The sequence below is a fragment of the Oryx dammah genome, unplaced genomic scaffold (genome assembly GCF_014754425.2).
Source record: "Oryx dammah isolate SB20612 unplaced genomic scaffold, SCBI_Odam_1.1 HiC_scaffold_8, whole genome shotgun sequence".
Lineage (NCBI taxonomy): Eukaryota > Metazoa > Chordata > Mammalia > Artiodactyla > Bovidae > Oryx > Oryx dammah.
Genome location: NW_024070192.1, coordinates 13,464,217 through 13,733,196, shown reverse-complemented (window position 1 = coordinate 13,733,196; position 268,980 = coordinate 13,464,217). Strand labels below are relative to the sequence as shown.

At 41.5% G+C, this 268,980-nt stretch overlaps 3 protein-coding genes, 1 non-coding gene and 1 pseudogene across 24 annotated transcripts; 3 read left to right on the top strand and 2 right to left on the bottom strand.

Moving 5' to 3' along the window:
* Positions 1–75,674: 75,674 nt before the first annotated feature.
* On the bottom strand, positions 75,675–85,655 carry KPNA2 (karyopherin subunit alpha 2). Of its 2 annotated transcripts, none has more exons than XM_040244957.1 (11): positions 85,507–85,655; positions 83,802–83,899; positions 83,515–83,652; positions 81,893–81,981; positions 80,575–80,843; positions 80,318–80,412; positions 79,959–80,222; positions 79,537–79,770; positions 79,122–79,304; positions 77,494–77,643; positions 75,675–76,027 (listed from the first exon to the last, which is right to left on the bottom strand). In XM_040244957.1, exons 2-11 carry the CDS (start codon positions 83,874–83,876, stop codon positions 75,935–75,937), a joined length of 1,590 nt encoding a protein of 529 aa, XP_040100891.1. In that variant the 5' UTR covers positions 83,877–83,899; positions 85,507–85,655; the 3' UTR covers positions 75,675–75,934. The 2 variants fall into 2 exon arrangements, with proteins under 2 accessions (XP_040100891.1, XP_040100892.1); XM_040244958.1 differs by having other exon boundaries at positions 85,503–85,638.
* A 5,765-nt stretch (positions 85,656–91,420) lies between these two features.
* On the top strand, positions 91,421–91,493 carry TRNAR-CCG. Its single transcript has one exon. It is a non-coding gene; the product is annotated as a tRNA-Arg (tRNA).
* A 20,444-nt stretch (positions 91,494–111,937) lies between these two features.
* Positions 111,938–117,569, top strand: CUNH17orf58 (chromosome unknown C17orf58 homolog). The gene is made up of 4 exons (XM_040244956.1): positions 111,938–112,061; positions 114,350–114,886; positions 115,119–115,310; positions 115,972–117,569. Exons 1-4 carry the CDS (start codon positions 111,986–111,988, stop codon positions 116,160–116,162), a joined length of 996 nt encoding a protein of 331 aa, XP_040100890.1. The 5' UTR covers positions 111,938–111,985; the 3' UTR covers positions 116,163–117,569.
* A 2,177-nt stretch (positions 117,570–119,746) lies between these two features.
* BPTF (bromodomain PHD finger transcription factor) lies at positions 119,747–254,477 on the bottom strand. Of its 20 annotated transcripts, XM_040244938.1 has the most exons (33): positions 253,841–254,477; positions 211,781–212,603; positions 197,643–197,866; positions 191,813–192,022; positions 191,088–191,276; positions 184,545–184,733; positions 180,734–180,921; positions 178,786–179,141; positions 177,527–177,658; positions 169,372–169,501; positions 168,821–168,959; positions 166,908–167,087; positions 163,540–165,850; positions 159,170–159,294; positions 158,297–158,425; positions 155,972–156,122; positions 154,909–155,032; positions 151,807–152,053; positions 151,283–151,444; positions 150,913–151,064; positions 149,931–150,039; positions 145,267–145,484; positions 142,301–142,523; positions 141,068–141,576; positions 140,639–140,914; positions 138,951–139,033; positions 138,418–138,643; positions 135,896–136,212; positions 132,944–133,117; positions 131,982–132,174; positions 130,693–130,777; positions 127,197–127,383; positions 119,747–121,898 (listed from the first exon to the last, which is right to left on the bottom strand). In XM_040244938.1, the coding sequence occupies exons 1-33, from the start codon at positions 254,475–254,477 to the stop codon at positions 121,862–121,864; spliced, it is 9,435 nt and encodes a 3,144-aa protein (XP_040100872.1). In that variant the 3' UTR covers positions 119,747–121,861. The 20 variants fall into 20 exon arrangements, with proteins under 20 accessions (XP_040100872.1, XP_040100870.1, XP_040100868.1 ...); XM_040244936.1 differs by having other exon boundaries at positions 119,747–122,686; positions 140,639–141,576; XM_040244934.1 differs by having other exon boundaries at positions 140,639–141,576.
* On the top strand, positions 215,856–218,136 carry LOC120866921 (annotated as a pseudogene).
* Positions 254,478–268,980: the final 14,503 nt, after the last annotated feature.

Here is a 268,980-nt window from a genome sequence, read left to right as displayed (position 1 = left end):
GCGGGGCGGGGGCGACGGTGAGGCGCGGCGCAGTCACCACAGCGGCCGGGGCTGGGGCCCGAGCAGCCGGCGCCGCGGCCGCCACGGCCGGAGGGTCCCGGATGTGCCGAGCGTCGTCGCCATGAGCCGCGGAGGGAGCGGGACGCCGAGCTCCCCCCTCCTCCCACTTCTCTTTCCTTGGCCCGGGCCGCACAACAAAGCGGCAGCCGCGGCCGGCCGCGCCGCCTCCGCCCGCGCCCCCGCCGCCTCCACGCAGCCTCCTCTGCCGTTCCCTCTTCTCGGCTCGGTGAGGCCCAGGAGCCGACGGGGCCGGGCGGTTGAGGCGGGCGGTGCTCGGCGGCGCCGGAGCAGGATTCTGGGCTCGGCCGCTTCCTCCTCCACCCGCCCTCTTGTCTGAGGAAACCCGGTCCTGGGGCCGCCGCCGCCACTCAGCGGCTCCGGGGGGCGGGGTGGAGACGGGGGCGGGGCCGACGAGGCGGGGAGGGCCCGGGGGCGGGGCCTGGGCGGCCGCGCGCGGAGCACCGGGGGTGGGCGGAGGCGCCAGGCCTGGCTTTGGCCTGGGCGCGGCGGTCCGGGCTGGTGAGCCCTGCTATCCCACGCAGAACTTGAGGAAGGAGCGGGAAAAGGATCTGGGTGGCGGCGCCGACCTCTGTGGTACCAGGAGGGCCTGGAGTTCAACCCGCTTAAGGGAGAGCTTTTGTCCGCGCAATACAGGCTGCCTTTATTAGACGCCCACCGCGTGCAGGGCACGTCTCTGAGAGGCAGGGGCCAGCGGTTAGAACCGAACCTGCTGCGGTCCGGATTGAGCCTCGGCTGGAGTGAGGCAGGAGAAGCTCTTCCCACACCGAGGGTTCCGGCAAATCCGCAAGGGTGTTTTGCTCCTGGTAGCGTAGTTTCCACCTCCATCCAGGACTCACCTGGTGAACGAGATCAGGTTACCAGCCTGCTTGGGCTCTTTTTTTCAACTGTAGCGCAGGGATAGGCGGATGATAATGCCTTAAAGGATAATTAACAAGATAAGCCTTCGAGAGCAATGTATGAAAGCTCTTCGTACAGTACTGTATTTTATCTCAGGAGGAAAAAAAAAGAAAATGAAATAAAAATAAATGTACCTTACCCTTTGACCCTGTAATTGCACTCAGGAATTATTCTTGATATAATAGTACAAAAGATATTCTTGCAAAATTCGGTTAATAACAAAAGGGAGACGAGCTGACAGCCTAATGGCGAATTTCATTACATCAACCGCATAGGTTTTAATGCCCCCATTTAAGTGGCAATTACGAAGATCATATAATATGGAAGAGTTTACAAATAATCAAAGTTTAAAAGCAGAATAAAAAGTTGTATGTATGCATGCAAAAGTATACATGGAGGATTTTTTATGTGTTCTGTTTTGCTTAAGGTTACTACTATTGCAATTTTAAATGTTTAATAAAATCTGATATATTTTAATCCTGTGTCAGTTGTTTCTTTTAATTCATCAATAATGTCATTTTATTCTCCAGATCAAGTTACCTCCAAGAACTCATCAATCTGGATGACGTGAAGTGAAGTGACAGTCTCTCAGTCCTGTCCAACTCTGCAACCCTATGGACTATACAGTCCATGGAATTCTCCAGGCCAGAATACTGGAATGGGTATCTGTTCCCTTCTCCAGGGCATCTTCCCAACCCAGGGATCAAACCCAAGCTCTGAAAATACATTAAACAATTTCGACAATGGTTGCCATTACAGTTTAAAAGACTAGACGAATAATGGCAATAAAACTTAGCAAACGGAAGCATACATACACATTTGCCTTATTCTGATGGCACACATTGTTCCCAACCACCTACTAACACAGTTTGCAGTTTTGTATCAGGTAACAGAAGTTAAGATCTCAGAAAACAATGGAGGAGCTGTGGAGATGGCCTGTTGTGAAGTTTAAAGCAGTACATTCAAATGTGCAAGTGACAGTTCAGGAAAAAATGCACACATGCTTAATATGCAGAGAAGGATTCTGTTTAGGATGCCTGCATATAAGTTTAAATCTTGTTGTTGTTGTTTTTTTAAAAAAAGATTCGGATAATATCTTAAAACCTTACTATTGAGGAGAGCTAAACTTTCACTAGATTTTATTTCAGCCTTAGACGCACAGCATTGCTTCATCCCTGGAGAAGGAAATGGCAACCCACTCCAGTATTCTTGCCTGGAAGATCCCATGGACAGTGGAGCCTGGTGGGCTACAGTCCACGGGATCACAAGGAGTTGGACACGACCGAGTGACTGAGCATGCATGCATTGCTTCATCGTGGCAATGTTTTTAGACATATTTTTGAGAAAAAAGTGGAGGAACAACAACTCCTAGGGAATTCACTCTTTTCTTCCTTCCTAAAATAGAAATCTACTTCTAATGTAAATCATACCTGCACATGACTCTAACGGGTACGGGAATAAAAATCTTTTCAAAGACTTTTTATTCCCTTGTGACTTCTAATTTGCTCTCAGTGGAATTGTGCACCTTTTATCAAATCATTGTTCTAGGCATCTGTCTTAAGTATACTAACTCCACCTATTTCATACCAATAAAATATGTCTTTTTCCATGAATGCCACTTAACAGAACCTTCCAATGAAAATGGTGTAAGAATTCATTAAATACCATTTTTGAGCAAAAGTTTTAAACTCTTTTCATTAACTTATTTTAATCACTTCAAGTTGCACTCTTTAGGATAGTATCCTAGACCAGAGGTGAAACTCTACACACGGTTCTAAGAATATTTAAAACCTGTTATTTAAATATGTTTCTGTTTTCCAAGGCTAATGTTAAATTTGATGTGACTTTGCAAGAAAATGCTTACCATCTGTAGTTGGTATTTTTCTTCTGCTTCAGCCATTAATATATTTTGTACCTAGAAGGGCTGTCTCCAGTAATAAAAAATCTGTCTGAGGTAAGGTTATGTTAATAATGGTACTCCTGTGAAGCTATTTTTGTAGTGTAAATTTCAATTTTAATACAGTTTACGTGCCATGGAAAAAGCAAACATCAAGCACTCAGCAGTTTCTACCACTGCTTAAAAATTCAACTTTCTTCACTGTTTAAATATTATTAATTTAATTTTCTGATGCTGGGAAAGATTGAAGGCAGAAAGAGAAGAGAGCGTCAGAGGAGGAGATGGCTGGATGTCATCACCAATGCAATGGACATGAACTTTGGCAAACTCCAGGAGACGGTGAGAGACAGAAAGGCCTGGCGTGCTGCAGTCCCTGGAGTTGCAAAGAGTCGGACATGACTGGGCGACTGAACAACAACAATTTAATTTAATATTTAGTTCTGGCTTCCTCCAAATCAGTTTATAACTGAGGAAGCAGCCAAGCACAGCCACCATATACCTTTTCAACCTGACTCTTCCCACCCCCCGCCACCTCCACTCATTTCCTCTCTGCCTCTGCCCGTCCCAGGTCCTCAAAATAAGGTTCACTAAAAACACTCACATGTAGTCCTGTCCTGACATGATTTATGATTAGGTCACATTCTGAGCTGTTCTCTGTGACCCCGTCCCTCAACCCCTCCCAGCAGACCTGGTCCCCAGTGGTAGAAGCTGAGGCCCCATCTAGGACCTCTCTCTCTCCTGGTCTGGGCTCCCCCATGCTCCTCACCTCAGCTCTGGCCTCTAAGGTGATATACTAAGATGGTAGTCCTTAACCACATCCTCTTCTGAAGGAATCTGCCCTCACCTGTGGCTAACACAGTACCCCAGGCTCCATCCCCAGAGACACTGATTCAGCAGGTTGGGTGGGGCCCATGAGTTTACACTTCTAAGGCTGCGGGTGGAGAGAACCCACTTTGGCAAACTCCAGGGAGTTTGCCTTAGACCAGGGATGAGCCTGGGTGGCCCCAGTGGTACTCGGTGGGCTTGGCCTCAGCTAACTGAGCCAAAGGTGGGTGAGTGACTAAGTGGCCGATCAGATTTTCTCTCCTCGGAACATGAAATGGGCCATGGGGCCACTAAGTTAGAGGTGGGGAGTGGAGTGGAGAAATCCTAGAGGTAGCCGCTAAGGAAGCCACTTTAAGGCCCAATTAGATAAATAAAAGAGGAAATGAGTGTGTAGAAAAAAGACCAACAAAACAGACAAGCAGAGAGAAGTGGAGATAAGAGGTTTCATAACTAAAGAGGGAAACAAAGAGAGTGATTGTCTGACCAGTTTCCTGCCGGTACTCCCAGCCCAGGTGTGACTTCTTACAACTAGTTTCCAAAGGATCTCACTGTACAGAATAACCAGCCCATCTCTGACTAAAGCAAATTTAAGTGGATCCTTTCCCATTCATTCAGTTTGCCTCTACTTAGAACACTGTTTCCTCTTCAGGCTGTCCTAAACTCTTCCCTAGACACCCTTAGGTTCTGCAGTGCTCCTGCCTATGTTCTTCCCCAGAACTGAGTCTCACTTGCAACCCAGTCTGTGGCTTGGATCCTAGCAGAGTCAGCATTTCTAGAATCTACTGCAGTCTAATACATGTGGCTATGCTGCTCTTGACATGGCTGGTGATGTCCTGCAAGTATAAAATGCACATTGGACTTGAAAGACTTAGCATAGGGAGGGCTTCCCTGGTGGCTCAGTGGTCAAGAATTCGCTTGCCAACACAGGAGACAAGGGTTCGATCCCTGATCCCAGAAGATCCCACATGCCCAGGAGCAGCTAAGCCAGTGTGCCACAACTATTTAGCCTGTGCTCAGAGTCCAGGAGCCGCAACTACTGAAGCTCACGCCTAGAGCCGGTGCTCCACAACAAGAGAAGCCACCACAATGAAAAGCCCGAGCACAGCGACTAGAGAGTAGCCCCTGCTCTCCTCAACTCGAGAAAAGCCCATGTATCAGTGAAGAACCAGAACAGCCAAAAATAAAGAAATTTTTTAAAAGCTTTTTTAAAAAGGACTTAGTATGGGGGGGAAAGGAAGGCAAAAACAAATATCTTAACCTTTTTTATATTAATGCCATATTGAAATTATAATACTTTGGATATATTGAATTAAATAAAGTCTTTTTTTTTTTTTTTTGCTGCATAACATATGGGGGTCTTGGTTCCCCAACCAGGAGTCAAACTCACATCCCCTGCACTGGAAGCACAGTCTTAACCACTGGACCACCAGGGAACTCCCAAAATAAGGTCTTATTTTCCCCATTTCTTTTTACTCTTTCTGATATGACTACTGGAAAGTTTAAAACTACAAGTGTGACTCACTTTTATCTATTTATTTATTTAGCCCACACTGCCCAGCTTGAGAGATGGTCTTGATTCCCCAACCAGGGATCAAACCCAGGCCCTCAGCAGTAACAGCTCAGAGTCCTAACCACTGGACCACCAGGGAATTTCCGTGACTCACTTTATATTTCTATAGAACACTGGTGACCTAGAGGATGATGACTACCCCACCCATCTACCTCCAGAAGTTTTGCCACCAGCCAGCTGGATTCCCCATCGGTGGGCTCTGTGGTCTGCCCAGCACCAGACTTTCCCTGCATCACTCTTAGGACCTTATCCTACCCACCCAGCTCTGCAACCAGTTTCTTTTCTTTTTTTTTGGCCAGAGGGCATGTGGGATCTAGTTCCCTGATCATGATCTAGTTTGACCATGATCAAACTCGAGCCCCCTGCATTGAAAGCACGGAATCTTAACCACCAGACCACCAGGGAAGTCCTTGCCACCAACTTCTAAAACAAGGTCAGTTCAGCAGCAACTGTCTCACACTAGTGAGTGTGGGACAATTTTGTGTCAGGACCCTCTTTCTGCCACTTCTCCACCTACCTGGGTTTGACTTAAATTGATTATCATACTTTGTGCCTAAGTCTTGCAATTGGATAGATCTTATATAGCTGATTCCTACATCCAGTAGAGAAATGAACTTGATGACCTAAGTTATGGGTTGAGTTTTTGACCTCCCCTCCAAAAAATATGTTACAGTCCTAAACTCCACTCCCAGTACCTGTAAATATAATCTTATTTGGAAATAAGTTCTTCATTTAAGATGAGGCCATTAGAGTGGGTTTGAATTCAACATGACTGGCATCCTTAACAAAGAAGAAAATGCTATTTGAAGTCGGAGACTCACAAGAAGAATGCCATATGGTGACAGAGGCAGAGACTGGAGTGTGTAGATGCCAGCCAAGGAATGCCAAAGATTGTTGGCCCCACCAGCAGAAGCTAGGAAGAGCGACTTCCCCAGTGGTCCAGTGGTTAAGAATTCACTTTGCAATGCAGGAGATGCCAGTTTGATCACTGTTCTGGGAATTAACATCCCACATAGCGAGGAGCTACTAAGCCCGTGAACCACAGCTAGGAAGTACAAGCGCCGAAGCAAAAGATCCTGTGTACCGCACCTAAGACCTGATGCACCCAAAGAAATATTTTCTTTAAAAAAAGATGCTAGGAAGAGGCAAGGAAGGATTCTACCCAGAGTGTCAGAGAGAGCATGGCCTTGCCCACAACTTAATTTTGGACTTCTAGCCTTCATAACTATGGCAAAATAAATTTCTGTTGTTTTCCGCCACCCAGTGTGTGATACTTTGTCACAAGAGCCCTAGGAAACTAAAACAACCTCTCAGTCCCTTCCACACCCAGTTGTATTATACACAATACAGGTAAAAAGACACACGGCGTAACTGTTTTTCATCATTTGTTGCATTTACAATATTGTGGGTTTTTTGAAATTTAAATCCTGTAAATCTAGCCCATTTTTAATGCCCCCATTTTCAAATGTCTTAAGTACACAGACTGCCCTCTGATACTGTGAATTCTGAGTTAAAAGAGAATGTAATTTGAAGGCATTGCATATTTTCCAAAGCCAATTTGGTGATTTAAGCGTGGAAGTATTACAATGAAATGTTTGAAAAGTTATCTGTGCATGGTTTGCTGTAAGCTGATATCATGAAGCAACACATCTTTTCAGGATGAGGTAGCGGCCCCAGCCCCGGGGGAAAGGGAGCGGGCGCATCAGTCAACTGCAACTACTTGGACAACTGAGCAACACAAGCAGGCTCAACCGAAGAGTCATATCCAATCATCTTCAACATAAAAACTCTAGTAGCTACAACATGATTCTCTAAGGGCGGGATGGGAGGAGATGTGGAAATATTTGTATGATGCAGTCTTTATGGGTAATGCAGAGAATATGGGCCAGAATGAGATCAACATGGCTCACAAGCCAATGGGTCAATGTCAACCATTGCTTAAAAACCTTCAATGGCTGCTCATTGCCTTTGGAATCCGATCCAAACAGCATTAGTGGCGCAAAAGGAATGGTCCTCATGTAAATTTGTAACTTTGTTAAAAGCAGAAAACAAGACTATCTGTGTGGAATAATCCCAATTCTAATTTTTAAATAAATATCCTCATAAATACATTCATTCATTACAAATGGCATATAGTAGCTAAGCATATAGTAGCTGCTGAGTACTGCTCTTAGAGCTCGTAATCTAGTGGAGGAAGACAGTCAACAAGTAAACAATATGTAAAATAAAAGAGTAAAAAGAGAATTATCTGTTGCTGCTCTCTAAAATGCACTTTCAATGTTTGAGTCAAATCAACCACAGCAATTCTCCAGAGTTTTACTGAACATGTTTAGAAAGATTTTACCTCTTTCAGGACAGGCACTGTGGGGTCATATTATGGCCCTCAGTGGCAGACACTGTCATTGGAGACTGGGGTCAACACAGAGGAGAGGGGCCAAGGGATGGAGAGAGTGGAAAGTGATCCTCACTATCCCACTGAGTCCCTGGTTCCAGCCATTCCTAAAGCCATCACATAGTTTGGGTCACATGTTGAATCGTTTGTTCACAAGAGTCCTAGCTGATACATTGAGGGACGCAAAATCTCTGGGGTGAAAACTGCAATAAGGTCTCCAAGTGAATGATCATTGAGGAGGTAAAGAATTGGCTCCAAAACACAGGCCAGCAAACGTTTTCTGTAGAGGGCCAGAGAGTAACTATTTCAGGCTTTGCCAGCCATAGAGCCTCCTTTGCAACTATTAATACCCAACTCTGGTGTCATAACACAAGAGCATTGTTGGATGAACGGGTGTAGCTATGTAATAAAACTTTATTTACAAAAGCAAGCAGCGGGCTAGATTTGGTGCACTGTCTATAGCGCTAACCCCTGCTCTAGAACTAAGGCCACAAGCAAACAGGACAGTGTTGGAGTCAGTAGAATTCTGCAAAGTGTTTTTCTAAGATCTGTGAAACCTGAAATCATCTAATGGCTGAGGGAAGGGAGCCAGTACAATTCTAACCAGAACTAATGCTTACTGAAGTCTCACTGCGTCTCAGATACTTCCCTAAAGGATATATCATTTAGGAGGTTTGGGTTAGCAGGAAACAGAAAGCCTAATTCAAACAAACTTAAATAAAAGAGAAGATTTTTTATTTCTTATAAAAAGTAGTTCTGAGATAGGGTTGACTTGGTAACTGGAGTTTCAGTGGTTTAGTGATATGTTCAAGGACCCAGGTTCTTTCCATCTGTTGCTTCTGCCTTCCTCGGGGTTTTGGTTTTACCTTCAAGTAACCATGACCACAAGACGGCTACAATAGCCCCAGGCTTCATGTCCAGACCAAACAATCTTCAAAAGAGACAGATCGTCTCTTCCTCTACTTCTTCAGTCAGTCAGTTCAGTCGCTCAGTCATGTCCGACTCTTTGCGACCCCATGAATCACAGCACGCCAGGCCTCTCTGTCCATCACCAACTCCCGGAGTTCACTCAAACTCATGTCCATCTTAGGAGTGAAGAAATCTTTCCCAGAAGTCCCTGCGTGCTAGCATCTTTCCCTCTATGCTCTCATTGGTCAGAACTTTATCCTAGCCCACACTTAAACTAACCATTGGCCAAGGGAATGGAATTTCCATGATTAGTTGAGAATCATCAAGAACCACTCCTGATCTAGGCTACTAGAGAATTCAGAAGATAATACAGAGGATGTATGACTACTGAACAAAATCAGAGTTCTGTTGGGAAGGAAATATAGGGACCAGAAATGGATACTGGATAAGGAACCACAAGTGATATTATTGGGTGATAAACCTTTCCACATTTTACAGATGAGAAAATAAGGTTCAGTGAGAGGAAAGTGACTAGCTCAGGGTCATACACCTCAAGAGACTGGATTCAGATCCAGGTCTGGGACTACAGTGCCCAAGACCTCCACACTAAAGTGTTATAGTAGAGCTGAGGATGTTCGAGAAGAACAGGACTGCTCCAAAGATTGCCTTAAAGTCAAGTAAAATTGAGCCAGTTATTAAATCTGTGATGTAACCAGACCTCCCTAGCAGGGTGAACTATTCAACTTCTGCTGTGTAACAAACCACATCATAATTTCATGTGTAAAGCCGCAATCATTTATTTAGCTCACAATTACATGGGTCAGCACTTTGGACTGGGCTTCCGGGCTCAGCTGGACTCACTCATGCATCTTTGGTCAGCTGCTGGTCAGCTAGCAGATCAGCTGGGGACTGGCTGCACTAAGTGGCCTCAGGTGGGATGGCTTGCCTTTGTTCTACATGGCCGCTCATTTCTCCACAGGCTGGCCTGGGCTTGTTCACAGGGAGGATGGCTGAGTGCCAAGAGGGAAGTGGAGCTACACAAGGCCTATTGAGTCGTAGGCCGTAGACTCACCCCAAGGAAAAGTTACTTCTTGATTAGGGACTGAGCTGAAAAAGGATTCTATTTTCTCATTCCATAGAAATATCAATGCTATAAACACTTTTGTGCAACATTATGCCCCATATCCATGTTTATAGTTCAGGAAGTGATCAGTAGGTTGGCCAACATCACCTAGGCTTCCAGAGGACAAGGACTCTTAATCAAAGCTGGCAGAAGATGCCAAGGAGTGGAACATGGATTTAGTACAGAGACTTGGAAAAGTAGCACTGTGGTCAATGGATTGGGCCTGGGATAAGACAACACAAGGAGAGCATCTGAAAACCAAATGTTTTAACCCAAAGACAAAACGATACCCAATCAGTTTGTGCCCCTACCAAAAGATATTCCATATGGCAATCAACAGTCTAGAGGGACTTCTCTGGCCGTCCAATGGTTAGGAATCCAAGCTTCGAATGCAGAGAGCCAGGGTTCAGTCCCTGGTTGGGGAACTTAAGATTCCACATGCTGCATGGCACAGCCAAAAAAGACAAAAATCATATTTTTTACTATCCCGGTAGAATAACTATAAACTATACATTCATTCATCAAAATATTTACTGTACCAAATGCTGTCAAACTTGAATTCTTAGTTTTCAAGTTCCTGTCTTTAAAAATAGTCTTCAGGATGACTTGTATTATCTTTATAGGAACCAAGAGGGTTTCCTTTCAATATCAGAATTCCCTTATTTGCAAAACTATTAAAATATGTGGTGTAACCATTTGAAAATATTGATATGTCTTGTTTCTGAATTCCTTCACTACTATCATTAGCAGTTTGAACCTATGATTATATGTAGGCATTTAAAACATTCTGGAATTAATTTCTCAGTAAAGGCAGTGAGCACAAGTACATTGTTTTTCATCTTATGAACCCATTCAGAAATTTGCAGTCTGTAGGTATGAATTTACACAGAGTGACGCTTGGCCCACAGCATTTCTGAAAGTGGAATTTGTCTCCTGTGAATTCTCACAACAAAAGAGGGATTGCCAAAACTAGCAACTTTCTTCAACTACAAGTGAAATAATAGTCTTACAAAGTAAATCCTCACACTGTGAAACCATACAGAGTCAGTTCACTAAGCATTCTCTAGAATAGTTTTCCATAGAATCGAAGCCATGAAAAGCAATTCAGCCAGTCAAGACCATGGAGGGAATTCCTCTCCTGCGTCCTCATGCAGGAGACACAAGAAAGAACTCTGAGTAAACCGAAGTGAAACCTGTCTACCCTCACTCATGGTAAAGCAGCCTGAAAGGAGAAATTCTTTTGGCTTCAGTTATCTCAGCTTTTGGGCTTCCCAGGTGGTCCTACTGGTAAAGAACTCATCTGCCAATGCAGGAGACAGTCCCTGGGTCAGGAAGAACTCCTGGCGGAGGGCATGGCAACCCGCTCTAGTATTCTTGCCTGGAGAATCCCATGGACAGAGGAGCCTGGAGGGCTACGGTCTATAGAGTCACAAAGAGTCGGACATGACTGAATGAGCACAGAAAGAGAAAATGTTCATGATTATGAATATAAACGCACACAGAAAATTTTTTAAAAGCTATCTACTTATTGTTTAATGCTTATTGTGAATTTTCTTGTTGAAATAGGAATTTTGAACATGCCATTTGTGATTGTATTATAGCTAAATAACCTATAAAGTATGCAACTAATAGAATGCCATATTGGCCATTAAAATGCTAAGTAGATAAAGTATATTAACACACTGAATTGTATATTTATAATAAAGTTAAGTTTATTTAAGAAAATTGAGTTAAATAACACTAAGTGGTACATCGGAGAAGGCAATGGCACCCCACTCCAGTACTCTTGCCTGGAAAATCCCATGGACGGAGGAGCCTGGTGGGCTGCAGTCCATGGGGTCGCTAAGAGTCGGGCACGACTGAGCGACTTCACTTTCGCTTTTCACTTTCATGCATTGGAGAAGGAAATGGCAACCCACTCCAGTGTTCTTGCCTGGAGAATCCCAGAGACAGTGGGCCCCCGTCTATGGGGTCGCACAGAGTAGGACACGACTGAAGCGACTTAGCAGCAGCAATAGCAGCAAGTAGTACATACTAACAAAGAAGTTGAGAAAACATGACCTAGTGAGAGATTTTATTTAGAATAAAAACTTTATATCCCAGGAAGAACTTACAAACTATCTTAATATTGCACCATAGAGGGTCAGTTAAATAAATTATGGCACATTCATATTTCATGGACTTTCCTGGTGGCTTAGTGGAAAAAATTTGCCTGCCAATTCAGGATGCTCAGGTTTGATCCCTGGGGTGGCTAGATCCCCTGGAGAATGGAATGATTACCCACTGCAATATTCTTGCCTGAGAAATCCCATGGACAGAGGAGCCTGGTGGGCTACAGTCCAAAGCGTCGCAAAGAGTTGGATGTGACTTGGTGACTAAATAACAACATTAATATTAGGGAATACGTTCAGTCATTAAAATAATATTATAGAAATATGTTTTTAAAATAAAGATACATAGCACACATATAATGTATAAATATTAAATATTATTAATATGTATATTTCTTTATGTGGGGAAATGTTTGCAGCATGCTGCCAAGTGAAAAAAACTTTACAATGTAGTATTACATTTATTAACAAAAATATATATGCAGATTTAAATATCTTGAAAGAAATATATCCAATTGTAACAAGTCATTTCTAGATAATGGGATTTCTGTTTCTTCTGTTGCATTTTCATATTTTCCACCTATTTCTATAATGAGCATCTACTACTCTTGTAAGAAAACAGTTTAAAATATTAAGTTTTTAGTAAGATAAAAGTAGACAAAAAATGAAAGATTGACATACATGACTGTCATTCATCAACAATGGTGTATCAACTAGATGATGGCGTCATATAGGACTTTTTTCCTCTTTAATTCTGATCTGATTTTCTCACAATGAGCATATATTAAAATCATATTACCTATGTTAGTAACATGAAGAAAGAAAGTGAAAGTATTAGTCGCTCAGTCGTGTCCAACTCTTTGCAACCCCATGGACTGTAGCCCCCACTAGGCTCCTCTGACCATGGCATTCTCCAGACAAGAAAACTGGACTGGGTATTCCCTTCTCCAGGGGATCTTTCCCACCCAGGGATGGAACCCAGGTCTCCTGCATTGCAGGCAGATTCTTTACCATCCGAGCCACCAGGGAAGCCCTGTTAGCAACATTACATATTAATAATACTAATATTTCACCCCACGTTGCGTAAAGTGAGCAGGGGAAGAAAAATGGTTGCAGTTAGGAGAAAGGTTACTTCAATGAACCAAAAATTTCTATATTATCATCAATTGCTATAGATTCCTTCTTCAGAAATGTGACTCTCCACAACAGTGTTAATCAGCTATATGACAATATAAAATAAAAAGTTAAAAAGAAATGTGACTGTCATGGCAAGATTCCTAAATGAAGCCAATAACGGTGTAATTTGCAAATACTGGCAACACCTTTGTATTGGTCCAAATGGTGGTGGGCTTCCCTGACTCAACACCGCCCCCTTCCTGTGATTATAGTATTTTTCTCTGAGACAAGGACAGCCCTAGGCCAAATTCAAGCGAGAAAAGGAGCTGAACAGGGATCCCTGGGGTCACTTTGATTCAAAGTCAATTGCTCAAGTAGAAGCTGAGGGAGACGTGAACCAACAACAGCTCCTGTGGAAACGACTTCAGGCTTTTAGCTGACAGTGGGCTCAGCATGAGTCATTCAGGGTCATGGGCCCTTTAGCTGAATTCACAGCAGGATTCTATTGGGGAGAGGGTCATGATGGTTGCCCTCTACCTGCAGCCCATCAGCCCACACCATGAGTGATACTTTCAGTTCTGAATGCAACACTGTAGAAAGGACCAGGGAGAAAGGAACCAAGATGCTGGGGGACGTCAAGCCGTGTCCCATGCAGAAGGAAAAGCTGAGAAAGAAAACTCAGAGGAACACATCAGCTGCCTTAAAATATTAAGAGATCGTGTTCAGGTGAATTAACATTCTGCCACATAGTTTTTCAGGGAGGAACCATGACCAGTGTGGTGGAGCTGGGGTTGGAATTCTATTGAGACAGACCTTGAGACAGAAGGAATGCTTTTTGAGTCATTTGAACTGGCAGAAGATATACCAGCTTTGAACCTGCTCCTCAAAGTGTGGTCTGTAGAACTAGTGCGTGGACCTCAGGGGAAGCCCATGAGAAAAACAGGGCTGGGTCTCAGGGCCAGCCCAGGCATATTGAATCAGAACCTGCAGTTCAAAAAGATTCCCAGGTGACACAAACGCATATTTAAATTGGACCGGCACTGGTTCGGACTGCCCACTTGGGGAGGGGATAAGCGCCCTGTTGCTCTGGAGAGAAATCAGAGGTGGGACTACCCTCATTCAGGAGTGTGTAGAGAACTTAAAAACTGGAAGGGTATCTCAGAAAGACTTCTGAATAAGAATGTTCATTGAAGGGACTTCCCTGGTGATTCAGTGGTTAAGACTGGATCACGCTGCCAATGCAGGGGGACCGGGTTTGATCCCTGGTCAGGGTCTAAGATCGCACAGGCTGAGCCCTGTGGCCAAAAGATTAAAAATAAAAAAATTTCACTGAAGAAGAGTTTGAATTAGAAAAAGAAAATATCTGGTAAAAACTATAAGAAAATATATAGCCATTAAAAATTATATCTCAGATGACTGTTTAAAGGCATTAACAGGTTCATTAAAAGTGTTTATAATACATTTAGGGAAAATAAATTACAAAATAATATGTTCAATGTGCTATTTATCATGTGTATTTAACATTCACTGAAAAATAATTATGAAAACCTTAAAAAAGGTTATCTAGCCTATGAAGACTGATTTTTTTTAATGTTTATTATAGAAAAGAACAATTGCTCATTGTAAAATTTGAAAAATGGCAAAAACTATAAAGGAGGAACTAAAAATGACTTATTATATCTACCAATCAAAGATAACCACTGTATATTTCATTTTATTGCTTATTCTATGGAAATTTATGTATTTTAAACAATATTTTTCTGATTATAAAAGTAACACAAGTTTAATGCAGAAGATTTGGAAAATCAGAGAAATACAAAGGAGAAAATTGTATGTATTTATATTTAATCACTATTAATATTTCAATCCCAGTTGTGTTTTTAAAATATTTAAGTCTCTCTTGAATTTGTTACAATACTGCTTGTGTTGTTTATGTTTTGGGTTTTTGGCCTGTGTGGCATGGGGGAGCTTAGCTGCCTAACCAAGGATTGAACCTGTACCCCCTGCATTGGAAGTTGAAGTCTTAACCACTGGACTGCCAGAGAAAGTCCCCAGCTTGTGTTTTTATGCATAAACATAAAAAAAATTTTAACCAAGTTATCATACTTCAAAATCAATTTTACATCCAGATTTTTTACCTATCCTGAGACTGTTTCCAAATAATTACATATTATTTTTATAAGTGGCTGTATAGTATTTTGGCCTTCCCTGATGGCTTGGTGGTAAAGAATCCACCTGCCAGTGCAGGAGTTGATGCAGGAGACACAGGTTCAAATCCCTGGGTCAAGAAGATGTCTGGAGAAGGATATGACTACCCACTCTACTATTCTTGCTTAGAGAATCCCATGGACAGAGAAGCCTGATGGGCTACAGTCCATGGGGTCGCAAGAGAGTCAGACATGACTTGGCCACTAAAACAACAACAATGTAGTTTTTTATCTGATAAATACCCTTGATTTATTGCCTGTTTCCATAGTGATGACTATTTAGGTCATTTCCAATTTTTCACCAGTTTTTATCTCTAAAGAATACTCCCTGGTTCTTTTATTAGAATGAGTCCTAGAATTGGGATTCCCTTGAAGTCAAAGGGCATGAACTCTTTCTCAGTACAGTCTTTTTTTCAAACAAATGAGGCTATTTCACTACATGACCACCAGTCCTTCTTTTCCTAAAAGCTGACTGTATGGACTGGCAATTCTCTGGACTCAGATATTTTCTTGAAATTGGCTTTTTCTTTAATGACATACATATTCAGTTTCTTCCTTACCTTTTTGCTTATTCTGATATGCTACTTTCTCATGGATCAATTTTGGTAACATATTTCTCTGGGAAAATTTTCCACTTCATCGAGAATTGCAAATTTACTAGACTTGAGTTGAACATCATACACTTTAAATTTTGAGAGGTTTCTTCTCATCTTATATTCTCTTCCTCATTTCTAAATCTAATTATTGCGGGGTTTTCCCCCCTTTTTTATGTCTACTTAGATCATCAGATTTTTTCAATATTTCAAAGAATTAGCCCTTCAGTTTATTTATCAATTCAACCTTATCTCTGACTCATTTACTTTCCCAAGCCTAAAAACAATAAAAGTGACTACAAAAGAAAAAGTGATAGAATTAACTTTATAAAATTATTTTTTAAACTTACACAGGCCCAAGAAAAATTAACACAAAAGTGAAAGAAACAGACTGCATTTTGTTTCCAAAAGTGATTAGGGAAGTATTTATGTATTTACTATGTAGATAAACAAATTAGCAAGGAAAAACCCCAAACCCAAAGTAGTTGCACATATAGTTCAAAGAAAAATTTTTGCTATTCAACAAATTTTTTAATTTTTCATTTGTTAAAATATGTGTAAGTAATTGAATCAGGAAACTATAACAGTAAAGAATAATCTCATGTTAGTCAGTTTCATAGAACTCCTTGCCTTTTTTAATAATAGCCTTGCTGCCGCTGCTGCTAAGTCACTTCAGTCGTGTCCGACTCTGTGCGACCCCATAGACGGCAGCCTACCAGGCTCCTCCGTCCATGGGATTTTCCAGGCAAGAGTACTGGAGTGGGTGCCATTACCTTCTCCAATAATAGCCTTATTGAGGTATAATTCAATTATGCAAGTCAATGCTTTTAAAGTGTGCAAACCAGTGGCTTTTACTGTAGTCACAGAGTCGTACAACCATATCATTATCTAATTTTAGAACATTTTCATCACCCCAGAAAGAAACACTGAACCCACTAAAGTCACTTCCTATCCCCCTCCCCTTCAGCAGTGGACAATCACAAATCTACTTTCTGCCTTTTTAGATTTGCTTATTGTGGACTTGCAATGAGTGGTCATTTGTGACTAGCTTCTTTTACTCACTATAATGTTTTAAAAGTTCATCCACATCATAGCATGTATCAGTATTTCAATTCTTTTTATTGGCAAATAATATTCTATTCTATGAACAGACCACATTTTTGTCTATCTATTCACCACGGGCATTTGGATGTTGCCACTCTTTGGTGATTATGAACTTTCATGTACAAGTCTTCATGTAGAAGAACTGTCTCTTTTACACACATAGATATGGAAGTATATAATTGGATGTAACTCTTTGACAAAGTTATACACAAAATGGGTTCCCTGGTGGCTCAGATGGTAAAAGAATCTGCCTGAAATGCAGAAGACCTGGGTTGGGTAGATCTCTGGACTAGGGAATGGCAACTCACTCCAGTCTTCTTGCCTGGAGAGGTCCATAGAAGAGGAGACAGGTGGGCTCAAGTCCACGGGGTCTCAAAGAGTCAGACGTAACTGAGTGACTGTCACTTTCAACCCTTTGACAAAGTCGTATATAAACTGTCCATAGCCTTTAACTCCACAATCTCACTTCTCAGAATCTGATTCAAATAAATCAACCATATATAATGTGGGAAAGCACTAAGTGGAAAGCTGCTCATCACGTATTGTTTAAGCATAACAAGGATGCCCTGTTTCTTCAGCATAAGGCACAAACATAAGATCCCATCTTCTTTATAGCTGACATGCCTGGAGACATGTTCCCAATCTTTTGCTTATCAATCAACAATGTAACAAATACCCTTATAAAGTCAAAAACTCAAATTCTAATGTGTAGAGAAGGGTTTCCCCCTCAAAACCACCAAGCAATGCTCTGACACCAGCTGGGTATCCTGAAATTCAATTCAATTCTACACTATCTGAGAGTGTCAAATTCCACAAGTTAGGGGCTCAGTCCTACAAGACTGCCTGCCACCTCACCACCCCCCACTTCAGACGCTGATCACAAGCCCAGGTTATTACCTGTACTTCCGACTGAGTGGCTACAGATCAGAGGCTCCAACAACCTTTATTTTAGGTTTGATTTATTTGCTAGAGCAGCTCACACAACTCAGAGAAACATTTTTACCTACTAGATTACCAGTTTATTACAGAAGGATATAAGTCATATTAAAAAGCAGACACATTACTTTGCCAACAAAGGTCTGTCTAGTCAAAGCTATGGTTTTTCCAGTAGTCATGCATGGATGTGAGAGTTGGACCATAAAGAAAGCTGAGCACTGAAAAATTGATGCTTTTGAACTCTGGTGTTGGAGAAGACTCTTGAGACTCCCTTGGACTGCAAGGAGATCCAACCAGTCAATCCTAAAGGAAATCAGTCCTCAATATTCATTGGAAGGACTGATGCTGAAGCTGAAACTCCAATACTTTGGCCACCTGATGGGAAGAACTAACTCATTGGAAAAGACCCTGATTCTGGGAAAGATCAAAGGCAGGAGAAGAAGGGGACGACAGAGAATGAGATGGTTGGATGTCATCACCGACTTGGACATGAGTTTGAGTAAGCTCCGGGAGTTGGTGATGGACAGGGAAGCCTGTCGTGCTGCAGTCCTTGGGGTTGCAAAGAGTTGGACACGACTGAGCGACTGAACTGAACTGAATAATTCAGAAACAGACATTTGGAGGAGATGCATGGGGCAAGGTTCATGGAAAAGGTAAGGAGCTTCTTTAAGCACATTACTCTTTCCAACCTCCGTGTGTTCACCAACCGGAAACTCTCAGAACCCTCTCTTTTTGGGTTTTTAAGGAGGCTTCACTACACAGGTGTGATTGATTAAATTGTTTAGTTCAGTCTCTTAGTTGTGTCTGACTCTTTTCGACCCCATGGCCGGAAGCACAACAGGCTTCCCTGTCCATCACCAACTTCCGGAGCTTACACAAACTCATGTCCAAGTCGGTGATGCCATCCAACCATCTCATTCTCTGTCGTCCCCTTCTTCTCCTGCCTTCGATCTTTCCCAGCATCAAGGGCTTTTCCAATGAGTTGGATCTTTGCATCAGGTGGCCAAAGTATTGGAGTTTCAGCTTCAACATCAGTCCTTCCAATGAATATTGAGGACTGATTTCCTTTAGGATTGACTGGTTGGATCTCCTTGCAGTCCAAGGGAGTCTCAAGAGTCTTCTCCAACACCAGAGTTCAAAAGCATCAATTCTTCAGTGCTCAGCTTTCTTTATGGTCCAACTCTCACATCCATGCATGACTACTGGAAAAACCATAGCTTTGACTAGACAGACCTTTGTTGGCAAAGTAATGTGTCTGCTTTTTAATATGACTTATATCCTTCTGTAATAAACTGGTAATCTAGTAGGTAAAAATGTTTCTCTGAGTTGTGTGAGCTGCTCTAGCAAATAAATCAAACCTAAAATAAAGGTTGTTTATTTAAATAAAGTCAAAGCTACTGGAAAAACCATACCTTTGACTAGACAGACCTTTGTGGGCAAAGTAAAGTCTCAGCTTTTTAATATGCTGTCTAGGTTGGTCATAGCTTTTCTTACAAGGAGCAAGCATCTTTTAATTTCATGGCTTTAGTCACCATCTGCAGTGATTTTGGAGCCCGAAAAAATAAAGTCTGTCACTATTTCCATTGTTTCCCCATCTATTTGCCATGAAGTGATGGGACCAGATGCCATGATCTTTGTTTTCTGAATGTTGAGCTTTAAGCCAACTTTTTCACTCTCCTCTTTCCCTTTCATCAGAGGCTCTTTAGCTCTTCTTCATCTCCTGTCATAAAGGTGGTGTCATCTGCATATCTGAGGTTATTGATATTTCTCCCGGCTTTAGCTTCATCCAGTCCGGCATTTCACATGATGTACTCTTTAGCTTCATCCAGTCCGGCATTTCACATGATGTACTCTGCATATAAGTTAAATAAGCAGGGTGACAATATACAGCCTTGATGTACTCCTTTCCCGATTTGGAACGAGTCTGTTGTCCCATGTCCAGTTCTAACTGTTGCTTCCTGAACTGCATACAGATTTCTCAGGAGGCGGGTCAGGTGGTCTGGTATTCCCATCTCTTTAAATCATTGGCCACTAGCAATTGAACTCGATCTCCAGCTCCACCCCATCCTGGGAGTTCCAACTCTCTAATTACAATATTGGGTCTCCTGGCAACCAGCCCTTAACCCTAGGTGCTGTCCAAAGTCATATTAACATATCAAAAGACACCTTTACAATTCTCACTTCAGAAATTCCAAGGGTTTTAGGAGCTCTGTGCCAGCAATAGGACCAAGTTGTTGTGTGTGTTAGTCACTCAGTCGTGTCCAACTTTATGCAACCAGATGAACTGTAGCCCGCCAGGCTCCTCTGTCCATGGGATTTCCCAGGCAAGAATACTGGAGTGGGTTGCCATTTCCTTGTCACTAAGTAGTGTCCGACTCAGGGATTGAGCCAAGTCTTCTGCATTGCAGGCGGATTCACTGGGGAAGCCCATAATGGCCAAAGACCAAATGTATAAACCACCAGATCACAAAAGGACATCATTGCTCATAATAAATCAATGAGTTAAATGTTAAGCATACCCACCTAACTCATAGATGGTGGGATGGGGATTCAAACCAAGGTTCTCTAAGCCAGGGTTGAGGATCTTAACCACGAAGCTAAACTGCATTTTTGGTCCCTCTCAATCTGAGAAATAAAGACTGTTACTGTCGAGGATAGTTTTCCTATGAATTGCTCTTACTGTGAAAGAAAATGAATATTATTCTTTTTTTTCTATGAAATGTTTCTACCTAGTGTTAGACCATTCTCCAATAGGTAATTGACTTGTTTCCTTACCAATTTGTAGGAACTCTTAATATATTAGAGAAATTAGTCCTTTCTATATTTGAAATTGAAATTGCATTTCAGTTTTGTCATTTGTCTTTTGATAGCTTGTATAATGGTTTCTGCGATGAAGAAATAAGATTTTATAGATCATATTTATTCATTTTTTAATTTTATGAATGCTGGACGTTGTTTCATACTTGGACAAGATTTCCATTAATGAAATAATGAAAAAATTCTCCAGTGGATTTTTCAAGCATTTTTACAGTTTCTTAGGGTTGTTTTTTGTTTTTATTTTTTGGATACCTAAATATTGGGTGCACTTGAAATGTATCCTAATTCAGGATGTAGATATGAGGGTTTTTCCTCCCAGTTGGCTACTCTGGTGATCCAACATAATTTTTCTTGTAATTATTTATGTGTGTGTTAGTCGCTCAGTTGTATCCCACTCTGCAACTCCATGGACAGTAGACCGCCAGGCTCCTCTGACCATGGAATTCTCCAGGCAAGAATATTAGAGTGGGTTGCCATTTCCCTCTCCAGGGGATCTTCCTGACCCAGGGATTGAACCCAGGTCTCCTACATTGCATGCTGATTCTTTAACCAGCTGAGCCACCATGGAAGCTCCTTATTATCTATAGTTTCTGTTGATTTATGTACCCTTATAATATATCAGATTTCACTGGCAACATTCAAGTGATGGCTTCTTCTAGTTTAAAAAAAAATACTGAATATAGATACCCCTTATGAATTAATTCCAGGGACACCTTAAATATTTGGTAACACAGACCAACAATAGGATTCTGGTTAAAGTGTGTTCTTGTAAATCTTCCTGGTGAAATCTCTTTAAAGCAATGACTTTAAAAGTTATGTCAAAACATAGGGGAAATGCTTCTGATGCAAATGTCAAGTGAAAAAGTTTATAAAGTTTACACAAACCAAGAATATGACCACATTCTGAAAACATGCGTAGCAAAGAATCATATGAGCAACACACCAGTGTTGAAGGATAATAGTGCTTTTGTTGGGAGGAGAGACGAGAGATTCCTCCTACCTTTTCTTCCCCCCTGAACTTTCTAACAGTAGTGGTATCAGTATAATTTTCAAATTTAAGTTTTAATCATGACAGACTGTCCACTTGGGTTTTTCTCCTCTGCATAGGGAGACCCTGTTACAATGATAGTAAAGAAATTAAAAGATTACAAACCTATGAGAAAAAAAAAAAAAAAAAAGAAAGCAAACTATCTCATGGTTGAAAAATTCCAACACATTTTTGGGAGAGGGCAAGCTGATGGAGGAGTGGTAACAGACCCACAGATCTGTGAAGGAAGAGACCAGAAGGCGCTGGGCGGGGTGGTGATTAAAATAAAACATGTCACTTGTGGACAGGACGCCAGACTCCCCTCTTGGGAGACGTCGCTGACTCACTGTGCGTGCCCTCCAGCCAAGACGCTTAGAAGTGCTCCTCTTTCTTTTCTCTCGACTGAACAAGGAACACTGTGTTTAACATCTCTAGCTTCCACTTGGGTCTGTGGGGAGCTTAATTACCAACTGAGAAGGTATGTGAATGGGCGGGATAAAAGACCCAGTAGGCAGGAGGAGGGTTCTTAGGAGTCATGCAATCCTGTGTACCCCGTGATCTCCTGAAGCACCTAGGAGGTCAGCACTCTGGGTTTAGAGCTGGGTTGTGCAGGAGCAGAAGTGTGGCCCAGCGCTCACATCACTGTCAGCAAAGAGCCAGTGCCTAGGCTCAGTCACTAAGTCATATCCAACTCTTGCAACCCCGTGAACTGTAGCCAGGCTCCTCTGTCCACGGGATTTCCCAGGCAAGAATACCGGAGTGGGTTGCTGTTTCCTCCTCTAGGGGATCTTCCTGAACCAGAGATCCAACCTTCGTCTCTTACATTTCCTGCACTGGCAGGCAGATTCTTTACCACTGAGCCCCCTGGGAAGCCCCATCAGAACAGGACAGGGGTGGCCAACTTGAAGACAGGAATGCACGTGAGACTCCCAGCTGAGATACCAGCCCAGGTACATCCTTCAGCATCTATTCCCCAACGAGCTAGTGACCTCTCCTCCTTGGTCCCAGCCCCCGCCACCAGTGTCCCTGCTTCTCCCCAGATGAGAAGCCCTATCTTAAGCTCTTATTTATTATTATTAGTAGCTGCACCAAGTGTCTTGTGGGATCCTAGCTCCCTAACCAAGGGTTGAACCCTGGGCTTCGGTAGTGAAAGTGCTGAGTCCTAACCACTGGACCACCAGGGAATTCACTTAAGCTCTTATTTAGAGTGGGCTTCCCTGATTGCTCAGTTGGTAAAGAATCCACTAGCAATGCAGGAGACTCCGGTTCGATTCCTGGGTTGGGAAGATCCCTTGGAGAAGGGATAGGCTACCCACTCCAGTATTCTGGCCTGGAGAATTCCATGGACTTGTATAGTCCATGGGGTCACAAAGAGTCGTACACGACTGAGTGACTTGCACTCACTTACTTGCTGTCCTGCCTTTCTCCTACTTATCAAGACAAGTCTAGTCTCCACACACTTGGAGCTCTGATGCCCTAGAAGTACTGCTCAGAATGAAGTAGTCTCATCAAGATGTTGAAATATGGTGCAGTAAACTGTTAGTATTGGCAGTTACATCTACTCAGGGGACAGACAGACACACATTTGATTTGGAGCACTTGCTTGTAGGCTAGGGTCCAGTCTCTTTCCTATGGCCGGGAAACCAGATGGGGCTAAAAATATTCATAGATGTATTCAATCAGTTGTCTTCATTCTTCCTTTGAGGGAATGAATTTCTAAGCCCAGAAATTTAACTTTGAAAACCACAGTCATCATTTATTGAAAATCTACTCTATAGGTCATTCCCTATCCTCTACTCTATGAAAATACAAAGAAATATAACCCCTACTTCAGAGCTAGCTAAACAATTTATACTTCTTTTACTGTATTTTTTTTAAGTCTTAATTGAATCCTTTATAATGTTGCTCCTGTTTTGTGTTTTGATTGTTTGGCTGCGAGGCTTATGGGATCTTAACTCTCCAACCAGGGATCGAACCTGCACCTCCTGCATTGGAAGGCGAAGTCTTAACCACTGGATCACCAGGGAAGTCCCTATATTCCTTTTAAAGATCTAAGCATTCTTTTTTCCATGAGGACAGGAACCATGTTGGGCTTATTTGCCCGGTATATTGCATCCATTCATCCAGTAAATATTTACTGACCATCTACTATGTGCCAGAGCCCAACTCAGGCACCAGAAATACAACAGTGAATAAAAACCAGGTATGTCTTCTGGTTTGAGATTCTAGAAAGACAATAAGTGAATGAAGAAAGAAACCCATAACATGTAAAACAATGGTAAATGCTTAGGAAAGATAAAGAAGGGTAAGGAGACAAAAGTGGTGGAGGATGTTATTTTGTAGAGGTTTGTTGAGGGAGAGTTCTCTGATAAGCAGCAGTTCAAGTCGAGATTTGGATTAGGTGAGGGAACAAGCTGTGTGGAAGTCTGGAAGCAGAGGGACTTGGAAGTACAAAACCCTCAAACAAGGAGCAACCAACAGTGTTTGTTGGAGAACAATATATGAGTGGAGCGAGCAAAGTTGGGGTGCAGTCAGAAATGAAGGCTGGGGAGAGGGAGTGGCGTTGTACTGTCTCTGGTGGTCCAGTGGTTAAGACTCCAAATTTCCACTGCAGGAGGTATGGGTTCAATCCCTGGTCAGTGAAGTAATATTCTGCATGCTGCAGGGTGCAGCCCCCCCCCCAAAAATTTTTTTAAAGAAATATGGCCTGGGGAGAGGGAGTGGCATTGTCATGCAGGGCCTTTTAGATAAGAACTTTGCCTAAGCTTTTCATGGAAATATGGGAAGAGAAAAGTACACAAATCATAAATGTACAACTCAATGAATTTTCACCGACTGGACACACCCATTTAAACCACCTTCCCAAATGAATTTCAGAACATTGCCAGCAACTCTGAAACCTCTCCTGCCTCCTTTGTCATTATCCCAAGGATAATCATGACTTCAACTTCTATTACCATAGATTAATTTTGCCCAGTTTTGAGCTTCGTGCAAATGGAATTGTACAGTATTACCCTTTGGTATCTGACTTTGTTCACTCCGTGTTATGTTCATGAGACTTGTCCATCTTGTTATGTACAGTCAGGCTTCATTTTTTTCATTAATATATGGTATGCACTGTATGAATATCCTACAATTTCTTTCTCTGTTCTGTTCTACTACTGATCAATATTTGGATTGTTTCCAATTTGAGGGATATTTCAAATAATACTGCTATGAGCATTCCCGCTCATGTCTTTGGGAACACATGAGCATGCCTTTCAGTTGAGTAACTATCAGGATGGGATTCGGGGGTGTGGGTTTTTCTTTGGTAGAAATTACCAAACGGTCTTCAGATTTAGCTTTTCAATCTGAGTGAAAAGGGAAATCATTTCAAGTTTCAACGTAGAGAAATCACACAATCTGAACTACATCTTTAAAGGATCACATACCAGAAGTTCTTAAAGATTACATCTTTCAAATGTTCAGCATATGAAATAAAACCCAGAGCCAGCACTAAAAGCATGACTCCAGAGTTATATCTCTAGCCAAGCCCTCTGCTCTGAACTATGCACCCATGTCTGCATAGCCTGCTTGACAACTCAACGTGGATATCTAACAGGCATCTCAAACTTTCTATGGCCAAAGCCAACTTCTTAGTATTCTACCCTGGCCTAGCTTCTCCAGCAAGAGACCCCATCTTAATTCATAACAGCTCCATTCTTCAATTTTTCTGGGCTATACACATTGGTGTTATCTTCATCTCCTTGTATTTTTTCACACCCCATCTCCTAACAGCAGATCCTGTGAGCTCTATCTTCAGAATATTCTGGAACCACTGCTCACCCCACCCTCTTCCTCTACCTCTCTAGGCCACCATTATCTCTCCCCTAGACTATTTTTTGGCCACGCTTACAGGCATGAGGGATCATAGTTCCTCAACCAGGGACTGAACCCCACACCCCCTGCAATAAAAGCAAGGAGTCTTAACCATTGGAACACCAGGGAAGTTCCTCCCCTAAACTAAGGCAATCCCCATCTAAGCGGTTTTCTGTCACTCCTCTATTAAAACTCTCCCATGGGGATTTCCCTGGTGGCTCAGTGGTAAATCTAGTGCCAATCTAAGAGACACAGGTTTGACTCCTGATCTGGGAAGAACCACATACCTTGGAGCAACTAAGTCCGTGCACCACAACTATTGAGCCTGCGCTCTAGAACCTGGGAGCCGCAACTTTTGAAACCGGCGCACCCCAGAGCCTGTGCCCCGAAACAGGAGAAGCTACAGCAGCTGGAGGGTAGCCCCTGCTCCCCACAGTGAGAGAAAAGCCTGAGCAGCAGTGAAGACCCAGCACAGCCAAAAATAAATACATAAATAAAATTATTAAACAACTCTCCTGTGGTTTCCCATATCAGTCGTTATACTAAGTTGCTTCAGTTGTGTCCGACTCTGCGACCATATCGACTGTAGCCCGCCAGGCTCCTCTGTCCATGGGATTCTCCAAGGCAAGAAAACTGGAGTGGGTTGCCATTTCCTTCTCCAGGGGATCTTCCCGACCTAGGGATCGAACCTGCATCTCTTATGTCTCTTGCATTGGCAGGCAGTTTCTTTACCCCTAGTGCCACATGGGGAGACCTCCCATATAAAAGTGACAACCAAAGTCCATACCACCACTCACAGGGTGGCTCCTTCTACCTCTCTGACTTCAGCTCCTGTGCTTCTCCGCTTCTCACTCCACTGCAGTCACCCTGGCCTTTCCCCCCATTTGCCAAACAGTCCAGGCCCACTTCCACTTCCCAGCCCTCACACCTGCTGCTCCCTCTGCCTAGAATGCTCTTGCCTCCCAACTGATCACTCCTTGCCTCCGTCCATTCTTTACTTAAAACTTCCTTTTGCAGCAAAGACTTCTCCAGACCCCCTGATGACCGTTTCATGCTTCCCATCACACTCAACATTTCGTATTTGCTTTCCCAGCTTTGTTTTCTCCGCTTAGCATTTATCACTATCTTACATGCCATAAGTTTTTATACATTTTATCTTGTTTATCAGCTGTCCCTGCCAGCGGATCATACGTAATTGCCATGAGGACATCGATTTTTTTTAAAAGAACATCTTATTTTGTATTGGAGTATACTCAGTTAAGGGGTTCCTTGGGGTCTCAGACAGTAAAAGATCTGCCTTCAGTGCAGGAGACCCAGTTCAAATCCTGGGTTGAGATGATTCCCTGGAGAAGGGAATGGCAACCCACTCCAGTATTCTTACCTGGAGAAGTCTATGGACAGAGGAGTCTGGCGGGCTACAGTCCATGGGGTCGTCAAGAGTGAAAAATGTGTGACTAACACACAAAAACATTGTCAGCTAACAAACAGCATTGTGATAGTTTCAGGTAAACAGTGAAGGGGCTCAGCCATGCATATACATGTATCCTTTCTCCCCCAGCCCCCTCCCATCCAGGCTGCCATCTAATATTGATCAGAGTTCCATGTGCTATACAGTAGGTCCTTGTTGGTTAAATGCAGCAGTGTATACAAAGACACGGGTTTTTATGTTTTGTTTATCTCCATAGTCTGGCATCTAGAGTAAGGCTTGGCTCACAGTAGGTAGGGGCTTCCCTGGTGGCTCAGCGGTTCAGAATCCGCCTGCCAATGAAGGAGACATGGGTTCAGTCCCTGTGTTGGGAAAATCCCTTGGAGAAGGAAATGACAATCCACTCCAGTATTCTTGCCTGGGAAATCCCATGGACAGAGAAGCCTGGCAGGCTACAGTCCACGGGGCCTCAAAAGAACCAGACCAGACTTGGCGACTAAACAACAAACAAACAACAGCATCGTAGGTACTCAATAAAGATTTGTTGTTGGAGGGAATGAAAGTGAAAGTTGATTAGTCGTGTGTGATTCTTTGCCACCCCATGAACTATACAGTTCATGGAATTCTCCAGGCCCGAATACTGGAGTGGGTAACCATTCCCCTCTCCATGGGATCTTCCCAACCCAGGAATCGAACCCAGCTCTCCTGCATTGCAGGTGGATTCTTTACCAGCTGAGCCACCAGGGAAGCCCAAAAATACTGGAGTAGATAGCCTATCCCTTCTCCAGGTGATCTTCCCAACCCAGGAATCGAACTAGGGTCTCCGGTATTGCAGGCGGATTCTTTACCAGCTGAGCTACCAGGGAAACCTCAGTTGGAGGGAATGGATGGATGAAAATGATCCTTGCCCCAGGTCCTTTCTTGACTACCACGTGCCTGCGAGGCTGATAACAAACCAGGGGTGGTTCTAAGCATCTCCAATGAGTTGGAGTCACCAACAGAAACATGTTCCTTCTCTATCTACTCTCCCTTCCTGGCGTGCAGGGACCTGGGAAAAGCGGAGATGCTGATCGATATCTCTGACTGGGAAGGAAGATGGGATTAGGTACTAGAAACCAGAGGAAGGATGTCTCCGCCCGTCTGCTCCCAGCAGCAGAGGCTGCGATCTGCCTGGCAAATCGCCTGCTCTCAGAAACAGGATGTGTCCAGAGAGGAAGTGACTGCAGACGTGGTTGGGGTGGGGTGGGGGGGAAATGCCCCGTGCCTGAGACGGAACACTTGAGGCTAGTCATTCTGGAGCCTTCCAAGGGTCCATTCCTGGGGGGTGAGTAAATTCCGCTCCATGGTCCTGCAGTGACTCACTCTGTGTCTTGGGGAATGCGCAGCCCATCCCTAAGAAGGGAGAACAGGTGTTTCCTTCTTCAGGATTCTCAGCTTGAGTGACTGGTGGCTGAAGGGGGATCAGGACGCTGATGCCAAGCCCCCAGCCAGCTCCAGTGGGCTGTGTGATTAACCCACTTCTGTGCCAGCGTCTTCCTGGGGCGAAATGAGTGAGGAAGTGAACACTCGAGGAGGCAGCGAGTCTTGATGCTGTTTGCCGCCTGTGGGGAGGAATAAGTCGGTGGCAGAGAGAGGAGAGGATGTCTGCGTTAAGGCTCTGTAGGAACTGTCGAAAGGAGTAGCTTTTTTTAAAACACATCGCATGGCATGCAGGATCTTAGTTCACTGACCAGGGATCGAACCCATGCCCCCTGCAGTGGAAGTATGGAGTCTTAACTACTGGACTTCCAGGGAAGTCCCAGGAGTAGCTTTCTTGCAAGTGGTTTTTACTAATCTTGGTTTGAGGTAGGAGATTAGACCACCTAGAAGCCCACTGCCTGAGGATCTCTAGGAAACCTGCTTTCTATACCTCCTCCGGAGTGGTCAAGGAAGTGACTTGGCCTGAATGAGTCCTGGGCCCTCATGCTCAGGCACCCCAGCAGAGGAGTCTCCCAACTTTACGGAGGTATTCCAGCCTCAGGACCATGGAAGCTGTGGCCTGATGTCTTGTTTGGCAGCCAGAAGAGAGAGAAACAGTTCTGCAGACTCCTCACCTCAGTTCTGCCCTGGTGGGCTCCAAAATTTGGACTCTGCATTTTGGCTAAAGGGCATTAGTGTCATAAAACCCATACCAGGAAACTTCTGATGAAAACCAGCTTGGCTGTTTAAGAATCACAAACAAAGTGCTCAGCATAGGAAAGGGCAAATGCATTAATTTAAGTTTCCAGAAGAATAGAAAAAGCAAGAAAACTTGGCGTGACCACAGATATCTCCAGACAAGCTCTGGGACTTGTGTTTATGGTGAAATGCAGCGAGCAGCTCAAAGCTTGGAATGTCATTATGAGATTATGATTATTATAATAAAAGCTGCAATATTTTTTTTCTTCTACTCTGAATATCAAAGCAAGCATCTTTAAGCTTATCTTTGACATGAGGTTAAAGACAGCAGGAGGTATCATCCTGGCAGGCTGCTTCTAATGCATTTATTTACAGCAAAGAGCTCATATGGTGCAAAGCATTCTGCAACCTGCTTTTTTACTTAAGCAATTTGTCATGAGCATCTTTTCACATCTATCTATCTCTATATATACATATATCCACATTTTTCTAGGTGCTTCCTGTAAACTGAGAAAGAAAGGGGCCCTCCTTGATGGAGTCGTCCTGGGAGTAGCCTAGAGGTGGGCCCCAAAGTGGGGCCTTCCCAGGCGGTGTCGTGTTAAAGAACCTGCCTGCCAGTACAGAAGCAAGAGACGCGGATTCGATCCCTGGGTCAGGAAGATCCCCTGGAGGAGGGCATGGCAACCCACTCCAGTATTCTTGCCTGGAGAATCCCATCGGCAGAGGAGCCTGGCATGCTATAGTCTATAGGGTCACGAAGAGTTGGACATGACTGAATCAACTTAGCACGCATGCACGGGCCCCAAAGCAGGCATCCATTCTGCTAAATTCTCTGCTAAATGTTCCCATAGGAGGAGCACACCACCTCAGGTTTCAGTCACATGTAGTAGAAACTGGTCCATCTTTTGTCTGAGCTCTGTGTGACAGCCACAAAGGTGGGAAAACACCTCAAGTCTGTCTTGAGTTTTCCCTTCCTGTAATTTCCCCTCACCTTATTCCAACCTCACTTTTTCCTTTCTAGAAGCTGGAGAGGGAAAGCAAAGTAACTGATCTTCCTGGTAGAGTGAACAGCCCCACTCGTTTGTCTGAGAATGAGGGTTTTTCCCCAGGACATGAGACTTTGAATTTTAAAGCCAGAAGAGTCCCAAGAAAACCAGGGAGGGTTAGTCACCCTATTTCCAGAATCAGGAGGGGTGCGGGGAGACATGGTCTAGTTTGACCGAGTTGCTAGAGATCCCCTTTTCACAGTTCCACAAAGGTCAGGTTGGAAGTTTCTGGAAGGCACATTCTCCGAGTTTCGACCAGGCCTCCTTAGGTCCCTTGTCCACCCTGCAAACAATCTCCAGGAAAGGAGATCGATGCCTTAGAGGCAGAGGAGAACTAGCCACCAGGAAGGCAACCCACTGAGGACACTGACTGTTCCCTGCTCTGCAGAGGCGTCATGCATCTGAAGCCAGCCGCAACCTCTCCCCAGACTCTCCGACTTGTCCTGTCATGAAATGGCTTCATCTCGCTGAGCCTCAGTTTCCTCATCTGAAAGTGGGGAGAGGATTAGAACGCAGGGACCTATGTCAGGTCCTTAGCAATTAGCGAGGCTGGAGAAATCCCTGGTGACATCTGAAGGGAGCTCCGAGGTGCCAGAGCAGAGGGCAGGGGACAGCACCGCAGACGGTCATGCTGTCACCCCACCGCCCCCCCCACTCCCCAGCCAGTCAGTTGCCCTCATCCCCCCAGAGCCAGCTTACCATTCGCTTATCCACCCATGAAAGGCAGCAAAGTCAAGGGCCTTTCAGACCCTCTGGGTCAGTTTGGTTAGGGGGTGACTTGCACAAAGCTTTGCTTGTTAACTTGAGGGCCCAGAAGTTACACTTTGTAGAAACACAATGTTCATGCCAGTGTCTCCGACCACAAACCCCAAGAGTCTAAATGTTGAGACACTCAGGAAGTCGAAAGGGTCCTCTCGTCTTCAGCAGCCCAGCCCAGCTCACAGGAATGGCATGCATCAAAAGGCAGGAAGTCCCTGCAAGTCTGTCCCGTCAAGCCACCAGACACTGGTCACCTTTATGTGGCTGCGCAAAAAGTCAAGTTCTCAGGGAGAGGAGAGGTGATCTGGGACCTTCAGGGCTGGGGTGGAACCCATGCCTGAGAATTGAGGCCACCACAGGAAGCCGGGCTCCCCTCTGTCGATAGAGGGACTCAGAGCCGAGCCTTGGCTCCCTCATGGGATAAGTGACATTTTGGTCCCTGTTCCCTTTTCTCTCTGTTCTTTCTTTTTCTCTTTCTTTCTTTTTTTAAAAAAGAAATTTATTTATTTATTTGGTTGCACTGGGCCTTAGTTGTGGCGTGCAAACTCTTAGTTGTGGCGTGTGGGATCTGGTTCCCTGACCAGGGATCGAACCCGAGGCCCCTGCATTGGGAGCGAGGAATTCTAGCCACTGGACCACAGAGGAGTTTCTCCTCCCTCATTTCTTTCCTTTTTAGCATGCATTCTCTGAGGAAGTATCAAACATGTACTGCAACTCCCAGGAGCAAGCCCCCAGAGAAACACAGAGAAGAGTGGGTGGCCTTCCTTCAAGATCTGATATATGGAAGGCCTGAAACAGCCCTGGCCCATCACTCTCGCCTTCCAGGTGTGCTTTACTGACTGACTTGGGGGCCCAGGTTGCCAGCTCCCTGTCCTGGGCTTCCTCAGGGGACAGAGGGAAGAGAAAGTAAGAGAAAGGGGCTGGCTACCCTGAAGGGATGGCCTGGCAGGTCACAGAGTCAGGCTTGGTCACAGTCACCCACAGGGATTTCTCTGCAGTGCATGATCCCGTGAAGAAAGAAAGAAAGAGAGAGAATCTCTTAGTGAGCTGAAGCATTGCAGAAGAAGGGAGAATAAATAACAGGTTGCACAAGAACAATTCCTGGCCTTCTGAAGGCAATAGTAGGTAAAACACGCCAGCTGGTCATGGGAGTCCTGCTTAAGGCAAAAGCAACCCAGAAAGTGAAAGTAAACAATGCCCAGGAGGGATCTTTTCCTGGTGGTCCTGGTGGCTAAGACTCCACGCTCCACGCAAGGGGCCTGGGTTCGATCCCTGGTCTGGGAACTAGATGCCACATGCCGCAACTAAGAGTTCAAATGCCACAACTAAAGATCCCACCTGCCACAACTAAGACCCAGCACAGCCAAATAAATAAATAAAAGCAAGTACAGGAGAGTGAGAACAGGATGGAAGGAAGGAAAAGCAGAGAGCGAGACAAATTCCTGGGGACAGAGGGCAGAGGCAGGCAGCTCCTATTTGCTAAAGCGCTGTTCTAGGCCACCGAATACTGCTAGAAGACTTAGTTATCACAGCATTTTACAGATTCCCTGGTGGTCCAGTGGTTAGGACTCCATGCGTTTATTGCCAGGCTCCAGGTTCAATCCCTGGTCAGGGAACTGAGACCCTGCAAGCCAGGCAGCTTGCCAAAAAAAAAAAAAAAAAAAGAACAAAACCCAGAAAACAAAACCTACAAATGCACAAACAGAACCGAGACCCATGAAGTTAAATTTTCCACCCCAGGACCACAGGCAGGGATTAGCTAAATCTGAATTTGAACCCAGGACTGTCTTGACTCCAGTGTCCAGGCTTTTAATACAGCTCTACAGTTTATCAGTCACTGCCTGGGAGCTGTCTGCTTTGAGTCCACACTTGACCCATGGCTGCTTCTCGTTGCTTATAACTGTTCAAAATAATCACAATGTAAAAGAAAACTTTAAATCATAAGATTAAGTCAATATACCCTGAATGGTATATTAAATAGGAAATTAATGTGGGTGCTGTGACAGAGAACCAAAAGAACAGTGATTTAAAGAAGCTAACAGAGAAATTTCTGGTCGCAGCCCTTAGCTGTCAGGAATTCACACACTTTCTATCTTTGTTACTCCACCCAGTGCCCCGCCAGGATGGCAAATCCAAACCATCAAAAACCTGAAAGATGCAAGGACAGCCCCTGTAACATACTTGTGTGCATAGTGGAAAACCCCACGTGGTCATGGGGAATGTCAGGAGACTGACCCAGATGTAATCAGGTACCAGCTATGGCACAGTTCTAGGCACTTTAATACATAGGCTTCCCAGGTGGAGCTAGTGGTAAAGAATCTGCCTGCCAGTGCAGGAGATGCAAGAGATAAGGGTTCGATCCCTGGGCAGGAAGAGCCCCTTTAGGAGGAAACGGCGACCCACTCCACTATTCTTGCCTGGAGAATCCTATGGACGGAAGAGCCTGGTGGGCTACAGTCCATGGGGTTGCAAAGAGTCAGATACAACTTAAGCAATTTAGCACGTACACACACAATACATAGCTGCTCCACAGAAAAACACTTTTCTCTCCTATCCCCCAAAGGAAAGAAAATTGGAGGCAGGGGCCAATAGCAATGATCTTGACTGTTCTGCCTTAGGGTTCCCTTAGCTCTCCTTTCTCTCATCATAATCTAGTCCAGAAAGCTGGGATAATCTTGATAACCTAAAAAACATCACATTGGTTCATGACATGGATGAGTTATAAGTACTAATCATCTTAGATATCTAAGTAAACCAAGGCACTGCAGAGGGTGGAAGAGAAACCCCATGGCCTTTCAAACCCTACTATCTTGTGAAATTCTCACAGTCTGGGGTATGTGAGAAGATCCCTTCTAAAGTAAGAGATGCACTTTGCACCGCCCACCATGAAGAAAAAGATGCAACCCTGGTGGGCCTCTGAATTTCAGAGATGGCATGTGTCACATGTGGGCATGCCGCTCTGGGTGACCTGAAGTCTGCCTGCCTTGGTGGGGCTTAGAACGATCTCCCACAGTCCAGGCCACACTGTAGACTGCTCTGCCTTTGGGTCTTATGACTCAGCACACCTAATGGGATCAGAAATGCCTCTGGCCCACAGAGATATACTCTGGGGCACCAACAAGCCCCAACAGGAAAAGGGGCAGACTGGAGAAAGGTCTTGCCTTCTTCTGCCAGTCACTTTTCTCCATTTGAAAAGCAGCCTCTGGTTTGCTTCTGGGTCCAGGTTGAGAATCAACACCTGAACACAGGCCACCAAGTCACATGCACAGCAGCACTCCAAATTCCATCAGCAGTTAGTGCTGGTGTACCTGGATCCAGGTCTGAGATCTGGAAAGCACAAGTGTCTGTACGAGCAAGTGACAAGAAGCTCCTGCTGTTTTACCATCTTTCCCTCAACCCTACACCTATGGGCTTGCAGCAATTTCTTTGTGACAAGTTAGCAGAGGAGGAAGAAGAACCAGTGGGCCTGGCTTCTGGCTGAGTTCATACTGCAGGCAGGCATTACGTGAGGTCAGTGACAACCACATCCCACTCAGGCATGGCCCTGAATGACAGTGGGGAAGGAAAACCTTCCCAATGGGCCGAACTTCAGACCAAACAACTGGTTTGTCCACTTTGTGTGGAATGAAAGGTGACCTGTGATAGGGATCCACACTGACTCACGGGCAGTGGCTGAAGGGTTGGCTGACTGGTCAGGAGCTTAGTAAGTACAAGACTGGAAAACTGGTGACCAGAAGTTTCTGGGGAATAAACCCACATACCTATGGTCAATTAACCTATGACAAAGAAGGCAAGAATATACAGTGGAGAAAAGAGAGTTTCTTCAGCAAGTGGTGTTGGGCAAGCTGGACAGCTGCATGTAAATCAATGAAGTTAGAACACTCCCTCACACTGTACACAAATATAGACTCAAAATGGCTTAAAGACTTATCACGTGACACCATAAAACTCCTAGAAGAAAACATAAGCAAAACATTCTCTGACACAAGTCGTACCAATGTTTTTCTAAGTCAGTCTCCCAAGGCAATAGAAATAATAGGAAAAATAAACAAATGGGACCTAATCAAACTTATAAGTTTTTGCACAACAGAAAAAACCATAAACGAAATGAGAAGACAACCTACAGAACTGAAGAAAATATTTGTAAGTGATACAACTGACCAGGGCCTAATTTCCAAAATATACAAATAGCTCATACAACTCAGTAACAAAACAACAAAGAACTATATCCAATCTCCTGGGATAAACCATAATGGAAAAGAATATAAAAGAAAGAATGTGTATATATATATATATACACACACACACACACACATATATGTATAACTGAGCCATTTTACTGTACAGTAGAGATTGGTACAAGATTATAAATCAACTACACTTCAATAAAAAAAAGACCAAAAAAAAAAAAGTACAACCAAATCAAAAAATGGGCAGAAGACCTTAGGCATTTCTACAAACAAGATATACAGATGACCACTAGACACATGAAAAGTTGCTCAACACTACTAATTATTAGAGAAATGCAAATCAAAACTATAATGAGATACCACCCCACACTGGTCAGAATGGCCATCATTAAAAAGCCTACAAATATCAAGTGCAGGAGAGGGTATAGAGAAAAAGGAACCCTCCTACACTGTTGATAGGAATGTAAATTGGTGCGGCCACTATGAAGAACGGTATGTGTGTGCTTAGGCACTCAGGCGTATCCGACTCCTTGTGACCCCATGGCCTGTAGCCCACCAGGCTCCTCTCTCCATGGGATTCTCCAGGCAAGAATACTGGAGTAGGTTGTCATGCCCTCCTCCAGGGGATCTTCCCAACCAAGAATCAAACCCAGGTCCCCTGCAAGGCAGGCAGATTCTTTACTGTCTGAGCCACAACGGAAGCCCTGGAGAACAGTATGGAGGTTCCTTAAAAAACTAAAACTTCCTTGGTGATCCAGTGGTTAAGACTCCACACTTCCACCACAGGGGCACAGGTTTAATCCCTGGTTGGGGAACTGAGATCCTACATACCACGCAGCCAGTACCAAAAAAAAAAAACAAGTCAAGAGTTGGAGGGAAAGGGATAAATTGGAAGATTGGGATTGACATATACACACTACTATATATAAAATAGATAACTAATAAGGACATGAATTTGAACCTCTGGGAGATAGTGAAGGACAAGGGAGCCTGGCATGCTGCAGTCCATTGGGTCGCAGAGTCAGACACAATTTAGCAACTGAACAACAAATAAGAACCTACTTTATAGCACAGGGAACTCCACTCAATACTCTGTGATGGCCTATATGGGAAAAGAATCTAATATGAGTGGATATATGTATATGTAAAACAGATTCACTATGCTGTACTCCTGAAATTAATAGAACATTATAAACCAACTCAGTTCAGTTCAGTTCAGTCGCTCAGTTGTGTGCGACTCTTTGCAACCCCATGAATCACAGCACGCCAGGCCTCCCTGTCCATCACCAACTCCTGGAGTTCACTCAAACTCATGTCCATCGAGTCAGTGATGCCATCCAGCCATCTCATCCTCTGTCGTCCCCTTCTCCTCCTGCCCCTAATCCCTCCCAGAATCAGGGTCTTTTCCAATGAGTTAACTCTTCACATGAGGTGGCCAAAGTATTGGACTTTCAGCTTCAGCATCAGTCCTTCCAATGAACACCCAGGACTGATCTCCTTTAGGATGGACTGGTTGGATCTCCTTGCAGTCCAAGGGACTCTCAAGAGTCTTCTCCAACACCACAGTTCAAAAGCATCAAGTCTTTGGCACTCAGCTTTCTTCACAGTCCAACTCTCACATCCATACATGACCACAGGAAAAACCATAGCCTTGACTAGACGAACCTTTGTTGGCAAAGTAATGTCTCTGCTTTTGAATAAGCTATCTAGGTTGGTCATAACTTTCCTTCCAAGGAGTAAGCGTCTTTTAATTTCATGGCTACAGTCACCATCTGCAGTGATTTTGGAGCCAAAAAATATAAAGTCTGACACTGTTTCCACTGTTTCCCCATCTATTTCCCATGAACTGATGGGACCAGATGCCATGATCTTCGTTTTCTGAATGTTGAGCTTTAAGCCAACTGTTTCACTCTCCTCTTTCACTTTCATCAAGAGGCTTTTTAGTTCCTCTTCATTTTCTGCCATAAGGGTGGTGTCATCTGCATATCTGAGGTTATTGATATTTCTCCCAGCAATCTTGATTCCAGATTGTGTTTCTTCCAGTCCAGCGTTTCTCATGATGTACTCTGCATATAAGTTAAATAAACAGGGTGACAATATGCAGCCTTGACGTACTCCTTTTCCTATTTGGAACCAGTCTGTTGTTCCCTGTTCAGTTCTAACTGTTGCTTCCTGACCAGCATATAAGTTTCTCAAGAGGCAGGTCAGGTGGTCTGGTATTCCCATCTCTTTCAGAATTTTCCAGTTTCTTGTGATCCACACAGTCAAAGGCTTTGGCATAGCCAATAAAGCAGAAATAGATGTTTTTCTGGAATTCTCTTGTTTTTTCCATGATCCAGCAGATGTTGGCAGTTTGATCTCTGGTTCCTCTGTCTTTTCTAAAACCAGCTTGAACATCTGGAAGTTCACAGTTCACGTATTGCTAAAGCCTGGCTTGGAGAATTTTGAGCATTACTTTACTAGTGTGTGGGATGAGTGCAATTGTGCGGTAGTTTGAGCATTCTTTGGCATTGCCTTTCTTTGGGATTGGAATGAAAACTGACCTTTTCCAGTCCTGTGGCCACTGCTGAGTTTTCCAAATTTGCTGGTATATTGAGTGCAGCACTTTCACAGCATCATCTTTCAGGATTTGAAATAGCTCCACTGGAATTCCATCACCTCCACTAGCTTTGCTCGTAAAGAAATGCTTTCTAAGGCCCACTTGACTTCACATTCCAGGATGTCTGGTTCTAGGTGAGTGATCACACCATTGTGATTATCTGGGTCATGAAGATCTTTTTTGTACAATTCTTCTGTGTATTCTTGCCACCTCTTCTTAATATCTTCTGCTTCTGTTAGGTCCAGACTATTTCTGTCCTTTATCGAGCCCATCTTTGCATGAAATGTTCCCTTGGTATCTCTAATTTTCTTGAAGAGATCTCTAGTCTTTCCCATTCTGTTGTTTTCCTCTATTTCTTTGCATTGATCGCTGAGGAAGGCTTTCTTATCTTTCTTTGCTATTCTTTGGAACTCTGCATTCAGATGCTTTTATCTTTCCTTTTCTCCTTTGCTTTTTGTTTCTCTTCTTTTCACAGCTATTTGTAAGGCCTCCTCAGACAGCTATGTTGCTTTTTTGCATTTCTTTTCCATGAGGATGGTATTGATCCCTGTCTCCTGTACAATGTCACGAACCTCTGTCCCTAGTTCATCGGGCACTCAGATGAATCTAGTCCCTTAGATCTAGTCAGATCTAGTCCCTTAAATCTATTTCTCGCTTCCACTGTACAATCATAAGGGATTTGATTTACGTCATACCTGAATGGTCTAGTGGTTTTCCCTACTTTCTTCAATTTAAGTCTGAATATGGCAATAAGGAGTTCATGATCTTAGCTACAGTCAGCTCCCGGTCTTGTTTTTGCTGACTGTAGAGAGCTTCTCCATCTTTGGCTGCAAAGAATATAATCAATCTGATTTCAGTGTTGACCATCTGGTGATGTCCATGTGTAGAGTCTTCTCTTGTGTTGTTGGAAGAGGGTGTTTGCTATGACCAGTGCGTTCTCTTGGCAAAACTCTATTAGCCTTTGCCCTGCTTCATTCCGTACTCCAAGGCTAAATTTGCCTGTTACTCCAGGTGTTCCTTGACTTCCTCCTTCTGCATTCCAGTCCCCTATAATGAAAAGGACATCTTTTTGGGGTGTTAGTTCTAAAAGGTCTTGTAGGTCTTCAGAGAACCGTTCAACTTCAGCTTCTTCAATGTTACTGGTTGGGGCATAGGCTTGGATTACCATGATATTGAATGGTTTGCCTTGGAAACGAACAGAGACCATCCTGTCGTTTTTGAGACTGCATCCAAGTACTGTATTTCGGACTCTTATGTTGACTATGATGGCTAGTCCATTTCTTCTACAGGATTCCTGCCCACAGTAGTAGATATAATGGTCATCTAAGTCAAATTCACCCATTAAAACTTTTTTCAAAAAGACAGAGTGGTATCCAGACAAGGAAAAACAAAGAGAACAATGGAACAGAGTAGAGAGGCCAGAAATGAACCAAAATCACATGAAAACAATATTTGGCAAAAGGAACATTACAAATCAGTAAAATGGAGATGGCTGGATTACTTAAACGTGGTGCTGGTTAACTGGCTATACCCCAGTACAAAATGAAAAGTTGAAAGTTGAAAAAAAGAAGTGGATCTGGAAGAACTAGTTTTATAAATGGGAGGGAAATAGTTAGATCCTTACTTCACATAATATGCAAAAATAAACTCAAGATGGATTGGAGACCTAAATGCAAAACTTTCATACTTTTAGAAAAATATAGAGAGAATTATCTTACAGCACTGGGTAGAAAAAGACTTCTCAAATAAGACACAAATAGGATAAAGTTAGAAGAAAAAAAAAACAACTTCTGTACAAAAGGAAGAAAACAAGAGATAAAGGAGGGCTTCCCTGGTGGCTCAGTGGTAAAGAATCCACTTGCCAATGCAGGGAACATGGATTGGTTCCCTGATCCAGGAAGATCTCATAGGCCATGGGACAGCTAAGCCCATGCGCTGTGGCTACTGAAGCCTGCGCCATACACCTAGAGCCCGTGCTCCGAAACAAGAGAAATCACCACAACGGGAAGCCTGCCCACCACAACTAGAGAGTAGCCCCCACTCCACAGCCATAAATAAAAAAATATTTTTTAAAAAGAGAGAAAGAGGAAAATAAAAGGTTATAATCACAGTGAAAACAAAGCCACAGACTTTCAGATTTATTTTCAGAAGATTTAAAGAATTCCTAATAAAGCAAGAAGAAAATGACTAACAACCCAAAGGAAACAGAAAATAGTCAAGGGTGTGAGGCCAGAGTTCCTAAATCATCAACAGGAAAATGCAAATTAAAGCCACCCTGAAAGACCGCTTTACATCCTTCAGATTGGCAAGAATTTAAAAGACTGTCAAGGGTGGGCAAAGAGGTGCACAAATAAGAACTCACTTGCACTATTGGCGAGAGTGTAAACTGAATAAAACGTTGGCCGCAGCTAGTAAAACCAATGGTGAACAAATTCTTCAATCCAGCAGTTTCACGTCTGGGCACACACCATAATCATTCTCTCACTCACCCAAAATGGTAGAAACAGGAATGTCCATTGCAACTCCATAATTGCAAAGCAATAAAAACAAAAACAACTAAATTAATTATGTATCAATAAAATACTGGATAAATAAATTGCAGTAGAATTATACAATGAAGTACTATGCAGGAACTTAAGAAAGAACAACAGCTTCCTATATCATCATGAATAAATTTCAAAAACTTAAATTTGAGAGCAGCTGAAGTATAATAGATACCTAATGTAATTTAACTAAAGTTAATAAATAGCTCAAACAACAATTTTATATTTGCAGATGCTATATATGTTGTAGATATATGAAGACCATTATAGAAATTCAGAAGAGTAGTTACCTCTGGAGAAGGGAGGTAACAAGATTGGTGAGAGTTACAATGCAGAGGTAATAGCAGCAGACTGATGCCTCATTGCCTTAAAAATAAATAAAAAATTGAAAGCAAATATAGCAAAATGTTAAAAGTCACTCAGATAGCAGGTGCAGAGAATACTATAGTAAATTCTGAACTTTGCTTGAAATGTTTAACAATTTTTTTTAATGGAGCCCTTTTTTGCAGAAATTGACAAGCTGTCTGGAAGATTCATAGAGAAATAGAAGGGACACAGAGTAGCCAAAATAATCCTAAAAAAGGAACAAAGACCTCCCAATTCCAAAACTTACTACAAAGCTACAGTAATCTAGGCAGTGTCCTACTGGCATAAGGATAGACATACAGATCAACGGAACAGAACTGAGAGTCCAGAAATAAACCTTACACTTATGGTCAACTGACTTCCAACAAGAGTGCCCAGACAGGGACTTCCCAGGTGGTCCAGTTGTTAAGACTCCAGGGTTCCACTGCAGGGGTCACAGGTTCATCCTGAGCAGGGGAACTAAGATCCCACATGCTGTGTGTTATGGCCAAAAAAAAAAAAAAGAATGACCGTGAAGGAAAGATTAATCTTTTCTATAAATGGATATCCACATGAGAAAAATTGAAACTGAATCTCCTCATTTCAGTTCAGTTTAGTCGCTCAGTGGTGTCCGACTCTTTTCAACCCCATGGACTGCAGCACACCAGGCTTCCCTGTCCATCACCAGCTCCCAGAGCTTGCTCAAACTCATGTCCATCGAGTTGCTGAGGCCATCAACCATCTCATCCTCTGTCGTCCCCTTCTCCTCCTGCCTTCAATCTTTCCCAGCATCAGGGTCTTTTCCAGTGAATCTCCTACCACACATCATATATAAAAATTTTTTAAATGGATCAAAGAGTTGACTGTAAGAGCTGAAGCTATAACGCTCCTAGGAGAAAACATAGACATAAATCTTTGTGACTTTGGATTAGACAGTGATTTCTGAGCTATGACATCAAAAGCATAGCATTAAAAATAGATAAACTGGACTTTATTTTAATTTAAAATTTTTGTCCTTCTAAGGATACTACCAAGAAAGTAAAAAGAAAACCCACAGAATAAGAGAAAATATTTGCAAATTACGTATCAGATAAGGGCCTGGAATGCAAAATATACAAAGAACTCTTACAACTCAACAATAAAATGACCAAAAAAAAAAATCTAACTAGAAAGTGTGTGAAGGACCTGAACAGACATTTCTCCAAAGAAGAGATACCAGTGGCCAATAAGCACATGAAAAAATACACTCGGCATCAATAGTCATTAGGGAAATGCAAATCAAAACCACAATGAGATACCACTTCACACCCACTAGATGGCTATAGTCAAATAGATGGATAATAAGAGGTGTTGGTGAGGATATGGAAAGGCTGGAATGCTCATTCATTGCTAGGGAGAATGTAAAATAGGGCAGCCACTTTGGAAAACATTTCAGAGTTCTTCAAATTTTAATTAATCTGCATTCAAATTTTTATTATTTTTTAAGTTTAAATCAAATTTTATTGGAGTATAGTTGCTTTACAATGCTGTATTAGTTTCTGCTGTATGGCAAAGTGGATCCGCTATAGACACATGGCTTTTCTTCTCATTTAGGTTACCACAAAGCACCGAGTCGAGCTCCCGTCCTGAGATAATAAAAGAAAGTTCTGGAAATGGATGTGGTAATGGTTTTACATGTTGCGAATGCAGTTAATGCCAATGAATTGCGCACTTAAAAGTGATGAAGAGGGTAAATGTCAGGTTGTGAACATTCTACTGCAATTTAAAAACCCTGGGGCTCCCCGGTGGCTCAGTGGTAAAGAGTCCACCTGCCAATGCGGGAGACATGGGTTTAATCCCTAATCCAGGAAGATCCCACGGGCCACGGAGTAACGAAACCCATGCACAACTATTAAGCCCTGTGCTCTCAGAGCCCGGGAGCCACAACTGCTGAGCCCAGGGGCTGCAAGTATGGAAGCCTGCGCTCCCTAGAGCCCGTGCTCCTCAACGGGAGAAGCCAGTGTGCTAGAGCTAGAGAGCAGCCCTCGCTCTTCCACAGTGAGAGAAAAGCCCACACAGCCTGCACAACCAAAAATAAAAACAGTGAAAAATACAAAATCTGAACCCAAAGAAAGAGGAGAACCATTCAGGAGCGGTTTGGAGACAAACCCCCTTTCCCCCCACATTTATCAAAGATGGGTGACCTTCAGGACGGTGAGGAAAAATCTTCATAAATGCTGTCCAGAAAGCAGACACTGGGGATGAATATGCTTTTACAAGATAATGACATCATATGTCTAAAACTCTCCTCTATTAAGAAAAAATGCCTGTGATGTGGTCTAAAGCAGCACTGTCCAGTAGAAGCACAATGTGAGACATGTGTAATCTTACATTTCTAATAATCATGTTAAAAAAAAAAAAAACTGGGGGGAGGACTTATTTTTTACAAAATATCTGTGTAACCCAGCATATACAAAATACCATCTCAGCTTGTAAATAATATAAAAAATCAGTAATGACATATTGTACTTTCATTACTTTTTTCACACTAAATCAAGAGCTGATGTGTATTTTGCTCTTGCCACGCATCTCAGTGAGAGCAAGCCACATTTCAAGGTTCCAGGGCCATGTGTGGAGCTCCAGGCTTCAGTGCGAGGGGCACAGTTCTGGACCAGCCCTGAGTCCCTGGTTTCTTGCTCCACCACCAGCTCCACCACTAACAATGGGACCTATGGAAAGATCCTTGTGTGCTAAGTTGCTTCAGTCGCGTCTGATTCTTTTCGACCCCGTGGACTGTAGCCCGCCAGGCTCCTCTGTACCCAGAATTCTCCAGGCAAGAATACTGGAGTGGGTTGCCATGCCCTGCTCCAGGGGATCTTCCTGACCCGGGGATCGAACTCACGTCTCTTATGTCTCCTGCATTGACAGGCAGGTTCTTCGCCGCTAGCGCTACCTGGAAACCCCAAGTGCCTGAATAGCTGTGAATCTCAGTCCTGAAAAGTGAAAGTGTCAGTCGCTCAGTCATGTCCATCCCTTGTCAACCCCATGAACTGTAACCCTCCTGGTTCCTCAGTCCATGGAATTTTCCTGGCTAGAATACTGGAATTGGTTCCCATGCCTTCCTCTGGGGCATCTTCCTGACCCGAGGATGGAACCCCAGGTCTCCTGCACTGGGAACAGATTCTTTACCATCTGAACCACCAGGGAAGCTGGAATTGTAGTCCTAGTCTTGAGAAATTCCTAATTAAATGGAGTTGAGTTGACCTGTCTAGGCCATATGGTTATTGGAAATCTCCATCAAGACAATACACGAATATAAAGGTTCATACAGCTGTGATGTCTGGTTGAATCTATCAATACCAAAATGCAATATATTAAAATTATAGCCTAAGACCATCATAACCACAGGCAAGAGAAATACTTCTGGACAAAAATTCCCTGATTGTCCAGTGGTTGGGACTCTCTGCTTCCACTGCAGGGGGCACAGGTTCAATTCCTGGTCAGGGAACTAGGATCCCACATGCTGCAGGGTACAGCCAGAAATAAATAAATAAAATAAAATACTTCTGGACAAGTGAACTCAGCGGGAGGCATGCAGGGAGGGTAGCAGAGAGAAGTTCATGGTATGAAGCGTCCGTAGACAACTCCAGACTAGTCTTCTCCAGGAAAAGAAGCCCCAAAGCCACAGTCACTGACTTGTGAATGTATGGAGCCTGAGAGACACACAGTCATAGCTGTTCTGCAAGTAGATTTTCTTCCAGGCTATAAGATGCTATTTCTCAAAGGAAGGAGCTCAGCGCTTCCTTGTTTATGAATTTATTTTTCAGGGGTGGAGTGATTTAAAGAGCTGGGGCTGTTTCCTGACAGTGTACGCTGAGCCGGCCTGGAAGCCTCAGGCCCCAGCCAGGCTGACCACGAGCCAGACCCAGAGTAAGCTTCGTCCCACGCTTCCTGTCGGGTCCGGCAGCCTGAGTTTCCTGGTGACCCCTTCCTGCACCCAGCTGATTCAAAGGCCTGGCAAGACCTGGTGCCAGCCAAGAAAATCTGAGGCAGCCAGGTTTGTTATTTCAAATCTCTAACCCAGCAGACCTCTGTGCTTGGCTAGTAAATAGAAAGTTTAAAACAAGGATGCATGTGATAGCTGTGATTTAATAGACAAGCGGGCAAAAATCCTTGCATGGCCAGCCTTCAAAATGTCAGCCCACTTCAAATTGAACAAATTTAACTAGTATCATAAAATAATAAAAATGATGAACAGTGGGAAGGTAAAAATGGCAAGGCCATTCTAGGAAACGATTTGGCAGTTTCTTATAAAGTTAAATATATACTTACCATAAGATTCGGCAATAGCAGTCCTGGGAATTTATCCCAGAGAAAGGAAAATGTGTGTTCATACAAAGTCCTCTATACCAATGTTTACAGCAGTTTTATTTGTAATAGTCCTGTGTTAGTCAGAATTCTTCAGAGAACCAGAACCAGTAGAGAGAGAGGTTAAGAGAGAGGGAGATTTCTCATAACGAATTGGCTCACATGACCATGGAGGCTGACAAGGTCAAAGTTTCGGAGTTGGTGAGCTGGAGATGGAAGAAAACCAAAGATGTAGTTCCTCTGAGTCCGAAGGCCTGAAACCCAGAAAGAGCTGATGTTTCAATTTGAGTGTAAAGGGAGGAAAAACCGATATCTCAGCTCAAGGCATTCAGGCAGGAGGAGTCCCTCTACTGGAGGGAAAATCAGTCTTTTTGTTCTGTTCAGGCCTTCAGCTGATTGAATGAGGACCACCCACACTAAGGAGAGCAATCTGCTTCACTGAGTCTACCAATTTAATTGTTAAACTCATCCAAAACACCCTCCTAGAAACAATCAGAACCAAATTTGACCAAATATCTGAGCACCATGTGATCCAGTCAAGTTGATACATAAAATTAACCATCACATACACACACACACACACACACAAAATTAACCATCACAAGTCAAAAACTGGATACAAGCAAATGTCCTTCAACAGGTGAATGGATAAACAAGTTGTGGGCCAGTCATACAATGGAATACTGCTCAGCAATCAAAAGGAATGAGCTATTGATACATGAAACCACTTGAGGGCATCTTAGGGCTTTATGCTGACTGAAAAAAAGCCTATTTCCAAAGTGTACATACTGGAGATGTACAGTGCTGGAGATGGCTGTTATGGTACTTATCTTGATTGCGGTATTCATCTCATGATGCCTACATATATCAAATCATCACAGGCATACCTTAAATACACAGTTTTAATTTGTCAATAATACTTCAATAAAGTTGGAAAAAGAGAAAAAAGATTAAGCCCTGCCCTTAAGGCTGGCTTTGCTCCTTTTTGCCTATTATAGATTTATATTTTAAAATAGCTCTTTTCAGGAATTCCCTGGTGGTTCAGTGGTCAGGACTCCACACTTGACTGCAGGAAGGCACAGGTTTGATCCCTAGTTGGGGAACTAAGATCCTGCAAGCTGTGCAGCATGGCCCCCCCTCCAAAAAAAAAAAAAAAAAAAAAGTAAGATTGCTCTCTTTAAAGTGTTCATTTCAAAAAAGTTACATATTCTTTGATTCTTGAAGTGGCAAAATCATAGTGACAGGGAATAAATAGATCAGTGGTTGCCAGCGGTTAGGGCTGGGGGGAGGTGTGACCACTAAGGAATAACATGAAAAAGTTTCTTATTGGTGATGGAATAGTTCTATATTCAGATCTTGATGATAGTTACTTGAATCTGCACAGAAAATTTCATAGAATTATACACCTTGCAAAAAAGGAATGTATGGTCTTTTTTCTAATGATGATGAGTACCTATTCAGCATCATGTTCACAGCACCGCTCTTGCAACTTTAAATACACCCTGTGCATGTATGCACAGCTCTTGGAGACCCTATAGACTGTAGCCCACCAGGATCCATTGTCCATGAGATTTCCCAGGCAAGAATACTGGAGTGGGTTGCCATTTCCTTCTCCAGGGGATCTTCCCAACCCAGAGTTCGAACCCACTGTCTCCTGCATTGGCAGGCGGATTCTTCACCACTGAGCAACTTGGGAATGCCTTCCATACATTAAACATGATACTGACAGTACCTTTGTGAATAAACACTATTGGTCCGTTTTAGACAGGAAGAAACAGATGCTCAGAGAGTGTCAGCAACCACACACAATCACACAGTAGGGAAGTGGCAAACCCAGGGCTTAAACCAAATCTGTCTGACTCCGAGACTTTTGCCCTTTGCCCTGCCTGCCTCAAGTAACCTCCTAATCCATAAAAAACTCCAAAGAGCAGAGCCTCTGTCATTCACACAATAGATCATTCCAGCTCTGATGTCATCTCGCACCACAGCTGAGCATTCTACACTTCCTTCTCACATGCTCGGAATCCCACTGAGCTGCAGCCAGGTCCTAAGGTAAATGCAGAAAATCCTACTCTATAAAGAGGTGATGAGAATTGGGAATTCCCTGGTGGTCCAGTGATTAGGATGCAGTACTCTCACTACTGGGGCCCAGCGTTGAATCCCTGGTTGGGGTACTAAGATCTCACAAGCCATGGGGTGTGACCAAAAAAGAGAGAAAGAATTAGCAGAGAGATGAAGCCACTGAAGAGTAAACTACACGACGAGTCCAGATAGGCAGGTGGCTCAGACTAGCTTCAGGGGTCCCAGAGTAAAGGGAGCAGCTTTCTTCCATAAACCTCACTTAGAAAGTGACTGGCCTTTTAAAGGTATATGTGTCTCCTGTAGTATGCCTCATCAGCTCCCTCAGGGCTGAGCTAGGAGCCCCCACTTCAATGCTCTCATCAGCAGGGTTTATTGGGAACTAACCATCCAGTTCCAGAATCATTAGTGTGTGTGTGACAATCGGAGAGCCTCCAACCAAACTTGGCCTGAGTAGGAGTTAGGAGCTCAGTGAGTATTTGTTGAGTGAACAAATGAACTGTAAGGGGTTGTGGACTCAAATGTCTTCAGAAGTCAGGCAGGATGGACCTAGAGATTGTCGTACCGAGTGAAGTAAGTCAGACAGAGAAAGGAAATATCACATGATGTCACTTATATGTGGAATTTTAAAAAATGATACATGGGTTTCCCTGGTGCCTCAGTGGTCCGCTTCCATGGCAGGGGGCATAGGTTTGATCCCTAGTTGGGGACGTCCACATGTCATGAGGTGCAACCAAAATAAAAAGTATAAAAACAGTACAAATGAACCTATTTACAAATCAGAAATAGTCACAGATGTAGAAGACAAACTTATGGTTGCCAAGGGGAAAGCAGTGTAGGAGAATAAACTGGGAGACTGGATTGACATATACATATACTATAAGTGAAAGTGAAAGTCAATCAGTTGTGTCCGACTCTTTGCGATGCCATTGACTATACAATCCATGGAATTCTCCAGACCAGAATACTAGAGTATCCCAACCCAGGGATCAAACCAGGGTCTCCTGCATTGCAGGTGGATTCTTTACCAGCTGAGCTATAAGGGAAGCCTGAGAATACTGGAGTGGGTAGCCTATCCCTTCTCCAGCAGATCTTCCCAACCCAGGAATTGAACCAGGGTCTCCTGCATTGCAGGCAGATTATTTACCAACTGAGATATCATATATATAACAGGTAATTAATAAGGACCTACTGTATAGCACAAAGAACTCTATTCAACACTCTGCAATGACCTATATGGGAACAGAATCTAAAACACATGTATGTATAACTGATTCACGTTGCTGTAGAGCAGAAACTACAGCAACAGTGTAAACCAACTATAAAATCCAGGCAAATACAAGTGACTGAGGTTGCGGGTTGTGAGCAGCAGGGAGTGGTGAGGAGCAGAGTGAAATGGAGTGCTTGCACCATGCTCAGCTCCAGCCACTTGCTGCCAGGGGAGAATGTAGACCATTTATTGCCTCGTCTGATTTTTCAAGAGAAGCCAAAATCCAGAGTTTTATGATGAACTCCTGATTTTTTTCATGTTGTGAACTAATTTTAAACTTCTTAAATTAAGTGAGGACCAAACGAAACACATATGCTGGTTGACCACTGCCCAGAAGACATGTTTAGAGCTTCTACTCTGAAATCTCAGATGTTCTGGAGTTTCTGATGCAGTAATAGTGACTTTGCTGGTAACTGATAGGCAAAGAGGTCAAGAGTGGGCAAAGGAAAGCCTCCTCTGTAAGCATCCCACAGGGAGAGGCCCAGAGTGCAGGCAGGAAATTTGAAGGGGAACAGATAGCCTTGTGACTATTAGCTGGTTCGGTTATAGGATTCTTGCATCACTTGAGCCCTCATGGAAAATGCATCTTTTTTGAATTATCAGATTATCTGTGCTTTTAGTGCCAGGATGAAAAGACCAGACAGCCTCATTTAATGGGCATGCGATGGTCTTGCCATATCTATTTAAAGAGGAGACCTCATTGCCTCTTTCACCGGACACAGGAAATTTAAGACAAGACTGGACAGGGCCGTGGGGCAGAGACCATGGGTGGTGAATCACCCTGGCTGAGGGACCTAATATGGACATGAGGTCTCCCCACATCCCACCCTTCACTTCAGTGCTAAAGGCCTCTTTTTATCTCCCTCACTGGCCAGTTCTTCTCCTCCAACAAAGGAAGTGGCACAAAGTTCAGAATGGCTCAGTTTCAAATCCTCCCTCCACCATTTGTTGGCTGTGTGACTTTAGGCAAGAGACAGCTTTGGAATCTCCATCTTTAAAATGATAACTAAAAGGGACTTCCCTGGCAGTCCAGTGGTAAAGACTGCCTTCCAATGCAGGGGGTGTGGGTTCAATCTGATTGGCAAGCTAAGATCCTATGTCTCGTGGCCAAAAAGCCAAAACATAAAACTGAAGCAATATCATAACAAATTCAATAAAGACTTAAAAAATGGTCCACATCCAAAAAAAAACAAAACTCAAAAAAATGTAATTAGTACAGGTGGATATCACATATCCCACGATAAGCTATAATCAGAAGGGCACACCATCTTGTAGGTGTTCTTTCCCAAAATCTACATCCCCAATCTTAATCATGAGAAAACATCTAATGAGCCCAAACTGAAGGCAGGAGGAGAAGGCGATGACAGAGGATGAGATGGCATCACCGACTCGATGGACATGAGTTTGAGCAAGCTCCAGGAGTTGGTGATGGACAGGGAAGCCTGGCGTGCCGCAGTCCATGGAGCTGCAAAGAGTCAGACACGACTGAGCGACTGAACTGAACTGAACTGATACAAAACGTCTGAGTGGACTCTTCGAAAGTGTCGAAGACAAAGGAAAAGGATAAACTGAGAAACCGTCACAAATAGGAGGAGACTAAGGAGACTCGACTACTCAGGGCAACATGGTACCTGGTTAGATGCTGGGATGGGAAAAGGCTGTGAGCAGAACTGGTGAGATCTGAATAAAGTCTGTAGGTTCATTTTTAAATCATGGGACTAATAATTCCTCCTCTTCAAATCCCTTTCTCCGTCCTCTTCCTTTCCCAAACAATTCAGTCCTGAAACCTGGTTGGGACAGAGCAAGGTGGGTACCCACCCTGGAAGGAGGTAGGGAGTCATGATGACCCAGAGCGCATGCCCACATAGGAGGGACCGTGACATATGGGATCAGAGCCCAGGCAGGGTGGGAAGAGTGTCCACCCCAAGTGGCCTGGGATGAGGGGTCAGAGGTCAACAGTGAGAGGAAAGTACGGCTGTTGAAGACAGCGACAGCATGGAAGGGAGAAGGCTAGGATGAACCCTGTGATGTTGAATGAGAGTCAGACACATCAGGGTGAGCCCATGGCTTTTAGTATATACAGACAGACACACAAATCATTATAGAGATGAGTATTTAATAGGTCGAGTCTCGGTTTTGCAAGATGTGGATGTGCGATGGTGATGGCTGTACAACAATGTGGAGATACTTTGTTGGCGGTGTTTAGTCACTACGTCGTGTCCAGCTCTTTTGCGACCCCATGGATTGTAGTCTGCCAGGCTCCTCTGTCCATGAGATTTCCTGGGCAAGAATACTAGAGTGGGCTGCCATTTTCTTCTCCAGGGGCTCTTTCCCACCCAGAGATCAAACCCAACTCTCCTGCTTGGCAGGCAAATTCTTTACCACCGCTGCTGCTGCTGCTAAGTTGCTTCAGTCGTGTCCGACTCTGTGCAACCCCATAGACGGCAGCCCACCAGGCTCCTCTGTCCCTGAGATTCTCCAGGCAAGAACACTGGAGTGGGTTGCCATTTCCTTCTCCAATGCATGAAAGTGAAAAGTGAAAGTGAAGTTGCTCAGTCGTTTCTGACTCTTAGTGACCCCATGGACTGCAGCCTACCAGGCTCCTCCGTCCATGGGATTTTCCAGGCAAGAACACTGGAGTGGGTTGCCATTTCCTTCTCAGCCACCTGGAAATCTCATGAACATACTTAAGGCCACCAAACTGTACCCTTAATAATGGCTAAGATGGGGACTTCCCTGATGGTCCAGTGGTTAGGACTTCACCTTCCAATGCAGGATAGGGTTCAACCCCTGGTTGGGGAACTAAGATCCCACTGCCTCATGGCCAAAAAGCCAACACATAAATCAGAAACTATTCTAACAAACACAAGAAAGACTTAAAAAAAATAAAATTTATGGAAAAATGGTTAAGATGATAAATGTTATGTAACATGGATTTCATCAGTTTTTAAAAATAATAAATAAACGTAGGTACAAATGACTCTGTGTGTGTCGCATTGTATGTGTATACATACCTACATTCCCTCCCTCTCTCTGCTGAAAGGGACTGGGAGGTCTTGCCCTGGTAGCAATGAGCACACTCGGCATCCAGATCTTGACTTCTAAACACCATTTCCACTAAAATCAACCATGTTCCTTGGAGAAATAGCTGATTCCAGGGTTGAGACAGGAAAATACAAGATGAGCTTGGTACATCTTGTGCTAGAAAGCTCAAAGAATAACAGGTCATGGCCAAAGGACATGGTGACTAGCTTGAAAGGGCTTCCACCAGTCAAATCAGGAATGACTTAATTATCAAAATAAGTAACGAGAGTCACAAAGTGTAACACACTAAATCCACAAGTCCATGTAGACATAAATAAACTACTTGCCCAAGATCACAAGTGGGTAAGGAAGCTCTCAGGCTAGAAGGACGCTCAGTCTCTTTTCCTGTTTCATTTTTCCTATTAAAAAAAATAGCTTTGAGTGGAAAGGATATGACACATAGAGCAAACTAGAGGCCCAGAAAATTCCTAGAGAGACGGTCCAGGACATATGGACTCCTGAGATCTGTCCAATGTCATTTCCTGTTGGTGGGGAGGGAAGATGCAGGGGGTGCCAGGGTGAGGCCTGGGATGTGGGAGTGAGGGGAGACAGAAAGAGGGGCCGGGGCTGGGTGGCCAGCTGCTCCTTCTGATATGCCCCCTCCCCAGATGCTGAGGGGTCCCCAGAGTGGCTTCTGCCCTTCAGTGTGAGGAACTCCACATCTGGTTCACATTGGAGGGGAAAAGCAAATGGGATTCTGAGCTGGAGGAAGCCCAGCGGACTTGGCCAAAACTAGAGCTTGGACACGAGGGCACAGCATCACCTCTTCCGTGGGGCACCAGGCCTGGCCAGCTCCCCAGGGCCTGCCGAGGGGCCGTGGTTGGAATGAGGCTGTCTTCTTCACTTAGAATCCCATTATCCAGGTCCAGCTTTGCCTAATGTACAAAACAGCCTCGTTGTGTGTCCAGAGGAGCTGGTTCCATGACTTGCCGATGACTCATTTAGGGCCCGGAGTGAGGCTGGAGGCTGCGCACACACCAAATGTAATCACCTCCACCCACAGGGCTTGTCTCTGCTTCCCAAGGTGCCTCCCTTGGCTGGGAAGGCACAACTGCTTGCCCTGGAATCTTGAGAATTTTCTTAACCTCTCTGAGCCCCAGTTTCCCCATCTGGAAAATGGGAACAACAATTTTCCTCCTCACCAGGCCACAGTAAGCCTACTAGAGTCGCTGGTTATAAGGCACAGTCAGCCCCGGGAAGCTCTCCATCAGTGTCTACCATTCCTATTGGTCATCTGGTTACCAGTCTTTTCTACTGGATAATAAAAATCTTAGCGGGGGGTGGGGGAGTGGGGAAAGGACTTACTTTCTCTCGCTTCATACCCCAGCAATCAGTACCATTCCTGACAGTATGTGGAGTAGGAAATGGCAACCCGCTCCAGTATTCTTGCCTGGAAAATTCTATGGACAGAGGAGCCTGGCAGGCTACAGTCCATGGGGGTCGTAAAGAGCTGGACATAACTGAGCGCATATCGCACACACACAGACTATATGGGACAGAGGACAAAGGACACTTCACTTTCTAGTTTTACTATTTGTTAGCTGCGTGACTCTACGAAGCTTCCTTAACCTTGCTGAGCTTCAGTTTCTTCCTCTGTAAAGGGGGAATCCTCGCCCCTGTGACCCACATGGTTGCGAGAATTGAGAGAGACCATGGCTGTCAGGGTATAGGTGCTATTTTCCCTCCCAGACTTCTGTTAAAGACTCAAAGAATAGCTGTTGAGCTGAAGAAACGCACATCAGGAGAACATCTCTTAAAACATCCAGTTTTGGCCCTTTCTCTGCCCAGCATTAGTTCTTTCCTCTTCAAAAATCCGCAGCTGCCAGAAGAGAGCTGATTCATTCTGAGGCTCACATCCCAGCCAGTGCTCCGCGGAGGTCTCAGCTTCCGAGCCTGGGCTCGCCTCCCACAATGTGGACCTCAGACATATAGAAAGGGCATCGCCTCTTTTCTGGATGCAATCAGCTTCTCTGGTGCCCTCCTGGGTGTTCCCTGGGAGCCACTCAGCCTCGATGGGACCCTCATCCGTGGCTAAGAGCTCCGGCCAGGAACCAGGTCTACAAGAGCAAAAGGGTTTGGGTTCTGGGACACCACCTTTCTCGGTCCTTTTGGAGAAGAAGGTAAAACCAGAGAAGCTGCTTACATCTTCGCAAACCATTTGTCCACCTTGTGCCTCAGTTCTCTTACTTGCTAAAAGGGCTTGTAGACACTCCCCGCCTTACAGAGTGCAGTGAGGCTCCCTGAGAGGTTCTAGCATGTAAAGGGTGTACAGTATATAGTACCTGGCCCATGGTTGAAGTGCTCACTCAGTGCTTTGGTGAGTGTTAGCGCTCATGGAAACCTCTCCAGCCCCACATAATTCCTCCTGCAGCTCAGAAATTGCCAGGGTTCAGGCTCAGCTCTGCTTTACCAAGGAGACTGGAGGAGAGAGAGGCAGTCACTCACTTGGTTTCTCTCTCTCCCTTTCGCAGGTGAGGAATACAGGGGATTCCTTGGTGCTCCAGCGGTTAGGACTCTCTGTTTCCACTGCAGGAGGCACAGGTTCAGTCCTTGGTTGGGGAACTAAGATCCCACATGCTGAGAGGCATGGCCAACCCCCCCTCGCCCTGGTCCCCACATACACACACATATGCACAAACAAGTGAGGAATCTGACATTCCATCAACAACTAATCCACTCCTATATATAATCCACTCCAGCCGGACAATCTACAGATGAAACCATGATTCAATCAGGTGATTAAATCTAAATTCAATAGACCCACTTAACCCCTCTCCTCCTTCAAAAATTGTACCAGTCTCTGCATTGGAGAAGGAAATGGCAACCCACTCCAGTGTTCTTGCCTGGAGAATCCCAGGGACGGCGGAGCCTGGTGGGCTACCGTCTATGGGGTCGCATAGAGTCGGACATGACTGAAGCGACTTAGCAGCAGCAGCAGCTCAAACCATCACCCACTGAACTACCAGCCGCGATTTAATCACTCCCCTGAAACTTGGACACAGCTCAGTGTCATTAACACACAAAATTGAAATCTTTTCCTTTAAGCACTTTCTTCGAAACCTTGAAACAAGAAAAAGAGCAGAAGAAAGCAGCCGTCCCCCTCTCTGTGAAACCCTAAATTTAAAAAAAAATTAAAAATAAAAACCAAAGATACATTTTACACATAATTTCTAAATATAATAATATACTCCATTCCATAATACAATTGTTATATACTAAGAAAGTAACTCTAGAATATATATCATTTCGTTGTGTGTGTGTATACACTCAACCAAAGGCTAAGAGAAAGCCTGTCACACTCAACAGTGAAATGGAACAAATTACACAGCCTCTGCATGACAAGAAAAAGCTAGAAGAATAACACTGTGGAGGGCCAAGGTTTCTTTGAAGCAGCTGTTGAAATTTGCTTCATGATTACAACGGGATGTGATTGTAGGTGAGGACTGGGATCAGACCTTTGAGAAACTGTTTAGATGATTCTGAGAGGGGCTTCCCTAGTGGCCCAGATGATAAGGAATCCACCTGCAATGCAGGAGACCTGGGTTCAGTCCCTGGGTTGGAAAGATCCTCTGGAGAAGGGAATGGCTACCCACTCCAATATTCTTGCCTGGAGAATTCCATGGACAGAGGAGCCTGGTGGGCTACAGTTCACGGAGTCACAAAGAGTCAGACAGACTGAGTGACTAACACTTTCATTTTAGACCATTTTGCACAGCCTTAAGTATATTGTGCTCTCGAAAAAAAAAACCCCAAAAACAAAACTACCTATTCACTTATCCATTTGAAGCTTGCCCCCTTCAACTCCTGTATTTTTAAACACTAATCAAGAGCTTACTTATTGAGCTGTTTGTCTATTCACTCTTAAAACATCCCTAGGAGTTTGATACTAGTTTCATCCCCATTTGGCTGAGTTGGACAGTGAGGCACAGAGCAGTTGAGGAACTTTCTGGAGGTCACACAGCTATGACGTCTGCCTGATTTCCAGAGGCCACACTCTTAACCACTAGGCTCTACTGCCTCCCTGTGGCGGTTTCTCCAGTTGGGAGGAAACGACCAGCTTTCACAAATCTATCTGTCCCTGCCCGATAACACACAGAACTCAGTGTCTCCCATGTTGCTTTTCATAACAAACCCCACACCTTGTGTTTACATTTTCAACAGGCATAAAATATTAATCCACCAGGAGAAAAAAATACGTTGGTTTGAGGGATTTTTTTAACCAATAACTTCCACTCTCTCTGACTCTAGACCATCATAAGGAAAGCATTTTTTTCTCACCTTCCTACGTCAAACGAAAAGAATCTGTCCGCTCTAGATGTGGGGTAGGTTCCACCTCCAGAGTTTTAGGAACATTTTGTTCTTCACAACGGTGATTCGGATACCTTCGCATGGTGGGGAGGCAGGTTTATTTTCTTCCTGTTAAAACTTTTAAAATTTACAGTAAAAGTTGTCGGCCACAGAGGCTGGCTTCGTGCTGCTGCAGGTGAGGCATGGGGTGGATGGGGAGGAGGGTCCTAGTGGGTGGGGCAGTTTTGATGTATCTGGTGGGATTAGCAGCTCCTTTAATTAGATTAGAACAGAGCTGATGGCGTCTGGGTGGGATGGATTGAATTAAAGCTTGACTAGGCATTTGATTCCTTGCTGTTGTTCACTTGCCAAGTTGTGTCTGACTCTGCGACTCCATGGACCGCAGCCCACCAGGCCTCCCTGTCCCTCACCATCTCCCAGAGTTTGCCCAAGTTCGTGTCCATTGAATTGGCAATGCTGTTTGGTTCCTTACTATTTACCAGGTATGTGGAGGGTGACAAAAAAGCAACCCAAGGGCAAATATTAGCCCTGGCGGTCCAGTGGCTAAGACTCCATGCTCCCAATGCAGGGGGCTCAGATTCAATCCCTGGCTGGGTAACTAGATCCCTTATTCCTCAACTAAAAAATGATCCTACATGCCAAAACAAGGATCGAAGACCCTGCAGTGCCAGAACTAAGACCCAGCACAACCAAATAAATCAATAAATTTTTTTTTTTTAAGAAGAGGGCAAAGAAATGATCCACTGATGGTCTGACGTGTGAGGCCAAGGGGACGTGAACTTGCAAATAAGTGAAATAAAATATTTAGAAGAATGGAGATACTGTGTTTCCTTTGTCTTGTCCAAACCTTCCTGTCTCAGTTAAAGCTCTCAGTGTGAAGTTGGTTGAGAACACGTGGCTACCCTGGATGGCCCAGGCCACGACCACCAATGATCATGGCTGGTCTACTGAGCTCTTAACAATGTGTCACCCCAATCATTTTACCTGCATTAGGCTATTTAACCCTCACAACAACACCAAAAGGTGGGGACTATTTTCCACATTAATAGATAAGCAGGGTGAGTTACAAAGAGGTTAAGTAATTTACTCAAGATCACAGTAAGGGACTTCCCTGGTGGTCCAGTGGCTAAGACTCTGTTCTCTCAATGCAGGGGTCTGGGGTGCCATCTCTGGTCAGGGAACTAGGTCCCACATGCCGCCAAGAGTTCTCATGCCACAGTGAAGATGCAAGATCCTGCATGTCACAACTAAGACCCAGCACAGACAAATAAGTAAAAATAAACATTTGTACACCTGTGGTGGATTCATGTCAATCTATGCCAAAACCAATACAGAATTGTAAAGTAAAAATTAAAAATAAATAAATAAATTTAATTAAAAAAAAAAAAAGTAAAAGGATAGTGATTCAGGAAATGGGTGATGTCAGGAAGGCTTTAGGAAGAGGTAACATCTGAGGCAAAACCTAAGGATGAGAAGGAATGAGTCATATGGATATATGTGGGGAGATTACCGCAGAAAGTGGGAACAGCACAAGCAAATGTCCGGTGGCAGCTACAGGCTTAGAGTTTGAGGACTAGAGGGAAAGCCAGTATAGCTGGCACACAGTGAGCTCAGGAGAGCATAAGAGGTGGATACCGGATGGGAGCCAGGTCACACAAGGCCTTGCAGTGAGTTTAATTCTAAGCGTGATGTGAAGCCATTGGAGACCATGAAGCAGAGGAGTGATAGAATGTGATTTGTGTTTTTAAAAGACCCCTCTGTGGTTGAAATCACACTAGTGGTTACCTCTGGCTGCTGGGGAGTGGGGATGGCGGCTAAGGTTGCAGAGCAGGTGGAGGTGGGGGGAGACTAATAGGTGATTGACTAGAAAGGGACCTTAAGGAATCTTCTGGGGTCCTGGAAATGTCCCATACCTTGATCCAGATGCTGCTGACCTGGGTGTGTCCATAAGTAAAAATGCATTGAGCAATATGCTTAAGATTAGAGCATTTTACACAGATTACTCTGGGTATACTTACCTCAATAAAATCAAATAGGGACAAACGAAGCAACATAAATGTTCATCAACAGATGAATGGATAAATAAGATATAATATGTACATACTATACATATTATCTATATATAGATATACATACTATGTACTAGTATATATATATGCATAGTGTGTATATATATATACACACAATGGAATACTACATGGCCATAAAAAATAAAATAAAAATAGCATATAAAAATAAAAATAGCATTTTTATTTGCAGCAACATCAACTCTGAATATTCATTGAAAAGACTGATGAAGCTGAAGCTCCAATACTTTGACCACGTGATGCAAAGAGCCGACTCGTTGGAAAAGACCCTGATGCTGGGAAAGATTGAAGGCAGGAAGAGAAGGGACGAGATAGTTGGATGGCATCACCGACTCAATGGACATGAGTCTGAGCAAGCTTCAGGAGATGATGAAGGACACGGAAGCCTGGCGTGCTGCAGTCCATGGGGTCACAGAGTCAGACACGACTGAGTGACTGAACAATAGCAAGCAGCACATGGATGAACCTAGAGATTATCGAACTAAGTGAGCGAGGTCAGACAAAGACAAATATGATATCACTTACATGTGGAATCTAAAAAAATGATACAAGGACTTCCCTGGCAGTCCAGTGGTTAAGACTCCACACTTCACCCCCCACTGCTAAATTTGACTGGCTTAAAAAAAAAAAAAAAAAAAAAAAAAAAAAAAGACTCCACACTTCAACTGCAAAGGGCATAAATTTACTCTCTAGTCACAGAGCTAAAATCCCACATGCCACATGTACAGCCAAAAAAAGAAAATCTTTTAAAATGATACAAATGAACCTATTTATAAAACAGAATCACAGACTCAAAAACAAACTTTTTGAAAACAAAGTTTCCAAAGGGAAAAGTCAGTGAGGGGAGGGATAAATTAAGATGTTGAGATTAACATACACACTACTACATATAAAACAGATAATCAACAAGGACCTACTGTATAGCACAGGGAACTCTACTCAATATTCTATAATAACCTACATGAAAAAAGAATCTGAAAAAGAATGGATATATGTGTAACTGTGTACCTGAAACTAATGCAACATTTTAAATCAATTATACTCCAATATAAAATAAAAATCAACTTTAAAAAAGACAAATGAAAAGGAGCACTCTTGGGGAAACCGTTGTAAGAGTGAGCAAGGTTCACCAAAAAAGAAATCCCTCTGGCTTCTGCATAGACTGGAGGGGGACTTGCTATCCTAGTTTTACTCTCTGTTAGGGGACAGGGAGAAGAAAGGGAAGCATGTTCTCTTTATTGGCACTGGCTTGAGTTTTATCCTTTAAAGACAAATTGGTTTCACGTTTTTCTGTTTCCCAGATTCATCCTCCACTTTCTGCTTCCTGGCCCATTGCCTCCCAGCACTGCCACCACCTGCCTCTGTCTAGCAACACAGCATCATCCATCCAGGAGGCCAGATTCAAATGTTTCCAATGGCCTCAATAATCCCTTTAATGTAAATTTCCCCCAGTTAAGGATCCAATCTCAGATGAGGGACAGCATTTAGTTTTGTTATGGGTTGACTTATTTCTATCCCCCCAAAAACTATGGTGTGTTGAAATTCTAACCCCCAGGACCTCAAAATGTGATTTTATTTGGAAATAGAGTCTTTATACCCTTCATGGATCATGGGTTTGTCGTGGCAAAGGGGCTTACATAACTCAATGAAGCTATGAGCCAAGTCATGCAGGGCCACCCAAGACAGATGGATCATAGTCAAGAGTTCTAACAAAACATGGTTCACTGGAGGAGGGAATGGCAAGTCACTCAAGTATTCTTGCCACGAGAACCACATGAAGAGTATGAAAAAGCAAAAAGATATGACACCGGAAGATATGCTACTGGGAAAGAGTGGAGGGCAATTACTAATAGCTCCAGAAGGAGTGAAGAGGCAGGGACATAGTGGAAATGATGTTCAGTTGTGGATGTGTCTGATGGTGAAAGTAAAGTCCAATACTATAAAGAACAATATTGCACAAGAACCTGGAATGTTAGGTCCATGAATCAAGGTAACCTGGACATGGTCAAACAGTAGGTGGTAAGAGTAAACATTGACATCTTAGAGTCAGTGAACTAAAATGGGCAGGAATGGGTGAATTTAATTCAGATGACCATTATATCTACTACTGTGGGCAAGAATCCCTCAGACAAAATGGAGTAGCCCTTTTAGTCAATACAAGAATCTGAAATGCAGGACTTGGGTGCAATCTCAAACACAACAATGATCTCAGTTCGTTTCCAAGGCAAACCATTCAATATCACAGTAATCCAAGTCTATGCCTCAACCACTAATGCTGAAAGAAGCTGAAGTTGTCCAGTTTTATGAAGACCTACAAGATCTTCTAGAACAAACACCAAAAAAGGATATCCTTTCGATCATAGGGAATTAAAATGCAAAAGTAGGAAGTCAAGAGATACCTGGAGAGACAGGCAAGTTTGGCCTTGGAGTACAAAATGAAGCAGGGCAAAGGCTAACAGAGTTTTGTCAAGAGAACACACTGGTCATAGCAAACACCCTTTTCCAACAACACAAGAGATTACTCTACATGTGAATATCAACATATGGTCAATATACAAAATCAGATTGATTGTATTCTTTGCAGTCAAAGATGAAGAAACACAATACAGTCAGCAAAAACAAGACCTGAAGCTGACTGTGGCTCAGATTATGAGCTCCTTATTGCAAAATTCAGGCTTAAATGAAAGAAAACGGGAAAACTACTAGACCATTCAGGTATAACCTAAATCAAATCTTTATACTTATACAGTAGAGATGATGAATAGATTCAAGAGATTAGATATGGTAGACAGGGTGCCTGAAGAACCATGGATGGAAGTTCACAACATCATATAGGAGGCAGTTACCAAAATCATCCTAAACAAAAAGAAATGGAAGAAGGCAAAGTGGTTGTCTGAGGAGGCTTTACAAATAGCTGAGAAAAGAAGAGAAGCAAAAGGTAAGGTAGAAATGGAAAGATATACCAACTGACTGCAAAGTTCCAGAGGATAACAAGGAGAGATAATAAAACCTTCTTAAGTGAACAATGCAGAGAAATAGAGGAAAGCAATAGCACAGGAAAGACTAGAAATCTCTTCAAGAAAATTGGAGATATCAAGGGAATATTTCATGCAAGGATGGGCACGATAAAGGACAGAAATGGCCAGAGAACTAACAGAAGCAGAAGAGATTAAAAAGAGATGGCAAGAGTACACAGAAAAACTGTACAAGAAAGGTCTTAATGACCTGGATAACCACAATAGTTTGGTCACACACCTGGAGCCAGGCATCCTGGAGGGTGAAGTCAAGTAGGCCTTAGGAAGCATTACTACAAACAAAGTGAGTGGAGGTGATGGAATTCCAGTTGAACTATTTCAAATCCCAAAAGATGATGCTGTGAAAGTGTTGCAGTCAATATACCAGCAAATTTGGAAAACTCAGCAGTGGCCACAGGACTGGAAAAGGTGTTTTCATCCCAATCCCAAAGAAGGGCAATGCCAAAGAATGTTCAAACTACCACACAGTTGCACTCAATTCACATGCTAGCAAGTTTATATTCAAAATCTTTCAAGCTAGGCTTCAGCAGTACATGAACCGAGAACTTCCAGATGTATAAGCTGGATTTAGAAAAGGCAGAGGAACCAAAGATTAAATTTTCAACATTCATTGGATCATAGAGAAAGCAAAGGAATTCCAGAGAAGCATCTACTTCTGCTTCATTGACTATGTTAATGCCTTTGACTGTGTGGATAACAACAAATTGGAAAATTCTTAAAGAGATGGGAATACCAGAGCATCTTATCTGTCTCCTGAGAAACCTGTATGTAAGTCAAGAAATAAAAAATTAGAACCAGACATGGAACAATGAACTGGTTCGAAATTGGGAAAGGAGTATGACAACGCTGTATACTGTCACCCTACTTATTTAACTTATATGCAAAGTACATCAAGGGAAATGTTGGGCTGAATAAATCACAAGCTGGAATGAAGATTGCTGGGAGAAATATCAACAACCTCAGATATGCAGATGATACTACTCTAATGGCAGAATGTGAAGAGGAAAGAAAAAGCCTCTTGATGAGGGTGAAAGAGGAGAGTGAAAAAGCTGACTTAAAACTCAACATTCAAAAAACTAAGATCGTGGCATCCAGTCCCATCACTGCAGGGCGAATAGAAGGGGAACAAGTGGAAACAGTGACAGATTTTATTTCCTTGGGCTCCAGAACCACTGTGGATGGTGACTGCAGCCATGAAATTAAAAGACACCTTGGAAGGAAAGCTATGACAAAACTACACAGCGTATTAAAAAGCCGAGATATTGCTTTGCCAACAAAGACCTGTATGCGCTGTGTGCTAAGTCACCTCAGTCGTGTCCGACTCTTGCGACCCTATGGACTATGGCCCTCAAGACTCCTCTGTCCGTTGGATTCTCCATGCAAGAATACTGGAGAGGTTGCCAGGCCCTCCTCTAGGGGATCTTCTCAACCCAGGGATTGAACCCATGTCTCATTATGTCTCCTGCATTGGCAGGTGGGTTCTTTACCCCTAGCGCCACCTGGGAAGCCTGATGATTTTTCCAGTAGTCATGTACGGATATGAGAGTTGGACCATAAAGAAGGCTGAGCACAGAAAATTGATGCTTTCGAATTGTGGTGCTGGAGAAGACTCTTGAGAGTTCCTTGGACTGCAGGGAGATCAAACCAGTCAGTCCTAAAGGAAATCTATCTTAAATATGCGTTGGAAGGACTGATACTAAAACTGAAGCTCCAATACTTTGGCCACCTGATGCAAAGACCCTACTCATTGGAAAAGACCTTGATACTGGGAAAGATTGAAGACAAAAGGAGAAAAGGGCAGCAGAGGATGAGATGGTTAGATGGTATCACAACTCAATGGACATGAATCTGAGCAAATTCTGGGAGATGGTAAAGGACAGGGAAGCCTGGCATTCTGCAGTCCACGGTGTCTCAAAGATTCAGACACAACTTAGCGACTGGAACAACAACAATGGTCTTTACAGAGATAATCAGGTTAAACTGAGGTCATTAAAGTGGGCACTAATCCGATATGAATAGAGTCCTTTTATTTGTTTTTATTGTTGTTGTTTATTTATTTTGACCACACCACGCAGCTTGTGGGATCTTAGCTCCCTAGCCAGGAATTGAACCCAGGCCCTTGGCAGTGAAAGCACAGAAACCTAACCACAGAACTACTGGGGGATTCCTGAATGGAGTCCTTTAAAATGGGGAAGTTTGGACCCAGAGACAGACATGCATGGAGGGATGATGGCGTGAAGTGAGACAGGCAGAAGATGACCATCCATCTATACTCGAAGGACAGAGATTTGGTACAACTCCTTCCCTCACAGTCCTCAGAAGTAACCAGCCCACTGACACCTTGACCTCAGACTTGTGGCCACCAGAACCTAAGACAATAAATCTCTGTTCTTTAAGTCCCCCAGTTTGCGGTATTTCTTAACCACAGCCCTAGGAAACAGGAAACTAAGACAGTTATCAGGTCAGTTCAGTCAGTCAGTTCAGTCGCTCAGTGTGTCTATTTGCGACCCCATGAACTACAGCACGCCAGGCCTCCCTGTCCATCACCAATTCCTGGAGTTTACTCAAACTCATGTCCATTGAGTCAGTGATGCCATCCAACCATCTCATCCTCTGTCATCACCTTCTCTTCCCACCTTCAGTCTTTCCCAGCATCAGGGTCTTTTCCAATGAATCAGTTCTTTGCATCAGGTGACCAAAGTATTGGAGTTCCAGCTTCAGCATCAGTCCTTCCAATGAATATTCAGGACTGATTTCCTTTAGGATGGACTGGTTGGATCTCCTTGCAGTCCAAGGGACGCTCAAGAGTCTTCTCCAACACCACAGTTCAAAACCATCAATTCTTTGGTGCTCAGCTTTCTATATAGTCCAGGCCTCACATTCATACATGACTACTGGAAAAACCATAGCTTTGACTAGATGGACCTTTGTTGACAAAGTAATGTCTCTGCTTTTTAATATGCTGTCTAGGTTGGTCATAACTTTGCTTCCAAGGAGCAAGTGTCTTAATTTCACAGCTGCAGTCACCATCTTCAGTGATTTTGGAGATGCCCCAGATTAAGTCTGTCACTGTTTCCATCGTTTCCCCATCTATTTTCCATGAAGTGAATGGCAATGGGTGAATTTACCTCAGATGACCATTATATCTACTACTGTGGGCAAGAATCCCTTAGAAGAAATGGAGTAGCCATCACAGTCATCAAAAGAGTCCAAAATGCAGTACTTGGATGCAGTCTCAAAAATGACAGAATGATCTGTTTGTTTCCAAGGCAAACCATTCAATATCACGGAAATCAAAGTCCATGCCCCAACCAGTAATGCTGAAGAAGCTGAAGCTGAATGGTTCTATGAAGACCTACAAGACCTTCTAGGATTAACACCCCAAAAATATGTCCTTTTCATTATAGGGGACTGGAAGGCAAAAGTAGGAAGCCAAGAAATACTAGAATAACAGGCAAATTTGGCCTTGGAGTATAGAAAGAAGCAGGGCAAAGGCTAACAGAGTTTTGCCGAGAGAACGCACTGGTCATAGCAAACACCCTCTTCCAACAACACAAGAGAAGACTCTACATGGACATCACCAGATGGTCAATATCGAAATCAAACTGATTATATCCTTTGCAGCCAAAGATGGAGAAGCTCTATGCAGTTAACAAAAACAAGACCGGGAGCTGACTGTGGCTCAGATCATGAACTCCTTATTACCAAATTCAGACTTAAATTGAAGAAAGTAGAGAAAACCACTAGACCATTCAGGTTATCAGGTCAGGTCACTTTTAAAAGCCCTTCAGACCCAGCTGACAAAGAGCAGGCTCACCATGGGCCCTGAAGCCATAGGCTGCCTGGCTTTTGGAGCAAGTGTTCAGACTTCCATAGCACCTGATGCTGGGAAAGAGCCAAGGCAGGAGGAAAAGGTGGCGACAGAGGATGAGAAGGCTGTATGGCATCACCCACTCAATGGATGTGAGTTTGGGCAAACTTTGGGAGACAGTGGAAGACAGGGAACCCTGGCGTGCTGCAGCCCATGGGGTCGAAAAGACTCGGACGTGACTAAGCCTCTGAACAACAACAACATAGCACCTGTTGTGAGATCTGGCTGAACCTTTAAGTGTCTACCTGGAGCTTGGGTGGGCCAGTGTCCAGGACTGGGCCCTGGGGGAACCCAGGGGGCACCCACGATTTGGATACTGCTCTCGGGCTGCCCGTGGCATCAGGATGGAGGGGAACCTATCCCCCAAGCAATGAGGGAGACACAGCTTGGTGAAGGTGTCATCAGGAGGAGGCCAAAGGGGGTGGCAGAGAGGGGGAAGGGACCCCATGGGGATGTCCAGGGGGCTCCCTGGGTGAGAGGAACATTTCCAAGGTTTTCTCCATGAAGGACAGTTTTTAAATTCTTGCTGTTGTTTTTTAGTTGCCCGACCAGGAATCGAACTCATGCCCTCAGCAGTGAAAATGTAGAGTCCTTACCACTGGACTGCCAGGGAATTTTTAAGTTTGCAAAAAGAAAGATTGAAGTAAAATTCCCCTTGTCTCTGGCTATTGGCTGAACTTCCTTGTGGCTGTCTCTTGCTGATGGCCAGACAAACAGCGACAGCCTGGGGCTCCCTGGCAGCTAGGCCTTGAGGAAAGAGAAAAGAAATAGCTGCTTGCTGAATAGGCCCTGTCGGAGAAACAGAATGGCTTATTCACTGCAAGAAAAACAGGACCTCGAAACCCTGGGGCCCAATTAGAAGTGCAAAAAAAAAATGGGTCCCTTTTCCACAAGGATCACTTACAAGATTCACAAGATACCTGATTCCCAGGGCGTGTCTTCAACACCCAATGTTTGGGAGATTGTCATCACCTGCAGGACCAGCCCAGGAATCCAGGATGCTCCGAGAAGCTTCGATCCTAGATCTGAATGGGCTGAAAGGTCCCCACCGTTAAGATGTGGGACTTAACAGGAGGACACAAGCCAACACTGAGTCACACTGAACCTTTAGACCAGGCTTTTAAAACCTCAGCACTACTGACATTTTGGGCAAGATCATTCTTTATTGTGGGGGGTCTATTCTGTGAGTTATACAGAGTATGTTCAGTCAGATCCTAGACCTCTACCTACTTAGTTGTCAATAGCATCCCTCTCCCCAAGAAGTGACACCCCAAATGTTCCCTTGGGGGTTGTAAAATCATCTTTGATCCAGCACCATTGCTTTAGATAAAAATTCACCTGGTTAAATTTTTTATTTTTCAGTCACCTGAAATCACATTCAAAAGTCTAAATGACACAATTTCAACACCAATACCTGAACCCCACCGAATGCAGCAGAAAGCAAATCAAAGAGGCTGCCTCACTCGCTGCTTCCTTGCAGTTTCAGTTGCGTTAGGCGGTTGGCTTTCCGCCCTCTCCACTGTTTGAATTGTTGCTGTGCAGGGCAAACACAGCGGCGGCTCCACCTCAGACAGAGCTGGCCGCATTTCAGCAACGGCTGGGAGGACTCTCGTGGGGGCTTTCCAAGCTTAATTAGTTCATATTTGTCAAGTTCCTTAGGAAGCACAGGCCAGGATGCTATGGGAAGTCCAAGTTACTAGGATTCTCGCCACACTCTTTTGAGAAAGAACATTCCCGCATAAAAAGACCAGGGAAGCCAGAAAAGAGCTCTTAGGAGCATGTGTGTGTGAATAGTGAAGGAGTCCCTGGGAAGTGCCTTTGTGACCGTAAAGAAAGAGAGTAATACTTTCCAACTTTCTGGCTCTCCTCCTAGTCTCTAGAGCAGGAAATTATTTAAAGTATTTCCTGAACAGCTGAAGTATGTTAGAAACCTGCTAGCATTCTCTGCGTTATCTCCAGGAAATAGACGCCGAAGAATTTTTCTTCGCCACCAGAAACTATTTGGGCTCTGTTGCTCATTTCCACCTGAATGGGATGAATACTCTCATTCTGGGAATTGGAGATGACAATCTTTTTAGATCATTTTTATGTCATACACAATGTCCGAAAAAACACACCCTCGAAGAGAACTCTCTTAGCGTGTGTGTGTGTGTGTGTGTGTGTGTGTGTGTGGAGAGAGAGAGACAGAGAGACAGAGAGAAACTTTCTTTGCCAGGTAATTTAGCATTGTCAGTAATAACTTGCTAGTTACCTAGTTATTCCCACTTAATCTCCGGGTGGGATAAGAATGAGGTCAGCCTCTTCTGTGTTAGGCAGAATTCTAGAACATGCAACAAAAGGGAACTGAGTAGCCCCAGCCCACCTCTAGAGATTTGCTCCCTCCAAGGCCTGAGCCCATAAATCTCTCAGGGTGGGGGTCTGCAGGCATCCTGCCCCGCTAGCTGAGTTTAAGCCTCCTGAGCAAATCAATGTTGGGATGTTCGTGGGGTCATGGGACGGAGAGCCATCTGGGAGCCAGCTGTTTGACTTTGGCTAGCAAATACCCCCAACCTCCTAGGAGAAGGGCAGGCATGATGACCACAGCAGAAATACCAGGGGGAAATGGCAGTTGTTAGCTCCAAAGCAAAGCACAAGGCCTAGAAACAAAGCCAATTTCTAAAGAGAGTGACAGCTCTGATGAAGCTGGTGAAGGCCAGGCAAGTTCCCTGCTTCCTTGAGAACAGTTAGAAGCCATCCCTGGCGGTCGAGCCCGGGATCCAACAATGGGAAGTGTCTGATTCGCCTCTCAGAGACCTGGCTGTCAGCAAGAGGATGGGGAGCCAAACAGTACTTCGTCACCGCCCACCCTCTGGGGCCTGCAGAGAAGCCGAACTTGAGGCCAAAGAGAGAAATGCAAACCCCTGCCATCTTCTCTTTCAGGGGACAAAGGCACCACACTCTTGCTGTGCTTCATCACACTTTTGGAGTGAATGTCCGCCAAATGCCATCTTTCAGGGACAGCAGTTAAAACTCCCATTAAACTTGAGTTCTTTAGTCAAATTATAGCTGAATTCTTGGCCTGAGGTCTTAAACAACTGCTTGAAGCTGGCTCCGATGACATTAAAAAAATAAAGTGCACCTCAGCTATGTAGAAAATAAATCGGAGAGAACTACACCTGAAGTGTGTAATGTTTTGAGGGTGGCTACACCTTTAAGAACCCAGTTTTCATCAACCTATGAGCCCCTTTCTCGGAAAAGCTCACATTCCTGTATTTAACAGTAAACTTTGCGTACAATTTCAGGGGTTCATGGGCCCCTAAAGGCCTATCCTGGATCTCAGGTTATTCCAATTAAAACTTTCTATCTCTACAAAGTATTAATACTATGTATAAAATAAAGAAGTACCAAGATTATGTTGTACAATACAGGGAATATAGCCAATATTTTATAATAACTATAAATGTAGTCTATAAAAATCTTCAATCACTATTGTACTATTAGTTGTATAGCTGAAACTAACATCGTAAATCAATGAAAAAAATCCCAAACTCTTCCTGTGTTTAATTATGCATGTAAACATCTTGTGGTCCTATTTTCCCTTGTATTCTTTTCTAATAGAATTAAAAATAACTTGAAAAAGAATTCCTATCTATAAAAAATATACAATCTAATGGTGAGATTTTAGACTACTTTAATCTTTGTGGTGGTGGGTTTTTAAAATTTTCCAAAATTAGGATTTGCCTCTGTAACAAGAAAAGGTTGTTTTACAAAGTTACCACGAAGTTTCACATTCACTAAGCTAATGTTTCCTTGATGTGACAGAGAAATTGGCTGAAAAGATGGACAGAAATTGAGGGCGGGGGTAGGCACTGGTCATCTAAAAATTTGGTTTAAGCCCGTTTTTAAAGGTCTTCTCATTTCTATGTGTTTTTCCACATTTCTCCTGTAATCCAAGTTTGGCTAAAAAATTGTATGTCTTTCATAATTACATTTGGAACAGCCTATTAATATTTATGTATTTATATTATCCTTTTCATTCATTTTGAATGAATTCAAAGTTTTCTGAGTCATCCAATTCTTTCTCAAATCCCTTTGGTTTTTATGACTAAGCTTCCAATCTCTCTCCCTGAGGGCTTCCCTGGGGGCTCAGATGGTAAAGAATCCGCCTGCAACGCAGGAGACCTGGGTTCAACCCCTGAGTCAGGAAGATCCCCTGCAAAAGGGAATGGCAACCTACTCCAGTACTCTTGCCTGGAGAATTCCAAGGACAGAGGAGCCCGACGGGCTCCAGTCCACCGGGTTGTAAGAGTCGGACATGACTGGGAAACTAACAGACACATCCCTACCCGAATCTGTTCAAGTTCTAAACATTCAACCTCATTCAGAGTAGAAAACACAGCTTTGTTTGGTTGTTTCTTGGTAAAATGTTTGCTCACTTAAGTAGCTTCATATCACAAGTAAAAGCCTATATGTTGTCAGATTTTATTTTCTTGGGCTCCAAAATCACTGCAGATGGTGACTGAAGCCATGAAATTAAAAGACACTTGCTCCTTGGAAGAAAAGCTATGACAAACCTGCACAGCATATTAAAAAGCTGAGATATCACTTTGCCAGCAAAGGTCCATATAGTTAAAGTCATGGATTTTCCAGTAGTCATGTACAGATGTGAGAGTTGGACCATAAAGAAGGCTGAATGCCGAGGAACTGATGCTTTCCATCTGTTGTGCTGGAGGAGACTCTTGAGAGTCCCTGGACGGCAAGGAGATCAAACCAGTAAATCCTAAAGGAAATCAACCCTTAAAATTCATTAGGACTGATGCTGAAGCGGAAGCTTCACTGGTTGGCCACTTAATGTGATGAGCCAACTCACTAGCAAGACCCTTGATGCTTGGAAAGACTGAAGGCAGGAGAAGGGGGTGACAGAGGATGAGATGGTAGGATGACATCACCAACTCAATGGACATGAGTTTGAGCAAACTCCGGGAGACAGTGAAGCCTGGCGTGCTGCTGTCCATGGGGTCGCAGTCAGACACGACTTAGCAACTGAACAACAATGAGTTGGCTATACTGACAAGCTTCCAGGCAAACCATCACCAGGTTGGCTTGGGTGGGGCTGTTCTCAGGGCCAGTGAGACGTTAGATGAGAAAGGTGCCCTAAGTAATAGAATGAAGAGAAAGGGGAATAAGGGCAGGGTACAGCAACTCGAAGCCCTCACAGGTTTAGCTGCAAAGGCCATCCCTGGAAAAACTGGTGGTCCTTGGGCCAGTTTCACTGTTTGCAAAGCTCTGGTAAGCCTGGAACAGGTCTAAAGACCAACAGAACATCCAGCTTTGGAATAGAATCCTACCATTGAGTACAGAAACAAACCATGTGGTGTCTCATGATGATGTATAATGGAGACTGATGAGAAAGAAAGAAGTAAGAGTAAGAATAAACTTAGCTAGGAGGCAGAAAGTGAAGAGGAACTAAAAAGCTTCTTGATGAAAGTCAAACAGAGTGAAAAAGTTGGCTTAAAGCTCAACATTCAGAAAACGAAGATCATGGCATCTGGTCCCATCACTTCGTGGCAAATAGATGGGGAAACAGTGTCAGACTTCATTTTGGGGGGCTCCAAAATCACTGCAGATGGTGACTGCAGCCATGAAATAAAAGATACTTATCCTTGGAAGGAAAGCTATGACCAACCTAGATAGCATATTCAAAAGCAGAGACATTACTTTGCCAACAAAGGTCCATCTGGTCAAGGCTATGGTTTTTCCAGTGGTCATGTATGGATGTGAGAGTTGGACTGTGAAGAAAGCTGAGCACCGAACTGATGCTCTGAACTGTGGTGTTGGAGAAGACTCTTGAGTCCCTTGGACTGCAAGAAGATCCAACCAGTCCATTCTAAAGGAGATTGGTCCTGGGTGTTGTTTGGAAGGAATGATGCTAAAGCTGAAACTCCAGTATTTTGGCCACCTCATGCGAAGAGTTGAGTCATTGGAAAAGACCCTGATGCTGGGAGGGATTGGGGGCGGGAGAAGGGGACGACACAGGATAGATGGCTGGATAGCATCACTGACTCGACAGACGTTGAGTCTGAGTGAACTCCAGGAGTTGGTGATGGACAGGGAAGCCTGGAATGCTGCGATTCATGGGGTCACAAAGAGTCGGACACAACTGAGCGACTGAACTGAACTGAGGAGGTAAATATATATCAAAATAGAGGTCTGTGGAAGAACAGCAAAGAAACCTTTGTTGCTAAAGGTTGGGAATAGGGACTTTGCTGGTGATCCAGTGGTTAGGACTCCATGCTTCTAATGCAGGGGGTATGGGCTCCATCCCTGGTGGAAGCACCAAGAACCCACATGCTGTGTGGTGCAGCCAAAACAGAAAATTACATTTTTAAAAAAGGTGGGGAATAGCTGTTCTATGACTACAATATTTACCTAGCATACTGCTATTATATGGTAATCAGATATTATATGGTAACCTATTTCAGGGTACAGCCCACCAGGGATTGTGGGCTACACACATAACCCAAAGGACATTCACTAAAATACAGTAGAGACAGATTTTAACTTAGGCTGATCTGGCTCCTAATTAATAGTCCACTCCATTGCACCACTCTAGGAACTAGAACAGGGAAAGACATTTTTTATTGTGAAAAGCCTGAGAGGAATGCACAAACTGATCAATTTAAGAGGGTTTGCTGTGTACAACTCCTACACAGTGTTATGAAACTGTCCCAAATATTTAGGAGGAACTGGGCGTTTATAGACACCAGAATTCTGCTTTCAAACTATGCCAACAACATGCCATTTAACATACAAATGCTCAAAATTAAATTGCTCTTCTGTCCTCAAAAAATCCTACTTGATAGCTTGAGTGTTTTCTATCATCTTTATTAGCTGAGGTTATTTAAATTGGTGATGTTGCTAAACACTTTTCACGAACACTTTCCCTGGGGGGAGGGGAGCATGGCGCGATTTGGCCAGGTTTTGTTCATCACAAATTAGGTCAACAGCCCAATCTCAAAAGCAAGCACCATTAATGACATATTTCAAGGGCTTTGCAAAATCAGCCAGCTGGGTCTTGGCAAGCTTCAGCAAGGGTGGAGGGAGGGAAGGAGCAGCCAGCTACACTTCCCTTAATGGCCTTCTGAACTTGGGGTCCTGTGGCTCACGAGGTTTCCAACTGCCCATAGAAACAAAACGGCTATTTAGAATGGAAAGGAACATGCCACTTTGATGAGCACAATTTTGGTTTTAATTGACTTGGTTCTGGAAAGTGCAAAATAAATAAGAGCAATTTAAGATGCCTAATGCCGAAGCAAAAATCCTATTTAACAAGGATGTACTGTAACAAGAAATTATCCAGAATTTCTTTTCAGGGATCAGGCAGTCACAGAAAGGTTGAGGATGAGAAGAAAAGAAAAGAAAAGAAAAAAAAAAAAAAGCCTTGAGAAAACAAATGTTTATTTCCTCAGTTCAGTTCAGTTGCTCAGTTGTGTCCAACTGTTTGCAACTCATGGATTGCAGCATGCCAGGCCTCCTTGTCAATCACGAATCCCCGGAGTTTACTCAAACTCATGTGCATTGAGTCAGTGATGTCATCCAACCATCTCATCCTCTGCCATCTCCTTCTCCTCCTGCCTTCAATCTTTCCCAGCATCATGGATTTTACAAGAGTCAGCTCATCAGGTGGCCAAAGTTTGGAGTTTCAGCTTCAACATCAGTCCTTCCAGTGAATATTCAGGACTGATTTCCTTTAGGATGGACTGGTTGGATCTCCTTGCAGTCCAAGGGACTCTCAAGTCTTTTCCACCACCACAGTTCAAAAGCATCAATTCTTTGCACTCAGCTTACTTTATAGTCCAACTCTCACATCCATACATGACTACTGAAAAAACCATAGCTTTGACTAGACGGACCTTTGTCGGCAAAGTAATGTCTCTCCTTTTTAATATGCTGTCTAGGTTGGTTGTAGCTTTTCTTCCAAGGAGCAAGCGTCTTTTAATTTCATGGCTGCAGTCACCACCTGCAGTGATTCTGGAGCCCCTAATGTCCATCAGTTTCCACTGTTACCCCATCTATTTGCCATGAAGTGATAGGACCAGATGCCATGATCTTAGTTTTCTGAATGTTGAGTTTTAAGCCAATGTTTTCACTCTTTCACTTTCATTAAGAGGCTCTTTAGTTCTTCGCTTTCTGCCGTAAGGATGGTGTCATCTGCTTATCTGAGGTTATTGATATTCCTCCCTACAATCTTGATTCCAGCTTGTGCTTCATCCAGCCCAGCGTTTCTCATTATGTACTCTTGCATATAAGATAAATAAGCACAGTGACAATATACAGCCTTAATGTACTCCTTTCCCTCTTTGGAACCAGTCTGTTGTTCCATGTCCAGTTCTAACTGTTGCTTCCTGACCTGCATACAGATTTCTTAGGAGGCAGGTCAGGTGGTCTAGTATTTTCCACAGTTTGTGGTGATCCACACAATAAAAGGCTTTGGCATAGCCAATAAAGCAGAAATCAGATGTTTTTCTGGAACTCTTGCTTTCTTGATGATCCAGAGGGTGTTGGCAATTTGATCTCTGGTTACTCTGCCTTTTCTAAATCCACTCTGGAAGTTCACGGTTCACAAACTGTTGAAGCCTGGCTTGGAGAATTCTGAGCATTCCTTTACTAGCGTGTGAGATGAGAGCAACTGTGCGGTAGTTTGAACATTCTTTGCCATTGCCATTCTTTGTGACTGGAATGAAAACGGCCCTTTTCCAGTCCTGTGGCCACTGCTGAGTTTTCCAAATTTGCTGGCATACTGAGTGCAGCATTTTCACAGCATCATCTTTTAGGATTTGAAATAGCTCAACTGGAGTTCCACCACCTCCACTAGCTTTGCTCGTAGTTTATTTCCTACCTTATTCTAAAAATAGTCAAGTTGCTTGATAGGATTTTAAAGCCAAGATACACTGGCAATTTAAAGAATCAATACTCCAGGAAGTATAGCAGAAACGAACACAATATTGTAAAGCAACTATACTACAATAAAAAAACTAATTTAAAAACACTCGGGAAATACTTAGCACCGATGTTCAATCTTTTCCTCATATTAACTTTTTAAAGATTTTTCAACAAGCAAAAGAAGTGTCAGCAGTACTTTGATATTTGACTGAAATTTCTTTCCCATCTTCCTTATGACAATACAAAAATGAAGTCATCACAGGCAGTAATGGTTTATTAAAATCTTAGATGAGATTTAAAACTGCTAAAGCTTAAAAATGCAGTGTATTAATGCAATATACACATGCACACATGCATGCTCACTCCATTGTGTCCAGCCCTGCAACCCCACGGACTGTAGCCCATCAGACACGTCTGTCCATACAGTTTCCCAGGCAAGAATACTGGAGTTGGTTGCCAATTTCCACTCCAGGCTATCTTCCTGACCCAGGGATTGAATGGAGTCTCCTTCATTGGCAGGTGGATTCTTTACCACTGAGCCACCTGGGAAGCCCATAATTTAGAAATTTTCATTTAATTCAAGAGGGAAAATTTAGGGGCTGTTTTGTCTCTTCTTAAGATCAAGCTGAATATAAGAACTCAAAGACGTTAGATTTTATCTAGTTAAGTTCAATAAAAACATACAAATGCCTCTCTGGATTTTCAAGGAAACTAGTATGTTAGGAATTTTATCTAAAATATGAAAATGTATTTTTGGAAAGCAGCTGTCTCCTGTCCGTTACTTCACCAAGTCATGCCTTCACGCTAACAAATCCAGGCCTTATACTCCTATCAAAGTGTGTGTTACACTAGTCCCTTTAAAACCGTAAAGCTCCACCTACCTTAACCTTAAAGTGAAAGCCAAGGATGTGCACGTTCACTTCCACGTTTTCTCAGGCTAAAGACTTTCGGATGCAGCAACCAAGAAGGGATTCACGTTGGGGGAAGGGGAGGTAAAAGGGAGGGGAGCAAGACTCAGGCAGGGAAGGGAAGACAGAGCTCCAGCCTGGTTCCTTCTGTCCTCCTGCCTGGAAGACTGCAGAGAGAAAACAGAAAACACCAGGGCTCCAAACAAGGCGCCCTGCACTTAGAGGAACACCTGTAACAGGTTTCACGTTCCATGTTGAGAATTTGGCCGTTGGAGGTGCTTTAAGTACACATCAGCTGATGCGTTTCTGCTCCCCAACAAGATGACCACCTTTGAGAAGAGAACTTAAAAAAACCGTATTAGCTATAAAAGGCAAAATGTATTTATGTCGATGAACTAGGGGAAGTGGCTTGGACCCACTGAGAAGGTAAATGGCAATTCCTTGCATTATACAACCAACTTGAAGAACTATCTTGTCTTACTGAATACAGTAGCCCTTATTGAATACAGTAGGTCATAAGTTGTGTTCAATTTGAGTCTTCCACCCCATGCCCGCCATCATAGCTTTTATCTTTGTGAAGCATTTGCTCATTTTTCCAATAATCCAAAAAGTGGAAACTGACAGTAGTATATTAAAGATGCATTTTGTTTTCCTAAGACTTCTGGGATATTGTAGTTAAAACTCTACTGACCCCTTCCTTTTCTGCTAACGTAGTGGCTTTCACAACCCAGACTGCACCTGGGAATTAAAAGGACAAGACTCAATACGTGGACCCCACCCCTTACCAATCGAATTTTCCCAGGTGCAGCCTTGAAATCACTTTCAGCCTTGAAAGTTGGGAGGAATGAATTCCACTTGTGACTCCAGGAGAAATTTAACATTAAATTAAGATTTTTATCCCAGTGGCCAGTATGACTTAAGAAGACACCGGCTGAGGGGTTCTGGGAAATTTTATTTGTTCTTTGGTGAAAAACCTGTCCAGTGAAAAATGTCCTGTGACATTCCAAGGGCCATTTCTCACCAACCAAGTGGGGAAGCAGCCTAGAGCAAAGCCAGACTTCAGAAGCAGACAGGAAGCGATCAATTTTGTATTCTTGATGACACGACAAACCTTACATCAAATGCTGCCTGCCACCAGAACTACACCCCAGTTTAGAGTCACACGGGTTCAATTCAACTCCCTTTCATTTGCAACCTGCAAGAGCTCTACATTAGAAAGTAACACAATGGCATCGTGAAGTAAAGAAAAGGGTGGAATTTAATCTTTATTTACAGGACACTGCAAGATATGAAATTCCACATAGAAATAAGAAACCGATCGAGAGAAGAAGCTTCACACAGTATGTACAGTTTGGAACTGTTCAAGTATAGTTTTGTTGTACAAAGTGCTACAGTAACAAACCACATTTAAAAAGAGTTATTGGTAGAGAAACAGTAAGACAAACTTAGACCAAACACAGGGCACCACAAACGGCGTTAAGCCTCGGGGGCACGCCTAAAAGCTGAAGGTCCCGGCAGAGCCATCCGGCACCTGGAATGCATAGCCTTCAGAGGTAGCTTCTGGCACAACATTTTGATCTTCCTCTTCCTGGAAGTATTTAAAAACAAAACAACAGAATCCCATAAATTTGGCACAGTTCTAAGAGGTAGCTGCCTAGCAATCTATATTTACACTTTTTTCTTTCATCTCAATTTATTTAAGCTGAAAACAAAAACAAAAACAAAACAGTTTACTCATTTCTCCCACCCTCAACCTCTGGCAACCACCAATCTATTCTATGGGCTGACGTGTTTTTTGTCCCCGCCCCCTTAAACATCCCACATATAAGAGAAATCTTATGGTATGTGTCTTACTCTGTCTGACTCATTTCACTTGGCATAACACCTTAAGGTCTTCATTTGCATATTTCACCTTCAATCTTGAACCATATTTTAATCTCTCAAATAGTGGAGGGAGGGCTACTGAAGTTTGCCTGAGAGGGGAAGGTTCTGAATAGGTTAAGAAATGCTACTCTAACAGGGATGCAACTAGATTACCATACTAAGTGAAGTAAGTCAGAGAGACATATCACTTGTATGTGGAATCTAAAATACAACACAAATGAACCCATCTACCCAACAGAAACACAGTCATGGACACAGAGAACAGACGGGTGGTTGCCAAGTCGGAGCAGACTGGGGGAAGAGATGGCGCAGCAGGTTGAGGTTAGCAAATGTAAATTTTTATACATAGAATGGATTAACAAGGTCCTACTGTATAGCAGAGAATTATATTCAATATCCTATGATAAACCATAATGGAAAGGAACATACGTATGTGTAACTGAATCACTTCACTGTATAGCAGTAATTAAACACATTATAAATCAACTATACTTCAATAAAAAATTATGGGACTTCCCTGGTGGTCCAGTGGTTAAGAATCTGCCTGCTAACACAAGGGCCATGGGTTCGATGCCTGGTCGGAAAAGACCCCACGTGCTGTGGGGCAACTAGGCCCATGAGCCACACTATGGAAGCCCTTACGTCTGGAGCCTGAGCTCTGCAACAAGAGGCCACCGCAGTGAGAAGCCTGCACACCGCAGCTAGGGCACACCTTCCTCCCGCTACAACTAGAGGAAGCCCCTGCATAGCAACAAAGACCCATCACAGACAAAAACAAGTTTCTTTTTAACATGCTACTACAATAACAGTAAAAGAGATTTCCTTAACCTGTCACTTTTCAGCAGGCAAGAGGAAAACAGCCTATCAGGCCAGAGGATGGCTGTGGGGTTGGCCCACTTCTCCAACTCCTACACAAACTGACTCTCAAGATATTCTAAGATTCGTGAGGCTCTTCATTCCAAAGTAAACTGGTGACTTTTTAACATTTCAAGTTAAAAGATGGAATTATTATCAAGCAAAACATTAGAGGAACAAATATGTATGTTATATGCAATAGCATACTTACACGGATATTTTACTACGTCTATCAAGACTCATTAAGAAAGTCTGAGGGGAAAATATCTTAAGGGGCTTAACCTTCCCAGCTATTAATACTACCAGTTTACTCACCTCTACAGAGAAATACTTCTCAATCAAGTTTAATGAAGCTTTGTACACAGACTCATTTTCATGGTTTTGCAGAGCTTCAATTTTGTCCAAACCTCCACATTCTTCAATCATTATACTAAGTTTCTCAGTTTCACCTAGTTTCTCAGCAGCCTGAAAAAAAGTCTAAGTTTAGAAGACTAAACTTTGAATGAACTCTTTTAATGAAGAAAACAATGTCTATGTTTGACTATCAATATATATCAGACAGAAAGAAACACTCAGCAGTTCCTTCACAACCCTATGAGATAAAACTCAACTTCACATTTTTTAACAATTCAAAGGAATCAGATGTGTACTTGCTCTTCGCAGCTACTTCTGTAGCTTTCAGCCACGAAGATCTTACTATAATTCTCAACCTTTTCTGTGTATCAAAATCACTTGGGTAACTTAAAAAATGACACTATATCCAGGCCCACTGGTCTGTGATGGGAATAGAAAATTACTGGTATAAAAGCACCCCAGATAATCCCAAGGTGTATGGAAATCAAGCAAGAGAACCATTGTTCAAGGGTAATAACCTAAGGTATGTAAAAAGAAATTCCCCTAACTGGACTATTTGTTGATATCAAGAATCTATTAGGTATATACACAAATGATTATCATGGCTAGCTATGTTTTTAAAGTCCTCAACTTTCAGGAGAGACATAAATATTTAAAAATGAAATAACTGACTTGCTTCAAAATAGAATAAAAGGTAAGGGTGAGAGTCCCTTGGACTGCAAGGAGATCCAAACAGTCCATTCTGAAGGAGATCAACCCTGGGATTTCTTTGGAGGGAATGATGCTGAAGCTGAAACTCCAGTACTTTGGCCACCTCACGCAAAAAGTTGACTCATTGGAAAAGACTCTGATGCTGGGAGGGATTGGGGGCAGGAGGAGAAGGGGACGACCGAGGATGAGATGGCTGGATGGCATCACTGACTCGATGGACGTGAGTCTGAGTGAACTCCGGGAGTTGGTGATGGACAGGGAGGCCTGGCGTGCTGCGATTCATGGGGTCGCAAAGAGTCGGACATGACTGAGCGACTGAACTGAACTGACTGAAGGGTGAGAAGAGAGAGAGGCCAAATGTTGACAAATTATTTAAGCTAAGTGATACATACATTAGGGATCACTACTATAAACTGAACTTTGATATGTAAAAATTTCCATACTCAGAAGTTTAAATTTGTTGTTTAATGTTGACCTACCAACCATTAAACATTACAATCCAGTGCCATGTGGTATCACACTTCGATCAATTGGGAATGGAACCAAAAGAAAAATATAATTAACCAGGTCATTCAAATTTAATTTCACCCAAGTTTAGTATGAAATTAGGGGAATTAATGCTTGACAAAATAAATGTGTATGAACAGCATAGCATCTGCGTACTTGGCCTCAATTCAGGTCATATCATGCATTTGTCATCTCCTTTTTCTCTCTCATCATCCTCTGCCACATCTTTTATCAAGAGTGTGGCGTACATAAACAGGTTTTCTGATTCTGTGGTGAACTGAGTAAACTTAGCTGCCCCTCACTTCGTCATCTAAATAGTAAACCAATTATCGAGTCCAAATTCAAACAAATGCTGTCTTGTTAAGCCTTACCCGAAAGATATTTGAAACGGCATCCAGAATAACCAGAACAATTTTGGTATCTTTGGCAGTTAGGAGGTTCATCAACGGCTCTATTATGCCACAATGAACAAGGTACACAATCTGCTCAACAGTTCCGCCACTTGTGTAATTGTTCACAGCCCATGCGGCTTCCTTTTGTGTCTTAAAGTCTGCCTAATTAACATAAAGAAACAGGTTTATTTTAGAATGGTCATAAAAATAAGATTCCAAAACTACTGTTTTAGAAGAAAGTGATTAAGACTTCCAATTGGTTCTATCCAAGCTGAAGTAAAAAGGCTACTTTTAGCAAAGGACTGTTAAATAGAACCCAGCATTAGTACACTAAGAATCTTAAGAAGTCAACTCTACCAAGTGCCTGCCCATTAAAGTCCTAAGGCTGTAGTACCTTTGAGAGAAGGCCAACAAGCAATGGGACTAATCCATGATTCACAACTTGCTGTATCTGGTCCTGGCGGCCAGCTGTAATGTTCGACATTGTCCATGTAGCTTCCTTCTGAATATTAGTTTTGGAGTTTGTCAGCAGGCTGGGAAACACAGCAAGTGCTCCCGCATCTATTACAACCTGTGTTTGTTCATCTGTCCCAGTGACAATATTTCCTATGGCTCTGAGCGCAGGAGTCTGAAAGGAAAAAAAAGTTGACGCTGGCAGTTATCTTTTATCTATTCCAGCACTACTCAAAATCTCTACACCCTAACAGTTTTGACAGGTAAGAGGCTCATTATGGCCTAAAACATACAATATGTCAATATTAGTACCAACTGATTGTGCTCCTTATACTTTATACTCTCATTTGAAAATCAACTTACCACAATTGGCAATTCAGTAGCTCCTAAAAGCTTCACAAGTTGGGGTACAACCCCAGTTTTCACAACCATTTCAATCCGTTCATTTGGACCATCAGTAAGGTAGGAAATAGCCCAGCAGGTATCAGCTAATACTTCTGGATCATCGTGATGCAGGAGACGAACTAAAGTAGGAAGAATCTGCTCAATAGCCTCTAAGGGGGGTGCAGGATTCTTGTTGCGACAAAGATTTGAAAGCGTCCAGGTAAGATTACGTAAGTAACCACACTAGGGGGGAAAAGAAAAACGCAATGAAGTGGTTTTTTAAGGGGGGTAGGAAAATGAGAATCAGTGAGAAACGTGACGTATGCTAAGTAACTTACTGCTAGAGACGACATATCAGGCACAGCCAGAAGTGCCAAGAGTGGATCAACTGCACCATACTTGATAACCAGGTCTCGGAAAACGGAACCATCACCTTAAAAAAAAAGAAGGCGGCTGAGTCAACCACGACCACCTGTCTAGCGCCATTAATTTCCGTTACAGAGTACACCAATGTCTTGATCCAACAAACACACTAAGACACTTATGCCAACCTCAGTATGACTGGAGACATTCAGTCAGTTTCAAATCCAAGTACCTGCAATGTTTCCTAGAGCCCATACAGCTTGTTCACTGATGTGAGCATGGGGAGATGCCAACAGAGAAATGAATGCTGGGATAGCACCTCCGTCCACCACAGCCTTGGTCTGTTCTGAAGTCCCAGAAGCAATGTTAGTGAGGGCCCAAGCAGATTCGAACTGAATGGGACTACAATCAGTTCTTCCCAAGAAGGACACAAATTTTGGAATCAAACCAGCCCGGATTATGTTGTCAATAGGGGGCTGTTTTTCCCTAGAAAGCAGTTTCCTATGGGTAAGCAAAAAGAGAAACAAAAGTTGAAGGTGATTAACCAAACAAGTTCATACTGGAGGAAAAAAAAAAAAACCACAACAATTTAAAACGACAACTCGAGACCAAACAAGTTCATATAAAAAACACAATTTAAAATGCATCTTACATGGGGATGATCCAGAGAGATGATATGGGGTGGGAGGGGGGTTCAGGATTGGGAACTCATGTACATCCGTGGCGGATTCATATCAATGTATGGCAAAACCAATACAGTATTGTAAAGTAAAATAAAGTAAAAATAAAAATTAAAAAAAATAAAAATAAAATGAATCTTAATCCAAGGGTTTAGAACTTTAAGTAACCTTTTACAGTGAAGACTAAATGCTGAGATATCCTGGAATTTAAAAGAAGCTGAGCAGACAGACTGTTTGCATGGTGCTACCACAGGCAGTGTCGTAAACTACTTTTCCCAAAACTGAAATATTACCAATGATGCAGAACCCTTCTCTCTGCAGAAATCTACTCCAGATCTTACCACTTTTTAAAAACTTTGACATACGACACCATCACAGTCCATTAATCCACATTACTCTGGCCAGTGGTGGGGACACACATTTCCCCTGATCTTCTGCCAATTGGACCTGCTTCTCCCCACACTGTGAGGCTATAGAGGTCATCAATCCTTATATTATGGATGTCACAGATAGTTGTGTATGGTGGGTGGGAAGAGTCTAATAAATAGAATATATTTATTTCCTAAATGGATGAACCATTCTAAATCAATGTGCTAATCCCAGTTATTGAATAATTCCTCCTTTCCCTGACATTGACTTGAAATGCCAGTGACAAGAAAACATTTCTTAAGTACACCAAAAAGTTATCACTGGAGGTAGATGTAATTTTAGGCAACTATAGAAAATTTTAGATTAGGAAAGATTATAATGAAAATTGGCCTACGCCTGGCTTAACCTTTACTCTCTGTACCACCTGCCATTGCTTTCCCACCAAAAAATGTAAAAAGGCTGATTTCTTAGTTTACTCATGCTACAGAAGACAAGACTTACCTAGCAGCTTGAGTAGCTTGGAGCTGGCTTTCCAAATTGTTGCTATTTATGCCTTTGACAATATCATCAACAGACCAATTTACAGTGCCCTACAAGAACAGGGAAATTGATTTTCAAATTATCATTTTTAAGATTAAATACAATGCAATCCCAAACGAAGACATTTCTATGTTTATAATCAGTTACTAAAGTTTAGTCCCACATTTAAATTCGCCTGTTAAATATTCATTATTTAATATATAGAACAATCCTCAAATTTGGTGTCATGACTAAATGATGTCTTAAGTGATGGAGTATCCCAGCATGTAGTCACTAAGAAAAGTGGCTGTGAATAGGTTAAAAAAATGAACTAGAGCACTGTGAAGGTTATTCCTACATTAGTCTCAATCACTTGTATTCAGATATGCTTTTAGGGGAAAAGGGATAGAGTTAGAGGCAATGTGCTGGGAATCTAAAAAGCTTAAGTTGTTATCCATGCATTTCCCCACTGGTTTATGTAGTATTTATGCACACATAAACATTATAGGTAGTAACTACATATTGGAGTTAACTGTAGCGTTTGAGAACCAAGCTACAGTTAACTCAAAAAGACAGTATCACATTCTCCCTAAAACCTTACAACAAGAACAATGTAAAATCTAAACAACCATAGAACAAATGATTATATATATAAAATACTGTATATAGCATTATACAGAATTTACTCTCCATTTGTGGTACAGAATGGGATGCTATAGGAATTCTGGGAAGGGAGCATTTTTCCTGTTAGGATGACCTAGAAGTGCTATAGAGAAGATGAGATTTGAGTATAAAACTTGAAAAACACAACACAGGTCGAATTCAGTGGGGCAGGGGGGGTTTGGTGGGGGCGGGGAGAACACTGATAAAATGAGGAGAACTGAAGGAAAGCATAATGTGGGGGGGAAAAGCAGGAAATTGCCCAATATTTTTAAAAGATGAAAGATAAATTTAAAAATGTAGGATGGGGTTTCCCTGGTGGCTCAGCTGGTAAAGAATCCAGATGCAATATGGGAGACCTGGGTTCAATCCCTGGGTTGGGAAGATCCCCGGAGAAGAGCATGACTACCCACTCAAGTATTCTGGCTTCCATGGACTGTATCATCCATGGGGTTGCAAAGAGTTGGACACGACTGAGCAACTTTCACTTAATCATTCACTTCTGATAAAATCATGAAGTCTCCATGAGTAGAACTCTAGGATGGGTCTAATTTCCAAAAAACCTTTTAAAAAGGATTTAAAATCATAAAGTTTCTAAGATGTTTTAAGCAGTATTTTAAGAAAACTTTTAGGTAAACAGTATGTGGCACAGAAAGAAAATCAAGAGACAGCTGAGGAAAAAGACCCGAAAAAAGCTGGTGACAAGTACAAAAAAAGGGGAGATCAGAGCTAAAGACAACCTTGGAATCAGCTTCCACAGATTACACAGGATGGGGTTGGGGGAAGATAACCCATCAGAATTACTGACCAGGAGCACACAAAAACAGATCTTCACATTTGATAGTTCAAACCCACAAAGCTAAGACATGTTATTTAAATATCTCAGAAAGGCCTCCTATTGATTTTCTGGGTTTACCATAACTCATAAGCTAAAATATCCTCACCTGGTTGTTGCGGTTTTCCTGCAGTGGAGAAGTAGCATCATCAGGAAAAGAGCTGACATTTCTCCTTTTCAGCATCTGGTCATCCTTCTTAGCTTTCCTTAGCTCCACATTAACTTCTATTCGGCGCCGCCTCATTTCCTTGAGAAAAGGTAACATATCATCTCACCTATTACATCAGTGTTAGTTGCCAAGTGAGGACAATTTTTTAAATTCACTCAAAGTTTGGACGCCCTTTCCAAATACCTTACCATTTAAAAAATACTAGAAGAACAACAGAAGGTACTCACTGTACTGTCTTTCCCCTTGTTCTTGAATCTGTTAAGGCGGGGAGCTGGTGAATTAGCATTCTCATTGGTGGACATGATTATGAGACAAAGGGAGAAAGCTGCAAGATAAAGGAGAGAAAAAAATTTCCTTTTTATCACTTTGTTTGGCAATAACATAAGCATTAAGGGAATTATCAAATACACGTTCAATTCATATTTCCATACTAGAGGAGGAACTTCCTTTTTCAGCACTATGGAACATGAGTTTTGGCCAAACTATATTTGGCCCCTCCCCTCTGAAGGGATGAGGCTTCCAGGAGCAGTACTGTCCATCAGAAATATAATGCAAGCTGTATAAATTTAAGCTTCCTAGTGGCCACGACTGTTAAAAGCAAAAAGGAACAAATGAAATTAACTTCAATAATATATTTTATTTACTCCAATATCTATTTTCTCACTTCAACACATTACATCAAAAAAATTACTGAACTATTTTGCATTCTTTTTTCATACTAATTCTTCGAGATCTTGCAGGTACTTTAAGCTTACAGCATTAACTCAGTTTAGACCAGCCACACGCGTTTGGTGACTACCACACTGCACAGCGTGGCTCTAGACTCTATACAGGATCCATGAAGAGTTAACTGAAGACAACGTACGGGATATAAGGTTACAGTTAAAATCTATGTCGTACGGGCCACAAATTCAGATCTGGAGGCTCTGCTGCTGCTGCTAGGTCGATTCAGTCGCGTCCGACTCTGTGCGACCCCAAGGACGGCAAGCCCACCAGGCTCCCCCGTCCCTGGGATTCTCCAGGCAAGAACACTGGAGTGGGTTGCCATTTCCTTCTCCAACGCATGAAAGCGAAAGTGAAGTCGCCCAGTCATGTCCGACTCTCAGCGACCCCATGGACTGCAGCCCACCAGGCTCCTCCGTCCATGGGATTTTCCAGGCAGGAGTACTGGAGTGGGGTGCCATTGCCTTCTCCGAGGCTCTACTGGCTTTAAACGGCCCAAACAGATACATTCTGCACGTTCGAAAATTTTTAAAAATCTGATTCGTCGTTAACATTGTGTAAACTTTCATAAAATTTCCTGCCCACCCTGAACACCTGCGACGCAGTTCAGCATCTCGCACATTTTCATTTCCAGAAATTCTGAGTGAATGCACTAAACTAGGCTCTATCAGCTGCGTTCCATTCAAACTCACCTACTTAACAGCAATCTCCCAAAATATCTCAAAAGTCCTCCTTCAAAGTGGCTATCTTTAACTCCATTCTGTTCTTTTACGAAATCGTGACACAGCCAACCCAGGGCCTACAAATTAAGAGACAGCACTTCCAACTGCCACCTCCATCTCCAGTCCCCTCCCCTACCCCCTTCCCCACCCCCATTTCGGGGAAGCAGCAGCGGGAACCCGCGGAGGAGGAGCCAGAGGCGCCGGGCCCCCTACCGAGGCTTTCGTCCTCGGGCCTGACTCTAATTCTTACTCAAAGGCGATTGCAGCGGTTCGCAAGGCCTCGGGCACTAAAGCCCATGCACCCGCATCCACAGTGAAACACCCGTTTCGTCAACGAACTACGCCCCCGAGGCCTCATCGACCAGAGAGGCCAAAGCCTGGCCGGGCGTCTACCCCGGGACTCCCCTCCCGCCCCCAGCAATCCGAGAGCGGCCTAAGGACCAGCCTTTGCCGCTCCAGCTGCACTGCGACCTCAGTTCGTACCTACACAGCAGGCTCAAGCGTCCACCGGAGGCGGCGCGCGGCGCACAAGCTGCGGGATCTACTGCCTCTAAACGCCTACCACGGTCAGCCCGAGGACGGTGTGGCTCGTGCAGCCGGCCGGCGCGATTTAAATTTCCCGGTGGCTCCGCATTCCGATTGGCTGGTTCGAGCTTACGCTATACGCCCATTGGTGGATTTGAAAAACACGTTAGCTAGGGAGGGGGTCAGAGGGCCCAGAAGAAGATAGGATAGCATCGCGAGATAAGGGAGCGGCCGCGCGATCCCCGAGAGCCTTGCAGTGAGGAGAAGAAAAACTCCAGATCCCGGCATGCAGCGCGCAGGGCCGGTTCCCTGTCCATCTTGGTCGGAGGGTCAGCTCTTTGCATGGGTTTACCGCTGTGTGGTGGCTGGTCGTTTTCCTGAGTGTTTGCCTTAACTAAGTACCACAAATGATTCCCAAAATAATTCTCTTTAAAAATCTTAATAAAGAAATATATTGCTATGCATTTTTCCCGATGGGACTCAGAAAGAACTTGGCCGGGGTCTCTGGACATCAAGGAGGGGAGGGGTAAGGCAGATATGTGCTGCATTTTTTAGTTACTGTTTTTAACTTGTGTCATAAAAGACTGCATAGAAGGCAGAACTATGTTAACGAAAGCTTTATTAATGCCTGCTTCTGCAGTCTTATTTTTAATAATTTGAAATACAAAAGAACTGCAAATCTTTATCCATATTTGTTAAATGTTAATTTACTATTTTGATGTGTATATATATATATATGTATACACACATGCGCGTGTACCTCTGTTTATATATACATGGCTTTTACATATTTTGAACCATTTGAGAGTAAGTTTGAGAAATCATGTCCGTTTACCCCTAAATATTTCAGCTTGTATGTTGTAAGAATAAGGACATTCTGTTATATTACCACACCATAATCATCAAATTCAAGACAATTGAACTTATATGCGATTATTTATTTATAGTCTGTGTTCAAATCAATTGTTATAGTAATGATCTATGCTATATTTTATATTATTTCAAATAAAATGTTTGCATTTTCTTGTAATTTAAAAAAAGCTTCAGTGATAGTCATCAGAACCTCAGGATTATGGTCTACTTTGTTTTCGCAGCTTTTCTGTATCCTGAGAAGGGTATTTTTAAGAAAAGCTGTATTGGCTTTCTCTCTTTTTTTTACTATGATTCAAACAATGAACTTTGTCCCTCCTGCAGGCATTTTTGCCAGCCTCACTCATTGTGTAACAGTAATGAGAGTCATGGAGGTTCATTCTACTTCCACATAACCAATCAGCATAATCTTACCCCCCCTAAATGCACAAGGTTGTGGGATTTCACCTCTAAACCAGTCATTACATGGCATTCTCTAGGCTACTGTGAATGGTTCAGGGGCAGTCATGTGACCTAAATTCATGCAGTTGAGAAGCCCGATGCCTTTTGTTTAATGATGAGAGGTAGGAAAGCAGGCTCTGTTCTCAACTGAGAGATGTGAATCCTAGAAATCCAGTAAGACAATTGGAGAGAAATTGTGAAAACTTTGATCAATACCCTGCCTTACCTCAAAAGGCTGCAATTATATGACTGCAAATACATCATCCAGTACACTTCCTTTGTTGTTTAAGCTAGTTATAGTGGGTCTTCTTTTGCCTACAAATACATATTGGGTACTATGTGCCCAGAAGTGTTCTAAGTTTTTTATCTTTGTGAATACATTTAATCTTCACAACTCTGTGAGGTAGCATTATTATCCGCTCCATTTCACAGAAGAGAAGAGTGGGTGGTTAAGTAACTTGTCCACATTCACACAGGAGTAAATGGCAGAGACAAGACTCAAACCCAGGCCCTGTCCTTCCAGGATCCATGCTCTCTGACCACTATTCTGTACTTGCACCTGAGAACAACCTGAAACAGAAGTAAACTGTCAACAGTGAAAGTTGCCTTTGACAGATGCCTTGCCCTAGGAAAGCACAGACCCCATCCCCTCAAATCTTCCTATTGTAGTTGGGATGGAGATTCCGGAGAGGGCCTAGTGTAGCCTAAACCAATCCCATTCCATCCCCCAGACACAGGAATTGCTTTGCTGATGAAGATGTAACACAACACAGTAAAATATTTACTGAGACTTTTGTGAGATATCCCCTCTCTTCCGATGGACTGTGTGCTATGATGATGTGAGCCTGAGAATGAAGCTGAACCAGAGAAGCAAACTCAAGTGTGGCCAAGTCTGAATAATCATAGTCTGTCAGCCATTCTTTCAAGAAAGAACTGTGTTCCATCGAAAAGGCAACTAGTTATCCCGCAACTCAAACACTGCACAAAATGTTTCCTCAAGAGACACTCAGTGAATTTTGGTTATCTGGTAGAAGTGAGTTATGCATAATTCCCATTTTGTTGCATAAAATCTTAAAAACATGGATTCAAGGGTTGGGATTTAAATTAATAATTCTTATAGTGTCACCTCTTCTAACAACACAAGAGAAGGCTCTACACATGGACATCACCAGATGGTCAACACTGAAATCAGATTGATTATATTCTTTGGAGCCAAAGATGGAGCTCTATACAGTCAGCAAAAACAAGACCGGGAGCTGACTGTGGCTCAGATCATGAACTCCTTATTGCCAAATTCAGACTTAAATTGAAGAAAGTAGGGAAAACCACTAGACCATTCAGGTATGACCTAAATCAAATCCCTTACAATTATACAGTGGAAGTGAGAAATAGATTCAGGGGATTAGATCTGATAGAGTGCCTGAAGAACTATGGACAGAGGTTCGTGACATTGTACAGAAGGCAGGGATAAAGACCATCCCCAAGAAAAAGAAATGCAAAAAGGCAAAATGGTTGTTTGAGGAGGCCTTACAAATAGCTGTGAAAAGAAGAGAAGCTAAAGGCAAAGGAGAAGAGGAGAGATATACCCATTTGAATGCACAAAGAATAGCAAGGAGAGATAAGAAAGCCTTCCTCAGTGATCAGTGCAAAGAAATAGAAGAAAACAACAGAATGGGAAAGACTAGAGATCTCTTCAAGAAAATTAGAGATACCAAGGGAACATTCCATGCAAAGATGGGCATAATAAAGGACAGAAATGGTATGGACCTAACAGAAGCAGAAGATATTAAGAAGAGGTGGCAAGAATACACAGAAGAACTATACAAAAAAGATCTTCATGACCCAGATAACCACAATGGTGTGATCACTCACCTAGAGCCAGACAACCTGGAATGCGGTCAAGTGGGCCTTGATGCTTCCTAGAAGCATCACACGAACAAAGCTAGTGGAGGTGGTGGAACTCCAGTTGAGCTATTTCAAATCCTAAAAGATGATGCTATGAAAGTGCTGCACTCAATATGCCAGCAAATTTGAAAAACTCACAGGACTGGAAAAGGTCAGTTTTCATTCCAATACCAAAGAATGATCAAATTACCACACAATTGTACTCATCTCACATGCTAGTAAAGTAATGCTCAGAATTCTCCAAGCCAGGCTTCAGCAATACGTGAACCGTGAACTTCCAGCTGTTCAAGCTGGATTTAGAAAAGGCAGAGGAACCAGAGATTAAATTGCCAACATCTGTTGGATCATCACAAAAGCAAGAGAGTTCCAGAAAAACATCTACTTCTGTTTTACTGACTATGCCAAAGCCTTTGACTGTGTGGATCACCACAAATTGTGGAAAATTCTTAAAGAGATGGCAATACCAGACCACCTGACCTGCCTCTTGAGAAATCTGTATGCAGGTCAGGAAGCAACAGTTACAACTGGACATGGAACAACAGACTGGTACAAAATAGGGAAAGGAGTACATCAAGGCTGTATATTGTCACCCTGCTTGTTTAACTTATATGCAGAATACATCATGAGAAACACTGGGCTGGATGAAGCACAAGCTGGAATCAAGATTGCTGGAAGAAATATCAATAACCTCAGATATGCAGATGACACCACTCTTATGGCCGAAAGTGAGGAAGAATTAAAGAGTCTCTTGATGAAAGTGAAAGAGGAGAGTGAAAACATTGGCTTAAAATTCAACATTCAGAAAACTAAGATCACTTCATGGCAGACAGATGGGGAAACAGTAGAAACAATGTCAGACTTTATTTTCTCGGGCTTCAAATCACCGCAGATGGTGACTGCAGCCATGAAATTAAATGATGCTTGCTCCTTGGAAGAAAAGTTATGACCAACCTAGATAACATATTAAAAAGCAGAGACATTACTTTGCCAACAAAGGTCCGTCTAGTCAAAGCTATGTTTTTTTCAGTGGTCATGTATGGGTGTGAGAGTTGTGGACTATAAGGAAAGCTGAACGCAGAAGAATTGATGGTTTTAAACTGTGGTGTTGGAGAAGACTCTTGAGAGTCCCTTAGACTGCAAGGAGATCCAACCAGTCCATCCCAAAGGAAATCAGTCCTGAATATTCATTGGAAGGACTGATGTTGAAGCTGAAACTCCAATACTTTGGCCACCTGATGTGAAGAACTGACTCATTAGAAAAGACCCTGATGCTGGGAAAGACTGAAGGCAGGAGAAGGGGGCAACAGAGGATGACATAGTTGGATGGTATCACCGACTCAATGGACATGAGTTTGAGTGATGGACAGGGAGGCTTGGCATTTTGCAGTCCATGGGGTCGCAAAGAGTCAGACATGATTGAGCGACTGAACTGAACTGATTGTCAAAGATGTTCTTAAGTGAAGCTGGCCAACAACCGCCGCACGCCCTCCACTGCACAAAGGTGAAGCATAACTATTATTACTAGCTTAGTCTGACTGCCTGGACTCAATAATGTGGCAGTTTTACTTACCATCACATCTGCACCATCGTTGCTGTGTGATTAGCTATTATTCACTGATAATGTCCTAGTGTCCATGAAAAGTATTTCCTGGATGACTCAGGATCCACAGGTAATGACGGAAATGACACACAGACACAAAATTTGAAAGAAACACACCAAAATGTTAGTAGTGGTTGACTCTGAACGCTAGACGTATAGTCAGTTTCAATTTTCTTTGCTTGGCTTACTCCTATTTATACAATTTTACAGTGAACAGGTATTATGTGTCTAAAAAGAAAAAGAAGCGTATTAAAAAAATAATAATAAAAGCAGCACATTTACGTGCAACAAGCAAAAAGGTATTACGCATGGAACCAGAAAATCTCTTTAAATCTTTATCCAAGATCTAGTTTTAAGATAAAAAAACAAAATTCGTATTATTTTGTATGTAGGGACCTTGTTATGTTTATTTTCCCTTTAATCCGGAGGGAAAGAAGAGATGGGGAGAAATATGGATGTAGGTGAGTGGGGGAGCGGGGCAGATTTAAAGAAAAGCCTGTTCACCCTGGAAACCCCCAACGTTTCCCAGCACATAAAAAGTTATCCAATTAACGTATATAGTATAAAAGCAGCAAAGGAGAAGGGGGAGACAGTTAGGGGGAGACTGTGGGGACTCACGCTAGAGGAAGGCGGCAGACATGCCAAAATGCAGAGGCCTGGGCCTGCCCCGGTAAACAGAACGGGGGTGGGGGAGGCCAGGCACTGGAATTTTGTTTAAAGTTCCCCCCAAGAGCGTCTAGTATGCAGTCAAGACTGAGAACTTTCCCGAAAAGAATCTCCCGAAAGAACCTAACGAAAAGCATGCCCCTCCCACAGATACCCAGACCCGCCAGCGTGCCTGCCAAGCAGTACCAGGACAACGCGGGGCCGCCGAGGTAGCTCACGCGCATGCGCGTAGGGGCTAGGGCGCCGGGCCAGGCCGAAGGCGCAGGCGCGTGCTGCCGCCACTGGGGGCGATTCCCAAATCGCACGCAGCCTGACGTGAGGCCACAGAGCGCGGGGGCGGGGCACGATGATGGCATCGCGTAAGAGGACGGTGTGAGAACCCGGATCCTGTGGTGACCCAGTGGCCTAATGGATAAGGCATCAGCCTCCGGAGCTGGGGATTGTGGGTTCGAGTCCCATCTGGGTCGCACGGAGATTAGTTTTGGTGGAGAGAAAAGCAATGATGAGCACAAAAGTAGATTTTGAAATGTCGTGATTTCGCTTTCTCTGCTGCGGTCTCCAGGGCTGTTGTATTTAAAAATCGGAAATGCGTTCTCCGCTGTAGCACAATTGAGAGCTTGCAAGAGAAAACTAAGATGGGATCGAAAAGAGGAGCATTTACTCTTGCCTAGTTTATATTTATCTTTAAAAGAAAAATGCCTTAGGAAACACCAAATGCTAGCTGGATAGATGGCACCATCTCTTTTTCTGTCTTTTAAAAATGCATTTCATCATGGGCAGGCACACATGGAAAACTCCCTCCCCATCCTTATCCCAAGGGGTTTGTGAGCAGATCCAATTGTGCTGGCTGCAAACATTTATTTCCAGAACTAAGGAGAACTTACAAGAAACTGTGTTAAAACATACAAATATAATAAATATAATTTATGGTTTATGTCCTTAAAGTCCAATGAACAACAAACTATAGTTGAAATGTAAGGTTTGTGTGTATGTGTATTTGATTTGCAAATTAGTGTAAACAGACTGGTTCAGCTGACGAGCTTGAAAAGTTCAAACTCTTCTTGTAAAACTTGTACAGGAGAAATATCACAGAGTTAAGTCCTACTTTTGAAAAAACAAATACTAAATGCTATGTGGGGATCCTGGGTTTGAGCCTGAAATGGATAAAGGACGGTAGAGGAAAAACCAATGGAATCTGAGTACATTCTGCAATTTAGCTACGCACAATTATCAGTTCAGTTCAGTCACGTCCGACTCTTTTCGACCCCATGGACTGCAGCACACCAGGCTTCCCTGATCATCACCAACTCCTGGAGCTTGCCCAAACTCATGTCCATTGAGACAGTGATGCCATCCAACCATCTCATCTTCTGTTGTCCCCTTCTCCTCCTGCCTTCAGTCTTGCCCAGCATCAGGGTCTTTTCTAATGAGTCGGTTCTTCTCATCAGGTGGCCAAAGTATTGCAGCTCCAGCCTCAGCATCAGTCCTTCCAATGAATATTCAGGACTGATCTCCTTTAGGATGGACTGGTTGGCTCTCCTTGCAGTCTAAGGGACTCTCAAGAGTCTTCTCCAACACCACAGTTCAAAACCATCAATTCTTCAGTGCTCAGCTTTCTTTATAGTCCAACTCTCACATCCATATGTGGCTACTGAAAAACCATAGCTTTGACTAGATGGACCTTTGTTTGCAAAGTAATGTCTCTGCTTTTTAATGTGCTGTCTAGGTTTGTCATAGCTTTTCTTCCAAGGAGCAAGTGTCTTAATTTCATGGCTGTAGTCACCATCTGCAATGATTTATACCAATGTTGATTTCTTAATTGTGACATGGTGATGTAAGATGGTAGCATTAGGGGAAACTGACTGAAGGGTATATGGGAGCCCTCTTTGCAACCTTTATGAAATTATTAACATTAAATCTGAAATTATTCCCAAATTAAACATTTATTCAAGAAAAAAAGCTAAACAATCAATGGGAAATTTTAGCTGATACCTTTACTACCACCACCCCCTGCCCCCTTTTAAGATTAGCAAGATGGTGCTAAATTTAAAAGCCAGAACAGACTAACAAATGAATAAGCCCAGGGCATGATTTCCAGCTCCATTCCTGGTGCCTCAGAGTTGGTGGCCACATTAGGTCCTTGCTACAGTAGGGGCTCAAAAAATTAGAATTGCCTCGTCTCCACTTTCCACCTGTGGGCAGCATCTGGGGACAATGGACAGCAACACTGTCTCCCTGGCCCCAAGGCAAGATTGCTGTCATACACGACCCTCAGCCTGAGGGCTGGGCAAGACTAACTCCTCACAGGCTCTCCACGCTTTGGGCTTCTGACTGGCCTGCTCCGGCCTCCAGCGAGCTCACCGGACTCTCCCACCTCCTCCAACCTCTCCTCTCAGCCCCGGGCCTTCTCTCTGGCAGGTGTTTTTGTGACTCACTCACCAGAGTTCATCCCAGCTGAAGTCAATGCCTGCTGAACACCCCGGATTCAAGTCATTCAATGCAAGTCCCACGTTCTCGCCTTCCCTCACCTCCACCATCTCCCCCATTTCTTCCCTCTTCTGTCTCACGTGAAGAGGATGTCCCTCCTCCAGTCCCAGGCCATCCCCTCCCTCTGCTTTTGCTTTGAAACGCCTTCTCCTCAGGAAACTTGTCTGATACTTAGAGTGAAAAAAACAAAGTGTTAGTGGGGTCCAACTCTTTGCGACCCCATGGACTGTATAGCCCACCAGGCTCCTCTGTCCATGGAATTTTCCAGGCAAGAGTACTGGTGACGTGAAAGTGAGAGTCGCTCAGTCGTGTCCGACTCTTTGCAACCCCATGGACTATACAGTCCATGGAATTCTCCAGGCCAGAATACTGGAGTGGGACCCATTCCCTTCTCCAGGGGATCTTCCCAACCCAGGTTCAATCCCTGGGTCTCCTGCATGACAAGCAGATTCTTTACAGTCTGAACCAGCACACTTAGTGAACATTTGAAAAGTGTAAGCCCAGTAATCCCCTCCATCTTGTCTATATCTTTAGTTTCCTTCTTCTGGCTTTCCTTTGAGCCCCCGAACATTCTACAGTTTCTCTAGTCCTTAAAAGCTCACCCTCGGTCCTGGGCACCTGACAGACAGGTGGCACCTTGGCACCTCCCTCCATGCAGCCAAGCTGCCTCAGGGCAGCTCCTGCACACCCAGGGTTTCCTTCCTTCCACCTGGCATGTACTCCTTGCTCCCCTGTTGCTGGACACACTCCTCCCAGATACTGACCTCCGAATTTGCAAGTGTAAGAGATACCTTTCACTCCTTCTCTTGCTTGACTTTGCCCTGAAGTTTGAAACTCTTGGCCAGTTCCTTCCTGAAATAAACCGTTTTTTCACAGGCTTCCAGAAAAATCTCCTTTTTCTCAGTTCTCCAATCAGCTTCTCAGTCTCCTTTGCTGGTTCCCTCTTGTTTCTAACAATGAAAACAAACCAGCCCAACCTGAGCAAAGCAAAAGAGAACTCATTGGAACGCCATGGGGAACGGGGGTGCTTACTAAATGGGGGTGGGAAAAACTGGAGGACCAGTTGTGGGGGCCAGCAAGAACCAAAGGACACACTAAAGGCCCCCCAGAAGAAGAAGCTGGAAGCACAGTGACTCTCAGAGCCAGCCACCTGCCAAGAGGCCACCACTGCTGCCATCATTGCCACTTGCCATGCAGCTAGACTTGCAAAAAGTGCCTCTGATGGCTTTCATCATCCCAGGGTCACTTGCTCCAAAATCAAGCTTCCCTGGAACAGATTACAATTGGCCCAACTTTCTCCTGTTGATTCATGGGGCCACAGAGGAATCACCCTCCCACCAATTCTTCTCATTAAGGGGAAGAGGTAATTTCTTAAAAAGAGGCTTGCATACTAACTAGCCACACAAAACATTGGCTCCTTTCCTCAGCACAAACGTTGTACATTTTATTTTGAGTATTCCATAGTGATTGTTCCATTGTCATTGTTGATTTTAGGTGATGAAGACTGTTGTTTTTTTTTTCCTCTTATTAAATTTGGTTTTAATGAGTCTCAAAATTCTTTGACAGATTTTTGGTCATTTAAAAGATTTTAAGAACTAATAACTTAAAACTGCCACACACATATACTCACAAACGAATGGTCCACAAAACACTCTCCTTTCCATCTGAAATTTTTATGATGCATTGCTTATCATCAACCAGTCTCATACTATCAAACTTAAATGGCCAATTGAGACAGTTCTGAGATGGTTTTTCCATCACTGACTAAGACTGGGGTGGCAGGTATTGGAGCTAATACTCACCTAGCCTTCTGAGGTTTCTGGGCAGACATGGTGACCTTGCCATCCTACAGCACACAGGACAGCCCCATAACAAAGAATGAGCTGGCTCCTCATCTAGGAATTGCCTTAGAGGCTTGACAAACAGGAATGGTATAACTATACTATTGATATACCTCATGAAAAACATATTAGCGCCTTTCTAATTGTCCCCATTTTAATCTTTTTTTCTTTGTCCCCAGGCAATCTCAGGGGCAAGGGCTTCCCAGGTGGCTCAATGGTAAAGAATCCACCTGTCAATGCAATAGACACAAGAGATGCAGGTTTGATCCCTGAGTCGGGAAGATTCCCTGGAGTAGGAAATGGCAACCCACTCCAGTATTCTTGCCTGGAAAACTCTATGGATAGAGGAGCCTGGCGGGCTGCAGTCCATGGGGTCCCAAAGAGTTGGACACAGCTGAGCATTCATGCACACAATTTCAGGCAAAGTGAGGAGCGGGTCAATTAGTATTATATCCAGCCAAATTTTCCAAACTCATATAAGAATGTCAGAAAGTACACCAGAATTAATATTAAAATGCAATACAATAATATTAACATTTGGAATTGTCATAAGTTTAAAATTTTACCGGATTACAGTACAGTTGCCACTCTCCTCTCAGAAATCCTACAAAGGCACAAGGAGGATGAGAAGCAGAAGCACAAACACCTCCATCAGTGAGACCAGGAGGCATCGCAACTCCTCAAATAAAAGGAGAAAGGTTCCTCAAATAAAAGCATAAGGAACCAAGACTGCTGCTAAGTCCCTTCAGTCGTGTCCGACTCTGTGCGACTCCATAGACAGCAGCCCACCAGGCTCCCCCGTCCCTGGGATTCTCCAGGCAAGAACACTGGAGTGGGTTGCCATTTCCTTCTCCAATGCATGAAAGTGAAAAGTGAAAGTGAAGTCGCTCAGTCGTATCCGACTCTTAGCGACCCCGTGAACTGCAGCCCACCCGGCTCCTCCGTCCATGGGATTTTACAGGCAAAAGTACTGTAGCGGGTGCCATCGCCTTCTCCGAAGAACCAGGACTGATAGATGCCAGTTAGAAGAGGATGCCCGTAGCCGCAGATCTTAGGAAAAGCCAGCAGAGGGCGCTTCTTCAAGGGGAGGGTCGCATCCTGAGAGGCAAAACAATAATGTCTTGTTTGCAGGGAGTCTGGGATGTGCGGACAGCAGCCGGTCCTCACAGGGACAGACACGTGTTCTGGGTCTGGATTTGCCTTCCTTGCCTGCAGGGCTTCTAGCACTACCATTCCTGGACTTAGGCATTGCCGGAATGCGCCTGGCCAGGAACTAAGGAGAGGAGGTACGGGTGGCTTCTCCCACTGTGACCGCGAATGATTCACTGGAAGATTTACTTTATTTTATTTTATTTTGCTTTCCTTGCCAGAGGCTCAGTGGGTCCAGAGGTCCTAGTGACCAGTGGGGAGATGTTTGGGCCAGGAGACACTATTATGGCTCCATTCAACTGGAGATGAGGCTGCCCCTTGACCATCTGGGACCCCCCCAGGCTGCTGAATCAACAGGCGGAGAAGGGGATGGGGTGTCACTTTTATGAGCTGAATATTTATGTTACCCCCAAATCGACTGGTAAAAGTCCCAGTGTTACCGTATGGGGAGGTGAGGCTTTCAGATGAGGTCATGAGGGTGGAGCCCCGTGATGGATTAGCGTCCTTAGGAGAAGAAGTGTCTGGCGCCCTTTCTCTCTGTCTGTCTCTCTGTGGCGCGCTCTCTCTCATGTGAGAATCCAGCAAGAAGGCAGCCATCTGTGAGCCAGGAAGAGAGCTCTCACCAGAATCCAGCCATACTGACACCCTGATCTCAGAGTTCCAGCCCCAGAACTGTGAGAAACAAATGTCTGTTGTGTAAGCCACTCAGGCTGTGGTACTTAGTTACAGCAGCCCCAGCTCTGACAGTCCCATGAATGATGTGATTACCAAGGGGAAAATGGCTCTGCTACTTCGTGGAGGAAAGAGGAATCCAAGGACTCAGGGGAGGTACATCTTAGTGTGCTCTTGTCCCAAAGACTCAGTTAATAGGAAAGTACAGCAATCCAATAACGACAGGACTGCCAAGAATGCAAGTCTTACAGGAATACAGTTTTGAGTCTCCCTACCAAGCATTGAGCCCTGCCCAACAGAGGGTAGGAGAAACACAGAATAAATGATGGAAGAAGGCAGTTATGATGATCAACTTAGACCTCATGGTCATTTGCAGAGGAGGCCTCTAACAGCTACATTTATGTTAATTGTATCTTTTCCCTTCTTTTTAATTTCCATTTGATATAAAGCAGACTGATAGTAGCTAATGGTTTTGGTATCCATTGATTACCAGCTGTATAACCCTGAGCAAGTTACTTAATTTTTCTCTTATCCCTAATCTGGGATAATAAAAGTAAAAGCTCATATGTTTATACAAAGATTTATAAAAAATATTTTATACAAAGATTTAATACTTGGAACAGTGTTGAGTACGTGCAAGCTATTATTAACAATAGATTTTCTTTTACATTTCATTATAACATTAGAATCCAGTACTTTGGCCACGTCATGCAAAGAGTTGACTCATTGGAAAAGACTCTGATGCTGGAAGGGATTGAGGGCAGGAGAAAAAGGACGACAGAGGATGAGATGGCTGGATGCCATCACCGACTCGATAGACGTGAGTTTGAGTGAACTCCGGGAGATGGTAATGGGCAGGGAAGCCTGGTGTGCTGCGATTCATGGGGTCACAAAGAGTTGGACACGACTGAGTGACTGAACTGAACTGAACTGATAACATTACACTAGGCAATTCCCACATTAAAAAAGGAAAAGTTCCCCAACTTTATTATCATTCATTTCAGAGATCATTTATTGAACTTCTGCTGCTGCTGCTAAGTCGCTTCAGTCATGTCCGACCCTACATAGATAGCAGCCTACTAGGCTCCCCCGTCCCTGGGATTCTCCAGGCAAGAACACTGGAGTGGGTTGCCATTTCCTTCTCCAATGCATGAAAGTGAAAAGTGAAAGTGAAGTCGCTCAGTCGTGTCCGACTCTTAGTGACCCCATGGACTGCAGCCTACCAGGCTCCTCTGTCCATGGGATTTTCCAGGCAGGAGTACTGGAGTGGAGTGCCATTGCCTTCTCCGTTATTGAACTACAAGTGCATATTTTATGGAATGTAGCAAAACTTAGAATTATAATTTTTTTTTTAATGGCAGTCTGAACATTCTTTGGCATTGCCCTTCTTTGGGAAGAATTATAATTTTTTAAACAACATTAATTGATGATATCTTTTTACAATGGCAGCTAGCACACTCATAATAGGAAAAACATTCAGAAGAATGGTAAAGACCCCCAGTTCAGCATAAAGATTATTATCTCTGGGAAGGAAAAGAAATTGGATTAGGGAGGAGCCTAAGGGGCCTTCAACAGGTATTAGTTACCTATTACTGCAAAATGAATTACCCCAGAATTTAGCAGCTTAACAATAAACACTTATTACTCATACTTCCTCTGCCCCAGGAATCTGGGAATGGTTTACCGGATGGTTCAGGTCCCTCAGGAGGAGACCAGTCAAGCTCTGGGCTGGGGCTGCAGTCTTATCTGGAGGCTCATCTGGGAGAGGATCTGCCTTCACGTTCACTTACCAGCTGTTGGCAGACCTCAGCTACTCACTGGCTGTTGGCTGAGGACTTCAGTGGCTTCCTTGCCACGGGCCTCTTCGGACTGTCTGATGTCCTCCCATTACAGCAGCTGGCTTCCCTCAGGGGAAATGATCTAAAAGAAAGGATGAGATTTTGAGAGTGAAGGAGGGCCATACTGAGAAGAAATAAAATTATGTAGTGAAAACAGAAAGAGGTGAGAGTTCAGTCTTTTGTAACCCAGACTTGGAAGCATTTATTATCACTTTTTCCATATGCTATGGGTCACTCAGACCAGTCCTGCAACGTGCAGGGGCCGTGCAATGCCAGGGGACTACACAAGGTGTGAACACAAAGAAGCAGGGATCACTAGAGGCCAGTCATCCAGGAGACTGGCTGCCACCAACTATATCTGTAATTTTTAAGCATTAAAAAAGAAGCAAATATGGAAAAATTATTAAGGTTTGATAAAACTGGGCCATGCTTATGCAGGTATTCACTATATTATTCTCAATGCCTTCCTTTTGGATCTCCCTGGTGGCACAGAGGGTGGGAATCTGCCTGCCAATGCAGGGAACACCGGTTCTATCGAAGGTCCAAAAGGATTCCACGTGCCACCTGTGGAGCAGCTAACCCCGAGCACTATAACCACAGAGCCCCTACCCTAGAGCCCACAAGCCACAGCTACTGAAGCCCACCTGCCTGCAGCCTGTGCGCCCCGGGAAGCGAGGCCACTGCAGTGAGAAGCCTGCACACCGTCATCGAGTAGCACCCGCTTGTCACAACTAGAGAAAGGCTGTGTAAAGCAATGAAGACCCAGTGAAGCCCAAAACAAGTAAATACATTAAAATTATATATATATATATATATATATATACAGAATGGAATGCATTTATTTTTCAAAAATAGCTTTCTTTTTTCTTTCTTGTTTTTTGGCTGTGCTGCATGGCTTGCAGGATTCTAGTTCCTTAACCAGGGATTGAACCGGGGCCCTGGCGGTGAAAGTGCTGGAGTCTGTGGACCACCAGGGAACTCCTTCTATTAAATTCCCCCTTAGAAATGCTCAGAGGAAGATATACCTCAAATAATGATGACAAAGAATCCCAAAGACAATTTCAAGGAACAGATATTTTCAAAAAGAAAAGTACAAGAAGAAATTGTTCTTGTGAGTCAGGAAATTACAAGCAGGGAGTAGACTGAGTTGAAAGAACAACAGGGTGAACAACAGAAAAAGAACTAACTAGGGGACTTCCCTGGCAGTCCAGTATTTAAGACTCTGTGCTTCCACAGCAGGGGGCGTGGGTTCGATCCCTGGTCAGGGAACTAAGAAATCATACATTCGAGGCACAGCCAAACTCATAGTTGATGTTACTGAAAATGAAATCAGAATGAAAAGGAAAAAGATAAAGAGACAAAAATGACGAGTGAGAAGGTAAAATATGTGGACGACACAATCAGATCAGTAGTATTAAGAAAGCAATTTAAAAAAAAGGTGTATCTGTCAGATTTCCAAGCTGAAATGGTGTGGACATCCCTGAAGTAAAGTGAAATTGTATTCATTTGAAAGTGAAACACTTGAGGTGTTCCCTGAAAATGAGAACTACTTATAATGCAAAGATGATGACTATGATTGAGATTATTTAATAGCTTGTGAAGTTCTCATCAATGCAAAGAGTTTTACAAATATTTGAGAGGAAGAGGCAAAATACCACTACTTCAAAATTTTACAGTTTTCCCCTGAGAAAATCCAAGGGAATCTATGGCAAACAGTTTGATATATTTTTGTATATATACAAATTGGGATATAAGCAATAAATATCAATATATATCAAAATATATATATATATATAACAGAAGACAGAGGTTCAAAAATGTAGAGATATTCAATTTTCATGGCTACAAAGATAATACATGACAGTTGCCAATTCCTTTACAAATCTATGTATTTAGTGGAATTTTAATTTAATGCAAATTCTGTTTTGTTTTTTTTTTCCACACTGTGAGTCATGCAGAATCTTAGTTCCCAGATTAGGGATCAAACCTGTGACCTCTTCAATGGAAACATGGAGTCTTAACTGCTGGATTGCCAGAGAAATCCCAGGGTCATTTTTGTTTTTTTTTTCCAATTTAGCAGAATAACCTTGAAGTTCACTTGGGAAAAAGAAAAACTATAATAGTCAAATCAATTTTTGAAAATAGAGCTATATTATAAGATCATTATAATAATGTCTCATTGTAGGCACCAAAATAAACAGATGAAATAACAGAGAAGAAAGTCCAGAAAGAGACCTACATTTATTAGAAGTTAATGATCTTTATCTGCTGCACTCAATATACCAGCAAATTTGGACAACTCAGCAGTGACCACAGAACTGGAAAAGGTCAGTTTTCATTCCAATCCCAAAGAAAGGCAATGCCAAAAATGTTCAAACTACCACACAATTTCACTCATCTCACACTCTAACAAAGTAATACTCGAAATTCTCCAAGCCAGGCTTTAACAGTATGTGAACCGTGAACTTCCAGATGTTCAAGCTGGTTTTAGAAAAGGCAGAAAAAACAGAGGTCAATTTCCAACATCCATTGGATCATCAAAAAAGCAAGAGAGTTCCAGAAAAATATCTACTTCTTCTTTATTGACTATGTCAAAGCCTTTGACTGTGTGGGTCACAACAAGCTGTGGACAATTCTGAAAGAGATGGGAATACCAGAGCACCTTACCTGCCTCTTGAGAAATCTGTATTCAGGTCAAGAAGCAATGGTTAGAACCACACATGGAACAATGGACTGGTTTCAAGTTGGGAAAGGAGTACGTCAAAGCTGTATATTGTCACCCTGTTTATTTAACTTCTATGCAGAGTACATCATGTGAAATGCTGGGCTGGATGAAGCACAAGCTGGAATCAAGATTGCTGGGAGAAATATCAATAACCTCAGATATGCAGATGACACCACCCTTACAGCAGAAAGCAAAGAAGAACTAAAGAGCCTCTTGGTGAAAGTGAAAGAGGAGAGTGAAAAAGTTGGCTTAAAGCTCAACATTCAAAAAAAAAAAAAGCTCAACATTCAGAAAACAAAGGTCATGGCATCCAGTCCTATCACTTCATGGCAAATAGATGGGGAAACAATGGAAACAGTGACAGGCTTTATTTTCTTATGCTCCAAAATCACTGCAGATGGGGACTGCAGCCATGAAATTAAAAGATGCTTGCTCCTTGGAAGAAAAGCTATGACCAACCTAGACCTTATATTAAAAAGCGGAGACATTACTTTGCCGACAAAGGTCCATCTAGAAAAGATCTTCATGACTCAGATAATCACGATGGCGTGATCACTCACCTAGAACCAGACATCCTGGAATGTGAAGTCAAGTGGGCCTTAGGAAGCATCACGATGAACAAAGCTAGTGGAGGTGATGGAATTCCAGTGGAGCTATTTCAAATCCTAAAAGATGATGCTGTGAAAGTGCTGCACTCAATATGCCAGCACATTTGGAAAACTCAGCAGTGACCACGGGACTGGAAAAGGTCAGTTTTCATTCCAACCCAAAAGAAAGGCAATGCCAAAGAATGCTCAAACTACCACACAATTGCACTCATCTCACACACTAGCAAAGTAATGCTCAAAATTCTCCAAGCCAGGCTTCAATAATACATGAACTGTGAACTTCCAGATGCTCAAGCTGGTTTCAGAAAAGGCAGAGGAACCAGAGATCAAATTGCCAACATCCGCTGGATCACTGGAAAAGCAAGAGAGTTACAGAAAAACATCTATTTCTTCTTTATTGACTATGCCAAAGCCTTTGACAGTGTGGATCACAACAGACTGTGGAAAATTCCTCAAGGGATGGGAATACCAGACCACCTGACCTGCCTCCTGAGAAATCTGTTTGCAAGTCAAGAAGCAACAGTTAGAACTGGACATGGAACAACAGACTGGTTCCAGATCGAGAAAGGAGTACGTCAAGGCTGTATACTGTCACCATGCTTATTTAACTTATATGCAGAGTACATCATGAGAAATGCTGGGCTGGTTGAAGCACAAGCTGGAATCAAGATTGCTGGGAGTAATATCAATAACCTCAGATATGCAGATGACACTTTCAGCCTTATAGCAGAAAGTGAAGAAAAACTAAAGAGCCTCCTGATGAAAGTGAAAGAGGAGAGTGAAAAAGTTGGCTTAAAACTCAACATGCACAAAACGAGATCATGGTATTTGGTCCCATCACTTCATGGCAAGTAGATGGGGAAACAGTGACAGACTTTATATTTTTAGGCTCCAAAAGCACTAGAGATGGTGACTGCAGCCATGAAAGTAAAAGACACTCCTTGGAAGGAAAGTTGTGACCAACCTAGACAGCATATTAAAAAGCAGAGACATTACTTTGCCAACAAAGGTCTGTCTAGTCAAAGCTATGGTTTCTCCAATAGTCAGGTATGGATGTTAGAGTTGGACTATAAAGAAAGCTGAGCGCTGAAGAATTGATGGTTTTGAACTATGGTGTTGGAGAAGACTCTTGAGAGTCCCTTGGACTGCAGGGAGATCCAACCAGTCCATCGTAAAGTAAATCAGTCCTAAATATTCATTGGAAGGACTGATGTTGAAGCTGAAACTCCAATACTTTGGCCACCTGATGTGAAGAGCTGACTCATTTGTAAAAACCCTGATGCTGGGAAAGATTGAAGGCAGGAGGAGAAGGGGATGACAGAGGATGAGATGGTTGGATGGCATCACTGACTCAATGAACATCAGTTTGAGTAAACTACAGGGGTTGGTGATAGACACAGAAGCCTGGTGTGCTGCAGTCCATGAGGTTGCAAAGCGCTGGACACGACTGAGTGACTGAACTGAACTGAACTGAACTAAAATATATATATAATTTTGTTTTAAAGAAAGTCTTTCTGAGCAAGATCCAAAAGACACCGGAGAAATTTAAACAAAAGACTGATGGATTTTACTACAGAAATTTAAAAGTTCTATGGTCAAAAAAATCAGTAAAAAGCTTAAAATCAAACAAAATTGTGTGAGGAGATATTTACAATATATGTAATGAACAAAGGGTTAAAATTCTGAAGCTATGAACAGTTCTTTAAATCATAAATGAAAGTCTGATCATTCCAATACATTGACAAAGAATATGAACAGGTCATTAACAAAAGAAATCCAAATAGGCAATAAATCTATGGAAAAAAATGTGCAATATCACTAACAAAAAAAAATTGTAAACTTTTTTAAAAAGAGAAATCTTAACAAACTCTTCAGAACAGCAAAGATATCAAATAATGATGATTTGGTAAAAAATAATGATAATTTAATTGGATATCTCCAATGTGGAGAAATATTACTACACAGCTACACTGTGGAGGGTCAGTGTAAACTGATACATATCTGGGGAATAATTCAGCAATAGCAAAAATATTGAAATTATCATATTTTTTGACTCAGCAATGTAATAGTCTAGGAATTCAGTCATTAAAATGATCATGGAGGAACAGCCCTGGCCATCCAATAAATAAGACCCTGAGCTTCCAATTGAGGAGGTTAGGGTTTGATCCTTGGTTGGGGAACAAGATCCCACATGCCTTGGGGCATGGCTAAAGAAAAATAAAATAAATGATTATGGAATCTTATATTTATTGAAATGAAAAGACCTTACCATATCACTAAAAAATTTTAAACCATGTCATAAAATATATACATACCATGACCCCATTTTTATAGAAAGAAATATTTACATGTGCACATATGTGTAGGAAAAACATCTGTAAGTTGACCCATAAAAATATTTATAGTAAAAAAAATATATATTTAGAGGAGTTTTTTCTAGGCAACAGGACTATAGTTGATTTTTTCTCTTTTTATCTGTTATAGCTAGTTATTCTGCTGTGAATATGTACTAATCGTATACAATAACCTCAGATATGCAGATGACACCATCCTTATGGCAGAAAGCAAAGAGGAACTAAAGAGCCTCTTGATGAAGGTGAAAGAGGAGAATGAAAAGGCTGGCTTAAAACTCAACCTGAACAAAACCAAGATCATGGCATCTGGTCCCATCACTTTATGGCAAATAGATGGGGAAACAATGCAAACAGTGACAGGCTTTATTTTCTTGGTCTCCAAAATCACTGCAGATGGTGACTGCAGCCATGAAATTAAAAGAGGCTTGCTCCTTGGAAGAAAAGCTATGACCAACCTAGACAGCATTTTAAAAAGCAGAGACATTACCTTGCCAACAAAGGTCTGTCTAGTCAAAGCTATGGTTTTTTCAGTAGTCATGTATGGATGTGATAGCTGGACTATAAAGAAAGCTGAGCGCTGAAGAATTGATGCTTTTGAACTTCGGTGCTGGAGAAGACTCTTGAGAGTCCCTTGGACTGCAAGGAGATCCAACCAGTCCATCCTAAAGGAAATCAGTCTTGAATATTCATTGGAAGGACTGATGCTGAAGCTGAAGCTCCAATACTTTGGCTACCTGATGCAAAGAGCCGACTCATTGGAAAAGACCCTGATTCTGGGAAACATTGAAGGCAGGAGGAGAAGGGAACGACAGAGGATGAGAAGGTTGGATGGCATACCGACTCGATGGACATGAGTTTGAGCAAGCTCTGGGAGATGATGAAGGACAGGGAAGCCTGGCATGCTGCAGTCCACGTGATCGCAAAGAGTTGGACACGACTGAGCGACTGAACAGCAATAATATAGATTTTAAAGACTTTTATAAAGGGATGGAAGGCATAACAAAAAAATAACCAATAGATTCTACTATACAAACAGTAATATTTGTCATTTAAGATATGAGAAATTAATAGATAAAACTCAACAGCAAAGAATTCATCCCCCCACCCACTCAGATATTCTTTCTAGTCACTATCTATCCCCAGGATAAGCACAGCTTGACTTTTAACTCCATAAATTAATTTTGTCTATTTGTGAGTGTATAGAAATTAAATGAAATTACACCATAAAGAGTTTTTTTGTTTTTTTGGCCATGCATCTTAGCATGTAGCATCTTAGTTCCCCAGTCAGAGATGAAACCCAAGCCCCCTGCACTGGAAGCATACAGTCTCCACCACTGGGCCATCAGGGACGTCCTTAGCATACAGCCTCATGTGTCAGACTTCTTTTACTTGATATCACGTTTATGAGATTCATCTATATTTTGCTTTTGTAGTTGTAGCTCATTTATTTTCATTGCTGTCTAGCACTGAATATGGTTCACAATTCTGTCTCCAAGAGACATCTGGCAATGTCTGGAGACAGTTTAGGTTGTCACAACTGGAGGTGGGGGGGCACTACTGGTATTCAGTAGATAAAGCCAGAGATATTGGTGAAGAATGCACAACAGAGAATTATCTTGCTCAATATGTCAAAAATGGCAGGTGGAGAAATGCTGCTTTATCCTATTTCAGTATGTCTCAATACATTCATTCCTTTGTTAATGGGGAAACGGAAAGTTTTACAACAGCAAAAACTGAAAACAGTCTAAAATGTACAAGTGATGATTTGTCTAAGTGAGAACATATTATGCATTTAGGAGATTTCAAATCTACAAAGAGTGTGTAATATATTTTAATTTGTTAAAAAAAAAATATCTGGCTATGTTGTGCATGTGGGATCTTAGTACCCCAACCTGGGATCAAACCTACAGCCTCCATCTTGGAAGGGCCAGTCTTAACCACTGGACCACCAGGGAAGTCCCCATAATATTTTAATTTTCATCGAATAAAAGCTAAATACAAAGTTGTACACATAACAGGTGAAATAGGAATGTGCCCTTGTCATGGTGTCGTGTGAACAACACAGGATCCAAAATAGTGTTCGTCCACTGAAGGCATCTGTGTGAAAATGGTATCTGAGAAAGAGCCTGGAAGGAAAAACATGGCATTATTGCAGTGGTTGTTGAGGGTGATGGTAGTAGTTCTTGTGTCTACTCTTTATTTTCCAACTTTTTCATTACAATAATGGACAGTGATAGGAAAACAAAATAAAGATTTAAAAGCAGCTATTTGGGGAATTCTCTGGCGGTCCAGTGGATAGGACTGGGCGCTTTCACTGCCATAGCCCAGGTTCAATCCCTGGTCGGGGAACTAAGATCCCACGTGCACTGCTGCTGCTGCTGCCAAGTCGCTTCAGTCGTGTCCGACTCTGTGCGACCCCATAGATGGCAGCCCACCAGGCTCCCCCGTCCCTGGGATTCTCCAGGCAAGAACACTGGAGTGGGTTGCCATTCCCTTCTCCAATGCATGAAAGTGAAAAGTGAAAGTGAAGTCGCTCAGTCGTGTCCGACTCTTATCGACCCCATGGATTGCAGCCTACCAGGCTCCTCTGTCCATGGGATTTTCCAGGCAAGAGTACTGGAATGGGGTGCCACTGCCTTCTCTGTGCACGGCGGCAGCCAAAAACTAAAATTAAATACATAAAGCAGCTAGTTACCATTGTCTGTGGAATGTTCGTCTATAGTCATCAAGATTCTCAGCAACATCCCCCATAAGGGCTCCCTCCTAAGAAGCTGCCATGCTTTCTGGGCCTGGGTAGACTCACATGCTCTCTTATATCCCCATGTCTTTGCATGTGCTATTGTTTCAGCCTGCAATGCCTGCCCACATGGGTCTATCTGGTGAAAAGTGTTAGGTGCTCATTATGTCTCTTTTTGACCCCATGGCTTCTTTGTCCATGAGGATTCTCCAGGAAAGAATACTGGAGTGGGTTGCCATTCCCTTCTACAGGGGATCTTCCCAACCCAGGGATCGAGCCCAGGTCGCCAACACTGCAGGCAAATTCTGAGCCACCAGGGAAGCCCTTACCAAATGGGAACCAAAGCAATAGTACTATATTCTTTTTGAAAAATGATGATGATGATGGGTATTTCTGGCTTCTAAAATACCTGGAACATAGTGGGTTGTTTTTTTTTTTCTTGGCCATGCCGTAAGGCTTGCAGGTTCTTAGCTCCCCAACCAGGAGTTGAACCTGGCCCCTAGCAGTGAAAGCACCAAGTCCTAACCAATGGATCGCCAGGGAATTCCTGTAGCACACAGTGTTTGAAAACTGAGTGGTGGGCTGCAATTCAGTTCTGACAGAAACCACCCAGAGTTAGTGCAGACCTCATTAGTTAAAGAGCGGATGATCCAGAACAAGACTGCCCTTATTTCAGACAGCTGGGTACAAACCTAGGGGGTTCCCATGATTCCTCTCAGATTTGATAATTCTCTATAATAACTCAGGAAAGTGCTATAACTTATCATCAGTTTCATTAGAGAGGATACAGATCAGTACAAAGCAAATGAAGAGACACGTAGGGCAAGATCTAGGAGGGTCCCAAAGGCATAGCTTCGGGGTTGCCTCTCCATGGAGTGGACTGTGCTGCTCCCTAGCACACCAGCGTGGTTGTTGACCAAGAAGCCCCACTGAGTTGTCACTGCATTCAGCAGGCATGATGGATTAAAATACTGACCATCCGATTGAACCCAATCTCCAGCCTCTGCTCCCTGGAGGTCAGGCTGGCTCAAAGTCCCAACCCTCTAATTGCATGGTTGGTGTTTCTGGTGGCCATATTCCAGCCCTAAGTTATCAAGGGGCCCTCCAAGAGTCAACTCATTAGCATAAACTCAGGTGTGATCTAGGAAGCTCATGAATAATTAAGATGTTTTCTTCACTTGGGAAATTCCAAGAGTTAGAAGCTCCATCCAGGAACCTGGCACAAATTCTTTATTATTCAACACACAGTAGATGTTCAACAAATATTTGCAAAGCGGAAAGATACACTCAAAATGCCAGAGACTGGCAAGGGAGAGGAAGGCAGTTAGGGTTTTAGATTCTTTCATCTGACACATGGAAGATGAGCATGGAGAGATGGACTTTATACATTGTGAGAAACTAATACTTTTAAACATTCCAATCATATAACAAAATCCTTGTACCCTCACCAACCACTCTGATGATAACTGGGCTTCCCAGGTAACTTGTTTATAGAAACAGAATCTTAGCCAGGCTGACATGAGACTGTAGGTCTGCCTGAGTCGATCTTTTGTAAATTAATAAAGTGGCATTCTCGCTTACATAGTTCCGTCTCTTTGAGCTCTTTGCACTTTCCACCATGAATATGGCTTCAGCGCCTGCAAGTGGTATGCTGCCCAAGACCCAGCCTTGGACCCTGGCAAGTTCTTCCAGGCTGGTGCCACCCCAGGAGGCTCTAGGAGACTTCTGGTCAGCTCTCTGCCTCTACATTTCAGGGTGTGGGCTTCAGGGCATTCATTCACAGCATTCCTGAAACAGAAGAGTTTCGGGAACACCCCAAATTGGATCTGGGTGACTTGAACATAATCTCAGGCAACTATGTCTGAGATGTGGTTGTAACTGAGAAAGCTTAAGCCTAATTAATTTTATTCCACTTAACTTAAAGAAAGAGTGTGTGAAAGAAAGGAATCTAATGACATCTATAAATTATAATGCCCAGGAACTTCTCTGGTGGTCCAGTGGCTAAGACTTCAAGCTCCCAATTCAGGGGACTCAGGTTCAATCCCTGGTTGGGAACTAGAGCCCAGATGCTGCAACTGAATATCACACATGCAACTAAAAGATTCCAGATGCCACAATGAAGATGGAAGATTCCGCACGCTACGACTAAGACCTGGTGCACATGCCCCCTCCCCACCCCCCAAATTGTAAACCCAAAGCACAAAGCTCACAGTGTTTTTTTGATCTTGGCCAGAATCTGGAGACACTGACTCTGATGTACATAAGACTTGTAGTGATTGAAGAGATATACTCTTTTGGAGGAAACAGAGAATTTGCTCCTCTAAAAACTGAATGAGGAAAGATGAGCCCATCGTCAACTGCAGTTTGATTTAGTTCCCAAAAGGGAAACTTCTGATTAATAATTAGACCTGTGACTCACCTTTGCTATATCCTCCCTATTACAAAACAATAAGCAATATTCTGGTTTATACATCTGCTTTTTATGAGTTTGGTTAATATGAGTTGGTTCCATAAATCTGATCTAGTGACATAAGTGAGTTTCAAACTGAGGAAATTTGAGGACCAGTCTTCAGATACAGTGATGCCCTCCAACATATTGTCAACCTATGACCAGACAGGCAACTCCTCCCTAGAGCTCATTTATCTGCTCTACCCCTCAAACCACAACACACCTAATCTAGGAACCTGTTCTACAGTATCCCTGAATCATGTTCTCTTTGGACATCCCCAGTGGCCAGGACCTCATTGTTACAACCCTTGAAAGCAGCCCTTTCTTGGAGATCTCTGTTGTTAGAATATTCTTTCTTAAACTGAAATTAAACCTGTCACTTCATAACTTCTACCTACCAGTTCTTTCCCAAAATATAAAAAATGTTTTTGTTTGCCTACCCTACCCTCAGTTCTTCCCAAAGAACTTGACCATCATGGAGTCCAGTCTCTTAGCACTCTACTGTTTTCCTTCTAGCTGTCCAGTGTCTTTCTTGAAAACATGATATCCACCCCGCCCTGCACCAGTGAATCTGACAGATTCATTAGCACTATTACTTTTGAGACATAAGATATTAATGCAGCAAAACTTTTTAAGCAGCTGCGTCTCACTGTTGGCTCACGTGCTTAAGATAAAAATGCCTTCATCTCAACATATTTCCCCTTCCTCTTGGATGTGAAGCTGTTGAAATGAGATACACATCAGGAAAGTTGTGGGTTTACTACGGTGAGCTTACTTCCCTCTTTGGTGAACGCTGTTTCAGTTCAATCTGAGGGATAGGGTTCTTAGCTCAAGATGAATTTACAGAGCCATTCAAGAATTCAGACCCAGTGGGACTTCCCTGGTGGCCCAGTAGCTAGGACTCTGAGCTCCCAATACAGGGGGCCCAGGTTCCACCCCTAGTCGGGGAACTAGGTCCCACATGCCTCAACTAAAAGAGAACCCACCTGTCACAACGAAGAGCAAAAGATCCTGTATGCTGCAACTAGATTCAGTGTAGCTAAATAAATATTAAAAAAAAAAAAAAGAATTCAGACCCAAGTAGTGAGTTTTTCTTAGAAAGAAAAAAACACAAAACCCACCTTTCTTGAGGAGGTGAACCATCATCAGAGAGCTGGGGAGGATTTTTCACTCTCCCTGGTGGCTGAGAGGTAAAGAGTCCACCTGCAATGCAGGAGACACGGCTTAGAGATGCGGGTTCCATCCTTGGGTTGGGAACACCCCCTGGAGAAGGAAAGGGCAACCCACTCCAGTATTCTTGCCTGGGAAATCCCCTGGGCACAGGAGCCTGGTGGGCTATATAGTCCATGGGTTGCAAGAGTCAGGCACGACTTAGTGACTAAACCACCACCATCCTCTAGCACCTGGTGGCTAAAAGACTTGATGAATCTAGCCAATTAGATACCAATTTCAATTAGGGGAAGGAGGAGAGAGAGAGAAGAAAAACTGTTAATATTTTATGAGGGCGTTTGGGCCTTTCTGACTCTAGAATATAAATATTACATATATGATGTAATCAGACCCAGGATGTAGTGACTTATTTCATCTCAGAATCCATGACACATTCTGGGATGAATTTTCTGTCACCGGGAATCTCCTCCCTTCCACAAGCCCAAACTGTCTTAGGCTCTAATTTGCCTAATTGTTGTTGGCTTAATCTAGAAAAATCTCCTTATCACTCATTCTCCCACACCCAGTCCCTCAGCCCCGCAACACCCTTTTTTGGTGTTGCCGCCCCACACGCTCCTCCACCCAGCCCCAGCCCGCAAGCCCACACGGGTTTAAAGTGTCGGATTTGATGTTCTCACTGCCCGCAGATCGCAGGACAGACGTTCCCAGGGACAACTTTGAGAGGCCACGTGCTCTTCCCCCTTAGGAGGTGGGAGAAATCCTTGCAGCTCGGTTTTGTTCCAATGGTCTGTTCAGTGAGTGATTCCCGTTTCCCCAAAGGCTGCCCCTCATTAGCATGAACGGGGGTGGGGGTGTGGAGAAGGGGTGGGGGGAGAGAAAGAGCAAAAGCCCAGGCTCAGTTTTAGAGCCTGGGAACCGTGTCTACAAACATGACAGCTAGAGCTTTCTGGCTCCTCTGTTTGATCGTTGGATCTTCTCCCGAAGCCCCAGTGGCGGAGAGAAAAGGTAAGATCGATGAAACGCTGAGCCCTGGGAGAGGGGCTGGAATCCGGGGGCGAGGTGCGGAGAGCGCGCGACGAAGGGAGGGACGAGAAAGGGGTCAGGGCTGACCGGAGACTCCAGGTCCGTGTTCGTGTTTGAAAGGAGCAAAATGTGTCCCCAAGATTGTGTGTGTCTTGGCAGCCTTTTCGGAATGAAGCCAGTTGTTCAGCTACTGAAATGATCTCGAGCGAGCCTGGCAGGCTGGAGAAAACTTTGCATGTTAAGTAGTTGCTCCATCACAGAGGAGGGAAAGTGTCAAAAGGGGTCGTGGCGCGCCTTTCGGAAGCCTTGCGGGCCGGGCTCGCGGGACGCGGCGGGCGGCTGGCGCCCCAGGAGCTCGGGGTCCGCCCTGCGCCCGGGTCCGCGTCCCGCTGGCGATCTCAGGCGCTGGGTGCGCCCCGCCGCGGCTGGGGGCGGAGGGAGCCGAAATCGGACCTCTCTTCCCTCTCCCTGCAGCCCCAACCAATTGCCTTGGGACACCTGAGTCTTTAAAACACACAAAACATGTATACACAGTTTCATGCATGAGATGGAAAATACTGAGAGAATGAAGAAACAAGAGGTTCTCTGCGGAGAGGTGTTTTTGTTTGACTTTTATTTAGATGTTCTGTTCGATTCACTATCTCCGGGGAAAATAGCTTCCGCACCTCGCAGGGCAATTTACTTTGGGTTATTTTTCCACATGGAAATTGAATGACTTCAGTGGCATTTAACCCAAATATCAGACAATCTTTCCCATGACAACAGATGGTGCTATCAATGGGGAAGCAGTTGTGAGGTCAACAGTTGACAGTCAGGAATTGGATATCCACCAGAACTTTATTCAGCTGTGTATGGGCAACGGTGAACATAATGAGTCAGAATCAACCTCTCTGCAAAAACATGAGCTGTAACTGGCGATTATTGCTGGCTGAAAGCTGATTTTAAAGGAGATTGTCAATTTGGCAAGATAAATCACTTGAAATGAAGATCGTCTATTTGGCAAGATAAATCACTTTAAATGAAGTGTTGCAAGAACTGCAAAAGGGCAGGCCATGCATTTCGATGCCAGAGGAGAGAAATACTGAAAACCAGCCGTTAAAACAATAGAAAAAATAAAGACGGGCTCCTGTGCCCGCCTGGAGGGCACTGGGACCCAGGCAAAAGGGGGAGGTGATATTGTGTAACTGGGCATGGAAAGTTGCCCAACTTCTAAGCTGGCTGGTTTGCTCACCAACCTGCCTGCAGAGCTGGGGGAAAATCACTAATAAATTCAAAATTTTTTTTTCATGCCATGCCATTTAGGAGCTTTTTCTCTACCACGAAAATGATGCGGGGCGGGGGGAGGGGTGCATGTAAGGGATGTGTGTGCTTTCACACTTAACCGGGGGCTTCTGCCTCCCAGCCACGCTTTAAACACCTTTCTAAGCTGTGGTCTACTAATAAACGGTGTCCAAGAAGCCAGATAAAAATCCACTTACAAATGCTCGATTCTGCGGAGACCAAGATGACAGTGTAAACACGGATGGGAAAACCAAATAGTTCTGTTGTCAGGGGCGCTTAAACAATTAGGAGAACCTGTAATATGAGACCTTTCCCCCTGGGGTTTGCTCTCGGTACTTTCTCAACAAACTGTACATAGCAGAAAGGCGGATGTTTATACACATATTAGAGAAAGGGCAAAAAGAGTCTGTTATTTAACCAGAGTTGTCAGTTGTGTTTAGTCCTAGAACAAATAGGTTGTTGTAATTTTAAAAGCTATTGATTTAGACAGGGTCCTTAACAAAATGAAATCTTCCCATGTGGTGAGAAAAATGTTCCTAGTTGTCCTCATTCTCACAGGGCGAGACCCTCGGCTCGGGCTTCCAGTGAGGCCTAGGAAACCCGTGCTCATCAGAAGCTGGGGCGTCTTTCCTCTCCTAACCCGGGGGCGCCTTCCTCTCCCCGCTCCGGTTCTCTCCGCTTCACTTCCAGGTCCCCGCTCGCAGGTGTATGGCTCCGTTAACATCGTCCCCCATCTCCTCTTCGCCCGCCCCCCGCCAGCCTCTCCTCTCCTCCCCTCCGCAGCCTCATCTCGGCCGGCCTCCCCTCGCCTCCCCTCCTCTCGGCCTCTCCCCCTTCTTCTCGGCCTCTCCCCTTCCCCCTCCCCGGCCCTCCCCTCACAGTCTCCTCTTTGCCCCCCTCCTCTCGACCAGCCCCCTCCCCTGCCTTCTCCTCAGCCTCCCCGGCCTCTCCGCCTCTAATGGCCTCTCGGGGCTCTCCTCTCCCTACAGCCTCGCCGCCCCACAGCCGGAAGCCCGACCCCGGCGGAGGCCCGAGTGCGGAGATGCCTGGGCCCCGGGCGCAGCCAGTCCCCGAGACCCCGCGGCGGCCGCGCGCGGCCGAAGCCGCTCCCCGTGCCTGGTCAGACCTGAGGCGCCGGAAGCCCCCGCCGCCCGCGGAGAACCGGGCGGGCTTCCGGGAAGCCGCGCGCGCACCCGCCGGTCCGCCGAGCCCGCGCCTAGCGCAGGCCGAGAACCGCGCGTCACCGCGCCGCCAGCCGGCGCTGGGGGATTCCCCGCGGCGCGCGCGCGCCCGGGCCCCGCGCCTCCCGGCAGTGCGGCCTTCCGCGCGCGCCGCCGAGATCCCCGCCGGCCCCGCCCACCCCAACCGGCCGCGCGCCGCCGCGCCGCCCCCGGAACCCGCGCCCGCGCTGCCGCCGCACTTCGGCGCGCTGCATGGGGAGGACGCCGAGGCGGGCGCTGAGCCCTGTGCGCGCGCCTGCAGGGCGGACTTGGACGAGCGCGAGTCCTACTGCGCCAGCGAGTTCGGTGAGTCCCGCCCGCAGCTCCTCCCGGGCCCGGGCGACCGAGCCCAGGCCACGGGGCGAGCCTTTCCGAGCCGAGAGCGCCAGGCTGTGGCCCGGGGCCCCTAAACCCAACCCTAGAGAAACCCACCCACTCGGTCTTTCAAGCCCCAGAGATTTGTAAGAAACGCACTGGGGGGAGAAAAGAGGATGTGGGCGCTATGCATTTCTCCAAACTCTTTGTTTTTTGAAAGCAGCATTGAACGGAATCGTGCATGATGTAGACGTCCTCGGCACAGGGATCCGGCTGGTGACTCTCCTGGTGGACCGAGACGGGCTGTACAAGATGAACCGCCTGTACATCACTCCGGACGGGTTTTTCTTCCGAGTCCACATACTAGCCCTAGACTCCTCTAGTTGCAATAAGCCATGTCCAGAATTTAAGCCAGGTATTGAAACTGACCGAAGGGACCATTTTGAATATGCACTTTATGCCACTTTGTAACTTGTATCTGCCACAGCTCTGTCCCTATCGGTCATCTCAGTACCATTTTTTTTTAGAATAAAAAGTATCACTTTTTATTCTAAAGTGAATAGAATTTAGACAAGTGTCTCTTCGGCCACTCTGTGATTTAAATTCCATCAGCGAACACCCGCTCCCAGCTCCTCTGGTTAAGGATGGGAACTGCGTTGGCACAAAGCAGGTCACTATTTGTTGACAAGTGGAGTGAATGACCGAACACAGTTGCCAGAAGGCATGCCTAAGGGGCCGTTTAAACTGTTTATAGTCGTCTTTGCGGGGGCGGGGGGCGAGTAATGCCCACTCCTACATCTTTCTAGAAATGTGCTCTATAAAATCCTGCTGGTGCTGTTGTGATTAGAACCTTTGTTCCTAGTGTTGGCTATTAACAGCCTGAGAATCTGATTGTAAAGGTCACTCAGCTGTTTCCACCTGTTGTCTGAGATCTTAATGTCTGAGATTCAGCAAGCGCAGCAAGATCGTAGATTCAAGCTATAGGCATGTCTTAAAGGTGTTACGTTTTCTTACTGTTACATGGCACCTGAAAGATAACTATACCTTTATATTTTGGCTTTTTTTTTTTCCTTCAGGCAGCAGGTATATTGTGATGGGCCACATCTACCACAAGAGAAGGCAGCTTCCTACAGCTCTGCTTCAGATCCTGAGAGGACGCCTTCGCCCAGGAGATGGACTACTCAGGAGCAGCAGCAGCTACGTGAAAAGATTTAACCGAAAAAGGGATGGGCAAGTGCAAGGGGCAATTCACGCCCAGTGCATCTGAAAAACACCAGCTGGGCATTTCTGGATCTGAAACTTAAAATTCTGCAACGAGACAGGAAAGGCCTTATCATCATATAATGGGATTTTCCTTTAGAAAGGGCACATAGTCCCTTTAGGAACTATTTGAAAGTCCCACCTCTCATCTTGAAGTCACTGTCTTATTTACAAAAGGCTTCTTAAATGGTTATGCTTCTGAGCTCCATGGGGGGTGTTATTCAACTGGTGTGCCAGTTCTTCACACAAGCTCAGCTCACTGACCTGTCCAGTTAACAGATCACTGCTTCATGTTGTTTATTTTTAATTATTTTAATTTAAATACATTCTTCAGTAGAAATAGTTCACAAAAACATTTGCTTGATCTTAAATATACAATTCCAAGTAGTTTATATCATGTATCAAACCAGATTTTATACTAAAACCGTCACATTTTAAATTCTGTACATAACAGTAAGTGCACTAGTCAGACATATGAAATGTCATTTAGATCACATTTAGATCAATTTAGATCACATTTAGATCAAACACTAAAGTTGGAGCCCAAGACAAGTATTGAAGTTTTCCACTTAAGAGTACCGAAGGTCTTATTTCAAGCAAACAGGTGTTCCTGATGTACCAAAATACAAGATACAGTTTATTTTCACGCCTCCCAGGTTCTAAAATCCTATGTTTTGTGCCATATTGGCAGCTATCCCAATACCAAACATACTCTGGGTGTATCTGATGTCATTTTTCTATTAAGACCAAGTATCATGTTTGTGTTTGTAAAGCAGTAAATCTTGCTGTGAAATCAGATCTTGGATGCACCTGGTTTTTTTAGCCTCACTGAGCCCCAGGTTTGGGAAAAAAGCATTTCTCAAACTCACTCCTCAAACCCTGGAACCAGTATTTAATGATGGCTTGCAAGCATGTGAATCTTAAACGTTTTCCAGCTAGCTTGAAAAATATTTAATCATGAACTGAATTTATTATTGATTTTATATCTGAGCCCACAAAGACATTAACAGTGTTGTTTCCCACCCCCTCCAGAAGACCAAGTTGTGCTTTAGTTAATGTGAAACTGTAAATAGAGACACTGATAATCCTTGGTTGAAGATGCCTAAAGAAAAATAACTGCACTGAAGAGAAAAACAGCACATTTGGTTTCAAAGGAGATGCACTGGAGTTCAAGCTATGTCAGTCTGTAATGGCCTCAAAGAAGCATCATATACACACAGGATGTCAGGACAGCAGTGACTATACAGCCTAAAACATATCTGCCTGTGATAAGACACCATTACCTTTTTTGTCCCAAAATGAGGCAAAAAGTCAAGAGGCTCTGACTGTTCTGTCGTAAAGCATTAACTAAAGGATTTTCAGAGAGTTTGCTGAGAATGAGTTTTGCCCAAGCTTATTAAAAATTATCCTAGAATTGCCTCGGGAATCCACTGCATTATTACATGAACCATTGACAGTGAATGCATATGCCGTGAATGAAGAGCTTCTGGATTAGTTTTCTTTAGGACAGAAATTAACTAAGACGGGGAAAATCACTTTTATATAAGACTGAGGGTTAGGGTTTGATTGTTAAGTTTGAGAAGTTTTGAAATCACACACGTCACTTAGAGGTCACATGGTTATTGTGGCAAACACAAGCATGTCAACTTTTTAGAAACTGCCTGTTAAAACTAAGGCAATCATTCAAGACCAAGTTTGCAGTGAGACGAGTGAGGCTCAGGTGAGGTCGAAAAGTGGTATGTGTCGGGATATGGATGAGAGGTAGTGAAGAACAGACTGGTAATTCCAGGTTAGGCAAAAAAGTTTACAAAGAATCTCAATCAGTACTTTGGACACAATCTGAATTTTATGGAAAATTTTAACTTGCAAATTTACTGTAGTTCTGAACCCTTCTGTCCTGTTGATAAGATTTTTCTTAGTACATGGGTTTGTGCTCCAGAGACTAAAGGATCTTGGGCACAATACTCTGTTGCCTTCAAGAGGAACTCAATACATTCCTCCTTCAATTAAGCTATTGGAGCTCAAGCAGAAAAAAAGTGTTTTTCTTTTGATAGGGAAAGGTTCATAAAACATATACACTTTTGTACTAGCTTTTAACTCTTAAAGACATCACTTGGCACTGTTTATGTTTTTCTCAAAATAATTTTTAAGGTTCATCAAAGGTTTAGGTATTTGCAAACACCTAAAAACTGACCTGACCCTTCCCAGGTGGCTCAGTGGTAAAGAATCCACCTGCCAAGCAGACATGGGTTCAATCCCTGGGTTGGGAAGATTCCCTGGAGAAGGAAATAGCAACCCCTCCTAGGATTCTTGCCTAAGATATCCCATGGACAGAGGAGCGTAGGCAGGCATGGGGTCCATGGGGTTGCAAAGAGGTGCACAAGACTTAGCAACTCAACCACCACTACCAAAAATTGACCCACTTTCTACAATGGGTAATTTCAATTTCAGGTGGACTTTATCATTTTAAAACTATAGGACTTATTTCTTTAGTTGAATCTGGTCCAAATTGGATTAAGAGGGGTGTGATCTTCTAAGAAATGTCTTTTGTGGTATCTTATTCCAAGTATCCAAAAGTACTGTGTATTTCAGTTCACTAACAACCTTTCCCCAAGTACTTGTAAGACATTACTTTGTTCCTGAGAGGCGACAATTTTCATTTTAAGGACGAAATCTGACACTCATGGGTAATGGCCTCAGTCATGAGGCTATGTGTGTAGATTTAAGAGGTCATCACGCTGGCTCTGTAGTATCAGAAACACAAAGATGTAGGGAGTTTGCCTAACAAATGAACAGAAACAGGGAAAGAACTTTTTATTTGCAGATTCCAGGAAGATAGATTACAAACAACAGCAAATCTCAGCGTCTCTTTAATAACACTCTAGGCCACTTGAAATATAAAAAAGTAATTGTTTTACTTTAGAAAATATCTCTGAAAGTTCACTTTTTAACTACCACAGGACATGAACTAAAATACAAATCCTGCAGAGTTTGGGTAGGAGGAAAAAAACCTTACCAATATTATGAAAATACTTTTTATGAAATGGTTTCAAGGTTTGTGAACTTAGCAGATGAAATATAACAAGCACTGAAAATACTTCTAGTCAAGGAAATTGTTGATGCAAAGTAAACATATATCTCTATATACACACACACACACAAGTCCAAAGGCTGGGTAGAAAAACCCTAACAGTATAACAAATGTGCATTCTAGTACTTGGATTATTGAAAGCAAAATAGTTGCATCATGTATACTTTATTGAGTAGCAGAAGCTTATCAAATACTCATAGAAAAGCAGCTTTTGAAACTCATTATGTGTATATAAGAAGGCGTGTTTTCCCAAAAATTACTTTTCAAAGACTAAAGCTCTGTAGTTGATAAAACTATAAAATGTCTATGTATTTATATGGTGATAGAAATCACAAGAGGCTTTAAACTATTAAATACACTTATGAAATTAACATCTTCCTGGTCCAAGGATTCCCACAAAATTTACCATTTTTGTACAATTTGGCAATGTCAACATCTACAGAAAATATATTAACCAACCAACCAACCAACCACTGTTTCATTAGAAACTGCACCAAATCCAACGTCAAAAACATTACTTTATTTTTCTAGGATGAAATGTCCTATTACGTACAAAAAGAATTGCTGTTTAAATTTGCCACAATCTGTTAAAAACATAGCAATCTATTGCCTACAGATAGGAAAGTTCTTGCCGCAACGTTTTAAGTGATTAAGCCCATATATATCTATATATATGAATAAATAGTACAGAAATACGTGATGTGATGTGATGAGATGCAAAATAATTTCATAATTCATTAAAATGTAGGATTCTTGCATCAGCACAGTGCATACAATATGTAACATTTTTTAAAAAGCAAAAGGACAAAATAACCTGTTTGACTACTTCCATGTTAATATTTTAAGCAAAAACTTTGTTTCCATGTATTCAATGTTGAACAATTAGTCTCTTTAGTTTGTAAGTATAAGTGACATTTTTATGTACAAAAAGGAATGGGCTTCATTAGGTAACATTAACCCAGAATAACTTGTACACCTGAGCCTGTAATAAGAAATAATTGGGAACTGTAGTAACGTCTTTCTTTTAAGAAACTAAGGTCTGGGAAGGTTTTGCATAGCAGGGTGATATTAAACAGAGGAAACTTAAAAAACAACAATTAGATAAAATTCCAGAACCTGGTAGGACAAAGCTAATATGAATTAGTGCAAAATCTAGTAAAATTTTTGCAAAGCTGCATAAACCAACTATGGCAGATCTCATAGAAGTGATTATGACAATGTAGAAATACGACGTGTAAGATTAAAACACTGAAAGGAAAAACATGCAAACTACACCTTCCTCTGAGGTTTCCACTCTCCCCCTACTGCTTACACTACTTTTTCTTATGTGGGAAAAAGCCCCAAACAACTCAACCAACCAACAAGTACAGAAAGGATGAAGTCATTTAAAAAAAATGCCCTTCATAAAATGTAAGCAGCAGTCTGTAAAGGGTAATCTGCCTGGTATCATCAAACATACAGATGAAGGCAAAGTATATTTTGTCACATTATCTTTTTTTTTTTTTAATCAGTCTGATCAATTGATGCAACAGGATTAGCACCGCTAAATATTTTTCTTTGACATGATGACAGTGGGCTGGGAATTGTAAAATTTAGGAGCACTACTGCCCTGGAGAAATCCAGGTACAATCAGATCCTTCTGCCTTTTTATTTTTCTACCTTGCAGCCCTCCCTTTCCCCTCAAAAGGCTTACGGAGAATCATTAGCGCACATTCAAAGACACCATCTGTGGGAGAAAAATGATCTCCATTTATTTTGTTTCATATACATCCATAGTTGAATTTTAATACAAAAAGAAAAAAAAATTAGAATCTGACAAATGTTTACAAACAAGATACCTTCAAATAGATTTTACTCATTTTAGCCTGGTGCAGAGTAAATGACAAATTGTTCTGTTATATTCAAGGCAACAGAGTCTGTAGTCCAGGACCACTTAGCCCAACCTTTATGCAAGCTTAATTTTTATCTACTATGAACAATAAACTCATTGTTGATTCCCAGTTGTGTGTGTATGTGTGTGTGTGTGTGTGTGCACATGTGTACATAGCAGCTCCTTTCATAGAAAGAAAAGACATCTAGAGGTCGTCTTGTACTTTTACCTACAGGAATCATGATAAGATACAGAATGGATTACATGTAACCGGGGCTGGATTTTATAAGAAAAAATAATTAGCTGACAAATGAGGGCAGCAATAAAAAAGCGTCTTTTTTGCAACAATAAATAAATACAGTTGAAAGTTTTCTGCGAGACTCTAAACCAGCTTCTTCACTGAAGAGCAGACGTGGCATTTCCATGGAGTTACACTTGACCCCATATTATCTTTTTTTTTTTTCTTGCTTTCTTTTTTTTTCAATAAACAAAGTTTTCCCGCTTCTGCCACAATAGTAAAACCATTTGATCTTGACAAGATAATGGTGTCGTTGACTTTGCTTTTCCCTTGTCCGTTGGACAAAATTGGCCAAGAATATAATTGGACTGTTATGACCAATAAAAACGAAGTTTAGGTCAAGTCTTGTCAGGATAACCTGACTAAAAACATCTGGCTCCTTAATTTTAAAATAGTTCAGACAACCAGATTCTTGCCGTGTTTTATGTTAGGTTAACACGCTGAACTTTAAGAAGCTGTAGACTGCAGTTTGTTGTTATGAGACCTACAGAATACAGAAAAAAGGGAACAATTAAGCACCCTTCATTTTTTAAGACAATGATGCTTTCTGCGGATGCCAAGGTCAGTCTGTCTGGGGAAAGCAGCCATGTTCTTTCATTCACCCTTGGCAAGCAAATATATGAAAACAAGTAAGAAATTTTTAACCTATAATATTAAAAATTTTCATGGTACACTAAACATGATAATTCACTGGAAAAAGCCAATATTTTTTTAAAAGGAATATATATATAATATATATATATATTTGTCCAATACAACATTTTTAGCCAAAGGGACAAATAGAAACATTTACAGAAGCATTACCACTGTGGTGAAAGGTGTGCATACCTATGCGTATGTGTGCTTAGTTACATTGAGTTGGCAAGTATGAAGGAAAATAATACTAAAAGGAGAGAAATAACAGTATTAAAATCACAGTTTTTTCTATGAAAGTTCAGAAAGTCTCCTTTCTAGTTTCACAGTTTTATTAACAACTTTTGTTAGTAAACCAAATTACTGTACAGTTATCAAGTATGTACTATTGCAATAGTGTATCTAAATACAGTCTTCCAGGAGTTTACAATTCTTAAATACATTGTTCAACATGGCTGCTAGAATAAACTGTTTATACTACTATACATCTTTTTTTAAACATTAAAAAATTATATTAACTAATCTGAACTCTGGGGGGCAATTTTGAATTAGGTAATCACGTGGTACAATAAAAGAAAAGAGTGACCCCAACATCCAGTTCTGATTCCAGTTAAAAATTCAGACTAAAGATATCACAATCTGTAAGAAAAGAAAGAACACGGATGATAAAAATGATGAATTGTAACAAAGAACAGTTACAAAAATAATGCTGGAGATTGCAAATTAAAAATGGGGGAAATATGGCAAAGGAAACACTGGAAATCCATAAATAAATAAAATTTCAAAGATTGGCTACATATATGTTTCATTCTGCCCTAAACTCAACAAAAGCTCCCTAATATCACTTCACATTTTTTTTTTAAACATAAGCAAGACTTGGGCAAAGTCGTCAGTTGACTTCTGTGTTCTTCAATAAAAATCACATCAGCTAGAATATAATTAAATAGTTATAGAAAGTACTCAGGGGGCAAGCTTTCCTGAGTGGCCCCTTCACTGTGAAGACCCAGCCTTTATGTCTCCTCTCCTGCCCCCAATTCTCTACTTTTGTAGCAGGCCCACCTCAGCAGCAGCTGCTGCCACCCTACTCGGCTGGGATTCAAATCCCCCAGCTTCCACCAAAGGCTAAACTAAAGCCTTTTCAATTAAAAAAAAAAAAAAGCAGTTTCAGAAATTCAGTTGGAATATAAACTACATAAGGTAGGAAGCACAAAGCACAGAGGGCTTATAGAAGTTTCAACCTGAAGTCTGGGCTGCCTGAGAATTCCTTGGAACTTTCAGTTCTTGGGTAGGGAGATTTCTTACACTGGTATTTCTTACTTATCAACTTCCTATTGTTTAAATTGTTATAGCAAATGAGAACTGGGCTTGTGTAACCATTTTCCCTTCTCCCTTCTTGAGTACAACTTTTATTTCTCAGTAATTTAAATCTTTCCACCCTTTGTCTGCAGACTGATAATAAAAGCTGAAAATCAATGTGCCATTTACATTATTGTGACTATATAAATATTTTTCTCTGTAGCACCTACTCTTTTCCTAAGAGGGCATTCTTAGTAACCTATACAACTTTTTTCCTTTCATGGAGTTTCTGATTGCCTTTCATCCGCCCCCCCTTACATTCTTAAGTTATCTAATGTATGAATCATTTTTTCCCTCCAGACACATCCCTTTTGGGAGTGCTCCATTCTCCTGCTTCAATTTGCAGTGCCAGCTGCATGGGCCTGCTGTACAAATGTCACTCTGGGTCAGAGTCATTCTCTTAGTTTCTTGAAATTCAAGGTCTTTCATTTTTTTTATTTTCTTTTTTTGTTAATGCACATCTTAAAATAACTTGCTAAGAAAGGATGCAAGGGAAAGAAGCTCTGAGTCCTTATATGACCTGAAAACATACTCATTCCACCTCTACATGTGACTGTTTGGCTGGACACAGATTTCATTTTCCCTCAAACTTTTCAATTATATTCTTCCATTACTCTCTAGAGTTCTGTGTTGTTAGAGAAAAGTCTGATACCAGTCTAATTCCTATTACTTTATAGGAATTTTAACCTCTTTAGAAGCTTTCAAAAGAGCTTCTTCTATCCTTGGCATCTGGAGATTTCAGTTATGGATATGTGGAATGAACCAGTTACGGATACGTGGAATGAACCAGTTATGGATACGTGTAATGGACCTTTTCCCACTTGTCCGGCTGGCTTACTCATTTACCAACCATTCTCATGCCTCCACAGCCCCCACCCAGCTCCACCTCCTGTCCCACAGAATGGAAGCTCCATGCGAAGCCGCTATATTCAATATCTGATGCACAGCAGTGGCTCAACAACCATTTGCTGAACGAACAGCTTTGCTTAGATACAAAGTTGTCTGCATCTCACCAGCTCAGGAAATTTTTCTTAGTAGTCCTCTGATAATTTCTTCTCCTCTCTTCTCTGTTCTTTCTGAAATTTCCACTAAGTGAATACTGGATATTCCATAACAATTTTTTCTTCATATTTTTCACCTCCTTGTCTTTTTGTTCTTTACATTGAGAATGTCTTGATTCAATGTGTACAGTAAGTTTGTAAAATTTCTAGTTACTCTTTTTTCAGGTTATTCTTTATTTCTAATATCTTGTTCACCATTTTACAGATGCAGTATCTTCTAAAATTTCTCTTGGGACATGATTTAGAGGCTTGCTTTGTTTTTTAAGGTTCTCCTTTGACTTCTCTGGAATCTTTATTACGCCTTGACCTTTCACCTTCGCACTGCAGGCTTTCCTTACATATCTGGCTATCCCTGTCTGTCTGTTCCCACTTAACAGTAAGTTCACAAACTTGATGGGTGCCTGGAGAACCCTGTGCATATGTATGCAGCTTACTAACTGGCGGGCTTTGCTTTAGATCACAGTTTTCAATCTTAACACCACTGACATTCTGGAGCTGGTTAGTTCTTTGCTGTAAAGGCTGCAATGTCTGATGCAAGTGTGGGATTTTCAGCAGCATCTCCAGCCTCTACCTATTAGATGCCAGTACCACTTACCATCTCCAACTGTGACAAACAGTAGTGTCTTCAGGTATTGATAACTATCCCTTGTAGGGAGAGGGTGAGCAAATTACCCTGTTGAGAGCCCCAGTGTTAGAATAAGGGCAGCCGATCCTTCAAGTATCAGGGGATTTTACTCTGGGCCCCATTCTCTTCTGTCTACTCTAGCTCTCTGCTGATGGTTTATTCTGTTTCTTTGGAGAAAAATCCAGTGTTCTTCCAGTTCTTCAGGCCTCCTACAAGGTCTACACACAGGGGTCAATGAGGGTGACTAGCCTGGATACACTGGAGAAGGAAATGGCAACCCACTCCAGTGTTCTTGCCTGGAGAATCCCAGGGACGGGGGAGCCTGGTGGGCTGCCGTCTACGGGGTCACACAGAGTCGGACACGACTGAAGTGACTTAGCAGCAGCAGCCTGGATACAGATCTTCAGTTAACCCTTCTCTCTTCCTACTCTCTCACCTTCGATCCTATTTCAGACTCTGTGTGTTGAAGGCTGTCTGGTGCCCTACCAGTCAGCAGGCTGTCATGTCTGCTGAGGAGCCTGCTGGAGGAGTCTGGCTGTGGCCTACTTGCCTCCATCAGTCAGTGCGCCCTTCTGTCTGCTATATTTCATGATTTGCTGAAATCTCATCAGCTGACTGACTTCTACCATATTCTTTTCACCACTCTGAATTTCTCTTTCTTCCTTTATTATTATTTTCCTGGGGACTCTTGTCATATTCACTAAGTCCTCTCCCATTTTAAGTTTTCCAGCTAATGGGTTCATAGGCAACAATAAAAACAGGAAGGTTTTAGAGATTCTCTAACTCTCTTGGTTCGTGGTTCACAAAGCCTCCCTACTTGCTTTCCATCCTGCCTTGCCTATAGTTTGAGAGTCTTTTGTTGAGAAAGTGATTGGGTTGTGCCTATCTTTAACTTTAAATAGACTGACTCTGAAGTACAGGTCTCAATCTACCTTGTTACAGGAGGAGAGAAACAAAACACCCAGAAGATTTTCCTAAGAGAAAAATGACTAGAGATTCTTACACTTTGGTATGCAGAGTCCCTTGGGAGTTCACTAGATAATACAGGTGCCCAGGCCCCAGCCTAGCCAAGAGTTACCCAGGGAAGATAGATCCTATGACTACTTAGGAAGGATCAAACTAGTGGGCTGGTGGATGGGAGATAGTGAACAATGAATCCCAGGACTAGACCGGTGGCTGCTCTCAAAGAAAAGGAAAATGGGACTCTGTTGGGAAGAAGAAAGTCATGGGCTTGGGAGGAGCACGTACTGAAGAAACAGAAGGCATGAGGTCAAAGCACCTGAATACCATACACAGCTGTTCAATGCTTTTTATATGTTACTACAGAGGTTAAAGTGTCTGCCTCTAATACAGGAGACCTGGGTTCGATCCCTGGGTTGGGAAGATCCCCTGGAGAAGGAAATGGCAACCCACTCCAATATTCTTGCCTGGAGAATCCCATGGACGGAGGAGCCTGGTGGGCTACAGTCCATGGGGTCACGAAGAGTCGGACATGACTGAGCGACTTAACTTAACTTATAGGTTCAAAGGGGCTTTCCTGGTGGCTCAGCTGGTAAAGAATGACCTCCAATGTGGAAGACCTGGATTCGATCTCTGGGTTGGGAAGACCCCCTGGAGAAGGGAACAGCTACCTACTCCAGTATTCTGGTCTGGAGAATTCCATGGACTGTATAATCCATGTGGTCCCAAAGAGTCAGACATGACTGTGTGACTTTCACAGGTTCGAAGAAAAAGTCTGTGGAATTAACGTCTAGTTTTTGCCCAAGGAAAAAAAAAATCCAGAAAAATAAAATAATTCATGATTTCAAAGACATCACAAACATAGATTAAGGAGAATGCGCTAAGATCCCCTCTTTATGGTCTTCCCCTTACTCTCTCCTATAGAACAGTTATTTTTATACTTCTGTAAACTTAGTGAGAGCAAGAACTCTTACTACTATCTTTGTATGTGCCCCACGACATTTAAGACATCCTACATTCTTTAAGCATTTGATAAATGTTTTTTAAATTTTAGAAAGTGGCTCTAATTTTAAGTAGATCATACACAAATCTAGCCATTTCTCATCAGGAGTTGAGTTGATTCAGAGCACTGAACACCTTTGCTTACCTGCTAGCCTTGAATCCTTTCAATTTCTGTACAAAGAATGATTCAAGAACTTCTGCACACTGGTAAAAAGGGGAGTCACTTGGATTGTAGTAACGACAATTATCAAAAATTTTGGTCATATCTGCTACAAATTCCGTCAGCTTTTCATAATATCTTCTTTGTACTCTTTCTTCCATGGTGGCAAGGTCTTAAAAACACAAAATGTAAAAGATTTTCAAAACCTTAAGGTCATTCCCATGTGAATACTGCCTGCAGTTCTGACAAACAAGAACAGGACTGATAGATAAACACAATTTCAAAACTAAATCTCAATAATTATTTTAGAATTGAGAAAATAATTTTGAAGTTCATTCAAAAAATAAAAGCTCAAGAGTATCTAAGAAACATGTGAACAATAAAAGTGATGGGAGAAGACTTAATCTATGAGAATTTAAAACATCATAAAACTGTGATAATGAAAAGTGTGGCACTGTCCAAGATGATACAAACATTAATGGAACTGAATTCAAAACAGGGAGAGACCTGACTGTATTCAGCATATGAATTTTACATATGTTGAGGATGTCATTTCAAGTAAGCAGAGAAAGGAAGAATTCATTAATAAATTGGGTTGGGACAACTGCCTACCTACATTTGAAGAAAAATTCTATCTCATACTATATGCCAAAGTAATCCTAGGTGGATTAAAATTTAAGGACAAAAATGAATGTAATCAATCACTGAACCATGCATATAAAAGTAGTTAAAATGGCAAGTTTACGTTATACATATATTTTAATACACACACATACATATCTTTGATAGTTCCAGTGTTTACAGGTAGGGGGAAAAAGTATAAACAGGAACAACGGTAAAAAAGGACCCAGTTTGATAAAATTCCAAACAAGATTTGGGTATATCATTTTGTGCAGGTTATGTAAGCTGTACAGGAAGAGTGAATGCTTAACACAGCCCACGACGAAAGCACCATACTCAGACTTTTTTAAAGTTCCAGGCAAACACTGATTGAGTAGCTGTAACAAAGTATGTGAGTAAGGTTTGGATATTTTATGATTTCAATTTAGTTTGATATTCCTTTAAAAAAAAAGTATTGGAAAAAAATAAAAAATAAAAAAAGTATTGGGAGAATATATAGGTAAGTCTTTATATATCTGGGGTACGGAGAAAGGCTGAAAATACAACTCTAAAAGTAGAATTCATAATGATTAATAGATTTGAATTAAAAAATATTAAAAACTACCTATGACCAAAATTACCATAAATCTTTAAATATCCTTAGAATATAACTACCCCTTAAATAACACTGACAAGAGTATGAATATCTCAAGAACAAAATGGCAAAATATATAAATAGGAAGCTCACAGAGAAAAAGTTCAAACAGTAAGAACATCACTAGTTACTGAAGACAGGCAAAAACAGAGTCCTTCTTTCGTCCAAATTAGCAGAAACTAAAAATCATAATATCAGACTATTAACACAGGCTAGCTTTAAAGGAGGATGAGAGTGGTAGTAATTTACATTTTACTCCCTACATTTCCGTAACATCTGCATTTGCACCTCAAACCTATCATTTTGAAATAAATATATGCAAAGAAAAAATGTTCTCAAGAGTGATAATGCTCAGTGTCTTCAGGGGTGCAGAGAAAAGGGTACAGATATATGCCATCAGTGGAAAACGGCTCAACCTGCTGAAGCATAATATGAAAATACATAACAGAAGTCTAAAAAATATACATACCCTCTGATAGAGAAATTCTGATTCTAGAAATTTTTTACTAAGAAAACAAATAAGAACAGCACAGATGCACAAAGATGTTTCACAGAAGTGTCACTTATAAGTAGCAAAAATTGCATACAACCCCCAAAAAAATCCATTTGGGGGGAGGTGATTACATAAATTATCTTAACTTCATACAATTAAAAACAATCTGGGTCTATACCACAGCTGATGTGACAAAGCTACTGACTGACAAGTTTACAAAATATGTTATAGGACATGATGATCCATATATATAACTCCATTTAAGAAAATAAAAGCTGCTGACCTTGTTGGCTCCTTCATACTCCTAGAAGAAACTATTTTCAAATTATTCAATGTTTGTCCAGACATTTTCTATGCATCTTTAAATACATGTACATATCCTGAGAAAACACACTTGCTTATGGCTTAAAACCTAGCAATTACTCTTGTAACTTTCATTTTTCTTTCAACAGTATATTTGGGAGACCTGTATTATCTTTATGTACATACCTACATAAAATGCTATTTATCTGGCTGGCATTTAAAAAATAGGAAAACATTCTAGCTCTTCAAGGAAAGAACTGTGGTTAAATAAGTTAAGGCATAATCAATTTACAGACTATATAAAGCCATTAAAATTGTTACTGAAGATTAATGAAGATATCGGAGAAGGCAATGGCACCCCACTCCAGTACTCTTGCCTGGAAAATCCCACGGATGGAGAAGCCTGGTAGGCTGCAGTCCATGGGGTCGCTAACAGTCGGACACGACTGAGCGACTTCACTTTCACTTTTCACTTTCATGCATTGGAGAAGGAAATGGCAACCCACTCCAGTGTTCTTGCCTGGAGAATCCCAGAGACGGGGGAGCCTGGTGGGCTGCCGTCTGTGGGGTCGCACAGAGTCGGACACGACTGAAGCGACTTAGCAGCAGCAGCATGAAGATTAATGACAGGAAGATGAATGCCAGACATATTTACTACACGATCTCAATTTTTTCCCTTTTTAAAAATATATATGATTTCAATTTACACACACACACAAAGAACACACCAAAATGTGAGAGCATTCAGGGAGGAAAAGGTTTAAAGTGCATGCATCTAAAAGGCTTAGCTGCTCTTGGAATATTTTCATCAGCTACAATGAATCTTTTGGCAGTTCTGGAAGCTTTTATGTATGTTCTAACTTCTATAACTTCTTTTGCAGATAAACTATTTTTAATATAATCATCACCTGTAGCTGTTCATCTTAATACAGTCACTTGCAGCTGTTCCTTATTACTATTTTCATTTTCTGGGCAATGAAGCCATATTTTCTTGGATTTCTACCTTTGTTCTCCTTCAGGAAAAGACGAGGAAGAGAGGACAGGAAAGATGAGAGGTTCAAAATGACCTCAATCTATTCAAGGATTTCACTCCTTACACAGCTACAGAGTATTCTGCTCATCCTTTGATTTGGCTACTCCTCTCCTGACGGTCATTTATTTCATTTTCAGTACTTTTGCAATTATAAACACTGCCGGGATGAACAACATGTGTGCATATATAAATCCTAAGGGATGAAACCGCTGGGTCCAAAGCTATATATCCTTGAACTATAACATGTGCTCCCCATTTATCCTACCACTGACTATACCAGTTTAGACTCCCACCGGTCCTGCTCAACACAGCCTCATGATGTATCAGTTGCATGGATGAAAAATGAAATAGCTGCTTAGACTTCTGAAAAAACTTCAAGTTCAACTCAAGCACTTACCCATAGGTTCCTTAATAACACCATAATAATCTGGTGCGTCGTTAGGATCCACTGGTTCAAGGAAAGGCCAGGCCATCTTATGGGCCTATATTGATGAGAAAAAAGGCATCATTACTGTCAGGGAGAAATAAAAATTTCATCTAAGCTTCCCATCTGAGTTGCTGCATCAGTCAGCCCTTAAACTTGGAGAGTCAGTTTTAAACTTGATGGATGAAATTTATACTTGGGATGATTTTTGCTCCAGTTACAAATGATCTCGGACGAACATGCTCTATAATAATGGTGCTCAGAGGCCTGGGACCTTGCCCTGAGGGGGGATGGTGGAGCACTAGCTTAGCAGTCAAGGAATCTGTCCTCTGGTCCCTACCTGCCGCTGCCGCTGCTGCTGCTGCTAGGTCACTTCAGTCGTGTCCGACTCTGTGCGACCCCATAGACGGCAGCCCACCAGGCTCCTCTGTCCCTGGGATTCTCCAGGCAAGAACACTGAAGTGGGTTGCCATTCCCTTCTCCAATGCATGAAAGTGAAAAGTGAAAGTGAAGTCGCTCAGTCGTGTCTGACCCTCAGCGACCCCATGGACTGCAGCCTTCCAGGCTCCTCCATCCATGGGATTTTCCAGGCAAGAGTCCTGCAGTGGGGGGGCCATCGCCTTTTCCGGGTCCCTACCTGATGACCTGCCAACTTAGTGATGCTGCCACTGCAATCACGTCTATTGAACTGGAGTGGGAGGGGTTCCAAGTGGGGATTCCTTTTGTAGGTGAAGGATGTGGCAGAGAGATGAAGTTAAGTAAGATGCAACCACATGATGAGACTACTGTTCTTGCTTCGGTTCTTTCAATGTTTCTGATTATAATGACACGGGAGACAGTGCTGATCTAGCACTATGTCTGGAATACATCTCTAATACTTGGCAATCCTATTAGGCACCCCCATCTCCTTCTTATTTTTAATAAGGGAGGGAAGGCTTTGCCTCAAAGCCTTAGATAAGCATTTGTATCTCACTAGAATTTAATCAAATTGCTTTTCAATTGATGGTATTGTAGTTTCCTTTAAAAATAAAATTTAGGCTAAAAAAAAACCCAGTCATTTTAAACATGAGCATTAGCTAGACAACAGCTGAGCTAGCCTGTGGATCTGGTCAACGTCATGACAATGGCATGTGGAGGACTTCAGCTGGGAGTCGGTAAATAATCAGGTCCTTGAAGACTGGAAAGGTCAAACCCCAGAAGTGTTTCCTAGGTCATGCTGGTTGACTTCATCTTTCAGTGCTGCACAGAGAGTGGCTTCTCACCTGTAAAGAACGCAGCACCCTCTTCAGACCCTCATAATCTTTCTCTGTGAGCGGCGTGAGCACTGTCATGGCATCCTCTGTTGACTGGCACTGTGGACAGACGTACTCGTCAATGAGCTCTGCCTCACTCTGCAAGATGCCAACGCAGCGCCCATGGTACCAATTCTGACACCGATCACAGCCAATATAAAATCTGCAAGATCCGAAATGGAAATGTGAGTTCAAAACAGAGGGCATGACATGACTTATAATTTACTTAAAAAAAAAAACAAAAAACATGCATCTGAAAATACTCTAACCCTGGGATATAAAATAGTTTTAGTATTATAATTATTTTAATACTTCTGAAGATTGACATTCCAATGTGTTAATTTAGTATCTCCGATGTTAAGAACAAGCATTAAAGGTTTAAGACCACTGTCAAAATTGGAGAACCAATATGATAAAAAAAAAAAAGTAGGACATTTAATTGACTTTAAAGCTCAAAACAAAATAAAGACAAAAATCTTTCAACTAATACCATATCAAATGGAAAGCTGGTACTGGCCACCCAACTGGGAGTTCAAAATCCTAAAAGCTAATACAGAGTCTCAGAGCTTATTCCCAAATTAGTGTTTTACTAACCTGCAATAAAGCACCATTTCAAAACACTGATAAAAGTCCAAACAAGTCAGGCTATTTTAATCTCATTAATTTCTGCATTACATATTGAAGAATCAAGTCTACCATTAAACCACATTTTCCCCAATGCATCTCAAACATTCACTATGAAGCAGCATAAAGTTTGAAGGGGAGGTAAAGAGGGAAGAAGAGAAAAAAAAAATTGGAAAGGAATTTGTAATGTAAGTGTATCATATATGCAGAAAAGTATCTTGCTTTTTTATTTTAAAATAAAATAAGTAACCAGTCAGAGCAATTTGGCTTCCTAAATTATTAAATATGATGCTCTTATCAGAACTCACTGTGACTCATCATAAGGTGTTCTGCAGATACAGTACAATTCCTCACTGTTGCCCTCTTGTGCCCGTTTACAATCATTACAGATGTACACATCCATTTTCTTAGCCTCCTTTTCTGTGATGCCAACACATTCTCCATGATACCAGTTAGTACAAAGATCACAGCCAATATAGAACCTAAAAGCATTCACAATGAAAATGACAATGTAGTTGTCATTTTGAGCTGCATGGTACGTAAATCTGTCTTCCCTGTCCTGATTCACGTTCTTACAGGGTAACTTTCTGCAATGAGTCAGCTAAACATCCTGAATCCAGCCATTCTAACCCTGACAAACTGCAGCATTTGATGCTGTATCAAGTGTGGAAACATAAAAGTCGCTCACATCCATTTCAACAAATACACTGTTGAGTGAAATGCGGGTCTTTAAAAAAAACACACTGGGATTTGAAAAAATAAACAACACACCGATGGTAATGTCTCCCTCTTAATGAATGCGTGTAAAACTGTCACAGGCACAAAAACCAAAGCCAAAGAATCAAAGACTTACATCTGTCAAACCTATGCCACAGAAGCCATTTCAAAGTCAGGGCTATTTCTTAGATAGGTTTGAAAATGTATCTCACGATTTAAATTTGAAAACAAAGCAAAGCGCAAACACCAAGTAGAAGTTACACTGCAAGGAACATGCAGGAGTTCAGCCAGGGGCAGAAGATAAAATGGTCACAATGCGAGATGAAGAAGGAAATTAAAAAGGCGCATGTAGGGAGTCTACCAAGTTTCCGAAATAAATATTGGAATTTAATTGCAGTAAGATTACGACATGGGCCAGTTTTTCAGTCAGTAGAATGTGTGTGACAGTGTGGAGAGCGGCCAGGTTATTAGCTGGTGAGAAACTACTTCCGTTCAAAACCAGGGATACACTGTGTGGAGAGTGATATAAGGATTGTTAATCTAAAAACGGGGCCATATGACTGTGTCACTGTGGGTAACCACAGTTAGTCAACCTCGAGGCCTTTGTCGTGTAAGATCCCAAACAGCACAGTGAAGACTGTCTCTATGACAAACACATAGTGTGTCTTCCGTGCTGACGGGTGCTCTGGAGGAATGCTGGTCAGAGTCACGGCAAGGATGACCGTGAACTGCAGGGAACGAGACTGGCCTTGCTGATACCCCTGGTTCTACCCAATGTATTTCCTGGCAGATTCACCTAGAGGAATCGCAATAGTCCTCAAGCTTCCAACTAACCTGCTTTTGAGCATCAAGGAGTAATAGACTTTTCTTGTGAGTTACAACGCTCACACGACTTGCACTGCCCCGGGTGGAGGCCCTGGGGTGTTTCTGCATGCTGCCTTCACCCAGGCAGGCAGTGTGCTGTGTGTTCTGGAAGTAAGCTCAGGACTTGAATTTCAGGTTTTAGTCTTTCTCACTAGATTCCCAAACCAGCCTAGTTTGGTATAAGAGATCACAGAACACTCCTTAAAAAACTCTCCCCAACTAGAACAGGGAATGGATGAACCTGGTATACTGAAATGTTAATAATGAAAAAAAGTAAAAAATATGAAATATCCACAAAATAACAATCTCAATACAATGAACATATGTACGTGTGCCGCATTTTATGCAATTTAAAAGTTGTGTGTGAAATGAATTTCCATGATCTGAATATTTTAAATAGGCCAAAGTGTCTTGTTATTTAAGGAAAATCCATAAACAGAGCCTTTTGTAAAGAAAGTAAATCATGTTGTTTTGTTCTATAAACCATTTAGTATAATTTGCCTAAGGGGAGGCACACGTGTATTGAACCATGGGGAAAATCAGTTAATAGGGTTCTACTTTTTATATCACATCGAATTTCTCATAAGGTAAGACAATGAAAAGTGAAGATGCCTATACTGATCTGCATTTAATTCAACACACAGCTAAACCTACCAACATAAAGCTTTGATTTAGCACTTCCAAACAGATTATAATTTAAACTGCATCACTAAAGTAGTTCCACTGTTACAACTTAAACATCATTAAAGAGACAATTTTATTCTATAAATGGATTAGGCATCTACTTACAGTAGACATTAAGCATTCCTAATTCTAAATGATCACACTTTTTAGCATAATCAAACTTTTGGGTATTGTAAAATTAATACTGCTATTAATTTTGGTTTTAAAAAGTTGGCCTGCATCTGAATGTTGAAAATGGAAGCTTAATACCTAGTTGAGTGATAAAAATGATAGGAAAAAAAAAGTGTAACCGCATTTATGGATTAATGTCTCTCAAATCTTGTATATATAACCAAATACAAGTCACAACTATCAAAAACAGCTTCCAGTTGCCGTGCTTATCAAATTTTTGAGTGTCATACTTGAGGAATGAGTGAAAGAACTCCTTTTTGTATTTTTCTGACTTCTGTCCCCAATAAGAAAGTGGGAACTTGGACAAAAATATTAGGTTACAGTATTCTATTGCAAAAAGATAGAATTACTTGCAATTAAATGATAAAAATCCCAAACCACTCCAACTCAAAGCCCTTTCCACCATTTGAATCTAGGTTGTCTCTAGGGTTGGATGTAATCATGGGGTTGTGAAGATTCCAGAAAGGATGATGTCAACTTTGGGCGGTGATAGTAACACCCCTCTTTCTTCAGAGAGCATTACTGATTGATCTGGAATTGATCCAGAGAGAAAAGGAGACAGCAAAGGAGCAACAGAAAGCTTATTTTTGATAGAAAAGAATATGATGAAGGACAAACATGAATCATGAACACGTGGGGGAAAAAAAACACGAATTTTTATTCTAGTGTCAAGGTTAAGAATATCAGATGCAAGACCACAAATGAAATATCTTATGTTTAACTATTTTCATTTACACTGCTACTGATATCCTCATTTTCTTCAAAACTGGAAACTTAGCTACACTTTTAAGAGAATAAACTAGAGCTCAGAAAGATCTACTCACTTAGATTCATCGTAAGGCGTTTTACAGATACAGTAAAGCTTTGTGTCCTTCTTAGTTTCCTTTGAGGTAGTAGAGATCATTTTCTTCTTCTTGGACTTGGAGTCTCTCTCCTCTTCCCGCTTCCTTTTCTGGGAAGCCACAGGCAGCGTGGTCGTGGCTGTGGCCAGGGGGCCCGGGTGCTGCGGGGGAGGCGGAGGCGGAGGTGAAGGCGGAGGGGCTGGAGGTGCGGGCGGTGCTGCGGGGCAGGTGGCAGCTACTGCTGTGGCCTGCACCAAGTCTTTTTCCTTCTTAATTTTCAGGTCCCTCTTGAGCTCTTCCTGTCGTCAATTAAAGAAAACACCAGACCATCAACCGATTTACATAACGTCCTGGCCAGACGACCTTCCTTCCCCTCCCTTGTCCGAGGAGTTCCCTAGTTCAGTCTAACTCCAGCCAAGAGGGTTCTTACTTTACCTTAAACCCACTAGACAGCTAGAAACAGAAAATGATAATTACACAACAATTAGAAAGCTGCGAGTTATCGTCAAAGGAGGTTTGACAGAGAGACGAGCATGTGTATAAAAGAACGGTCCTTCTGACATGCCAGGGCCCTGCCTGGCCACTGCAGTCACCGCTCAGGACGTGGTTTCAAGTGTCCACACGCGCTGGCTGCTTCCTTTCGGCTGGTCGCCTTCTGTCCCCTTAGAGTGAGATTGGACATACTGGACACGAACGGGATGTGACCCTCCAGACGTGGCCTGACCAGCGGAGTATGAGACAGATGCGCCTTATTTACTGTGCTTCTATGTCTAGAATTTAAGACTTGAAGGACAGCTATCTTCTCAAAAGAAATTTTGCACAAATTACAATCTTCCCTTTTTCCCATGTGAAACATTTTATAGACACACCTGTGGTATTAAGCACTACAACTTCTTAGAAATGATGATTAAAAAAGTTTCATTTTCCGAAATAATATGATGTGTTTATAACATTAAGTTTATAAACATAAATTTAATTTAAGGAAAATTAAGATTGTCAAGACAGTATAAAGGGTACACACTTTGACCATCCCTTCAAGAACATTCCTATGACAGCATTAACATATGAGAAGTCTCTGCTTTCTGCATAACTTTTATGTAAATTTAAAACTGTTCTTAAAAATGAAGTCTATTTGTTTCAAAGAAGGCAATCATAAATTATATAAGAACAGGTAGATATAAAGGACCAACTGCATATCTTCACAATAAGAATACCAGCTTTACAACTAAAAATAATTTTTAAAATATACTAGTATACATAAATTTGAAAGTTGTTCTTCAAAGGAAATCATCCTAGCAATACATTCTATTAGTTAAAATAATGCTGAATATTTTAAGTACAATTTTTCTCCCTCATTAGATTAGCAATACGCTGTCAGAAACAACACCATTGCTGTACACTAGAGTATCTGTAGTAGTAACAGCATTTTTAAGTGGCAGCATAGTATAGAGAACGCAGAAAAATGGTCAGCATATGCTGTTTACCGTGTGATTCTGATTAAAATGTGTTTTAGGTAAATACCTATATTGCAAATAATATATATGAATATAAATTATTTTAAAATGGTAATCTTTGAGGGGGGATCACCACAGACTATTGGCTCTTTTATTTTTGTTTCCTTTGACAATGGTTGTGACACCTCAATATTCATCTAGTAGTGACTACCTTACTGAACTCGCTCTTGAATTTTAATAATTTTTCTTTGGGGTTTCAATATAATCATACCATACACAATAACAAATTTTATCTTCTGTTTTGCTTTTTTTTTTTTTGCTTAACATGTTAGCTAGAATTTCCAGAGATGCTGAGTAATGGTGATGATTCTGGGAATTACCACCAGTTTCTGACTTCAGTGCAAAGATCTCTAATGTCTCAGAGTTACATGCAATGTTCATTAGTAGGATGACCTACTAATTTAATATTTAATATTTCTAATTTAATATTTCTCACTTTTCAAAATGTACAAGACATTTTTAGAGATGCTTTAGATAGCCTACTTCTCTTTTAAAAAACTGTTTCAATATGTATGAGTAATCTTTCATTTCTCAACAAATTCTCCAAGTATACAGAGAACTAGCCACGCCTGCAGGATCAGTTACAAGCAAGGAAGAAATCTGGCCTTATTTAATGGACACACTTAATTTTTCCTTTAACATGATTTCACAGTTTCTCTGTTTACTCTTCTCATGAAACTTGGCAACTTTTGGCAAGACTATGTTGCAGACAATAAGAACTACAGTCAAGAGGATCCTCAAATGTTTTAATCAAAAGTCTAGACCTCTCCAAGTGGCTAGTTCAGAGATTACAATATGCATGTATACATAAACATCTATCTTATTTTAAAAGACATAAGTTCCACTGCTTACTACTTATTCTAGGAACAAAAATGTAAATTCTAGAAAACAAACTCAGATTTTAAGTTTAATCACAATTTCAAAGGGGGAAGAAAAAGTAAAATCCGATGCTGAACACTGGACACAGGAGGATAGAAAACACTTTCTTACCTGCACTTCGATTTGTAGATCTTTGTCTAGCAGTGCTCTCTTTTTCAGTATTTCAGCTTTGAGCTGCTCTTTGTGCTTGAAGAGCAGTGCAGAGAGCTTGCTGGCATTCTGTTTGCTACGTTTCTGTTCCACACTCTCTTCTCGCTTCCGTTTTTTTGCTGCCTGTTTTTCTTCTTTATCAATCTTATCCAAAATATACTTCATCACCTGGTTACAGACAATCATTCTAGAGAGAAATACACAACCTATGTAATGCTGGGCATTTTATTCTGGGCTTAAGACATAATTTTTCTATGTCTCTATTGTTGATACTAACTTTCTGGGAATGGAGAGCTTCAAAGAGTGCTTCAAAACCAGTCACAAGCGTCTATTAGTACTGAATGTTCTGATTTAATAAACTCCAATCAGGATAAAACACAAACTCAGAACTCCCGTGCGCATGTGTGTGTGTGTTCGTTCATGCGCACACTTTAAGAGAAGAGACTGATGCACAGTGAGAGCCTGTGTAATGGGTTACGAACATTTCTCCCTACCTTTGATTCTCTTCTCTTTCTGCTGGAGTCATGGTCTTTTTCTGTTTTAAATGTTCTATTACAGCATTATGCTTCATCACCACCTTCAGGACAGAATAAAATCCAAAAATGCATATTTTATAATGACTACAAGTTAGCACAGGGGTAACAACAGTAGAAATCTGAGCGTGTATATGTGTTTCCCGAAGAAACTAAGTATTTTATATCACAGTACAAATAAGATTAGAGCCACAGTATGCCCCAGGGGTTCACCATGTACTGGGCACTGCACTGAGTCAAGCTCTGGGCATCACCTCGTTGATTCATTGTAACAATGCTGAATGGTAGGGACATTTTTATAGATGAGATGCTGAGATATAAAGACTTTACTAACTTGTCTGAGAGTAAAGAATGCATACAGTTGTCATTTTAACCCAGCTCTCATTCTCCAATGATCTTGTTTTGAATGTTATGTTCTCCTTCCCAGGCATTAAAGATCACTCCATTCCAGCCCGTCCCCACCTTATACAGAAGTTAGCGTGAAGAGAGACATTATAACAATTCTCAGTGCATGGCCCATACAGTACTGAAAGATGGAAAATAATGCATTTTAAAATACTGCAGATGACACTAATTTTATAAGGACATTACCATACATCTTCAAAGTCCCTCTGCTGCATAATGAGTGCTTCTAACAACAGTATTACAATCATCAAAGTTGCGAAGAGACTAGATCTTAAATTATTCCAATCACCAAAAAGAAATGAAATTATGTGACATGACAGAGGAGTTAATTATTGCCATGATGGCAATCATAAGATACAATCTGTGTCAAATAAGTCATACACCTTAAATTTATACAATGCTACATGTCAAACATATTTTAATAAAAAATAAAAAGTGCTTCTATATACATGACCTAGTTTAATCATTACAATAGCCTTGCATGGCTGAAAAGAGAGTTTTAAGGAGGATAAAGCTCAGGGAAGGTGAGTGAGCTTCACGGACTGTAAATGGGAGGCCCAGGAACTGGGTTCTCATGACTTGGAAACACTTGAAATCCACACAGACTCCTGACAAGTGCAGAGTACTGCAAGCTGTAAATGCAAAGAAAGCTTTCTCCGGTAATGTAGGATATTATTTATTATACATGAAACTTCATTTCAAGTAGAATAACTCTAATTCATCTAAATTGCCTTACTTCACGACGAGGCTACTGCACAAGGTTGCTTTTTATTTCTTCTATGGAGTAATGGTCCTTAACACTTCTTTTTTTAAAAACAAAGCTATGACTGGAAATACAAATGAGTTTAATCTCCCTGTAAAATTTGCTTAGTCTACACACAAACTAAGGAGGGACAACTGCGAATACCTTCAAACAAATTGCCACGATGCCTCAAGTGGCTTCAAAACTTAGTCAAACCTTCAAGTTTCAAAGATACTTAAACTTCCTATGTCCATTCTTTCCATCTTAGTTCTCCCAAAATACGGGTAGTTTTCACCGGTAAGTACTGGCTGTGTATACACAACAGAGTCCCAGACCATAAGTCACATGATACGTTTTGGTCAATGCAGTGCTGCTTCTAACTTGAAGCGACAACGACCTCTGTGTCTCGTTTACGGAAAGCTAACACAACCAAACACTACGTCTAATGCACAGCACAATCATTCAAGCTACTGAACATGCTGCTTTTACTTAATAACTTTACCTGTTTCTGAATGATTTCACTTTGATTAGAAGCTTGGAGGGTGTGTTCCCGCTTAATTTCTATCTGTTGCTGCTTCTTCTTTTGCTGCTGCTCCCTGAGTTGCTGAACCCTCTGCAACTGCTCTTGCACACTGGCTGCCTGCACTGTAACCACATTCTGAATGTGGTGCGTCTGCACAGGGCTGCTTTGCTGAATCTGAACGGGTAACTGGAGTTTGATCTGCTGGGGCACACCACCTTGCTGAGCCTGTATCTGAGCCACAACCTGCGACTGGATCTGGGAGAGAACCTGGACTTGTGGTGGCAGCTGCGGCACAGCCAGGACTTGGGGCTGAGGCTGCGGTACTTGGAGCGGAGGACGGGGCGGGGATGAAACAGTAACTTGACTTAACGTTTGTCCTGGTGAAAGAGTTTGAGTTGAAGACTGTACCTGGGGTTGTGACTGTGGCTGGCCCTGGGAAGGTGTCGGAAGAGATGTGTGTGGCTGGATTGGAATCGGTTGGGAGGCTGCAGTCTGACCCTGGGCCTGCTGTCCGGGAGACACTTGGGATGGCGTCGATGGGCGTGCTCGAGTCTGTGGCGGGCTCTGGACGCGAGCAGGAGGCTGTCCTTGGCCATTGCTCTGAGGCGGACACTGGCCTGCAACCTGGGCTTTGGAGGACTGTGCTTGGGTGGGCTGTGCTTCAGGAGGGACATAGGAGGCCACAGCTGTTTGGGTCTGAACTTCAGGCTGAGTCTGAGTTTCAGGCTGAGCTGGGGATGGGGGCTGGGTTTGGGGCTGGGGCTGAGCTGAAGGCTGAGCTGAAGGCTGAGCGGGCTGTGCAGGCTGAGGCTGGGCTTCTGGAGGACTCACGCTCGACGGCGGAGCTGGAGGCAGGCTTTTGGCTGGCTGCACCTGTGTCGGGGACGATAATTTACTCTGTCTTTGTTCACTTGTACCTGTGAAAAGGCAAGAGCAAATACTTATGACTCTAGAACGTAAGACTGTGGTTTAAGAAGAATTTGAAGGGGATTTTCTAAAGGTGAGAATTCTACATTTCAGGACAGAGGACTGAAGCTTAGAAATGCTCCATCTAGAAATACTTTGGTCAGGACTCGCCTATCGGGGAACCTCGCCATGTTCATGGCTGCCTGCCACACGTTTTGCGAGGTCTCCGGAGGGCTGGCTTCCGAAGCAAAGCGCAGTCTCTGGACATCAGTCCGGACTTGTGGCCCAGGCTAAGCTACCCGTATCCCTCTCCTATGGCATGGGGTCAGTGAACGACAGCAGCTTGCAGGGGGAGGCTCACAGAGTGCTCCGGTTTGGGAGCTCTCAGTCCTAGCTTATGAGCTGGACAGACCATCTGCCCTGCGAGCACGTCCGTGATTCACTCAGCAAGTACAGGTTTGGGAGAGAGCAGGAGGGGGCACGGTCGCCACGGCACTTTACTACTGTGCGCTACCCTCTGCTTTCCTCATTTCCTAAAGGGGGAGAGGGGTGGAGACAGGAGTCTGTCCAGGCAAGAGATCTGGTCGAGCCCTTGTGAGGCTGACCAGTCAGCTGTGGCCGCTCATCGGCTTGGGGCACATCTGCCCAAGGTAAGCCCCAGTCCTCTTGCCTCCTTGGTCACCCAGCTACTTGTGACACCAACGAGCAGCACTTCTGACAGCCCCCAAGTTCTACCTGCTGCTGTAGTAGAGACGGTGGTGGTGGTGCTGCTGGTGGTGGCAGCTGTGGTTGCCAGCGGGGTGAAGAGGAATCGCTGAACGGTACCATTTGGCATCGCAGCTTGCATCAGCTGCTGTCCTGGACCCGGAAGTATCGTCACCCCTTGAGGTATCAACTGCAACTGCCCAGTAGTCTGACCTTGTCCTTGAATCACTACTGTCAAACCTTGATTGCCACCCTACAGAAAAAAAACACCTAACATGTAAAGAGTATTCAAAAAGCATCAATCTGTAAGTATACTGTTTTTATGTTGAAATATCCTTTAAAATAATGAACTATGTATTTGAATGTCTATGGAATAGTACCAAGATAAATACAGATAAGCTAAAAGAATGGCATTTATTTTAAAAGACTGATGGTGATTAGTGGAAAATACATGAATTAACAGTCCAGAGTTCCAGTCTGAGTTCTGCACATGGACAGCCAGGAATCTGTCTATGAGTAACACCACTTACCTGGATCTAAGTCTCCCAGTCTATAAAATAAGAGCATTGAAGTGACTAAGGTCTCCACATAATTCTGAGTTTAAATCACCTTATTTATATTCATATTATTTTGTAACTTTCAAAGCATCTTCATACATACTTTAGACATGCCTCATTTGATTCTCACAATAGGCTTATGACTTTGTGGAGTAAGGAGAGAAAATATTACTACACTCTTCCTACCAATTAGGAAACTCAAGTTGGAAAGTTCAAGTCCCTTGCCGACAATTAGAGAGCAAGTCCAAGGTGAGACACAGTGAGAAGCCCAGGTCTCCTAGTTTCAGCTTTTTCACTATGTACCAAACGATCTATGGAGTGTGTGTATGCTGAAGCATAGAAAGCTTAGGGTTCTACACATGGAATGCAAACACCACGTGAGGAAGGTCACTAATGTCTGAGTTGTCACCAAAATGGGGACCAGGAACTAAAAACTCCGTATGTACTACCACTTCTGTCCAGGACTTATTAATCCTCAACCACCAGGAGCATGAGGGAGAATTAGAAAGCAAATGTAAAACCAATCCACCCCAAATCTCCAACAGTCAAAACTGACACTGCAAAGTTCACTTATTAAGCTCCATGCACTTTTACTCATGAGCCCCTTATTCACTCTTGCTTTTCTAAAATACTTTCTGTGTGCAGAGTCAAAACTACATAAAACACAAAGTATAAAGAATAATTATGAAGTGAGAACTATAAACCCAGCATTCAGGTCATCATCGCCAGTATCCAAGAAGCTCTGCATGTGACCTGGTTTGATCTTCATCTCCTTCCTTTGCCCTAGAGGGAAGCACTAATTTCACGGATATAGTACCTGCATTTCATCGTGTTGTGACCACTGAGGTGTATACAGATCTCTACAGGGCCACAGGCTCATGACTTCAGGAGCACCATTATTTACAAAGAATATGAAGGGTGCCCTTTGGTGCCCCCTCCAGGAAGGCAATGCAGCAGCCCCCTAATTCTGCACAATGTAGCTAGTTTTGCCTGTTTCTGAATCTTAGGCAAGTAGACCATAATGTATGTTTGTTACTTGCTTCTTTATTTAGCTCAGCAATGTAGTTCTACATTGTGGTAGTTTGTTCATTTCAGTTGCTGTAGAAGGCATTACCACTTTACTGATCTAACCGATGGCTGTTGTATATATATTCATGTCCGTTATTCTGGTGCTCAGACGAACAAGAACTTTTCGACAGAACATACCTAGGAGGGTAACTACTGTGACCTGGGGCATGCTGTGTCTTCAACTTTGCTAGAAAGTATTGAGGAGTTTTCCAAGGTGGCCAAACCAATTTACATTATTATCAGTTGTGTATGAGAGTTCATTCTACTCCATATTTTTGCTTTTCTTGATTTTGTCTGACATTTTACTTTATACCAACCTCTTAATACATGGTTTTAATACACATTTCCCTCATTACTAACAAAGTTCAGCAGTTTTTTGGATTTGTGGATATTTAAGAGTTCCTCTATTCTCATCAAGTGTGTCTATTCTAATTTTCTACCAAGTTATCTGGATTTTTTCCCCATCTCAATCTGTAGTAGTAACTCTTCATTTCTGGAGAACAATCCTTGGCTGGCTATATGTGTTCCTTCCCCTCACTCTTTTCACTTTTTCGTGTTTGATGGACTAAAGTTCTTACTTCTAATGTTGAATTTATAAATCTTTTCCTTTATGGTGAGTATTTTCTGTCTTTAAGAAAGCCTTTCCTACCTTCTGACAAGTACTATAGTCTTATCTTTTACAGCCAGGACTTTAATCTTCCTGGAGCTGAGTTTATGAGTGAGGTTGTGGTTCAAGCCAGGACCTTTTATTGAAAAGTTTGTCCTTGATCCACACTGCCATCCAGGTCATATATCAAGTGTCCACATATGCATATGGGTCCTCTTCTACTGTTCTGTATCGACTGGTCTACCTATCCTTGTGTCTGAACCTTACTGTATTAATTAGTCAAGGACTATAATTTCAAGTCTTTATATCAGGTTACTACATAGGGCAAATCCTCCTTTTCTTCAAAAGTATTAAGAGTTACTCTGGATCCTTTGAACTTCCATATAAATTTTTTTAAAACCAGCTTGTCAAACTTTAAAACACCTCTCTTAGGATTTTGATGGCAACCACATTCACTCTATGGATTACTGCTGGAAGAACTGATAGAACTGATAGTGACACTGGGTGTTGCAAGGAAACAGCTTAATGTACTTAAATTTTACTTTTCCCAAGCAAATTAGTTAACTACACACAATCTCAGCACTCTGGACAGTTGAGGGGATCACATCCTGCCTTTAAGAAGTACTTTTCTTTGACTTTAGGAAGCAACCATTTCTTAAAACAAGTACATTTTTAAACCTCTGAAAATAAGTCCATGTTTTAAAACTCACAGCAAATGTAAATAAGATCACTTCTAACGTGAAAAGGGAAGTCACATTACTTACGTGGCCCTGTGTTAACTGAGTGAGCTGAGCCATGGTAAGCTTCACCTGTCCTTGCTGGGGACGAGGGGGCTGTGAGGTTGAAGGCTGCAGACTCGCAGTGGATGTTCCTGAAGATAACCCTTTCTGTGCAGGTGTGGAGGAAACGGTACTAGGGGCAGAAATCGCAGTGGAGACAGGCTGCCCTCTGATGATCTGTGTCACCACCTGCTGAGGAGCGCCTGTGTAAACAGGGAAACTATTAGAGTGCTTCTGTGCCCAGAGTGCTCCTCTGAGTTGAGATATATCTTTCAACACTTCGCATGAATGTATTTTCTCAATTTTCAAAAAGACTTATGGGATGCTGACAGACAGATGCCTTTAGTCATATACCCATACCCGAAGGACCTACCCGGTTGTCAATGAGTCTGTTTTCACTCAGCTCACTGACAACCTCTCTCCCATTCCTGCTCTCCGTAGAAGAGTTCAAAACAAACAAACAAACAATGCTCTTCCTGTGACTCTAAAGCCAAAATGATAACAGGGAAGATGGAGGAGAATATGTAAAAAATGCCATTAGGCAGTCTTTCCTTTTTTTTAAGTCACTCAGTCATGTCCGACTCTTCGCAACCCCATGGACTGCAGCCTACCAGGCTCCTCCATCCATGGGATTTCCAGGCAAGAGTACTGGAGTGGGGTGCCACTGCCTTCTCCGGAATGGGATATTAATCATCCATTAAAAAGAATGCAATAAACCAACACAGACTGTGGACTAAGGTTTATTTTGCTAATTCTGTGTATAGACCTTAATGTCCCATAAAAGAATCACTGATTAGGAAGGTAACAGCTTTATGCTGTCTTTTTAAAAAATTCAGGCCACTTGTGTCAAACTCTTCAAGTTAGCACACTATCATAGTATATCTGGGTAATTCTCAATTAAATATCAGCAAGACAAGGCACAGCAAATCTATACAGCAAATGCTTTCATCATGGTATCATAGCTCGTTGTGGTGGCTCAGACGTAAAGCGTCTGTCTACAATGCGGGAGACCCGGGTTCGAGCCCTGGGTTGGGAAGATCCCCTGGAGAAGGAAATGGCAATCCACTCCAGTACTATTGCCTGGAAAATCCCATGGACAGAGAAGCCTGGGTAGGCTGCAGTCTGTGGGGTCGCAAAGAGTCGGACACGACTGAGCAACTACACTAATAGGTAGCTTTAGTGCTTGTTTTATGTTTTGGACAATTCTTGTCTAACTTCTATTTATAAATATTTTTAAATTAAAAATAGTAACACATAATTAACTAATGTAATTTTTAAACAAAACACATATAATCTAGAATATTCTGGGCCAATTTTATTTATAAATGAGCTTTTCTTACAGCTATCTGCCAAACAGTTTGGGAGAACCAAGAGGGCAAGGACTCCTATATCCTCAACATTAGAGCAATGTGCTTAACTAATGCTTTCGTATTTACTGTTCAATAACTATCTATAGAATGAATGAAGTTTGACTGAAATGGCTCTATCATCTTCTTTAAAAACTGTTTCTCATTTAACCTGATATAACTGGAAAAAAATATCAGATGGTAATTATTTGGTAGCTGGTTTTATACTTACAAAGTCTGAATTCATTATTCATTATAATGAATATTGTATTTCTGAAGTTTTATGTTTGCACTCTGTCCTTTTGTGTCTACATATATATTTCTGTGTATATTTCTTTTAATCACTGGTGATTAATATTACTGCATTATGTATAAAATTAAATCTATTTTGACCCTTAGAACACTTTCCCCTTTTCTTTTTTTAAATAACACCATGGTGAAATCCCTGCTTATAAACTTTTTTGTGCTACAATACTAAACTGAATTTTAGAAAGGTTATACTCACTCATACTCCCCCCACCACTGGGTACTCATTACATTGAACCTTTGCCAGCCCTGTCACTAAAGTAACATATTCCAGCAATCGGAAATAGTGTGACAGCATCACAGTGCCTGCAATTCTTTAGCTGGGCTAGTTTCCTTTGGTAGTATGCGCCTGAGTTCCAGTGGCTTGTAAATATGCTTTAAAAATTGGCAGGATAAGTTTTCTTTCTTTTCTCTTTCTTCTAAACTTTTCTTGGTTACTGTCATCCATTTATTCATAAAGATGAACTGAAAAATAGTATAGTGTATGCAGACAAGTGCCTGAATTTACGAACTTCTGGACCCCAACACTATGTTCTTGTACTGAAGTTCAAGGAACAGTTCATGGAAAGTTACTTCATCATCTTGTATTGATACAATGTCATCATAATCACAGATGGATAAAAGGGTTCAGACTGACTGGTTATATGATGTAATTCAGATGATCCCCAATATGTACGTGTTAATTTATTTTTAGATTATCATCAAAATGCAAATTCAAAAATTAAAACACTTTTTACTCCATCTTGGGAATGTACGAATTTGGGAAAGGCTAGTGAGCGTGGTGGTAAGAATAGGGATACGCTGACCAGCACACACTCAGACACACACACACACACACAGAGCACACTTCCATTCTCCCTCCATCTCTCTGACCACAACTCCAAGGAGTCTACACTGGGCACCCCAGCCCCACTGGCCACCTTGCTTTTCAAACAACACACCAGACACACTCATATATATTCACATATGCAAGTCGATTATCACTTATCATCTATAAACTTTTCTTCTTTACATGAGTTTTATCTTCCCTTTAAGTTAGCTGCCTGACAGCTATTTTTAAACACAAATAGATATTAAATTTCATCAATTGTCATTGTAGTATTAACTGAAATAACAAACCATACTTTCTTCTCTGGGATAAATTTTGCTTAACCATTAGGGGATTGCTGTTTCAAAAAAATACCAAGCCATGTTTTATACTAGAATTATGCTAATCTGTAAAATGAATGGGAAAAAAAAAATCAATCCCACCCCCTGCCCTTATGCCTTGAAACTATTTCTTATAAGCAAGAAATTGTTTTCCAACCATTTCAGAGAATTTTACCTATAAACGCATGAGGTCTGGAATTCTTTTTTGTAGGTAATAGTATGGCAACTTTCCAAATTTCCTTCCTGGATGAGTCATTAAGACTTGAAATTTAGGGGACTTCCCTGGTGGTCCAGTGGCTTCCAATGCTTTCACCGCAGGAAGGCGTGGGTTTGATCCCTGGTCAGGAGACTAAGATCCCACATACCATGTGGAATGGCCAAAACAATTTTTAAAAAAGACTAGAAATTTATAAACATAGTATATAACTATGCCTTGTTATTCAAAAAGATTTAGTTCATTCTATTTTTATGGCACTTTCTCATTCCTACTTTTAGTAAACTAGCATTTTGTTTCCTTTTGTCAAGATCAGACTTGCAAAAGAGAAGAGTTTAATATTTGCCTTTTTTGCCTTATAATCATTACTTATATTTATTTTACTTCCTCCTATTTTCATTTAAGACTTGTTTTATACATTTTTCTAACTTCTGATTAAGATTTAATATGGGTTTTTGAGTCTGTTTTGTTCACTAACATATTTCAACTGCCTAGAGTAGGTGCTCAAATATTTGTTGAATGAATGAATTTGCCTCTCAGTTCAGCTTTGCAGCCTGGCTTAATTGCTATTTGATAATCTGTTTGTAATGACACATTTTCTTTAATATAAAAGTTACTTTTGAAAACATGTTTATAAATTCCAAGCAAATAAAAGTTATTAGTATAATACCTTAGTGTTAATTTCTAGATTCACTACAAAAAATGTAGCCTATACATATTCTACTTTTTGGAATTCTTCAAGGTTTTACCCACAGCTCATTTTAAGACCATTTTCATAGGAATAGCTCATAAATATTTGCAACTAATACCTATTCCTAAAGGTACAAAATTGATACAGTCTCTGGTTCTGGTCTATTATGCTTCTGCTAATCCTTCCCTGATTTCAAATAGCTTTTGCTTTATACACTTCAATGACATCTTATTTAAAGATACAAGATTACATCTTCACTGCAATCTTTAGCTTTAAGCCAAAATAAATAAAATGACCCTCTGTGTCCTAGTTGTTTTTTTTTTTAATTGTGAATTTGACTTTGTTCGGTATTAATAGGATTATCGATGTCTTCTCTCTGCCCCTTGTTTTTTTTTTCCGTCCTTTACTTCATGTATCCTTAACCATCTTTTTTTTTTTTTTTTTTAACCTTCTGTGGTAATCTGCTTTTAGGTACATTCTCATAAAGGCTTTTCCACTCTGTCTTTATTGGCTTCAACTTTTAATAGGGGAGCTTTAACATTTACATTAAAAAGGGCAGGGACTGCCTTTGTAATTTTGTCTCATGCTTTCCATTTAAATGCTTCTTAGCCACTTCCTTGATTTTATCTGTCCTTTACCACACAGACTGATTTCTCTGCTCATTCTCTTTACGCCAGTGATTTCAATGTATATATCCCATTAACTAGAGGTTTGAAGAACATTTTAAACAAGCATACTTGAATCTGCTTTGCTCTTATTGACAATGTCAGAAATGAAATAAAATCGATGGGGACATCCCATGATATATCAGAAATTTAGTATGCCTTGAAATCTTAATTCATATTGGTATTTTCTAATATGTGGCGTGCCGAATACAGAATATTATAGATTTCCTGCACTGGCTATTTAGATGTAAAATGATAACGCTGGGGTGGATGAATACCTGGCTGTACCATCACAGGTGTTCGAATAATTGCCTTTCCTAGTGTTGACTGCTGGAGTGGAGTTCTAATCACCGTCATACCAGGGCGGATCTGAGGCCCTGTGATGACCTACAAATGACACAAAGGACAAGGAATTAAATGTTTTTAAAAGACTAGAGCATGATGGACTCAGGAACAGAGATCTTTAAACATTCTATATTGATAAACATGTCTGTAGAAATGACAGAGACTCTTGGACATTACATATTAAATTATATGAAGCATCAGAATAAAGACAAAATTTTGAGGGGAGAAAACAGCATTCAAATCAGATCATATGACACTCCTCATCACTGATACCAAGAATAGCCTACAGACTAAAAGAAAAGAACAAGACCCAGGAAAGCTTGCTCTGTAACCACCACAGTTGCTCACAGGAAAACGAGGAGCCCTATTTTTCCTGAGCTCCTTATCTGTAACCCAGAGAACACAGGAGCAAGATCGGAAGCCAAAAGCTCTTTCATACGGAGCATATTACTTTCAGTGTGAGGTTTAGAACATTCTCAAGTCTGCAAAACATTAAGCCTTTCTCATAATACTAGTGCCAAAGAAATGATGTATCTAATATGTATGCGTATCAGCTGATAGACTAGTTTCAGGGCTGTGCAGTGTATTTTTCACTCTACTTCTTAGTTGTACTGAACATTCTCCTGGGTGATCCAGTGTTCCCCACTGTTTTCAATTAAGAAATATTTTTGTAAAATCCTGGAAAATCAATCTTTATGATTCATAAACTGTACTAATGTGGTATTAACAAAATGTTAAAAATGAACAGTTCACTAGAAATATAACTAACAGATTTTTTAAAAAACCAATACTTTGTCACAGATAAAGTAAGGGGCAAAGAACAATTAGGAGCTGGATTAATCCCGGAGGAGGCCATTCTAAAAACTCCAACCAATGTGGTTATTAACATTAAATAAACCTGTAAAGGACTCTTACTTGGGAAGCAGTTGTGGTTCCTCCAGAGCCTGAGGTATTGGGCCTAATGGTGACTGTTGCTGTCCTGGGCTGGAATGAAGTAAAGGTTTGCTGACTTGTACCTGTACTCGATGGAATGATACCCAGGACTTTCTGCTGTACTTGAACAACACCTTAAAAAAAAAGATGAAGAAGTCATTAATAACTGCTTCTTTAGTAACATCTCAGGTACTGCTTGGTTTCTGAGGAGAAACTAGGTGTGGCGGGGGGTTTTAGTGGGCTACATAAAATGTGAGATCCGAAGACTGAAATCAGTGAAAAGGAAATGAAAAAATAATGGCAACAGTATGATCTGGCAAATGTGAATTAAAACTCTCCACATTTCCCTTACCTCCTTGTGTTGCTGGCACATTTACAGCGACAATCTTGCTGTTTGCAGGAAGTGGAAGTTTGGTAATTACTTTTCCTGCCATAGTGACTGGATTGCCTGTAATTTGGAACGTCTGACCTGTGCTGGCAATGGTTGTAGCAGCTGTGGCAGCTGTGCTGGTGGCTAATGGGGTATAAGACATTCGATAAGCTTCAGATTTAAAATAACCAGCAACGCAGTGACTTCTAGGAAGGCACCAATGCATGAAATGTGGCTCATTTTTGTTTTTTTAAGAAAAGCATTCCACTCCACTCAAAGTAAGTGAACCATGTAAATGTTGAAAGTGAAATAATGTAAGAGAGGAGTTTCGCTAATTTAATATTAGGAACATTATCTGTAACAAACCTACTGTTACAGTTGGTTTGCTCAACCGGCTGCAGAAGAAGAAAGAATTTTCTAAAGAAAAGTTTCATTTCAGTAGGTAAAGGACTGAAATTTCTTTTTCTTGAATGAAAGCAAGCTTTTATTTAATCACAGGTGTGTACCTGAATTTGACTGGCCTTGCTTAACCCAGGTGGCAAAGGTTTGATGAAAGTTCTTGTTCTGCTGGAATGTTACTGTAGCGGGAGAGCCAACTTTAGTAGTTAGTACCATTTTAGTTCCAGTTGTAACTGAGCCACTTATGGGGGCCACCATGACTTTCTGTGCTGGAGAGATGGTACTAGTCGTACTGTTGGTTGGGGAAGTAGTGGAAGCTGCAATCACTGTAGGCTTCTGTTGTTCCAATCGTTTCTAGAAAAGTCAGGGAGAGAAATCATGAACAAACATCATTTCAAATAAAGACGCCATTCTATAAGAAGTCCAGTCACAATTCCTTCTAAGAAACTGCACCGAACTTCTAAAAATGTGCTCATATAAACTCACACCTGAATTTAATTTCTTGAGGAAGGCAATAACTTTTATGACTCTAAATTACATATACTTTATTAAAAGTAGATTTTCACAACAAAAAATTGAAATGATCATGTTTTTCCAGTCCGTGCAAAGGTCCAAGCTTTCAGACTAAAAACACAAGAGACACGGGTGATCTTACTAGACACAAGGATACTGTGCGACTCAGTGGTGGAGTTTAGAATAGATAGCAAATGATGGGCCTGTAAAAGGATTTAGTTTTATCATGATGCTCATTTATCCAATAATAAAGAATGAGTCAATTTTTTTTGGAGGGGGAGGCTTTTCCATGTGAGAGGCAGAATCTTAATTCCCTGACCAAGGATCAAACCCACGTTCCCTGCAGTGGAAGAGTGGAGTCTTAAACACTGAACCATTAGGGAAGTCCCCAAGAACAGGTCAATATTTAAATATCACTATTCAAGTTGGCAAACCTGCAATCAAGCAAGCTGAAAATTATAAACGATTTTTCAGTTCAAGTATTTTTATATAAAAATCCTTAAGGGTATTTTATACAGAATTGTTATAATCTGATCTTTCAGACTAAGGGGTTATCAAAGACAATGTTTCTTTTCCCACAGATTGTTGCCTTTTCCTGACAGCTTACTGACATGACAGCTTAAGTTTACACATGTAAAACCTAGAGATGCCATTGACTACAAACTTGGTGGGAGACCCTGTGCCTTCATTATCCTATTTAATGCTTAGATCTTTAAATTATGATTTACAGATGAGGAAACTGAGACTCAGTTTGTAAAACTAGTCTAAGGTCACAGAGCTAGTACATGGTGGAGCTGAGTTGTGTATGAAGACCAAATTTCAATGCTGAAGCATTTCCTGCCATCAAAAACAGCTCAGCAAAGACAGCACACCCCATCTTTTTACTGTTACTTTTGTATATGTCCGGTATGCCTGAAAATAAACTGAGGTATTTTATATAATTTCTCATTTCTCAGAAGAAAAGGAGTTTAGTTTTGGATTCCTAGAAATCTCATCTGACTAAATTAGTTTTTTTTTTTTTTTTTTTTAATAAAAAGGAGACCAAACACCTCCCCCGAAACACATAGCTATTTTTTGGGTCTATGCCTTTAAATACCGGAAATGTAGACTATGGGAAATATAGCAGATATTTCATAGTAAGTGTGAATGAAGTATAACCTTTTAAAATTGTATAAAAAATTACAAGGGTAAAAGAAATCATAGATTTGATATGTCCACAGAATCTGCTGGGTTTGTACACATATTCAAAAAGGCAAGTTTGTCATTAAATTCTAGCTGTCATTATTGCCTAATTTCTGCATGAAAAAAAAAAGCTAAGATCATCTTCACTGATAAATTTGAAAAGCATATTAAAATGAAGACTGGCCTGTTTCAAGAAAGATTCTGAATAAAGATTTTGAAGTAATGTATAAATTAATTACATCCTGCTCTGTTCAGTTAAGCTATACCCAGATGTATGTCCATCACCTCAGAAACTGACACACATGGGGAAAACAAGAGACAGCAATGTTCCTGGGGGACTTAAGAGGCAATAAGTCAAGGTCAGGTTCTGACTTTCAGTCGCCAGAGAAAAGTTTGTTATCAAATTATAGAAACTGACCCCCTGCCCACCACCATCCCCCACCAAGGCAAAATCTTAGGTTACATTGTAGGGATGACAAAACACATCCATAAAACGAAAGACCAAACAACTAGCCAGTCTTTCCATAAGTGGACAGACAGACGTGACAAAATCGAAGTGTTGTTATCTCAAACTTTGATCTAAGTGAAGATGACCCATAGTAAACCACTGTGAAAGATATATAAGAACTTGAAAATGTTTTATAAAATATGAGGGATAAGGTAAAATGTAAGGAAATGAAGAATCTGATTTACTATGTAATTTTTAATTTAGCTTTGTGTCACTAAGTTAATGGTATCTATTTTATCTATATCCTGAAAATTTATATATTCAAGTTTGGCTAAAAGCTTTTATATTACCTTAACAATAATTAACAACAATCTTCTTAACAGTAATTATCTTTTATGCGAGTCCCTAAGTTGTCAGGCACAATTTGCTTTTTCATAGGCTACAGAGATTTTATAGATCAGAATTTTGCAGGAAAAAATTATCCTTAGAAGCTACTCATCAAGACTTTCCTAACGGTCCAGTGGTTAAGGCTCCGTGCTTCCACATGGAACTCTGCTCAATGTTATGTGGCAGCTTGGATGGGAGAGCGATTTGGTGGAGAATGGATACATGTATATGTACAGCTGAGTCCCTTAGCTGTTCACCTGAAACTACCACAAAATTTTTTGTCAATCAGGCATACCCCAATACAAAATAAAAAGTTAAAAAAAAAAAAGACTCTGCTTCCACTGAAAGAGGTGAGGGTTCAACCCCTGGTTGGAAAACTAAGATCCTACCTGTCACACGACACGACACAGCCAGGAAAAAAAAGAAGAAACTACTCATTGAAATATAACAAAGAAGAGCTTAGACTTCAAACAGTGTTCTTCAACTATGTACACTTTTTGCAAAACCACAGCTTGGTATATCCACAGAATTACTTTCAAGTACTGAAATTAAGATACATATGTGAGATACACATAAAAAACAAAACCACATAAACATATAATTACTGTGCTTTTAGCGTGCATGAATTTGGCTAAAAATGTCAATTCGTTGCCAGGTGGGACAGTACCAACTCCCCCACCTGCTGGGCAGCCAATCGCTGCTGTTTGAGGTGAGCCTCCATTTGGGCCTTGAAGTCCTCTGCCTTCTTCTGTTCACTAACCTTAGCCTGTTGCTCAACTGCTTGTGCCTTTTCTTTCTCCACTCTGCAGGGAAAGAAAGGAGGAATTTGTCAGAAACTACAGGCATACCTCAGAGATATTGTGGGTTTGGTTCCAGACCACTGCAATTACACAAATACAGCAGTAAAGTGAGTCACATGAATTTTTTTGATTTCCCAGAGCATATAAGTGATATTTACACTATTACTGTAGCCTATTAAGTGTGCAAAAGCATTATGTCTAAAAAAATGTACATACCTTAATTTAAAAAATACTTTGCTGTTAAAAAATGCTAATAATTACATGAGCCTTAGGTGAGTACAGTGGTAACATCCAAGATCACTGATGGGGAGTGGGGACGGGTGGGGGTGAGGTTCAGGAGAGGGGAAATGTACTTATGGCTGATTCGTGCTGTGGTAGGGCAGAAACCAACACAACGCTGTAACGCAATTATCCTTCAATTGAAAAAAAGATCACTGATCACAGATTATTATAAGAAATATAATAATAAAAAATTTTGAAATATTGTTAAGAATTACCAAAATATGACCCAGAGACACAAAGTAAACAAATGGTGTCAGGCAAATGGTGCCAACAGACGCTCAAGGTAGGGTGGCTACAAACCTTCAGTATGTAAAAACAAAAAACAAACAAAAAAAAGCAGTTATCTGCAAAGTGCAAGAAAAGGAGCAAGCCCGTATCCATCCTATCAGGCATCTGGAATCTAATATTAGGTGAAACCTAGCTAAATGTCATAAAATTATCTCAATTTAAAAATAAAACATTAAATCAAGGTAATTCATAGCTGACAAGTGGATGATAACTCATAAACATTAGGAAGAGGCCCTTAATAAACACACAGCTAGAAAATCAAAATGTGGATCAAAATTAGGACATACTGAATAAACTATTCAAGAAGTAATTCTTAAATTCTGAAGTGATGGAAATCTTCAATATCTGATCACATGTAAGCCATTTCCTTACCTTTCGGCAAATGCCCTGATCTCCCATAATTCCAGCTCTTCCTCTGCCACCCAGGTTTCGATAATAACAGGGCCAGTTTGCTTGGGCGTTTCTGGTCTCTTTGGCCGCAACGCACTTGATCGAAGGCCTTTCCTCTGAGGTGTAGGTGTTTCTTTGGAAAAGAAACCAGAGTATTCTAAGCAATATAGCTTCTAAAATTATAGTACTTCTGGCATCTTCTCTTATATGAAAAGCAGGGATTGGCAAAGTTTTCTTAAAGGGCCAGATGGTAAATACTTTATAGATTATTTTTTAGATTTTTAGACTGCATACTGACTATGGAGGCCAGATGGTCTCTGTTACAACTTCTCAACACTGCCTTTGTATCATAAAAAGAGCCAAAAACAACATACATGTAAGTGAATAAGTGTGGCTGTGTTCCAATCAAACTTTACTAACAAAAGCAGATGGTGGGTCAAAGCTTATGGGCCGTCGTTTGCTGGCCCCTGATATAAAAGTCCTATGAGCCTTTACCCAGCCTGTTCCCTCTGCCTGGACACTATTCCTAGCTCCCTTCATCCTCATTTGACTGCTGCTTAATCATCCTTCAGACCACAGCATGGATACCAACTTCCTTCAAGAAGCACGGCATTTTCCTCCCAGGTGGGCTGCGGAGGTCTCTGACATGTACAGCCCTGGCAATCTGTATTTCCCTATCACGGGACTAAGAAGAGGGACTGGAGAGTTGCTAATGGAAAGAAGGGATTGGAAACTATTAAGAATAGATATAATTTCCAATGATAAAGATTCAAAAAATAAAAAGTAAGGACAGACAAGCATTGAACCGTCCCATATGTTCAGGAAAAAGAGAAGGAGCAGAATCACAGGCAAGCAACAGAAGGAAACTGAAACAGCAGCAGGAGCTGAGTTGTACGAAGTGATACAAGAAGAGTGATTTCAGAAGACTGGCAGTGGTTGCATGGACAGCTGAGGTCGAGACTGGTCAGGAGCACATTCTTTCATCTGCGTGCCTCTGCCTATCTGTGTTCCAGGACAGCCCTGCTTTAATTCTACTAGTATTTCATCATCTTTTAGGACAGGTACCCTCTTTGTTGGTACTCTTTTCAAAAAAGGCATTCCTATTTATTCCCCAAGATGAGCTTTTGACTTAATTCAATCAAGCTTCAAAAAATTAGATTTATACATTTGGGGACAATTAACTTCTATAAAATAGTTAAGTTTCTATCTATAGACAGCACTTTCTTTTTACACATTTCTTAACAGATTTTTCCCTAAGCACTTTTACTATACATATAAAATAAAATTATTGACTTTTGTCTAACTATAGATCTTTAATCTGGGCACCTTACTGCACTCTTTTTAGTATTAATAGTTTTGATTTTCAAGTATAGTACTATCATACCTTTTGCTTCCTTGAGAATAGGGCTGGATGCCATTCTTCTATATATTTGCCACCTAGTACCTATCATGTAGCTGTCCATGTTTCTTGAGTAACTCTTTACGCCTGTTAGGTTATTTCTATATTGAGCACTTACGTATGACGCAAGAGCTTGGACCCTTGAGTCAATACATCTTCACTGACCACTTACGTGTCAGATTCTGCAGCAGGCTCCAGGACTACAACCAGACAGACTCGAAGGCTTGAGTCTTGGAGCTGATGGTCTGGTGTCAACCACTGCCCCACATCTTAATTGTAAGAGGTATTTGTACCCTTCCTCTGCTAGGCACTGTTGATTGTGGACATCACAGTGCCCAGGGGAATCTTGCTATGTTTATTACTTAAATATCATTCTAAAAATGAAACTGTCTGTGATGAAAAAGTACTGCTTTCAAAAGTTGAATGAAGAGTTAAAGCAACACTGCAGGGCAGAAACAGAGATCCGACATAGAGAACAGAATTATGGACACAGCTGGGGAAGGAGAGGGTGGGATGAATTGAGAGAGTTGTACTGAAATATTTACACTATCATGTGTAAAACAGACAGCTAATGGCAAGCTGCTGTGTAGCACAGGGAGCTCAGCCTGATGCTCTGTGACAACGTAGAGGGGTGGGATGGAGTGGGAGGGAGTGTCAAGAGGGAGGGAATGTGTGTATGCCTATGTTCGATTCATGCTGACATACAGCAGAAACCAACACAACATTGTACAGCAATCGTCCTCCAACTAAAAATAAATTTTTTTTAAAAAGGCGTTTTAAGGTGCCTCCCACGAGTACCTACGGACGATGAACTATTAAAAAGTTAAAGAAATAATTATAATTAAATTTCAATTCATAAAAGATATGGATAACAGGTGAATAATAATAGAATTCTTTCTACTCCTTACCTTTTGGTGCTTCTGGAACTCCAATGGGGCAAATGATTTTCCTGATACAATATTCAGATCGAATGCCATAAGGACCAACATCTCGCCTCTTAATTATTTCTGTCGTTGTGATTTCAGTTTCTGATGTTTCTATGGCAATTTAATTCGCACAGTATTAATAACCACCCAAAATATTCAAAGACTAAAAAAATACAACATCTGGTGCTTTAAAAAAGACACACATGGACTAAACCTCTGGAAACGTTTGCTTAATGAAGAGCTGCAGCACCATCACCAGACTGCAACAATGAGTGTCCCCTCACTGAAAATTTCTAAGCTGAGCAAATTGCTGTTTGGGGACAGCTTAGTTCCTGGTGGCAAAATTCAGTCAAAATAATAAAAACCCTAGGAAAGCAGCAGCAAGCATAGGGTTCCAGGTGTCCCAGTGTATGGTAACAAATAACTTCTAAAACTTCACACTGGTTCACACATTAGTGATTCATCTTATAATCCAAACCCTTCCCCTACCCCAAGATTTTATAGCATATGCTGCCAAACTTTACCAAAGCTGTGTTTTTAAAATGGGCTTCCCAGGTGGCTCAGTGGTACAGTGCTGGCCAGTGCAGGAGATGCAGGTTTCATCCCTGGGGCGGGAAGATCCCCTAGAGAAGGAAATGGCAACCCACTCCAGTACTCTTGCCTGGGAAATGCATGGAGAGGGGAGCCTTGTGGGCTACCGTCCGTGGAGTCACAAAGATTTGGACATGATTGAGCAAACTGAGCACATTTTTAAAATACTAGCACTATCTTTTAATAAATAACAGATACGCTTACAATGAACTATCAAGAGATTTTCTCTTTTAAACTTAAATTAGAAAATAAAAAACCCCTTACCTGTCCGTGTGGTCCCTCCTCCTGGAGGAGCCTTAGCTGCCATGTCATCCCATCTCAGACTTGCCCACAGTAACCGCAACATAAGACTCACTCCAGCTAAGGACTTCACAGTCTGAAGTCTATACCTGAAAAGAAAAACCCAGAAAAACCATGTATGTATATAAACACACATACACACACTGTATTGAACGGAAGGACTGCTTTTTGTCCTCATCGTGTCTTCAATATTTATAATATGGCTTTGTAAGTGCTTTGGTTATTATGTGTCCCTTAAGAAAAGAACTTTTTTATTCCCAGGCATAATATGCATCTAACAATTTAAAAGGGGGCTGCAGTCACCTCAAATGCCATATAAATTTGTAAAACAAGAACATTTCATTATAAGATTGATATGGCAATAATTTATACAGATTTTATAAATTTAGCCTAGTTCTAAAATGTGTTAGAAAAATTATGAGAGAAAATAAATATGAATAAATAAATAATGTCACAGTGTGATAAGTAATCTGAAGGATAAAATCTTAACAGACTGATTTTTGCTGAAACAAATCTGAAAATGTTTAATTTTCTCAAAAAGCAAAACAAAAACAACAAGACCTCATAAATCCAATAAGAGCTTTCCAGATGGACTGAAAATTTGTATTTAAATGGTGGTTCTACAAAACATGGAACAACTGGATGGTAAATACTGCTAAAACTAATATCACTTTAGCAACATTAGTATAGTTTGGGGATTCTTTGATACAATGAAGAATAAAAAAGACGTTACTGTATTAATTACTAGTCAGGAGACAGGGGAATCTCTGTGTTCAGGTTTTTCCTAAGCACTATATACAAAGTTATTGAACATTTTAGGTATTATTTTAAAAATAATATTAAAAATGCGTTCCAGAGTGAATTTACAACTGTACTGAGTATCATGTCTTAAAAATAGAATATTTTAAAGCAGCTCTAGGCTGTCAATTCTCTATTAGCGGTTTTGTATAATTAAGTATTTAACTGACATTTCCACATACTGAAATGAATACCTTGATTGTACTGTAGAGAAGAACTATGAAATGAAATTAATTTCCTCCTCTAATGGAGGTACAGGTAAATCTTAAAAACAATTTGTATTTGAAAAACAATGCTTTCCATTCTTAACGTTAAGTTAGAAAAATGAACAATGTGAGAAAAAAAAGCTCTAGCCAAAAAGTTGCTGCCACTTCTTAACTTCCCCTCTCCACCTATAATACTATTATTTTCTTCCCTGTACTATCAGCGTGTGAACCCTCTGACTTGTACAGACAGTTCTTAAATTAGAGGGCAAATGTTAAGTAGTGCAGGGTAGGCGAGGGGGAGTGTGTCACTTTCAGACCACACCCCCTATAGAGATGCCTAGGGAACTTTGGACTCATGGGAACAATCAAATATTTATTTGGAGGTTTTTCTCCTCTCTCTTCTTCCTCTGCTCACTCTCAACAAATAACTTGAAAGTATCTCTGGTTTTACAATGGAAACACCACCAGGTGGGGAACACATCCATGCATTAGCCTGTTCATTCATTTATTCATCCAAAAAACACTTGAGTGTCATCTATGTGTTCAACTAAGTAAAAGGAGCTGGGAACACAGATGAATTTTAATCTCTTCCTACATTACACAGGAGCTGGTAACAGAGGAAAGCACAAGGAAGCAGTTATCAGATTTGGCTCAGGGATGGGGATGAGAGCTTTGCTGGAGTCTCAAAGACAAGGGTGTGGAGGCAGCTGACCAAAGGCAAGGGGGCACACAAGCGCTTAGGAGGAAGGTGTATGAGGGCTCACACTTCTTCCTAGAAACCACATCTGGTGTGCTAGGACTGGAGGGAAGGGGTGTGGAGGTATAGCAAGAGATGGAGCTGGCATGAGAGAGGAAGGCGGAAGCCAGAATGTGCTACACCAAACAGAAGAATTAAAGGACATCAGAGACCATCTATAACGAGACCTCTAACATGTACATAGTTCTGCACAGGTTGTAAAGGGGCGTACAGGTGACACTCTCCCCCTCCCAGCCCTGCGGTACTTAACACGTCCTCTTGATTTTTTTTTTTTTTTAAGTTTTCTGGCCGCACTGTGCAGCACGTGGGATCTTAGCTTCCTGACCAGGGATGGAACCCATGTCCCCTGCAGTGCAAATGGGGAGTCTTAACCACTGAACCAGCAGGAAGTCCCAACACACCCGCCTGCTCAGCTTAGTCAGAATAGTCACAGGCTCGATCTGTGTTTTAGAAGGATCCTTCTAACAGCACTATGGGTTCTAAGTGATCATGATACACAGAATCAGGGCCTGGGGAAAAGAGAGTATGGGAATGGGCAGTGTAGAGGGGAAAAAAAAAGGCCCTATTGAGTCAATGAGACAAATTTCATTTTTTCAGTATTGCTCAGCCTTAACATCAAATTTAATAAAGATCAAACGTGTGCCTTTGGCATTCTTAGCTCCTACTCTAAGCATCAGACATATTTTTATTCAAGTGTGAGTAGAAAAATGCATTTCACATGCATGGTTTTTATAGCAATATATATATATTTTTAATGCATTCTGAAGTCAAAAATAATTACATTTTTACCCATGCCTCCGTTAGGTAAAAGGGATTATGGTTCTCTCAACCTCAGCAAATTAAGACATTAGCATATACCTGAAGGCAATACCTGTTTCAAATGTACAGGAAGGTATTTCCATCTCATTTGAGAAATGAACTAAACAGATACAAACTGTGCCCCCAGTGCATATTAAAACATAACAGTACAAGGCTTCTGACACTGAGCCGTGCAGAGAAGGGCCCTGGGCAACATGGGAACAGAACTGGTTCAGAGGACAGTGCTTCCCAGTCAAGCCTACCTTCCATTTCAGAACAGAAAAGAGCAGAAAGGCCGGCCTCCACAAGTGCCAGGTCACTTTAATTAAAGTATTTGTACATAGTAACTTTTCCAGTGGGAAAGAAGTTACCTGCAGGACAGTCAAGGATACAATTGGGGACCGCTCTCAATGAAGAAAGCAGAAAAGTGCAGAGTAATCCTACAAATCCATGAACTGTAATGAAGAATTCCTTGATTCCCTGCAGGATTCTGCAAATCCTTCATTGCAGGCCCTGCAGAGAAATTGTACTTTTCAGCTGTCTCTATTGAATGTGTAATGGAGTGATGATATTTAATTCAAATCAAAAGATGAGTTATTAAAAAACTTGGTCAAACCAACTATGGTCATATTAATTCCTTCATAGAGAGTATTCATTACAGTCTTTTTTTAATGCTAACTGTAATATAAAGAAAACCGAAAAAGTATGATTTCAACTTAAAGAAACCATATTAAAGACACAAAGACATGAAGCCTACAGTGAAATGGAGTCTGCTCAGGAACTTGCTGACGTCATGAACTTCAGGATCTTAGGCGAAAACTAACTGCAAATAAGACCGTTCCTGGTTTCTGCGCCTGTCCCACAGAACTTGTTTTTGATGTTCATGTTCCATCCTTTTCAGATGTAAAAGTGAAGAGATAAAAAGACAAGGCCATGGAAAAGGATAAAGCAAGGGGCAACTATGTGAAATGTGATACAGCAGATAAAGGACTGGACTGAGATTCAGGAAAACCAGGCACTGCTCCTAACTCCCTCTGTGGCCAGAGGCAAGTTACTACGCACTGAAAAAAGATAACGAATTTCTAAGATCCTTCCCCAATTTAAAACTACATGATTTTACAACTGCCAACTCTTTGTACTTATGACTCATCCCCAAAGCTTAATGCCCAGAAAATTTTAAATTAAGACTGTTTCTGGGTTTAAAGAAACTCTAAGGAATCTCCGATTACCTTTCCTCACAAAAATAACAGAGAACTCCAAAACAAATGTTTACATCGCAAGTAAGTTACATTCAGGAAGATTGCTACATTATGATGAACCTTGCGTGAGTCATAGGCATGTCTCCTATGTCTTCTGTTTTTATGAATTATCTAACAGAAATATTCAATAAAATACAAACATTCCAGAAAGTTGATGAGTATCTAATTCTGTGATTATTTCATTCCCAAAGCAAACACATGGCAATATCTGGAAGGTTAGACCACAAAAACCACTATGTTTGACACATTTCTTATGTCTTATGAAAAGTGAATTGAGTTTCATTTTAAAAGATTCCCTTACATTTTCAGTCTTTAAACATTTTTTTTTCCCCTAAGCAAGCTTTAGTACCTACCAGCTGGCCGAGTTAAAAACTCTGTATCTTATTTCCATTACTAACATGCCCATTAAATATATATTTCCCTGTCTTGTTTCTATTATCTCATAAACGAGATATTCTTATTAGACAATTTTTCAAAAACGTTCTCCCTCCCCCAAAGGCATTTAAAAGTACATACCTCCAAGTGATACCAAAGGTTGGTCTAGGAGAAGGATATGGCCATATATCCAAGGCAGGCTTTGCATTGTAATTAAAATAAGGGACTTCTCGGATTCCTCCTTTTCTGGCCAATTTTTTTAGGTCATCATTGGGTAAAACAAATATGCTCTTCTTGCTGCTCTTGGTGATAAACTTTCTGTACGACGGCAGGGCTGTACCTGAACGAGTCTTTTTGGGTCTTGAAAACTTCATGAGTTTCACTTTGTCTCTTGTGGAATATTCTTTGCTCACAGTCATAGATGTGACCAGAGTGCCTCCGGCGGTGGTCAGCGAGTCTGTCACTGTTGTGGTGACCACAGTTTTGCTCTGCTCCTTCACAGAGATGATGTCCGTGTCGCTGCCTGCAGAGGGCGTGGAAAGCTTGGTTACTGTTGTGGTGGTGGTTGTGACGGTGGACTTGGCACAGTTTTCCGTGGAAGAGACCACGGTCTGCTTATCGCCCTTTGCTACCTTGATTACAGTTTTTGATTCCGTGGACACTGTGGATGTCATGGTGGTGACTTCTGTGATGACCGTTTTTCTTTTAGGTTCTCCATTGATATTTTCATCTTTGTTGGTGGGCAGGCCATTTTCATCAATAAAATCATTACTGAGGTTAGACTCCTCTCCAGAAGTAACAGGGGAAGAAGTAACTTTCTTAACTTTGGAGGTGTCAATTTCCATATCTTCCACCTGATTGGATGAACTGCCTTCTGGACAAGAAGGCAGAGGCATGGTGGCCTGGGCACTCTCAGACTCTCTGGTTGACGGCAGTGTCTCCAGGCTATCATGGTAGTCACCTTCAGCATCCGAAGACCTAAGTAAACGTGATTTTGTTTCCAAGTTGTTTTTTTCATTAAAATCTTCCATGATAACATCACCATTCATGAATGGCTTTACAGTAGATTCTTTAACAGTCAAAGGCTTGATATCATTTTCAGGAATAATTTTATTTATATTATTAACCTTTGGTTCAATGTCCCCACTTCCTATTTTACTCTCAGAGATGTCTCTCATGCATTCACCTTTCAAATATACTGTAGCTTTATTATCTTTCCCATTTATTTGAAAGGTACTTGCTTTTTGTCCTTTCTTGTCAGACTCTCGGTTTTCATTATTCTTTTTATCAGTGACACTTTTCAGACTGTTTTGATCGATACATTTATTAAGTGGTCTCTCCTCTAATTTCTGATCTTGACTTGGCTTTCTACCATTTGCATCATTTACCTTACCCTGCAGCCTGTCATCACAGCTTCCAGTAGTCTTATCTGAAACAAATTCACGTTTCAGTGGTTCAAAGCCTTCACTACCTTGTTCTTGAGTTATTAACTGTTCAGAAATACTTTCATTGCTATTTTGAACAATCATATCTTCTTCACTGCTGTCCTGAACAGACATAGTATCAGAACTATTTTCCAAAGTGCTATTATATTCAGAGTCACATCCCACTTTTCCTTCAAAGTCTATTGCTTTTGACAGAGACGGGATATCTGTATCATCAGTACTTTTAGGTACTGATGGAAGCAAAGGGCTCTGGGAGGGACACACAGTGGTGTCATTATCTTCCTGTATGAATGGTTTTCTGTTCTTATAGATCAAAGTGCCAATTTCATCTGCGCTGGCTAGTTTAGAGTTATCAATGAGAAAATCAGTTCCTTTTGTTTTAATCTTACTGGGCTCCTGGCCTTCACTGGCAGGGTCAGAGAGACCCTCATCCATGTCATTTTGAACAGAATTTTGTTTGTGACAGTGTGTCTCTGCACTCTGAATGGAGACGTCCTCTAACATTTGATCTTTTGAATAAAGTCTGTTTGCTGTATGATCAGGGTCACTGATTCCAAGAATTGAGGAATCACTCTGTGAACATCCCTGAATTGAGTCTTCGGATTTATCGTTACTTGTGTTAGAGCTCTGTTCTTGTATAAGCAAGTCACTCTGACATCCTTCTTTTACTTTCGTTATGACTGGTGACTCAGACAGACTTTTCACAGAACTTGTAGGGGTCTTTCCCGAACCTTTAATCCCACCCTCCAACTTCATTTTTTCATGGCGTTGTTTTTCTTCCAGTGTAAACTGTTTAATTCTCCTTTCCAGAAGTCCATCTAGTTTGGATGATTTGATTTTCTTTTTATAACTAGTCCTTAGATGAAAACCCTCACTGACATTGACCACATCTACTTGAGAGCTTTCCTGACAATTTACATGGGACTCTGTTTTCATATCATCATCTATTTCCATCGGTTCTTCTTTAAAGGATTTATCATTGTCAGAATCTAAAACTTCTTTTACATCTGTGAAACAAAGACATTGATATAAATGTAATTTTTAGTCTGAAATGTGGAATTCATGATATTTTTATTTTAAAAAAGTACCGGTTTTTCTTACTTTTACTTAAATCTTAACTATAAATAGCTATATATTTAAAAGTTCCTGATATGACTAAAATAGGTCAATGGACAGGGCTAAACTTTATAAAGTTTAAAAACCACATACATACCAAACATTTAAATATTCTGATTCTCAGTATCTAAAAATGATGGAATGTCACAGTGAAAAATTAGTACGTAATATCTATTGCATATACCAGTACCTTCACGTAAGACTTCATTTATTTTAGGCTTATAAAACATCTTAAGGTTTATGCATTATCTAACTCATCTAGTTTTTAAAAAACAACTGTTTACAAAAGACAAGGTAAGTTCCTCAAAAGGCTGAACACAGAGTTATCTCTGATTCAGCAATTCCACCCCTACATATTTACCCAAGATAAATGAAAACATATGTCTACAGAAGAACTTCTATACAAATGTTCTTATTACCATTATTCTTAACAGCGAAAAAGAAACAACCCAGATGTTCATCAACTGATGAATGGATAAACAAAACATGACGTATTCATACAATAGAATATTACTTGTAAATAAAAAGGAACGAACTACTGATATTAATATATGCCACAACACGGAAGAACTTTGAAAATAAGCTAAGTGAAAGAAGCCAGACACAAAGGACCACATACTACCTGATTCCATTTATATGGAATGTCCAAAACAGGCAAATCCATAAAGACAGAAGGTAGATTTGCATTTAGGGGAAGAGAGAGGACCAACCGCTAGTGGATATGAGGTTTTTGTTTGGGGTGATGAGAAGGCTCTAAAATTGAGCGTGGCGACTGCTGAACAATTCTGTGAACTGTACACTCTAAGTGGATGAATTATATGGCATATGAATCATGTTTCAATAATGCTGTTATCGAAAAGAGACAAAGCAGTACCTTTCCTGCTGTGCCAACTAGATCCAGTGCTTTCTTATCACCCCCAGGTGCCCTCCACACTTGACTCTCCTTACCTTGATCCTTCTTCTCAGTAACCTTTGAAATGTCCATTTCACTTTGGTCTGCTCCTTTTGTAGCATCAGAGTCTTTTACCTCGCCTTTCTCAGAATCAGGCTCTGTTTTTATCTTTTTTGGGCTTCGCGGACTTTTCCTTCTATCTGATTCATCCATATTTTCATCCATGTTATTTTTAACTAGAAAGAACCAAGTACAGAGTAATTACAAGTATGTCAAATATTAGCAATTTACTTTAATACACCTAGTTCAGTGGAAATTATGAAGTATATTCCAGCAATTTATACCTTATTTTTAATTCACAAAACAAAAATTGAATATACTACATACTTTCATATATGCTCAGCTGACTTAAACCATAGAAGTAAAGACTACACTTTAGACACACTTCAGGAATCTTCACATAGGAGACTATTTCACCCTCTTCACTGACCCCAGAAAGTCTACATGAGTGGTTTCTAACATAGTTTGTATTACAGAACCATATTAGAACTGGATAAAGCTATGATTCCCTATCTAGGAAAAAAGTACATACAGAAACTTTTGTTAATAAATTTCAATGGATTCTTAGATGGAATTGAAGTTTATTTATGGACTCCCAGGTTAAGAATATTTAAGACTGTGTCACTGAAAAGAGAAAAAAACCAAATGCAAAGTGTGGCCTTGTTTGGATCTGATTTACCACTAGTTTTTTACCCTGCTAGCAACTGATTAGGGAGGAAAAGACTCAAAAGATGCTCCAAGACCAACATGGTACCTGCTGGATAAAGGCCCAGCATTAAGACAATAGAAAACCCCATGCTAAGGAAAGTGGATACAAAATAAATTTACAAAAGCCTAAATGTTTTGTATATCGATAATCTGGATTTTATTAAATAGGACAACGCAGGTCAGACACAATTAAAAGCTCTCCATAATTCTAAGTGCTACACAGTAACTAGAGCAATGAAATGATAATAAAAAATTAACCTTTTGGAATTTATTATAATGGACATTTAGCTTGAATATAATCAGATAAGTAAGTGAATACTTAATGTTTCTATTTAGCAAAAAGTTATTGAACATCTACTAAAGGTAATTCAATGACAACTTTAATAGTTTCAAAAATCTACCAGTCTAGGTTTCACAAGAACCATTCACAAGTAAGCCCAATCAGTTAGCTAAGTGTGTACTTATTTGGCCTACAACACAGGTTTCACAACAAAGACCATACCACACCATAAACCAGCAAATTATACTGCAGAGCGAACAGAACTACTCTTGAAAATCACTTAGATAACAAAGGAGACTTGACAAGGTAGAGTGCAGAAAGGGGAATGGAAGCCAGGAGACAGAGGTTTTAGCCAGGATTCTATTACTCTTCATCTATGTGAGCTTCAGCATGTCCCTGAACATCTTCATCAAATAATTTGTTCGTGTAGCATGAGTTTCAAAATACATGGTCTTCTAAAAGGACAGTTTACCTCTAGAGTTCTGTGATTCTAAATACTGAAGTCACCAGCCAGTGGCATAAACTGAATTAATATCTCCTTTACGTGATAGTGTTATGGAAGCCTCTATTGCTTTCTTTCTGGTTTTGTTATACGTTACAAATCTGAAGTCACCAGATATTTGATTCCTCAAGAAGTTAAGCAGTATTGAATTTAAGATTTTAGAAAGACAATTAAGTAGCTGAGGTCTTTCTTTCAACAAGTTCTATTCTCTCACCTTTTTAACCTAGAATCCTAAGTATCAAAATCCTGTGAATAAAGGTAATTTAAAAAATGAGAGCTTATTAAACTACATTAGTAATTTTACACATTCTAGAAAGAATTTCAGAAAAACTTTTATCCAAAATATTGTCAATATACTACAAATTTGTAAGAATATGGATCAGAAACAATTATGCAGAAAAATAGCTTCAGTTACTTACCTCCTTCTACTGACTTTCTGTAATGCACATTGGTATTGCCTGGCAATTTAGGAACAAACCTATAAACATGAGTTTTACTAATCCAGCTCCAACCACCATATCCTGTTACTCGGTATTCCTCTCCTTTTTGTTTCCAAACCTGGTGTAAATAAAAACATGCTGATTAAATAAGAATGAGAATGTTTTATAAAGCACATTTGATTTTACATATTTTTACCAAAGAAAATCAACAGTCAGGCAAATTAATTTGCCAATTTTATTGTCACCCAGAATCAAAGATTTCTTAAGAAACTTAAATATTCCTGATGTAAAAAAATGTGAAAACCAATTTTACATTTTATAATAATTTCTACAAATTGGTCTGATGACTCACATCTATTTTACTAAGAAAAATCTATGCTTATAAAATTGCTAGAAAGATTTACTTCATTCAAACTATGTTAATTAAAAGTGTATCAAAAGTAAAATAAAATTACTAAGTATTCGAAAGTTGCAGAATCAAAGTCTCAGAAATGGCTAACACTTTTAAATAAGATCATACTAAAAATTACCTGATGTTTAACTGGAAATGTATATTTTACCCATGTAGCTTGCTGCATTGTTTCTTCCTCTTCTTGTTTTTTCTCCTTTTTTTTTACTTTCTCCTTTTCCTCTCTTTCAATTGATGTCATTCTATGTAACCTAAGAATATATGAATAGAAAGACAGAATTACATTTAAAAAATAAAAAGATAAAAATACAGTACTGAAGATTAGGAAGGTAAAAAGCAAAGGATGATTAACTATAATTCCACAACCCAGAAAATTGAAAAGTCGCAAAAAATAAGCAGATATACAATTATGTAATAGTAGAAAATCAAACAGTACAAAAAGGCAAAAATAAAACTTGCTGTCCTTCCCATATGCCTCTCCATAAGAAATAACTCACTTATGACTTATTTCATGGATATACCAACATTATAGTCACACAAAGGATGTTATATTACAAATACAATTACACAGTTTTTAATCAACGGAAAACTGCACTAGATCTTTCCAAACCCTAAGATACATTATCTTCTTACCTCCCCCCAAAAAGATCAACAAGTCCCAAAACTTTCATCAACCAATATTTCTATTTAGCACTTTCTATTTAGACTCTTTAGTAGAGTCTTCACAGGGTCCACTAACATAGAATTTAGGTTTCCTACAAGCAGAGAGACAGGGACCCGCTATTGGGTGAATGGAAGGTTTGGGCAGGAAGGACCACATTAATCAGGCAATAATCACTAGGCATACGGCATAGACCATGCTCTTTTTTTTCAGGCAGGAAATCAGATACCACTGCACCTATCTGTAAGGAGACAGGTGAGTCTGTGGTGAGGTTTTACTTTAAGTTGATTACACTAGATTTCTTGAATGGGAGTATTTCCCATAAAAAAGAACATTAACCAAAATCTACAAAGGAGCTCCTGTCTCTAAAAGCCCTAGTGGTAGAATAACTACTTTTATCATACCTTACCCAGAAGTAGCTAATTTCAAATGCACAGCTATATGGAAAGAAGAAAGAGCTCTTTTGTTAACTGCGGGAGCAGCAGGTGCTACAAAGATGTGAGAGGGGATTTAATTCTTTTTTATTTCTCCATCCTTCCACCAAAAACCTTCTATCTCGACTTTGAAACAAGTTTCATGTCCCTATGACTACAGGACCCTAGAATCTGTTAACTGCACACAACTAGTATAGCAACGATTCTTCATTCTTTCACAAATGACAGGAGAAGAGGAAAGGGAGGAAGTTCTCACCGGGACTAACTAAGTCTCAGATATCATAGATCTGCAGCCACGCCTGGAGTCAGGGAGTGGGGCAAACTCTGTAGGCACAGCTTGGTGGAAAACCCGACAGCCTCAGCTCCCCAGACTACAGAAGTGACTGAGCCACAAGCAAGCAGTATTTCTTCACAGGGATTCTGTGGGCTCAGCTTTAAACTCCTACGAAAGGCCAGGTCTGGCACAGCAACTGAGCCTCCTTCACAGATGCTGGCCAGAAGGAAGCCCTGTCTGGAAGAGCACCAGTGCACTGACACTCTGGGAGCACACAGCTGAGCCTGGAACTCAGCCTGCGCTCTCGGTGTCCATGTGAGGAACAGGTCCATCTTCATCACCAAAGACAAATGCTTTTCTTTGCTGGGGATGCCAGGCCAGTGAGATAGTATTGTCGCTAACCTACGATTTCCCTCTACCAGAGCAGATTCTATTGTTTTCAACACCTCCGAGACAATCCTTATGGGAAAAAGCAGCAAGAAAGGTGAGCTATGAAGGGGTTCACTTCCACGTGGTTAGGCAGAAATCCTGGCTACTGCTGGCAGCCTGGTGGCCCCAGGAATCAAACCCCAGGAGGTTGGTAGTCTGAGCCTCCAGACGCTGCTCCACACTGGAGGGCACACTGGGGACAGGGGCTTCCTCCATACGTCCTCGGTTCACAGAGACCCAGGCCACCAAGTGCAGAATGAGCCTCCACTCTATTCCCCATGTCTATGGGGCTTTGCTGTGTCTGTCCTCCTATTTCTTAGTAAACACGAGGAGTAACCCCTTATGTTTCCGATTGGTAGGATGGCTGAGTCCAAAGAGCATTGTATTTAAAATGCTGACAGTGCCCAATTGCTCTGCAGAATTATACACTTCACATTGCCATCAACTCTAGTCACCCTGCTTTCCCATACCTTCACTCAAGTCAGCACCAGGTTTCTAAATTATTAGCCCAACTGAGAAAGAAGAAATATTATCCCATTGTTTTTATTTACATTTAATTATGAGAGAAGTAACCACTTTTTTTAAAATGTCTACTGGCCTTTCATATTTATTTTGCTGCCAGATGCCTGTTCAAATCCTATGTCTTGTCGGCAATGGATATTTCATTTATAAAAAAGGTCTTTTTCATTTTAAAGGAAAGTTTCCATTTGTGGTGCAAATATTTTTCCTCAGTGTCTCAGCTGTCTTTTGAGTTTGATTATATTATTTTTCCACTGAGAATTTTAAATACATATATCCACTTTTTTCATCTATGGCATCTGGGTTTTATATCTGTCTGAAAAGAAAGTATCACAACAAAAATATAAATTAATCCATGCTCTCTTATTTAAGCTTTTTGTTACTGTTTTTAACAGTATGTTGTTTTTCTTTTTAATCCTCATTTGTCTGATGAATGTTTTTGCTGAAGCAGGAATTTGGATGACATTTTCCCCAAACAAACCCTCCTTCCTTGTCTGACAGGAAAAGCTATCACAGTAGATTTCCATGTGTGTTTAGGTTTATTTTTGGATTCTCTGTTTGATTCCATTGCTCTGCTTTTTCTCTAGGACCAAGTATTTTGACTATTGTAGCTTCGAAACACATTCTAAATAGCTAATCCGTTTCCTATAATACCTGTTTTCCTTTTCTTACACAATAAGTCTTCTAGAGGAAATACTAGTATCATCTTGGTCAAGTCTCCCTCACCCTCCAAAAGGAAAACTATCCACATTGTAAATGAAAATTAAATTTGACAGACTGAATTAGCATAATTAGTATACTGTATGGAAGCGTATGATGTCTCTTTCCATTTACTCAAAGTATATCCTTTATATCTTTTCCTTCTGGCGGGGGAGGCGCTGGGGGGGGGGTGCTGCCGCTGCGTGTCATGTGGATCCCAGTTCCCCGACCAGGGACTGAACCCACCGTGGAAGTGTGAAGTCCTAACTGCTGGACTGCTGAGGAAGTCCCAAGGTAGCCTTTATATCTTTAGTAAAATATAAATGATTTCTTTACATGCCCTGAATTAAATTTACTCCTGGTCTGAGGTATTGTGTTATTGCTGGATATTTTCTTCATTATAATCTTTAAAAACACGTAAACTGCAACCAGGTTAAGAAACAGACCCTTATCAATAACAACTACATCCAAAGCTAGAATGTCCCACCCCAGGCAGGCATTATGCTGACTTCTGTGCTGTGCTATCATTTGTCCTGAAAACCTAGTAGCGAGAATAAAACCAGCTGCATGAGCAAGAGCAATACTGTCACTATTAAAAAAAGCACCCCAGGAAAAAATAAACTTGTCTCCGGGTCACACTTCACAAGTTAAGAGCTTCTTGTGGTGTAATCACAGGGTGGGGCCATCAGCAAGGGCCAGAAGACTCACCACACTCAGGGAACCCGGCAGGACGGGGCGAAAACAGCTGCACTGCCCAGAAAGAATCCCAAGCAGATTGCTCTGCACTTGCTGCTCCCGTGCCTTTCAAGGGTTCTATGGTGTGACTGGTGAAAATTCTCAGTTCTCCCCTACTTGGCCTTTCTTGGTTAGGGTACCGTTTGTTCACCTGCAATATTGCTTCCACAGCTACACGGCACTGCATTCTCTGTGGTTTCCCTTGTCCCTGTTGGTTTATGCTTTGAAAAAAATCCCTTTGCCATAGCTATGGTGGAGTTCAGTAGGCAACAAAACTAAATGTACTTTTCGTTATTTTAATTCAGAACTCCCACTCTATTTTTTTCATGGTTTCTATTTGTATATATAAATCCTATTGTAGAGTACAGGGGCCACCTTATTTAATTTTCATATTGTTTTACAGTTTTTCAGTCAATTAAGTATATAATTAAACCAACTTAAATAACTATCCCTACATTTACCTATATATGTTTTACTTCTCTTGGCAAACTGCATTAACTAATACTTTTAGGAAAAGTTAACAGTAACAGTGGGGATTCTCTTGTTTTGTTCCACCTAAATGTTAATGGGAAAACTTCAAGAGTTCCATTAAAAAACATGATGGTTTGGTCTGAAAGGTATCTTTACAACAAAGCAGGGTGGGTGGGGGTAGTCACTCATCTATTTCTATTTACTTAAGTATTTTCTAATACTTAATACAAGAATTAATAATGAACTCATATCTTTTTAATAAACAAATGCCCTCCTGACATCTAAAGAGAAAATCAAAGTTTTCTCTGACTTCTTAAGATAGCACGGTATTAATAATCTCCTAAAAACAGACAAATGTTCCATGCCAAGAGGAAGTCAATTTTGTCATGATTTATTATTCTTTTAATTTACTCCTGAGTATATTTCCTAATGCTTTAAGATTTCCTGCATACACTTCTATTTGCTATTCATTATTAATCAATGGTAAATATTAATAAATGAGACAGGCTCTTACCTTTTCCATTTAACTATTTGCCTATTTATCAAGTTATAACACCAACAGAACTAATGCACAGGATCTCCTTTTTTCCCTATGGAACAACTTAAATAGAATTGCCTGTTTTCCTAAAATCTGAAAAACTTTCTTATGAAATCATCTGCTCCTGCCCAAATCCTTACTGATAGGCACAGTGATATCCTTCAAACTGAACCAGACATTCTTTTCGTGCCTAAGAGCATGGCCTCTGCCCTACGTCCAACGGCTGAGACCTGTGGGACGCCTCCTCCCCAACCCTTCTCCCACTCAAAACAAGGCGTTCAACAGGATGCTTTCTCTACAGATGTGGGAAGCCTGAATGCTATGTCAGTGGACTCTGAAGGTTTGAAATCACCAGCATCAGCGACAGAGAATTAGAAATGTTATTGATATTGGTTATTTGTCCTTTGACCTCTCCCTTTTTTTTCACCTTTTCTGATAATCTCATAGAGATTAGTAAACTGTAATAGTATCTAAGTTATTTTTAATCCTAGGAAGAATTTAAGTCCATTCCATTTGTGTAAGTTTCTATCAGGAGCGGCAATTATATTCAAAATAGGAGGGAGAAAGGAGAGAGGGAAAAAAGTATCCATAAGATTTATAGGTTGGCAGGGGAGGAGTGGGGAAGACCAGAAAACTTACAGCAACCTTTGACAGATAAAAAATATTTAGCAGGCATACTTACTTTTCTTTAAAATTTTTCATTATAAGGTAAAACACAGCTGTAAAAAGCAACAAAAAATATATTTATATATTTTTTAAAGTATAGCATTATACCTTTGGAATGGGCCCAAAGGGGCAGGGAAGGTAGGAGGAGTCTTTAGTTCAGTCAGTGGTGTCTGACTCTTTGCGACCCCATGGACTGGAGCACGCCAGGCTTCCCTGTCCATCACCAACTCCCAGAGCTTGCTCAAATTCATGTCCATCAAGTCGGTGATGCCATCCAACCACCTCATCCTCTGTCATCCCCTTCTCCTCCCGCCTTCAATCTTTCCCAGCATCAGGGTCTTTTCTAATGAGTCAGTTCTTCGCATCAGGTGGCCAAACTATTGGAGCTCCAGCTTCAGCATCAGTCCATCAATGAATATTCAGGACTGATTTCCTTTAGGATGGATGGGTTGGATCACCTTGCAATCCAGGGGACTCTTCAACAGTCTTCTCCAACACCACAGTTCAAAAGCATCAATTCTTCGTACTCAGCTTTCTTTATAGTTCAACTCTCACATCCACACATGACTAGTGGAAAAATCATACCTTTAACTAGATGAACCTTTGTTGGCAAAGTAATGTCTCTGCTTTTTAATATGCTGTCTAGGTTGGTTTTAACTTTTCCTCCAAGGAAAAAGCGTCTTTTAATTTCATGGCTGCAGTCACCATCTGCAGTGATTTTGGAGCCCAAGAAAATAAAGTCTGTCACTGTTTCCACTGTTTCCCCATCTATTTGCCATGAAGTGATGGGACCAGATGCCATGATCTTCGTTTTCTGAATGTTGAGTTTTAAGCCAACTTTTTAACTCTCCTCTCTCACTTTCATTAAGAGGCTCTTTAGTTCTTCCTTGCTTTCTGCTATAAGGATGGTGTCATCTGCCTATCTGAGGTTATTGATATTTCTCCCAGCAATCTTGATTCCAGCTTGTGCTTCATCCAGTCTGGCATTTCTCATGATGCATTCTGCATATAAGTTAAATAAGCAGGGTGACAATATAGCCTTGACGTACTCCTTTCTCGATCTGGAACCAGTCTGTCGTTCCACATCCAGTTCTAACTGTTGCTTCTTGATCTGCACACAGATTTCTCAGGAGGCAGGAAAGGTGGTCTGGTATTCCCATCTCTTGAAGAATTTTCCACAGTCTGCTGTGATCCACATAGTCAAAGGCTTTGGCATAGCCAATAAAGCAGAAATAGAAGTTTTTCTGGAACTCTCTTGCTTTTTCCATGATCCAGCGGATGTTGGCAATTTGATCTCTGGTTCCTCTGCCTTTTCTAAAACCAGCTTGAACATCAGGAAGTTCACGGTTCACGTACTGCTGAAGCCTGGCTTGGAGAATTTTGAGCATTACTTTGCTAGTGTGTGAGATGAGTGCAATTGCGCGGCAGTTTGAGCATTCTTTGGCATTGCCTTTCTTTGGGATTGGAATGAAAACTAACCTTTTCCAGTCCTGTGGCCACTGCTGGGTTTTCCAGATTTGCTGGCATACTGAGTGCAGCACTTGCACAGCATCATCTTTTAGGATTTGAAATAGCTCCACTGGAATTCCATCACCTCCACTAGCTTTGTTCGTTGTGATGCTTCCTAAGGCCCACATGACTTCACATTCCAGGATGTCTGGCTCTAGGTGAGTGATCACACCATCATGGTTATCTGGTCATTAAGATCTCTTTTGTATAGTTCTTCTGTGTATTCTTGCCACCTCTTCTTAATATCTTCTGCTTCTGTTAAATCCATACCATTTCTGTCCTTTATCGAGCCCATCTGTGCATGAAATGTTCCCTTGGTATCCCTAATTTTCTTGAAGAGATCTCTAGTCTCTCCCATTCTATTGTTTTCCTCTATTTCTTTGCACCGATCCCTGAGGAAGGCTTTCTTGTCTCTCCTTGCTATTCTTTGGAACTCTGCATTCAAATGGGTATATGTTTCCTTTTCTCCTTTGCCTTTCAATTCTCTTCTTCTCACAGCTATTTGTAAGGCCTCCTCAGACAAGCATTTTGCCCTTTGGCATTTCTTTTTCTTTGGGATGGTCTTGATTAGTGCCTCCTGTAAAATGTCACGAACCTCTATCCATAGTTCTTCAGAAGGAGTCTTACTTATCACATTAAATAATAATTTATGCTTTTCACTGTAAGCTTATATTATTTTTATAATAAGAACTTTTAAAAATTAAAGTTACAAAATAAGTCCATTCGAGCTAAAAAGTAGAGTGGCATCACAATAGTTATCCTCTTTGTTAACCAGGTGCTAAAGTCACGTAACTCTTGGACTACTTAGGGGCTACTTCATGTTGGGCCAAATACCCGTTTCTAAATATATCAGATCTCCAGCACATTCCAGAATAAGTATTCAAAAAACATGAGCATTCTTCCTATTCAATAAAAATGCTTTCACTTGATGTTGCTTTTTTAGTTTCTTGTGGTTTTTTCTGCCTGAGCCTTACAGCGTGCAGGATCTTAATTCCCTGCAGGGAAAGTACAGTCTTAAACCACTGGCCCACCAGGAAAGTCCCTAAAGATTTTTTTTTTACTTTAGAAAATATTTTTCATTTGTATATACTTGATCCCTTCTGATCTTCATTGCAATCCTGTGTCATCAATAAGAACTAATATTCATTCAGGGTTATACCTTAAGAGAGGAGGAAAATGAGGTCAAGGTGGTTCAGTCACTCAGTTGTGTTCGACTCTTTGCGGTCAAGATTAGTTAAGTCTTTAATATGGCTTTTTAAAGACATTAACTTTCATTATTAGTAGACTAATACTCCAAAAGGGAGTCTAACACATTGTTCATAAAGCTCAGGACTCACTTACCTGGTATGTCCTAAAGATTCTCGCCATATTGGCAGCATCACAACTGGCTTAACTGCACACTCCAAAATAGCTAAAGCCAATGCAAATTCTCTGGGTTTGCTACACATCTGAACAGCCTTGATCCAATTTGCCCTATATTTCAGAAGTGGGGGTAAAAGGGAAAAAACAAAATTTCATCTTATTGATCTTAAAAGCACCAGAGTTGTAATTTATGACAACTTTACCTTATAAGGCATGTCAAAGTGTTAGTCGCTCAGCCATGTCCAACTCTTTGTGACCCCATGGACTGTAGCCGTCCAGGCTCCTTTGTCTATGGGCTTATCCAGGGGGTGGCTCAGCCCCAGGTGGCTCCTGCCTGCAATGCAGGAGACTTGGGTTCAATCTCTGGTTGGGAAGATCCTCTGGAGAAGGGAGTGACTAACCACTCCAATATTTCCGCCTGGAAAATCCCACGGACAGAGGAGACTGGCAGACTACAGTCCATGGGGCTGCAAAGAGTCAGACATGACTGAGGGACTAAGGACATATATAAGGCATATGTTTCTAGACTAATCAGTACAAAATACACTGCTACTGGAAGTTTCTACCTCACAGAATCACAGATTTTGAACACTGGAGGAATCTCAGAGGTCAGTTAGTCCTCCAAATCCTTACACCTGTGATGTCCCAACTTTGTTGGGACTCCATTTGGTTCCAGGAATAAAGTCTGCTTTCCAGAAATCTTCCAAATGTCAGTGTTGGTTCATTAACTTTATATGTTAAATTAACCAATCCATTAATCAATTTATTGGTCATACTGCACAGCATGCAGGATAGATCCGTGACCAGAGATTGAACCCATGCCCTTAGAAGCATGGAGTCTTAACCAGTAGACTGCCAGGGAAGTCTTGGTTCAGAAACTATAGAAGTACACTCATATTCCTAACATCCTCAGTGTTTTACTGACTAAACTGATGTCATTCAATTTACTAATAATGACAGTTTAGGGATTTCCCTAGTGGTCCAGTAGCCAAGACTCTACACTCGCAATCCAAGGGGCCCGAGTTCCATCCCTGGTCAGGGAATTAGATCCTACATGCCACGACTAAAGATCCTGCATGCCGCAGTAAAGACCTGGTGCAGCCAATTAATTTTTTAGTATTTATTTTAAATTTTAATATATACATATTTTTAAATGACAGTTTAAAGTATACAACTGCAATAATTTTATAAATATTTACTATATTCACAGCAATAAACAAACCTTAAGTTTCCTTTACCTGTGCGAAGCCCAATTGGGATGAAGAAAGGAGGAAGGGATATTGTTTTCCAACTGGGTGATAGTCAGTCTCAGAGTAGATATAGTAAGAACTTTGGACCCATGGACAGAACCGTTCCATTTGAACTCTCCAGCTGGAGTCAGGCAGAATTTATGTGCAAGATGTCTTCTCTTATCATGGTCTTCTCTGTGCTGATGCTTATTCAAAGCAAATGAATTGGTGGAGTACTGATTGTGGTAGACACGATACTTCCCCTCTTGACCCAACTTAAAATAATTGTTGATGTTTCCCTTCATGACCACTTCCTTTTTGGTGCTCAACCGTGAAATTTCTCCTTGAGAGTTAACTACTAGTACCTGGCCAAGAAAATAAAAAAAGACTCCATTATTTGTGTCAAATGCATAATAAATCTGATCAACTGTCTTTCAACAGTTTTTAATTTATCATTCAAAGTAAGTTAAAATATATCTTATGACTGCACTTTTGAAGTTAAAAGCTCAGTTATAAGCTAAAGCTAATTATTTATCATTAAACAACCAAGATGTGCCTGCAAAAAGAAAAAAAATTTAGCTTTATTAAAGTGCCTGTTATATGTTGGACATTAGTAAGTACTTTTATATATCTCAAATATACACCTGAAACCAAATGTGTGATATATAAATCATTCAACAATCATTATCTCAAGCTTACAATACTCAGGGGTTAGGGGTAAGCATGAGGGCATTACATGTACTATTCACCTCCAAAATACACTCCTAAAAATATATTTTATTCTGTTCCCTTTATCATTCCAGCTTTAGATAAGAGCCCAGAGATATATGAAAACAGTGTTTTAAATAGTTGATTCCAATCCTTTAGTGGCCTGTGAAATCAATAGTGGGCCTTATCCAGCTTTAAAAAAAAATGAACTATAATACAATAGACTAGGAAAGAAAATACTAGAGCGCTTCCCACACAGTAAGGTAAAATACTATTTCAGGAAACTTTTACATATATGTACTGGGCTGCTAAGGGCTTGCCCAGGGGCTCAGCGGTAAAGAACCTACCTGCAATGCAGGAGACACAGGTTCAATTCCTAACGGAGGAGGAAATGGCAACCCACTCTAATATTCTTTCCAGAACAAACCCACTGACAGAGGGGCCTGGTGGGCTAGAGTCCGTGGTGTCGTAAAGAGCTGGACACAACTGAGCATGCGTGCACACACTGGGCTATGAAAAATGTCTTACTGAGAGGGTCAGAGTGAAAAAGTAGCCTGAAAACCTCTGCTTTAAAGCCTTTTCTATAGGCCACCAGCGCCCGCTTGAATAGCGGAGGGTGCCCCGCCTTGGGCTCCCTCTCAAAAAAAAAAAAAAAAAAAAAAATACAGCCTTTTCTATGATGTTAAAAACACTGCATATTCTTGCAAATATCTACCCTGCAAATAATTCTCAAATCTGAAAGACACAACTGTGACCCTTATTCAATCACCATGGCTGGCTGGGGGACAGAAATACTGAGTCTTAGCTTCCATTTTTTTAATTCAAAATCAGGGTTAAGATAATGTTCTACATACTACTGTCTGCTATCAAGAGGTTAAGTCCCATCCTTTAGTTGCAGGTACACCTAAAATGACTACCGTCAGATCTGAGCATTAAGCCTTTAATAAAGCCCACAAAGAGCCTACCTGTTCCCACATGTGAAAAAGAAGCCTCTCTCTCTTTAGAACTACATACAATAAAACTAACCATATATAAAAAAGTATACTATCCATGCTCAGCATTTCTAGGCATGGATTGAAACTGGAGTGTACATTTATCATAATATAAACTTAACACTTTTCATCTTCTTACACACTACACTCTCGAAGTGAAGAAAATACAGTTTAAAAGTGTATGTCTACAAACATCTTGCCTCTATTTTAAAAATTATTTATTCCAGAGATGTTTGTTTTAAACAGAAAGAACACACCTCTTTCCCCTCCTTAAATAATTTATTTGCTTCATGGGCTGCAGCGGCCACCTGTTGGCTCTTCAGCTGACTCAGTTTGCTGTCTGGGTTCCGTAACCTGGTGATAATCCGAGTTGAACCAGATGCTCCTCTTCCTCCTCCAGGAGACTCACTTATTTCCCCATTAGACTTCTCTGATTTGAAATCACCTGTTATCAAACGAAAGGCCAAAAGTAATTGCTAATAGTAAGTAGACTATATATAATAAGTAATAATACCTTACTAATCCAAATATTCTATCTGATAGACAACTAAGATCCAGAAAACAAACAGAAAAAGTCCTTGAATAGCCAAAGCAAATGGATTAATTCTTCAAAGTTTTACTCCAAAGAAATTATGTCAGAACTTCACTGTGAGTCATTATTTTACAGAAAATTCAAACATGCTAGGTTATCTGTTGTAAAGCTCATCTACCAGAAAAGGGGAAGGGCTGCTATAGGTTAACAAGGAACAAACATAACTCGAAATGCAAACTAATAAAATATTGCCTTATATATTTAATGTGGGTTTCTGTATTAAAAGGATATAATTAATTTTAGAAAGATTTCCACTGAAAGTCTGTTCAAATACCTAACCGTTTAAAGCTGATAAACATAAAGTGCATGTTCTCCTAAGGAATCTAGGTAATTATCTGTGTTTGCAGACAATGTACATATGAAAATCAACTGCATTAGTTTTTTTTAAATATAGTAAAGGCCTCTCATATTTTCATAACATCAATTTTTTAAAGTGATGGATTTAACTGCCAAGGAGCAACTTCTGCTTTCCCATGAATCTCACTTCAGCTGAAAATTCCTATATATTCTAAAACTATTGCATCACTATCCAATTTCCATTGGCCAGATGGTTAAACAAGACCTCATTTTCCTTTTTCAGTTTTTAAAAACGAAGTGTGGCAACGGCAAATGAAACACCAAGCAGACAATAATGCCACTGTCTAAATCAAGACGCGGCATCTTGCCATCTCAGACTGGAGAGCGGGTAACCTTCAAGGTGAGGTGGCAAAGCAGTTGGTTAGACTTCCCACAATTTTCTCTTGGGTCTCAGACCATGACTCTACCCATGCTGGAGTTCTGTGCCAACATGTTGAGCTACAGTGGCTACTTCTTAGGACCATCACTGAAGTTCTCCAATAAAGACATTTTAAACTTCACTTAGTCAAGGCCAGACTTCCTAAAAGCAGAAAGGGAACAGCGCGGCACTTTTTAAACTGAAGCCACTCAATTTATAGCCAAGGATCCAATAGGCAAGAGTCCATTTGTTGCCACTTACTAAATTTAGTGCAAATAAGGGCGAGGAGGCAGAAAATTCATCCCTGGGGGAAATACTTGAAGGAACAGAGAAAGGGGACAAGGCTGAGTGGAGGTCATTATCTACTACACCCTGCAAAAAGGGTGTATTCTCCCTGTTACAAAGGAGGGAATCACAGTGATGCAGCCTGCAGGCAGAGTCCAGAACTGCTGGACCCTGGTCTCCCTAACTCCTTGTTTAATGATGTCAAGAGGCAGGAGCCTGTACAGACTTTGCTCACCTGAGGGCTAGGGCAGACAAACTGGGTAAGTAGAGGGGGTTTACCTTCAGGTACCCTGAGCCAAGTTTCTGGGCGTTAGGTACGAGCTGGGGGTCCAAGCAATCTACAAGGGGTATGACTGCCAGAAAAAACTCCAAACCTGTCAAACAGGATGTATAATTATTCAAACCTACAGCAATTTCCAGCAGGCTATCCCTCACAGGTGGACCTAGGCTGGTAAAGCAAGATGGCCTCCAGCAGGGGGATCTTGCCATGTTCTTCTCACATCTTGTCCATATCCATCCTCCCAGAGAATCTCCCCAAAAATGCCAGCCAGGTTTATCAGAGAACACCATTCACCATCAGGATAATGAGTGTTACAGGTAGTTAAAACTCATAACCTGGCTCATGGATTGTGAGATCAAGGTAAGCCACATCCAGATGTAATCAAAATAGTACACACAATACACAGAAATCCTAGATACAATGTTATCAGTAATTTGGGGAGAGAAGTTTTTGAAAAAATTTTCAGTTGTGGGTGAGACCTTTGCGTTATGTCAGGCAGAAGCGCTTCTGAATCTGAATACACACGCCTGTACCGAGCTAGGGTGGAACTGTGGATATTCACCACAGTTTGCTGTTTCCACATCTCTCTTTATTTGGAAAACCATTCCTACCCCACTTGAATCATATACTTTTGCTGGAGCCATCAATCATAATACCTTGCCTGCCCTGGCCACAGGGGTGGAAACAATTCCAACAGGCCACTCAAATTCCTTCCTCAAGCACTTTTGATTTGGAGCAGAAGTAGGGGCCTTGCCTTTGGGTCACAGACCATGGAAACTTATGAATACATGAAACCGCTGAGGCCATCTTCCCTGCCACTTGGGAAAAGCCTGTCTGTATTAGGAGAGAACGAGGTTAACACACAAACATATGCAGATCCAAAAAGTTGAAAGAGGAAAATGGAAAGAGTTTTGATACCTGGGGGGTCCAGTTATGCCTGATGATGGCTTGGACTTCCTAATTACATGAGCTAATTAAATTCCCTTTTCACTTAAGCTAGTTTAAGCTGGGTTGGTCACTTGCAATTGAAAAGGTTCTAATTAAAATAGATTTCCATTTCATACACAAAACTATACACCAGCAGGATTAAAGACAAAGTTATAAAGTATTTTAGGTGAAATTACTGTAAAATATATGTATGTTCTTGGGATAGAGATGGTCTTCCTTACTTAGTAAGACACAAATCCAGAGAAATCCTAAAGAAAAAGATAGATTTAAATGCATAAAAAAGTGTAAAAACTTTCTGTACAAAACAAGCAATGCCTATTTAAGTATAGAGGTAAAATCAAAAATTAATACCCAAAATACATAAAGCGTTCCTAAAACTCATTGGGGAATATCAAAAGTCAAGAGGAAAAACTGAGCAAAAGACATGAATAAGCAATTCACAGAAAGTTCAGCAAACACATGAAAAGAAATTCAACCACATTAGTAAGCAGGGATATGCAATTTTTTTTCATGAAATACCACTGGCCAAAATGTAAGAGGTGAAAATGTAAAGAAATACACATATATGTAAATTATCAGTATAAATTTCTTTTAATGTACAATTAAGCAATAGCCATCACTATTTTAAAAATGTACCTACCATATGATCCAGCAGTTCCACTTACTGTATCTACACTGCCAGAAATACTTACATAAGGAGACAAAGATATATGTTGAAGATGTTAAAAAGCACTACTAGTTGTAATAAGGAAAAAACTGTTAACAGCCTAAATGTCCATTAATAGAGAAACAGTAAATGAATTATGGTTCATCTGTACTGTGGCATATCATGCAGTGGGTAAAAAGAATAAATTCAATTTATTACATGAAAAGAACCCCTACATGTATTACTGAGTGAAAAAAGCAAGATGCAGACAACACATGCAGAATGATCCCGTTTAAATATTTAAAAAAAAAAAAAGTTTTTTGTAAGCATACATACATAAATGTAACTACACGGAGAAAGATACAATACCAATTAATGGTGGTTACCTTTGGGGAGGGGGTGTGAAACAGATGTATTTTTTCCTATATGCTTGTTTTTTAAAAGCAAAAACACTGAGTCCGAGTGTTACTTATGCTTTAAAAAAAAAAAAAAAAAAAGAAAGAAAATCCATATCTTCCCACCCCCATCAAACTTGTATTTTAAAAAATTAAAAAAATTAAAAAAAAAAAAAGTTCCTTTCGTTGTATGAAGTGTATCCTTACCTATCTCTTCTTGAATAGAGACAGGTGTATGGGGCTCTCTTTCTCCATTTTCAGGATCGTCAGCTGCCTTAGCAGGCTCACTCTGGGAAGAGCTTAGTTCACTGCTGCTGTTACTGAGCTCCAGATTAGGCTGGATGCAGGTAGTGGGAGCACTAGTGTTACTGCTGTCACATGTCTTGTTAGGTTCTTCTAGAAAAATAGAATATCTGAGTTTTAAATTGGAAATCACATCAAAAATAACTAATTGTCAGAAAAGACATCTAATTGTTTTAGGGTTGCATTACAAAGCCAGATTTTAAAAAGAAAAAGCTGCTCATGTATGAATAATGCAATGTATGAAAAGAAATTTGTAAAGAACACCCTGTGAACTGTCTTTTAAGTCTCTCAGCATTAACTCAACACACAGTACAAAGCAGACCATCTGTCAGAGTCAAGTGATGTAACTATCTCACAGAATTTATGATGTTATGATGTGCCAGATACTGCAAAAGTAAGTTAGTGGAGAAAATCCCTCAAAATCAGAAATTTATATTCTTACTTTTCAAAAAGTCTTCAAACAGTATTCTAAATGGAATTAAACAGGATTACTTCTCTCTAAAGTTTTCCTGCCTGAATTCTATACCCCCAAATTTAACTACAAGGTAATGCTTAAGTGATTGCTAATTTTAAGAATATAACAGTATCAATAAGAGTACAGTTGCTGAAAGACCAAAATTAACACTACCATGAACTGAAAGCCTATGTCGTTCCTTGGTAGGTCAAAAATCTAGAGCCTCCTTGTGTATTTCATTTTGCCACTATTAAGGTAGCTTTTATATCAATCACCTAAATTAAAAGTGATTGACAGTATAGTACAAAGACTATCTGTAATATACTGTGAGTTCCTAAATTTTGTTTTGAAGGAAAAAACCAACAACCTGATAGAGAAATGGGAAAGATATATGAACAGCGACAAAAGAAATGTAAATGGCCTTTAAACATGGAAATAGGCTCATTTAATTAAAACTAAAAGAAATGCAAAATGAAACTATATGGAGAAACTACCTCCCAGCTACCAGAAGGGGCAAAAATCCAAGTCTCATGATATACTCAGGTCGAGAGGCAGTAGCTTAAGAGGTACTGCCATACACTGCTGTGGGAGTGGCAAAAGAGTGCCAAGTGGATACAAGGGAACTGAGTATATCTAGAAAAATTACAGTTGCAACTACTCTTAACCTAGCAATCCCATGTCTATAAATCTATCCCCAAATTCACTGGCAGAAATACTACACTGCTTATTTGCAGAGGTATTCACTGTAGCACTATAATGGCAAAAGACCAGAAAAAGAAATGCCCATCAATACGGCACTGGCTGAATAAAAGACGGAACATACAGTAAAATATCATGCACCATAAAAAGGACTGAGAGGATCATTATATCCACATACAAACTGATCTCAAGATTAAATGTAAAAAGAAACATGCAGAAGAGCACTTAAGAGTATGCCAACATTATGTAAGAAAAGGAGAGAAATATGAATTTATGGATATATTTTGCCTTTCTATACCAAAAAAAAAAAAAAAAAAAAACCAAAAAAAAAAAATGAAAAAAAATGGCTACTTATAAGGGAAAGGAAGGATATAGTTACCTAGAGAGGGAAGGAATGAAAGTGAAAATTCTCTCAACAGATATAGTTACAAACAGCTGGACTTTGGAATCATGTAAATGTTTTGTATTTAGTTAGAAATGCAACCCCTAAAAAGTGAAAACCAATGGAAACAAACAAAAAAAAGCCTAACTGTGCATCAAGTTGTTGGCATAACTGCACAGAGAAAAAAATTATTTCAAGTGACTTTGGAACACAGAATTTTGACTATACAGTCTTACTGGAAATATGAAAGATGAAAAGCTGAAAAAAACCTTAAATGCCATTAGGAAATCTTACTGTGAGCAATAACAATGGTATTATGAAATTCTATGCTGTTTAAAACATTTCTTTATATTACTGTTATTAATGGATATCAGTATATTGATAATTATAATGTAATAATAATGTATAATTATTAATTAACATCTGTATCAGGATAAAGCAAATATATAATTAAGCTACTGTTGTTAGGAACTAAGCCATTCAGTATGAAGAAAAAGATACAAGTGTTTAAAAAAGAATAAAAAAACCTATGCAATCCTCAATCTGAATTTGAAATGTCAATGTGAATTGGTCTTTTTCTTTTGTGAAATATGTATTTCCTAACACTACCCACCAAAAAAATCCTACAGACAGTGTACTTCATAAAAGAATAGGCAATCAATCCTATCCCCAGGTATTTTGATCCTGAAAAGACTGAGCTCAGAATTTATCTGTTTAAATTTTCAAGGTGCTAATGAGCTGAGGACTCCTGTAACTCATTAACACAGAGCGTTTTTGTTAACTTGTCCCAAATTAATTTGCCTTATGTTCTCCTCCATTTCAGTTTAGAATTCTGAATTTGTTTTTCAATTGTTCTAGAACTCTTGACCTCTTTACTTCATTAGGCTATAAGATTAAAGAAATCTCAAGCATTTGCTTTAAAACACTTTCAGTTCAGTTCAGTTCAGTTGCTCAGTCGTGTCCGACTCTTTGCGACCTCATGAATCACAACACGCCAGGCCTCCCTGTCTATCACCAACTCCCGGAGTTCACTCAGACTCACGTCCATCGAGTCAGTGATGCCATCCAGCCATCTCATCCTCTGTCGTCCCCTTCTCCTCCTGCCCCCAGTCCCTCCCAGCATCAGAGTATTTTCCAATGAGTCAACTCTTACCTACCAATTGTCCTCACAGTTCAACTAGACTAGAAACTAAAACCAAACAAATTTTAAAAAATAAGAAACAAAAGAGTAACATTTTGCTGCAGAACCTCCAAAAGCTATTATTAATCAACTCAATGAGGTAAGCCGGTAATAAATCAGTTCAGCACCCAGTATCAGCAGCCTCTTCTCTCCACTAGCTTCCTGATAATAGTATTAAAACCTAAAACAAAGTACTATCTTTATCCCAAAAGTTAAGAAACAGATTAATATGTTCTTATCATTCAACTTTATAGATGTTAGAGTTTCAATATGTCTATGCAAACATTTTCAAAGCAGTTATAAATAGTTATGGATATAAAGCCAGTTTTATCTACTGTCACTATCTTCTTAGTCCCAGGCATTAAATCTAGAGGCATAACTTAAATAAAAACAAATGCTGTCTTGCATTATAGGTTTGAATACAAATTCTCTGTAGTACATTTGAGGTTAAGATGCTAGAATGACATGCCCCTCTCTTCTCTTATAAACTGAAAAAATTGACACTCTGGTACAAAAAGTTTCTAATCTAAAATCGAGAACAAAAGCCTAACTCTGAAATTGAGCTTTTTGTTAACTACAAAGGAGTTATGCTGAATAATAAACAGTACACTTGCTATAAGGCATCATTTTTGGCAACATAACTATTTTCATGAGCTGAAGTGAAATGTTTGGAGTAGAGATGGGGGGGCGGTGGCGGGAGGATCTGAGGAATAGATATTCAGAGATTAACTTTTTAAAGTGATGTCTACAAACCTCTCTCAAAATACAGCCCAAAACTCAGTTTAAACTTCAGTCTCAGCTACATTAAGTCTTTCTAATCACTGATCATACCCAACTTGAAATCATGAAATCTGTCCATTTTTCTTATGTTTTCATTCCTTTAGATTTTTAGATCACAGATTTGTAATTCTTCCTTTGCATAATGTCATCTAGCATAAGACAATGACAGTGCTGTCTGACAAGACTTGACAAAATACAGCTTGAAATAAATAAATATACATATGCATATATGTATATATTTATGTGTATGTATGTATTTCTAAAGAAATTCTAAAGTAATATTTAAAAAGTTTAAATTCTCAGGTTATTTTTAAGTATCTTTCTATTCTAGAAAAGATATCCAATACAAATGCTTATCAAAAGAAAGCTACTATATTTAGTAACATTATTAACAATAAAGGGTATTTCACAAAGATAAAGTTAATTCGACAATAAAAATTATGTGCACCTAGTAACACAGGCTCAAACTATATAATGCAAAACTAAAAACATTTGAAAGATAAAAAGGCAACACATTAAAAAAAAGTAACTTAAAAGTATCTTGCAGAGAGGGGGGAAATAGCAAAAATATAGATATGAACAACATAATTGAAAACCCTGACCTAACTGTTCTGTCCAGTAGCCCCAAACTAAAAATATATGTCTCAAGTGTATATTGGAGGAGGAAATGGCAACCCACTCCAGCATTCTTGCCTGGAGAATTCCGTGGACAGAGGAGCCTGGCGGGCTACAGTCCAGGGTGTTGCAAAGAGTCGGACACGACTGAGTGATTAACACTTTCTTTCAAGTGTAAATGAGATAGCTTATCAATATTAACCAACTGTTGGGACCACAAAACAAGCCTCAACAAATCTTAAAGGACATAAATCATGCACAGAATCGTCTCTGACTCCAGTCTGTCAAACCAGAAATCAGTAACAAAAATATAACTAGCAAATCTCTAAATGTTTGGGTGCTAAACAATAGATTTCTAAATAAGCAATGGATTAAAAAAATATATAACAGAAATCAGAAAGTATTTTAAACTGAATGATAAAGACAAAATAATATATTACAGTTAGTGCGATGAAGCTACAGCAGTATACAGAGGGAAATGTATAGCCTTGATGACAGCCATAGCACAAAATAAAAACTAAAAGTTATGAAAGCATCCATTAAGTGAGAAGAAAATAATTTAATAAAGAGTGTATGAGAAACTTTTAGCGGTGACAGATGTTTATGCCACAGATTACAGTGATGGTTTCACAGGTACATCTTTATCTCCAAACTCATCAAGTTGTATACATTAAATATGTACAGCTTTTTGTGTATCAATTACAACTCAATAGAGTGGTTAAGGGGGAAAAAAGGCAGGGAGGAATAACTCACAAGAATGAAAAGAAATTAAAAGGAATCCCAAAGTTATTTTTTTTAAAGACTCATAAAAATTATTAATAGTCTCATGAAATGATTAACCAATTTCTGCATTGAAAAAAGGGAACATCACTACAGATGCTATAGACACTTAAAAACAGTTATCATGTCGGTAAAATTTAAAATTGAAATGAAATGGTGTATTCTTAGAAAAATAAAACTTTTAAGAAAATTGACACAAGCAATCAACAGAAAACATGAATACTTCACTATCTGCCAAAGAAATGAAATCTACAATAACTTTCCCACAATGAAAACTCTAGGACCAAAAGACTTTAGCAAACATTTAAGGAATAAACACCCCTCACCCACAGAAACTCTTGCAGACAAAAGGAAAAGTGGGAACTTGTAAAATAAAAATTCATTTTATACGGCCAATGTAATCTAGGCATCAAATCCTGACATAGACATTATCAGAGAAGGAGAATTACATGTCAATTTCATTCATGAAAGCTGATACAAAAATCTAAACAAAATATTAAAAATGGAATGCAACAATATTTAAGAACAACAATATGTCACAACAAAGTTGTATTTATTCCAGGAATATGAGATTGGGTTAACATTATTTTAAAAAATCAATGTAGAAACTTTTGCTTCCAGTCAGGATAGAGAAGAGGGACTGAACCTAGCCCAGTCTATGCAACAACCAGACAAAAAAAGAAACCACTTAACAGAAAATGAACAAAGGAACTGATAGGCACTTCAAAAGAGAAGGTATCCAAATGACACACACACACACACACACAGAAGCATGTGTGTGCACAGTCACACGCACATGCATACACACACTAGAGGTGTTCAACATCCTTAGTCACCAGGGAACTGCAAGTTCATCACAATAAGCTATCCCTGCATTTCTACCAGAAGGATCACCACTGTTTTCTTGTTTTGCTTATCTAATTTTCTAATTTGCCTTCTTAAAAAAATATATCAAGCTCCTATGATAAAATTTTCTTTTTTTAAAAAAGGCAAAAGGAAAGGCATAACAAACATTCCTGATGTGATAACTTACTCTGAGTATTAATTTTAATTTTAAAAAGTTTAAATTATTACTGGTTAACTTACATTTTCATATCAAAATACATGACAATGGTTTTCTATTATAATATTATGGTTTGAAATGTTGTTAAAAAGAAACTTACATGACCACATGCAAACATAAAATTAATCTGTTAGTACATACAGAACTGGAATGGTCAGATCATTCAACACTGAGCCGTTAGCATGTGAGTAGTTAAAACCAAAATATCTGCCACTATGGTCTGGTGATAAATATACAAATAAGTCTATTAAACAAAAACAGCTAAATGAACTTTAAAAAAGCATGAAGATTATGATGAGTTTCAAGCACTAAATGCAGGAACATCTGTCAAACTCCAAATGTTAGGTGACAATTTAGCGGTCAGGGATGGCACTGATGTAAGCAAGCAGCATGAATGAACACATACTTTAAGGTTTTAGGTGACATTCAGCTTTCACTACTCAAGGGAAGGACTTCCCCCCATTACAGAGGCATTGATACACTGCCCTCTGTACCTGGCACGTCCTGGGGGAGCTCAGATGCCACCTTCTTCTCTGCCATGTTGCTGCTATCGTGGGTTTCTGAGACACACCCCATGGGACTCCTCCCTTCAGAGGGAACAGTCTCTTCGGAAGAAGCATTTGTTGTGTTGTCGCCAAGATTTGCTGACACAGAGTTACCTTTATCCCCAACTTCTGTTGGCTCTACAGTAAAATGCACAACAAAACTTTAACGATACCCTTTAAAATTGCTCGAGGACAAATGGCCACATTCAGTCATCCACTGAAAATGAATGAGCACCAAAAAACCTGGCTTCTATTCAATGGCCATTTTGAAGCAATGAGATTCTGGGATATTTTTGCAGCAGGTAGTCCAAAGGGTATTTAAGAATATTTGGTATTATTAAGAATGTTTAAGTAGTCAACATAAAAGTGAACATTTTTTATCACCCCAAAGTGTATATTCTGATAGAAAAACAGTGATTTTTCACCAACAAATCTCATGGAGAAATCGTACCTTATGGATATAAAATCATAGCAAATCCACCAATATATAAAACTCATTACAATGATTATACATGTTATAAGGAGGAAGGATATACTAATCACTTTAGAAATGTAAAATTAAATAGTTGTTTGTAATTTAAAAAAAACACCTCATTTTCATTTTGCAAGTAAAATTGGAAATTTCCTAAATAACACTGATGAAATATTTCTTTTTAACCAAGTAATGTCTTTACCCTCAGATCTTCCTTGCTCAGGATCGACGTCATCTGGTGTTTTGTCATCACTGTCTTTTTCAACAATCTGGTCTTCAAACTCCTCTCTGCTTTTCTCAGCATCTTTGGAGTTACTATTCTCAGTCTCATTCTTGTCCTTGTCTATTTCTTCTGGGCTTTTAACAATATCAATGTCTCCCTTTTTGGCTCTTATGGATTCCAAAATTTCTTCTATAATAAAACAAATAAAAAAATTGTGTTTTCATATTACCAAGTATAAGGTACTACAAGTGTCACTTAAGAGTTTCAATACAAGCTATTAAAAGATAGATTTGTTAAATGCATTAAGAATTCTGAAACAAGGATCTTAGATTACCAGTAACAGTTTGATACTTAACAGAACTTGACCAATTTGGTTATCTTCACATCTAGAAAACAGTCTTTTAAAATTGAGATTGCTACAGATTACTGTAATATCCTCTGCCATATAAGAAAAACTATAAGCTGACACAGACCCACAGTCTGCGCAGTGTGGTTCAGTGACAAAAACCTAGCGACCCATGACCTAGCACAGATCTGACTTAACTGTGTGAGCCTGGGCAGGCTAGTTAACCTTTGGTCCTCCACTGTAAAATAAGAAAACAAAGGCCCATTAAACATTTCTCTCTGAAATCCCATAGCTTTCTGAAAGTCATTGGTGCAGTGAGACCACAACATGGGTGCAGACGGCAAGGTATAGCAACACAGATCCCTGGATACTGACATTCTTTACATCATAATACAATACTATTGGTTTTTTTACTTTGTTGCTCAAACTGGTCCAGCTTTTGGGCACTGGGAGCTTTTCCCAGGGAGTCCTGTATCCTTTAAACACACTTCCCCTCCCTCCTTCCTTACTTTCCAACACTACAAGATGCTCCAGACTCACCTTGGGTTTTCTCTGCCCCAGCCCTAGAATATACCACCTCTCAAGGAATCCTGACTCTTTTTTTTTTAATTGGAGAAAGAGGTTTAGAAGTCATGATCTAGGCACTACGTGTACTTCTTACTAGTGGGGTGTCACTGTTCTCACCACCACAGACCCAGGGAATGTATATACGTATACTAACCCATGTATATATACACCTTTATTATTTCTGTATCTATCTGTGTGTGTGTAGCGGGGAGTACGTGTGTGGTTCATTCAACCATGGCTCTGTTGTTTTTTTGTAAATTCACTGTCTGACAGAAGTTGCTTTCATTACAATATATCTATTTATTTGGTTAACCCTATTATTCACAGTAAACCAGTTTCAGAATTGCTAAACTGTACTCCCATGAGAAATAATGTTTGTGAACAAGAAGAAACATCTTTAATGCTAAAGTCATGTACCCATGGTACCTCTTTTGGGATTTTTAAATTTCCTTGTTTACATTTCCTTTCTTTAAATGTTCTCTACCTTCATTTTCATCAGTGTTTTCTAAATTGTAGGTTTCCTAGGATTAGAAAAACCTTGTAAAGTCATCACTGAAACACACTGACCTCTCTGCTTAAAAGATTATCTTTGAGATGGCTGGAATTAATTCCTTACTCTCTTTCACCTTCGATACTCCTAAATCCTTTAAGAATTCTAAGTCAGTGATTACAGAAACATCTAAGTCAGCTATAGGACCATTTCAAAGAGAAGGAATTCTAATACATATATTTTCTGTCTTCACCATCACCTTTTTTTACATCATTTCCTTATATCCTTTTACCTATCTATACATCTACACTGCTTTCAGTTCCTATTAACCCTAATGCATTTACTCTTGCTACATACACTAAATTTATCAATGGAAGTATCTCAATCACTGTGAAAAGAACTTTTTATTTGGAAAAAGAAAATTTATTCACCAACTACCTGCTTTTCTTAGAGCCATATTATTTCTTACTTTCAAATATAGCTCTATCCTGATCAAAGTGTTACACATTCAACCAACTTCCCTCTTGCCACATAATGATATAATTTAAAAAAAAAACAAACTATAAATTAGATCACCTAAATTAGGTAGAAAGCACAGGTAGGATGACCAAAGGTCTCTGATTTTCTACAAAGGTTCTAATTTTAAATAGTCTATTCTGTTATCTACTCTATCAAGTATACAAATAATTATCAGTCTATATGTCTGTATTTTCAGCTCAAGACCTACAGGACTCAGAGCCTTATGAGTAACATACAGTTCTCATAGCCTTATGAGAAACACACCAAAAAAGTGGGGAGGGAAAAAAAAAAACCATTAAGGAGGTGACAGAAGAAATAATTGGTCTAGGTTGTATCTGATCTGTAATAAATATTCATCTTCTATAAACGTGTATAGTAGTCTATACTTTGCAGGAATATTTCAAAATTAAATACAATTAACCTACCAAATATTAAAAATCATCTCCTCTCAGAAAAAAAATTATTCCAAAAATAGACTTCTTTCAAAACAAGTAGAATAAAGCATTACAAAACAATCACCAAAAGGGTATATGAGAAAACCAACTATTTACAGTTATAAATATATAATAAATTTTAGAATCTAGATCATAGGCTTATGGGTATTTACTGGATAATTCTTTTAACTCTCTGTATATTTGACAATTTCAAAAATATTAGGGAAAAAAACAGAAAAAATATCCAGAAAAAAAAAACTACCAAAAAACTGAATTAAACTCTCCTGAAGTGGACATATATGTATATAAAAACCAGAGAGCTGAAACTGTGAAAGGATTTATGCTATTTGTGAGGTCAAAAAAGAAAAGTCATAAGGATAAGCTGGGATTCTGAGATCACTGATAAGATACTGTAAATTATTCTTGGCTATTTCAGGAGCCCAGTGGTCTGTCTTTTTTTAATCTCATAAAACCCCCAATTAAAGCACACTACTAGATATTATTTTAGGTATTTACCTGGACTGGATGCTCCTAAACTATCATAGCCAAGATTTTGGTTCCCAGAGAAAGCAAATAAAGATAATGGTGGCAGACCGGTGTCTTAATAGGAAATTCTTCTATCTGAATGTTTAATTCATTGCCAATACATTCCTTAGAAAGTTGCTGAGAGGATTAAAGGCTTGTATAACATCTAGATGAACACCTGGCCCACAGTAGGTGCTCAAAAATGTTAGTTTCCCTTCTCTTTCCCATCAAGTTTCAATCCTTGTGAATCCCTCCACCTTTAGTACCAGGTTGGATGTACCTTAGCAAAAAAAAGGGGAAGGGGGAGAAAAAAAGAGAAGAAAAATGTCACTTGTTGTCTAGATCTCACCAATAAATTCAAGGTGCACTCTACCTTATTTAAATTAACTTCAGTTGTACTAAGAGGGTAGCTGTCCACAAGCTGTGGCCACATTATCTCTAAGAATATACTGTGCCCTAATGCTCAAGGCTCTATTTCTGATTATGACAAAAGATTTAACTAATTTTTAAAAGTACATCACAGGCTGAATTACATGAACTATAACATGCTTATTGTAGGAAATTTGAAAAATATAAAATGGAAAGTAACTATAATCCTACAATGCTAATTACTTATTTTTTAGTGATAAAAGCTGATTATTCACCCAGTTGATTATTCAGAGGAAGAGAATTTAAGTGCTTAGTGACCCAGGTACTGTTTTGGCATGGTACCTTATATATTCTCCAATGTACAGTGCTCCATCACACGGTAATTCAAATGAAATTAACCAATTCCTCCCCAAGTTCATTTCCAGTTTGACATTCTCCCCAATCAGACCACTGAACATTTTAATTATCCATTTCTATATTGGCTTTGTTCTTTACTTAAGATGATGAAGTGTTACTCGCTCACTCACTCAGTCGTAGCTGACTCTTTGCGACCCCGTGGACTGTAGCTGCCAGGCTCCTCTGTCCATGGAATTCTCCAGGCAAGAATACTGGAGTGGGAAGCTACTCCCTTCTCCAGGGGATTCTTCCTGACCCAGGGATTGAAGCTGGGTCTCCTGCACTGCAGGAGTATTCTTCACCAACTGAGCCACCAGGGAAGCCCATGATTAAGATGATACTACTATATACATAATTTTGTACACAGACGAGTTCACTCTAGAAAATATTTCTAATTCAACACCTGATAAAAACACATTCCACACTGCTTTTTAGGGGACAGCATGGCTCATTATTACTATACTAAAAGCTGAGACTGCAAGAGAGCAAAAAGGGATTTGTCAATTGCAATGCTGGGATCCATAAAAGGAAATTAAGAGGGGAAGTAATCCTCTTAATTATATTAGTACAATTATCAACCTCCCCAAAGAATTCTGATGAGTAAAACTTATCTGATGGAAAAAAAAACACATTAAAAAAACCCAGATCTAGTGATAAAAGATACTTCCAACTACCAGATATGAATAAATATAACTCTTGTTAACTAAATCTACTAGTTTTTGAAGAAGTACAGGTCAGTCCCTGTACTATTTACTTTTTAAAAATGTCATATACATTCATTATTTGTTACGAAGCAGGGAATAAAAATAAAAACACTGAGCAGCAAAATAAATAAGGCAGTAATCAAAATATAACCCAAAGTAACAAAAAAAAAAAAATAAATAACCCAAAGTGTAAAATATATATCCATGAGTCCTGATACACATGACTGAATAAATAAAGAATACACACATCTGTGCAGGAATCCAAATAACGTAAGAAGATCAATGCTCCCTCAAGGAGGTGGACTGTGACTCCCTATGGCCTACGTGGGCTGTGCATAGTGACTCTCTCCCCAAACCACAGTATGGGTGGGAGGAGTAATTTTACAAGAAAGAAACCAGACAAACACTGCCTCAATCAGATGACCCAAGTTAATATCACTGGTGACAAATCACGCTGGTGGCAGGTACTCTGGATAAATCGATGACGAGAAGGGTACTTCACCTTTGTGGCCTTCCTCCCCAAAATACACAGCACAAGGCTAACTCTGAGAAGGACACGAGACAAATCCATGTTGAGGGCATTCTTTTAAGTCCCTGGCCAGCAATCCTCAAAACCTGTCAAGGTCGTCAATAATAAGGGAAATCTGAAAACCTGTGACATCCTAGAGAGACAGGATGACTAAACATAGTGTGGTGTCCCGGAAGGGCTCAAGAGACAGAAAAAGGACGTCAGATAAGGACTGGGGAAATCTGCATAAAGTATAGACATACGTTATTAAATACATCAACACTGGTTCATCAGTGATGACAAACACACCACACTCATGTGACAGTCGCTCAGTTGTGTCCAACTCTTTGCAACCCCATGGACTATCCAGTCCGTGGAATTCTCCAGGCTAGAATACAGGAGTGGGTAGGTAGCCTTTCCCTTCTCCAGGGGATCTTCCCAGCCTAGGGATCAAACCCAGGTCTCCTGCATTGCAGGCAGATTCTTTACCAGCTGAGCCAGGATGCAAGACGCTGACAATAAGGGAAGCCTACCGCAGGGCATGCGAAAAACCCTCCGTGCTATCTTAGCAACTTTTCTGTAACTCTAAAATTATTCTAAAATTCAAAGTTAAAAAAAATAAAAAGGCAAAGAGTAAATTTTAAAGGAATACCACTTCTCATAATTAAAAACAGGACTCTCTAAAAGGTTTATTAATAAAATTTATGAATTAAAAAACAAATATAATTTGTAGAATATCAGTGACGAGTAAGACAAGGTACCAAACACTAAAATGTATAGGGTCCCTAATTTAAATTAGGATGAACAAGGTTCTATTGGGAAAATATTATAAAGAATTAAAGAAAAATAGTCATACTTGAAAATTTTAATACATTTAAAAATTTTCTAGTGATTTCACACCAGGAGTTTAAAATCTAACAAAAAGTAAAATGAGAAGAATTTCCCACTCACCATTAGCTGCCGCCAGAAAGGATTTGTTACTGCCCCGAGCTTTATTGGTCAGGTCTTCAGTTATGTCCATGTGCCGGTGGATTTCTTCACGCATTTCTTCTAGAATTTTGCAGAGTTCTGCCTCCCAGTAATCTTTGTCTAGACAGTCAATTAACTCTGCCAGCTGGACCTTGGTGCTGTAGTACCAGATTTTCTTTTCATCTTCATTTTCTGTGTCTTCTTCTCTGTTTAAGAAAAAGCACAAACACACTTTATATGTTGGACATAATGGCACTTATCTGACAATTTTATCTATCCAGTGAAAGTTAAAATACGTAACACAAAGACTGCACACTAAAGTTCAATATATTAACACTTATTCACAAGAGATCATCAAGTTTCATTCAAATTCAAGGTACTCATTTTACTTGAACTTCTATTTTGATTTCCTAGCCCAACATAGACAGCATATTAAAAAGCAGAGACATTCCTTTGCCAACAAAGGTCCTTTGCCAACAAAGGTCCATTTAGTCAAAGCTATGGTTTCTCCAGTGGTCGTGTATGGATATGAGAGTTGGACTATAAAGCTGAGCGCCAAAGAATTGATGCTTTTGAACTGTGGTGTTGGAGAACTCTCTTGAGAGTCCCTTGGACTGCAAGATCCAACCAGTCCATCCCAAAGATCAGTCCTGAATATTCAATGGAAGGACTGATCCTGAAACTGAAGCTCCAATACTTTGGCCACCTGATGCGAAGAACTGACTCATTGGAAAAGATCCTGATGCTGGGAGGGATTGGGGGCAGGAGGAGAAGGGGACAACAGAGGATGAGATGGCTGGATGGCATCACCGACTCAATGGACATGAGTTTGAGTAAATTCCAGGAGTTGGTGATGGACAGGGAGGTCCATGGGGTCACAAAGAGTTGGACATGACTGAGCGACTGAACTGAACTGAACCTAGCCCACAACAGCTTTATATAAAAACAGCTTTACTATAAAATATAGTAAATGTAGATAAGTGTAGCTTGTAGTAGTGAGAAGAGAAAAATTACTACAGCAACAAAGATTTCTAAAAACATGACAATCAGAAATAGGACCTTAAAACTCAGAGTGTGTGAGTACTTGGTGGAGGATGGTCTTGGTGACACTTCAATCAACATTAAGACCATCACTGTAACAACAGCATGCACAGAACTTTAACCAGAAATATTTAAACTCTGTTCAGTACCTGACAGGTACAGAGCAGGATCATGTTAGACTACAGTTTAGAAACATTTCCATCAAAATGGTGGAAATGCTTTGTTAAATCTTGGTCCTTGAATGAATCATCTCAATTGAGTAACAATATCTCATCGCTCTTCTTGCCTGTGGACAATCAAAGCTCAAACTGGAAAAGAGCAGAGCAGCTTCCTGTCCTGCTTAAATCTCTCTAAAGATGCCATTCACTTGTAATGGAGGCAGACACTTGCACACGAATAGTCACTGATTAAAAATACAAGGCAAATTAATGTCTAGCGCCAGACTTTAAGAAACACATGTGATGGTAGTTCTTCTCTCATTCAAAAGAATTCAGGATTCCATAGGCATGCACTAATACATGCTTAACACATGCATGAATACAATGCTTGTCTTTCTCTTTTTGACTTATTTACTCTGTATAATAGGCTCTAGGTTCATCCACGTCATTAGGACTGACTCAAATGTGTTCCTTTTTTATAGCTGAGCAATATTCCATTGTATATATGTACCACAATTTCTATCCGTTCACTGAGGGTGGGACCAATTTAGAGAATAGCATGGAAACACATAATTACCATTTGCAAAACAGACAGCAAGTGGGAATCTGCCGTGTCACACAGGGAGCTCAACTCAGTGCTGTGACAACCTAGAGGGTTGGATAGAGAGGGAGATGGGAGCGGGGTTCAGGAGGGAGGGGACATATGTACACTTGTGGCTGATTCATGTTGATGGACGCAGAAGCCAACACAATATTGTAAAGCAATCATGCTTCAATTAAAAAAAAATTGTTTTATCAGGAATATGTGTGAAGTAGCTGACAAGAACAAGTCTAACTTTCCTACTTGCTCAAAGGCAAATTGATGGAGCTGAAAGAAGAGGACTTTAAGAAAGATCTGGCTTTAAATGGGCTCAGTCGCTTATGATGCGCGAACGTGGACAAGACACAACCTCTCTGAGTGTCTGAGCCACTTTACTCACCTCATTGGCACATGGGGATAACAGGACCTGTCTTGAGGGTCACTGTGAGATATTATAAAGCAAATAAAGGTATTCTAATAAGGCATCTTATTAGAGTTAAGTGTTATAGTGCCTGGAAACATCATTGACAAGTGAAAAGTGTTAGTGGCTCAGTTGTGTCCGACTCTTTGCAACCCCATAGACTGTAGACTGCCAGGCTCCTCCATCCATGTAATTTTCCAGGCAAGAATACTCGAGTGAATTGCCATTTCCTACTCGAGAGGGTCTTCCCGACCCAGGAATCAAACCCAAGTCTCTTGTGTCTCCTGCACTGCAGACAGATTCTTTATTGTCTGAGCCATAATGACCAATAAATAGAAAATATTACTGTTACTAGTAAGGTAGTAAATAAATTAAAATATAGTAGAACTCCAGGAATGAGACATTCAATAATTTTGAAGAAAGATAGGATATATTAAATCATGGATAAATAAAAGGATATCAAACTTAACAAAAATTTTTAAGAAAAAAGGTTTAATAAAGGGTCCCTGTTATCTAGCTTTGCTTTTTCAAATAGGCATCTACCAACATATGATCTCTCTCTCTGATAGAGGCTTTTCACAAAAATTTCTGAAAATCATTTTTTTAAGCTGCTCTGAATTTTACTTTACAATAGGTATTTTTACTGACTTCTTATGACTGAATGAAAACAATAGTCTATTGCAATTTAGAATGCTAAAGATGTCAGAATCCTCTAATCAAAAGATTAACAGGGAATGCCCTGGTGGTCCAGTCTCTAGGACTCTGCTTCCACTGCCGAGGACCCAGGTTGAATCCCTGGTTGGGGAACTAAGTGCACACAAGCCATGGGACATAGCCAAAAATAAATAAATAAAAAGCTTTCCAAAGGCAATACCATAACAAACACATTCTCAGGTGGCTCAGTAGGAAGAATTCACCAGCCAAAGCAGGAGACACAGGTTCAATCCTGGGGTCAAGAAGAGCCTGTGGAGTAGGAAATGGTTACCTGCTCCAGTATTTTTGCTTGGGAAATCCCATGGACAGAGGAGCCTAGTGGCTTACAGTCCATGGGGTTGCAGAGAGTCAGACACGAATGAGTGACTTAGCATGCACACACCAAATCAGAACGTACACAGTGAGCTGTGCCCAAGCACAAGAGTTACAGGACAACCTAATTATTTTCTAAGATATCAACCTTAAGGAATTTTCCTCTGTTATGAAGATTATCAAACTTTTTTCTTACCTGTTTGCTTTTTTCTCGATACAGAAATATCTACAAATTTCAATGGAACAAGAAAAATAGTCTACACAAAAACATTTTGGGGGTAGAAATACAATTTACAAGCATAAGAATGAGATGTTAAGAGAGCAAACTTAATCATGCAACTCACAAGCTACTCAAAGGGTCCCTATCAGATGACTAAATTAGCCTATCCTGGCATTTGCAGAATTTCTATCTTAACGGAGAACACTTAATTTTAATCTTAATTTTCATCCTAAGAGAGAATTCACCACTTCATAACAGTGGCAGTCCATTCTAGATTGAAACTGCTCTATTAGAAAGTTTTTCCCCTTTTAAGAGAAGATACACGTACCTAGAATTTCCATCAATCCATCCTGCTAGAATTCTCTGAAATGAATCTAACACCTCCTCCACACAGTCCTTCAATTCTTTCCATCTATAATTTTACCACTTTTTTCTTTTCTTTATCTTAAATGATAAAATACTTTAATCATTTCTCACACAGCACGTTTTCCAGTTTTCACTACACTGATAAATTCTTCCCCTAAATGTACAGTTTGTCAATGTCCTGCTAAAAATAGCCCTATTTTATATTCTGCTCATCAAAGATAATACTCAACACTATTTTTTTTTCTTCTTGAGGCTGTAGGAGGATAAATTCATCAAAAGCATAAAGTAGTAAAACTGAGTGAACAATAACGGCAAATGCTTTCAAAGCAAAGTTGTTTTAATACTGATGTACTTGGGCTCATTTACACAATTTAAATAACCAAGATTATATCTTCTAATTGTAAAGGTGACAACAGCTTTCCTGTAGGAATATACATCAATTTGTAGGTATATCTGTGTATGGGGTTATAATCTGTTTCCTACAGAAGCTCTGTCTCTGCAATGCTCCTTCTGCACCCCCAAACTGGCCCGGCTTCTGTGAAGTCACTGATCAGCTCAAGGAGCTCACAGGCTGGCGGGGGAGGACAGGCTGGGGTGAAAATATTTGCCAAAAATGCAATTAAGCGCAAGTTTCCAGATTCTATGCCTATGTTTTAAAGTCTATTTGGCTTCTACTTAGGCAAGATAAGAAGTTAATGACTAACAGTTAAATTTTGAGTTTCATTTCTAAACAAACCCACAGAAACTAAGTGTAAGGAACGCTAGTGTGGTGCGTTGACTAGTACCCCACAGAAATGCATGTCCACCTGAGACCACAGAATGTGACCTTACTTGGAAATACAGTCTTTGCACCTGTAATTATCTAGGGATCTTGAGATGAAATCATTCTGGATTTGGGTAAGCCCTAAATCAAATGACTGCTATCCTTGTAAGAGGAGAAGATTCGAAGAGACACGTGGAGAAGGTGATGTGAAGATGGAGGCAGAAATCTGAGTGATGTGCCAGTCTGTAAGCTGGGAAATGCCAAGGACAGCCAGCAACCACCCAGAAGCTAGGAGAAAGGCAAAAGAAACAATTCTGCTGACATGGATTTCAAACTCTCAGCCCCAGAATCATGACAGAATAAATTCCTGTTGCTTTAAACAACTCAACTTATGGCAATTTGTTATGGCAGCCCTAGGGAACCACAACAGATTTGGATACTGGGAAATGAAAGTGCTGTTGTAACAAATACCTAAAAACATGGAAGCAGCTTAGGAACTGGGTACTGGGAAAAGGCTGGAAGAATCTTGGGCCACTTGACAGAAAAGGCCTATCTTGAATACACAGAGGTTGGCAGAAACTGGAATTGTGCTACTATAAACCAAGGAACACCTCAGGCACCAGAAGATGGAAAAGGCAAAGAATTCCTTCCTAGTGCCTCTGGAGGGAGCACAGCCCCACAGACACTTTGATTTTAGACTTCTAGCCTCCACAACTATTAAAATGTGAATTTCTCATTATACTTTGTTACAGCAGTCACAGGAAACTAATGCAGCTCAAGATTCAGAGATCAAGGGCAGCCCAAGCAGGTTAAGAGCACACATTCTGGGTTAGAATGCCTGGGACTGAATTCTGATTCTGCCACTCGCTAGTAGTATCATACCGGATAAATTATTTAAACTTGCGATGCCTCAACTTCTCCATCTGTAAAATGGGAGTGATAGTATTTATATATCAAAATGCTGCTGTGAGGATTAAACAAATTAGAACTGTAAAGTGCTTCAAACACTGACAGCATACAGTAGGTGCAGTATGCACGGTTGCACTATTTTGCTCATCTTACGAAGTATACGATATCTACCTTAAATTAAAGCAGAGTGTGTGGTTTTTTTTCTTTTTTTTAAGTTGTCTCAGGGTGCAAGTGGGAGAGAATTTCGGGGGGGAAAGCTCTAGGAAATGGCATATATAGGCTGACTTGAAAGATAAGTTAGTTGAAAGGCTTTGAGTTTTTTGGTTTGCCTGGGTGCTTTTTATTTTGTTTTGGGTGGTGGAAAGCAAGAGAATAGGGCTTCCCTGGTGGCTCACTGGTAAAGAATCTCTCTGCAACGTAGGAGGTGCAGGTTCAATCACTGGGTCAGGAAGACCCCCTAGAGAAGGAAATGGGAACCCACTCCAGTATTCTTGCCTGGAGAATTCCATGAAAAGAGGAGCCTGGCAGGAAGTGGCCCATGGGGTCGCAAAAGAGTCAGACAGGACTTAGTGACTGAACAACAACAAAGTTAGGGAATATACAAAACTAGAGATCTACAGACTTTCTGTTACAGGCAAACGAAAGCATGTAATTGAACAGTTGTTCAACTTGGGGGTAAAGGAGACCTGACCAGAGAGGCTGTTTTAAAAACAGTCCAACTATGGCCAGAAAACACAACTGGGGAATGGGGAGTCACACACAGACTGGTCTGGAGACAACTCAACCAACATAATTGAGACGATGGTGACCCTGAGCATGGAGAGAAAGAGATTCAATACTGAAGAGATAATTACAAGGTATTAAAAAACAACACAGAACAGGAAACCATTTCCAGGTTTCTAGCTTGAGCAGCAGGCAGGATGGTGATCCCATCATTAAGATGGTAACACTGAGTGAGAGGCAGGTAATTCAGTTTCAGACACGTTGCATCTGAGGTGCCTGCTATGTGGACTTGTCCAGGACACAGAACTCGACATGGGCAGAAGGGTTACACGTGTTAGGTCTGATGGCAACTGAGTCAGCCAGTAAATAGGCAGTTTATGGCTGGAATGGGGAGGTACAGGTAGAAAGCTGTACAGGTTAAAAAGGATAAATTAGTTCTAGAAAGTAAAAAAATACAGAGCTTTAAAATGCTATGTTCAAGGTAATTTTATCCAGAACAGAGAGTGAGAGGAAAAGGTGCTAATCCAATCTGGTACTTCCTACTTTATTAAAAGCCCCAATTTCAGAGCAAAGGGTTGATAGAATGAAAGCAATATTTAAGAAAGATTAGCCCTCATATATCAGACTGGAACTAATTGTTTGTTTGCTCAGTATCCTGGTTCTTCAGGTAGACTATAAACTCATGAGTAAGAACTTTTATTCACTAACCTAACCAAATAACATTTAATAAACATTAAATGTTTAATAAAATTTAATAAAATTAAATGTTTAATAAAACATTTAATGACTATTAAGTAAAAGCAATAATAGGAAAACTTTAATGTCTATAAAATATTAGCATTACAATGAAAAAGTGTTCACTGGAACATCCTTGGTGGTCCAGAGGTTAAGAATGTGCTTCCACTGCAGGGGGCAAGGGGTTCACTTCCAGGTGGGAAAACTGAGATCCTGCCAGCCTCAGCCAAAAAAAACAAAAAAGTGATTACCGCCTCAGACTTTGTTTCAGACATAACCCCTTGGACAACAGATCCACTGATTCATCATTTTAAGCTTCTGGACTTTCCCGGAAAGCATACACCAAATCTCTGTATCACCTGAGCAATTTACATTGTTTCAAAACTTTTCATCAGGAGTCCACATATAATCTACCACAAGGGGGCGCTTAAATGGAAATTAAAACAATTTCCATCTAACTTTGAAAAAGATGTAAAATGTTTCACATTTACTCAAATTACTGACAAGGAATGACTCATTAACAATGATATTGAAATCTTTGTATCTTTACAAAGAAAATAGTCAAAATGTCACAACACATGAAAAAAGATACTATCCTAATTCATCTGAAATCTTCCATTAAATTTTGTGTACTTTATTATCATTAAGAAAGGAAATTTGGGGACTTCCCTGGTGGTCCAGTGGCTAACACTCAGAGCTCCCAATGCAGAGGGGCCTGGGTTCAATCCCTGGTCAGGAAACTAGATCCCACACGCCGTGACCAAGACCTGGCACAGTCAAATAAGTAAATATAAAAAAAAAAAAAAAAGGAAATTTGAGGGACTATGATTGAAGCTTTTAAAGCACATAAATGTAAGTGAATAGTTTCAATGCCAAATAACATTATTATTATTACATATTACACTGGGACTTTCCTGGTGGTCAGGTAGTTAAGAATCTGCCTTCCAATGCAGGGGAAGAGGGTTTGATCGCTCTTCAGGGAACTAGATCCCACGTGCTGCAGGGCAACTAAGTGCACACATCAAAGCTAGAAAGAAACCCTCATGCCGCACAATAAAGAGCCTGTGTGCCACAACTAAGACCCAGTGCAGCCAAACATATATGTAAAAGAATTTTACTGTCCAATTTAGAAAAGCAGATTATTTCATCTCATTGATGTATCACAAATCCGCCCACAGGAACCTTCTTGAGTCCTTTCACTCCGGTAATTTCAAAGGTCTGCACTTTATTTACCCACATTCAATGAGTCTTCTCTTCTCCTTGTCTGAGTGTTGCTTTACATAAGATGCCGATTTATCAAGAAACAACTTTTTTGGGACACCACTTATTTATGTGATATTTTCTAAAAATGCCTTTGTTTCAAATTTATAAGATCTCAGAAAAATCCAGTCTCAACAGAGCCAAAATCATTATACTATTTTTCTTTAAGCACCGCTTTTAACAACTAAAACAATGCAGGTTGCAGACTTCTCAAGATGAGGGCTTAGCAACTAGACTACAGTATAAAATTAGTTCTTGAAAATATTCTTGGGAGTTCCCTGGCGGTCCAGTGGTTAGGGTCTCACTGCCATAGCCCGGATTCAATCCTTGGTCAGGGAATTAAGATCCTGCAAACCACATGGTGTGGCCAAGAAAAGAGAAATAAGAAAAAAGAAGATTCTTAAAAATAGGTCCTGGAAGAAAAAAAAATTTTTTTAGGTCCTACTTCCTAATAGCCAAAGAGTCTTGGGCAAGTCCAAGAGCAACTTATTTAACTTCTCTTGAGTTTTAGTTTTTCATCTATGAAATGCAGACAAGAACAGTACCTACATTATTGGATTGCTGTGAGGATTAATTTTAAAAATGTATTTGTAAAATGCTTATTAGAAAACTGAACGCACACATTATTCTAAGTGGAAGAACTGAGGAGAAAGACATCATAATACATTCCTTTTTATATGAAATGCTTAGAAAAGGCGGATTTATACAAGCAGCAGAGGAGTGATTTTCTAAGGCTGAGGATGGGCGTGAGATTAACTGCAGACAGATATGAGAAAATTTTCATTCAGGATGACTGAAATGTAGAGTGACCAACCACGTGGATTTGTCTCAGAAGGAAATGTTTCCTGGGATGTGTGGCTTTCAGTGTTAATTTACTAAAATTATTGAATTGTACACCTATAACAACAGAATTTTATAATACACAAATTAATAAACAGCCCAGGGAATCCCCTGCTGGTCCAATGGTTAGGATTCTGAGCTTCTACTGTAAGGAGCAAGGGCTCCCCCTGGGTCAGAAAACTAAAATCCCACATGCCATGTGGTGTGACGAAAACAAAACAAAACAAAGGCAGGACAGGGAAGACAACAGGAGAACCGGAGAAGAGGAGCACAGAGTGAGTACCCCTTGCTTCCTGATTTGTTCACAGCAGTCCTGAGGACTCTGAGCCCTTATAGGAAGGCACAGGAGACTGAGGGAATGGGGCCTTAACTGCTGAGCTGCCTGCTGTCTAGAAGGTATAAGCACCAGGCTCCCTGAAAGGCAGTCACTGACTCTTCATTTAGAATGCAAGACTGCACTAAACTTCACACCAAAAGGTGGTTCCAGCTACCACTCCATTTGTATGACCTCGCCGACACAAGCGTCCATGCTACCATTCCCATGGCATAACGTGAGAAAGACGGAACAATAAACACCACAACCAGATATGTGGGAGGTACGGGGGCAAACAAAGAAAATTATATAAAAATTCTAAATAACTGATAGAACCCAAAACACAAAATGACATTTAAAACCATAATATGCTGTTTCTCACATCAGTGTCTGGATTAAGGAACAGACTGAATCTGCAGGTCTCATTCATGCTGTCTCTTGAAACCCCCTTGCTGTGTGCTGTGCTGAGCCGCTCAGTCGTGTCTCTTTCTGACCCCATGGACTGTAGCCCACGAGGCACCTCGGGCCATGGGATTCTCCAGGCAAGAACGCTGCAGGGGGCTGCCATGCCGTCCTCCAGGGGATCTTCCCAAACCAGGGGTTGAACCCAGGTCTCCTGCATTGCAGGCAGATTCTTACCATCTGAGCCACCAGGGAAGCCCTGGAAACCCTCTTAAAACTGCTAAAGAAATATTTTTAAAGACGTAAACTTACAGTACTTCCCTGGTGGCTCAGTGTAAAGAACTGGCTTGCTAGTGTAGGAGACACAGGTTCGATCCCTGGTCCGGGAGGATCTGACACACCTCAAAGGAACTAAATGCATGGGCCACGATGATTGAGCCTGTGATCTAGAGCCTGGGAACAGCAACTACTGAAGCCCCTGCACCCAAGGGCCTGTGCCCCACCACAAGAGAAGCCACCACAGTGAGAAGCCCACACACGGCAACCAGAGAGTAACCCCTGCTCGCGGCAGCTCGAGAAAAGCCCGCGCACCAACGAAGACCCAGCACAGCCAAATAAACAGGTAAAATTATAAAGTATGCTTGCATTTTTTAAAAAAGATCTAAACATGAATAAAGAAACTAGATAATCGTAATTCAAAAAGATACATGCGCCCTCGTGTTCACCGCAGCACTCAACTGCCAGGACGAAAGAAGTGATCTCGATGCCCATTCACAGGAGACTGGATGGAGCCGATGTGGCACACACGTACAACGGAGTACTACTCAGCCACAAAAAGAGATGAAGTAAGGACTCCCCTGGTGGTCCAGTGGTTAAGAATCTCTCTTGCAATGCAGAGGACGTGGGTTCAGTCCCTGGTCAGGGAACTAAAATTCCACATGCCTCAGAGCTACTGAGCCTATGGGCCACAACAAAAGATCCCACGTGATGTAATGAAGATCCCAACTGAGGCAACTAAGACCTGACACAACCAAATAAACAAATATCTTTCTAAAAGGAATGAAATATGCCATTTCGCAGCAACATGGATGGAACTAGAGACTCAAACTAAGTGAACTAAGTCAGACAGAGAACAACAAATACCTTATGATATCGCTTACATATGGAATCTAAGTAAAGGGTACAAATGAACTGGTCTATGAAACAGAAACAGCATTACAGACGGAGACAACAAATGCATGGTTACCAGTGGGTAACTGTGAGGAGGGATAAACTGGGAGACTGAGATTGACATATATACACTACTATATATACAGCAGATAACTAATAAGGACCTACGGCATAGCACAGGGAACTCTACTCAATACTCTGCAATGGCATATATGGGCAAAGAATTTTTAAAAAGTAGGTATCTGTGTGCGTATAACTGATTCACTTTGTGGTACACCTGAAACTAACATAAAATTGTTAATCAACTATACTCCAGTAAAAATAAAAAAAAAACCAAAAGATTAGAGAAAATAAAAATAACAACAACAAAAACTGGAAGCAGGAAAGCAAATGGACAAGTGGTAACTGCCTTTAACAGAGCCAAGAAAGTGCAGCCTGAAATATAAAGGGCGCAGCTGAGAACCAGCAACCACAGTCCCCAGAAGACACTGAAATGCGGAGGGAGTGTGGACAGCAGAGAAGGGCTTGACAGCTGCTTCAGGAGCAGACCTAGAGACCACTTAGTACCCACTTTAAGCCACTAAAGGTTTAGTTACTACAGGAGGTAAAAGTGAGGTTCTCTGGACTGGGGGACACCAGGAACAGAGATACTGTACAGAAAACCAAGGAACTGAGTGGCTATGCACACAGTATGCAAAAGCCTCTTGACAGTCCCGTGGGCTGCAAGGAGATCCAACCAGTCAATCCTAAAGGAAATCAACCCTGAATATTTAAGGAAGGACTGATGCTAAAGCACCAATACTTTGGCTACCTGATGCAAAGAGCCAACTCGCTGGAAAAGACCCTGATGCTGGGAATGATTGAGGGCAGGAGGAAAAGGGGGCAACAGAGGATGATGGTTGGATGGCATCATCAACTTAATGGACATGAGTCTGAGCAAACTCCAGGAGATAGTGAAGGACAGGGAAGCCTGCCATGCGGCAGTCCATGGGGTCGCAAAGAATCAGACATGACTGCAGAAAACAAAGCACATAGTTAAATGTGCTGTGCGTGGTGAATGCAGCCCACGTTCTCCACCCAGCCAGCCAGACCCTCATGCTCCACTCAGGACACGAGAACAGGCCTCTCTGGACCACCTGACCAGCTCAAGAGGAAGAGCTAAAGACAGTGAGTGACACTGGGGATCACCAAGAACAAAGATTAAGAAAAATCACCTAAAGGTTAAGCTCAAAATTAACACAGCCTACCCACTTGCTCAGAACTTCCAATCAGCTGTATAGTCCCACGATGTTAATCAATCAAGAGCAGAAAACTAAAGATTAACAGACATCTAAGGATGGAAGAAACAAAACAAACAGCAGGGAGAAGCAGATTAGAAGAAACAGAGGGAAAAAATATATGAATGATCAAAAATATCTTCAAAAGCAAGAGAAAATTTTATTTCCAGAAAATACCAGGATTTTATGTTATTTTTAGAAAATGAGGATGACTTTAAGAACAAAAGAGCTCTTAAAAAATAAAAATATGATAGGAAAGGGAAAATAAATACTCGGGCTTGAAGACCAATCTTCAGAAAAATCTTCCATGAAAACTGAGCAACACATACGCACACTGAGCAACACGCATGCGTGCACACACACACACACACACACACACACTGCAAAGAAGACAGAGAGGAAAACTGGAGAGAAAAGATAAAATCAGAAGACCAAAACAGGAAGTCCAACATTCAGTAACATAATAGTTGAAGAAAAATGAAACAGGGAATAGGAGAGGAGGAAGTCCTCAAGGGAAGTTCTCAGAACGGACTCCACTGTCAGACTGAAAGTGCCCACCACACACACAATGGACAAAAACAGACCCACAGGAGGCTGCATCACTCTACAACTGCAGGAAACACCGAGGCAAAGAGAAGGTTCATTAAGCTTCCAGGTGAATCCAAACTGGTTATATACAAAGAATCAATGAACGGATTCAGATTTCTCAACAGCAACACTGCAAGATGACAAGTGTACAAAACTCTGAAATTCGCTGTGTATTCTGTACCATTTTTAAAAACTAAGGGTGGGCCTGGCTAAGCTCCTCCTCTCTACCTGGCCTGGTCTGGCAGTATGCTGATGAAGTTCCCTCCCTCCTCTCCTCTCTTTCATTTCATCCCACGATGATTTCTGCTTTGACCTACTTCTGAGAGCTTGAACAAGGCTCTAAGAACTTTAGAAGCTGAAACTACAAAGCAGTCCACTCTCTCTGACCATACTTCTACAGGCTGTCCAAAACCAAGGCCACACTGCAACCCTGTCCCTCACCCTCACTGAGGTCAACCCTCTGCTTCCCCAGACTTTCTCCCACTCTTCCCACTGCCCTGCCTGGAAGCAATCTCTTGAAAGCCCTCGGGAAAGCACAAGCCAAGACTATGACCGTGAGTTTGTCGGGTTCATCTTCTGGGAGACTGCCATCAGTGTGACAGCACCGATCTTTCCTGAGACAGCTGGTTTGTTCTTGCTGCTCCATTTCATAACAGGCACAGCAAAACTAAAAAGAGAAGCAAGAAAATCCTAACACCAAAGTGAGGATGGAGACTATCCTGGGGGGTGGGAGCAGGGGGAGGGGGAGGCGCAGGGATCTAATTGGGGAAGGGCCCACAGTGGCATGTGGCTTTCCACCTAGTAATAATGTCTTTAAGTAATTTTAAGTAGTTAACTTTTCCATCCTAGGTATTGAATACAATGGGGTATACTTTGCTTTTTCTCATATACCCCTCTGTCCTTACAATTGTAAAAACTTGTTTTAATGCACATATTCCTTCAAGTTAGTAGTTATTAAACTATACAACTCATTGGGCTTCCCAGATGGTGCTTGTGGTAAAGAATCAACCTGCCAGTTCAGGAGATGTAGGACACACAGGTTTGATCCCTGGGTGGAGAAGATCCCCTGGAGAAGGACATGGCAATCCGCTCCAGTATTCTTGCCTGGAGAATCCCATGGACAGAGGAGCCTGGCAGGCTACAGTCCACTGGGTTGCAAAAAGTCAGACACTTCTGAAGCGACTTAGCACCCACGCATACAACTCATTATTAAATCACAAAACTTTGTATCACATCGGCAGCACAGCTCTGCTACATCAATCATGAAGGAAGCTGGCTTAGTTTTAAATACACACACACACACAAAATCTAAGACCAGATTTACTCACATTATGAGTCTTCGGTTTAAGAACCAGTATTTCCTCCGACTTCTGTCATATCCGATGGGTTCGTGTCGAATATAGGGTTTGTTTTTTTGGATTTCAGCAACGCAGTCAGTCACACCAGGCACCTTATGTGCTACACAGACTTCACACTGCCACTCATCCTCTGGCACCTCCTCGAGCGGCGGCTTCACGCACTCCAGGTGGTACACCGCCGAGCAGGTCTCGCAGCAAAGCAAGTCCCCGAGCTTGTGGCAGACCCGGCAGTGGTCGTCGTACTGGATCACCCCTTCAGACATCAGCTCCTCCCGAGCGATGTTTGTGGTGAGGAACTGGTCGACCAAGAACTGCAGAACTTTGATTTTGTTCTCTACTGGTCCGTAAGGATAGTCCTCTGCTTCTTGGTAAGGAAGAACGTGATGGTACTCCTTGTCACTCTCACAGTACACCCGCAGCACCTCTGGCCACGTCATGCCATCGATGAAATACAGCGTGGAATTCACGCTGTCTTTCAGATCGGCGGGTCCAAACGTAGTATTGGAAGTGTCTTCTTCACGCAAGACTGCCTTCAGAAGCACCACGTGCATCTCTGCCATAAGTGTGCACTGCTCTTGACTCACCAGAGCCGCACAGAAGTCCTCGAAGCGAAAAGGAGATAACCTTAGAACCGTGCCAAAGTTCCGCAGTACCTCATAAATGGCAATAACATTCATTATATGCTCGTTAGGCACCATTAAATCCTCAGAGGACTTGGGAAATTCAAGGGGCGGGATGTCTTTTTCTTCCAATATTGGAGAACGAGGCCGATGTACTCTTGGTTTTCGCCTACCTGTAAAGAAAGAAACGGTATAGTTACAAATCAATACCTCATTTCTACGAACTACGGGTTTTCCAGTTTTTCCTGTTTGGATGAATACCCCCGAAAAGAGATATGTCATACTTCTATTTTTCTAATAACTGCCAAGTTCAAAGAACACAATGATTTAGCTCTGATCTTAAAGTCTGTAGAAAATCTAAATGCAAAGTTTTCCCATTATATCCCAAACTAGAAGTACCAAAAAAAAAACTGCAATTATATTCAGTTCTCAATTACCTAGAGGGGTTAATTGGTTTACAGGTAACCACGATAAAAAAAGTTAACAGTGTATTTGTGAAAGACCTGATGAGAATATAAATGAAAAAAAGACATCTCCAAGAGAACAGGCGCAACTCGGTGGCCCGCTGCTCTAAGAACCAGCTCTCAGCAACCAGACAGGAAGTCCACTGGTGCCGCAGCCCTTTCCTTGGCCAGAAGTTCTTCCTGAGTGCCACGGTGACGCGCAAGGTTAGGGCTGAGACAGACAGGAAGAAGGAAGAGAGAAGACAAGCAAGGTTCCAATACTGGGAGAAAATGAGGTCGGGGGTTCACTTAAGAAACAGACAACAGACTGTAATTTTTCAGCATAAATTCATCAACAACAGGTACCTGTTTGCCAACTGACGAGCTGCAATGTCCAGTCTAGGAATACCTATGTACGTAAATAAATATACCAATATGTATCATTTGAGAGCTTAGTTTATAACAAGCATGCAGATTTATTCAATCCTCTGAAAAAGTCTATGAAGTATTTTAATAAGAAAACCTGTGGGAAGAAACAAGTTTCTCTTAAAATGCTATGCCTGCATTACTATTATTACACTTTCCAATGATGTTTACAGAACAAGAAATGTATTTTTAAATATAAGGATTAATTTTATCAAGATCAGTTAACACTTGTGGAGAAGGCAATGGCAGCCCACTCCAGTGTTCTTGCCTGGAGAATCCCAGGGACGGGGGAGCCTGGTGGGCTGCCATCTATGGGGTCACAGAGAGTTGGACACAACTGAAGTGACTTAGCAGCAGTTAACACTGAATTCATTTTTCACAATTAAGCTTTATGGTAACCATGGCTTTGGGTTGCTGGTCACCTCTTGATTGCCTCTTCCATCCCCGATTCCTAAGCTCTCCTCAGGTCCAGCTAACTCATTGCTGCTGCTGCTGCTAAGTCACTTCAGTCGTGTCCGACTCTGTGCGAACCCATAGACAGCAGCCCACCAGGCTCCCCCGTCCCTGGGATTCTCCAGGCAAGAACAGTGGAGTGGGTTGCCATTTCCTTCTCCAATGCATGAAAGTGAAAAGTGAAGGGCATGTCGCTCAGTCATGTCCGACTCTTGGCGACCCCATAGACTGCAGCCCACCAGGCTTCTCTGTCCATGGGATTTTCCAGGCAAGAGTACTGGAGTGGGGTGCCATTGCCTTCTCGGAACTCTCATTAGGTACAAACTAAAAGGGTACAGGACACCAGGAGAAGAAAGTATAATAAAGGATATAAAAGGTCAAGATCTTTTATACAAAGCACTACTCCCCATATTCGTTCACTGGAAAGATTTTCCAAATAAGACTATATCCATTACTTTCTGTAGAAAAAGGTTCAAGGGATCACGCTAGGCCAGACTTCGCAGGTGAGCCTACATAGTAAGGGGTTTCCCTGGTGGCTCAGTGGTAAAGAATCCGCCTGCCAAGTAGAAGATGCAGGTTCGATCCCTGGGTTGGGAAAATCCCCTGGAGGAGGAAATGGCAACCCACTCCAGTATTCTTTCTTGGGAAATCCCATGGACAGAGGAGCCTGACAGGCTACAGTTATGGGGTCGCAAAGAGTCAGACACGACTTTTAGTGACTGAGCACCCCCCCCCACGTAGTAAGGAAAGAAACCTCCTTCATCTCAGCAAATCTTCATCTACTACAAAGATGCAGTCTTCACAGATTCAGCTAAATCACGGAATCACCACATTAGTGACAAGCATCATGATGGTAATCCAGTCCATTTCACTGTCTTCTGGAAATTATTTGGGTCTCAGCTGCATAAGTATAAATAAGAGAAAGCCGAAAGGGATTAAAGGGAAGACTGAGCCTAGAGGAATCCCTCAAATCCAAGAGAAGAAACACAAGTCAAACCTGCTTATAGAGATAATGCCTGTGTTCCTCTCAGATGTTTACGCAAAATGCTGTCAAACAGAGTCCAAGCAAAGGATTGCAGAAGCAAAGGTTGGAAAAGCAGTTCGAGGACCAGAACACAGGGATCCTTAAATGTTAGGTGTAGGCGTTTGTACAGCACTTTATTTGGGCAGTAATGAAGGTTGTTACAGGCCTTCTGAGCAGGGCAGGGGCATGAGAAGAGTGCTCTAGAAAGTCTTCTCTGGCTTCAGTGTGTACAATGAAAAGGACAAGGGGAACAGATCAGAGACAGGGCAGTTGCAACTACCAGGAAAATAAAGACCTGGATTCAGAGTCTGGCTGTGAGAACAAAGAAAAAGATGGATAAAAGTGGCCTTATGAAGCAAGAAATCAAGTGGTGTGGAATACAACATGGCTACCGTAACGTTTGACTCAGGTACCATTTCCTGCAAAAGACTGCTCTAACTCCCCCAAACTCTTCTGAATTCTTGTCGCCGTCTCTGAGCCATGTTACCTTGTAATTCACCTGTTCATGGTAGCTATTCCACCTCTGCAGCTGAAGGCCCGCCTCTTAGACCTAAGAAAGATTTGGCATGCTTCTTTTACTGGCAGAACTTGCCAGCATCACTCTCCTGAGAGAATTACCTTCCCCCACACCACCTGATTCGGATGGGGTCCCCATGCACAGTAGTCCATCTCCCGAGCGTGGGCACTGAGGGCCAACTAGGGTCCTGCCTGAGATTTTATATTCAGATGCTGAGTGAGAAGTGCTCTGAAGCTTGTTCTCTCCAAGATGGTGGCCAGAGGTGGTCTGGGGCCAACCCACCTTTACCTCCCTTGTGGAAGAAGGGAATCAAGACAAGAAAACAGAGGAAGCAGGAGTGAGAGGAGTACTGATGACTCAGGAGTACTGGCAGAAGCTGTCATTCAAATTTCCCAGTCACACAAACCAAGTGTGACTTGAAGCAAGTCACTTGCTTAAAGTGAACATGTTGCTTTTCTGTCACTTGCAAAAAAAAAGGGAACTGATTAAAACAGTATTTAACACAGTATATAAATCTTTTATAATGAGAAACTCAGAAAATTGCTATTTAAAGACTATCAATAAGAGCAGTTAATGTGTTTTTTTTTTCTAAAGAGAGACTGTTGATAGTACTCTTCCGTAGTAAATTAGACAGTAACAGAAACACTGTCCAACATCTAATTTCAAAGGATCAGCTTTCACAGATTCTACAAGATTTTGGATAACCACTGCATTCTGATATTTAACAGTTCGTTTAGGTTTATCTTAAGCTAAAGTATGTTTGCTTTCTATTAGGTTTAGAGGTAAGAGGAAGAAAGGCAAAAAAAGGCTCACAAATTCTACACTCCAGTATCTAGCTGGAAATCACAAAATAGGGTCTATTCAAACTACGACTATATACATACTTAACAATGTGAGCACTTTTCAAAGTTAACATTAAATACTGGTCAGTTCATTCTGAAGTATTATTGGCAGAGTTTAAATAAGTTCAATTGTTAAGACAATTTGGCAAAAATCTACCTGAAGGCATACCCCTTTGACCCAACAATTCTACCTCCTAGAAGTTATTCTACAGATAAACAGACACATGCATTTAAGTAATTACAAAATACTTAACACAACAGTTTCTTTGTGTGTATTTTGTGGGTTTTTTCATTTAACCTAAATATATATCAATACTTAAATCATAAATTACAATGCATATAGATAATAGCATCCAATATAGCAGTTGAAAAGAATATGGTAATATTCATATGGGTTGAAATAGAAAATCTTGAAGATATGTTATTAAGTAGAAGAAAAAGCCAGCTACAAAACAATGATGAGAATGTCATTTGAGAAAAGAAATTAGAAACAAACAAAAAAAGGGGGGAAGAGCAATATAGTATATACATCTAAGAGGTCATATAAGACTCTTTTTCGTAGTTGCTCCTGGGGAGGAGAAATGGAGGAAAGGAAGGAAGGCCAGTTTTTTTTATCCTTTTATAGTCTTAAACATCACATGCATATATTTTTGCTATAATATTTTAGGAAAAATACTGGGCAGGTATCTATGCAAATACATAAAAATATTAATATTCAAATCAATAAAAATGATGCTAATAATAATGGCTACGGATGGTCTTGTATGAATACAAATATAAGGTCATTATGCCAAATTCAAAGATTCAGGTATAAGCATAGAGTATAGTGCATAAAGAGAAACTCGTAAAATTAAACCACTTACGCCCCTGAACTGTCAATCACTAGTATTAGCAAGTCAAGTCATTTCCACTATTCAGGGAAAAATGTATTTATAATGTACCACTGAAGATTATCCCCATTACCATTGCAACACTGATACAATACCTACCAGATAGCTCTAGCTGCCATCTCGCGTACCTGCATGTGTGTGCCTAACCTCGTGTGTGTGCCTAACCTCAGCTGGTCTGCCCGAGGCCACCTGAGCGCCAACCCTAGTCCCCTGCGCGGCCCCATTTCCGCTCCAACAAGACAAAAGAAACTATCATGAACCAGGAGAAACTTGCCAAACTGCAGGAACAAGTGCACACTGGTGGGAAAGGAACTGCTCGCAGAAAGAAGAAGGTGGTTCGTAGAACTGCCACAGCAGACGACAAAAAACTTCAGTTCTCTTTAAAGAAGTTAGGGGTAAACAATATCTCTGGTATTGAAGAGGTGAATATGCTCACAAATCAAGGAACAGTGATCCACTTCAACAACCCTAAAGTTCAGGCATCTCTGGCAGCACACACTTTCACCATCACAGGCCACGCTGAGAGAAAGCAACTGACAGAAATGCTTCCCAGCTTAAACCAGCTTGGTGCCGACGGTCTGACCAGTTTAAGGAGACTGGCTGAAGCTCTGCCCAAATAACCTGTGGATGGAAAAGCACCTCTTGCCACTGGAGAGGAGGATGATGATAGTTCCAGATCTTGTGGAGAATTTTGATGAGGCTTCCAAGAATGAAGCAAACTGAACTGAGTTAACTTCTGAAGAAGATAAATCTTGAAGAAGTTACTGGCAGCTGCTATTTTATATTATGACTGCTTTTTAAGATTTTGTTTATGGATCTGATAAAATCTAGATCTCCAATATTTTTAAGCCTAAGCCCCTGGACACTGCAGCTCTTTTCAGTTTTTGCTTATATACAATTCATTCTTTGCAGCTAATGAAGCTGAAGACGCCTAAGAATAAAGTTTAAGACAAAGATAAATAAAATTCTTTGCCTAGTATATGGTTTTATTTTTTATTTCATTGATACCAATTTGTACACAGAAGGCAAAATTGTTTATAGAAAGCTAATCATGGCATGTAATATGACTGATAATCATGAATGGAATCTGATTAAAGATTTAAATGACAGTTAAAAAAAATATCTAGCAGATAAATTATATTAATTTTCCTGTATTAAAGAAAAAAGTGATTAACGTCAACCTCACCAGCTATCTGGAAAAGGCAGAGTAAAACCACCATGAGATAGTTTTATACTCATCAACAGACAAAACTTTTAATATCCATCCAAACAAACTTTTGAGAAGAACAGACAACAACAGAAACGCTGGTATATCATCTTCGGGACCCTAAAGTGGCACCACCACTTTGGGGAGCAAGTCAGTTCGAGTCAGGTTAAGGCTATACACGTAACTTTGAGAGGGCAGTCTGCAAACTTTTTGTCCATAACCCAAAGTAAGAATACATTTTATATCTCAATCTAGTATATAGCCCCCAAACTAAAGTCTTTTAAGCACTACTCTTAGCTTCCCTCATAGCTCGGATGGTAAAGGATCCGCCTGCAATGCAGGAGACCCTGGTTCGATTCCTGGGTCAGGAAGATGCACTGGAGAAGGGATAGGCTACCCACTCCAGTATTCTTGGACTTCCCTTGTAGCTCAACTGGTAAAGAATCCACTTGAAATGTGGAAGACCCGGGTTCGATCCCTGGGTTGGGAAGATCCCCTGGAGAAGGGGGAATGGCTACCCACTCCAATATTCTGGCCTGGAGAATTCCATGGACTGTACAGTCCATGGGGTCACAGAGTCGGACACGACTGAGTGACTTTCCCTTTCTTTCACCTTCACTTAGACTAATGTCTTCTCTTCCATCCCATTTTAATACCTTCTATCCCATTCTTTTCCTGCTTTTAAAACATGCTGCATGCAGCCCACAATCTGAAAAACACTTCTCAGGACTTTCCTGACACCCAGTGGTTAGGACTCTGCACTTCCACGGAGGGGGCACTGGTTCCCTCCCTGGTTGGATCTTGCCTGCCTCACAGGGGCTTCCCGGGTGGCTCAATGGTAAAGAATCCTCCTGCCTCACAGGGGCTTCCCGGGTGGCTCAGTGGTAAAGAATCCTCCTGCCGAGATGTGGTTTGATCCCTAGGTCAGAAAGATCTCCTGGAGGAGGAAATGGCAACCGACTCCAGTGTCCTTGCCTGGGAAATCCGATGGATAGAGGACCTGGAAGCCTACAGTCCACGGTCACAAAGACCTGGACACAAATGAGCACAGCACAGCATGCGGTCCAGAGCGGCCAAAATATGAAGTGTGAGATGCTGCCCTGAAACTATCCATCCTAAAACTAGAAGTGCAGCAAAATCACATGGTTCACTGTTAAAGAATACACAGGAGAACGGTACAAAAAGATCTTAAAGACCCAGATAACCATGATGGTGTGATCACTCACCTAGAGCCAGACATCCTGGAGTGCGAAGTCAAGTGGGCCTTAGGAAGCATGACTACGAATGAAACTAGTGCAGGTGATGGAATTCCACTTGAGCTATTTCAAATCCGAAAAGATGATGCTGTGAAAGTGCTGCACTCAATATGCCAGCAAATTCGGAAAACTCAGCAGTGGCCACAGGCCTGGAAAAGGTCAGTTTTCATTCCAATTCCAAAGAAAGGCAATGCCAAAGAATATTCAAACTACTGCACAATTTCAATCATCTCACACACTAGCAAAGTAATGCTCAAAATTCTCCAAGCTAGGTTTCAATAGTACGTGAACTGAGCCGAGAACTTCCAGATATTCAAGCTGGATTTAGAAAAGGCAGACGAACCAGAGATCAAATTGCCAACATCCACTGGATCATCAAAAAAGCAAGAGAATTCAAAAAAAAAATCTATTTCTGCTTCATTGACTATGCCAAAGTCTTTGACTGTGTGGACCACAACAAACTGTGGAAAATTCTTCAAGAGATGGGAATACCAGACCACCTGACCTGCCTCCTGAGCAATCTGTATGCAGGTCAGGAAGCAACAATTAGAACCAGACATGGAACAACAGACTGGTTCAAACTGGGATAAAAGTACGTCAAGGCTGAATATTGTCACCCTGCTTATTTAACTTATATGCAGAGTACATCATGCGAAATACTAGGCTGGATGAAGCACAAGCCGGAATCAAGATTGCTGGGAGAAATACCAATAACCTCAGATATGCAGATGACACCATCCTTGTGGCAGAAAGCGAAGAGGAATTACACAAGAGTCTCTTGATGAAAGTGAAAGAAGAGAGTGAAAAAGCTGGCTTAAAACTAAGCATTCAAAAAACGAAGATCACAGCATCCAGTCCCATCACTTCATGGCAAATAGATGGGGAAACAATGGAAACAGTGACAGACTTTATTTTGGGGGGTTCCAAAATCACTGCAGAGGGTGACTGCAGCCATGAAATTAAAAGACACTTGCTCCTGGGAAGAAAAGTTATGACAAACCTAGACAGCATATTTAAAAGCAGAGATATTACTTTACCAACAAAGTCCTTATAGTCAAAGCTATGGTTTTTCCAGTAGTCAAGTACAGATGTGAGTGTTGGACCATATAGAAAGCTGAGTGCCAAAGAATTGATGCTTTTGAACTGTGGTGTTGGAGAAGACTCTTGAGAGTCCCTTGGACTGTAAGGAGATCAAACCAGTCAATCCTAAAGGAAATCAGTCCTGAATATTCATCAGAAGGACTGATGCCAAAGTTCCAATAATTTGGCCTCCTGATGCAAAGAACTGACTCACTGGAAAAGACCCTGATGCTGGGAAAGACTGAAGGCAGGAGAAAGGAATGACAGAGATGCTTGGATGACATCACTGACTTGATGGACAAGAGTTGGAGCAAGCTCCGGGAGTTGGTGATGGACAGGGAAGCCTGGTGTGCTGCCAGCCATGAGGTCGCAAAGAATCGCACACAACTGAGTGAATGAACTGAACTGAACCGAAACTGTTAAAAGTAGAGTATCAAAATGCAACTCAAATTTACAGAACCCCAGGTGAAGCTCAGTAATCTGTATTTTTAATCTTTCTCCCCAGATAATTCCCAAGTGCAGTAAAGTTTGAAAATTAAGTCTTTGCTGAAATTGGATATTCCCCCTACCAAGCAAAAGTAGAGCTTCTGTGGAAACTCAAGGCAAGAAAGCGAAGAGGCCGCCTCAAGGCATGATTAGAAGGGGAGTGGTGTGAAAGGAAACTGAAGCCTAATCAAAAACATTAATAAGACCACAAAGAGAAAATGCTAAGGATGGAGAGGGGTCTGCATGGGGGATGGGGGTGGGGTGGGGAGGAGAACCAAAGACCAAGAATTTGTCAGTGTATTTCCAACTCAGACTGGGTTAAGGGAGAGAGTTTCTTGACTGAACAAGGATTCTGGCCCATGTGACAGATTATTACCTTAACAGAAGAATTATGTTTTTATGTACACTATTTAAATAACCTAGCAGTTGCTGAGGCAATACTTTCCACTCCTTTGAATTCCATAATAGAAGTTTACTTAATAGGGTCTATGGGGACACCCTCTTCTCTGAGCTCTTTGGAAGAACTAGTCAATAACACTAAGTGTTAACTGTTGCTTGGGGTCCTCTTCTACATGCCTGGGTTTTTTAAATATACACTGTTGGCACAATCTGTATTTGTTAATTTCCCATTGTTTTCTAAACTTGTCTATACATTTTAAGTAGATATTGCCTTCATTTGCTGAAGCTGCAAGAAATCCTAGACCTTTTTCAAGGCCCTGATCAGATGTCACCTTTCCGTCTTCTCCTGGGCCTCTGGGCCCGGTGCTTCTCTGACACTTTGTATAGCTCTCTGTTATAGCGTGAGCATGTTCATACTACAGGCAATTACTCGTGGGTCCCCAGCTCATGTGTTAACTTCTTGAGAGCACAGACCATGTTTTACTGTAATAACTAAAATTTTAAAAGTGTTCAACAAATGATACCCAGAAGCAAAACTACCTACAAAGGGCAGAGATCCAGGGGTGCAGTCAGGCCAAGATTAAAATCCAGGTGCCACTGCAGATTTTTCAGTTTGGCTTATACATTTGTACTGTATTAATACTAAAAAGGATATTTACAGTATTTTCAGACTTTTAGACCCCGTAACTCTATATATGTGTTTCTATGGAAAAAAATGTTAATATTGTCCCCCTATTTCTAACTGCTATCTGAGGGAAGAAAGATGTACACTCAGTATTGATGTACACTCAGTATTGGTATACAGGATGAGTGAAGTTTGTTTCCAACAGAAGTTCATATTCAGTATCTAATCAATACTCATTCTTTAATCTAATGTTACACATTAACCATGAATGGCATAACAAAATAAATCACCTATAGTACGTTCACTGGGCTTCCCAGGTGGCTCGGTGGTAAAGAAGTCACCTGCCAACACAGGAGACTGGGGCTCAGTCCCTGGGTCAGGAAAATTCCCTGGAGAAGGAAACTGCAACTCACTCCAGTATTCTTGCCTGGGAAATCCCGTGGACAGAGGAGCCTGGTGGGCTATGGTCCATGAGGTCGCGAAGAGTCAGACACGACTTAGCAACTGAACAACAATATATTTACTAGTCATCTTTTTAAAATTGGGCTCCCCTGGTGGCTCAGGCAGTAAAGAATCTTGCCTGCAATGCAGGAGACCCAGGTTCGATCTCTGGGTCGGTAAGATCCCCTGGAGAAGGTAATGGTTAATCACTCCAGTATTCTGGCCTGGAGAACTCCATCAACAGAGGAGCTTGGCGGGTCACTGTCCATGGGGTTGCCAAGAGTTAGACGCCACTGAGCAACTAACACACACTTTTTTTAAAATTATGAAACTAATTTGTCCAAAGTAACAAGGATATCTCCCTTTGATCTGGAATAGTGTCCCAATCTAGCTTTAAGATTATTACTCACAAGTTTTTGCTCTTCTGGTGAATCTCCTTTGTCTCCATTCCCTATCCTCCCATTTCAATAATAACAGTAAAAATAGCAGCTAGCTTTCACAAGGGCTTCCTATATGCCAGAGAGAGGAACTGTGCTAATAAACACATTTAAATGCATTATCTCCACATCAACTCCATGAACTAGGTATTATTATTATCTTTTTAAAGATGCATGTAGAGAGGCTGAATGACTGGTCCAAGGTAATATAGTCAGTGCCACTAAGAGTTACACTAAAGGAGAACTCCACCTGTCTCTTAAGCTTATGCTCTTTACTGCATTAGACTTTCTCCCCTATTGTTAAAAAACCACTGGAGTCAACCTCTCAGGTAAAAGGCATTTGGGAAATAACAAGAGTCCCTTGTGCAGGTGGCAGAAATAGTGGCTAAAGGAGATCAATGACGGAGTTAGAAAGTCTGGACATCTAAAGCAGAAATTTTAACAAGAGGCATCATTTCAAGTGCTTAATAGCCAGGTATGGTTAGTGGCTTACCAGACTGGACAGTACATATACAGAACATTTCCGTCACCACAGAAAGTTCTTTGGAGAACCCTGGTCTAGAAATATATCTAGGGACTACTCCACAACCCCACCCCACTGGGTTAACAACACAAGGCTAAAATATATGTCAGTAGTCTCTCCCTTCAAAACAACTGCAAAATACTAAAAGCATTCTCTGTGAAATTCCAGCAAAATAAGGAGTCTATCAAAACTGAAATAAAGATGTAAGCCTCAGATAAAGAAACCCATGTAAATATATACACCTACAGATAGATTTAAGAATTGATAAGAGTACATGATATGCCCTCTAAAGAAGCACCCCCCAAACTGGAAATAACCTAAATATTCATCAGGAGGAAATGGATAAATATAATGGAATACTACATAGTATTTAAAAACAAATGAACCAGGTGTATCAACACGAATAATGAATACTTTTTAAAAAGTGAAACAAGCAAGTTAATTAAACACCCAAAGATCATCTATGTAAAAGTTTTAAACATAAAACAATAATGGCACATAAACTGTGGAAAATTCTGAGAGAGATGGGAATACCAGACCACCTGACCTGCCTCTTGAGAAACCTGTATGCAGGTCAGGAAGCAACAGTTAGAACTGGACATGGAAAAACAGACTGGTTCCAAACAGGAAAAGGAGTACGTCAAGGCTGTATATTGTCACCCTGCTTATTTAACTTATATGCTGGACTGGAAGAAACACAAGCTGGAATCAAGATTGCCAGGAGAAATATCAATAACCTCAGATTGCAGATGACACCACCCTTATGGCAGAAAGTGAAGAGGAACTAAAAAGCCTCTTGATGAAAGTGAAAGAGGAGAGCGAAAAAGTTGGCTTAAAGCTCAACATTCAGAAAACGAAGATCATGGCATCTGGTCCCATCACTTCATGGCAAATAGATGGGGAAACAGTGTCAGACTTTATTTTGGGGGGGGGCTCCAAAATCACTGCAGATGGTGACTGCAGCCATGAAACTAAAAGACACTTACTCCTTGGAAGAAAAGTTACGACCAACCTAGATAGCATATTCAAAAGCAGAGACATTACTTTGCCGACTAAGGTCCATCTAGTCAAGGCTATGGTTTTTCCTGTGGTCATGTATGGATGTGAGAGTTGGACTGTGAAGAAGGCTGAGTGCCGAAGAATTGATGCTTTTGAACTGTGGTGTTGGAGAAGACTCTTGAGAGTCCCTTGGACTGCAAGGAGATCCAACCAGTCCATTCTGAAGGAGATCAGCCCTGGGATTTCTTTGGAGGGAATGATGCTAAAGCTGAAACTCCAGTACTTTGGCCACCTCATGCGAAGAGTTGACTCTTTGGAAAAGACTCTGATGCTGGGAGGGATTGGGGGCAGGAGGAGAAGGGGACGACAGAGGATGAGACGGCTGGATGGCATCACTGACTCGATGGACGTTAGTCTGAGTGAACTCCGGAAGTTGGTGATGGACAGGGAGGCCTGGCGTGCTGCGATTCCTGGGGTCGCAAAGAGTCGGACATGACTGAGCGACTGAACTGAAACATATGTAAGTGAAAGTGAAAGCTGCTCAGTCGTGTCCGACTGTGTGCAACCCCATGGACTGTAGACTGCCAGGCTCCCCTGTCCGTGGAATTCTCCAGGTAAGCATACTGGAGTTCCTTCTCCAAGGGGTCTTCCTAACCCAGGGATCAAACCCAGGTCTCCCGCATTGAAGGCAGACTCTTTACCGTCTGCGCCACCAGGGAAGTCCATAAACATATATAGGACAAGCATAAAAACATGGATGGGAATGATACACACCAACTTCAGGAGAATAAATACCTCTGGAGGGGCAGGGAGGGGAAAAGGAGAGAGAATGTTAACTTAACCTCTAATATTCTCTTAAAATAGAACTGGAACAAATACGGAGAAAATGTCAGTATTTACTAAATCTGACTAGGGTGTTAAAGAGTGTACATTATCTTATTTTTCAAAGTTTTTTGAATGCTTGAAATATTTTCTATTATTTTAAGAGGAAAGTTTCTTATACTTGAAAAGTTTACTTCCATGGTATGCTTAGTTGTTCAGTAGTGTCCAACTCTTTGCGACTCCATGGATAGTAGCCCACCAGGCCCCTCTGTCCATGGGATTCTCCAGACAAGAATACTGGAGTGGGCAGCCATTCTCTTCTCCAGGGAATCTCAACCACCCAGGAATCTAACCCAGGTCTCTTGCATTGCAGGCGGATTCTTTACCATCTGACCCACCGAGGAAGCCCCTGAAAATTAGCACTACTATGCACTCAGTTGGGTCCGACTGTTTGCAACCCCATGGACTGAGGCCCACCAGGCTCCTCTGCCCATGGATACTGGCGTGGGACTTACCACTGAACTCAATGGTTCTTCAACCATTTCTGAATATGCTACCTTCTGTATAGTCAAGAAAATTTTCACTATAGTAGAAAAGGTGAAATTCTGGCTTCAACAAAAGTTGAAGAATTCATTTACTAATTTCTTTTAGCCTTTGAAAAATAAAAATTTTTCCTAGTATTGTACCTCTTTAGTTTCTCCTGCAAATAAAACATTTCTATAATAGTTCAGAAACATTTTAAGTAACATTACCAAAGAATCTTGCTTCTTAAATATCTGGCACAAAAACTATTACAACATAAAAATCTCTTAAGTCTTCACAATGAATTAAAAAAGAATCTATCAGTCCACAGTAACACTCAAAAGAAAGGGAGGGAGAGCTCTTCAAATGCTAATATATGAAAGAATGAAAAATCAGAAAAAAATCATTATGCAATCACAAGTGTAATAACCGACTCAGGCAAGGCCTGAATGAATGCTAAAACCACTGGGTGAAAGCCTGATGGGCAATGGGATATTCTTACCATAATATCACCTCATAAATTACCTGTTCCTTTCAAAGGGAAAGCAACCTTTAAAAGTCAGACTCAACTTTTACAAAGTGATCAAACTTATTGTCAGTAATGGGACAAACTGATGACATGCCTTCTGCTGAGATGCGCAAAGGAAGACACAATATCACTTACACAGAATTCCCACCAAAAACATCTAAACTGAGTCTATAGAGAACAATCAGATAAACCCAAACAGTGAGACGCTCTGAAGACAACTGGCCTAGACAATTAAGAAATGTCACTGTTGGGGATTCCCCGGTGACCCAGCAGTTAGGACTCCATGCTTTCACTGCTGAGGGGCTGGGTTTGATTCCTGGTCAGGGAACTAAGATCCTACAAGCCGCACGATGTGGCCAAAAAACCAAAAAGTCATTGACACAAAAGAACCTTTCCCTCTCCAAAAGTGACAGGACAGCTCTAGATTAAAGGAACAAAAGAGATGTCAGCTAAAAGCAACACCTGACCCTTGACTGAATCCTGGATAAACAAAAAGACAAAACAGCAATAAAGGGCAATGAGGAAAATTTGAAATGGAACATTATATCTGTGTTAAATTAAATGTCTTGAGTATGTTGCAGAATCTAGAAGTGAAATGTCATCATGCCTGCAATTTACTGTCAAACAGTTCAGCAAAAAGAAAAATTTTAAAGACTAAAAAAGTAAATATAGCAAAAAAATTTTTTTTTAATTGGTGAATTCAAGAGAAAGGTATACTGGGTGTTCACTGTACTATTCTTTCAGCTTTTCTGCATATTTGAAATTATGCAGTGTTCAGAAAATATGTTCTACAGTTTCTTACTTTTAACTGCTTCAATTATTTGTTTTAATTTTTTCAATATATAAGCTAACAGGAAGTATCATGTTATAGTCTAAATACAGACTAAGATTAAATAAGATTATTAAATTAACCGCAAACTCAAGAACATCAACTGATAGTTGAGATCGGAAGTGCTACAACGTACCCCTGTTTCACCCAGCCTGTCTCTGAAAACATCTGACATATTTGGCCACAACACCCTTCTAAACTTCCTTCTGCCAAATGACTCATTTTCCCTGACCGGTGTTCCTCTGCCATACATCTCTCTTACATGCCAAATTCCCCAAAGTTTAGTCCTCAGCAGATTCTCCTGCTTTCCCTTAATTATCAGTGGACTCAATTACCACCCAAATATCAATGACTTCTAAATGCATTTCTCTACCCAGACCTCTCTTCATAACCCCAGACATTATTTCCAACCTACTAGCTATTATTACCCCTTACTAGCTATTTTCAATAGGATGCCCTAGGTAGGAAATGAAAACAAAAAGCGTTCATAAAAGTTTAATTCAAAGCAAAATTTTAAAATCCCTTAATTAAACGAACATTCTGTACTGATGAAGGATGTAGTCTACAATGAAGATATACGAGTTATGAGCAACTTAGTAAAAAGCAAATAGGACTGGACTGGGTCAGTCCTCAGCTTTCAGCCTTTCAGTGAGTCCCCACCGTACTTTCATTACAATCCAAACTCCTTCTTGAGACCCACAAGGCCCTTCGTGAGGTGGGCCCTGCCGACTGCTCCAACCTCAGCCACCCTCCCTCCCTTTCTGCTTCAGCATCACTGGTCTCCTGGACCTCGCAAAGCTTTCTGTCTCCCCACAGCTGTTCTCTCTGTCTAGGATACTCCCTTCCCACTCTTTCAAGTGGCCAGCTCCTCATTCATTCAGATCTTTTCCCTCATAGTATTTTATCACATCTTCAACTCTTACAAGTTTCATTCAATTAACATATGCCTCCACTAGACTGAAACTTCCACAATGGCCAGGACAATTTTTGTTTGACTTGTCAGGCCTAGTACTTATGACAGTGCTTGGCCTGTGGTAGATTCCTGAGTTAGTTGCTGCATTAATTAATAAACCAAATAGGCTGGCATCACACAATCAAACATAAAGCACAACTATAAAGACTCCAAGGAGAACCAGACAGAAACAGAGTAGAGCCTTTAAGACACTTCTTTTTTGAACCTTAACGGATCTAGGAGACTGAAAAGTAAACGCAGGTCATAAACTCAAGTGTCCACAAAGAGGAAGTGGAACAGCGAAGAGCACGGTCAGAGGCAATCTACAGGGCCCAACCAGAACTAACCTAATCAAAAAAGGTGGGAATATGACCCAGCAATCCCACTACTGGGCATATACCTGAGAAAACCATAACTGAGAAAGACACATGCACCCAGTGCTCATAGCAGCACATTTCCAATAGCTAGGACATGGAGGCAGCCTAGATGTGCATCAACAGATGAAAGGACAGAGAAGGTGTGACACATACATACAACAAACACTGCTCAGTCACAAAACAGAGCGAACAATCTGAGTCAGTTCCAGTGAGGTGGATGAATTTAGAGCCTGTTACACAGAGCGAAGTAAGTCAGAAAGAGAAAAATAAATATAGTATACTAACACATGAGGCTTTTGAACTGTGGTGTTGGAGAAGACTCTTGAGAGTCCCTTGGACTGCAAGGAGATCCAACCAGTCCATTCTAAAGGAGATCAACCCAGGGAATTCTTTGGAAGGAATGATGCTAAAGCTGAAACTCCAGTACTTTGGACACCTCATGTGAAGAGTTGACTCACTGGAAAAGACTTTGATGCTGGGAGGGATTGGGGGCAGGAGGAGAAGGAGACGACAGAGGATGAGTTGGCTAGATGGCATCCCGGGCTCGATGGACGCGAGTCTGAGTGAACTCGGGAGATGGTGATGGTCAGGGAGGCCTGGCGTGCTGCGATTCCTGGGGTCGCAAAGAGTCGGACACGACTGAGCGACTGAACTGAACTGAACACATATATGGAACCTGGAAAAATGGTACTGATGAACCTAATTGCAGGGAAAGAACGGAGATGCAGATGGAGTGAATGGACTTCTGGACACAGTGAGGGAAGAAAAGAATGGGACGAAAGGAGGAGGAAGCATATATACACCACCCTGTGTAAAACAGACAGCTGGTGAGACGGTGTGGGACTGCGCACCGAGCCCAGCCTGGTGCTCTGCGACGACCTAGAGTCATGGGGTGGGAGGGAGGGAGGGAGGGGATATATGTGTAATTATGGCCAATCTGTGTTGTTGTACAGCAGAAACCAACACATTTAAAGCAATTTTCTTCCAATTAAGTTTTTAAAAAGGTGGAACTGAGTACAATAAATAAAATTGGTGATGATAAACAAGAACTTGCCACAGGTACAGAAGCTATTAAAATAATGCTAATAAAGTCTAAACCCTGAGTGCAAGGACAACGGTCAAAGAATTACTGAACACCAAAACTAAATCAAAAATAGGAAAAAAAAAAAACAGAAAATAAACCAATAATGATAGGAGAAACTGAGGAAGATGTCAGCGAGCTCTTATCCATAGAACAGCTCAGATGGTTTTCAATATATTTCAGAGGGCAGAAAAAGAAAATATTTTAAAAGTCCTTTTTAAAAAAACCAGGATAACAGTGACACCAAAACCTAACAAAGAGAAGCACCTTCCCTTCCACAAAACAAACCATAGGCCAATCATAGTTATTAAACTAAAATTTAAAATACACTTTTAAAATGGCAAATAAGCTCTTCCCTGATGGTCCAGTAGTTAAGAATCCACCTTGCAATGCAGGGGACACTGGTTCAATCCCTGGTCCAGGAGGGTCCCACATGCCGTGCAGCAACTAAGCCCCCTGGGCCACAACTATTGAGCCCACACGTCACAACTACTGAAGACCCCACACCTACAGCCTGTGCTCTGCAACAACAGAAGCCACCATAATGAGACACCCACTCACTGCAACGAAGAGTCGCCCCCCACCCACTGCAACTAGAGAAAGCTCGCGAGCATCAGCAAAGACCCAGTGCAGCTAAAACTGAAAATAAATAAATCCTTTTTTAAAATGGCAAATAAAACCCAGAAGCATACTATGTTTGAGTATCTATGAAAAATTACAGAATAATACATACTTTTTAACCCAGCAATTCCCTTTCTAAGAATTCACCATATAACATACACACATATATATTCATTTTGGCACTGTTTGCAACAGCCAGAAACTGTAAATAATTTAAACATCCACCCATGAGGAACTGACTAAAATAAAAAGACTATTATATCGTACTTCCGCACAAGGGAACACCACGCAGCTCCTAAGAAGAATGTGGCCCAAAGCCAAGTCAAGATGGCGCAAGCTCACTAGAGCCAAGGGCTCCACCAAGCTGCAACTAAAAACTCTGGACAGAGTACAAAAGAAGCAACCACCAAAGGGCTGGGGGTTGGGGGCGGGGTTGGGGGGAGGGCAAAAGCACAAGGACTGGCTAGGAGAGTGTAAACTTAGAGGAAGCAACAACCAACAACAAGCAGAGGCTTGTTTCCCTATTTTTTCTCCTGGAATAGAATAAGCTCTCAGTGGATCTGTGGCAAGAAACATGACCAGAAACAACGCAGAGAAACCCTGTCTTTCGGGCAGAAGACTGACGAGAGGGTCCCCTGGAGCCGAAGACTATGAGGGAAATCCCAGGTTTGGGATTTTACTCCCCCCGCCCTTTCTGGCCCCTGCCTCAAGGGAGGCTCCAATTACAGAAACTACAAGATCACATCTTTCTGGCCAGCAGATCAAGCAAAGGGGGCCCCTGCAAGCCAGAGTACGGAAGAAATCCCAGAACATACAGCTGAGGGAAAATCTACAAACAGCAAGAGAAAATAACAACAATATGCATGAGAGAACAACAATTCAAATAACTGCAGAGGGTGGACTATCTTTCAAGTGCTTACAGAAGTATCCACCCAGAATTCTATAACCTTCAAAAATACCCTTCAACAATTCAGGAAAAATTAAAACATTTCAGATGAAGAAAAACTGCAAGAATTTGATGCCTGAAATCTTGCTTTAAAACAAATGGTAAAAACAGTAAAACAAACAGAAATAATACCAGAGTTGAAAACTGGACTGTCAGGAACAAAGGAAGAGCCACAAATTAAAAAAACAAACAGAAAAAGGTAGTTTCAACTCTTAAGCGCTTTAAAATACATATAATGGTTGAGAGCGAAAAATTGTCACAACGTCTAGTGGGGCTTTCACTGTAAATAGTTTGATACAGAAGGCCGACTGTACTGTGCCACTTTGTCAAGGGACTTGACATCTGGAGATTCTGATTATCTGCAGGGGTCTTGGGAATCAGTCCCCCATAAATACAAAGGGACAACTATAGACATATATGTGACAGCATTGGGGAGGAGACTAGGATAAGTGAACCTTTATGGTTGTGACACTTTAAAATTTTACCTAAAGGAATAAAAGACTAAGTAGATAAGTACTTTGCAATTCCTAGAGGAACCACTAGAAAAGTAGCACAGATATAACCAAAAAGCTAATAAATTAAAATAGGACAATATTCAACTAATGCAAAAGCAGGCAGGAAAGAGAGGAAACAGAGGAACCAAATGAAAAAGAAAAGACGGGAATTCCCTGGCGGGCCACGGTCCAATGGTTAGGACTACAGCCCTTTCACTGCCGAGGGCCAGTGTTCAATCCCTGGTTGGGGAACTAAGATCCCACAAGCCTTGCAGTGCAGCCAAAAAAGAAAAAAATAAATATATTTAATGTAAATAATCTAAATTCACTGTCATAAGACTGGATTAAAAAACAAACAAGGAACCCCTTTAAAATATGACATAGTAGACTTAAAAGTACAAGGGTGGAAAAAGATATACCATGCTAACACTCTATTCAAAAAGAGTGAAGCTGAATTTGTTATATTTACATCAAACAGTAGATTTTAAGCAAAGACTATTACCGGAGTAAACAAGGTCATTTCATAGTGATAAAGAGGTCAGATAATCAAGAAGGCAAACAACCATAAATGTTTATAAATCTAATAACAGAACCACAAAATACATGAGGTATAAACATACAAAACTGCAAGGAGACAGAGAACAAATCTGTGACAATGGTTGTAAATTTTAACACTCCTCTCTTAGTAATCAACAGAACAAGTAGATGGAAAATCCACAAGGATATAGAAGACTTTAACAACAGTATCAACACACTTGACCTAACTGACATTTAAGGAACACTCTATCCAACAGCAGCAGAATCTTCCTTCCTTGTACATACGGAACAGTCACCTAAACAGACAATATTCTGAGTCATAAAACAAATCTCAAATGATTTCATTTTTGAAACATTTAGTCATACTCTGACATATGAAGTTAAATAGAAGCCAATTTTTCTAATAGCCAAGACTTAAGCAACTTAAACGGCCACCAAGAAATGAATGGATAAAGATGTGGTATATATACACAACAGAGTATTCTTACTGAGCCATTAAAAAAAAAAGAAACAAAAATAAAATAAAATAAATAAAGAAAGAAAGAAAGAAACAATGCCATCTGAAGCAACACAGATGAACCTAGAGATTTATCAGACTAAGTGAAGTAAGTCAGACGGAGAAAGACAAATATTATACAACACCACTTATACGTGGAATCTAAAAAAATAGTACAAATCAACTTGTTTACCACACAGAAACAGACTAACAGACATACAAAATAAACTTATGCTGAGCAAAGGGGCAAGGGGGCAGAGATGAATGGGAAGATGGGATTAGCAGATACACACACAAGGATTTACTGTATAGCAGAGGGAACTGCACTCAGTATCTTGTAATAAACTATAATGGAAAAGAATAAAAAAGAAAAGAAACACATATATATAAAACCGAACCACTATGCTACACACTTGAAACTAACACAATATTGTAAATCAATTACACTTCAATAAAATAAAAAAAAAAGAAAATTCAGCTTGGAAAAGGAAGACATAAAACCATCTCTATTTGCCAGACAACATGATTATCTATGTAGAAAATCCCAAGAAAACCGCCACCTCCCCCCAAAAATCTACCAGACTAGCAGTTGAGTTTAACAAAGTCACAAAGATCAATACACAAAAATAAATTATATTTTTCTTGTAACAATTAACAACTGGAAATTCAAATTCTTTTTCTTCTGGTTGTACCATGAGGCATGTGGCATCTTAGTTTTCCAATCATGGATCAAATCCTGCCCTCTGCATTGGACGCACAGAGTCCTAACTACTGAACCACCAGGGAAGTCCCCAAGTTCAAATTTAAAAAATAAGTACCAGATACAACAGCACCAAAAATCATGAAAGATAGGTACAACGTGGTAATATGAACAGGACCAGTATGCTTAAAAAAAAAGAAAACAAACAGTGATGAAAGAGATCAAAGACTTGAATTAATGGAGAGAAAAAATGTGCTCATGGATTAAGACAGTTAAAAGAAAGAAACACAGGCCACAGACCAGAAGAAAATGCAAGCACATTACATAACAATGCACTTAAATTCAAAACCAAAATGAAATATCCCTATATGCTTACTAGGACAGCAAAAAATAAAAAAGCCAATAGCTAGCGTAACAATTAAGAGTGAAATATTAGCATCAGTCTCTTGGAATTTAGAAAGAACACGAGGACGCTTCTCATTTCAACTAGTATTTAACTTTGCTTTGGAGACAGTAGGTAACACAATTTGAAAAGAAAAAAAAGGAGAAATAAACATAAGAATAGCAGATGTATGCACATGATTCACGTTTGAAAATGATGCAACTTTATTCCTATAAAATCCAACCCAACAAATAAGCTATTAGAAACAATCAGAAAAGAGAAGAGGTGGCTAAATACAAAACTCATCTTTAAAATCCATGACTCCATGAGAGCAGACATTTTCATAGACAAATTATTCAAAGACATACTAAAATCTCATGGTATAAGGGAAAAGATTTACAAAACCAATTAGGCATTATCTAGTTTTTTTTTTTTTAAAGGTACATTTCTATGCACAAATAAGTATTCCTCATATAAATACACACACATCCACACAAAGCTGGTTATGTAAGGAGTGACCAAACTATTAATGCTATCTTCTGAGTTTTCTAAGTTTTCTGTAGTTCTTTCCTGATAAAGAGAAAAAGTAAAAATTAAAAACTGAAGTTCTTACTAGACTTTCAAGTGGTATTTTAAAAATTCAAAGCTCTTTTCCTAACCTAGTTATCCAAATCACAGATGAATGAATGTCAAGAGCTCAGAAAGGGGTTGGCAAACTGGCCAGCCAAAGGCTGTTTTTATAAATAAAGTTTCATTCAAACACAGCCATGCTCATCTTTACCTGTGGTCTCCAGTTGTTATCATGCTACAATGGCAGAGTTCAGTAGTTACAACAGAGACGGTCTAGCCCACAAAGACCACAATATTTACTATCCAGCACTTTATAAGAGAAAGTTTGCCAATCCCTTGCCCATTAGGATCATCTAGTCACAGAGGAATGGCTTCTAGAAGGTCAAGTTCAAGCTAAGGAGCAATAAAGAATTCCATTCCCACTTGGTCAGATAACCGTCAGAGACATAGTTCAGGGGCTAAACCTCAGGCTCTCATATTACAAGTATATTTACCAATAAATTGATGAGGAAAGGACGTTGGGCCTAGTCTATATCCAAGAACACCCGCTAAAGATCTGAGTAAACTTCGGTAAGTTCCAGAAAATATCCATTTAAAAGCCACACAAACACAGATTGGGGAAGGTCTAAAAACAAACAGGTAATGAGAGCATAACCTGGCTCAGCTTTTTAAATGCGACCCAACAATCTTTTCTTAGGAATCTACCTTATAGAAACACCAGTCTGGGTGACGAAAGATACATCTCTAGCACGTTTAGAGCAGTACTGTCTGTAAAAGCAAAAAAAAATTCCAATAGGGCTAGCTTTTCAAGACAAACTTGAACGCCAATTGCAATTATGCACTATTAGTAAAAGAAAGAAAAAGGCCACTTCATATCTTTAATTCACTTGGACTCTGCAGCATTCAAGTTCATGGTTAGGTTTCTCCTAAAACGCAGGGAGGATTTATAACTCAAGTTATTTATAATTAAGGACAATAATATATCTGGATAAAGGCAATCTTCCAAGTTTACAGAGAATCAGAAATCTGAGGTATTTCACCCAGATTAATTCAAACTAAAAAGTTCAAATATGTATCTGAAATTACAGTAAAATCATTAAAAATTTTTTTCTTATTATTTGAATAATACTTTGAAAGCAGATTATGGTCTTAAGTTGGAGAAAAGGGTAATTTATTAAGACTTCAAGGAGTGTATGAAAGAATTCTGATGTCTAGAAGAACAGGGAAAACTGCACTGATAGGAAAGTTTAACATTTTATTAGCTATTTTAAATGCTAGACTATTTCCTCAGAGAAGTCTCGATATAGCTATGCAAGCATTAGAAGGAAAAAGGACAAGATGAGAAATTCCTCACAGATTAATGTGTGCGTTTCTGAAATGCTTTTTAAGTTCCATAAATAGGATATACTATAAACAGACCTCAAAGGAGGCAATGTTAGCATACTGAAATCAAGGAGGAAGCCGTGACAGTAAAATGTAGAAAGTGCACCTACTGAACAGTCATTCAGCATGAATCACTTGGCCAGGCAGTCTCCCAAGTGAATGAATTCTAGAACACATCCATGAGGAGAGAAGAGTCTAAGCCTCAGGTTTCTTGGCAAATGTGCTGAGGCTCCATAATTGCAATTTAACATCACTTTAATAACAAAAGAATCCCACCCCCAAAGTGATGTCTTTTCCTTGAAAACTATTAACACAGCTAAGTCATTTGTTCAGAGACTCCTGAGAAAGAGGTTTTATACAGAACTCAGACAACTGAAGGCGATGGCACCCCACTCCAGGACTCTTGCCTGGAGAATCCCAGGGACGGAGGGGCCGGACGGAGGAGCCGGGTGGGCTGCAGTCCATGGGGTCGCTAAGAGTCAGACACGACTGAGCGACCTCACTTTCACTTTTCACTTTCATGCACTGGAGAAGGCGATGGCACCCCACTCCAGTGTTCTTGCCGGGAGAATCCCAGGGACCGGGGAGCCTGGTGGGCTGCCGTCTACGGGCTCGCACAGAGTCGGACACGACTGAAGCGACTCAGCAGCAGCGGCAGCGGACAACTGAGATGACCTATCAGTACTCGGCTCACAAGCCGACATTCAGGCTCTTACAATGCGGAGTTCTCTTAGTCGTAGAACTACATGTCTCATCTAAGAGTCTCTGAAGAGTTTTAATTCTTTTTTCCCTTCTGTCTTACATCTATGACATTGCACTTAATTTTCTCAGGACCATGACAGATTTTTTTAAACTAAAGGTTAACTGACTACCTCTCCTCTTTCCCTACCAGAGAGAACAACAAATGATGCCATCTTCCCAAAGATGAGTCCAAATCTCACTCCAGAAATTCAACACCATCACATCGACAAACAACGCTTTGCTGACAGGCTTAACAGAGAAGAACCACAACCAGAGTGCGGGGGCTAACCCAGGCCACGCAGGATTCGGAGCAAATACAAAGCCAGAGGAAAAGGGATAAATTCCCACAGTCTGGCAGAAGCAGGCTGACTACAACAAACCACTCAGCCCAAGGGAACTATCTGTGATGATAAGAAATGACCCCAATGTTCTACGTCACACATGGCTCCTGGTCACGGGAGATGTAGCCAGTGCCAATGAAGAACTGAAGTCTTATTTTACTTAATTTAAATAGCCCCACATGGCTAGTGGCTGCCATACTGGACAGGGGAAAACTAAGAGTGAAAAGAATCTAGGTTGTTTTTTTAACACTCAGTTCAACAATTACTGGTGCTGCCTACTGCATACTAGAGAGGCAGGCGCTAAGAGGAGAGAGATGAATGAGAACCTCCCTGCTCTAAGGCAGGTTCTAACTAAGGAGACAGCCACATAATTACAGTCCATTTCAGCAGAATGTCTTAACCAATAGATAAAATGATGGGGACTTCCCTGGTGGTCCAGTGGCTAAGCTCTGTGCTCCTAATGCAGGGGGCCTGGGTTCAATCCCTGTCAGGGAACTGGATCCCACATGTCCCAACTAAGAGTTGTCATGCTGCAACTAAGACCTCGTGTAGCCAAATAAATAAATACTTAAAAAAAAAAAGATATAACGGTGAAGGGATTGAATAATCCTCCCTAAATGTTTATGGACTTAATAACAGAACCTCAAACTATTAATACGTGAAGACTTAATAGAATTCCAGAGAGAAATAGGCAAATCTGGGACAGTAATTGTAGACTTCAACATTCCTCTCTTGGTAATCAACAGAACAGGCTGGTGGAAAATTAGCAAGGATACAGAAGACCTTTACATTGCAACCAACCTAACCTGACTCTTCAGGAACACGCTACCAACCAGCAGAAGAATACACCTTCTTTCTAAGTACACTTGGAACATTCACCTAGACAAACAATATCTGGGGGCACAAAACAAACCTTTAAAAATGCTTTACAAAATTAAAGTCATATGAACACAATGAAATTAAGTTATTTGGAAAGTGAACAACATATAAATGCGTACAGTCCTGGGTGGGTAGGGGAGAGATAAGAACTTAGTCCCGCCCAAGGACCAGAGAATGGTGCCCAGAGGAGGCAAGCTATAGGATATGGATGGCTGACTAGGAGTGAACCATCACATCAGGTGTGTGAGGGGAGGGCTTCCCCGGTGGTGCAGTGGTGAAGAGTCGGCCTGCTAATGCGGGAGACACAAGAGACTCAGGTTTAGTTCCTAGGTCAGGAAGATCCCCTGGAGTAGGAAATGGCAACCCACTCCAGTATTCTTTCTTGCCTGGAAAATTCCACAGACTGAGGAGCCTGGTGGGCTACAGTCCATGGGGTCACAAAGAGTCAGACATAACTGAGCAACTGAGCACAGCACAGAAGCACAGTGTGAGGGGAACTTTTACAAAGAAGTTCAGTACTACTTGACAGTCAAATTTAAGGTGAAGAGAAGTAAGCTGTGAACAAAAAAACAAAGGAGATTCAGAAGTCAAGTCAACTTTGACCATACCCCATCCAACCCGTTTATCACTAAGATGTGTCATTCTAAGTCCTAAATTACTGGGTTGGCCAAAAAGTTCGTTTGGGTCTTTCTGTACGATGTTATGAAAAAAACCAAATGAACTTTTTGGCCAACCCAGTATTTTTTTAATATTTCTCCCCAAAGTACAAAACCTATCAATATTTCTCCCCAAGGTACAAAACCTATCAATATTTCTCCCCAAGGTACAAAACCTATCACCTGGTTTATTTCAACTGCCTAATTTCCTTCATTAATTCTTACCCCACTCCAATTCATCCTCTAGCCTATAGCCAGAGGGGGAAAAAAAACAACACGCATCTGATCACATCACTCTGATCCTTCATGGTTTTCCCTCCAGTCCATTTCATGCAATGATCTTATGGCCTAGAGTCCTCGTTCCCTTCCCCTCCCCCAGCTGCTTCAATTCTGAACTCAACTGTCACCTCTTTACGGAGGCTTTTTGTGACAGCCCCCCATACACACACACCATGAAGTCACTGTTACCCCCTCTGGAAGCACTGCTCTCACTGAAACACTGGCTACCTTCCTCTGTGGATTCAGGGCAGGGGCCACATCTGCTTTGTTCGTGGCTTTATCTCACAGAGTGCTTGGAACACAGCAGGTTCTCAATAGGTATTTCTTAAATAAATGAACAATTCAGTGAAGCAACAGAACATGAGGCCAGCAGAGGAAGCAAAAGTCAAGTCAGAACTATCCACATACACTAACACACATACTCATTTTCCCACAGAAGATTTTTAAGAAAGGGCATAACATGGTCAGCTTTGTCTCAGAGCAGAGCAGTATGTACATGGGAGATGGAAACGAGAGATGAGTGGAAAAAAGGAGACCAGGCAGGCAGGCTGGTTCCTTCAGAGACCAAGTATAGGATAAAGAAGGCCTGATTCAGGTTACCATCAGCATGGATGGACAAGAGAACTGAAAGATATTTTAAAAGAGACATAAGATGTAAACTGAACAGGACCTGGTGACAAGCCTGCACGTGGAGGGTGAGGCATAGGGAGGAACCTGTCACTTCCTCACTTCTGACTTGGACAATTCAGCGGGCCGTGCCATTATTAACTGAGAAGGAAATGGGAGGTGGGGAGCAGTCATTAAAGCATGAACTCTATTTGGAACATGTGGAATTAGATGTGCCTACAGAACTTCCAAGAGGGGTTCAAGAAGGATTCACTCATCCACGAGTTAAAACACAGGAAGGAAACCATGACTTCAGAGATGTGGGTGTCAGAGGCCACGAAGGTATTAGATTTTATGAGTAATCTAAAAAAAAAAAAAAATGCAAATTCAAATGAGAGCTTTTAATCCACTGAATGCAAAGCTGGTTTATAAATAACCAGTGCTGGTGAAATAGACACTTTCACACACTGCCAGTGAAAATGGATTTTTTATTATAAAGTAACTATATGTGTTATATATAAATGAGGCTTCCCAGGTGGCTTAGTGGTAAAGAACCTGGTAAAGATCCCACAGGAGTTGCGGGATCGATCCCTGGATCGGAAAGATCCCTTGGAGTAGGAAATGGCAACCCACTCCAGTACTTCTGCCTGGAAAATTCCATGATCAGAGGAGCCTGGTGGGCTACAGTCCATGGGACTGCAAAGAATCGGACATGACTGAGTGACTGAGCACACAGGCCTGTTATATAATATTTATAATGCATCAGGAATACATAGGAAAGCCTTAAAAAAAAAATCAGGAATGTGAACTAAGATTAGTCTAAAGGTTTAGTCACTACGAGTAATCACAGCAAACAGTCAACCCTCCATGTCCAGGAGTTCGGCATCAGAGGACTGGAGTCTTGGGCAGCAGCAGACTTCAGTATCATGGCGAGGGGTCAGTCCTAGAGCTGACCACCCACAGATACTAAGGAATGACTGTACAGTAGAGCTTAACTATTTGGTAAAGCCTTGGGACAGAACCTTATTTTATATCAGCCCCCTTCTATTCCCCCAAAATTCTATACACCAAAGCCAGATTACTTTCTCAAAAAGCTCAGCTTTATCATGACAAATTCCAGCTTTAAAACATTCAATGACTCCCCACTGCCTACTAAGTACAATTTCCTCAAACTGGCATTTATTGAAGCTGGACCAAAATATAAACTCCACTTCTCTGCAGTCTTGTCTGAATATGCACGTTCCTCTCATCTGTTACCTTTCAGCTCCCTTTTTCTCTTCCTGTTCCATCTCCACCTGGAGAAATCCTACCTAACTTTCAAGACATATCTCAAATTTAACCTTGCGCTTGACCCCATTTCTGACCTCCCAAACAGAATATGACTTCTCCCCCTAATTTGTTTTTCTTACAGCTTTTACCATGGCCTGCCCTATGTTATTTTATATTTTATATTTATCCATCATCGGATCTCATGAAGGTTTTTAACACAGTACCTTGCACTCTGAGTAAGTATTAGGTTAAGTTATTTTTAAAGTGTTTTGTAGAGAAATACTTAATGTGACTTCACTTTACACATGATTAATATGTAACATGAACTAATATCCTTTTCCTCTCAACACTTGGTAAATTGACAACAAAGAAGTACAAAAGATAAAAAACATGCCAGAACAAAGAGAAAAGAACCACAGTGAGACATCACCTCACACCTGTTGCTATGGCTATTACCAAAAAGGTAAGAAACAACAAATGTTGGTAAGGATGTGGAAAAAAGGAAACCCTTGTCCACTGCTGGTGGGAATATAACTTGGAAAACAGTATGAAAGTTCCTCAAAAAATTAAAAGTAGAATTACCATATGATCCAGCAATTCCACTTCTGAGTATACATCCAAAGGAAAAGAAATCACTGTCTCAAAAAGGTATCTACACCTCCATGTCCACTGCAACATCATTCATCAGCTATAAGTAAATGTTTACAGAAGTTTTATTTATAATCAAGACATGAAATAGCTTTTATGTCCATTGATGGATGAATGGATACAGAAAATGTGGTGTACACATACACAATATGGAATATTATTCAAGCATAAAAAAGAAGGAAATCCTGCCGTTTGTGACAACACAGATAGACCCTGAGGACATTATGCTAAATGAAGTAAGACAGAAAAAGACAAATACTGTATGATCTCACTTACATGTGGAAAATAAAAAGCCAACAAATAAGGTCATAGATACAGAGAACAGACTGATGGTTACCAGAGGCAGGGCATAGTGGGTGGGCAAAATGGGTGAAGATGAGTCAAAAGACACAAGCTTGCAGTTATAAATAAGTCACAGACATGTATGGTACAGCATGGTAACTATGCTTAAGAAAGCTGTATTGTATATTTAAAAGCTGCTAACAGAGTAGATCTCAAAATTTCTCATCACAAGAGAAAAACATGTTTTGTAACTATGTATTGATATGTTGACAGATATTAACTAGACTTACTGTGGCGATCATTTGCCAATATACAGAAATACCACGTCATTATGTTGTATACCTGCAACTAAAATTAAGTTACGTATCCATTCTGGGCATGTGTATGCTCAGTCAGGCTCCTCTGTCCATGGGATGTTTCAGGCAACTGGAGTGGGTTGCCACTTCCTACTCCAGGGGATCTTCCCGACCTACGGACCCAACCTGCATCTCCTACATCAGCAGGCAGATTCTTCACCACTGTACCACCTGGGAAGCCCTTATATCAATTATACCACAATTTTAAAAAAGAGATCGCTCAAGTTTTTAACAGGGAAATTTAGTGAAGCGTGCCTACTCTAAGCGTGAACTCTAGCCACCCGACTTCATCCAGCTTCCCAGGGTACTTGTCACTCACTCTCGGACCCCTACTTCCAGGTCCCGGTAAAAGATGGAAGAAAGCTTCCCTTAAGAAACCAAACAGAGGACTTCCCTTGCAATCCAGTCATTAAAACTTGTCGCTTCCAATGCAGGGGGCACAGGTTTGATCCCTGTTCAGGAAACTAGGATTACACATGCTTCGTGGCACAGGCAAAAAAAGGAGGGAAAAAAAAAAAAACCCAAACAGATTCATATGAGAAAAACAGAAGTGTGAAAGAGAAAACAAATACACAAAAACAAAAACATTGATATCTGGGATCCCACCGCCCAATTACTTTACAGTGACACCCATCAACTGTCAACCATGGCCCCCCACAAAGTATGTACCCAGTGCTTCACTCCTAAATATGAACAGCTGAGGGTCAAGAGGCATTTGAAAAGAAGCCTCCAATATCAAAGAGAAAAAAACTAAAACATAAGAATGGAGTCTGATGAAATAAAAGAAACAAAGTGCAAAAAAAAAAATACTATAATAGAGAATTCCCTGGTGGTCCAGGGGTTAAGACTTGGCACTCTCACCCCCACGGGTCCAGGTTCGATCCCTGGTTGGGAAACTAATATCCTACAAGTCATGAGGTGCAGTTGACCTCCACCTAACACCCAAAAAAAACTATAATAAATGTCCTTAGGTAAGTGAGGATGTTGCATCCAGGAAGAAAATGCTCTGAAAAAAGGAACAGAGCTTCGGGAAACTATATAGCATAAACAATTATTATGTTAGCTGAACTTTAGAAATTTAGTAACAAGAAAACCACTCAGTGAAAAACGACAAAATATTTCAGCAGATACTTCACCAGTGATTTTCTTCACAGCAAAGAAGCACATGAAAAGATGCTCAGCATTACTATAGGGAAATGCAAATTAAAACCATAATGAAATGTAACTCTCTGTGACCCCATGGACTGTAGCCCATCAGGCTCCTCTGTCCATGGGGATTTTCCAGGAAAGAATACTGAAGTGGGTTGCCATGCCCTCCTCCAGCGGATCTTCACAACTAAGGGATTGAACCCAGGTCTCCTGCACTGCAGGCGGATTCTTTACCATCTCAGCCACCAGGGAAGCCCTGAAACATACCACTATACATGTATTAGAATGGCTAGAACTCTTGCTTGGAAAATCCCATGGACGGAAGAGCCTAGTAGGCTGCAGTCCATGGGGTCGCTAAGAGTAGGACAGAACTGAGACTTCACTTTCACTTTTCAGTTTCATGCATTGGAGAAGGAAATGGCAACCCACTCCAGTATGCTTGCCTGGAGAATCCCAGGGACAGAGGAGCCTAGTGGGCTGCTGTCTATGGGGTCGCACAGTCGGACACGACTGAAGTGACTTAGCAGCAGCAGCAGCAGCAGAACCCTCATCCATTGCTGGTGAGGATGCAAAATGTTTAACTGGAAATGCTTAACTAGAAAAGAGTTTGGGGCTTCCCTGGTGGCTAAGTGGTCAAGAGTCTGCCTGCTAATGCTGGGGACACGGGTTCAATTCCTGACCTGGGAGGATCCCACATTCCACAGAGCAGCTAGCTCCACGCACCACAACTTACTGAGCCTGTGCTCTAGAGTTCAAGAGCTGCAACTACTGAGCCCGAGTGCCACAACTACTGAAGTCCAAACTAGAGCCTGTGCTCCAAAACAAGTGTAGCGCCTGCTCGCCACGACTGGAGGAAAAGCTAGAGCAGTAACGAAGGCCTAGCACTGCCAAAAATAAATAAATAAAAATTATTTTTTAAAAAAGAAAACAGTTTGGCAGTTTCTTAGGAAGTTAAAATACGCTCAGCATACAACCCTGTGATTCCACTCCTCTTTACCCGTGAAAAAGGAAAACTTACGTTCACACAAAAACCTGTAAGTGCATGTTTAGAGCAGTTTTATTTATAATCTCCAAAACCTAAAAACAACTCAGATGTTCTTAAATGGGTGAATGGATAAACCAACTGTGGTATATTCATATAATGAAATACCTAGTTGGCAACAAAAAGGAATGACCAAGACAGAAGCCATATCTTGGATAAATCTCAAATGCATTATACTAGGTAAAAGAAGCCAGACTCAGAAAGCTACATAGGTTGTAACCCATTTATATGATATTCAGGGAAAAGGCAAAACTACAGGGACAGAAAATAGATCAGTGGTGGCCTGGGGTGAGGGAGAGGAGTTGACTATTGGAGCACAGTTGAGGTGAGGTGATGAACTGCTCTGTATTTAATGGTAGTGGTGGTTACATGACTGTATGTATTTGCTAAAACTTTAAAGAGTCAAAACTGTACCCTAAAATGGTGAATTTTATCATATATCCTTGGAAGAAAAGTTAAGACCAACCTAGATAGTATATTCAGAAGCAGAGACATTACTTTGCCGACTAAGGTCCATCTAGTCAAGGCTATGGTTTTTCCTGTGGTCATGTATGGATGTGAGAGTTGGACTGTGAAGAAGGCTGAGCGCCGAAGAATTGATGCTTTTGAACTGTGGTGTTGGAGAAGACTCTTGAGAGTCCCTTGGACTGCAAGGAGATCCAACTAGTCCATTCTGAAGATCAACCCTGGGATTTCTTTGGAAGGAAGGATGCTAAAGCTGAAGCTCCAGTACTTTGGCCACCTCATGGGAAGAGTTGACTCATTGGAAAAGATTCTGATGCTGGGAGGGATTGGGGGCAGGAGGAGAAGGGGACGACCAAGGATGAGATGGCTGGATGGCATCACGGACTCGATGGACGTGAGTCTGAGTGAACTCCGGGAGATGGTGATGGACAGGGAGGCCTGGCGTGCTGCGATTCATGGGGTCGCAAAGAGTTGGACACGACTGAGCAACTGAACTGAACTAAAGTTGCACTTCAGTATTTTTTTTTAATTATCAATAATGAGAAACATAAGATACTGTGTCAACAAACAGGATGAAAAGGAACACAGAAAACAGTTTTTAGAAATTAAATACCTGACAGCTGAAGTAAAAACGGATTTAATAGAAAGCTCGGAAGAGAAACTCTCCCAGAAAGCAGAACAAATTGACAAACAGATAAAAAGAATTGAAAAAGATAAGAAATTTCACATGAACAGTCTAAAATTCCTAACATCTAACTAAAGAGAAGTTCAACAAAAGAACAGGTAAATTTGGGGGGAAATTAGCAAATAATAAAGACATTTTCTCAGAACTAAAGAGTATGAGTCTGCAGATTAAAAGGGCCCACCAAGTACCCGGGCAGATTGAGTGAAAAAGAGCCACATCAAGGGATATGCAGTCCGTTTAAAACTTCAGAGCACTGGGGACCATGAAAAGAGCCTAAAAGCTTTGTTGCAGTTCAGTCACTAAGTTTTGTCTGACTCTTTGCAACCCCACAGACTGCAGCACGCCAGGCTTCCCTGTCCTTCAGTATCTCCTGGAGTTTGCTCAAACTCATGTCTATTGAGTTGGTGATGCCATCCAGCTATCTCATCCTGTCACCCCCTTCTCCTCCTGCCTTCAATTTTTCCCAGCATCAGGGTCTTTTCAAATGAGTCAGCTCACCGCATCAGGTGGCCAAAGTATTGGAGCTTCAGCTCCAGCATCAGTACTTCCAATGAGTATTCATGGTCAATTTCCTTTAGGATTGACTGGTTTGATCTCCTTGCTGTCCAAGGGACTCTCAAGAGTCTTCTCCAGGACCACAATTCAAAAGCATTAATTCTTCAGTGCTCAGCCTTCTTTATGGTCCAACTCTTATATCTGTACATAAACTACTGAAAAAATCATAGCTTTGACTATACAGAAATTTGTTGGCAAAGTGATATCTCTGCTTTTTAATACACTGTCTACATTTGTCATAACTTTTCTTCCAAGGAGCAAGCGTCTTTTAATTTTGTGGCTCCAGTCACCGTCCACAGTGATTTTGGAGGGATAAACACAGGTTAGACATGAGGTAATCAGGATGGCCCTTCACCTCACAACAGCAATCCTCGATGGTGGAGCACACCAAAGCAAACCTTTCAGTGAAAGTGCTTTTTAAAATTTAGAACCCTACCCCCTGCCAAATTCTCTACCAAGTATTAGGACTGAAAAGGGCATTTTCAGATACATCATGATTTAAAAAAAAAAAACAAGTTTATTTCTCATGCACCCATTCCTAGGAAGGAACTAGAGATTGTGCTGAAACAGACAAGTAAACGAAGGTGGCGGTAGGACCCAAGAAACAGAATCAACAGTGAAAGCAGCAAAAAGAAGTTTCAGGAAATTCCCTGGCGGTGCAGTAGGTTAGTTTTCACTGCCCGAACCAGGTCCACTCCCTAGTCAGGGAACTGTGATCCCACAAACTGTGTGGCATGGCTAAAAAGAAAAAAAGAAACCAAGATATGGGGAAAGTTTGCTGTATATCAACAGAAAACAATCAGTTTATTTCATCTTAGTTATAACTTCTAAAAAATATTACTAAGAACATGTTGCAGTAAATGGAATTAAACACACACACACACGCAAACAAACACACACACATGTCTAATGGGTATCTTCGGTTGCTGGGATTATAGATAATTTTCATTTTTAGCTTTATATTATGTGTATTTTCCCAAAGGAGTAAAACTGCACTATTTTTCAATTTTTCACTGCAATTTTTAAAAACAACTTGAGAACAGATGAGATCTCAGGGGAAGGAGGGACATAGTGAGAGGGCCAAGGGCTGGTTTGAAAACCTGGAAAACTGGGGTTTAAGGAAAAGGCAGAGGAAGATGTCTTGGAGAAGGAACTGCCAGAGAGCTGAAATTATCAAGAGCACTTTTTCTACTTTAACGGTAAATAACAGAAGTCAATGTATTTTTTATTATAGTTCTAAAATAAATTAGGTGTTAGGTAAACTAAATGTTCTGAATGGAGAAGTTAAATACTTAATAACCCTTTTGGGGGGGGGGGGAGGAGTAAAACTCTAGTTTAATGTGAACTTTTACTTAAATGTGGTCCTCAAAATATTTTTCTACCCTGTGAGTCAACTGACAGTTTTCTGACAGAATAAAATACTACCTTGCTACATTGTAAGTAAGGTTCCTATATTTTTACAGAATCTCAGCTTACAATTCAGGAACAAATCAATAGACAAAAATAGTTACTAATTATTGAATCTTTACCCAGTACCAGGCATTGTTCTAGTTTCACACACATTAACCCATTCGGCTCTCACAACACATTGAATTCAGTACTATGATATTTTACAAAAGAGGAAAGTGAGGTACAAAGACTTGAGCAAAACACCCATCATCACAGAGCCCAGATTCATACATTCATTCATCCATGAGGACCGGTAATCTCTGTGCTACAATGCTACCTCTCTAGACCCTTGACATTCATAAAAGATGTACCTAGCATCCTGAGATTCTCACGTATCATGATAGCCTAAGACTTCGGAGTGAGTTTATTTACATACGTGAGTGCCTCCAAAGCCTGCCACACGTTGCTCACACTGACTGTGTGAAAATATGACTCCACTTACAGTGCTCCTTCTCTGACAAACCTGGAATAAATTCTCCAAGCTGACCAAAAGCGATCCAAAAGTCATAGATATTTTGGAAGACTTACAAACTAGCTCTCATTCATCCTAAGAAAACTGTTTCAAAACTATTCCAAACAGAAAAAGTAAGTCTGGTTAAAGTGATTCTATTAAAATTGTATTTGTATTAAAAAAAAGTATTTGTAATTAATCCAGCTATAACATTCCTAGGATATACCCAAGAGAAATGAACACATCTTGTCTAGACAAAAATCTATACATGAACATTAGCAGCAGTGTTACTCACTATAGCCAAAAAGTGGAAACAATTCAGATGTCCACGGAGTGATGAATGGATGAACAAAAAGTGGTATATCCATATAAAGGGATACTATTTAAATATAGTCCTGTTACATGCTCCAAGATCCATGCACTTGAAACCATTAATCTAAATGAAAGAAGTTATATATTGTACGATTTTTTTTCATAAGAAATTTCCATGAGAGACAAATGAACAGAATATCAAAGTAGAGGTTGCCAGGAGATGGAGCAGGGGAGGGAGAGAACAAGGAGTGACTGCTGTGACTGTCATTGTTTCTCGTTGGGGTGATAAAAATATTCTGGAATTAGGTAGGGGTGATACATTCACAACTCCGTGAATACATTAAAAACCAATGAATAATACCTTTTTCTTTTTTTTAAAGGGTGAATTTTATGCTATGTATTCTGTATCTCAATAAAACTACTATTTTAAAAATGCAACTTTTAGGGATTTCCCTGGTGGTCCAGTGGTTAAGAGTCTGCCTTGCAATGCAGGAGAGACAGGTTCAATCCCTGATCAAGGGGCCAAGATCCCACATGCCTTGGATTAACTAAGCCTGTGCACCAAAACTACAGAAGTCTGTATGCTGCAGCTAAGACTCGTGGCAGCCAAATGAATAAAATAAAAATTAAAAAAATTAAAATTAAAGTGAAACTTTTAAAATGTTTTTGTATTTTTAAATGCAACTTTTATTCAATATTATTTGAAAATAATTCAGCAATTCAGAAATCCAATAAATGTTAGCTCTATTTTTAAAAATCATTCAGCAATCAAAAAATATTTGAGTAATGTAACTTAGTATCTAGAAAAATACATAAAATAAAAATTTGGCATATACCAGTAGACAAAACAATTAAAACATTATATTTAGCTATATCCACTTTAATTCCATCTGTATGGCTTTACTTTCAATCTTTTCAAGTGCATTCTGTAAGTTTTTTCTTTTTAAGAAATGTTCTACCTCCTGAGGGTTATCATTTTAAAGGACTGAAAGCATGAAAAAAAAAAAAAGAATAAGAGTCAGTGCTAAGCTAGTGCTAAATTATGAAGATGAGGCTCTAAGTGCCACAAGCAGGCATTCAAAGAGGACAGAGATCAAGGGGATCATCAGGACTCTGGGAGGACTTCCAGGAAGAGATCCTCAGAGTGTGCTTAAGAGCAGGGAACGAGGGATCTACTCAGTGCAAAGATGGCATCTGCTAGGATCTGCTCCTGTGTTTGTTACCCAGACTACTGGTCTCCCATCACCCCCACCACCTTCTCACCCCCCACATCCCCACTCCAAGAATCTGCAGTCACAGGAAGGACACAGTCTCCTGAAGAGGAAGAAAAGGTGGACCTGAGGGAAGAAACCAGAGCTCCTGGCCTTAGTATCCCCAGTCCTGTTGCACACCCACATTTCAACACCCAGCTCCACTTCCACTCATACCCCAGCCAAGTACCGGGCCTGGGTGGTACACAAGACCATCTATCACTGCATACCTTGGACATACCTCTCTTAACACTCACAGCTCACGTCGTCCAACTTTGTAATAATTCTCTGGGGCCCTCATTTTCTTTCTTTTAATTCTCATGTTTAACCTCTTCAGGTACTGATACCCGAAAACAGATCTCATTAATTTCTCTTATAATCCTGAATACCTGTTGCTATTGAAAACACTGCCATTCTTACAGAGGCCTATCTGATGAAGTCCTCTGTCTACACTTCTGATGCTGTCCAGGCTTGGAGAATTCTGAAGTACCTCCTGGACTGATGTTTCCATCCAGGGCTATAAAACCCATCCACATCCCCACCAGTTATCTGACCTCTTTCAATCCACCCTGCAGAACGGAAGCAATGCTAAATTTCCTGACGTCCCACTGAAATCATATCCACTTGTTTCCAGATCTTCGGACTGATCCCCAGTACCCACAAGTGAAATAGATCTGAAACAGACTGGAGAGAAAAGAAAAGGGCTTCAGATGTCACCTCTCCATTGATTTTCTCAATTTGCAGGCGGGGAAGAGCTGGCTAAATCGGCGAATTAATAGTATCTGTGATTTAATGTGCTTTTGTTTCACGCTCCTTGCATAGTGCTGACAGGAATATAGCACATCCCTTGGGTGGTCCTGAAGTGAAAAATGACTGAGCACCACTGATCTAGCCCAATCCTGACCTAACAGATGAGGGAGAGAGGAAAAATGCTGTAGCCTTGTTCTCCACCTACCGCTCAGCAGTTCTTATTCATATACTCAGGCTCTTGCTAAAGGAGGTTACTTAAGACTGCCCACACTTGCAAGTCAGTGCCCTGGTTTATGCGTCTCCCCCTCTGCCTCTGTCCGTCCTCACTAGCCACACGCCCATCCACGCTGGCCACATCCCCATCCTCACTATCCACATGCCCTGGGGAAGCAGACATCCATACCAACTCCCCCATATAGCTTATGAGCCCGCCCTCCTTTAACTCTCCACAGTACTTTGTATCTATCTCACTTGTAGCAACCAGGAATCCCAAGCACACTGAAAAGATATTTGCTTGAAACTGGTAGGAATAAATATTGTCAAACGAGTAACAGATTCTTCTTCAGATAAGTCCACAGTGCATTCATGGCACCTGTGCCACCCCTCTCAACTGTCACAATCTTAGAGGACATAAATCACTAATTCTCCCAGCACAACACCAGGGCTTCTATGTTCTGAAGTCACCAGAAGTTCCAAATTTCAAAATAACAGCCAAGTATTCTCATAAGTCCCGCACAAGTTAAATGCAAGAACGGCTCTGTTTTAAAGTCTAACTTAACTTTTTTGAATTAGCAAACACTTGATTACAAGGTGCTGTCAGAATTTTACCAAATGCCTATGCAAAACATTTTCTATACAATTCTTCTCAATGTACTTCAAAAGTATGTCATAAACCCTACCGTCTGAAATAATTCTAACTTTTAACAATAAAAATACTAAAAGCCTTATGCAACCAAATGTTTTGAACTTAAGCAAAACCAGATGATTTCAAATTTTTATTAACAAGTTGCCACCCCTATAGTAACATCTGTCATGTGAGGACCTCACATACCCATTTAAATTTTTTCTTCATTAAGAAGAAAACATTTCACCTCCACTGAGAACTTTTTTAAATCTATGGTTTCAGAAAAATCTAGTAACATCAACCAATGTCCTTGCATCAACAGGTATATTACCTACAAAGAACTCAATATACGAACAGATGAATGAGTAATTTCTTATACTAAGTATATAATATACTAAGTATAATTTCTCCTTATTTAGTACTTAAGCCAACATTCTAGTTCACAAGACTTAATTAACTTATTCTAAATTACCAGGAAAGTATATTCCTCTTTTCAATCTTGACAACATAGGTGGATTCGAATCCACCAAATGTATTTATTTATGAACTTCTGGGATATCTTAAACCAGTTCTAGAACATTTTTCCTTCCAAAGCATATATACACATTTACCTAGAAGTACACCCAATAAAACAAATGAAACAAGAGCTTAGCCTAAACAACTCACTATCATGAATTGTTATTCCAGGCAAGTGGACATATTCTAAAAGTTTAGGATGTAAAATGTATCATCTCATTCACCATAATCTTGAGAAATAATGTTTCAAAAGTAAAACATCGAACAAGTTACCACCACATCTAAGAAAGAAAGGAAAATGCCTGGCAAGCAATATGAAACAGCAGCTCAAAACACGCTCTCTCTGCTACTATTAACTGGTCAAACTATCAAAACCTAATTAGGCCGATTTTTAGTTTCCCATATCCAAAATATTTAGGAATTATGGTAGCCACTGGAGAATCAGCACAACTTCATCTATTTCAAGTTCTCACCTACTAACAATCATTTGTCCAACCAATCTTCGATGAGCACCTGTAGTGTGCTCCAGGCACTGCACTAGGAACTCCAGGGGCTGTAAGATTAGTATAAGGATATATAACCCTTAATTTCACATAAAGGTGAAAGGGGACAAGCATACACAAGGGTAGACCATGAATGTCATCGGAAAAAACAAAGTATCATGGAAGTACATAAAGATATAAGGATCTTTTAAAAAAAGGAAACCTAACCACAAAATTGTAATTTAACAGCATATACACGGCTCTCAACCCTAAATATTACTTGCTAAGCCTTCAAAGAGGAGTTAAAGTTAGCTGAACCACCCTGCCAAATGCCTTAGCTCTGTCTAATCTGAGAAAACTTCCTCCAATAGTATAATTTACTCTCCACAAGTCTTTCAGTTCTGGGCTCCTGGTCGAAAAGACCACGTGTGATTTCGTAAGGTAGAAATCATTACTATAAAAGATCCACTAAAATTAAGTTGGCGAGGATGGTGTGTAGTCCTTTCCACATACAAGACATACACACTTGACATTTGATTCATTCTCTTCATTCTCCTGCCAGCTCTCCTTCACTCCACCCCAAAGACAGGCAGATATTACTGTCAGGCAAAAGAAATTACCTTTTTCCTTTGCTGGGAGGACAAGCTAAATGGGCTTACATGTGACTTAATACTCATACTCCTCCAATGAGTATTTAAGCATTTATTAAAAAAAAAAAAAAAGGCACATTTACATTTAACCACTTCTCCTATTCCAGTCCTTTTTTTTTTGTCTTCTTTGTTGATTTTTATTTGAGAGCTGGTCCAGTGTCTTTTAAAAGCCAATGACACACCTTAATCACTGTTAAGACTCTATTCCTTCATGAACTTTAATCCAGAAATGCTCTGAAAACTGGATTCTAATTTAGTTCAGATTTTAAAAAATACAAAGGAAAAGATCTTTTAAGTTACTGCTATAAATTATGATTTTTTTCACAATTTAGTAAACTGCAACTATGAATTTAATACACAGCAGCCATTGTGTGTGTATGTGTTTTTCAAATAGACAAAATGTATCTCAGCACCAGCCTAGAGAAGCTCTCTGAGAAAACAGGAGTCACCATGGAGACATTCATTGTAGATCAGGGAGGACTTATTACCCTCAGAAATACAATGAAAAGAAAAAGTCATTTTGCATTAAATTTCCCTATACTTCTGTTGTGTGACTTGGAAGTTGGTCCCAAAGTTCATCTTCAGCAATTACGTCTGCAGGATCAACCATACGTGTCTGCAACAGGTGACAGGAAACGGCATTTCTCAGGCAAAGGGATCAAATTAGTTAAGACTCAAGTTCCTGCGGTCTCTTATTTTGCATTTTACCAAAATCATACTGCAATCAGATAAAACAGCAAATTTGTTTTGGTTTTCTTCGGTTTTTCTTCTTTGCTTTTTAATCAGCCATTCACTAGCAACTGTTGCACGAGCCCATCAGTACTCAAGAATAAACACACACACACACAGGACCAGATAAGGCTCCCCTACTAACCCAACTGATCCATTTCCTTAAGACAGTTTTAAAACCACACAGCTCAGGGTGTGAAGAGAAGCATGTTGTGCGTGTGTGTGTGTGTGTTTGTATGGCACAATCTGTCTGAATCCTCCATTCCCTTTTTTAGGAACCGATTAGAGACGAGAAATCTAAAAGAAACCCCATTAGAAATGCAAAGAGGTTTGCAAAAACAAGAAGCTTCTTTCATTCCAAAAAATCAAACCAAAACAAGGGGAGAAAAATGAATGCAATGGATATGTGTGTGCCAAAGTTTCAGCTATGCCCGTGGAGACACTGCACTGGCACACATTTTTAAGAGGAAAAAGAGGGGGTTGAGGGGAGAGAGCGAGCGAGCGAGCGAGCGAGTGGCCTGCGAACTGCAACAATGCAATCTCCATTTTGAACAATGCGACTCTTTCCTCTAGTAAATCTAGTTTTTTGCCACTTGATGGGCCGTCGCATTTCCCCTCCGTTTGGGGGGTGGGGGGGAGGTAGGGGTGGGGGGAGACCCGAGAGGGAGTGAGCCGGGGGGAGGGAGCGGGGAGGAGGTGGGGAAGAAGTCTGCAGCAACCGGGCTGGGTGGGTACCTGGAGTGCTGCTATAGGTGCTATGGCTCCTGAAGCTGCTTTCCGTGCAGTAACTGGCGTCGTCGTCGTCGTCGTCTTCCATCTCCTCCGGATAGTCGGAGTCATCGTCGTCCTCCTCCATCTCATCCTCCTCGTCGTCCTCGGAATCCTGGGTCTCCTCGGCGTCGCCGTCCTCCTCCTCCTCCTCCTCCTCCTCCGAGACCATGTCCTCCTCCTCCTCCTCCTCTTCGCTCTCGTGGTCATCGTACACCACTTTGTTGACGGCCCTCCGGGCCGGGGTGGTCCGGGCCAGGTGGCCGCCGCCGCCCCCGCCCCCTGTCCTGCCGCCCCCGCCTCCTCGCCCCCCCCGGCCCGGGGCGCTGGTGCTGGGGGGGGCCGGCGGCGGCGGCGGCGGCGGCGGCGGCGGCTTCCTCCGGCTACTGCTGCCCCCCCTGGGCGAGCTCAGCCGCGTCTTGGGCGCCACCTCAGCCTGGGCGGCGGCCCACCTGCCCCGGCTGCTGCCGCGGTGCCGCGAGCGGAGCCCCCCGATGGGTCCGGACGTGGGCGGCGGCGGCGGCGGCGGCGGCGGGGCCGGGGCGCAGCGCTCCGCAGCGGGAGCCGCGGGCTGCTTGGGCGGCCTGCCCCGCCGGCCCCTCATGTCGGAGCTGAGGCGGGGGGGAGAAGGGACAGCGGAGGGGGGAGGGGCGGGCGGGGGGGGGGGGCGGTGGGGGGCGCGGGGGCCGGGGGGGGAGGCCCGCGGGGCCGGGCGGGAGGGGCCCGGCCGGCGGAAGCGGGTGGAGGGAGAAGGCTCAATCCGAATTGCTGGGGCCCCACTCCGGATCGCCTTCAGCCGCCATCTTGTTTCTTCCCTCTCGCTCGGTGACTGGGGGAACCGACAGCGGCCGCAGGCCCGGAGCGCGGTCACGTGAGCTGCGCCGCCGACGAGCCTGGGACGGAGCGAGGCCGCGCGGCGGCCGCTAGGGGGAGTGCGGGAGCGCCGGGGCGGGGGCGGGGAGCCCGGGGCGCCTCCGCGCGGCTTGGCTAGACCGCGGCGGCCGGCGGCTGTGAGGAGAGGGGCGCTCCCTCGAGAAGTGCCCCGTGTCGAAGGCCCCGGGAGTCTAAACTCACGGGGCCTCCTTCCCGCGTGTCCTCTTCCCCCGCTAGGGGAAGAGGCCAGGGAAGCCCCCAAATTTGTCCCCGTCTTGTCCCCTGGGGGAAGATGATGCTGAGAGCGCCAGAGAGGGTACCGCGCCGCGGCGGGGTGGGGCGAGGGGCTGGGCAACTCCAGCGACAGAGGGACAAGGCGAGCGCCAGCAACGGAGGGCGGTTACCTGGGGACTCTGAGACAAGCCCCAGAGCTGTGACACTCCGAACGCTTGGCTCCACAGAGTCCAGGAATTGATCCCAGTGACAACTGCTGGGTGGGGAGGGGTTGGAGGGGGCGCCGTGCTAGAAGCCCCGCCCTAAGCTGCCAGACTCTGAGGGAGGGTCGCTCTGAGACTCGGGATAAAATCCCCTCCCAAAAAGACTTCGATAAACTTCAGAAAGCAACTACATTCCAGTCTCCTCCACCTTTGCTAGTGTCCCAGCTAGAAACTCCACCACCTCAGAAAGAGCTTTCTAATTCCTTCCTTGCTGTAGAAAGGATAACTTCTGTCCTAATACCTACTTTAAAATGTTGGATGTTTGAGTTATCGGGAGATAATTTTAACCTACCTGACAAGTAACAAAGGCTCGGCTAAACCCAGGGGACGAATCATGAGGATGAAATTTTAGGCATCCTGGGACCAAAGCTGGGCTTCTCTAGTAGCTCAGTTGGTAAAGACTGCCTGCAATGCAGGAGACCCGGGTTTGAACCCTGGGTCGGGAAGACTCCCCTGGAGAAGGAAATGGCAACCCACTCCAGTATTCTTGCCTGGAGAAACCCATGGACAGAGGAGCCGGGCAGGCTACATACAGGCCATGGGCTCACAAAGAGCCTGACACGACTTAGCGACTAAAACCAACTCAACTCGCAGTGGTCTGGGGCTAAGACCCAGACTGTATTTTATAATGTATTAATACTTATTGAAACATGTGACCACGAAGAAGTGATTTGTGTTAACAGTTAACAGGATTCTGTCCACCAAGTGAATTATTACAGTGGAGTTAGAAGGATAGAATGCATACGTGAAATGAAAATGAACAAACAAGCATTAATGGCCAAATTCACTTATTCAATATATTAACAGTTCTATTGAGCGACAAGGGTGGCAAACTTATATGCCTTCAGGAACCAGGTAATTAATGAAAGTAAATCAAGTGGGCAAGGTGTGCACTTTTCACAGACGGAATTGCCTGAGTTTTGTTTGAAGAGGTCAGCTTTGGGAATGTGGCCTGAAATGGCCAGATCTTCAAATTTTTTAAGAGAAGGTACTGGCAACCCACTCCAGTGTTCTTGCCTGGAGAATCCCAGGGACAGGGGAGCCTGGTGGGCTGCTGTCTATGGGGTCGCACAGAGTCGGACACGACTGAAGTGACTTAGCAGCAACACATGTGCTTTGCACATGAATCTCCTGGTTTTTAAATGTTGGCAACTGTCAATGAAAACAATATACTTCAGATTGATCAAAATGAATGCAGTTCATCTATAGCCCAGAACCTACAAGTTTGCAACCTGTATCCTGCACTATTTAAAGTACAGTGCTAGGACTAGAGAAACCCCATAGGAAAGCAAGGAAGATTCAGCACAATCAAAAATAAGGACTACATTTGTAAAATAAATAAAGTACAGTGCTAGGGACTTTCCCGGTGGTACAGTGGATAAGAATCCCCCTGCTAATGCAGAGGACATGGGTTCAATCCCTGGTCTAGGAAGATTCTAGAAGACACGGTACAGCTAAGCCAATGCACCAAAACTACTGAGCCCACATGCTGCAATTAATGAAGCCCCTCTGCCTAGCTCCACCACAAGAAAAGCCACTGTAATGAGAAGCCCGTGAGCTGAAATGAAGAGTAGCCCCCACTTACCACAGCTAGAGAAAGCCAAAATAAATTATTTTTTTAAAAAAATCAGGGGACACAGGTTCTATGGCTGGTCCAGGAAGATCTCATGCCTTGGGGCTCCTAAGCCCGGGCACCACAACTACTGAAGCCCGGGCACCCTAGGGCCCGTGCTGTGCAACAAAAGTCACCACGATGAGAGGCCCACACACCACAGCTAGAGAGAAGCCCCCGCTCTTGCAGCAGCCAAGACCCAGCACAGCCAAAAATAATTAATTTTTTTTTTAAAGTTCAATGCTAGGTTCTTAAATACAAAGATATTTAAAATGGTGACAGCCTTCAGAGTCTACAATCTAATTGCAGAGGAAACCTATTTTAAAATAGATTCTCATTATTATAAGTGATCTAGAGATGATTTAAAGTATATGGGAGAATGTGTGTCGGTTATATGAAATACTATGCCATTTTACATAAAGACTTGAGCAAGCTTGGATTTTGTGATCTGGGGGTGGGAGGGTGTGGGGAGAGCTGTCCTAGAACCAATTCCCTGAAGATACCCAGGGACTATTGTAAATAGAATCCTAGCTCTCAAGCTCTTAGCTTCCAGCTGGTTCAGTAGGCATGCATTCTCTGTCATTTTACTGTTTGCTAAAGTCAGACGCTTCTGGTTGTTGGGGTTCACAGTGGGGTCAGCGAAATCTGATCAGACAGCCAGTTTTTTACTTCACTGTAAAGTTAGTTCCTTACTCAGATGCTGTTAGGGACTAAGTGTGTCTTCACAAAATTTACAAGATGAAATCCTTCCCCCGGGCGTGATGTATTAGGATTTGGTGTCTTTCAGAGGTAATTGGGATTAGGTGAGACCATGAGGGGCGGAGCCCTCACGAATGGGAATATTGCCCTCATACGATTATGAGAGAGCCTGCTTCCCATCTCTGCTCTGTGTGTGAGCAGAGCATCTCACACACCATCTCTGTGTGTGAGGATATAATGAGAAATGGGTAGTCTGCAAACTAGAAGGGGGCTCGCGCTAGAACCCAGACACACTGGCATCCTGATCCCAGACTTCCCGCTTCCAGATAGTGAGAAATAGATTCCTGTGGTTAATAAGCCACCCAGCCTACGGTAATTTGTGATAACAGTCTGAACTAAGACAGATGACATAATGTATAAAATACCATGGTGGTGAATAAGGTATTCAGTAAACCCATTTAAGACGAGGATGGTAAAAGCATAGCTGGTAGGGGGAAAAAAAGAAATTCAGTGTAGACCCCTTCCCAATGAGGTTGACTCACTGTACCTACCATGAGAGAATTAATACATGATAATGATTCCTTCTATTAATAAAACGGTCTTTCTGCAGTGGCAACGGTCAGATACTCCTTGTCGAGGAGAAGCATGTGATGAGCTCGTGACTCCGATAAGCAGGCTAGGGAAAGGTTGACTAGGAAAAGAGCTTTATCCACTTGATCAGTCATCTTGTTCACTAATTTATTAAGGCTTCTTTAGCAGTGGGGATATTTTGATAAATATTCATATAGAATGCAATTACTCTCACTTCCTAAGTCTATTTTGAAAGGTTCATCTATGTCTATATCCTCTCTCCCAGACTGCCTTGTCACCAGCCTAAGTCCCTACCCACCGGGCCCATGAACTGGTGTAGTCTTCTTTCTCAAGGGAACGAGAACCCAAGAGTACAGCTCACAGCTTATGCTACTTCCAGGACCATTTTCAAGACCACCTCCAACTGCAGCTAGAACACCTTAGCAGTCCACTCCCAGCTGATACCATCTGTTACACCAAGTTCAAATGTCTTGCTTTGTCACCTAGTCACAGGAGTTTCCATAAAGCCATAGATGTGAATTGAGAGAGGAGCGGTGGTAAAATGGGCATAAACAGACAGGAATATCTCATTTTATCATGCTTCGCTTTACCGTGCTTTGCAGTAAAGATACGGTGCTTTTTACAAATTGAAGGCCAATGTGGCAAGTAGCTGGTATGTCAGCTCCCACAAAGTGGAGGGCTGATTCTATCTGAGAGGGACTGTAGGCTGGGTGAGATACGACACAGAGAGAGAAGTGAACGTGCTTTAACTTGGACTTGGGTAACTTGGAGAATGATGTATTTCAGACCTGCAGTTAAGACTCAGAAAGTCAGCCCAGGAGCTGGTTTAGGAGGAAGAGATTAGCTCTGTGACCTTAGACAAGTCACCCTGACTGGGCCCCAGTTTCCTCATATACAAGTTAAGGGGGCTGGATTAGATCTGTACTTTACAACCCTTTCACATTACAGCACCCACTGAAAATTAGAAGGGCTTAATGAGTGTGATAAAATATTATAATGAAAATTAAAAATATAGCATTAACAAGCGAAAGTCGCTCAGTTGTGTTCGACTCTTTTCAACCCCATTTACTATACAGTCCATGGAATTCTCTAGGCCAGAATACTGGAGTGGGGAGCCTTTCCCTTCTCCAGGGGATCTTCCCAACCCAGGGATCAAACCCAAGTCTCCCGCATTGCAGGCGGATTCTTTACCAGCTGAGCCACAAGGGAAGCCCAAGAATACTAGAGAAGACAATAAATAGAGAATTTGTTAACACTTTACAAAAAAATATTTTTGTTAAATGAGAAACTTGAATCCTGGTATCTAATTTTATGTGTATCTAATTTTATGGTATCTAATTTTCAGCTTTGTGTTTTAAATAGCTCATTCCTGGTTGAGACTCTTGAACAGTGATCTCGTTAAATGACAAGAAACTGCAGCAGTAGGTGATACAAAGAAATTTAAACCATCTTCTACAACCACTCATTTACAACAGTAGAAATTATATTGAAGTTATGATTAGTGCTCTCCCTTTTCTTTCGTTGACAAATGTGCTTATAAAATTTCTTGTGGATTTTCGATCCAATCAGACTTGTTCATAGCTAGTATTTCAAAACAATGATGAAGCCCCCACTTACAGAACACAGACACTTTTACGATAGCCACTTCACAGTTTGGACGTCATCTGTGGTGCATCAGCCACAAATAGACAAAATTATCCAACATAGAAGTGTGTGAAGATGGAGTTTCTGAGCTGTAAGCACCAGAACCCCCACCACACACACTCACTTATTCACAACTTACTACCTGCCAGATTGCTCCTTGGGCACCTGGGACACGAACTCCTCCAGCATCTCTATCTAGGTAATGCTGTGTCCTGCATCCGGCTGTCAATGATGGCCTCTTGCTCAGTCTCAGAAACACGCCCCCACCCCCCGCCAGCCCCATGTAACACCATCAGAGGATGAGGCTGTAGTGAACAGGAGTGACTGGTCCAGAGGCTCCAGTCACTGTAGGGACTGGGAGGATGAACATCCCCGTCCCCCACCATCCAGACCTCATTCACTGTGCCCTGGTGTGTGTCATAGCTCCCTGGTTCAGCAGGTCTGGATTACACCATCTCTATGGTTCCTTCCAATGCTAGCATCTATGATTATGATCCTGTGATGCTTCTTCTTTAGGAGGCTGGATTTGGCTTACTGGTGGGAAAATGAGGTGGAAATATCTCGGAGACAGTTTGAAATGTGGACCCAAGCTTTTGCAAGGTTAAAACTGGAGGTATAATTTGGGAGCCAGCCTCATTGAGATGAAAACAGCTGCCCCAAGGATAAATTAAACTACTATGAAAGACAGGGCAGAGAGAAAAAAGAACACCTCATATAGACCTTGGAAAATCACCTGCATTTCAGAGATGGAAGAGAAGTCTATTCGATGATGTAGTAAATGTTCAGTCAATACTGGCTTTGGAGTGAGGCATAGCCAGATGGAAGCTAAGGGCTAGTTGAGGACTGTGTCCCAGACCTGTGAATCTCAAATCTAACTTTTCCTTGACTGCATTGACCACTCTCCTTGGTTTCTTTTGTGGACTCATCTCCCTCCACCTCCTGGCTCCAATGGCATTATCCTCAGGCTTCTGTCCTACTTACACATTGCCTGGACACTCTCTCCGACTTCTGTGACTTCAGTCGCCACCCAAGAAGCTCATGTTTTCCAAGCCATCATCTCTTGTCCAAACTTGTGCTCTGATCACCTATTTCTCAAGCAATCATTTGATTAGTTTACTTACTTCCCTAGTACCAGAGATAAAAATCCTCTGAATTTAAACACAAATATTCTGCTCACCCGTCAGTCCTCATTTAGGGAGGAACGCAACCTGGCTCCAGCTGAGAGAACAGATGTTATTTGGGCACCTAAATAAAACGCTCGCACCTTTGGAAGTATTCTGGGCATTGAGACGGAGTCACCAAAGAAATGGGATCACCAACAAGATGGGGTCACCAGCTTATCCCAATTTACCAAGGACTTTCCCAATTTTAACACTTAAGAGTCTTGCATCCCAGGAAATCTCTCAGGTCCAGGCAAACCTGGTGGTTGGTCCTCCCACCCCACCATGGAGGTATGCCCACTGTAAACAGAGAAGGTCTGGAAAGAATGACTGGGTCTATAAGTATAGACATCTTATGAATACTGGAGTGGCTGGAGGAAGCAGACCTGGTCTAGCTACTCCCTAGGGCCCCTAGAATATTTGCAAAGGTCTGCAGGAGCAGGTGGGGGCAATGAGGCAGAGAAATTTGGGTACGAGTTAAACCCACAAGCTGGAGATGCCGGGGGACTTTTGGAATATAATTACATAGCCAAGATGACATCACATACACAATTTTGTCTTTTTTTTTTTTTTTTGCCATGCAACATGTGGGGTCTTAGTTCCCTGACCAAGGGATCAAACCTGTGCCCCCTGAATGGGAGGCACAGAGTTTTAACCACTGGGCCACGAGGGCAGTCCCTGTCTAGGGTTTTTGTATCTGTAATTCTACAGCACATTCTCAGTTTAATGGCTTCATAATATTCCAAGAGGATTCTGAATTTTCTTCAATGTTTTTCCTATTACAAGTAACACTTCATGTATATCTTTGTGCTAAAAGGGTTTTCTGTATTAAAATGTTTTTCAATAGTAACTTAAAATTATCACTGATGGAGCATATACATTTTGAGAAATTATCTCATTTAATCCTCTATATTAAATCACCTCTGTGGAGCAGATATTATTTTCCTTAGGTAGAAATTGGAGCCCAGAGGCTATGTCATTTGCCCACAGCCAGTGCATGATGAAGCCAGGACTTGAAGCCAATACCACTCTACATCTTTTTAAATATGCTGCTGATGAATTTTGGTTAGTTCAGGGCCACACTGTTGCTTGCCTAGGTGTGCTGCGCCGAGCCTTGCATATGTATCTCTTTATTTCTGGGTGTATACAGTGCCCAAGTCATCACATGTGTCTCTCTTTTGCATTTCTCCCACTGTGTTGATTTAATATTTACTTGTTTACACATTTGTTCCACCTGCAAGCAGGGGAAGCACACCCCTAGGGTAGAAATGCACTTATGTGTCTCCTCCCAACGTACCCAAGCAGAATGGAGTAGAGACAAGAGATTTGTTGTTGAATGTGCAGAAGGAGAATCAATTGGTAGTTTAAGAGTGAAGGATTAATACAGGATTGAAGGGACTGGAACATCTTGATGGGCGAGGACTGGTGGTCTTGTATGTGCTCAGAGAAGGTGACGTCTCAGGGGCTGGGAGGAAGGGAGGAAGGATTTGATCCAGGCAGACTAGCTAACTGGACTGCGGGAACAAGGAAAGCAACTCTAGGGATGTGAGAAGGTCCATGGATGCCTTAACTTACTCAGTATTTACAGAGCACCTACTGTATGCCTGAAGTATATGCAGTACAACTTTGGGTGGGGTGGAAAAGGCTTCTGTGGGGAGGCAACATTTTAGTTCTAATCTGAACATGAAAGAAGCCATCTGCTGAAGATCCAAAGAACATTCTGGACAGAGTGAACCCAGCATGTTGGGGAAACAGTAAGAAGACTAAATGTGTAGGGGCAACTCTAATCTGGGGCAGATTTCTTGACCTCTATTTGTCATAGGTAAAATGGGATGATAACCCCACTGTACCCATCTCAGGGTGATTATGAGTATTAATGCACATGAGGAGCCCAGTACAGTGCCTACAACTCAGCAAACAATGAAGTTTAGGGATAATAGTAATTGTTATGATCCTACAATTATTTATTATTCTATTAATAGAAGAACACTGAGAAGTGCATGCAAAGTCACATGGAATCGTCCAGTGTTAATACTCAGGAGTCGGTCGGGCCTGGATTCAGTCCTGGGGCCACGACATAACAGTGTAATTTGCATTTTCGTTTACTTCTCTAAGCTGTAGTTTTCTCAGCTGTGAAACAAAAATAAAAATAGTACTTATTGCATAGGATTGTTTAAGGACTAAATGAAAAAAATACACACAAAGCATTTAATACAGGGGTTGATCACATGAGTTCCCAGAAAGTCTGTTTTTGATTATTATCAGTGAAGTACACAGAGTTTGACTCTCTACCATCCCATCGTCTCCCAAGGAAGAACTCTGTAGTTTACATCAGCCCTGAGCCCTTCTCTGACTTACTCATAAACTCTGTTAGCGAAGTGAATAATCTCCTGTTTGCAGTAACAATGCCTTAGATAGGTTTTATTCTTTACAGTCAATGCACTTATTTTGTTAAATAGTCATTTTAATAGTTATACAAGAAAAGAATTAATATGTTCTGATCAAATCAGCAATCCTAAAGAAATCAACCCTGAATATTCATTGGAAGGACTGTTGCTGAAGCGGAAGCTCTAGTACTTTGACCACCTGATGCAAAGAGCTGACTCATTAGAAAAGACCCTGATGCTGAGAAAAGATTGAAGGCAAAAGGAGAAGGGGGTGGCAGAGGATGAGATGGTTAGATAGCATCACCAACGCAATGGACATGAATCTGTGCCAACACTGGGAGATGGTAGAGGACAGAGGAGCCCGGCAGGCTACAGTCCATGGGGGTGCAGAGCCAGGCACGACTTAGCGACTGAACAACCACAGCACAACCTGATTTAAACAAAACATTATGAAATTCAAATCTAAATCACAATGAGATCCACTAGGATGGCTGAAATTTTTATTTTTTAAAAAAGGAAAACAAGTATTGGTGGATGTAGGAAAATTAGAACCCTTATATATTGTTGGTGAGAGTGTAAAATGGTGCAGCCCTGTGAAAAGACACTGGCAGCTCCTTATAAGGTTAAACGTGAGTTGCCATATGACCTGGCAATTTAACTCCTAGGTATACAGCCAAGAGAATTGAAAACATGTTCATGCAAAAACTTGTACACAGACATTTGTACTCAAACATAATTGTCCAAAAGTAAAAATAACCCAATGTCCATCAGCTGATGAATGGATATATCCATACAATGGAACATTAGTCAGTCTTTTAAAGGAAGGAAATGCTGACAAATGCTGCAACATGGATGAACTTTGAAGACGTGCCAAGTGAAATAAGCCAGACACAAAAGGATAACTGCTATTCAGTTCCCTAGAACAGTGGGATTCGTAGAGACAGAAAGTGGGATGGTGGTTGTCAGGGGCTGTAGGAGGAGGAAAATGGAGAGTTAGTGTCTCGTGGGGACAGAGCTCCAGTTTGTAACAATAATAAAGCTCTAGAGAGAGACGGGGATGATGATCGCACAACTGGGTGAATGTACTTAATGCCAATGAACTCTTCACTTGAAAGATGGTTAAAACGGTTGGAGACTTCCCTGGTAGTCCAGTGGCTAAGACTCTACGCTCCCAATGCAGGGGACCCAGGTTCAATTCCTGGCTGGAGATTAAGATCCCACATGCTGCATAACTGGCCAGAAAAAAATTTTTTTTTAATTTTTTATAAATGATTTACTTCTGGCTCTGCTGGGTCTTAGTTCCTGCGAGGGCTTTTCTCAAGTCTCCGCGAGCAGGGGCTACTCTCTAGTTGCGGTGCACGGGCTTCTCATTGAGGCAGCTTCTCTTGCTGTGGAGCACGGGCCCTATGGTGCAGGGGCTTCAGAAGCTGCGGCTCCCTGGCTCTAGAGCACAGGCTCAATAGTTGTGGCTCATGGGCTTAGCTGCTCTGAGGCATGTGGGGTCTGCCTGAATCAGGGATCAAACCTGTGTCTCGTGCACTGGCCTGCAGATTCCTTACCACTGGGCCACCAGGGAAGCCTCTGTAAATTAAGTAAATAGTTGGTACAAGGAATGGGAAAAATATATATATAGATAATGCTTTGTCTTCTTTAATTAGCTCTCCTTACCCTTTCAGCAACAAAGTTACTCTCAATGGATACTATTATTATTAATTAGTAAGGTTTCTAGTCCCTTTTCTAACATTTACATATGTACAGCTCCAGAGAAAATATGCAAGGTTAATTTTTATACTCTTTAAATTTTTTCTTTTAGTATCTGTGGTTCCACAACTTCCTTTTTTCCCTCCCCTCTATGGACTTTCTTTCTGCCTCATTTGGACTCTGCTTAAATTGACCTAGTTTCCTCTTTAATCAGATCTTAAGGAACCAATTCATTACCATTAAAAATGATCTAACAAACTTTATTTCGATCATTACTAAAAATTCTTTTTTATTTTTGGATAACGCAATCACAAAGAATGTTACTTGACCAGTAAAAAAGACGACGCTTCTGAATAAAATTTGAAAAACATATGGCAGCAGGCTTACCTGATGATAAAGATGATTGCAGCTGAAAGCTGCATCTGCCAGACAATGGTTTTAGATTTTCTGTGCTCCCTGAAAGCCGTGAAAAATGTATCGCCCGGCATCTTGATAAAGAAATCAATTACCTACCTCATTCTGAAGGAAGAGAAAGAGAGGATTAAAAAACAACAACAACCAAAAACGGTAAGAATAAAACAAACTGGGAAGAGACATATGTTTCAAGGTAGCATTGCATTTCCTGAAAATAGCTTTTATGCATTCAGATATTCAGGGTGATTTTTATTCCTTTATTCCTGCGAAAGTCACTGGGAACATTTATCCTCGAAGCAGCTAGCTGCCAACCTTCAACCACACCCAATGTCATTTTTCTTAGCTTGTCAGGATAGTTACCCAGAGTTGCCTCTACCCCTCCCCACCACAGGCATCCCATTCAAGAATTCACAGCCCCTGCTGGCCTGGCAGTAGAAAACGAATTTAGTTTGCAGGAGAAAGCTACACATGATCTTTTTTTTTTTTCTGAACTGGGTTTCTATCATAAGAGTTACTCCTTTTGCCCCTCACTGCTCCCTGAACAGCACTGGTAAATAGGAAGTGAAAAAAAGGCACAGGCTTTTCAAAGCTCCATTTAGTCTTCTTAACAGGTCATTTTCACCGAGCAACACAGAGATGGAAAATTTTTATTTCCTGATCAATTACAAGTTATCTTCAGTAATTTCAGCCATTTCATTATCTTCTCGCCCTCACAAATGCTGCCTTCCCGGCCAGGAGGCTATAAAGCCAACGTCTTAGGAGATTCAGAATTTTATTAAACATTTATTTGCTTTACTCAGAAGTGAATGTATGTTAGCTTGATCGTAAAACAAATGACCTTTTTCGGGGGGCGGAAGGAAATGTGGTAAATGAAACATGAGACTCATTTGCCAGCTGATGCTGAGGGCATGAAATAAATAAGAGGCTGGTTGTGGGGAAGCCTCTCATACCTTGGCTAGGAGAGTGCATCCATGGATTGAGAACTGAGGCTGGAAGGAGAGGATCTGCTTTGCCCTGCTCTGGGAGTACACACACACACACACACACACACACACACACACACACACACACACACTAACTGGATTGACCTCAAGGGTAGCCATGGCCAGACTGCACCTAATTTCAGAGGCTCTGCCCTCAGCCAGGGCTACTGTAGTTTTAAAGCTGCCACCATCCAGGACAGAACCTTGCTTTGCTGATTCTCTACCTTCTACCATGTTTAGAAAACTAGACCCAGGTCACAGAGGCAGGGAATAAAAACTAGTCTTACAGACATGCCTCAACCCATTTGTATAGACTGAGTCCCCTAACTCAGACTGTGGCCCCAAAATGAATGAACAGAACCTGGAATCTAGCAAGGGGTCTCAGGCCACCTGTATTTCTGTCTTCTACCTGATCCCTCCACTAGGGGACTGGTAATAGTAGTAGTGTTCATCGCTTGGTTGTGTCTGACTCTTTGCAACCCTATGGACTATAGTCTGCCAGGTTCCTCTGTCCATGGAATTCTCCAGGCAAGAATACCGGAGTGGGTAGCCATGCCCTTCTCCAGGGGGTCTTCTTGACCCTGGGATTAAACCTGGGTCTCCTGCATTGCAGGCATACTCTCTACAGTCTGAGCCACCAGGGGACTGGGGCTCAACATAACTGAGGAGGGGGCTAGCCAGGCTCCTGGGCACAGGATGACAAAAGTACCACTGGCTACTCGAGCTAGTCCCACTTGCAACGCTTTCCTTAGTGGAGGTCAGATGTGTCTTTGCCCTGGAAACACTCAGAGCGCATTTGACCGGAAGAATGTTTAAGATGTGTCACGGAAGGATTTGTGGGAAAGCTACATTCAAAGGTTTATGAAGAAACTGGAGTGTAGTACTTAAAATCTATGTCATTCTGGATTTGAGGGAATGGGAGTTAGAAACATTTCAAGCTAAGTCTTGAGCAGTTTGAAGACACGGCAGGGGACTTAGGCTTGGGCAATGCCCCTGCTTTCTTCAGGAGGTGATGAAAAGGTCCAGCCTAGGTTTCTGGGCATCCTCTTCCACTGGGTGGCATCCTCATTCTTTTTTTTTTGCTGCACTGAGTAGCATGTGAAATCTTACTTCTCCAACCAGGGATTGAACCCATACGCCCTACAGAGGAAGCTCAAAGTCCTAACCACTGGACCACCAGGGAATTCCTGACATCCTCATCCTTTGGCCAGACCCGCAGAAGCCTTGGTCCAGCAGTTCCAGACCAACAGCAAGGGCGCCACCTCCAGGCCAATCTTCAGAACTGAGGTGTTGCGACCCGGACCAATATTTTGGGTCACGTTCATTCTGGGAAGTGTATCCTGGGCAAAAGATCCTGGCTTCTGGGTTGGGGACATCCTCCTCCATACAATTCTAGAATCTATGGCTTCTTGGGACTCAAGAATCTAAATGGTTCATCCATACTTTGCCACCCTGTTTGACCTCTAAAAAGAGAGGAGTTTCCTCAGGTACCAGCCTCGCTGTGTATTTTGTTTCAGGGATTAACAACTTTTTGTTCCTGAAATTAGCCTGGCCTGACATCCTCAAAGCCAACCGTTCCGGCCTGTCTCAAGGACTCCCCAGCCTAAGTGACTTCCTCCCTTGTGACCCCATGTCAAGAAACCCATGGTGGCTAACATCAGAGACCTTGTGGGAAGATAGAACTGCTAGGCAACCATGTGGCCTTCAAGGAAGGGTGTCCTTCACCTGACAGCCAGGCGTGCCTGAGACACACTCGGCTCTTCTCACGCTTCACCACAGTCTTCAAAGGCTGGGATTCTCACACTGGCTAGCTGAGCAAAACTGTTTAGCAGATATCCTGTCACAAAAGCTGGGGAACGCAGAGAAGTCCCACGCCCACAGCCCCACGGCCTGAGAACTTTGCAGTCATTCCAGGTTTGCTGTTGGTGGTCTAAACAATTCTGCAAGACCACCATACAGCTGGCCGAGATCCTAGTCTCCCCAAAGGTAAGGCAAGAAATGCACAGGATCCTCTTCCACTTGAACCTCTTCCACCAGAACCTGCTGGGATCAGATGAGACACTACTCAGCATGCTGCTGCTGGTCATTCAAAATCCTGCACGTGGTCCAAAAGAGCTTTTGGTGAAGCTCCCGTGGTGGCTCAGAGAGAGCGTCCACCTGCAGTGCAGGAGACACGGGTTCGATCCTGGATCCGGGAGGATCCCACATGCCTTGGACCAACTGACCCCATGTGCCACAACTACTGAGCCTGTGCTCTAGAGCCCGGGAGCCACAACAAGGGAAACCACTGCAATGAGAAGCCCAAGCACCGCAACTAGATAGAGAAGAGCCCCCACTCGCGGCCACTAGAGAAGAGCCCCCACTCACTGCCACTAGAGAAGAGCCCCCACTCACTGCCACTAGAGAAGAGCCCCCACTCACTGCAACCAGCTGCAACTAGAGAAGAGCCCCCACTCACTGCAACCAGAGAAGAGCCCCCACTCACTGCAACCAGAGAAAAGCCCCCACTCGCTGCCACTAGAGAAGAGCGCCCACTCGCTGCCACT

Coding starts and splice junctions, on each gene's coding strand:
- CUNH17orf58 (XM_040244956.1), top strand. CDS start 111,986: ATGACAGCTAGAGCTTTCTGGCTCCTCTGTTTGATCGTTGGATCTTCT. Junction 114,887..115,118: donor CTACTGCGCCAGCGAGTTCG/GTGAGTCCCGCC, acceptor TTTTGAAAGCAG/CATTGAACGGAATCGTGCAT. Junction 115,311..115,971: donor ATGTCCAGAATTTAAGCCAG/GTATTGAAACTG, acceptor TTTTTCCTTCAG/GCAGCAGGTATATTGTGATG.
- BPTF (XM_040244934.1), bottom strand. CDS start 254,477: ATGAGGGGCCGGCGGGGCAGGCCGCCCAAGCAGCCCGCGGCTCCCGCT. Junction 141,577..142,300: donor CGTCTCTACTACAGCAGCAG/GTAGAACTTGGG, acceptor GCCTTTTCACAG/GTACAAGTGAACAAAGACAG. Junction 127,384..130,692: donor TGTTATTAAGGAACCTATGG/GTAAGTGCTTGA, acceptor TGTGTTTTTAAG/ACCTTGCCACCATGGAAGAA.
- KPNA2 (XM_040244957.1), bottom strand. CDS start 83,876: ATGTCCACCAATGAGAATGCTAATTCACCAGCTCCCCGCCTTAACAGA. Junction 79,771..79,958: donor CTACTGAATTGCCAATTGTG/GTAAGTTGATTT, acceptor TTTTCCTTTCAG/ACTCCTGCGCTCAGAGCCAT. Junction 77,644..79,121: donor CCGTTTCAAATATCTTTCGG/GTAAGGCTTAAC, acceptor ACTTTTTTTCAG/GCTGCTGAGAAACTAGGTGA.